This window comes from Ranitomeya imitator, chromosome 1, assembly GCF_032444005.1.
Source record: "Ranitomeya imitator isolate aRanImi1 chromosome 1, aRanImi1.pri, whole genome shotgun sequence".
Lineage (NCBI taxonomy): Eukaryota > Metazoa > Chordata > Amphibia > Anura > Dendrobatidae > Ranitomeya > Ranitomeya imitator.
Window position 1 is genome coordinate 712,400,388 of NC_091282.1, and position 288,358 is coordinate 712,688,745.

The 288,358-nt window shown below is 44.7% G+C and overlaps 2 protein-coding genes across 7 annotated transcripts; both read right to left on the reverse strand.

The window, feature by feature from the left end:
* Positions 1-832: 832 nt before the first annotated feature.
* On the reverse strand, positions 833-38,236 carry LOC138643346 (serine/arginine-rich splicing factor 5-like). 2 transcript variants are annotated; one of them, XM_069732274.1, is made up of 8 exons: positions 38,149-38,236; positions 27,662-27,792; positions 13,187-13,257; positions 9,526-9,642; positions 7,051-7,120; positions 3,680-3,753; positions 2,418-2,528; positions 833-1,870 (listed from the first exon to the last, which is right to left on the reverse strand). In XM_069732274.1, exons 2-8 carry the CDS (start codon positions 27,785-27,787, stop codon positions 1,675-1,677), a joined length of 765 nt encoding a protein of 254 aa, XP_069588375.1. In that variant the 5' UTR covers positions 27,788-27,792; positions 38,149-38,236; the 3' UTR covers positions 833-1,674. The 2 variants fall into 2 exon arrangements, with proteins under 2 accessions (XP_069588375.1, XP_069588370.1); XM_069732269.1 differs by having other exon boundaries at positions 7,051-7,123.
* Positions 38,237-71,673: 33,437 nt separating this feature from the next.
* Positions 71,674-217,997, reverse strand: ACTN1 (actinin alpha 1). 5 transcript variants are annotated; one of them, XM_069732286.1, is made up of 22 exons: positions 217,718-217,991; positions 157,633-157,747; positions 155,910-156,029; positions 152,191-152,277; positions 150,811-150,898; positions 150,585-150,663; positions 148,335-148,416; positions 142,930-143,015; positions 127,741-127,833; positions 126,533-126,763; positions 125,801-125,948; positions 123,928-124,078; positions 121,811-121,919; positions 101,766-101,906; positions 98,210-98,392; positions 96,009-96,143; positions 95,730-95,909; positions 83,506-83,652; positions 76,512-76,592; positions 76,104-76,169; positions 73,773-73,931; positions 71,674-72,571 (listed from the first exon to the last, which is right to left on the reverse strand). In XM_069732286.1, the coding sequence occupies exons 1-22, from the start codon at positions 217,820-217,822 to the stop codon at positions 72,413-72,415; spliced, it is 2,745 nt and encodes a 914-aa protein (XP_069588387.1). In that variant the 5' UTR covers positions 217,823-217,991; the 3' UTR covers positions 71,674-72,412. The 5 variants fall into 5 exon arrangements, with proteins under 5 accessions (XP_069588387.1, XP_069588380.1, XP_069588397.1 ...); XM_069732279.1 differs by lacking the exon at positions 76,104-76,169 and having other exon boundaries at positions 217,718-217,997; XM_069732296.1 differs by lacking the exons at positions 76,512-76,592; positions 142,930-143,015 and adding an exon at positions 139,312-139,397.
* Between the last annotated feature and the right edge of the window lie 70,361 nt (positions 217,998-288,358).

Sequence of the window (288,358 nt, forward strand, 5' to 3'; positions counted from 1 at the left end):
GCTATAAATAAAAATAATACCATTCCTTTGTTTCCAAATGGCCACCAGCTTATGTTGCTCCAGCTCGATTTCCGGCGTTGGGCCTGTAATCAGTGCTGTGTATAAAGGCGATTGGTTCACTACTAATTTCAATAGCTAAATCACGTATGTGTCACAGCCAATGAACAAAGGAGGAGGCTGGCTTTGCCATTAATAATCCATCACCAGATGTTTGCTACCCTTTGAGAGTAGCATGGTGTAGGGAAGCAGACACTCCAATTCCAGCAATGTGTCACTTACTGGGCTGCTTGTTATTTTGATAATATCCCTGTTTTCTCTGCTACAGATCTATCAGTTCCCTGAATGCTGAGCTCTGCATAACCCCACCCACACCACTGATTGGCAGCTTTTTGCCTATGCACAGTGCACACAGAAAACTGTCAGTGGTGGGGGCAGGGTTTTACAGAGCTCAGGAATATGGAGGACTACATGACAGCAGGTTTAGTGGTCCTCTAGGTATGTTATGCTGATAAAATCAAATTTATCAAAACTACACTAAGCAGACCAGTAATTGACATTACTGGAGTCAGGATCTGTGTCATTGTGCTGCTTCAGATTAGGTCACAAAATCCCTTTGGAATCGACTGACTAGTCATTTTATTCCCAGCCTCGCTCTTATTCTGGCCAATACTGGGAGACAAATGAACGTTTTTAAGTTTAATATATTTACAGTAGCGACACTAGAACAGAATGTTAATGTGTACAATGTATCCCAACCGTGTGTTGCTCATTTCTCAATACATTTAAATAATTAAAATCGGCAAAATAAATATTGTACAAAATTTTAAGAAAATTTTGTTTTCAAAGTTTATTTAATCAACCAAAAGCAGAAATCGGAATACAGAACAGATCAAAATTGGACAAACTTGCTTTGAACTACTTTCCCTAGTTTCTAAGCACAAGAGCAAACAAGATCGCTTAACAAATCATCAAATGAAATAAAAATGTAAAAGTTACAAAAGTCTAATGAGAAAAACAAAAAACAAAAAAAGGTCCTTGAAATTTAGAAAGATCTAAACAAAGCTGGAAATTCTACATTTTGTATTAATAGAGGTTTTAGCCTTCACACGCACAACTACTAATGAAGCCAATAAAATGAGACGAATCAAAACCTAGGCTTTGGCTGTAAATAAATGACCTCAATCTGTAACAATGACACCTAATTGATGTAACATGCGCTATTACACCGCTTATGAGTTCGTTTCCATATATTTTCACAGAAACTTACATTTTCCTGGCAAGAACAATGTAAGTTATAAAGAATAGGATAATAATAGGGCAGTATGTGATGTCAATGACCATATTGACTCCATAAATCTACGTACATAGCTTAATTTAATTTATAAACAAGTCAGAAAATATATCATCAGGCATGCTTCACTCATCTACACAGTGAAACATGGTGAACAGAGCGAGTTGTATTACTCCTGCCAATCCCCTGGTCAAGGCAGAAAAGCCAGATCGAATATTTACAAAAAAAAAAACAAAACAAAAAAGCATTAGGACACCTTTTTATGCCGGATTACTTTACAGGCGCTTTGGTTACATAAAACAGTGAAAACCTTTCATCCCCAGCATCTTCCTCTTGGGGCACATAACCTTCATTCAGCATTTCGACATCTACCAGGCGTCAGATTAACCGCGGCTCTCAGCTGAACTGGATCGGGACTGGCGTTTGGGGGAGCTCTGGGAGGGTTCACCGCTGGATTTCTGGCTGTATTTCTTTTCCGGCGTACGGCTAGGAGAACGAGATCGGCTTGCTGACCTAGAAGATCCACGGGACTTGGACTTGCTGCGTGATCTGGAATAGCTGCGGGATTTGGATCTACTTCTGGAGGAGAAAACAGAAATTCAGTACAAAATGCAAGCGCTGGTTACAGCATGTCTGAACCCGGACGAAACCTGCAAAACTTTATGCCAGGGAGAAATCCGATGCCTTATACTTTAGGGTTTCAATGTGATCTGAATAAACAGGGTGTCAATCAGCAAAGCGCCTGTCCTTCTGGGGTGCACTTATATTAATTGTTGGGCATCTCACAGATGTAGTGCACAGTGCCTGGTGCCCTATACAGGCCTCCTGTGCATTTATATACTAAGCACCCACCCCCTCCATGAATGGTTGGCGTGCGAGTGGTAGTTCTATTAGGATTGTGCACCTATGCTGCGTCCGCCTTTATCATGGGGGTCTGCTACATACATCCGGTATTGCATTAGTATTGTGACCTGGCGTTGATAAATGTCCTTTTCGGTGAGTGATCTTCAATAGGTGCAAGCTTGGCACAAAGTAAACAAAAGGGTGCCAAGTCTGAGTGAAAGCAGAAAGACGAGAGAAAAAGACTGAAAGAATAGAAATTCCTTACATGGCATTTTCCACATACCTGTGTTTTTTGCGATCTTCAATCAGTTTTATTTTGCGACCGCTCAGTTCCATGCCATCCAACTTGTCTAAAGCGCTCTTCATATCACTGTAGGATGCAAACTCCACAACCCTTATAAATAAAAAAAAAAAAAGGCTTAAAACTCAATTTAAAGGGAAGGTACCGCATTTGTAGATCATTAATAAATCAATGTAATGTAACATAACATGCTGTTATAACCAAGTTTTGATTGCATTTGAAACATACTGTGTGTTATAGGAGTTTAAAGAAGGCACTGGAGGCGGACATCTTGCTTTCACAGTAGCAGCACAACACTTTCAGTATCATCATACGGCACCCCATGGTCATAGGAGATAACAGAGTGACACCAACCCTATCTATTGTAATAGAACCATCACTGATATGAACTGGGCACGCCTCTGTGGGCTGCACAATTCACAGTAGTGGGAGTGTTCTGTTGCCATATTCATGGAGCCCGCGGATCTGCTAACATTAGCCGTACTGCTTCTAGCAGAACAGATCTTAGATTGACGGCTGATGGGAGTAAAATGAAGGAGAACAACATGGACAGAATAGCAGAGACATCAAGGAGGAACAGTGTATGATCAGCATTATCCCAGCAGGAGCTGTCAGCTGCTGGGCAGGAGCTGTGACTCATCCCTCAGTAAAGATAAGAAGCTGCTGGCCTGCAGTGAACTTGTGGAGGGGGGTGAGAGAATCATGTAATCTGGGTGAGAGAGACTGATGGTAGAGAGACAGTAACTGCTGGTGATAGCAGATCACAGGGCAGTCACCCACAAAATGGAAGCCCTGTGATGCTACTCTTCATTCTGCCCCAGGAGTACAAGAACACCCAAAAGGGGAGGGAAATGGTGATGTCAGCAGTTACTGCCCCAGTTTTGCTGCTAACAGTAAAGCTGGTAAGTCTCGCTATAGCTGCTTGAGGTCTAAAACAGAAAATGCTCCCCCTAGTGGTAAATATATATATTTGTAAGAAAATATATATTTTTCATATAGAAATGTTTGCAAACAGTGCAATCATGGCATTAATACATTTTAATTACTATTTTAAGCTTAATTTCACAAAAAAAACAAACTACAAGAAAACTGGTCCCACCTTCCCTTTCAGCAAATCTCTCATCCCCTCCAACTACCTCCCTTGTACACAACATGCACTTTCGGTAACAGAATGACAACTCTGAAAGCCAAGTGTTTGGACCATCGGCAACATTTCCCTTATGAAAGCGTCAATCAGGTCGTACCCTTCGTTTCTGTTACTCCTGTGGGCATCCACATATGTCACCTCTCCAGCTTTTCTCATGAAGTCTTTCAGATCCTGAAACAAGAAAGGTTGGTTAGCGTTTATCTAATCTGCCCCTTGACAAAGACGAACTGTACGCAACATATAAAATACTGATCCTGCGCTGAGAAGACCTGAGCTAAAACGTTTATGATAAATCAGTGTTAGTGTCATGTATGGAAGCTGAGCTACAAAATATGCAGATGCATTAAGTGGTGTGTAACATTAAGCATTCTTACACAAAGTCTACTAATGTTGTTACAGTAGGATCGGGAGCATATGTGGTTATAGGGCGATATTACTCTATATGTAACCACTTCACTGCTACATATGCTTAACTAGTCTGACTATTACTTGGTGTTATATTATTTCAAACCCAAGTTACTTACCACAGAATATAACCAGTGGTCGGAGGTACCTTAAGCAAAGAGTCGCTTGTCCATAACCTAGATGACCTTGTGAGCAACTCACTTACATGAGAAGGGTGGAAGGCGGCAGGGGAGCACCAGAGTCTCAGTAAGTGAGTGACGTTAAACCTGAAACCACTGGATGCAATCACTGGAAGTGGCTAGAGAACCTGATGCTGACCTTAGCTAGCCACTCTTGCTCAAATCTGGGCAAACCAAGATCTAGATCGGCAAAGCGGGAGGGTGATAGGAACCAAAAGGAAACTTCAGAACAGGCCCAGCCCTAGAATTTCAGCCATTAGCAAACCAAAAACTCTTGGGCACTCCTCCACACAAGAGAAACGAGGCTTAACCCAAAGAAAGGCTGTTAAAAGAGGTTCAAAATGCACGTGGTTAGAAATATGTCTGTAAAAAAAATATTTACTACAACACAGGATGGAGCAATATCAGTTTAGTACTAATAATAAAAAGTAGATGTGCAACTTAACAGAAAAAAAACAAACTAAACAAAGAAAAACAAAAAAACAACCACACACTTAAGGTGTCAATATGCATGGCTCTAATACAGTGCCATCTACAGACCACATTTTCTGAACAGTGATTTAGTTACATTTCTCAAACATTGGCACATTTTACACTATAGAATAGATAGAGCAACAGAGAAAGCATGTGTGTCCCATAAAACTCCAGAACTTCTTATCTGAACTTTTCCAAACCTCAGCAGCCTGACAGACACTGTCATGATAAGACATCTACGATGTGTCCGCGGTATGTTCACAACCCAATATAAGTAATTGTAAAGGATTTTTACAAATGTGCACAATCCTGCAAATGAAACCAACAGCTGCACATAATATGGGAACTGTCTGCTGCAGGCCCAGGAGCCGAGCACGCAGCCTCATTATCCAGGAGGCACATTGGCCACTAGCTCACTGCTCTTGTAATCGGAGCCAGCCATCCTGATGACACAATCATATTTCTCTTTCAGTTACCGTATATAGGTTTGACCTGACTAGTAGGACACATTGGACATGGGCGTGGAAATAAATGCAACAGTCATGTCACCAACACTTTGATAGTTCTAGCGTGGAAGTAAAGCACCCGACAAAATCTCTTCTGCATCTTGCTTGCTGTGAAAGGGGTGGTCCAAAAATAAAATGCATTTTAATCCTACATGCCTATCGATTTAATGTCGATCTCCATCTCTTTTCTAATATAATTAAAAAGTCCCCACCGTTCCCGCACTACTCTAATTGCTTTATTTTATTTATTTTTTATTATTTCCTTACTATATTTTGTTTGAGAATCCACAGTGCATGCTGGCATAGTCAAAAGAGTTGTCATCAGGGGGCAGCGGTTACCTCTGCAGCCTCGGCCCCCACCCTGAAATATTCATCAGTGATGCCGGTTCCAGGGCTAGGTAGGCTAGTCCCTGCTGTGAGAATGTGGCCATTGTCAACTCCAATGGATGCTCAGTAGGTTGTCATCACTGCAATATGCACAGTGACAGTGCGCTCCCTCGTCGGCTTGGATCAGGAATGACGAGCCGGCAAGAGAGTGCACTGTCAGCATGTGTTTTAAGACGAATACCTGGCGTGCAGGAATAGCAGAGACCAACCTTGGCCATGCAAGCAGCATCACGTTTGACTATTCCAGGATGCAGTGTGGATTCTTAAAGGAAGTGTCAAACAATAAGTAGTAAAAAATTAAGTAGTTAGAGCAGCGAGAGCGAGAAGAACTTTTTATTTAAAGTATATTAGAGAAGAGAATAGTACATTAAATACATAAAGAATTAGGATTAAAATACATTTTAGTTTATGACCACCATAATACGCAATCTATCCCTAGTTTCTCAAAGAACCTTCTAATTCCAGTTGTCCACATTAGCTCCTTTCAGAGATAACGTCTGTATTGCTCCAAGAAATGGCTATAAAACGTAGATAAAAACAAACAAGTCACGGTGATCTGTCCATACGCACACAATGTATGAGCAATACAAGGAGCAGATGAGGCAGCAATGGATGGACACACATGGAGACAACAATCCCATTACACTGTACACAACCGTATCCATTCTTTAGCAAACTCCTCAGCCACATTGCTCCACTACATCTAGTACTGTCCAGCAGTCTCTGCCTTGATCAGATATCCTGTTAACACTGAGCTCCTGGGTCAATAATAACCTGAGTGATGCGTCAAACCTCAAACTGAGTGACCGTAAGGGGAAAGTCAAATGACCATATTGCAGCCATATTTTCTAGTCCGTATTATGGTTGTAATTCCAGGTTCAACTAGGGCGCTCGTGACCAGAACTATCTGGCTCACATATGCCTGTGGTTTGGTTAGGTGGGCTCACAAGACCCATGGTTGAGCTGAATTGCAGCCGTGATACAGCCGTGTCAATTAGGGAGCATGTCCATCTCACTATTCCGTGCCCATTTTACAAACTGTCAGCAGATGATGTATTCACATACAGTGCACATATTTCCAAATGAGCCCAATAGGGCACCTAGCTTTGTGGTGTAGGGGCAACTTTAAGATGCCATGTTACAGTATGTGTGTCACGTTCTCTACCTAATCATTACATAAGCCAAGACACAGCCACAAATGGATCACCAGTAGCAGACAAAGCATTAACCACAGCACACACTAATAAACGGTCACAGGGATCCTTTATCACACCGTCCTTCTGATTAACCCCCGTCCGTACAGTTGGGTGCTGGAGAACATACAGTGCAAATAACTTCCATATAAGAAAAAGCCCCACTCAGCGGCAGCACTTACAGAAACCTTAGTTATGAACTGTGTGTGGATGATCAGGTACAGAGTGACAGCATCCTTGGTATTGCTGTGACCATTTACACTAATATTTAACCTTATGGCAATCTATACATGAATTCATAGTAGAAGATATAAAAATGCCCACCTGCCAGCTGACCCGCGAGGAGAGGTTTTCCACAATAATTCTATGCTCGGTGCGCACTGGGGGTCCATACCTACTGCCAAATACAAATGGTAAGTGAAAAACAACATTACAGATCGGACAATTCTCTTTCTGCAGCAGAAAATAGCAGTATTGGGATGTAAGAAAACATTCCCAAACTTACAAAAGTGAACAGGAAGAAGAAAATATTTTACTAAAAAGTCAGAACATTTTACAGTGGTGTATTACTATGTCCAGACACCTCTATACAGTGACTGAGGGTGATACAGATATTCCCGTCATACACAGCCCACCTAAGTCGAGAATTAGAGGCGTGAATTAAATACTACACAGAGACCCCAAAACATCAAGACTAGCGGCATGCTCCAAGCGTAATCTCTGGGGAATCGTGGCCCAAATCTTTGCCCACAAGCCGCTCAGCTCTTGTTGCTCCATCACATCCAGACCACAGGACTAGAGCCCGAAGGGTCCGAAACCTATAAGCACTAAATAGGGGTCTGCTTCTGAATGATCATTAGGTGAAGATTGGTGGGACCCGCAGACTATATTATGTGATCATGCCCATGGCAATGTAAGGGAACTGAAGGATACAACATGTGAGATCAAATGGGCCAATTCTCTTTTCCAATGGGAGACAAGCCATAATGAGTGACATATTCCCTTTTCCCCATTGAAAAGACAAGAGTGCTTGGTTGTATATTGAAATATTTGGAATTGAGAGTCCTCAGTGGTTGATACCTTTTAATGGCTAACTGAAAAGATGGTAACAAATTGCAAGCTTTCCAGACTACACAGGTCTCTTCATCAGGCACAGACTAATAGAAATTCTTGCAATTTGTTACCACCTTTTCAGTTAGTCATTAAAAGGTATCAACCACTGAGGACTCTCAATTCTAAACATTTTTCTATCTACTGGCTAACACGGTACCAAGATATATATCTTTCCTGGTTGCATATTAAAGTCACGCACCATAAAATAGACCGAAAATGCCAATATCAGTCGACAGTAATGTGTATGGGGCCTCCTGCCCCTTTCCAAACAAATGACTCTTGGGGAAAGAAGGATTAGGCCTGTTGAATTTCAGCAGCCTATACTTTTGTATTATCTGGGCAGCTGAAGTAACCAGGGTTTGTCTGAGGTGACATGATTCACCATGTGATCTTCTTAAGGTACCGTTACACTAAACGACTTACCAACGATCACGACCAGCGATACGACCTGGCCGTGATCGTTGGTATGTCGTTGTGTGGTCGCTGGGCTGCTGTCACACAGACAGCTCTCTCCAGCGACCAACGATCAGGGGAAAGACTTCGGCATCATTGAAACTGTCTTCAACGATGCCAAAGTCCCCGGGTAACCAGGGTAAACATCGGGTTACTAAGTGCAGGGCCGCGCTTAGTAACCCGATATTTACCCTGGTTACCATTGTAAAAGTTACAAAAAAAAACCACTACATACTCACATTCCGATGTCTGTCACGTCCCCCGCCGTCAGCTTCCCGCACTGACTGTCAGCGCCGCCGGCCGTAAAGCAGAGCACAGCGGTGACATTACCGCTGTGCTCTGCCTTACGGCCGGCACTGACACAGTCAGTGCAGGGAAGCTGACGGCGGGGGACGTGACAGACATCGGAATGTAAATATGTAGTGTTTTTTTTTTTTTTTTTAACTTTTACAATGGTAACCAGGGTAAATATCGGGTTACTAAGCGCGGCCCTGCGCTTAGTAACCCGATGTTTACCCTGGTTACAAGTGAACACATCGCTGGATCGGCGTCACACACGCCGATCCAGTGATGACAGCGGGTGATCAGCGACCAAAAAAGGTCCTGATCATTCCCCACGACCAACGATCTCACAGCAGGGGCCTGATCGTTGGTCGCTGTCACACATAAGGAGATCGTTAGTGAGATCGTTGCTACGTCACAAAAAACCGTGACGTTGCAACGATATCGTTAACGATATTGTTATGTGTGAAGGTACCTTAACTTACAGGTGTCACATCAGAAGAGATTTATCGGATATATTTAAAGGGAACCTGTATCCAGGAATAACAACCTGCAGATAAGGGGTTAATCTGCAGGTTAACAACGTTCTGATGCAGCCGATTGCAGAAGGGAGAAAATGATCTTTATCCCCCCCAGCCAGAACCCCCCCGCCAGCACTTGGCATTCAGTCACTGCTGAGTATACAGAGTGGTTGCTGTATCCATGCCCCCGACCCTGACTGACAGCCGGCCACAGTGTAGAGCCAGTGCTAGTCAGGGCCGGGGGCACGGATACAGCGGCCGCTCTGTATACTCAGCCGTGACTGAACGCCGAATGCTGCCGGGGGAGGGGGATAAACATCATTTTCATAATGTTGCTACCCTGCAGATTAACCCCATATCTGCATGGTAACAGTGTTAGTGTTGGTGACAAGTTCCCTTTAAAGACTATACTGCCCAAGAATATCATTACCTTGGTCCGCCACTGTTTGACTGTCGATAGCCAAAGCGCATAGGATAACGTCCTCCTCCACCACCCATCATGCCGCCTCCTCTTCCTCTTCGATTTCTGGCATGTTCTATTGTGACTCTGAATGATTGGACAAAAAACACATTAGTAAGATCAGTGTTCCCCAAGCACCCATCTGTTTGTACTATCTGCACCCTTTCTTTTAGGTTTTAACTTTAATAGATTCACTCGGCTACAACATACTACGCGGGCTGGGCAATATACTACGTGGACATGCATATTCTAGAATATCCGATGCGTTAGAATTGGGCCACCATCTAGTTCATTCATATTTAGTGACCCTTCTGGGCTTTTGGGATGTAGTGCACCCTACCGGGAAAAATATCAGTGTATGGCACTTTTTAGGAAATGACAATTAGAATTCTGTTTTAATGCAAGCTGCCTCTGTATTTATCTACCTGTACCCTGAATTAAAAAAAAACAAAACAAAAACAGATCCTGCTGTTCTGAGCCGAGCCTGCGGCATCATCGGGATCAGTTCTGCTATATGATCAGTAGAACAGCAGGAGGTTTCAAAAACAGACATATTGGAACAAGGGTGCCATGTGGTGAGAAGGGTCTATACTGGTGCTCTTCCTGCCATGGGAAAGTCTACGAGTGACTCAGATTATTGCTCTCTATATAGTGACCCCAGCATAGACCTCGTATAGCTCTGAGTCACTCGTAGACTTTCTCCTTCTACGTCAGAGCTATACGAGGTCCATGCTGGGGTCACTATATAGAGAGCAATAATCTGAGTCACTCGTAGACTTTCTCCTTCTACGTCAGATTATTGCTTTCTATATAGTGACCCCAGCATGGACTTTGCATAGCTCCAAGCAAAATCCCATAGAAGATGCTATCTTCAGGGATGACTACAAATATCAGGTTCTAGCCCAATATGTAAAGTACCGTATATACTCGAGTATAAGCAGAGATTTTCAGCCCAAATTTTGGGGCTGAAAGTGTCCCTCTCGGCTTATACTCGAGTCATGGTCGGCAGCAAGGTCGGCGGGTGAGGGGGAGAGAGGACTGTCGCATACTCACCTGCTCCTGGCGCTGTCCCTGCACGTCCCATGGTCTCCGGTCACCCGCAGCTCTTCCTCTGTTCAGCGGTCACGTGGTACCGCTCATTAAAGTAATGAATATGGACTCCACTCATATAGGGGTGGAGCCGCATATTCATTCCTGTAATGAGCGGTACCAGTGACCGCTGACAGAGGAAGAAGCTGCAGTGCCCGGAGACCATCTGTTCGGGAGAAGGAGCCAGGGACCGTGCCGGAGCAGGTGAGTATTTCATATTTACCTGTCCGCGTACCACCCGCCGCTCCGTCTTCTTGCTGTGACTGTTCAGGTCAGAGGGCGCGATGACATATTAGTGTGCGCGCTGCCCTCTGCCTGAACAGTCAGTGCAGAGTGACGGGACGCTGAGGAGTAGCGGGCAGCGATGAGAGGTGAGCATGTCATTTTTTTTTTTTTTATTGCTGCAGCAGCAGCATTATATGTGGCACAGCTTTATATGGAGCATTATATGTGGCACAGCTTTATATAGAGCATCTATGGGGAAATAATGAACGGTATGGAGCATTATATAGGGCATCTATGGGGCCATAATGAACTGCATGGAGCATCTATGGGGCCATAATGAACAGCATGGAGCATTATATGGGGCATTATGCGGCCATAAAGAACTGCATGGAACATTATATGGGACATGTATGGGGCCATAAAGAACTGCATGGAACATTATATGGGGCATGTATGGGGCCATAAAGAACTGCATGGAACATTATATGGGGCATGTATGGGGCCAAAAAGAACTGCATGGAGCATTATATGGGGCATATTTGTATATGGAGCATCTTATGGGGCCATAATGAACTGTATGGAGCATTATATGGGGCTCCTGATTCAATATGGATATTCAAAAACACAAGCTACTGATGTCTCAATTCATTTTACTCTTATTGGTATCTATTTTTATATTTGGCATTTACCGGTAGCTGCTGCATTTTCCACCCTAGGCTTATACTCGAGTCAATAAGTTTTCCTAGTTTTTTGTTGCAAAATTAAGGGAGTCGGCATATACTCGGGTCGGCTTATATTCGAGTATATACGGTAACAAGCTAACCAAACAATTCCTTTAAAGGGGTTGTCCACTACTGGATCATGCGTTATCAACAGCCCCAGAGTGCTCTGACGGAATTGTAAAAGCTGCAGTTGATCTGACTGTTGGTGACTGGCTGCAGTTGGCACATGACTGTTTATATCAAAAGGCCAGCGGAGGACAAAGGATGTAAGGCAAAGGTTTTTTTTTAAACAAATATAACTTTATGCAATATTCTGGTGCCGTCCACAAGGAGTGTATCCAGCAGTGGTCAACCCCTTTAAACTAAAAGTCCTTGGTAGTAGGAATAATTGTCTTTTACATTTTTCAATGTGAATAAAACACATACGAGTCGTATCTTTAAAGGTGTAGTCCTGTGAAAAAACACCAATAGGCAATAACTAGATGAGTGACTACTGGGACCCATGCTGATCACAAGAGGAGAGCCCTTCTATCCCTGTTTGCATGGAGCAGTAATGCATATAATTACCCGCCACTCCATTCATTCTCTATGGGACTAGTGAGCACAACCCTAAGCAATATTGACAGACCTCACAGGGAACGAATGGAGCGGTGGTCACGCACGTTCATTGCCGCTACAATTTAAAAGGTACTAAAAGTGACAAATTCTGGGTCTGTGTGGGTTGTAGTTGTCAGACCCCCATCGGTCTATTCGCTATCTTGTGGATAAACCATAAGCGAGTGTCACCAGACAATCCCTTTAAGTTTAAAGGAATAATCTTTAAAGGGAACCCATCACCCCTCCCCCCCTAGGTGCTTGTAACTAAAAGCGCCACCTTGTGCCGCAGTAATGCTGCATTCTGACAAGGTGGCTTTTAGTTCTTGTTCCTGGCACTGCTGCAATAATCGCTTTTGAAGTTTGTCCCTCATACCTGTGAAATCGCCATGGGGCAGATCTTTCCCCCCTAATCCAGACGCCTCACAGCCGTCACTCATGGCCTCTACGCGCCGGGCGCTGCCTCCTCTCCTTCATTTGCGTCGCCGGCGCTGTTTTTTTTTTGGGCATGCGCAGTTGCGCTGCCCTTCGAACTTACAGCTAAAGGCGCCGGGGACGACAATGAAGGAGAGGAGGCAGCGCCCGGCGCACAGAGGCCATGAGTGACGGCTGTGGTGCGTCTGGATTAGGGGGGAAAGACCTGCCCCATGGCGATTTCACAGGTTTGAAGGACAAACTTCAAAAGCGATTATTGCAGCAGTGCCAGGGACCAGAACTTAAAGAGCCACCTTGTCAGAATGCAGCATTACTGCGGCACAAGGTGGCGCTTTTAGTTACAAATGCCTGAGGGGGGTGACAGGTTCCCTTTAATAAATATTACTTCCATAGCGACAACATATTGCAAAGCACTTTCCATTTCAGAGGGGACTTGTACAGACAATAGACATGAGAGTAGCACAGAATTGAACAGATACTCGGAGTGAGGGCCCTGCTGCTCGTGAGCTACAAGCTACAATGTCTAAGTAAACTAACCAGGTTTTACATGACAACACAGCTCTTACCTTTCATTACAGAGTTCCTTTCCATTCAGTTCATACACAGCATCATCTGCATCTCTGTGGTCTTCAAATTCCTATTGTAAAGAGAAAAAACAGTGTGGATTACTATTATGCACGGCTTCATTGCAAAGACTTCACATATAAGCAAAGAAACCAAAACCATTCAGCCTCCTGTTCCCGAGACCCCCCACAGATGGAATAAAATACTTGACATGCATGTATACTCCTTAATTTACAACGCAGGTGTGGCAAGTATTCTGAGTGATCAGTTTGGGATCTCAGGACCCCCACCCCTAGCAGTATGCAGATCATTTCAGGCTCTGTCAAATATTAGAAAACAGTGTTAAATATTCTTTAACCCCTTAACGTCCAATGACCGATATATCCGACATTGGATGCCTCCCCTTTTGGTGCGGGCTCCGGCGATGAGCCCACACCTTTTACCTCAGCAGCCGCGGGTGGAATCACGAGCTTCCCGTGGCTATTAACCCATTAAATGCCGGTCAAACTGAGAGCGGCATTTAACATGCACGCGCAGGAAGCACTTCTACCCTGCCCATGGGCACCCGTGTCACATGACTGTGGGTCGCTGATTGGTTGGCATGACCACCCGGGGTCTGCAGGAGACCCCTGTGGTTATCATAGCTGGATAGCTATGAGTGCCGCCCAGCGGTCGGTGCTCATAGCAAGTGAGCATTTCTGCTGCAGCCCTGCTCTATGCTCTATGTAGTACAAGAGGTCGGATGATCGTAGCTTGTAGTATCACATGGAAACTATTGAGCAAGTAAAAAAAAAAAGTTTTTAAAAAATATAAAAAAACTAAAGTGTTCAAATCACCCCTTATTCGCCCCATTCAAAATAAAACAAAAAACAGTATTGCCCCATTCAGAATAGTCCAATCCATCAATATATAAAAATTAATCTAATCGGTAAAAGGCGTAGCGAGAAAAAATAACGGGCAATCAAAACATCATATACATACCAAAATGGTATCAATAAAAATGTCAGATTGGCATGCAAAAAATAAGCCCTCACTCAGCCCCAGATCCGTAAAAATGGAGACACTACGGGTCTCGGAAAATGGCAATTTTTTTTTTTTTTTTTTTTTTACAAGCTTTGGAATTTTTTATATTTTTTTTTGCACCACTTGCATATAAAATAACCTAGACATGTTTGGTGTCTGTGAACTCGTAATGACCTGGAGAAGACCTGGTAAGTTTTAAACTCTAGTGAACAAGAGATTAAAAGAAAAAAAGAAAATCCAAAAAACAATTGCACTATTTTTTTTTTGCAATTTCACCGCATTTTGATTTTTTTCCCGTTTTCCAGTACACGATATGGTAAAATCAATGGTGTTGTACAAAAGTACAACTGATCCTGCAAAAGAAAAAAAAAAGCCCTCACATGGCCATACTAGCGGAAAAATAAAAGTTATGGCCGAGGGAAGAAGGTGAGCAAAAAATGAAAATACCCCTGGCCCTTAAAGGGTTTAATTACTTGGTAATGACGCACATACACCTAGAAAAACTGGTTTAAGCCCAAGTTATCAATTCATTTAAAAAAAAAATAAAATTATATATTTTACAGTACAGACCAAAAGTTTGGACACACCTTCTCATTTAAAGATTTTTCTGTATTTTCATGACTATGAAAATTGTAAATTCACACTGAGGGCATGAAAACTATGAATTAGGGGGCGTGGCCAGCAGCTCAAGGAGCAGGACGTGCTTCCATTAAGCTCCTCTGCTGGCTATTTATATCTAACTTAATCCGCACTTATCAACAACCCATCCACTGGACTTGAGATATTTAATCAGCTCCTTTCTGGTCCAGGAGACTTTTACACCCTTTTGAGCCCTCAAACTGATCTTATATCGGGCTTAGACCCCGAGGCCTACATGTGAGCCTGAGGCTGGCTGGACGGGCCGAGTGGACCATCAAGTGCGGTGAAATAGCCGACTCGCTGCAGCGGGGGTTTCTCCACCTCCCCCTGCATCTACAGCTGGAGTGCCCGAACGCTTAAATAACTAAAATTCCCAGCCTGCTGAGTACACCACGGCTCTGCTGTAATCTGGCAGAGAAGATCAGCCGACGAAGCGACGCTGAGGCTGAACGGCTGTTACTTCCAGCCTACACTGGAAAGAGCTGCTGCACGGAAGCACTGCTGCTGAGGGCTGCTCCCATCCCCCTTGCTCCGGCTCAGCGATCATAATTGCCTACCTCCTGCTGCTCCGGCCTGTGATCAGATACCTGCGGGGTCTGTAGCTGCGCCCTGACTCGGCTCTCACCCCTGACCCCTGGACGCTGGGACGTGAGAGAGGAGAACGAAGTGTGGCCGGCGGTCGGTGGTCCCTCTGTCCCGGCGGTGATTGAAGACGTCTGCGCTCCTGGGAGGCGCGGGAACTTTTCGTGCCAGCGCCATATTGGCTGATATGGTGAAGAAGCCCTGCATTTGATGAAGGTAGGGGGATAACGGCCTGCTCTAAACTATCTCCCTCTCCTCAGGGGCCCATCTCCTGCTCCCCCCTGCTGCCCCATACCCAGAGACATCAGTTACACACTACAGAACAGTGTGCTCTGCATTAGCTGTAAACCTGCTGCATGCCCAGGGCTTCTCAGTACGCCGGAGAAGGCAATAGAGGGTGATATTAACCCCCCTTTGGTGAGCAGTGCTGGGAAGGATTGTGAAGCTGCCGTTATCTGCGCTGAGGGTACCTCCTGTTCCTCCTTCCCCATCCATTGTGGGGCAGATTACTTTGAACTATTATATCCCCAAATCGTCTGAGAGTCAACTTGCTTTTATCTTTAAAGTATAATATCCATCACAACTTTCTTGCACCCTACCTATATCAACAGGCAGAAAACTAACAGGATAAAGGAGTGCTATACTGATATCTTCTGGCGATTTACATGAGCTACTGCTCCAACCAAATTTTTTGCTTCATTTTTATTAACAAACTCCTTTTCAGCTCTGCTACATCTTACTTATATCAACAGAGAGCTAGTAACAAAAAGACACTCCACCGCTGCCATCTTCTGGTGACTTACAGGAACTGCTGGTTGTTATTTCAATTTAAGTTTTTCATTTTTCTTTTACAATTCTATTTAGCTTTTTCTCATCTGTGCACTCTATCCCCGGCCGAAGCCGGTCAACCATAAAGCGCAAAATTATGCTCAAACAATAGAGAACCGTTTCTCAACAATGAACTAACACTTTTCACTCGAATGTCCAAGTGGTGACCATTGCATATCACGCCATCAGAAGCTTTACTATGGGTAAAACAAACAAAGAGCGTGATAAACTTTCAGATAAACCGCTCGCTGACACTCAAACTCGTAAAGCGCATGGAAATTTAGATAAATATCTTAAAAAGGGGACAGATATGCCGCAGACTCCCTCAAAAAAATCATATAAGAGAGCTATCTCTTCAGATGTCTTGGAAGACTCAGATTCCAGTGGGGAGGGCTCTGACTGCGAATCCACTTTGGAGGACTCAGCCCCAATCTCTAGAGCCTTCATGAAAAAACTACTTGCACAAACCATGCAGCCACTTTTGGAAGAAATTTCTGGGTTGCGTGCAGATCTACAGCATATGGGCCAGAGAGTGGAAACCCTAGAATCCGCCAACATGGAAGCGACTGATGCCATCTTGTCCCTACGTGACCAACTCCTACAACAACAGCACCAACTTAACACTGCCCTCCTAGCTGCAGAGGACCAGGAAAACCGCAGCAGAAGAAAAAACATCAGGCTGAGAGGCGTTCCTGAATCCTTTGCTCGGGAATCACTGGATAAGGTCACCAGGGAAATTTTCTCTGACCTCCTAGGGAAAGAAAGAGCGGAATCCATTGTCATTGAGAGAGTTCATCGCGCCCTCAAACCCAGGCCTAAACAGGGAGAACCGCCAAGAGACATCATCTGCGGCCTATTGAGCTTCGTGGATACCACAGCGGTCCTAACTGGCGCTAGGGAAAAAGACAATCTCTTATATGAGGATGCTCATTTACAACTCTTCCAGGATCTCGCCCCTTCCACTCTGGCTAAACGGAGAATTCTCAAACCACTCCTATCCGAACTGAGGTCACGCGGCCTGATGTATAGGTGGCTCTACCCCTTCGGTCTGGCCATCACGGTGGGCAACCGCCAGATCACAATACGATCCCCGTCAGACCTTGATGAAGCCTGGTCGACTCTTGACATTTCGCCGATAGACATCCCCTCCTGGATGCCAGTTGACACAGGATGGAATTTCCCTAAACTGACAAAACTACAAGAATGGTCAGTTAAAAAGAAACACGTTTCTCCTAAACCGAAGAAAACTGCCCCTAAAGTTCTCCCAACATGAAGCAGACCGGTTATGCTGGTTTGATTTTCTCTTCTCCTTGATAGGGGCGAAATTTATGACCTGACTCCTGAGTCTTTTTTCTTTTTTATCTTTCATCAAACCAAGTTCTCCTTATGATTCTTTTTCTCCTGTTGCCAATGTTTTTTCTCATCTGTTCACATTGTCTGGAGTCGATAGAATTTTTTGTAATTTCTCTGGACTTGGAGAAAAACTCCATATTGTTAATTGTATTATGTTTCTGTCCCTTAATACTATTGTTTGTTCGGTACTTTGATAATAGCTACACTGCTATGTTCAAATATTTTTTCTCTTTTCTCTTGCCTTTTAAGACAAGTTGTAGAGGTCGCCACTTGGACCTTCTCTCGCTTATGTCTGGGTTCTTGTACCCCCCCCCTGCGATAAGCGAGCTGTATTTTGTATATAGTTTGTTAACTACCATGTTTTATTTTTTTCTCAGGCTCTATGGTGTGACGGGGGATTCTGGGGAAGGAGTGGATGGCAACTAATCGAACTGACGCGGGTACGGTCACGGTAGCGTCCTTTAATGTGAAAGGTTTAAATTCCCCTGCAAAACGCAGTCAGATACTAACACTGTTAAAAAAACAATCTACACAAATAGCCTTCTTGCAAGAAACTCACTTTAAAATGGGAAGAACCCCTAATATGTCTTTCTCCCCTTTCCCAACTTGGTACAACAGCTGTTCCTCCTCCGCCTCTAGGGGAGTAAGTATAGCGCTTAAAAAAGGTCTCCCATTCACACTAGAGGATAGTCTGACTGATTCGGAAGGCAGATTTGTTTTTATAAAAGGGCTATTAGCAAACACAAAAATAACCTTAGCAAATTTATACGCCCCAAATATAAACCAGACACAATGGATTCTCAAAACATTGGACACTCTACAGCTTTTTAAGGAAGGTTTATTGATTGTGGGAGGGGACCTAAACCTGACTCTACAACCTAACCTAGACACCTCTAGTGGTTCCTCTTCCATTCCTCAAAAATCGAGACAAAAACTCCTAAATAAGCTAAACTCTCTACAACTAATAGACCCCTGGCGAAGCTTCTACCCCACATCGAAAGATTACACATTTTTCTCGTCACCACACAACTCTTATCATCGCATTGATTACTTTCTAGTACAATCTCGAGCCTTACATCTAGTAAAATCTTCTAAAATTGGCACAATCACTTTATCAGATCACGCCCCTGTCTTCATTGAGATTCTCATCACCACGTTACCTAGGCCCGCTATGACCTGGAGACTTAATGAATCGTTGATTGATAGCCCGAGACATACAGACAAACTTAGAGCCATCATCTCTCATTTCTTCAGTGAAAACATAAATACGGGTCATCTCACTCCCATTATATGGGAAACACATAAAGCCGTTCTCAGGGGTGAACTCATCTCACTTAGCTCGTACATTAAAAAACAAAGAGAAAAAGAAATCCAATCTCTCCTCCACCAAATAACCACTGCAGAGCGTACACATAAAAGTACTAAATCACCTGAGTCTCACCAGGATCTTGTTTTTCTTCGTAACAAGCTCAAAGACTTATTAAATGTAAAGTCAGCAAAATTGTTTATGCATTGCAGACACCGCTTTTATTTGCATGGCAATAAAAGTGGGAAACTCACCACACAATTGCTAAAGAAGCAAAAAGAGAAAAAATTCATTAAAAAAATTGTTGCGTCGACGGGCAGGAGAGTGGTGGACTCAAAAGAGATTGCTGAGACCTTCCGGCAGTACTATGAGTCCCTCTATAATCTGCCCCTTTCTGATGATATGAAAAATTGTCCGACAGCCATGACTAAAATCCAAACTTTTTTGGCCTCTCTCCCCCTTCCAAAAATCTCCCCTGAAGAAGGTAACGCACTCACGGCCAAAATTACACTTAAAGAATTAGAAGACATCCTAAAAACCATCCCGAATGGGAAGGCACCTGGCCCCGACGGTTTCCCGGTGGGCTATTACAAAAAGTTCTCTGATATTCTTCTTCCCCACCTAGTTGATCTGTTTAATTCCTTTCTAGAAGGGAAGCTCCCACCTCGCCAGGCACTTGAGGCCTACATTGCTATTATACCTAAGGAGGGGAAAGACGACAGCCTGTGTAGCAATTACCGCCCTATCTCATTGCTCAACACTGACCTGAAACTGTGGGCTAAGGTGTTGGCTTCGAGGTTGAATGGTGTCTTGTGCAGAATTATTCGGCCTGACCAGGTGGGTTTCGTGAAGGGTCGCGAAGGCAAACATAATTCTACTAAAATCCTCCATGCTATTTCATATGCAAAGAAGACTAAGACTCCATTGACTATTCTGTCAACTGATGCTGAAAAAGCATTTGACAGAATTAGCTGGAGATACATGGTCTGTACGCTTCAAAAGTTTGCCTTCCCACAAGCCTTTATAGATGCTGTAATGTCCCTCTACGTAGATCCGTCTGCTAGGGTCGGTGTGAACGGTATTTTTTCCGAACCATTTAATATAACTAACGGTACCAGACAGGGCTGTCCTCTCTCTCCCTCCCTCTTTATCATGGTCATGGAAACCCTGATGGAAAAGATTAGACAGGATAGTGAGATCATAGGCCTTAAGATGGGTAAACTTGAGGTCAAAGTAGCTGCTTTTGCCGACGACCTCTTAATCTTAACCTCCAATCCCAAAACATCTTTCCCGAAGTTAATGTCCCTGTTTGCCGATTTTGGTGAGATATCCAACTTTAAAATAAATGCAAATAAATCTGAAGCATTAAATATCTCAGCAAAAAACTCAGATATACTGGATTTAAAAGAAAACACCCCCTTTAACTGGCCATCAGAGAAACTAAAATATCTTGGAGTTTATCTAACGGCTGATCCTTCCTCCCTATATAGATGTAATTATACTCCCCTCCTGACAAGGCTTCAAACGGATCTAAAAAACTACAACATACCTTATTTATCTTGGATGGGCAGAATAAATGTCATTAAATCTTATATTTTCCCTAAAATATTTTATACCATGAACATGGTTCCCATATCCCTTCCCAACTCATTCTTCCATTCAGCCAACCAACTGTTCTCCCAGTTTATATGGAAATACAAAAGAGCCAGACTCCCTTTTAAAATTCTTTCTCTTCCTAGAGGTAGCGGCGGTCTTGGCCTTCCAGATATCAAAACATATTACAAAGCCATACATATTGCTAGATGGTTTAACCTGGTAAAACCCAATCCAGAAAATCTCAATACATATCTAGAACTTGCTATACTAGGGGATGAAGCTGATCTCTATCTTTGGTCGTCTTTTAATTGCACACGCATAAAATCTAATGAGATCCTATCTAACACCCTATCCATAAAACGTTCCCTTATACCAAACCAGCTTCCGTATTGCCATTTTCTAGACAATATTCCAATTAAGATCATCCCATGGTTGGTGGACCCTACCTATCAAGACATTTATGGACTCTGGACATCCCTACCAGACGCCCCAATTTCTCAGTTCCTTTCAAACCGAATACCTTGCATTGATAATTGGCCGATCAGTGCCATAAAACAACCTACTAATTTTCTCCAGAAATATCATATACACCGTATAATGACCGCGTTTAGAACTAAGATAAACCAATCTACGGATTGGCTCTGGCTTGACTTGCTAGTGAGGTTGAAAACTCCAATCACTAAACTGGTTTCTAAACTATACGTGAACCTCCTTAAAAGTTCAACTCAATTTAAACCCTTATATCTTTCTTCCTGGGAGATGGAGTTGGGTCTGACGCTTTCCCCTCATGAAACTCAGCGGGTACTAGCCAATTCCCATGGGTTCTCTAGATGCATCCTATTGCAGGAAAATGCATTTAAGATCCTTTCCAGGTGGTATCATACCCCAGAAAGACTGTTTCATTTGGGATTGGTGGATTCCCCGCAGTGTTGGAGATGTTCTCGATGTGTGGGGTCCTTAGCGCATATTTTCTGGCTCTGTCCGGAATTGAAACAATTTTGGGCAGATGTAAATATATCTTTACAAGATATGGGCCTGATGGATCGGGATCTAACTCCCCAGGAGGTGTTGCTCTCTCTTCCTTCTTCCTCTTTTAACCCAAAGAAACACGACTTACTACCCATTTTATTAGCGGCCGCAAAACACTTAATCTCAATACACTGGAGAAAAACATCTCCCCCAACGCTGGAAGAATGGATCCTCAAAGTCCAAGACTTATATCGTTTGGAGGAATTATCTAGCTGGGAGGCACGCTCTCACGAGAAATTCAAGGATTCTTGGCTTCCGTGGGAGGTGTTTTTGTCCCCTACTCTTGGACTTGGGGCGGAGGATCCCCCTTGAGGAATTCATCTACTAGTCCCCTACCAAGAGTTCTGTTTGGCCCTTCCTACTTATCTTTTCTTTAGCAAGACGCGATGACCGTCCTGACTCTATTTTTTGCATGTTCCAGCCATTTTCTTTGCCGTCCACTCCTCCTTCACCTCATCTGAATTCAATTATATCCACGGTAAATTAGTCCTTCCGTCTCACCCTCTAGCCTTACAAATTTTTTATCATAACTCGTACTGTTTCTAGGGCTAGTTCTTTGCAGTCCTGAAATTTTGTTCTAAGTTCTGTAAGCTCAACTGTCTTCACTTTCTAGGGAATGTATACGTTTAATCCATCTGCCTTGAATATCCTTAGACATATTATAATATGACAAATACCCGTATTTCTTGACATGAGAGCAAATGTTAACTGTTTTATTACTGTTAATTGAAAACTTAAATAAAGAATTTCAAAAAAAAAGAAAACTATGAATTAACACATGTGGAATTACAGGTCCTTCTCAAAAAATTAGCATATAGTGTTACATTTCATTATTTACCATAATGTAATGATTACAATTAAACTTTCATATATTATAGATTCATTATCCCCCAACTGAAATTTGTCAGGTCTTTTATTGTTTAAATACTGATGATTTTGGCATACAACTCCTGATAACCCAAAAAACCTGTCTCAATAAATTAGCATATTTCACTCATCCAATCAAATAAAAGTGTTTTTTAATAACAAACAAAAAAACCAACAAATAATAATGTTCAGTTATGCACTCAATACTTGGTCGGGAATCCTTTGGCAGAAATGACTGCTTCAATGCGGCGTGGCATGGAGGCAATCAGCCTGTGACACTGCTGAGATGTTATGGAGGCCCAGGATGCTTCAATAGCGGCCTTAAGCTCATCCAGAGTGTTGGGTCTTGCGTCTCTCAACTTTCTCTTCACAATATCCCACAGATTCTCTATGGGGTTCAGGTCAGGAGAGTTGGCAGGCCAATTGAGCACAGTAATACCATGGTCAGTAAACCATTTACCAGTGGTTTTGGCACTGTGAGCAGGTGCCAGGTCGTGCTGAAAAATGAAATCTTCATCTCCATAAAGCATTTCAGCCGATGGAAGCATGAAGTGCTCCAAAATCTCCTGATAGCTAGCTGCATTGACCCTGCCCTTGATGAAACACAGTGGACCAACACCAGCAGCTGACATGGCACCCCACACCATCACTGACTGTGGGTACTTGACACTGGACTTCAGGCATTTTGGCATTTCCTTCTCCCCAGTCTTCCTCCAGACTCTGGCACCTTGATTTCCGAATGACATACAAAATTTGCTTTCATCAGTAAAAAGTACTTGGGACCACTTAGCAACAGTCCAGTGCTGCTTCTCTGTAGCCCAGGTCAGGCGCCTCTGCCGCTGTTTATGGTTCAAAAGTGGCTTTACCTGGGGAATGCGGCACCTGTAGCCCATTTCCTGCACACGCCTGTGCACGGTGGCTCTGGATGTTTCCACACCAGACTCAGTCCACTGCTTCCTCAGGTTCCCCAAGGTCTGGAATCGGTCCTTCTCCACAATCTTCCTCAGGGTCCGGTCTCCTCTTCTCGTTGTACAGCGTTTTCTGCCACATTGTTTCCTTCCAACAGACTTACGATTGAGGTGCCTTGATACAGCACTCTGGGAACAGCCTATTTGTTGAGAAATTTCTTTCTGGGTCTTACCCTCTTGCTTGAGGGTGTCAATGATGGCCTTCTTGACATCTGTCAGGTCGCTAGTCTTACCCATGATGGGGGTTTTGAGTAATGAACCAGGCAGGGAGTTTATAAAAGCCTCAGGTATCTTTTGCATGTGTTTAGAGTTAATTAGTTGATTCAGAAGATTAGGGTAATAGGTCGTTTAGAGAACCTTTTCTTGATATGCTAATTTATTGAGACAGGTTTTTTGGGTTATCAGGAGTTGTATGCCAAAATCATCAGTATTAAAACAATAAAAGACCTGACAAATTTCAGTTGGTGGATAATGAATCTATAATATATGAAAGTTTAAAGGGAACCTGTCACCTGAATTTGGCGGGACCAGTTTTGGGTCATATGGGCGGAGTTTTCAGGTGTTTGATTCACCCTTTCCTTACCCGCTGGCTGCATGCTGGCCGCAATATTGGATTGAAGTTCATTCTCTGTCCTCCGTAGTACACGCCTGTGCAAGGTAATCTTGCTTTGCGCAGGCGTGTACTACGGAGGACAGAGAATGAACTTCAATCCAATATTCCGGCCAGCATGCAGCCAGCGGGTAAGGAAAGGGTGAATCAAACACCTGAAAACTCCGCCCATATGACCCAAAACTGGTCCCGCCAAATTCAGGTGACAGGTTCCCTTTAATTGTAATCATTATGGTAAATAATGAAATTTAATACTATATGCTAATTTTTTGAGAAGGACCTGTATATACTTAACAAAAAAGTGTGAAACAACTGAAATTATGTCTTATATTCTAGGTTCTTCAAAGTAGCCACCTTTTGCTTTGATGAGTGCTTTGCACACTCTTGGCATTCTCTTGATGAGCTTCAAGAGGTAGTCACCAGGAATGGTTTTCAATTCACAGGTGTGCCCTGTCAGGTTTAATAAGTGGGATTTCTTGCCTTATAAATGGGGTTGGGACCATCAGTGTTGTGCAGAAGTCTGGTGGATACACAGCTGATAGTCCTACTGAATAGACTGTTAGAATTTGTATTATCGCAAGAAAAAAGCAGATAAGTAAAGAAAAATGAGTGCCTATCGTTACTTTAAGAGATGATGGTCAGTCAGTCCGAAAAATTGGAAAACTTTGAAAGTGTCCCCAAGTGCAATGGCAAAAACCATCCAGCGCTAAAAAAACTGGCTCACAAGAGGATCGCCCCAAGGAAAGGAAGACCAAGAGTCACCTCTGCTTCTGAGGATAAGTTTATCCGAGTCACCAGCCTCAGAAATCGCAGGTTAACAGCAGGTTAACAGCAGATCAGATTAGAGACCAGGTCAATGCCACACAGTTCTAGCAGCAGACACATCTCTACAACAACTGTTAAGAGGAGACTTTGTGCAGCAGGCCTTCATGGTAAAATAGCTGCTAGGAAACCACTGCTAAGGACAGGCAAAAAGCAGAAGAGACTTGTTTGGGCTAAAGAACACAAGGAATGGACATTAGACCAGTGGAAATCTGTGCTTTGGTCTGATGAGTCCAAATTTGAGATCTTTGGTTCCAACCACCATGTCTTTGTGCGATGCAGAAAAGGTGAACGAATGGACTCTACATGCCTGGTTCCCACCGTGAAGCATGGAGGAGGAGGTGTGATGGTGTGGGGGTGCTTTGCTGGTGACATTGTTGGGGATTTATTCAAAATTGAAGGAATACTGAACCAGCATGGCTAGCACAGCATCTTGCAGCGGCATGCTATTCCATCCAGTTTGCATTTAGTTGGACCATCATTTATTTTTGACCAGGACAATGACCCCAAACACACCTCCAGACTGTGTAAGGGCTATTTGACCAAGGAGAGTGATGAGGTGCTACGCCAGATGACTTGGCCTCCACAGTCACCAGACCTGAACCCAATCGAGATGGTTTGGGGTGAGCTGGACCGCAGTGTGAAGGCAAAAGGGCCATCAAGTGCTAAGCATCTCTGGGAACTCCTTCAAGATTGTTGGAAGACCATTCCTGGTGACTACCTCTTGAAGCTCATCAAGAGAATGCCAAGAGTGTGCAAAGCAGTCAAAGCAAAAGGTGGCTACTTTGAAGAACCTAGAATATAAGACACAATTTCAGTTGTTTCACACTTTTTTGTTAAGTATATAATTCCACATGTGTTAATTCATAGTTTTGATGCCTTCAGTGTGAATTTACAATTTTCATAGTCATGAAAATACAGAAAAATCTTTAAATGAGGAGGTGTGCCCAAACTTTCGGTCTGTACTGTTATTATATATATAAAAAAAAATTTTTAATAAGTGAGAGGGTCTAAAAATCCCTGCAGACCACTATGGGAGGGACAGATAGCCCAAAATATGTGAGGTGCACAGGACGTAGGGGCGCTTTACTCCTGCGTCAGTGCACACTCACAGAGTCTGAGCATGCTCATATAAGAGCATGACATGACATTTCAAGTGATCGATGGGGTCTCAGGACTCTGACCCACAGTGATCTACTGGAAATTTAAGAACCTGTCGCAATATTAAAAAGCAAAAACTTTATGTCTGGGGGTGGTGGGGGGTTCTGACCTCTGGGACCACTAATGATTTGGATTCACCCATTCAGGTAAAATGTAACTTGATATTTGTTCTAATTTTTATTTTGTTTTTTAAATAACATGCACATCAAAACATTGTACATCAGGTAGATTATTTGGTGGCCTGTTTAGGGTTCCTTAGGATCCATGGCTACCCAATAAGAGGAACTTTCCCGATTTGGGAACACCTTTTCCCTGTGAGATGGCTTTTACAGGGTTTTGTTTTTAATCAAAAACAGTGTTTACCACGTACCTCATGTTAATTGCCGTATATGTACCATTATTTTTTACAGCAGAGTATGTGTTTGCTATTGGCCAGTGTGAATAAGCTCCTACACAATGCATTCATACCAACTTATATTCCAGCTCACGTTTTTCAGTTTTGTTTTCCAATAACAGAGGAAATCTCAGTGGTTTTTGGGTATGTTCACATTGATGTTGATTTTGAAATGAAAATAAGAAAGAAAAACTCCATATCTTTTGGTAGGTCTGCTTAAAAAAAATTCACATTTAAAATAAAAACAAAACAAAACCCAGACCAAATTTGAGTTTTTTAATTATAGATTTTCCCTCTGCAGATTCTACTTCTGACAAATAATGTGAATAAAACATAATTGATCTTGCTGCATACAGCAGCTTCACTGCACAACTCTGTAGCTTCCATCCAAGAAAAGATAAATCTTCACAGATGTTAACAAGATGCTTATTATTTTCTAAGATTATTTAGAGGTCCTGGGAAGAGGAGCCAATATGACAAGTAGTATGGTGTGTTATTAGCAATGTGATGTAGCGCTGAAACATCACATCCAGTGGATGTAAACATGGAGAAGGCAAGTCACTAAGGCTACGTTCAGATTAGCGTTGCGCGCCGCTGCGTCGGCGACACAACGCACGACGCACGCAAAAACGCTGCGTTTTGCGACGCGTGCGTCGTTTTTTGACGAAAATCGGACGCAAGAAAAATGCAACTTGCATTTTCTTGCGTCCGACGCTAGCGTCAAAAACGACGCACGTGTCGGAAAACGCAACAAGAAAAACGCATGCGTCCCCCATGTTAAACATAGGGGCGCATGACGCGTGCGTCGCCCGAAGCAGCGTCGGGAAACGCTAATCTGAACGTAGCCTAATCGGAGCTCTGGAAGAGGTCTCACACTTTGCCAAGGACTCACATCTCTACACCCAGTTTCACATGAACTGGCATCTCCATAAAACCTGGTCCACAATGGATACCAGGAACATGAGTGGTAGAACAGCGAGGCTGTTGTTCTGCCAACAAGTCTATTTTTCCATCTCCCCAGAGTCTATCATGGGGGACAATTATCCAACTGTCACTTGCAGGAGAACCAAGTTAACACTTACGTGGATAATCTAACACAGTGTTCCCCAACTCCGGTCCTCAAGAGCCACCAACAGGTCATGTTTTCAGGATTTCCTTAGTATTGCCCAGGTGATAATTGCATCACCTGCACAGGCAACAATTCAATCACCTGTGAAATACTAAGGAAATCCTGAAAACATGACCTGTTGGTGGCTCTTGAGGACCGGAGCTGGGGAACACTGATCTAACAACACTTACCACAAAGCCAAATCCACTTTTTAAGTTTATTTCTCTGATACGTCCATATCCCTTGAAAAACTTCTCCACGTCTCTTTCACGAGCATGAGGACTAAGCCTCCCTATAAACACTCTGCAACCACTCATCTTATCTGGAGAAGAGAAAAAACAAAGTTACATTTGGAATGTTCTAGTTCTAGAAAGACACAAATGGTTACATGCAGCACATTACATAGGACCAATGTGAGGACTACTAGTGAAACAGACATGATCATCCTAAAATATCAGTGGACATCCACTTGGAGACGTACACGATATAACATGCAAGTATGGCCATTATAGTCTCCAACGTACACAACCCCGGAATATCATATACCCTGAGAGCTTCCAGGTTTCCAGCTCCAAGCACAAGAGTGCATGTCTTCTCCTGTCAGTGTGAAGACCAGGAATAACGGGGGAACTCCTAGTCTCTCCACAAAGGAGGAGACAGAATTCCCAGGAGCTTGGCTCCCGAGCAGTGCAGATGTCATATACCCCTGAGATGGGAGATTACAATTATACAGTATGTAGTTTTTCACTTTTAGCCTCTTGTAATTATTTCTTAGTAGAAAGATGTGAAGATAGATGTTTGGGTAAGCCGTCAACTACACCTACCAGCATATAATGGCAGCCTGCCCCTGATGGATTTTATTCTCGCTTATATAGTGCCATCATACTCCATGGCTCTTTACAGACATCATCGCTGTCCCCATTGGGGCTCACAATCTACATTCCCTATTAGTGTGTCTCTGGAGGGAAACCGGAGAACCTGGAGGAAACCCACACAAACACAGGGAGAACATACAAACTCCATGCAGATGTCCTTGGTGAGATGCGAACCCTTGGAAGGGGAATAATGCAAAGTGCATTACAGAACGTAACTTGAAAGAGTTGTCCTCTCTCAGAAAACTTTTCCTGGTATGTATAGCTCGCTGTAAAGGAAAAAACACCATAATGTTCTCCAAACAACCAGGGGCCAGCAATCAGTCTCTGCAGCTGGTCTTCGGGTGACTGCAGACAATCACTGAGCTCAGACAATCAATGTAGATGGCACGAGCTGCTGATGTTAAGTCTGCACTGTGGCCAAACAGAGATGAGACGGCTGTGGAGACAGTGCTGGACCCGAAAAGAAAAGAACAGTGCATATCAGGAAAAGTTTTTCTGAAGAGTGACAACTAGTGATGAGCGAGTATACTCGTTGCTTGGGTGGTCTCCGAGTATTTGTTAGTGCTCAGACATTTAGTTTTTGTTGACACAGCTGCATGATTTACAGCTGCTGGACAGCCTGAATACATGTGGGGATTCTCTAGCAACCAGGCAACCCCCACATGTGCTCAGGCTGGCTAGTAGCTGTTCCACTGCACTGACGCCTTACTCTTAGGCAGTTCTATTTTACAGTCCTCTAAAATCACCCAGATCATCAAAATCAGATGGTAGGGGTGATCCAGGCTCTTAGTTTCAGAAACACTGTACATTTGGGTCATTACAATGGTGGAAATAATAAAAGAGTATAGTTAACTTGGAAAAGCTATTCTATATGATAATGAGCACACATCAAATATAGTACATGGCATAATGCCTGGGCAAGGCATCGCCGATCAGAACGCCCTGTACCCTCCATACTCTCTCCTCTTGAGCGCTCAACCAAAGTGCTGTGATAGAAGATGGTAAACATTAACATTGACACACTGCTGCTGTGCAGAAGCTGACTGTCTCCTCACACCGCCATCTGCTGGCCAAAGAGAAAACTGCAGTAAAACTCCTTATCTTGCTAGTGCTGCGTGTGGTACACTTCCCTACAAAGAGGAGCTCCAATAACCCCTTTATGGATAACCTCTGTAAGCTCCTGCCAACTAATGGTACATCTGTAAGAAGCATGAGAACATACACAGTGTGCCTCTGCGCAAGCGGAAAAATACACTGGAGTGCACAGAGGCAAAACAGACCCCATACCACAAGGCCTCCAGCTAAGGAGGCTCCACATGGCCAACAACAAATGTGTCCGTTCATATACTGAAGCAGAGGGATGTATAATAAAGGTAGATCCCATGCTACTGAAATTTTTTCAAGAAATTTTTGCTGCTAAAAATTGCTCCCATTCCCCTGAATAGGGTTGTGTTTGATGAATGGGAGAGTTGAAGTTTTAAAAAAGGATCAACAAAAACAGTAAAAAATAAATAAATTACTGTAATAATAATCAGCTATTATGTCCACGTTATGTGCATGGGCAGCTTTAAAGGGGTATTCCAGTTATAACCAATCATTAGCCACTAAACAACTAGTAGATGGATGATAACTAGTCCTAGAACAAGGCAGGTGCTGGCTGCCGGGGCTGCGTTATATATGGACACTGTGCGCCAAGACGTACGGCACTATGGCCATGCGGACTGTACTTATGTGGCTGCGTTCATTCATTTCCCTACAAAATCACTATATCTGGCAGGGAAACGGCCGTTTACTCACAAGATTAATCGATTGTGCAAGTAAAAGTAAAGTTCACACGACCAAATATATATAAAAAAAATAAAAAAATGAAGATTTACATCCACAAAAAAAAAAAAAAAGAACGAAGGCGATAGATGGCAATAGAGTCTCTTTAATAAATTAGGCTCATCTTAGAACCGCTGTGCACCTCCGGCAGAAGTGGTACTCCAGTAGGGGACTGGGGCACATGTCTGGAAGTTTTCACCCCTGAAGTGGCATACATTTTAATGAATTTGACATGGCGGCTTCACCCCAGCTCCGCTCACTTTGGAGAAACTGGCCAGGATTGGTGTAAAAATGGCAAAAGTCACTACATTGTTGAGCAACTTCGAGTCGTGCAAAAAGTTTGCAACATTTCTTAGCGCTTTACACCAGAATTCTTCTACAAACACCTTGATGGATCGGACTTGTATAGGCGAGTCTCAACCCCAATTTAGAAGGGAATAATGTACAGTATGCTGAAATTTTTCTCATACGAACATTTGGTCCGCGTGAGGTCAGCTTTATCCACAGATCACACTCAGACCAAAAATATACTGGTGGGAACGTACCCAAACAATGGAAAGATCACAGCAACTCACTGCTATGGCTTTCATCTGCCTAAGGGAAGAGATATACAGCTGTATAACTGACGAGGATCACAGCGCAATGCTCGGACTGGCTGGCAGCTCTCCTGACCTGAGGGTGACAGCTGCATAGAAATCAGGAGAGCTGCCAGCCAGTCCGAGCATTGCGCTGTGATCCTCGTCACAGTTATACAGCCAAAACTCTTCCCTAAAGTTGGCACACATCCATCAATTAGTTTGTCCACATCAATTACAAGTCATACTTTTTCCTTTTTTTACTCTTTCTGAACGCAGTCTTTTAGCCATTGGTATAATATTCTGCAATAACTGGAATGCTCCTTTAAATGGGCTTATTAAAGGAGTAAAATTGCAAAGTGCTGGTAAAAACGAGCAGCTTTGTAATTCACTCCTTATGAAAAATTTTGGAGTATTCTGCAATCAAAGAACGAACTAACATGCGATTATCAAAATCAAAGTAAAAATGCTGCACACAGTGATTGGTTGCAGCAAACCCAAGGAGAGGTAGCAGTGGGGGATCAAAGGAATATCTTTTTTTTTTTCTTATAGGGCTTACATGATCCTGCATTTGCCATAATTCCTGGCCAGAACATGTGATCCTGGGTAAAGGTTGCGCAATGTGTTAATTTTTGGACTACTGACCCGGAGGCGATGACTGGTTGCTTGTCCCCCGAAGCATTATTTACTATGTGTTCTCATCCAACACAGTAAGAAAATGGCTGCACTACAGATACACTCCATGTACAGGGAATGCTGCAGAAAGCGCTGACAATGGCACTGAAATGGTGCAGCTGTCTGGCCAAAAAAGTTTCCCACTTTATCAGTACATTAAATGGTAAAAGGCCCGTTAAAATGCACAAAAATAAATATATATATATATATATATATATATATATATATATATATATATATATATATATATATATATATATATATAATTTTGAAAGATGGAAAAAAAGAAAAAAAAAAAAAAAAAATATGAGCACATAAATAAAAATAAAATCACTTGTGTGCCCTTGGCCGCCATGTCTGACAATGAAACAGTGATGCGGGCTAACACTGGTAACCATTTTGGCAGCCATGTGAAGCCCTGGATGCATTCGGTATTGCTTTTGCTCAATGCACAGGACAGCAGAGTTTACAATGTTTGACATCCCGGCGGCCACTAAATGTACGAAGATGCGGTGTCTGGCGCCACCTCACTGTTCACACCTGGCAGCTAAGAGGCCATTAGCGTGCCGGGATGTAGGACCCCCAATCTTATAACCCAAGAGTGCGTCATTAATAGTGTTGAGCATTCTGATACTGCAAGTATCGGGTATCGGACGATATTTGCTGTATCGGAATTCCGATACCGAGTTCCGATATTTTTGTGATATTGGAAATCGGTATCGGAGTGTGCGGTGCGTATGGTTCCAAGGGTCTGGAGGAGAGGAAACTCTCCTTCAGGCCCTGGGATCCATATTAATGTAAAAAAATAAAGAATAAAAATAAAAAATATGGCTATACTCACCCCTCCGAAGAACCCTGGCTGTCACCGCTGCGAGCGTCTGCCTCCGTTCCTGAGAATGTAGCGAGTGAAGGACCTTCGATGACGTCGCGGTCACGTGACCAGCCAGGGTTCTTCGGAGGGGTGAGTATAGCCATATTTTTATTCTTTATTTTTTACATTAATATGGATCCCAGGGCCTGAAGGAGTTTCCTCTCCTTCAGACCCTGGGAACCATCAAGGATACATTCCGATATTTGTGTCACATTGACTTGTATTGGTATCGGGATCGGGGAGATCCGATATTTTGCCGGTATCGGCCGATACCGATACTTTCAAATATCGGAAGGTATCGCTCAACACTAGTCATTAATATTGTAGTTGCAGCAAAGACCTTTTGGGTAAGTTCACATAGGGCATTTTTGTTGCTTTTTTTTCTGCAGCAAAACCTGATCTTCTTGGCAGGAAAGAAGCTGCGTCAAAAACACAGGTTTAGGTGCGTATTTGTTGATGCGTTTTTTCTCTCTCTTTGTTCATGCTTATGTCCTTGGATTTTCAGCAGCAAAACCGCAGCAAATAATGATCCGACATAGTCCATTTAATACCGAGTGTCCCACGACAATCTCATGTGTAGAACAGTCACATTGGGAGATGATTACCTCCTGTCAGTGTATCGCTGCGCCGCCGTGAGAGTTCACCGGAGTTAATCAGCTGATCAGCTCTGCTGCTCTCACTTACGGGACTGCTGCGTGGGAAAGTTCTCACGCAGCGGTGCCGTAAGTGACAGCACCAGAACTGATGAACTCCAGTGAACTCTCACGGCGGTGCAGTGATACACTGCAAGAGTGATTACCTCCTGTTAGTGTATTGCCGGAGACAGAGTAGAGCAGTCACATCACCCGATGTGACTGTTCTACACGTGAGATTGCCATGGGACACTCGGTATTAAATGGACTACGTCGGACAGGGAGTATTAGATGCTGGGTTATTATTTTATTTTTGTTGCAGGAAACGGAGTCAGGGATTAGGCGTTCAGCAAGTATGGCAAATTAAGATTCAATAAAGGAGTCTGTGTGATTATTTCAAATAAAGGAGTTTAATCAGGCTGTGTCTATCTATCATGTAACTATGGGGTTAGTAATGGATAGGTGTCTTACAGATGCTTCTCCATTACTAACCTGTGGGCTTGATGTCAGCTGACAATACACCACAAATATGAACCCCACTTACCACCGCTACAGGGCAAGTGGGAACAGCGAGGCTAAGTGCCAGAATTGGCGCATCTATAAGATGCGCCATTTCTGGGGAGGATGAGAGCTGATGTTTTTAGCCTGGGGGGTGCCAATATCCATGGCCCCTTCCCAGTCTTAATATCAGCCTTAAGCTGTCTGCGTAGCCTTTGCTGGTTCGATTTTACAGGGTGACCCCATGTAAATTTTTTTCTGGGGTTCCCCTGTAAAATAGCCAGTAAAGGTTAAGTAAACAGTTGTGAGCTGATATTAAAGGGACTCTGTCACAAGATTGCCTTGTGCAGGCATGTACTATGGAGGACAGAGAATGAACTTCAATCCAATATTGCAGCCAGCGAGTAAGGAAAGGGTGAATCAAACACCCGAAAACCCCGCCTCTATGGCTGAAAAGTGTTCCCTCCAAATTCAGGTGACAGAGTCCCTTTAATAGCCTGGGAATCTTTATGGCTATTGGCTCCTTCCCAGAACAACAACATCTGCCCTCAGCCGCTGGCTTTCCCTCTGCTGGTTATGAAAATTATGTGGAAGCCGACGCAATTTTTTTTTTAATTTTTTCTTTTGAAAAATAAACATATTGCATTTCACGCAGATTTCTGACAGTTGCTTTTTTTGTTACAGCATATGTCAGTTAATTATGTTATTGCTCCTACATAGGCTGGTGTGTGGGTCTTTAATATTAATGAGGGTATCTGGCTGAAGAGTTTGAACAAGGAAATTACATCACATTTTTTTAAATAATATATCTTTATTTAGCTCTATGGATCTACAAAAACGCATGAAAATCTGCATTAAAAAACATGCGGAATTTACACTGTATTTTCTGCCAAGAAATGCAGAATCTGTGAAGAAATTTCCCCAAGCAAATCTGCAACGTGCGCACAAAGCCTTAGGATCTTTGTTCTCAGCAGCACATCATCCCATAAACAGGATTTTAGCAGTCGAGAGCAATGCAAGTTACAAGCGCCGGTCATTGTGTCCATCTGAAGTGCGGTCAGCCAGTGTAGACGTGATATTAAACTACAGCCGACTGGCAGATATGCCGGCGATTTATGGCTGTTGAACAGCACTGATCGGTAATGTAAACCTGGGCTAACAGAAGGGAAGCGTCTCTGCCCTCTACTGATCGGTCCGGGCGGGGTGGTGGGGATGGGGGTTTAGCAGTTTCTAAACTTTGCGTTATTTTATAGAACAGATCACACACAGATTATGACCCAGCAGAACGCTGCAGTCAATCATTGCCTTTTGCAATGATGTTCCCTCCAGCCTAATCTGACACGAGAACTAAAAAGGCGCAGATTCTGACCTGCATTTTCTGCCAAGAAATGGAGAATCTGCACAGAAAATTCCACATTCCACAGTCAAATCTGCAACGTGTGCACATAGCCTAATAGTACAACACGTCTGCAATCTGTCTGCCAATAACACCAAATATCCAGGGTCAGCTGACAGACACCAAAATATCCAAGGCTCACATATTTTTTGCAGGACAAACGTTCAGTGAGGATCATTAGCGTAAAATTGTGGGCAGCTTAAAGAGAGGAAAGAATTAAAAATGTGGTGTTAAAAAAAAAAAAAAAAAAAAAAAAAGCGCCACCATTTAACATGCATTTGGTATCAGACCTCCGGGACCACCAGAGGCCCTGAAAATATAGGATCCAGTGTGATTAAACTATACAAGGGGTCTCAAACACGCGGCCCCTGAGGCTGCTTCATGCAGCCCACAGGCACTGAAGACCCCTTGACTATCGCAGCCAGATATATTTCAGCTGAATGTGCTTCCTTGGACCAGCTGTCTGCAGAGCTGTAACAATGCCAGCCAGAGGCCAGCGGCTGCCATCTGCGTGCCAGTGCATGGCAGTAATGTCATAAGCCGACATCGGCGGCCCCTGGACCAGGCTGCGATTGTCAAGGGATCTACAGTGCCTGTGGGACGCAGGTGCGGAAAGGACGCTGAAGGGTGAAAAGAAGGCATTTTTCCTTTTATGTGTTAATGTTAGACGGTAGTCCAAGAAGGGGGCCAGGTTCTCCAAGAAGGGGGCCGGGATAAGGGCACCGTACTCCAAGAAGGGGGCCGGGATAAGGGCACCGTACTCCAAGAAGGGGGCCGGGATAAGGGCACCGTACTCCAAGAAGGGGGCCGGGATAAGGGCACCGTACTCCAAGAAGGGGGCCGGGATAAGGGCACCGTACTCCAAGAAGGGGGCCGGGATAAGGGCACCGTACTCCAAGAAGGGGGCCGGGATAAGGGCACCGTACTCCAAGAAGGGGGCCGGGATAAGGGCACCGTACTCCAAGAAGGGGGCCGGGATAAGGGCACCGTACTCCAAGAAGGGGGCCGGGATAAGGGCACCGTACTCCAAGAAGGGGGCCGGGATAAGGGCACCGTACTCCAAGAAGGGGGCCGGGATAAGGGCACCGTACTCCAAGAAGGGGGCCGGGATAAGGGCACCGTACTCCGAGAAGGGGGCCGGGATAAGGGCACCGTACTCCGAGAAGGGGGCCGGGATAAGGGCACCGTACTCCAAGAAGGGGGCCGGGATAAGGGCACCGTACTCCGAGAAGGGGGCCGGGATAAGGGCCCGTACTCCGAGAAGGGGGCCGGGATAAGGGCACCGTACTCCAAGAAGGGGGCCGGGATAAGGGCACCGTACTCCAAGAAGGGGGCCGGGATAAAGGCATCATACGCCAAGAAGGGGGCCGGGATAAGGGCACCGTACTCCAAGAAGGGGGGGGGGGGGGGGAAATGTATATAAAATAAAGCATGAAAAAATATTTTGCCACTAAAAATGCTGTTTTTATATAAACTAAACAAAAATGTTTGATATCACCACATCCATAACTGCCTGAGCTATAAAACTATACCATATGATAAATTCCATTAAAAAAAAAAAAAAAACATTAAAAAATGTTAGAAAAAAAAAAAAAGATCAAAGGTGTATAGAAAAAAAAATCTGGCTTCACTAAAAACGTCACTGTGTCCTGCAATGAATGCGCCCTCCCAGTTCAAATGTTTTCTATGTGGGCCCCATATACCCAGCAGAGTTTGAGACCCCTCCCCCCAAATTTACAGGATCTCTGGGGGGACTGGAGGAGGCCAGTGTTGATCCCCCACCCTAATAACCAGACAGTTCAGAGGAGAGAATACAGGCCACTGAATGTAAAATTGAGATGAGTGCGTCCCCTACAGGAAGGGCTTGGTATTAGTACACACTGTTTGGAGACATATTACTTGATTGTTAGGCTATGTGCACACGTTGCGGATTTTGCTGCGGATCCGCAGCAGTTTCCCATGAGTTTACAGTACAATGTAAACCTATGGGAAACAAAAAACGCTGTGCACATGCTGCGGAAAAAAACGTGCGGAAACGCAGCGTTTTATTATCCGCAGCATGTCACTTCTTTGTGCAGAATCCGCAGCGTTTTTACATCTGCTCCAATAGAAAACTGCAGATGTAAAACCGCAGCAGAATCCGCACTAGAAAACGCGATAAATCGGCAGGAAAAACCGCAGCGGTTTTGCCCTGCGGATTTATTAAATCTGCAGTGGACCATTCTACGTGTGCACATAGCCTTACAAGAAAACATGAGGGGAAGGCTGGCGGATTCTATAGATGGAGGAGCCCGGCCTTTCTTCTGTGCACACGTTGCGGATTCTCTGCAGATCCGCAGCGTTTTTTGAGGTGCAGAAACGCTGCAGATCCGCAACTGATTTACAGTACAATGTAAATCAATGAGAAAAAAAAAATGTGCACACTTTGCGGAAAATCCGCTGCAGTTTAAAAGAAGTAGCATGTCACTTTTTTGTGAATCTGCAGCGTTTTTGTACCCATTCCATTATAGAAAACCGCAGGGATAAAAAAAAAACGCAGCAAATCTGCAAGAAAACCGCAGCAAAAAACGCTGCGTTTTCTGCCAGGAGAGGCAGAATCCGCACCAGAAATTCCTAAGGCTATGTGCACACGTAGTCTGGGTTCTCTGCGGATTTTTCCGCAGCGGATTCCAGCAGATTTGATAAATCTGCAGCGGAAAACCGCTGCGGATTTACCGCGGTTTCCACTGCGGTTTTCCATAAGGGCAGTTGTAAATCAGCTGCGGAAAACGCACAAAAGAAGTGACATGCTGCGGATTGTAAACCGCTGCGTTTCCGTGCGTTTTTTTCCGCAGCATGGGCACAGCGTTATTTTCCCCCCCATACGTTTACAATGAACTGTAAACGCAGGGGAAACTGCTGCAGATCCGCAGCAAAATCCGCATCGTGTGCACATACCCTTAGGCCTCGGGGCTGTTATTACAGCGGCCTCCCCGGCATCTGCCGCCATCATGTGGGCTTGTGATTATGGAGGGAACACAAGAGGCAATGGAGGCCCCGTCCTGGGCCACATGACATACAGATCACATGTCCCCAGACAATACTAAGGAGCAGGCCCATCATCCGCCTGCGGACACACTACAAATCCCAGCGTGCTCTGGCGGGCTGCAGGCACACACCGTGCACAGCCTCCATTTTCCCCGCTCCGCCGCTCCCTGCAGCCCGGAGACATACGTATCACATAGGCCTCATATCCAGCCCCGGGGGAGGTGTAATAACGGCCCTCACCCCACTCCCACTGCTCCCCGAGTGACCCTGCGCCCTCTCCTGCACCCACACCGCCGCACACTCACCAACGCCACCGCCGCTTCCCGAGAATGAAATGGCGACCGAGAACCTCCGGATATGACTCTAACAAGATGGCGGCGCGGGGAGAGGCGTGTTGTCATGGAGACGGCAGGGCTCAGGCCGGCGCTCTGTGTGATGAGTATCATGGCGGCGCCTCAGTTGTGCTCACTGTGGTAGCTTGCACCAGGTTTCCTGGCCACTTGTAGGAAATACTGCTAAAGGCGAAATATCCCCTCCTCATGTCCGCTCCTCTGCTCCCCAAAAATGAAAGAAAAAAACCCACTTATAAGATTCTGTGCCATTGCAGCAAGATTACCCACCTCCGGCGATGTCTACAAAGCCCCCAAATAAAACACCTTATCCCGCATAAGGAATACACAGAAAGAATGACCATAATTCACTGTACATTATATTCCCTGTACATGTAGGGGGCAATGAACTTGGCGTATACATAGATATTAGGGGAATGGTCACATATCCCATGTAATCAGGTGTATATTATATTCCCTGTACATGTAGGGGGCAATGAACATGGCGTATACATAGATAATAGGGGAATGGTCACATATCCCATGTAATCAGGTGTATATTATATTCCCTGTACATGTAGGGGGCAATGAACATGGCGTATACATAGATAATAGGGGAATGGTCACATATCCCATGTAATCAGCTGTATATTATATTCCCTGTACATGTAGGGGGCAATGAACTTGGCGTATACATAGATAATAGGGGAATGGTCACATATCCCATGTAATCAGGTGTATATTATATTCCCTGTACATGTAGGGGGCAATGAACATGGCGTATACATAGATAATAGGGGAATGGTCACATATCCCATGTAATCAGGTGTATATTATATTCCCTGTACATGTAGGGGGCAATGAACTTGGCGTATACATAGATAATAGGGGAATGGTCACATATCCCATGTAATCAGGTGTATATTATATTCCCTGTACATGTAGGGGGCAATGAACATGGCGTATACATAGATAATAGGGGAATGGTCACATATCCCATGTAATCAGGTGTATATTATATTCCCTGTACATGTAGGGGGCAATGAACTTGGCGTATACATAGATAATAGGGGAATGGTCACATATCCCATGTAATCAGGTGTATATTATATTCCCTGTACATGTAGGGGGCAATGAACATGGCGTATACATAGATAATAGGGGAATGGTCACATATCCCATGTAATCAGGTGTATATTATATTCCCTGTACATGTAGGGGGCAATGAACTTGGCGTATACATAGATAATAGGGGAATGGTCACATATCCCATGTAATCAGGTGTATATTATATTCCCTGTACATGTAGGGGGCAATGAACATGGCGTATACATAGATAATAGGGGAATGGTCACATATCCCATGTAATCAGGTGTATATTATATTCCCTGTACATGTAGGGGGCAATGAACATGGCGTATACATAGATAATAGGGGAATGGTCACATATCCCATGTAATCAGGTGTATATTATATTCCCTGTACATGTAGGGGGCAATGAACTTGGCGTATACATAGATAATAGGGGAATGGTCACATATCCCATGTAATCAGGTGTATATTATATTCCCTGTACATGTAGGGGGCAATGAACATGGCGTATACATAGATAATAGGGGAATGGTCACATATCCCATGTAATCAGGTGTATATTATATTCCCTGTACATGTAGGGGGCAATGAACTTGGCGTATACATAGATAATAGGGGAATGGTCACATATCCCATGTAATCAGGTGTATATTATATTCCCTGTACATGTAGGGGGCAATGAACTTGGCGTATACATAGATAATAGGGGAATGGAAACATATCCCATGTAATCAGGTGTATATTATATTCCCTGTACATGTAGGGGGCAATGAACATGGCGTATACATAGATAATAGGGGAATGGTCACATATCCCATGTAATCAGGTGTATATTATATTCCCTGTACATGTAGGGGGCAATGAACTTGGCGTATACATAGATAATAGGGGAATGGTCACATATCCCATGTAATCAGGTGTATATTATATTCCCTGTACATGTAGGGGACAATGAACATGGCGTATACATAGATAATAGGGGAATGGTCACATATCCCATGTAATCAGGTGTATATTATATTCCCTGTACATGTAGGGGGCAATGAACTTGGCGTATACATAGATAATAGGGGAATGGTCACATATCCCATGTAATCAGGTGTATATTATATTCCCTGTACATGTAGGGGGCAATGAACATGGCGTATACATAGATAATAGGGGAATGGTCACATATCCCATGTAATCAGGTGTATATTATATTCCCTGTACATGTAGGGGGCAATGAACATGGCGTATACATAGATAATAGGGGAATGGTCACATATCCCATGTAATCAGCTGTATATTATATTCCCTGTACTCAGGCAGATTATAATGAAGGCAATCTGGGCTATCGCCTGGGGCCCGAAGCTTTGGGGGGCCCCATCGTCAGGTTGCCATCATTGTAATGTTTTGTGTGCCGCTATCGTCACATATCCCAGCAGGGAAACTTCCTGGCGCTACAGATGATATAGAATGTCGTCACAGTTCCAGGGAAGCCGCCGATGCGTCACCAGCTGGTGCCGACATGAACGCGCTGGCCATACCAGAAGTGGAGCCTCGGGGGTCGCAGCAGAGGGCCAGGGGAACGAGGCAAGTATGTCTTTATGGGGGTTTTAAAATTAATATATGTATGGGTTGTGAGGGCTCACACTGTATACAGGAGGCTATATAGGGGCTCACACTGTATACAGGAGGCTATATAGGGGCTCGCACTGTATACAGGAGGCTATATAGGAGCTCGCACTGTATACAGGAGGTTATATAGGAGCTCGCACTGTATACAGGAGGCTATATAGGGGCTCACACTGTATACAGGAGGCTATATAGGGCTCACACTGTATACAGGAGGCTATATAGGGGCTCACACTGTATACAGGAGGCTATATAGTAGCTCGCACTGTACAGGAGGCTATATAGGAGCTCGCACTGTATACAGGAGGCTATATAGGAGCTCGCACTGTATACAGGAGGCTATATAGGAGCTCACACTGTATACAGGAGGCTATATAGGAGCTCGCACTGTACAGGAGGCTATATATGAGCTCGCACTGTATACAGGAGGCTATATAGGAGCTCGCACTGTATACAGGAGGCTATATAGGAGCTCGCACTGTATACAGGAGGCTATATAGGAGCTCGCACTGTATACAGGAGGCTATATAGGAGCTCGCACTGTATACAGGAGGCTATATAGGAGCTCACACTGTATACAGGAGGCTATATAGGAGCTCACACTGTATGCAGGAGGCTATATAGGAGCTCACACTGTATACAGGAGGCTATATAGGAGCTCACACTGTATACAGGAGGCTATATAGGAGCTCGCACTGTATACAGGAGGCTATATAGGAGCTCACACTGTATACAGGAGGCTATATATGTGCTCGCACTGTATACAGGAGGCTATATAGGGACTCACTGTATACAGGAGGCTATATAGGAGCTCACACTGTATACAGGAGGCTATATAGGAGCTCACACTGTATACAGGAGGCTATATAGGAGCTCACACTGTATACAGGAGGCTATATAGGAGCTCACACTGTATACAGGAGGCTATATAGGAGCTCACACTGTATACAGGAGGCTATATAGGAGCTCACACTGTATACAGGAGGCTATATAGGAGCTCACACTGTATACAGGAGGCTATATAGGAGCTCGCACTGTATACAGGAGGCTATATAGGAGCTCGCACTGTATACAGGAGGCTATATATGTGCTCGCACTGTATACAGGAGGCTATATAGGAGCTCACACTGTATACAGGAGGCTATATAGGAGCTCACACTGTATACAGGAGGCTATATAGGAGCTCGCACTGTATACAGGAGGCTATATATGTGTTCACACTGTATACAGGAGGCTATATAGCGGCTCACACTGTATACAGGAGGCTATATAGGAGCTCGCACTGTACAGGAGGCTATATAGGAGCTCGCACTGTATACAGGAGGCTATATAGGAGCTCGTACTGTATACAGGAGGCTATAAAGGAGCTCACACTGTATACAGGAGGCTATATATGTGCTCACACTGTATACAGGAGGCTATATAGGGGCTCACACTGTATACAGGAGGCTATATAGGGGCTCACACTGTATACAGGAGGCTATATAGGGGCTCACACTGTATACAGGAGGCTATATAGGAGCTCGCACTGTATACAGGAGGCTATATAGGAGCTCGCACTGTACAGGAGGCTATATAGGAGCTCGCACTGTATACAGGAGGCTATACAGGAGCTCGCACTGTATACAGGAGGCTATATAGGGGCTCACACTGTATACAGGAGGCTATATAGGGGCTCACACTGTATACAGGAGGCTATATAAGAGCTGGCACTGTACAGGAGGCTATATAGGAGCTCGCACTGTATACAGGAGGCTATATAGGAGCTCGCACTGTATACAGGAGGCTACATATGTGTTCACACTGTATACAGGAGGCTATATAGGGGCTCGCACTGTATACAGGAGGCTATATAGGGGCTCGCACTGTATACAGGAGGCTATATAGGAGCTCGCACTGTATACAGGAGGCTATATAGGAGCTCACACTGTATGCAGGAGGCTATATAGGAGCTCGCACTGTACAGGAGGCTATATATGAGCTCGCACTGTATACAGGAGGCTATATAGGAGCTCGCACTGTATACAGGAGGCTATATAGGAGCTCGCACTGTATACAGGAGGCTATATAGGAGCTCGCACTGTATACAGGAGGCTATATTCGAGCTCACACTGTATACAGGAGGCTATATAGGAGCTCACACTGTATGCAGGAGGCTATATAGGAGCTCACACTGTATACAGGAGGCTATATAGGAGCTCACACTGTATACAGGAGGCTATATAGGAGCTCGCACTGTATACAGGAGGCTATATAGGAGCTCACACTGTATACAGGAGGCTATATATGTGCTCGCACTGTATACAGGAGGCTATATAGGGACTCACTGTATACAGGAGGCTATATAGGAGCTCACACTGTATACAGGAGGCTATATAGGAGCTCACACTGTATACAGGAGGCTATATAGGAGCTCACACTGTATACAGGAGGCTATATAGGAGCTCACACTGTATACAGGAGGCTATATAGGAGCTCGCACTGTATACAGGAGGCTATATAGGAGCTCGCACTGTATACAGGAGGCTATATAGGAGCTCGCACTGTATACAGGAGGCTATATATGTGCTCGCACTGTATACAGGAGGCTATATAGGAGCTCACACTGTATACAGGAGGCTATATAGGAGCTCGCACTGTATACAGGAGGCTATATATGTGTTCACACTGTATACAGGAGGCTATATAGCGGCTCACACTGTATACAGGAGGCTATATAGGAGCTCGCACTGTACAGGAGGCTATATAGGAGCTCGCACTGTATACAGGAGGCTATATAGGAGCTCGTACTGTATACAGGAGGCTATAAAGGAGCTCACACTGTATACAGGAGGCTATATATGTGATCACACTGTATACAGGAGGCTATATAGGGGCTCACACTGTATACAGGAGGCTATATAGGGGATCACACTGTATACAGGAGGCTATATAGGGGCTCACACTGTATACAGGAGGCTATATAGGAGCTCGCACTGTATACAGGAGGCTATATAGGAGCTCGCACTGTACAGGAGGCTATATAGGAGCTCGCACTGTATACAGGAGGCTATATAGGAGCTCACACTGTATGCAGGAGGCTATATAGGAGCTCGCACTGTACAGGAGGCTATATAGGAGCTCGCACTGTATACAGGAGGCTATACAGGAGCTCGCACTGTATACAGGAGGCTATATAGGGGCTCACACTGTATACAGGAGGCTATATAGGGGTTCACACTGTATACAGGAGGCTATATAAGAGCTGGCACTGTACAGGAGGCTATATAGGAGCTCGCACTGTATACAGGAGGCTATATAGGAGCTCGCACTGTATACAGGAGGCTACATATGTGTTCACACTGTATACAGGAGGCTATATAGGGGCTCGCACTGTATACAGGAGGCTATATAGGGGCTCACACTGTATACAGGAGGCTATATAGGAGCTCGCACTGTATACAGGAGGCTATATAGGAGCTCGCACTGTATACAGGAGGCTATATATGTGCTCACACTGTATACAGGAGGCTATATAGGGGCTCACACTGTATACAGGAGGCTATATAGGAGCTCGCACTGTACAGGAGGCTATATAGGAGCTCGCACTGTATACAGGAGGTTATATAGGAGCTCGCACTGTATACAGGAGGCTATATAGGAGCTCACACTGTATACAGGAGGCTATATATGTGCTCACACTGTATACAGGAGGCTATATAGGGGCTCACACTGTATACAGGAGGCTATATAGGGGCTCACACTGTATACAGGAGGCTATATAGGGGCTCACACTGTATACAGGAGGCTATATAGGGGCTCACACTGTATACAGGAGGCTATATAGGGGCTCACACTGTATACAGGAGGCTATATAGTAGCTCGCACTGTACAGGAGGCTATATAGGAGCTCGCACTGTATACAGGAGGCTATATAGGAGCTCGCACTGTATACAGGAGGCTATATAGGAGCTCACACTGTATACAGGAGGCTATATAGGAGCTCGCACTTTACAGGAGGCTATATATGAGCTCGCACTGTATACAGGAGGCTATATAGGAGCTCGCACTGTATACAGGAGGCTATATAGGAGCTCGCACTGTATACAGGAGGCTATATAGGAGCTCGCACTGTATACAGGAGGCTATATAGGAGCTCACACTGTATACAGGAGGCTATATAGGAGCTCACACTGTATGCAGGAGGCTATATAGGAGCTCACACTGTATACAGGAGGCTATATAGGAGCTCACACTGTATACAGGAGGCTATATAGGAGCTCGCACTGTATACAGGAGGCTATATAGGAGCTCACACTGTATACAGGAGGCTATATATGCTCGCACTGTATACAGGAGGCTATATAGGGACTCACTGTATACAGGAGGCTATATAGGAGCTCACACTGTATACAGGAGGCTATATAGGAGCTCACACTGTATACAGGAGGCTATATAGGAGCTCACACTGTATACAGGAGGCTATATAGGAGCTCACACTGTATACAGGAGGCTATATAGGAGCTCGCACTGTATACAGGAGGCTATATAGGAGCTCGCACTGTATACAGGAGGCTATATATGTGCTCGCACTGTATACAGGAGGCTATATAGGAGCTCACACTGTATACAGGAGGCTATATAGGAGCTCACACTGTATACAGGAGGCTATATAGGAGCTCACACTGTATGCAGGAGGCTATATAGGAGCTCGCACTGTACAGGAGGCTATATAGGAGCTCGCACTGTGTACAGGAGGCTATATAGGAGCTCACACTGTATACAGGAGGCTATATATGTGCTCACACTGTATACAGGAGGCTATATAGGGGCTCACTGTATACAGGAGGCTATATAGGGGCTCACACTGTATACAGGAGGCTATATAGGGGCTCACTGTATACAGGAGGCTATATAGGGGCTCACACTGTATACAGGAGTCTATATAGGAGCTTGCACTGTACAGGAGGCTATGTAGGAGCTCACACTGTATACAGGAGGCTATATAGGAGCTCGCACTGTATACAGGAGGCTATATAGGAGCTCACACTGTATACAGGAGGCTATATATGTGCTCACACTGTATACAGGAGGCTATATAGGGGCTCACTGTATACAGGAGGCTATATAGGGGCTCACACTATACAGGAGGCTATATAGGAGCTCGCACTGTATACAGGAGGCTATATAGGAGCTCGCACTGTATACAGGAGGCTATATAGGAGCTCACACTGTATACAGGAGGCTATATATGTGCTCACACTGTATACAGGAGGCTATATAGGGGCTCACACTATACAGGAGGCTATATATGTGTGTTCACACTGTATACAGGAGGCTATATAGGGGCTTGCACTGTATACAGGAGGCTATATAGGGGCTCACACTGTATACAGGAGGCTATATAGGGGCTCACACTGTATACAGGAGGCTATATAGGGGCACACACTGTATAGAGGAGGCTATTTGGGTGCTTACACTGTATCAGTGTCAGACTGGGGTGACAAGGGCCCACCAGTAACATTGACTTTGGGGGGCCATTTTTCACCTGCTTGCAAATATTATACTACCTTCATTCACAAATTTACCTATATCTCTATATAATAATAAACTGAGTAGTGTGGTTAATGAATGATGAGATGCTGCTTTTTTTCTGTACAGAGTGAATTATGACAAGTACTGCCCATACAGTGGGGTTGGGGGCCCAGATCTACATAGGGGCCCACCGGGGGATTCCCCTGTTACCCTCTGGGCCAGTCCGAGCCTACACTGTATATAGTAGTCTATACGACGGCTCACATTGTATATAGGAGGCTATACTGGGGCTTACACTATATAAGAGGCTATACGGGGGCTCATACTATATACAGGAGGCTATACAGAGGCTCACACTGTACACAGTAGGCTATATATGTGCTCACACTTTATACAGGAGGCTATATAGGGGGCTCACAATGTATACAGGAGGCTATATATGTGCTCACACTGTATACAGGAGGCTATATAGGGGCTCACTGTATACAGGAGGCTATATAGGGGCTCACACTGTATACAGGAGGCTATATAGGGGCTCACTGTATACAGGAGGCTATATAGGGGCTCACACTGTATACAGGAGCTTGCACTGTACAGGAGGCTATGTAGGAGCTCACACTGTATACAGGAGGCTATATAGGAGCTCGCACTGTATACAGGAGGCTATATAGGAGCTCACACTGTATACAGGAGGCTATATATGTGCTCACACTGTATACAGGAGGCTATATAGGGGCTCACTGTATACAGGAGGCTATATAGGGGCTCACTATACAGGAGGCTACATAGGAGCTCGCACTGTATACAGGAGGCTATATAGGAGCTCGCACTGTATACAGGAGGCTATATAGGAGCTCACACTGTATACAGGAGGCTATATATGTGCTCACACTGTATACAGGAGGCTATATAGGGGCTCACACTATACAGGAGGCTATATATGTGTGTTCACACTGTATACAGGAGGCTATATAGGGGCTTGCACTGTATACAGGAGGCTATATAGGGGCTCACACTGTATACAGGAGGCTATATAGGGGCTCACACTGTATACAGGAGGCTATATAGGGGCACACACTGTATAGAGGAGGCTATTTGGGTGCTTACACTGTATCAGTGTCAGACTGGGGTGACAAGGGCCCACCAGTAACATTGACTTTGGGGGGCCATTTTTCACCTGCTTGCAAATATTATACTACCTTCATTCACAAATTTACCTATATCTCTATATAATAATAAACTGAGTAGTGTGGTTAATGAATGATGAGATGCTGCTTTTTTTCTGTACAGAGTGAATTATGACAAGTACTGCCCATACAGTGGGGTTGGGGGCCCAGATCTACATAGGGGCCCACCGGGGGATTCCCCTGTTACCCTCTGGGCCAGTCCGAGCCTACACTGTATATAGTAGTCTATACGACGGCTCACATTGTATATAGGAGGCTATACTGGGGCTTACACTATATAAGAGGCTATACGGGGGCTCATACTATATACAGGAGGCTATACAGAGGCTCACACTGTACACAGTAGGCTATATATGTGCTCACACTTTATACAGGAGGCTATATAGGGGGCTCACAATGTATACAGGAGGCTATATAGAGACTCACTATATACAGGAGGCTATATGGGGATCACACTGTACACAGGAGGCAATATAGGGGCTCACTACACAGGAGGCTATATAGGGGTTCACATTGTATACAGGAGGTTATATAGGGGCTCACACTGTATACAGAAAACTATAGAGGCTCAAACTGTACACAGGAGACTAAATAGAGGCTCACCCTGTATACAGGAGGCTCATACTGTATACAAGATGCAATATAGGGGCTCACACTACACAGGAGGCTATATAGGGGCTCACACTGTACACAGGAGTCTATATAGGGGCTCACACTGCACACAGGAGGCTATATAGGGGCTCACCCTGCACACAGGAGGCTGTACGGGGCTAACACTGTACACAGAAGGCTATATAGGGGCTAACACTGTACACAGAAGGCTATATAGGGGCTAACACTATACAGGAGACTATAGAGGCTCACACTGTAGACAGGAGGATATATAGGGGCTCACATTGTACACAGGAGGCTATATATGTGCTCACACTGTATACAGGAGGCTATATAGGGGCTCACACTGTATACAGGAGGCTATATAGGGGCTCACACTGTATACAGGAGGCTATATATGTGCTCACACTATACAGGAGGCTATATAGGGGCTCACACTGTATACAGGAGGCTATATAGGGGCTCGCACTGTATACAGGAGGCTATATAGGGGCACACACTGAATATAGGAGGCTATATATGCGCTCACTGTATACAGGAGGCTATATAGGTGCTAACACTAGAGGATACTATAGAGGCTCACACTGTATACAGGAGGCTATATAGGGGCTCACTGTATATAGGAGGCTATATATGTGCTCACTATACAGGAGGCTATATAGGGGCTCACGCTGTATATAGGCTATATATATGCTCACTGTATACAGGAGGCTATATAGGGGCTCACACTGTACACAGGAGGCTATATAGAGGCTCAAACATTATGCAGAAGGCTATACAGGGGCTCACTGTATACAGGAGGCTATATAGGGGCTCACACTGTATACAGGAGGCTATATGGAGGTTCACACTGTACACAGAAGGCTATATAGAGGTTCACACTGTACACAGAAGGCTATATAGGGGCTCACTTTACAGGAGGTTATATAGGGGCTCACACTGTACACAGGAGGCTTTATAGGGGCTCACACTGTACACAGGCTATATATGGGCTCACTGTACACAAGAGGCCATACAGAGGCTCACACTGTATACAGGAGGCTATATAGGGGCTCACACTGTACACAGGAGGCTATATAGGGGCTCACACTGTACACAGGAGGCTATATAGGAGCTCACACTATACAGGAGGCTATATAGAGGCTCACACTGTACACAGGAGGCTATATACAGTCATGGCCAAAAGTATTGACACCCCTGCAATTCTGTCAGATAATACTCAGTTTCTTCCTAAAAATGATTGCAAACACAAATTATTTGGCATTATTATCTTCATTTAATTTGTCTTAAATGAAAAATCACAAAAGAGAATGAAGCAAAAAGCAAAACATTGATCATTTCACACAAAACTCCAAAAATAGGCCAGACAAAAGTATTGGCACCCTCGGCCTAATACTGGGTTGCACAACCTTTAGCCAAAATAACTGCGACCAACCGCTTCCGGTAACCATCAATGAGTTTCTTACAAAGCTCTGCTGGAATTTTAGACCATTCTTCTTTGGCAAACTGCTCCAGGTCCCTGATATTTGAAGGGTGCCTTCTCCAAACTGCCCTTTTTAGATCTCTCCACAGGTGTTCTATGGGATTCAGGTCTGGACTCATTGTTGGCCACCTTAGAAGTCTCCAGTGCTTTCTCTCAAACCATTTTCTAGTGCTTTTTGAAGTGTGTTTTGGGTCATTGTCCTGCTGGAAGACCCATGACCTCTGAGGGAGACCCAGCTTTCTCACACTGGGCCCTACATTATGCTGCAAAATTTGTTGGTAGTCTTCGGACGTCATAATACCATGCACACGGTCAAGCAGTCCAGTGCCAGAGGCAGAAAAGCAACCCCAAAACATCAGGGAACCTCCGCCATGTTTGACTGTAGGGACCGTGTTCTTTTCTTTGAATGCCTCTTTTTTTCTCCTGTAAACTCTATGTTGATGCCTTTGCCCAAAAAGCTCTACTTTTGTCTCATCTGACCAGAGAACATTCTTCCAAAACGTTTTAGGTTTTTTCCGGTAAGTTTTGGCAAACTCCAGCCTTGCTTTTTTTTATGTCTCGGGCAGGGCCGCCATCAGGGCATTACAGCCGTGACTGGCGTATGGGGCCCGGTGAGCAGAGGGGGCCCGCATCGGGCCCCCTCTTACCTGCTCACCGGGCCCCTACCGGCAGCCACAGGCTGAACCGGGCCCTTAGCGGCGGCCGGCGCTACAGCTGTTTAACACTATTGACGTGCGGGTCAATAGTTAACAGCCGCAGCGTGCAGGTCGCCGGCGTCTGACGTCATTGTCAGTCGCCGGCGAGTGCACGCTGCAGCTGCGTGGAGAGAGCAGGAGCGGCTGAGCGCGGCAGGTAAGCAGAACTTTTTTTCTTTTTTATTATTGAGAGCGGCGATCCGGGGGGGGGGGGGGGGGCAGGGCAGTAAAGCTGGACACAAGGGGGGCAGAAAGCTGGACACGGGGGGGGGGGGCAGAAAGCTGGACACAGGGGGGGGTCAGAAAGCTGGACACGGGGGGGGGCAGAAAGCTGGACACGGGGGGGGGCAGAAAGCTGGACACGGGGGGGGCAGAAAGCTGGACACGGGGGGGGGCAGAAAGCTGGACACGGGGGGGGGCAGAAAGCTGGACACGGGGGGGGGCAGAAAGCTGGACACGGGGGGGGGCAGAAAGCTGGACACGGGGGGGGGCAGAAAGCTGGACACGGGGGGGGGCAGAAAGCTGGACACGGGGGGGGGCAGAAAGCTGGACACGGGGGGGGGCAGAAAGCTGGACACGGGGGGGGGCAGAAAGCTGGACACGGGGGGGGGCAGAAAGCTGGACACAGGGGGGGGCAGAAAGCTGGACACAGGGGGGGCAGAAAGCTGGACACAGGGGGGGGGGCAGAAAGCTGGACACAGGGGGGGGGGCAGAAAGCTGGACACAGGGGGGGCAGAAAGCTGGACACAGGGGGGGGGCAGAAAGCTGGACACGGGGGGGGGGGGGCAGAAAGCTGGACACAGGGGGGGGCAGAAAGCTGGACACAGGGGGGGCAGAAAGCTGGACACAGGGGGGGCAGAAAGCTGGACACAGGGGGGGCAGAAAGCTGGACACAGGGGGGGGGCAGAAAGCTGGACACAGGGGGGGCAGAAAGCTGGACACAGGGGGGGGGGCAGAAAGCTGGACACAGGGAGGGCAGACAGCAGGACACAGGGGGGGCAGGAAGCTGGACACAAGGAGGCCAGAAAGCTGGACACGGGGGGGGGGGGGGGGGGGGGGGGCAGAAAGCTGGACACAAGGAGGCCAGAAAGCTGGACACAGGGGGGGGGGCAGAAAGCTGGACACAGGGGGGGCAGAAAGCTGGACACAAGGAGGCCAGAAAGCTGGACACAGGGGGGGGCAGAAAGCTGGACACAGGGGGGCAGAAAGCTGGACACAAGGAGGCCAGAGAGCTGGACACAGGGGGGGGGGCAGAAAGCTGGACACGGGGGGGCAGAGTGCTGGACACAGATGGGGCAGAGTGCTGGACACAGATGAGGCAGGATTGGAAACAGATGGGGCAGAGTGCTGGACACAGATGGGGCAGGATTGGACACAGATGGGGCAGAGTGCTGGACACAGATGGGGCAGAGTGCTGGACACAGATGGGGCAGAGTGCTGGACAGAGATGGGGCAGAGTGCTGGACACAGATGAGGCAGGATTGGAAACAGCCGGGGCAGAGTGCTGGACACAGATGGGGCAGGATTGGACACAGACGGGGCAGAGTGCTGGACACAGATGGGGCAGAGTGCTGGACACAGATGGGGCAGAGTGCTGGACACAGATGGGGCAGAGTGCTGGACACAGATGGGGCAGAGTGCTGGACACAGATGGGGCAGAGTGCTGGACACAGATGGGGCAGGATTGGACACAGATGGGGCAGAGTGCTGGACACAGATGGGGCAGAGTGCTGGACACAGACGGGGCAGGATTGGACACAGATGGGGCAGAGTGCTGGACACAGATGGGGCAGAGTGCTGGACACAGATGGGGCAGAGTGCTGGACACAGATGGGGCAGGATTGGACACAGATGGGGCAGAGTGCTGGACACAGATGGGGCAGAGTGCTGGACACAGATGGGGCAGAGTGCTGGACACAGATGGGGCAGAGTGCTGGACACAGATGAGGCAGGATTGGAAACAGCCGGGGCAGAGTGCTGGACACAGATGGGGCAGGATTGGACACAGACGGGGCAGAGTGCTGGACACAGATGGGGCAGAGTGCTGGACACAGATGGGGCAGAGTGCTGGACACAGATGGGGCAGAGTGCTGGACACAGATGGGGCAGAGTGCTGGACACAGATGGGGCAGAGTGCTGGACACAGATGGGGCAGGATTGGACACAGATGGGGCAGAGTGCTGGACACAGATGGGGCAGGATTGGACACAGATGGGCCAGAGTGCTGGACACAGATGGGGTAGAGTGCTGGACACAGATGGGGCAGGATTGGACACAGATGGGGCAGAGTGCTGGACACAGATGGGGCAGAGTGCTGGACAGAGATGGGGCAGAGTGCTGGACAGAGATGGGGCAGAGTGCTGGACAGAGATGGGGCAGAGTGCTGGACAGAGATGGGGCAGAGTGCTGGACACAGATGAGGCAGGATTGGAAACAGACGGGGCAGAGTGCTGGACACAGATGGGGCAGGATTGGACACAGACGGGGCAGAGTGCTGGACAGAGATGGGGCAGAGTGCTGGACAGAGTGCTGGACACAGATGGGGCAGAGTGCTGGACACAGATGGGGCAGGATTGGAAACAGATGGGGCAGAATGGAGACATATGGGGCAAGATTGGAGACAGATGGGGCAGGATGGATACGATGGAGACAGATGGGGCAGGTTGGGGAGATCATATGGGGCAGAATGGATACTCATGAGGGCAGGATGGGAGAACATATGGCTGGAGCCTGGAATGAGACACACGGGGGCTAGGATGGCGAATATTACCATAGGGGCTAATTAAGGGATATTATTATTGCAGTGATGTATTTATTTTATTTTTTGAGTATACTGTTTTACATGGGGGGGGCGGTTCTGTTACTGTGTAGAGTGATACTATGTCGCCTTCTTCATGTGGTGTAATGTAGAAGTTGGGAAAATTAAGTAATGTGTTCTACAAGCGGAACTCGAGATAACTGTGTTATTTCCTGCAGAGACGAGTCCTGGCTGGATGAAGTGATGGCGGTCTGTGCTGGATGAAAGATGAAGGACTTCACCTAGAGACGTCACTGGTGAGTCAGTGTTACCTATACACTGACACTATACACTGTATACTATATACAGAGGTCCTGTGTACAATGTCACCAGTGATCACTGTATTACCTATACATTATATACAGAGCTCCTGTGTGTAATGTCACCGGTGATCACTGTATTACCTGTACACAGACACTGCTTACTAATTACAGATCTCCTGTGTATAATGGCACTGATGGTGATAGTATTGTGGGTTTTTTTTTTTATTACTGATCAGTATTGTAGTATTCAGTCATTGGTGGTAATATGCGGTCTGGTCATGGTGTAGCGGTATTTGTTCCTTGTATTTTATATTATTCGATCAATGTGGTGGTAATATGTCATCTGGTCATAGTGCTGTGGTATTTGTTCCTTGTATGTAGTATTATAGGTCATTTTAAAAATTGAAAAATAAATAAAAATATACCTAAATTGTATTGCATATTTTAACAAATATTTAATAGGTTACAGTAGAGTAGGGCCCGGCCAAAAGTGTCTACCGTGTTATGGTGGCGACTTAAAAAATCTTTTGGCCAAAACAAAAGCTGCAGCTATATGTGTGATCTGGTGATGGGAACTGTTAATGTGTGATTGGTGAGAAGTGGAGATTTTCCAAGAGAGAGCAGTGGGACTGTGGGCAGTTCGTGGGGTGGAGCCTGGAGGCGGGGCTGGGGTGGAGCCTGGGCAGAGTTTCAAGGAGGCCCCGAAAATTTTGCCAGTATGGGGCCCCAAAATTTCTAGTGGCAGCCCTGGTCTCGGGGTAAGAAGTGGGGTCTTCCTGGGTCTCCTACCATACAGTCCCTTTTTATTCAGACGCCGACGGATAGTACGGGTTGACACTGTTGTACCCTCGGACTGCAGGGCAGCTTGAACTTGTTTGGATGTTAGTCGAGGTTCTTTATCCAACATCCGCACAATCTTGCGTTGAAATCTCTTGTCAATTTTTCTTTTCCGTCCACATCTAGGGAGGTTAGCCACAGTACCATGGGCTTTAAACTTCTTGATGACACTGCGCACGGTAGACACAGGAACATTCATGTCTTTGGAGATGGACTTGTAGCCTTGAGATTGCTCATGCTTCCTCACAATTTGGTTTCTCAAGTCCCCAGACAGTTCTTTGGTCTTCTTTCTTTTCTCCATGCTCAATGTGATACACACATGGACACAGGACAGAGGTTGAGTCAACTTTAATCCATGTCAACTGGCTGCAAGTGTGATTTAGTTATTGCCAACACCTGTTAGGTGCCACAGGTAAGTTACAGGTGCTGTTAATTACACAAATTAGAGAAGCATCACATGATTTTTCGAACGGTGCCAATACTTTTGTCCACTCCCTTTTTTTATATTTGGTGTGGAATTATATCCAATTTGGCTTTAGGACAATTCTTTTTGTGTTTTTTCATTTAAGACAAATTAAATGAAGATAATAATACCAAAGAATTTGTGATTGCAATCATTTTCAGGAAGAAAATGAGTATTATCTGACAGAATTGCAGGGGTGTCAATACTTTTGGCCATGACTGTATGTGCTCACACTGTATACAGGAGACTATATAGGGACTCACACTGTATACAGGAGGCTATATAGGGGCTCACACTATACACAGGAGGCTCTATAGGGGTTCACACTGTACACAGCAGGCTATATGGGGGCTCACAGTATACAGGAGGTTAACACTGTAAACAGGCTATATAGGGGCTCACACTGTATACCGGAGGCTATATAGGGGCTCACATTGTATACAGGAGGCTATACAGAGGCTCACACTGTATACAGGCTATATATGTGCTCACACTGTATACAGGATGCTATATAGGGGCTCACACTGTACACAGGCTATATAGGGGCTAACACTGTATATAGGAGGCTATATAGAGGCTCACACTGTATATAGGAGGATATATATGCTCACACTTTATACAGGAGGCTATATAGGGCCTCACACTGTAAACAGGAGGCTATATAGGGGCTCACACTGTACACAGGAGGCTATACAGGGGCTCACACTCTATATAGACTATATATGCTCACACTTTATACAGGAGGCTATATAGGGCCTCACACTGTAAACAGGAGGCTATATAGGGGCTCACACTGTACACAGGAGGCTATACAGGGGCTCACACTCTATATAGACTATATATGCTCACACTTTATACAGGAGGCTATATAGGGCCTCACACTATACAGGAGGCTATATAGGGGCTCACACTGTGTACAGGAGGCTATATAAAGGCTCACACTGTACACAGGTTATATAGGGGCTAAAAATGTACACAGGAGGCTATATAGGGGCTCACACTGTATACAGGAGACTATATATGTGCTCACACTGTACACAGGAAGCTATATTGGGGCTCACCCTGTACACAAGAGGCTATATAGGGGCTCACACTGTACATATGAGGCTATATAGGGGCTCACAGTGTATATAGGAGGCTATATAGGGGCTCATACTGTATACATATAGGAGGCTATGTGGGAGCTCATACAGTATATAGGGGGCTATGTGCGGGCTCATACTGTATACATGAGGCTATATAGAGGCTCACACTGTATACAGTGCCTACAAGTAGTATTCAACCCCCTGCAGATTTAGCAGATTTACACATTTGGAATTAACTTGGCATTGTGACATTTGGACTGTAGATCAGCCTGGAAGTCTGAAATGCACTGCAGCAAAAAAGAATGTTATTTCTATGTTTATTTTTTTTTTAAATTGTGAAAAGTCTTTTCAGAGGGTCATTTATTATTCAACCCCTCAACCCACCAGAATTCTGTTTGGTTCCCCTAAAGTATTAAGAAGTAGTTCAGGCACAAAGAACAATGAGCTTCACATGTTTGGATTAATTATCTCTTTTTTAAGCCTTTTTTGACTATTTAAGACCCTCCCCAAACTTGTGAACAGCACTCATACATGGTCAACATGGGAAAGACAAAGGAGCATTCCAAGGCCATCAGAGACAAGATCGTGGAGGGTCACAAGGCTGGCAAGGGGTACAAAACCCTTTCCAAGGAGTTGGGCCTACCTGTCTCCATTGTTGGGAGCATCATCCGGAAGTGGAAGGCTTATGGAACTATTGTTAGCCTTCCACGGCCTGGACAGCCTTTGAAAGTTTCCTCCCGTGCCGAGGCCAGGCTTGTCCAATGAGTCAAGGCTAACCCAAGGACAACAAGGAAGGAGCTCCGGGAAGATCTCATGGCAGTGGGGACATTGGTTTCAGTCAATACCATAAGTAACGTACTCCACCGCAATGGTCTCTGTTCCAGACGAGCCCGTAAGGTACCTTTACTTTCAAAGCATCATGTCAAGGCTCGTCTACAGTTTGCTCATGATCACTTGGAGGACTCTGAGACTGACTGGTTCAAGGTTCTCTGGTCTGATGAGACCAAGATCGAGATCTTTGGTGCCAACCACACACGTGACGTTTGGAGACTGGATGGCACTGCATACGACCCCAAGAATACCATCCCTACAGTCAAGCATGGTGGTGGCAGCATCATGCTGTGGGGCTGTTTCTCAGCCAAGGGGCCTGGCCATCTGGTCCGCATCCATGGGAAGATGGATAGCACGGCCTACCTGGAGATTTTGGCCAAGAACCTCCGCTCCTCCATCAAGGATCTTAAGATGGGTCGTCATTTCATCTTCCAACAAGACAACGACCCAAAGCACACAGCCAAGAAAACCAAGGCCTGGTTCAAGAGGCAAAAAATCAAGGTGTTGCAGTGGCCTAGTCAGTCTCTCCTGACCTTAACCCAATTGAAAACTTGTGGAAGGAGCTCAAGATTAAAGTCCACATGAGACACCCAAAGAACCTAGATAACTTGGAGAAGATCTGCATGGAGGAGTGGGCCAAGATAACTCCAGAGACCTGTGCCGGCCTGATCAGGTCTTATAAAAGACGATTATTAGCTGTAACTGCAAACAAAGGTTATTCCACAAAATATTAAACCTAGGGGTTGAATAATAATTGACCCACACTTTTATGTTTAAAAATTTATAAAAATTTAACTGAGCAACAAAACTTTTTGGTTTGTAAGATTTATGCATCTGTTAATAAATCCTGCTCTTGTTTGAAGGCTCTAACTTATTTGCATCTTATTAAATCTGCTAAATCTGCAGGGGGTTGAATATTACTTGTAGGCACTGTATATGAGGCTATATATGTGCTCACACTTTATACAGGAAGCTATATAGGGGCTTACACTGTATACAGGAGGCTATACAGAGGCTCACACTTTATACAGGAGGCTATATAGATCCTTACACTGTACACAGCAGGCTATATGGGGGCTCACAGTATACAGAAGGCTCACACTGTACACAGATTATATAGGGGATCACAGTGTATACCAGAGGTTATATAAGGGCTCACAGTGTATACCGGAGGCTATATAGGGGCTCACACAGTATACAGGAGGCTTTATAGGGGCTCACACTGTATACAGGAGGCTTTATAGGGGCTCACACTGTACACAGGAGGCTATATATGTGCTCACACAGTATACAGGAAGCTTTATAGGGGCTCACACTGTATACAGGAGGCTATATAGGGGATAACACTATATAAGAGGCTATATATGTGCTCACACTGTATACAGGAGGCGATATAGGGGCTCACACTATACAGGAGGCTATATAGGGGCTCACACTGTATACAGGAGGCTATATAGGGGCTCACACTATACAGCAGACTATATAGAGGCTCACTGTACACAGGTTATATAGGGGCTAACAATGTGCACAGGAAGCTATATAGGGGCTCACACTGTACACAGGAGGCTTTATAGGGGCTCACACTGTACACAGGAGGCTATATAGGGGTTAACAATGTACACAGGAGGCTATATAGGGGCTCACACTTTATGCAGAAGGCTATACAGGGGTTCACTGTATACAGGAGGCTATATAGGGGCTCACACTGTACACAGGCTATATAGGTGCTCACTATACAGGAGGTTATATAGGGGCTCACACTGTACACAGGAGGCTTTATAGAGGCTCACACTATACACAGGAGGCTAGATGGGGGCTCACTGTACACAGGCTATATAGGGGCTCACTGTACACAGGAGGCCATACAGAGGCTCACACTGTATACAGGAGGCTATATATGTGCTTACATTGTGCACAGGAGGCTATATAGCGGCTCACACTGTACACAGGAGGCTATATAGGGGCTCACACTGTACATGGTAGACTATATAGGGTCTCATACTGTATACAAGGCTATATAGGAGCTCACACTGTATACAGGAGGCTATATAGAGGTTCACACTGTACACAGGAGGCTTTTTAGGGGTTCACACTGTACACAGCAGGCTATATGGGGGCTCACAGTATACAGAAGGCTCACACTGTACACAGACTATATAGGGGCTCACAGTGTATACCGGAGGTTATATAGGGGCTCACAGTGTATACCGAAGGCTATATAGGGGCTCACACTGTATGCAGGAGGCTTTATAGGGGGTAGGGCTAGGGGTAGGGTTAGGTTATTTTCAGCCATTTTAACCCTAAAAAACTTCCTAGAAAACACACAGACTCTGCATAGAAAACTGCATAAAAAAAGCATCAAAAAACGCATTAAAAAAAGCACCAAAAAAAGGACCTGCGTTTTCTGCAAAGAGCTGCGGTTTCAGTCCTGAAAAAAAAAAAAAGGAGGGAAATCATGAACGTGTGAACATAGCCTCCTTTATACAATAAGGGTATGTGAGGGCTTTTACTGTATATAGGAGGCTATGTGCGGGCTCCTACTATATATGGGAGTTCATATTGTATATAGGAGGCTATGTGCAGGCACATTCTATACAGTGGATACGGAAAGTAATTTGGTAAATTCAAAAAAGTTCATTTTTTTCTTATAAATGTACACTCTGCATCCCATCTTGACTGAGAAAAACAGAAATGTAGAAATTTTTGCAAATTTATAAAAAAAAGAAAAGAAAAAAAGAACTGAAATATGACCATGTGATAAGTATTCAGACTTTGGAAGAAGCAGCAATGCGAAATGTGCATTAGGGGGTTTCGCACACGTGGTCCTTCAGTCTGATCTGGTGGTATGTCGTCCTAAGGGCTATATGTATATTTGTTATAGAGATTGCCATGCACCAATGTGATACTGTCACTTTGCACTTTACATTTCTGAATTTTCTTTTTATGCAGTGTTTGTGGTTACCTATATATATATATATATATATATATATATATATAAAATCGTCTAAGGGGCACTTCCGTCTGTCTGTCACGGAAATCCCACGTCGCTGATTGGTTGCGGCCGTCCGGCCGCGACCAATCAGCGACGGGCACTGTCCAGCCGCAAATTCGCCCCTTCCTACTCTGTCAGTGCCCCCTCCATACTCCCCTCCAGTCGTCATCTCGCGAGACCGCAATGCATTCTTGAGACCGGAGCGTCGTGAGGAGCATTGCTAAACGTCTCGCCTGGATCCGGGGGCCGCCAGAAGGTGAGTATATAACTATTTTTTAATTCTTTTTTTTTTTTTTTTAACAGGGACATGGTGCCCACATTGCTATATACTACGTGGGCTGTGTTATACACTGCGTCTCTGTGCTATATACTACATGGGCTGTGCAAAATATTACGTGGCTGGGCAATATACTACGTGGCTGTGTTATATACTGCGTGAGCTGTGCTATATACTACGTGGGCTGTGCTATATACTACGTGGGCTGTGCTATATACTGCGTGGGCTGTGCTATATACTACGTGGGCTGTGCTATATACTACGTGGGCTGTGCTATATGCTACGTGAGCTGTGTTATATGCTACTGGGCTGTGGAATATTTCTCTGCTGTATCTGTGCATCACGAATCGTGGTATATGTTAAAGAGGGTGGCCCACTGAAACTCTTTCGACCGGGGCCCTCAAAAACCTGGAACCGGCCCTGGCTTCACTGATTGTTCGCGGCCAGCCGGGCGTGAACAATCAGCGACAGGCGCAGTCCGGCCACGAATTGGCGCGGAATTTGAACCACGCTTCGCTAATTGGTCGCGCCCGGCCGGCCGAATCCTGTGTATAAATTGCATTATTCTGAAAACTTCATAAATAAACTGCATACATATTCTAGAATACCCGATGTGTTAATCGGGCCACCATCTAGTTAGGATATAAATATATATACATTTATTAGGTTATTAAGTAGTGCTTGGCACACTGTAAAATATATAGGAAGAACTATAAGGAGGATTGCAGCAGGATATATTTTTTTAAATCAACATAAGGATGTAATTCTTTCCATCACACTAGAGGGCAGTAAAATAATAATAAATATATATATATATATATATATATATATACATATATATATACATATATATATATATACATACATAACCATCCTACGTACTTCTTTATTTTTGATTGTGGAGATTTGTGACTGCATTTTTTCCTCCTTGTTTAAAAATATTTAAATCCACATGGGTATATAATAAATATAGCTCCATATTTCCATATAAATGAGGATGGCTTTTTTTTTTTTTTAGAACAATTATATATGTTAAAACAATTGTTTATTATTGACACCACTTCTTACTTGAATGTACCATGTATTGTCTATTCATGTGCTACCTTATAATTTATATGTTTTACTTAATGTGATTAATAAAGATTTGTTGATTTTATTATAAGTTCTCCAGTCTTTTTGGTAGGATAATATGGTTGCTGTATAGGAGACTTAGTATTTTGTGCCCTGAATATCGGATATTGATTCGTAATTCAATAGATGTAGCCAAAGAAGTATAGTAAAGCTACCTACTAATATACCACAACCATGTGAAGGTGTTATTGTAAAAGGGGATACCCAGATCAGTAACAAATTAGTAGAAAGTTAATCTTCTCATATACAGCAATAAATCACTTCTTATAGCCATCAACAAATTTCTTACAACTCTAACCTGGAATTTTGGACCACTCTTCTATTGCAAACTGCTCCAGGTTTTGTCATAGTTGAAGGCGCCTTCTCTCAAGAGCTATTTTTTTAATCTCTCCACAGGTGTTCGATAGCATTTAGAGCCAGACTCATTGCTGCCGCTTCAGAACTCTCCAGCATTTTGTTTCCATCAATTTCTAGGGACTTCTTGAAGTATGTTTAAGGTCATTGTCCTGCTGGAAGACCCATGACCTACAACGCAAACCCTGTTTTCTGACACTGTGCACTACATTGTGACCCAAAACCCTTGGGTAATTTTCAGATTTCATGGTGCCTGCACAGTCAAGGCACCAAGTGTCAGAGGAAGCAAAACAACCCCAAAACATCTTTGAATCACCACCATATTTGACTGTAGGTACTGTGCTCTTTTCTTAGTTGGCCTTATTCCACTTTCAGAAATGATGGAATGATGTGCTTTACCAAAAAGCTCCATCTTGGTTTCATCTGTCCAAGAGACGCTTTCCCAGAAGGATTTTGTCTTACATACATTTTGGCAAACTGCAGTCTAGCTTTTCAATATATCTATATCAGCAGTGAGGTCCTCCCAGGTGTACTGCCATAGCGTTTTATTTCATTCAAATGACAACGGATAGTTTGAGCTGACCCTGATGTACCCTGCGGGACAGCTTGCATTTCTTTTAAACTTTATTGGAGCGGCTTATCCACCATCCGGACTATCCTGGGTTGCAACCTTTTATCAATTTTTCTCTGCTGTTCACAACCAGCGATATTAACTACACTGCCATGGATTGTAAACTTGTTGATTATGTTGCGCACCGTGGAAAAAGGACCATCAAGATCTCTTTAGATGGACTTGCAACCTTGAGATTGTTATTATCTTTCATTCTTTTTTATCTCAGACAGTTCTCTTTTTCTGTTCTCCATGCTTAGTGTGGCGCACACATACGCACAATTTGAAGATTGAGCCAAGTTGTCTCCTTTTTATTTGGTTTCAGGAACAATCTTCAAATTGCCAAGACATGTTACTTGCCACAGGTGAATTTGAACGAGCATTACATGCTTGAAACAAAGTTATTTAACCACAATTTGGGAAAGGTGCCAACAATTTTGACAGGATCACTTTTGGGAGTTGTATGTGAAATGACATACAATTTGCCTTTTTCTTATGGTTTTTTTTGTGCTGTTCCAAACACACAAAGGAAATAAACATGTGTATAACAAAACATGTGTAATTGCAATAATTTTCTAGGAGAAATATATAATTTTCTGGAACAATTGCAAAGGTGGAAACACTTTTTGCTAGGACTGTAAAGAGTGCATACAAAAATGAGGTCGTTACTATGCAGCTCATTTAGGAGACATGACTCCTGACTTGTGGAGCCCATCAGGGATCTGTATACCATGACACCAATAAAGTGCCTAGTGCATATCATGCATTGAACAACAAAAAATGGAAGAACCCCAAATCCCAATGCAGAATATCAAATTTATACAACTTACCGTCAGACCATGTCACCATGTGCCCCCTTGATGCACGTTTTGCATCGTGCTTCATAATAAGGGGTTGAGTAAATGGGGGTAAGGGTGTCATACACCCCTCTCTTCCCATCTGGCTCCAGTATCTGCACAAGCACATTTGCAGCACGCTTAATGGAATCCTTAAGTCCTGGAAGTTCCTGGTGCGGAGTCCAGTGACACACCGCCACCCCCCCAAGATGCGTCATTAGGGGCACGCTACAGTCACGTCTGACAGTAGATTATAGCCCCCATGCACAATAGACTTACATTGGCCAAACTTGCCAATAGCCATGGGTTCTCAACAGTCCAATGTGTATGGGGGCACCGGACACATGATGTTGTGGGACGTCCTGTATGTCAGATTTCAAACTGCCGATCCATTTTTTTTTGTCTACCTAATATATGCCGCCACCAAAGACGTCCGCCAGTGTCTCTCATAGTAGGGCACAGGAGTACTTGATAGTGAGCATTTCTGTATATGTGAAAGACCACCAAGATAGCTGCTGGTTGAACCATTGTTTGGTTGGCAGCCATCTAAAGTAGATTGGGACTTAAGGCCCACATAAAAATTATACTAAAGGCCCCTTCACATTAAGCGACGCTGCAGCGATACCGACAACGATCCGGATCGCTGCAGCGTCGCTGTTTGGTCGCTGGAGAGCTGTCACACAGACCGCTCTCCAGCGACCAACGATGCCCGTAACCAGGGTAAACATCGGGTAACTAAGCGCAGGGCCGCGCTTAGTAACCCGATGTTTACCCTGGTTACCATCCTAAAAGTAAAAAAAACAAACAGTACATACTTACCTAACGCTGTCTGTCCCAGGCGCTCAGCTTCTCTGCACTCCTCCTGTACTGGCTGTGAGCACAGCGGCCGGAAAGCAGAGCGGTGACGTCACCGCTCTGCTTTCCGGCTGACCGACGCTCACAGCCAGTACAGGAGTGCAGAGCACAGCGCCGGGGGACAGACAGCGGTAGGTAAGTATGTAGTGTTTGTTTTTTTACTTTTAGGATGGTAACCAGGGTAAACATCGGGTTACTAAGCGCGGCCCTGCGCTTAGTTACCCGATGTTTACCCTGCTTACCAGTGAAGACATCGCTGGATCGGTGTCACACACGCCGATCCAGCGATGTCCGCGGGAGATCCAGCGACGAAATAAAGTTCTGGACTTTCTTCAGCGACCAACGATCTCCCAGCAGGGGCCTGATCGTTGGTCGCTGTCACACAGAACGATTTCATTAACGATATCGTTACTACGTCACAAAATGCAACGATATCGTTAACAATATCGTTATGTGTGAAGGTACCTTAAGGGTAAGTTCACATAGGGCATTTTTGCTGCTTTTTTTCTGCAGCAAAACCTGATCATCTTGGCAGGAAAGAAGCTGCGTCAAAAACGCAGGTTTAGGTGCGTTTTTTCCTCTTTGTCCATGCTAATGTCCTTGAATTTTCAGCAGCAAAAATGCAGCCCATAACACCTGCGTTTTAGCTGCATTTTTTTCAACACCCATTCAAGTCAATGGGTGAAAAAAGACAGCAAAAATGCTGAAAGAATTGACATGCTCTATGTCCAAAAAAACGCAGCAAAACAAAATACTGATCACATAAAAAAAACAATGTGTGTGCATGAGATTTCTGAAATCTCATAGGCTTTGCTGGTATTGTAAAAAGCAGCTGAAAATTAGCATAAAAAAAGCAGCAAACACGCCCTGTGTGAACTTACCCTAAAGTTATCTGAAACAGTCAGGCTTGGCTGGCAATATAATGTATGGAGGCCTCCTGACTTGTCCCCCAATCATGTCGAGGGACAGATGGATACGACCTGTTGAATTCCACCTTTTGATCCGACTGTTTTGCCTGGAGATTAGCGGGCAGCGTCTCTCTCATAGAGAACACAGGAGCACTTAGTTGTTTATACAGGCCAATTGGACATCAGTTTCTGGTAACGTACGGCCTCATGAAGCTTCAGGGATGTAATTTACACTGTGTTCCAAATTATTATGCAAATTGGATTTAAGTGTCAAAGATTTAATTTTTTTTTTTTTTTCAAATAAACTCATGGATGGTATTGTATCTCAGGACTCAATGGATCACTAAAATCAATCTTAAACACATGTGATAATTAGTTTTCCAGGTGATTCTAATTAAAGGAAAACTACTTAAAATTATGTTCCACGTTATTAAGCAGGCCACAGGTTTCAAGTAATATGGGAACTAAAAATGATCTCTCTGCTGCTGAAAAGCATTAAATAGTGCAATGCCTTGGACAAGGTATGAAAACATTAGATATTCCACGAAAACTTAAGAGTGGTCATCATACTGTGAAGAGATGTGTGACTGAAACAGAACACAGACAGAGTTCATGCAGATAAAGGCATAACGAGGAAGGTTTCTGCCAGACAAATTCATGGGATTAAGAGAGCAGCTGCCAAAATACTATTACAAAGCAGCAAACAGTTATTTGAAGCTGCTGGTGCCTCTGGAGTCCCTCGAACCTCAAGGTGTAGGATCCTTCAAAGGCTTGCTGCGGTGCATAAACCGAATATTCAGCCACCCTTAAACAGTGTTTAGAAGCAGAAATGTTTAAAGTGGGCCCAGACATATAGTACATGAACACTAATTTCCAAATAGTCTTGTTTACTGATGAGTGTCAAGCAACCCTGGATGGTCCAGATGGATGGAGTAGTGGATGGTTGGTGGATTGCCACCATGTCCCAACAAGGCTGCGACGTCAGCAAGGTGGAGGAGTCACATTTTGGGCCAGAATCAATGATAAACAGCTGGTAGGAAGCTTTAAGGTTCCTGAAGGTGTGAAAATGACCTCTGCAAAGTATTTAGAGTTTCTGACTGACAACTTTCTTCCATGATCTAAAAAGTAGAAACGTGCCTTCAGGAGCAAAATCAATCATCCTCATGCATGACAATGCCCCATCTCATGCTGCAAAGAATACCTCTGAGTCATTGGCTGCTATGGGCATAAAGGAGATAAATTCATGGCGTGGCCACCATCTTTCCCTGACCTCTACTGAAAAAAAAAAATCTTTGGAGTATCATCAAGCAAAAGATCTATGAGGGTGGGAGGCAGTTCACTTCAAAACAGCAGCTCTGGGAGGTTATTCTGACTTCATGCAAAGAAATACAAGCAGAAACTCTCCAAAAACTCACACGTTCAATGGATGCAAGAATTGTGAAGGTGATATCAAAGAAGGGTTCCTATTGTCAACATGTCTTGGCCTGTTAGGAGGTTTTGGAGTTAAATAGTTTTTTTGTTCAGTGAATGTGACCTCCTAATGCTGCAAATTCCACAAATGAGCATTTTCAGTTCTTTAAAACACATCAAATGTTTAGAAATTCTACTGTGCCTAATAATTTGGAACAGAGCATTTTGAGTTTTTATTTATTTTGGAGATTATACTGTTATCATTGGGAGGTTTCTTCAATAAAATTCGATGTATAATCTAACGGGTGATGACTTTTATTAGACTGACTGTCCTTTGCACCGACTATTTAGGAAAATCCGAGAAAAATATAATTTGCATAATAATTTGGAACACAGTGTATAGGAAAAGAGGAACAACACTATTACATTTTATTTATTTAATCCGAAAAGAAGCCAGTGTTTATAAAAAATATACAAAAGATGTTACAAAAGGGGACAAAACCATATGGTATATACAATCACATAAAATAAAAAGGGATTACAAAAGAGAAGTACTTGACCTGATGTCAAGGAAATGGAACAGACCTTAGTGGAGGGGAGCGCTCTGGTTAAAATATTGAATAATCCTACAGCGAATTGTATCTCCCAGAACTGAAGAATGATTATAAGTCACTAAGTGAATTTGGTAGATAATCGTCACTCCCACCTACCTCCACTTGATGACCCCAGAGGGAAGTTAAATGGTCCCAAAAAATTATCCGCAACCTTCAAGATATCTGCCCACCCAGAGGTCCCAGGCAGGAGATATTAATTCCCAACATGATTTTAGCTTTTCATAGATATGAAACAATGCATATACAGCTCTGGCAAAAATTAAGAGACCACTGCACTGTTTATAAAAATCAGCTTCTCTACATGTCCGACAGCCATTCCATTCCAGTGTCAGTTGAATTCCAACCAGAGTACACCTCATTCTTCTTAACTAGCTATTGAACCCGTACTATGCCCGGGTGGCGAGCATTTATATTGGTATAAGGTCTCCATCCTGGTATGTGTTGCTTCCATCCTGCGCCCTAATCTTAATCTTGTCATGTGCTGCTACCATCTTGCACCCCCATCCTGTCATGTGCTGCTCCCATCCAGAGCCCCCATCCTGTCATGTGCTGCTCCCATTCTGCCATGTGCTGCTCCCATCCTGCGCCTCCGTTCTGTCATGTGCTGCTCCCATCCTGCGCCCCCGTTCTGTCATGTGCTGCTCCCATCCTGCGCCACCGTTCTGTAATTTGCTGTTCCCATCCATATGCCCCATACCCTGCTCCATAAAGGTTGATGGCCCCCATAAGATGCCCCATAGTATATGCCTCATATGCTGCTCCACTATGGTTGATGGCCCCCATAAGATGCTCCATAGTATATGCCTCATATGCTGCTGCATTATGGTTGATGGCCCCCATAAGGTGCTCCATAGTATATGCCCCGTATGCTGCACCATTATGGGTGTTGGCCCCCATAAGATGCTCCATAGTTATTGCCTCATATGCTGCTCCATTATGGTTGATGGCCCCCATAAGATGCTCCATAGTATATGCCCCGTATACTGCTCCATAAATGTTGATGGCCCCCATAAGATGCTCCAGAGTATATGCCTCATATGCTGCTCCATTATGGTTGATGGCCCCCATAAGATGCTCCATAGTATAAGCCCCGTATGCTGCTCCATTATGGTTGATGGATGGCCCCATAAGATGCTCCATAGTATTATATGCCCCGTATGCTGCTGCGATATATAAAAAAAAAATAACATACTCACCTATCGTCGCTGGGCGCCGAGTGCTGGGGGGCCTGAGCAGGCGGGGACACCGGCGCGCTGTTGGGGTCAGGTGCCGGAGCCGCCGCTAGCTCAGGCCCCCGACACTTGCTATATTCACCTGTCCCGTTCCAGCGCTGCGCGCCGCTCCATCTTCCAGGTCCTCTGGCTTGCGGACTGCTGCTCCCGGAATCGGCGCATGCGCAGTCCGCGCTTTCTGGCGCCATTTTCTTAAAGACACACTGCAGTATCCAAGAAAATGGCGCCGGAAAGCGCAGGCGCCGATTCCGGGAGCAGAGGGACATTCATGGCCCGGAATCAGGGGGCCTAAGTAAGAAATAGCTGTGGCATGAAGTGCCACAGCATCATGAGGGTGGGATCGTGTGCACACGCCCCCTGTTTCCAGCTCCTAAATACCCCCCTGCTCCAGGAATCGACGCCTACACAGTCCACGCTTTCCGGCGCCATTTTCTTGAAGACACACTGCAGTATCCAAGAAAATGGCGCCGGAAAGCGCGGACTGCACAGGTGCCGATTCCGAGAGCAGGAGGACCAAGAAAATGGCTGCGGAAAGCGCGGACTGCGCAGGCGCCGATTCCGGGAGCAGGGGGACATTCATGGGCCGGAATCAGGTGGCGTAAGTAAGAAATTGCTGTGGCATGAACTGCCACAGCATCATTAGGGCGGGATCATGTCCACCGTGTCCCCACGTGCGGGTTACGGTTCATAAATGTCCCCCTGCTCCCGGCAGTCGGCGCTTTCCGGCGCCATTTTTTTTTCTGACACTGGCTATAACGTAACGCTAGGAGCGTCGCGCCTGCGCAGTCTATAAAGGCTTCGGACAGAGTGACGCTCCCAGCGTTATATTATAGATGTGGAAAGTATAAAAAACCCTGCTGTGATGTTCACAATCCTCTTGCAATAGGACAAGCTGGATGGCAAAACAAGTGCTAGCAATATCCCAAAAGTAATAGGAATTAAAAAATAACTTTTAACCATGCCAAAGGAGTTGAAACGAAAAGTCTTGAGTGAGGAAAACGGCGGCTCAATTCTGGCTTTACTAGCAGAGGGATACAGTGAGCGTCATGTTGCCTCCATCCTTAACATTTCTAAGATGGCAGTCCATTACAAGGTCAAGCAGTAGACATTGGGAACAACAAAGCTACAGACCGGCAGAGGGCGAAAACGACTCTCCACTGACCGGGATGACCGTCATCTTTTTCGAATGTCACTCAGCAACTGCAGGCAAATGGCAGCTGGGGTTAAGTGCACGGCAAGAACAGTTCGTAACAGGCTCCTGGAGGCAGGATTCAAGTCATGTAAAGCTAGAAAAAAGCCTTTCATCAATGAGAAGCAAAAGAGAGCCAGGCTGAAGTTTGCCAAAGACCATAAGGATTGGACCTTAGAGAACTGGAGTAAGGTAATCTTCTCTGATGAGTAATTTTCAGCTTTGCCCAAAACCTGGTCTAATGGTTAGTTGGAGACCTGGAGAGGCGTACAAGCCACAGTGTCTTTGTGAAATTTGGTGGAGGATCGGTGTTGATCTGAAGATGCTTCAGCAAGGCTGGAATTGGGCAGGTTAATCTTTGTGAAGGACGTATGAATCAAGCCGCATACAAGGTTATCCTGGACAAACACTTGATTTCTTTCTGCTCAGGCAATGTTCCCCAACTCTGAGGACTGGTTTTACCAGCAGGACAATGCGCCATGACACACAGCTAGGTTAATCAAGGTGTGGATGAAGGACCACCACCTCAAATCCCTGTCATGGCCAGCCCAATCTCCAGACCTGAACCCTATTGAAAACTGCTGGAATGTAATAAAGAGGAAGATGGATAGTCACAAGCCATCAAACAAAGAAGAACTGCTTACATTTTTGTACCAGGAGTGGCATCAGGTCACCCAAAAGCAGCGTGAAAGACTGGTGAAAAGCGTGCCAAGACGCATGAAAGTTGTGAATAAAAATAGGGATTTTTGTGTACTCCCCGTAAAATCCTTTTCTCCGAGCCATTCATTGGGGGCAGCATACATCCACGGTCTGTGTCCCCCAATGAGGCGAAGGAGAAATCATGGTTATTCCACAAAATATTGATTTCTGAACTCTTCCTTTGTTAAAACATTAGTATTGCTGTTTCTAAATGATTATGAACTTGCTTTTTTTTTGCATTATTTGAGGTCTGCAAGCAATGCAGTTATTTTTGTTATTTTGAGCATTTCTCATTTTCAGAAAATAAATACAAAATTTATTGCTTGGAAATTCGGAGACATGTTGTCAGAAATTTATAGAATAAAAGAACAATTTACATTTTACTTAAAAATATACCTATAAAGAGAAAAATCAGACAAACTGAAAATTTTGCAGCGGTCTCTTAATTTTTGCCAGAGCTGTATATTGTTATCCATCGAGCCAATACTATTTTGGGGCTGATACGCAGACCACAGTGATGTAAACGGGTTATGTTCGCCACGACACGAAAAATAGACCTCCCATAAATCTGGGACCTATGCCTGTCAAAAAAAAATATTCATAGCTAGAATTTTGGCTCCATAGAGTCTCCATGTAGCTCTTTTGAACATAGTAAGAGTTATCTTTGATGAAGACGTCTTGTCTGTTCTCAGTCAGATAACCCAGTTCAATTACCTGTTCTCAGCAGGTAATCATAATTCAACAGGGGGTCATGTGGAGTGTTTAACGTGCTAACTATTATTGAAGCCATGCTTCAATGTTCAACATGAAGGTGACACGTCCCCTCACAAGAGATGGTTTTGATATTGCTCTCATTTTACCATTAAATTTTTGACACAGATGTAATTTTTTTTTTTTTTTTTAAACCATGGAGAACAATCACTAGCAATCTCTGCCGGCACTGAGCAGTCATTGACCACTCCTGCTGACGTCAACAGACAGAGCAGCTGCTTCTCTTCCACTCTGCACTGTTGACACGGTGTGACTGCCAATGCTATGCTGATTGAAAGCCAGCATCCCGCTGCATAAATGAAGAGAGCTGGCTGTCAACCAGCATGACGTCAGCAGTCACGCATTGCAAACAAAGCGGCTCGGAAGAAGAGCTGCTCTGTTGATGTGGAGCAGCTGACTCGCCAGCAGGAGCAGGCGGTGACTGTTCCAAGCAGGAGCAGAGTAGAAAAGGCAGATAATTAGCAACTATCATCCTGTTTTTGTTTGTATTTTTACTATGGGCCTAAAAATTAAGATAGTCCTAAAAACCATTTTAACGCTTTTCTTTCATTTACAGCTCATTGCCTTGGAGACCGACCACCGTTGCTAGAAAAGTAGAACATGCACAGTGCTTACATGCTCTGGTCTACCGACCTTGTAAGCACGGTTTTGAAGCTGGCCATTATTGCAAAGGTTATCTCCTATTCCTGACAACATTTATCGCACTGCTTAATAGCTAGACAGCAAGCTGTAAACAAAAGAAAAACGTTAATATTTTAAGAATGGCTGAACATCTGAAAATTTTAATAAAGTAGTAAATTGTAAAAGTGCTTGTTTTCACAAGCCCCATCTAACAGCACTCATCTATGACGATGGGAATAACCCTGTAAGTAAAGGAATTGGCAGCCTGTATAACAATATTAGCTCAGCAAGTAAAGAACATATTAACATACAACAACGAATCATTTGGTTATGGATCCTCACCTGACCATGACATCTGTGCACAGAAGCCAAAGTCGATGCACGATGATCTCAATGCAGACGCTGGATAAAGCTCAGATGCAAATTCAACATTTAAAAAAAAAAAAAAAAAAAATGACACTCGAGTAATAGCATAAATTGTATTATTAAATGTAATTTATTTGAAAGTAGCCAATAACACAAATGATTAAAATTTAAACAAGAATTTCTTTAATAAGGTTTGTGACAAGCAGATATTGAGGACAAACAATCATTGAAGCTTCATGTCTCTAAACAAACCATGTTTAGCAACATTAAAAATAAGATGACGAGCTGGTGACGGGACGCGGCATTCCTTATATAACATTAAATATTGAAAAAAAGACTAAATGTTCTTACTTAGAAAAATACGGACCCTCCCCATGAGGTCGCATTTCCACCATGACATCGTTCACTTTAACTCAGTTTGTCAAAAAAATTGCATTTGGTGGAAAAAAAATATATATATATATATAGATCTGGCTATACCACGGCTACTAAACAGTCATTGCCCTCCTCCCCCCTTATGTGGTAGCAAAAAAAGACGGTTGAAGGAGCCGAAACCTTCAGCTTTTCTCGTCAGACGCACTACAAAGAAAGGTTAATTGCTCTTTTATGTTGGCAGAAAAATACATTTCACCTTTTTAACTCTCATAATAAAATATGCATTTAAAGGTCTGTAGTAAAAACTTTTATTTGTAAACCATTGCTTTAAGGTCAAAGATGGTTACCCCTTCCGGCGGCAGCAGCAGAGCGATAAGGGCTCCGCACACTAGAGGGGTGGAAAGAGTGACTTTTCATCTGGTGAGCTATGGAGACACAGAAAAGGCGTGAAAGCTGAAACCACGTTGCGTACAGGAGTGGCGGACAGTCAGCGCTGCGGTGACGTCGAGGCGAGTAGTACAGAGTTAAAGATCGCTTTCACCGTACAGCGCTGTAGAGAATGACATATAGTCCAGAGCTCCTGGGGCGGCGTCATGTCCCATGTAAGGTGCCATCCTGGCAATGCAATACTCTGCTTGGTCTGGAGGAAGCTCCCGGCGCAGCTCGTCAGCAGTGATGTAGTTCTAGAATAAAATACACAATAAAAAAGGCAGATTATAGGTTTCCGATTCCTGGGCATCGCACATCACCATCTACTTTCACATTTGACCAATTCACGGATTACATACTTATTAAGGTTGAAGGAAGACGTTAAGTCCATCTAGTTCAACCCATAGCCTAACCTAACATGCCCTAACATGTTGATCCAGAGGAAGGCAAAAAAAACCCATGTGGCAAAGAGTAAGCTCCAGATTAAGAACAGGGAACTCTAAAGGGCTGGACAACTACTTGTGGAGGAACTGAGCATTATGATGATATGTTGGACTGCAAGGGCACATATACTGTTCTTGCACGGGGTCCACTTCTGTCTGTGTCCATCCCTGGGAGTACAGAATGTTATTATTTTATAAGGTTGATCATAGTAGGCGAGAAGGGGATCCAGCGCTAACTCCATGCTGTGTCTCCCTTCAGTCTCCAGATCAGTGGATACTCCAAAAGGTCAGAACGCCACCAAAAGGAATACACCTAGCGATATGCCAACAAAAGCAAAACATCAGTGATGGAATAAATGTCGTGCTTTGCATCAGGGATTTCACTGCGCTTTCCAGGACACAATACGGTCCTGACAAATACAATACTTTTCTGCTGCATGGCAGATGATCAGCACCCTAAGGTGACTTGGCAGAGTGATCTCTTCATTTAAGACCTCATTCAGTTATCCGGTATTCACGTAGAAGTTCCATCCGTGTTTATCATTAATACAATACACCTATTATAGTCTAAGAAGATGTTCACACACCCATGTATTTTTGCAGACCGCCTGTCGGCGGAAAAACAATCACTAAGAAGCATCATGGATCAAAATTTCCCATACAAATCTATGGGTCCATAAAAACCACAGCACACGGATGCCGTCATGGTGTCGTCCGTGATTGACAAGGTAATAGATGGGAAAAGCTTTGCAATTTTCTTATTTTTGCCATACAATAATAAAATGAAAAAAATCACCACACTGAGCAAAACCTGGTGAAAATCTGATCCAAAACTGATGACAGGATCTGTTTTTCTCATGTATGTGTAAAAAAAAAAAACAGATGTGTGAATGAAGGCGTTTCATCAATAATTACAAAAAAAAAAATGTAAATGTTGCACAGTTTTCAATATCCCATCATTACTTTGATCCCTCTCTGTCAGCCTCACTCGCTATCAATGGGAGATACAAACCTTATCACCAGCAAGGACCTTAAAAGAAGCCATAACTTGGTCAGCTGTGTCTGTATCTGTGGTTTCCCGAGACATGAAGTCAATGAAGGCTTGAAATGTCACCACCCCAAGCCTGTTGGGATCTACAATTCCCATAATGCGGGTAAATTCGGCTTCACCCTAGAAAGGAATGGAATAGAAATTATTAGAGGCTGCAGTGTTTGCCGACATCACGGATTCTTCTGTGCCCCAAACGTCACTAAGGCTACGTTCACATTAGCGTTTCCCGACGCAGCGTCGGGAAACGCAGCGTCGACGCATGCGTCATGCAATGCATGCGTTTTTTTTGCCGCAAGCGTCGGGCAAACGTCACAAAACGCAGCGTTTTTATTTGCGTTGTGCGTTGCGTCGCCGACGCACAACGCAAATGTGAACGTAGCCTTACAGCTACCTATACATTCTAGATAAATGTGCACAGAACGATGGATCAATAATACATCCATTACTTGTATTAGGTCATTGAAGTCTTTTTTTTATCTAATGTACAAGGACAGCATCAGGCTACACAATTTTACTGGCAGATTTCTGACCTTGAACATAGGGAATCATGACCCCAGTTCTAGTGATCAGTCCTACAGCTAGGTGGCGTTAAATGTATTTCACCCCTTTAAATCATATTATTTTGGGTGTAATATGGGTCACTTTTTGGGTTTATTATTCTGCTCAGTGAAAGGCCAGGATTCTTCCATTAATTATAACCCATGAAGTGAGAAAACACAATCCACAACACAGAATGTGGTCAGTATTCGGAAGAACCAGCATAAAAGGTTTTTCTAATGTCTGATGTCATGGAAAAATACTTGCATTGCCCATGTAATAGAAAAGGCCAGAATATTTTATTACAAGTTTGCCCCGTCCCACCATTTTGTTATTCCTCTGGAAAATGTAGATCAATGAGGCAAAACGCAAATTAGCTTTCCGCCAGGGAGAAGTACGCGGCCTCTCAATGGCCACGTATTGTAGGCAGTAACCCTACAAGTGATTCTCTGATCCTTATAACATGATCAAGGATAAATCAACCAAACCAGAAGAAATAACGCTGCCTCTGTTGGGTGTTTTCAGGGGTTGCGCCCCTCATCAGTGCAGAGCATGGCTTGCTGGGCGAGAGGCCTTTACAGGGGTTTCCTTCTTTTGTTTTGCACAGACAGCCAGGAAAAACTACCCGAGACAGCGTCATCGCATGCTGGGGAGGGGGGGGGGCTCATACGTTGTCAATGGGGGGCAGCCCTTTATAACATGACACTGTCCAGTCCGTCCCGACACTGTCTGGCCAGGGACACAATATATCGACAAGGAGAATGTTATCGATCGGCTGAGAATTTGTTCACACAATGCCAGGAGGAATAACAGAGGATCTGACCAAATCCTGCTGGGAAATTCATTGCAGGGTAGACAATGATTGGGGCGATATTCCCTTCAATGTAATGAGAGTGAAACCCCCCACCAAGACATTACAAGATCAATATACAATTTATGGAACATATTTTTTTTTTCTAAGTTTACTACATTGAAAACGAATTTAATTACAACAATTCTGGACAAAGCAATAAAAAAATAACCTTTTCTCCTGGTGCCATTACCCTCGCTATTTATTTGGATGAGTGTTACCGAAGTCGTGAAGTGTATGGAGTGGAACACCACGCACTCTATATTGGCAGCTCCCAGGTACTGCCAAAGAGTTCCTATTAAAGGGGTTGTCTGTCTGGTCTTCCGCTAAAAGTCCGTCATCACTATGTGACTGCAGTCTTCTGAATCCTTCCTAGTGCACGCGCCGCTCGTCATCTGCAGGATTGCCGCAGAAAGCGGGCAGTGATATGACTGCAAGTATGCGATCGGAATACTCCAGGCTACATTCCAACTAGATGTGCTCAGTGTAGCACAATTCACTCATATAGAGCAAGTCTAGTTGGTATGTGACCATATACAATATCGAAGAATCCCAACCGTGTGCGTTGTGCGTACTGTAAGGATTCAGACAGAGTGACTAAAGATTTTTAGCAGAAGACCAGATAACCGCTTTAAGTAATAGTAGCTGATCTGCATTACCGGTCAATGGCCACTATACAGTATGGTGGAAGGGTGATGCTCCATGCCATACACTGTTTTCATCCGGCTGCTGCCAGAGAGCACAACACCTGATCGGTGGGGTGTCTCTGATAGAGCATAGACCACAAATATCTTAATACTGGAAAACCCCTTTAAAACCTATAAAAAAAGGTATCATGGCGGGTAGTCTTTTTCGGCACAGTTTTATAATAGTCAACTATGGGCTTCAAGAGTGTTTTACTTTACCATGTTGTACCCCATGGAGATAAGACAGGCTCGGAAATCATCACTTTCCAGCATACCAGTCTTCTTCTGCAGGGCATCCAGTGTGAAAAAGGACAGGATACAGGAAAGTAATACAGATGAAAAAAAGGACAGTGAGAAAGGCAAGAAAGAAGAAAAAAGTGCACAGCAAGAAAAAGACACAATATCAATGGAGTTATATGCGGGAAGTACAGATGGTAGGAGTTTTGAAAGTGAATAAAAGAGGAATTAGTGGAAATGTGAGAGAAGATTAAACACACAAACATCAAGAAAAAAACACATTATTTCTTCTCACTAAGCAGTAAACCAAAACTAGTCCTCAGCGCCTGGGAAGGGAAATACAAGCCAATGTTACACAATGTAAGGGCAACACGCGAGGCGCTTCAATACCTGAGGATCGTTTCCAATATCGTAACCCAAGCTGATGAGACAGGCCTTAAACTCCTCTGGGCCAAGCGTGCCGGAGTGATCCTTGTGACAGTAAGTGAACGTTCAGGTGTCCAGGACATGCCATGCCAGTGGGGGGCAGTAGGGTGAAAGCAGAGGGATCAGGAGAGGTACGGAAGGGTGGGTTGTGAATTCAGGGTCATGCAGAATAAGCAGAGGAAGACATGCACAGGGCAGAGGAGAGAAAAAACAACACCGTTAATATTAAGATTTGTGATAAGGATGCTTAACAGTGACTATTTTAGGGTTCATGCACAATGAGTAAACCTCCCACCCACAGGGCAAAAGAGTGATTCCCGGAGGCAATGCGTCATATTTTACAGCAACATTTAGTACATTTAGGGAAAAAAAAAACAACACAAACGTAAATAAGCTATACTTGAGATCTTTCCCTTGACCTGGGTGCTCTTCTCCCCGTCTTCTCAACCTCCTTACATCAATTGTACTTTTCAAGCATATTTTCCCCAAGCACAAATTTGCCATAATTTAAAAATACCAAGCCAACGTTGTTTTTTTTATTACCCCATCCGATAGACATCAGTAATTATATACAATGTTGGGATTAAAATACTTACTGCTCAGTCTCCTGCCGTTTCCAGCGCTGCTCTAGTCCTCTCCCGCATCATGTGACGACATCGCTTTCTTGTCGGCTCACACAGCAGACGGTTAATTCCTTTCTTTGTGTAAGTCTATGAAAGTCTCATTCTCAGTCGCATAGACATACAGTGAGAGAGTGACTTCTGGTCAGACACCAAGGCTGCTGTCAGTCGGCTGGTCACAACTGCAGGAGTGGACTGGAGCAGCGCTGGAAACGGCAGAAGGCGACAACCAGCAAGTGTTTTAATGCACGCAGTGAACCTGCATTTCTGGTACCTAACGGATGGGAAAAATAAAATGATGGAGTGGTACTTTAATGTGCTAATGTTGTATGCACATCAGCAAACTCTTGGTTCCTGGGGACGGCTGATCAATCAGTGCATTCATTCAATCTCTAAAAGTTTACATCTGATTCTTCACCCTCTATTCACACACATGACGATTACAGGCCAGCCTGTACTGAGAAACATGTAATGTATGCCGCGGCTTCTACATGAAAGGAGTTTCATCAAGATACAATTATCCTTAGAAGCCATCTCCTACACTCATGCTGGGCGCCTTAGATTTCTTCTCAGCTTCATCAAGGAGAAGAATGACGCTTTTACGTTAACTGCAGGTTAATAAAACCCCCAGCAATGAGTATATATTATACCAGATAGATTCACTTCTAGAAAATCATTGGCAGTAACGAATAACGTGATCAAGTGAAACATTGCTGCTACATGTTCTTGCAGCAAAACGTTAATATATAAAGGCTAATTAAATAAAACCCACTGTAGATTACGAATAAGAAGGTGCTATTTATGAGGAGTGACGTGCTTCCGAAGTTGGAGCTTGACATGCTGAGACATCTACTATATAATTGTCTAAGGGTCACTTCCGACTTTGTTTGTCTGTCCTTCTGTCTGTCACGGATATTCATTGGTCGCGGCCTCTGTCTGTTATGGAATCCAAGTCGCTGATTGGTCTCGCCAGCTGCCTGTCATGGCTGCCCCGACCAATCAGCGACGGCCACAGTCCGATTAGTCCCTCCCTACTCCCCTGCACTCAGCACCCGCTCCATACTCCCCGCAGTCACCGCTCACACAGGGTTAATGCCAGCGGTAATGGACCACGATATGCCGCGAGTAACTCACTCTGTTACCGCCGTTATTAAACCTATGTGACCAAGTTTTTACTATTGATGCTGCCTATGCAGCGTCAATAGTAAAAACATCTAATGTTAAAAATAATTAAAAAAAATAAAAAATCATCATATACTCACCCTCCGGCGCCTTTCCCGCTCCTCCGGTGCTAAAGATGGTATGCGACAAGGACCTTCCATGACGTCACGGTCATGTGACCGCGACGTCATCACAGGTCCTGCGCGCCTGCCCAAGAAGGACCTGCCATGACATCATGGTCATGTGACCGCGCCGTCATCACACCCTGGGACTGGAAGCTGGCGAACAGGCGAAAGAACTACAAGGGGCCCTTGGATCCGAAGGTGAGTATGTTTATTTTTATTTTTTAACCTGTGACATACGTGGCTGGGCAATATACTACGTAGCTGGGCAATATACTACGTGGCTCTGTGCTGTATACTACGTTGCTGTGCAATATACTACGTGGCTGGGCAATATACTACGTCACTGGGCAATATACTACGTGACTGGGCAATATACTACGTGGCTGGGCAATATGCTCTGTGCTGTATACTACGTCGCTGGGCAATATACTACGTGGGCTGGGCAATATACTACGTGGCTGGGCAATATACTACGTGGCTGGGCAATATACTACGTGGCTGGGCAATATACTATGTGGCTCTGTGCTGTACGTCACTGGGCAATATACTACGTAAGCGGGCAATATATTACGTGGCTGGGCAATATGCGCTGTGCTGTATACTACGTCGCTGGGCAATATACTACGTGGCTGGGCAATATACTACGTGGCTGGGCAATATACTACGTGGCTGGGCAATATACTATGTGGCTCTGTGCTGTACGTCACTGGGCAATATACTACGTAAGCGGGCAATATATTACGTGGCTGGGCAATATGCGCTGTGCTGTATACTACGTCGCTGGGCAATATACTACGTGGGCTGTGCAATATACTACGTGACTGGGCAATATACTATGTGGGCTGTGCAATATACTACGTGACTGGGCAATATAGTACGTGACTGGGCAATATACTACGTGACTGGACAATATACTACGTGGCTCTGTGCTGTATACTATGTCGCTGGGCAATATACTACATGGCTGGGCAATATACTACGTGGACATGCATATTCTAGAATACCCGATGCGTTAGAATCGGGCCACCATCTAGTATATCATAAACCGTTGCAATTGAATATAGCTTGTGTGTGCCGTACCTGCTGGTGATTTCAGGTGAAGTGAGGAAGAAGAAGGGGAATTTCCAGCACGTCCATCCAGTTTAAATAAAATTTATTTTTTATTTGAACATTTTAAAAACCGATTTTAAAAATGAGACAGAGACTCTCTGGCTGACGCGTTTCTGGCGCACCACGGCGCCCTTAGTCATTATACTTTTCAAGAAAGGCATCCAGTCCCTTCTTAAATTTTAGTAATAAATCACTTATTTTAACATCATACGGCAGTACCGGCATGCCTACAGCCAGCTATGTGTGCACTGTCCCTATGAAGGAGCAAGAAGAAGTATCACACTCTCCACGCTGCAGTCATCGCTAATGTCATCCTTTACTGCAGGAGTCAGCACACAAATCACTCTCTCCTCGCTGCAGTCATTGCTCGTGCCATCCTTCAATGCATGAGTCAGCACACAAATCACTCTCTTCTCGCTGCAGTCATTGCTCATGCCATCCTTCAATGCATGAGTCAGCACACATCACTCTCTCCTTGCTGCGGTCATCGCTTGTGCCATCCTTCAGTGCAGGAGTGAGCGCACAAATCGCTCTCTCCTCGCTGCGGTCATCACTCGTGCCATCTTTCAGTGCAGGAGAGCACACAAATCGCTCTCTCCTCGCTGCGGTCATCGCTCGTGCCATCCTTCAGTGCAGGAGTGAGCACACAAATCGCTCTCTCCTCGCTGCGGTCATCGCTCATGCCATCTTTCAGTGCAGGAGTGAGCACACAAATCACTCTCTCCTCGCTGCAGTCATCGCTCGTGCCATCCTTCAGTGAAAGAGTGAGCACACAAATCACAAAAATCATTCTCTCCTTGCTGCGGTCATCACTCGTGTTATCCTTCAGTGCACGAGTGAGCACACAAATCACTCTCTCCTGGCTATGGGTCATCGCTTGCGCCATCCTTAAATGAAGAGCGATTTTTCATTTTTTTCCTCTCCTTCTTCCAAGAGTCATATTTTTTCTATTTTTCCAGCGATACAGCCGTATGAGGGTTTGTTTTTTGCAGGACGAGTTGTAAATTTGCATTACACCATTCATTCTGCCATATAGTGTAAAGTAAAACGGGAAAAAAATTCCAAGTCAAGTAAAATTGCAAAAAGAAGTGCAATTACACAACTCTTTTTTGGGTTTTTTATTTTCCATGTTCAATATATGGCAAAACAAACTGAAAAATATGATTCACCCGGTCCATACGAGTATGCAGATACCAAACATATATTATTGTTTTATTTTTAATGGGGCAAAAGGAGGTGATTTGAATTTGTTTGTTTGTTTTTAATTTTTATTTTTTACTCTATTTATTAGACCCCTTAGGAGTCTTGAAGCTGCTATTGGTTGATCACTTGTTCTACACATAGCAGGGCTGCAGCACTTGTATGTATAGCATAAATCACAAGCGGCGTTCACAGAAGGATCGTAATGGCAGGCACGGGGGTCATCAGCAGACCCCCAGCTGTCGTGACACGAGATCGCATGATGTACACACCGATGGGCAGGATCAATGACACGCTCCCTGTCTGCACGTGTTAAATGCCACATTCCGTGATTGACAGCAGCATTTTTTAACTGGCTGTTAGAGACATTTGATTAAATCTGCCATGAAGTGCATAGAAAGATGCGGGCTCAGCGTGTGAGCCTGCATCAAAGGCAAGGTCGATGATGTACATCATCGGTCATGAAGGGGTTAAAACGTAAAGAACTATTTTTATTATTGCACCATTACCTACAAGGCTATGTGGTTAGTTTGAAGTGTAAATTTGGGGTGTTATAGACTCCCTTTAAGGAACAGAGCCACAACAGTTTATAGGTTGCTTCAAGTATAGCAAGTCAGGTGGACTGAAGTGAGTGCGGCCAAAGCTGCAGTAACAACCACAACCAACGCACAGGTGTTGGGCCATTTTTGTAAGATGGCAGCCATGTTTTTCTAATCTTGGACTATCCCTATGAGCGGCTTTCATAAATCAGTATAACAGTTCGGAGAGTTCGGAGAGTTCAGAGAGAGAGAGAGAGAGAGAGAGAGAGAGAGAGAGAGAGAGAGAGAGAGAGTTGAGAGAGAGAGAGAGAGAGAGAGAGAGAGAGAGAGAGAGAGAGAAGAGAGAGAGAGAGAGAGAGAGAGAGAGAGAGAGAGAGAGAGAGAGAGAGGAGAGGAGAGGAGAGGAGAGGAGAGAGAGAGAGAGAGAGAGAGAGAGAGAGAGAGAGAGAGGAGAGGAGAGAGAGAGAGAGAGAGAGAGAGAGAGAGAGAGGAGAGGAGAGGAGAGAGAGAGAGAGAGAGAGAGAGAGAGAGTGTATATATAGTATGTATAGTATTTTTGACCTCGCTGTGCTCTTTTTGTGTCTTCAAGTTTCTTGGTGGTGTGAACAGGTTTCTACAGACTTGTTCACTGTGCAAGTAGCCCATGTGTTTTTGGTTCTATAATTGTTCTCTTGTTTCTATAAGACTGGGGAGTCCACCACTCCTCTGTGGGCCATTTGCATAGAAGCTGTTCCACCCTGCATGTCCACATGGATATTTTCTCTCTGAACCCTTCTTATACAGGTACTATACAGATGATCAGGTTTTTAATACATCAGATTGGGATTATATACATTAGATAGGACAGCTCTATTATGGGTATACCTTGGCGATTGGTGTAGCAGCTTAATATACATTTTTTTGCAAAAAAGTATTCATTTTTTGACTAGCACTTGCTCATTTACTGTGACTTCTTTACAACAGAGTATTTTTGACCTCGCTGTGCTTTTTTTGTGTATATATATATATTAGATGGTGGCCCGATTCTAACGCATCAGGTATTCTAGAATATGCATGTCCAAGTAGTATATTGCACAGTCCACGTAGTATATTGCCCAGCCACGTAGTATATTGCCCAGCCACGTACTATATTGTCCAGTCACGTAGTATATTGCCCAGCCACGTAGTATATTACCCAGCCACGTAGTATATTACCCAGCCACGTAGTATATTGCCCAGCCACGTAGTATATTGCCCAGCAACGTAGTATATTGCCCAGCGACGTAGTATATTGCCCAGCGACGTAGTATATTGCCCAGCCACGTAGTGTATTGCCCAGCCACGTATGTCACAGGTTAAAAAATAAACATATACTCACCTTCCGAGGGCCCACTGTAGTTCGGTCACATGACCGTGACGTCATGGCAGGTCTTTCTCGCGCAGGCCCTGTGATGACGTCGCGGTCACATGACCGTGACGTCACGGCAGGTCCTTCTCGCGCAGGGCCTGTGATGACGTCGCGGTCACATGACTGTGACGTCATGGCAGGTTCTTCTCTCATACCATCGTTGGCACCGGAATCTGCCACTTGCCTGGAGCGGTCACCGGAGCACCGCGAAAGGGGAGTATATAATGATTTTTTTAAATTATTTTTAGCATTAGATGTTTTTACTATTGACGCTGCATAGGCAGCATCAATAGTAAAAACGTGGTCACACAGGGTTAACAGCGGCAGTAACGGAGTGAGTTACCCGCGGCATAACGCGGTCCGTTACCGCTGGCATTAACCCTGTGTGAGCAGTGACTCTGGGGAGTATGGAGCGGGCGCCGGGCGCTGACTATAGGGGAGGGACTAATTGGACTGTGGCCGTCGCGGATTGGTCGCGGCAGCCATGACAGGCAGCTGGTGAGATCAATCAGGGACTTGGATTCCATGACAGACAGAGGCCGCGACCAATAAATATCCGTGACAGAAAGAAGGACAGATAGAAAGACGGAAGTGACCCTTAGACAATTATATTAGTAGATATATATATATATATGCACTATAACGTTATGTACGCCCATTCTCGGGTGTTTTTCGCACCAATGTTCATTTCTGCCATTTGAAGCATAACTATGGAAGTACATTGCGCAACTGCAATCATTCCGTTATAAGCCCCCTCCTCCCTTATCAGACTACGGATTATGGAAGCATTGAGCTCGCTAAGCAATGTGTTCTTACCCGGTCAAAGTGGTTGAAAGAGTTCCTGAATTCATTCATCTGCTCCTGGCTGATGCCTTTGGCGTCTCGCGTGAGAATCTGGTTTTCTACCTCATTTATGGTTCTGGCAATGGTGGTGAGGAGTTGTTCCCATCCCACACGGATGTGCTACGGTAACAAATAAGCATAATGTTATGGTAAAGTCTCCTGAAGTAGGAGTTAGGGGCACAATGATTGATGCTTGAAAAGAGCCCTTAAATATTAAAACAGATGTATCATGAAAATTCAAATATATACAGTACAGACCAAAAGTTTGGACGCACCCTCTCGTTTAACTCCTCTCTGACCTTAGACGTACTATCCTGTCGAGGTGCCCTGGGCCTATCTGACCCTCGACGGGATAGTACGTCATAGCGATCGGCCGCGCTCTCGGGGGGAGCGCGGCCGATCGCGACCAGGTGTCAGCTGCCTATCGCAGCTGATATCCGGCACAATGTGTCAGGAGCGGTCACGGACCGCCCCCCGGCACATTAACCCCCGGCACACCGCGATCAAACATGATCGCGGTGTGCCGGCGGTATAGGGAAGCGTCGCGCAGGGAGGGGGCTCCCTGCGGGCTTCCCTGAGACCCCCGCAGCAACGCGATCTAATCGCGTTGCTGCGAGGGTCTCCTCACCTGCAGTGCTCTAAGTCAGATCGGTGATCTGACAGAGTGCTGTGCAAACTGTTAGATCACCGATCTGTGATGTCTTCCCCCTGGGACAAAGTAAAAAAGTAAAATAAAAAAAAATTTCAAAATGTATAAAAAAATTCCTAAATAATGAAAAAAAATATATATATTATTCCCATAAATACATTTCTTTATCTAAATAAAAAAAAAAAAATAAAAGTATACATATTTAGTATCGCCGCGTCCGTAACGACCCAACCTATAAAACGGTCGCACTAGTTAACCCCTTCAGTAAACACCGTAAGAAAAAAAAAAACGAGGCAAAAAACGCTTTATTATCATACCGCCGAACAAAAAGTGGAATAACACGCGATCAAAAAGACAGATATAAATAACCATGGTACCGCTGAAAACGTCATCTTGTCCTGCAAAAAAACGAGCCACCATACAGCATGATCAGCAAAAAAATAAAAAAGTTATAGTCCTCAGAATTAAGCGATGTCAAAATAATTATTTTTTCTATAAAATAGTTTTTATCATATAAAAGCGCTAAAACATAAAAAAATAATATAAATGAGGTATCGCTGTAATCGTACTGACCCGAAGAATAAAACTTCTTTATCAATTTTACCAAACGCGGAATGGTATAAACGCCTCCCCCAAAAGAAATTCATGAATAGCTGGTTTTCGGTCATTCTGCCTAACAAAAATCGGAATAAAAAGCGATCAAAAAATGTCACATGCCCGAAAATGTTACCAATAAAAACGTCAACTCGTCCCGCAAAAAAACAAGACCTCACATGACTCTGTGGACTCAAATATGGAAAAATTATAGCTCACAAAATGTGGTAACGCAAAAAATATTTTTTGCAATAAAAAGAGTCTTTCAGTGTGTGACGGCTGCCAATCATAAAAATCCGCTAAAAAACAACTATAAATAGTAAATCAAACCCCCCTTCATCACCCCCTTAGTTAGGGAAATATTAAATTTTTTTATTTATTTCCATTTTCCCATTAGGGTTAGGGCAAGGGTTAGGGCTAGGGCAAGGGCTAGGGTTAGGGCTACAGTTAGGGTTGGGGCTAAAGTTAGGGCTAGGGTTAGGGCTAGGGTTGGGGCTAGGCTTAAGGCTACAGTTAGGGTTGGGGCTAAAGTTAGGGTTAGGGTTGGGGCTAAAGTTAGGGTTTGGATTACATTTACGGTTGGGAATAGGGTTGGGATTAGGGTTAGGGGTGTGTCAGGGTTAGGGGTGTAGTTAGAGTTACCGTTGGGATTAGGGTTAGGGGTGTGTTTGCATTAGGGTTTCTGTTATAATTGGGGGGTTTCCACTGTTTAGGCACATCAGGGGCTCTCCAAATGCGACATGGCGTCCGATCTCAATTCCAGCCAATTCTGCGTTGAAAAAGTAAAACAGTGCTCCTTCCCTTCCGAGCTCTTCCGTGTGCCCAAACAGGGGTTTACCCCAACATATCGGGTATCAGCGTACTCAGGACAAATTGGACAACAAATTTTGGGGTCCAATTTCTCCTGTTACCCTTGGGAAAATACAAAACTGGGGGCTAAAAAATTATTTTTGTGGGGAAAAAAAAGATTTTTTATTTTCGCGGCTCTGTGTTATAAACTGTAGTGAAACACTTGGGGGTTCAAAGCTCTCACAAGACATCTAGATGAGTTCCTTAGGGGGTCTACTTTCCAAAATGGTGTCACTTGTGGGGGGTTTCTACTGCTTAGGTACATTAGGGGTTCTGCAAACACAATGTGACGCCTGCAGACCAATCCATCTAAGTCTGCATTCCAAATGATGCTCCTTCCCTTCCGAGCCCTTCCATGCGCCCAAACGGTGGTTCCCCCCCACATATCGGTTATCAGCGTACTCAGGAAAAATTGGACAACAACATTTAAGGTCCAATTTCTCCTGTTACCCTCGGGAAAATACAAAACTGGGGGCTAAAAAATCATTTTTGTGGGAAAAAAATTGTTTTATTTTTATGGCTCTGCATTATAAACTTCTGTGAAGCCCTTGGTGGGTCAAAGTGCTCACCACACATCCAGATAAGTTCCTTAGGGGGTCTACTTTCCAAAATGGTGTCACTTGTGGGGGGTTTCAATGTTTAGGCACATCAGTGGCTCTCCAAATGCAACATGGCGTCCCATCTCAATTCCTGTCAATTTTGCATCGATAAGCCAAAATTTTTTGTGAAAAAAAGTTAAATGTTCATTTTTATTTAAACATTCCAAAAATTCCTGTGAAGCACCAGAAGGGTTAATAAACTTCTTGAATATGGTTTTGAGCACCTTGAGGGGTGCAGTTTTTAGAATGGTGTCACACTTGGGTATTTTCTATCATATAGACCCCTCAAAATGACTTCAAATGAGATGTGGTCCCTAAAAAAAAAATGGTGTTGTACAAATGAGAAATTGCTGGTCAATTTCTAACCCTTATAACTCCCTAACAAAAAAAATGTTGGTTCCAAAATTGTGCTGATATAAAGTAGACAGTTGGGAAATGTTACTTATTAAGTATTTTGTGTGACATATCTCTGTGATTTAATTGCATAAAAATTCAAAGTTGGAAAATTGCGAAATTTTCAAAATTTTCGCCAAATTTCCGTTTTTTTCACAAATAAACGCAGGTATTATCAAAGAAATGTTACCACTATCATGAAGTACAATATGTTATGAGAAAACAATGTCAGAATCACCAGGATCCGTTGAAGCGTTCCAGAGTTATAACCTCATAAAGGGACAGTAGTCAGAATTGTAAAAATTGGCCTGGTCATTGACGTGCAAACCACCTTTGGGGGTAAAGGGGTTAAAGATTTTTCTGTATTTTCATTGACTATGAAAATTGTACATTCACACTGAAGGCATCAAAACTATGAATTAACATGTGGAATTATATACTTAACAAAAAAGTGTGAAACAAATGAAATTATGTCTTATATTCTATTCTTCAAAGTAGCCACCTTTTGCTTCGATGACTGCTTTGCACACTCTTGATGAGCTTCAAGAGGTAGTCACCGGGAATGGTTTTCACTTCACAAGTGTGCCCTGTCAGGTTTAATAAGTGGGATTTCTTGGTGTTGGGACCATCAGTTGTGTTGAGCAGAAGTCTGGTGGATACACAGCTGATAGTCCTACTGAATAGACTGTTAGATTTTGTATTATGGTAAGAAAAAAAAGGAGATTTTTGTGTACTCACCGTAAAATCTTTTTCTCCGAGCCAATCATTGGGGGACACAGGACCATGGGTGTTATGCTACTTGCCACTAGGAGAACACTAAGTAAACACAAATAATGAACTCCTCCTCTGCAGTATACACCCCTTGACTGGCCAGTAACGACCCAGTTCGGTAGTAAAGCAGGAGGAGTAGAAGAAAAACCAGACAAGTAAACTACGTCAAAAACTGAGGAACAGACCACAATAACAACCAGCCGATAGGCTAACAGGGTGGGTGCTGTGTCCCCCAATGATTGGCTCGGAGAAAAAGATTTTACAGTGAGTACACAAAAATCTCCTTTTCTCCTACGCCTCATTGGGGGACACAGGACCATGGCACGTCCTAAAGCAGTCCCTGGGTGGGGAGCAATTGCACTGCTAAACCCCATGTACCACTGGCTTACTGAGGTACCGCTGTCTGCAGAATGCGCCTGCCAAGGGCAGCGTCTGCCAAAGCCTGGGTATGAACGTGATAGTGCTTCGTGAAAGTATGCAGACTGGACCAAGTCGCAGCTTTACAAAGCTGTTGTGCTGAAGCCTGATGCCGAACGGCCCAAGAAACACCGGCCGACCGAGTCGAATGCGCCTTAATCCCTGCTGGGACAGAGGCGTTCCTGACGCGGTAGGATTCCTGAATAGTGGAGCGAATCCACTTGGCTAGAGTGGCCTTTGAGGCGGGTAGACCTTTCCTATGTCCCTCCGGAAACACGAACAGGACATCCGACTTACGGAAGGGAGCCGTGCGAGATATGTACTGCCGAAGAGCTCTAACCACATCGAGAGTATGGAGAGCTTTCTCGATACGATGGGTTGGCGCTGGACAGAATGACGGCAAGACAATGTCCTCATTTAGATGAATGGCGGAGACGACTGTGGGTAGGAAAGAGGGAGAGGTTCTCAAGACTACCTTGTCTGGGTGAAAAATCAGAAAATAGGGTCGGCTCGAGAGGGCCGCCAACTCAGAAACTCTCCTGATTGACGTAATCGCCACGAGAAAGACCACCTCCCATGAAAGGAAGGTGAGAGAGATGTCCTGCAATGGTTCGAAAGGGGCCTCCTGAAGAACTCCGAGAACCAAGTTAAGATCCCATGAAGCCAAAGGCATTCTATAGGGAGGAACCACCCGGGAGACTCCTTGGATGAACGTCTTAACCGGCAGTCTGGAAGCGAACTTTCGTTGAAATAGAACAGACAATGCAGACACTTGTCCCTTGAGCGAGCTTAGGGCAAGGCCTGATTGGAGAAACTCCAGAATGGACAAAACGGAAAACACCAGAGGAGAACGTCCACGGGCATTGCACCATGAAAAGAAGATGCGCCCGCCATGTGCGATGATAAATGCGCATGGATGCGGGTTTCCTAGCGCAAATCATGGTCGAAGAAACCCCTGGAGAGAATCTGGCTTAGGCTAAAATCCAGGATTTAATGGCCACGCCGTCAAAGACAGGGCCCCGGAGTGCTGGTGGCAAATCGGACCCTGTGAGAGGAGATCCCTGCAATCTGGAAGCCGCCAGGGAACATCAGCGACCATTTGGACGAGTTCAGCGTACCATGCTCGGCACAGCCAGTCCGGCGCGACGAGGATTACCAGTCTCCCCTCTGCCCTGATCTTCTTGATGACTCTCGGGAGCAGAGGAGGAGGCGGCGGAAATATGTATGGCAGCTGGAAGAACCGATGCCACGACAGGACCAGAGCATCTGCCCTGATGAGGCAAGGATCGCGGGATCGAGCAATGAACTGGGGAACCTGGTTGTTGAGCCTCGAGGCCATGAGATCCACATCCGGCGTCGCCCAGCTAAAACAAATCTGCTGGAAGACTTTCAGATGGAGGGACCACTCGCCCGAGGCAAGACCTTGGCAACTGAGGAAGTCCGCTTCCCAATTCTCCACACCTGGTATGTGGATCGCCGAGATGAGCGAGTGATTGGTCTCAGTCCAGCGCAGGATGTGGGAGACTTTGAGCTGCCCTGCTGCGGGTTCCCCCTTGCCGGTTGATATACGCCACAGCTGTGGCGTTGTCGGATTGGATTCTGATGGGAAGGCCTGCGAGAACATGGTGAAAGTTGCATAAGGCAAGTGTGATCGCTCGAATCTCCAAGATATTGATTAGAAGACGCGACTCTCATGGACCAACAACCTTGTGCCGTGTGGTGATTGAAAACTGCACCCCAGCCGAAAAGGCTGGCATCGGTGGTCACCACTAACCAGCGCACTGGGAGAAAGGACTTCCCTTGGTTCAGGGAAGACTGAAGCGTCCACCACCTGAGGGTCTGCCTGACCTGTGGGGGAAGCGAAAACGTCGGTCGAGGGAAAACGGACTGCTGTCCCAGGCTAAAAGCAGCGCCTGTTGCAGGGGACGGAAATGGAACTGTGCAAACGGAACGGCTTCCATCGCCGCAACCATTTTCCCGAGGATGTGCATCGCAAAGCGAATGGAGTGAGGGACTCGGTGGGAGAGCCTGCGCGCTCCCTGTTGTAAGGACAAGACCTTCTCTGGAGGGAGAATGACTAACCCGCGGGAAGAGTCCAAAATCATGCCCAGGAAGCAGATTTGCTGAGTTGGCACTGGAGATGATTTCTCAAAGTTGATTTTCCAACCCAGGCGAGAAAGAGAATCCACGGTGATACTTAGACTCCTCGCAGGCAGAATGGGATGGACTCTTGATTAAAAGGTCGTCCAGATACGGAAGGACTACCACTCCCCGAGCGTGAAGAATGGCCATGACAGCCGCCATGACCTTTGTGAAGACTCTGGGGGCAGTGGCGAGTCCGAAGGGCAAGGCCACAAACTGGAAGTGTTCTTCTTGGTCTGCGAAGCGCAGGAGCTGCTGATGGGAGGGAAAAATTGGAATATTTAGATAAGCATCCTTGATATCTATGGATGCCAGGAACTCTCCTTTTTCCAGGGACGCGACAACGGAACGGAGCGAGTCCATCCTGAAGTGTCGGACCCGTACGAGCTTGTTTAGCAGTTTGAGGTCCAGTATGGGCCATAGGGTCCCGTCCTTCTTTGAGACCACAAATAGGTTGGAGTAAAACCCCTTGAACCTTTGGTCTCAAGGGACCGGAACGAGGACATCGTTTCTTTGAAGCGCCTGTATGCCTAAAGAAAATGTGACGCCCTTGCTTTGGGGATAGAAGAATGGAAAAAGCGTAGAGGGGGGATGGAAGAAAACTCGATTTTGTATCTGGAAGACACAAGCTCTCTGACCCACTCGTCGTAAACGACCGAGAGCCAATTTTGACGGAACGAAAGAAGGCGTCCGCCTACTTTTTCGGTGTCCGCCGGACACGACAATGAGTCATTGTGTAGAAGGTTTAAGGCTATGTGCACACGTAGGAAATGTGGTGCAGAATTTTCTGCGCTAAATCTGCATCTGCAGAGTTGATGCAGTTTCTGTGCAGTTTCTATGCAGTACAATGTAAATCAATGTGAAAAAAAAGCTGTGCACATGGTGCAGAAAAAAAGAAGCGACGTGCACTTCTTTGAAATCTGCAGCGTTTCTGCACCATGTGCACAGCTTTTTTCTTTTCACATTGATTTACATTGTACTGTAAATCACAGTGCAGTTCTGCAGCAGAAAAATCTGCTGCAGTTCTGCACCAATTCTGCACTAAATCTGCATCGTGTGCACATACCCTAAGGGATGCGGATGCCTTAGGGCCAGAAGGTCTCGGTCTGGGTTTCCAGGAACGATTTGGTCTGTATGAGACCTGGGGATTTCTGCTTTCCCGCCGTCCCGAGCCAGTGGAGGAGGACCACCAACTGGAGTTGTTACGAAAGGACTGGAATCGAAACTGCTGCTGATTCCGAAAAGGCCAGGCAGGTTTTTCCTGAGGAAGGAATTTACTCTTCCCTCCGGTAGCGTCAGAAATTATTTGGTCTAGTTTTTTCCCCGAATAAACGACCAGCTTGGTAAGGTAAAGAAGTCAGCGACTTTTTAGAAGCAGAATTTGCTGGCCAATCACGGAGCCATAAGGCCCTCCTGATGGAGCTTGCGTTTGCAGCCGCTTGCGCAGCGCAATTAGCCGCATCTATGGAAGCGTTAACTACGAAATCTCCGGCCTGAGCTATCTGGTTATCTAGTCTTGCCGCCTCTGGGGGAAGATTACTGCCGTGGACGGTAGAGGTTAACACACGTCTGCCCAGGCAACCATTGAATTAGCCACCCAGGTAGCGGCAAAGGATGGAAGGAGAGCTGCTCCTGAGGCCTCAAAGACTGAGCGAGCTAGGTAGTCAATTTGACGGTGAGAAGGATTTTTGACTGATTAACCGTCGAACAAAGATAAGACTGTTTTGGATGCGAGTCGCGATAAGGCAGGATCCACATAAGGAGAGAGAAGCAACGCCTTCATTAGATCCTTGGAAAAAGGATATTTAGCTTCCGTGGCCTTTTGAGCCGTAAATCGCTTCTCCGGGTGTTCCCTGAGCTTTTGGACAATGTCCTGAAACTCAGGGTGATTAGCAAATGTCTTTTGAACGCGTTTAGTCTTTTTAAAAGACACGACGTATTCCTGAGTGGATATCGATTCCTCGTCCACCATTAGTGTTTTGTTGACTGCCTCAATAAGGGAGTCAAAGATTCCTCTGACTCGTATTCTGAGTCATGTACGCTGCGACCCTTGGGGGAGCGAGAAGATGAGCTCACAGATACTGAAGATCGAGCATGGACGGGAGATGAGGGAAGGGTTCTTTTCCTGGCACCCCGAGATTCCCGTAGTACGGTACGCCCCCTGTGGTCGGACGGCCCCGCACCAGATTCCGTCGCAGCCGACGGAGGTGAGTTCTGGCTTAAGGAGGACCCTCGGAAAGAGTCCAATGCCTTGACCAAGGAATCCATAGAGCGTGACAAGGACGTGGCCCACTCAGGAGGGTTAAGCTCGACGGGTTCGGTGGAGACATTGGAAGTGGAGGCAGGAGGCTGGGTCACAGTTCTGGCACAGAGGGGTATTGTGGGCACTTGGCAACGCAGAATTGCAAGTGGCACATGAGGTGCTTTTTATTGCCCCTTTTAGCCTCCTTAGACTGAGACATAGTGTATGAAAAAATCAAACAATAATCCCACGATTGGAAAAATGGTTATATAGTAACTAGTTATACTGTCATATGACATCCATACCAATCATTAGTACGCACCGGTTCCACGCAATATTGGATAGAATCATGTAGAGACTGAAGCGTATTTTGAACAACGTATAACAATCTTTATTAGAATAAAAACAGACAAACACATATCTAAAAGTAGTTTCCCCTGACGAAGGCAAGGCGCCGAAACGCGCGTAGGGGTTGTGGCACCATCTCCTGAGCTCTGGTAACACTCTGTTATTGAGTTACATAACGGTTGCTGTAGGTACAGACATGTGTTTTCCTGCTGCCTACTATATTATTTTCTTGTGCATGATAACTTTGATACGCCATTATGGCTATATACTGTGACTTTTAGCTGTGTATATTTTGTGGGTTGTTGTGACCCCCCTTGCAGAAGTCCCGTCTCATACAGCAATATAACACACTACTATGGTTTACGAAGTCTTGCCATATTAGCTGCTCAGTGGTGGTGCCACTTATGTTTTTTGGCTCATCAACCTGCGGGTACTACTTTTAGATATGCGTTTGTCTGTTTTTATTCTAATAAAGATTGTTATACGTTGTTCAAAATACGCTTCAGTCTCTATATGATTCTGAGACATAGTGTATGTCTATTCTCCAGTAAACTGCTAATAGCAGGGCTGAGGGTGCAGAGAAGGGGTTAAGCTTTTCCCTATAGAGTGGAGCAGCTTACCCACGGTCCTGTGCTGGTGTCCCCAGGGAGGAAGAGAGGGAAGTAGCGTTTTTGGCTGTATTTCCCAGCAGCAGTGGAGTCCCAAGATGGCGCCCGAGATTTGCAGGGCTCTTCTCGTTCAGAGTGAGAAGCGCCTGAGTAATGGGCGGGGCTCCGGCGATGGGCGGGATTTTTGAATTGCGGCCTAGTCCGGCTGAAGCCAGGGACTAAATTAGTGAAGCCGGCCAGCGGAGCGCGCCGGCGGCCGCGCCTAACGATTGCCGCTGGCATCTAGCCAGCGGTAACTCTCCCCAGGGACCCGGACCGCATCTTCCCACGCCGGCAGCGTGAGGAAGAGTAGTACTCACCAAGGAGGAGCCACCTCCAGCTCAATCGATCATCCCTATGCCGGGGGATGGAGAGCGTCCTGATGTGTGCTTGCTTTCTCAGGGGACTTACAGCTGTGCCTACCGCAGGGGACTTACGGCTACTGTGGGGACTACATGACGCCAAGGTGAGGGCTTGAGTGCGGTGGAGCCCGGGAGATGCACATAAGAGGTATACTCTATGTGCTCGCCATCTTACAGGGGGAGATCGGGACCGTATAGGAACCGTCGCCCTAGCGTAGATTAGGCGTGCCCCAAACGTCACAGGAGAGGTACGGGGAGGTATACTCACCGTGCTCACCTGTTGATGGTTCGGGGGAGAGCGGACCCTGAAAAGGAATCCGTCGCCCCCTTCACTCCGTTAGTTAAAAAATAAAAATTTACAGAAAAATAAAAATAAAATAAAAACTTTGGGGTCGGAAAAAGACTCAAGTGCCTCCTACAGACGCTAAGCACGAACTGGGTTGTTACTGGCCAGTCAAGGGGTTTGCAGAGGAGGAGTTAATTCTTTGTGTTTACTTAGTGTCCTCCTAGTGGCAAGCAGCATAACACCCATGGTCCTGTGTCCCCCAATGAGGCGTAGGAGAAAGCAGCTAAGTAAAGAAAAGCGAGTGGCCATCATTACTTTAAGAAATGAAGGTCAGTCAGTCCGAAAAATTGGGGAAACTTTGAAAATGTCCTCAAGTGCAGTTGCAAAAACCATCAAGCGCTACAAAGAAACTGGCTCACATGAGGACTGCCCCAGGAAAGGAAAACCAAGAGTCACCTCTGCTTCTGAGGATAAGTTTATCCGAGTCACCAGCCTCAGAATTAACAGCAGCTCAGATTAGAGACCAGGTCAATGCCACACAGAGTTCTATCATCAGACACATCTCTACAACAACTATTAAGAGGAGACTTTGTGCAGCAGGCCTTCATGGTAAAATAGCTGCTAGGAAACCACTGCTAAGGACAGGCAAAAAGCAGAAGAGACTTGTTTGGGCTAAAGAACACAAGGAATGGACATTAGACTAGTGGAAATCTGTGCTTTGGTCTGAGGAGTCCAAATTTGAGATCTTTGGTTCCAACCACCGTGTCTTTGTGCGACGCAGAAAAGGTGAATGGATGGACTCTACATGCCTGGTTCCCACCGTGAAGCATGGAGGAGGAGGTGTGATGGTGTGGGGGTGCTTTGCTGGTGACACTGTTGGGGATTTATTCAAAATTGAAGGCATACTGAACCAGCATGACTACCACAACATCTTGCAGAGGCATGCTATTCCATCCGGTTTACGTTTAGTTGGACCATCATTTATTTTTCAACAGGACAATGACCCCAAACACACCTCCAGGCTGTGTAAGGGATATTTGACCAAGAAGGAGAGTGATGGGGTGCTACGCCAAACCTGAACCCAATCGAGATGGTTTGGGGTGAGCTGGACCGCAGAGTGAAGGCAAAAGAGCCAACAAGTGCTAAGCATCTCTGGGAACTCCTTCAAGATTGTTGGAAAACCATTTCCGGTGACTACCTCTTGAAGCTCATCAAGAGAATGCCAAGAGTGTGCAAAGCAGTCATCAAAGCAAAAGGTGGCTACTTTGAAGAACCTAGAATATAGACATATTTTCAGTTGTTTCACACTTTTTTGTTAAGTATATAATTCCACATGTGTTAATTCATAGTTTTGATGCCTTCAGTGTGAATGTACAATTTTCATAGTCATGAAAATACAGAAAAATCTTAAATTGACAAGGTGTGTCCAAACTTTTGGTCTGTACTTTATGTACATAAAAAGATTTCCTGATGAGGCTGTATTACTTACTATGAAAATCCAAGTCAGAAAGGATGCATCATTTTTAGTGAAAATGTTATTTTCTAATATTAACACGCTTATTTTACATTTAAGGATTATACCGCAATACTGACATGGATTTTCAAATTAAGTAAAACAGTTGCATCAGGTCTAAAATTACTTAGGGGGATATTCCCCCATAAACAAGTCCAGATCGAGGGGATAGCTGATAACTTGCTGATCCTGAGACTGGGGCTTTAGAGCTATGCAGGCCCTGCCTTAATGGTGAATTTGCTGCGTTTATTGTCTATGGAACTTATGTAAATGTAACATCTTAATTACACAATTTGAACATACACTCTACATATACGTTTGCAGCTATTCATTGTTACAGTATTGCAGTTGGTCTGATTTTGAGTAGCAGTAAGACTAGACTTACCTCCATGGTGTAGTTGGTGTGCTTGTTATCGAATATAAGCGCCTCTTGGATCTGCTGGTGATCACCTTCTAACTGGTCAATCTTTGGTTTGTAGTTCACAATACTCTTTTCATACTGTCGCAAATGATTGATCTGATCTTCTAGTGTGCCATGCATTTCTATAGAAATACGCCCAATCTCCTATTGATGAACAAGCACATGAAATACAATTTATAAGTGTCTTATTTGAGAAATTCTACGCATCAAAAGAACAACCATCCATATTTTGGGACTCTTTACCTGCATCTTTGTTTGTATCCATGGACCAATAACATTGGCCTGTGCTGCAAACTGTTTCCGCAGTCGCTCGTTCTGCTGCTGCCGTGCATGCTCCTCCATTAATGCTTGATCTCGGCGAGGAACCAGCTGCCTTACCTGCACAAGAAAAATATAATCATAAGAGTAATTGGTAGATCTTAGGAGATTAAACTATTGCTTCTGAACTTCAAACCTGTGCCTCTGTAAATTTACAGTGAAGGGTTAAAGTTCCCTGCAAGAGCAGGTATGGTGCTGCTTAGAAGACAGAAGCAGCTTCTTAGGCTACGTTCACATTAGCGTTGCGCCGCCGTGCGTCGGCGACGCAACGCGCGACGCACGCTAAAACGCGCGCAAAAACGCGCGCGTTTTGCGACGCGTGCGTCGTTTTCCGACGAAAATCGGACGCACAGAAAATGCTACATGTAGCGTTTCCTTGCGTCCGACGCTAGCGTCGGAAACGACGCACGTGGCGAAAAACGCCACCAAAACGACGCACGCGTCCCCTATGTTAAACATAGGGGCGCGTCGCCGGCGCAACAGCGACGCACATTGGCGGAACGCCAATGTGAACGTAGCCTTACTGCTTCTGTCTTCCATATTGCCAGCTAAATAGCACGCATTGAAAGTTACGTTGTGTGCAGAAGTATCGGCAGTATCGATGCCTCTGTAGAACCTGGTGATTACACACATGATTGCTTGAAGTTTTCACTGATAACTGGAGCTCCAATGGATACCCCAGTTACAGTAAAATAAAAACAATTTAGCAAGAAAATGGGGGGGGGGGGGGGGGGGGAAAAGCAACAAAAAACGTTCCTCATCATCTTTGATGCCCTATTGGGGAGCAAATCACGTAAAAAAAATTCAATAAAATTCCACAAAAACAATTTAAATTCTATAAATTAAAAATCAACACCACAAATTGATTTATGCAGACATTTTCTGCAGAATATGGCTAAGATCTGTGAAAATCTCATCCATTTTGCTGCAACGCTATTCCGGAGATAACCAGAATCCCTCAATGTCTGTCCACTATTTCATCCTTCTTCTCCGCTAGATTTCTAAAATTTAACATGGACAAAACAGAATTCATTGTCTTTCCCCCATCTCACGCGACCCCACCCCCCCAATGAACCTATCCATTACAGTAAACGGCTGCCCACTCTCCCCAGTCCCACAAGCTCGCTGCCTCGGGGTAATCCTTGACGCTGATCTCTCCTTCAAACCACATATCCAAGCCCTTTCCACTTCCTGCCGCCTTCAACTCAAAAATATTTCACAAATCCGTTCATTCCTAAACCAAGAATCTGCAAAAACCCAGTGCATGCCCTCATCATCTCCCGTCTTGACTACTGCAACCTCCTGCTCTGTGGCCTCCCCTCGAACACTCTCGCACCCCTCCAATCTATTCTAAACTCTGCTGCCCGACTAATCCACCTGTCCCCCCGCTATTCCCCGGCCTCTCCCCTCTATCAATCCCTGCACTGGCTCCCCATTGCCCAGAGACTCCAGTAGAAAACCCTAACCATGACATACAAAGCCATCCACAACCTGTCTCCTCCATATATCTGTGACCTCGTCTCCCGGTACTTTCCTGCACGCAACCTCCGATCCTCACAAGATCTCCTTCTCTACTCCCCTCTTCCCACAATCGTATACAAGATTTCTCCCGCGCATCCCCCCTTCTCTGGAATCCTCTACCACAACACATCAGACTCTCGCCTACCATCGAAACCTTCAAAAAGAACCTGAAGACCTACCTCTTCCGACAAGCCTGCAACCTGCAGTAACAACCAAACGACCAAGCTGCTGCATGACCAGCTCTATCCTCACCTACTGTATTCTCACCCATTACTTGTAGATTGTGAGCCCTCGCGGGCAGGGTCCTCTCTCCTCCTGTACCAGTTGTGACTTGTATTGTTCAAGATTATTGTACTTGTTTTTATGTATACCCCTCCTCACATGTAAAGCGCCATGGAATAAATGGCGCTATAATAATAAATAATAATAATAATAATAATCTTTCAATCAAAAATCAAGGAGGAAAAATGAAGAGCTGGATTCGCATGTAAATTTGCAGAGAAAAGCAAAGTGGTGACAGTTTTATACAATGATTCTTCTCTTACAAAATGTTTCAGAAATTGCAACATTTTCAACTAGAAAATGAATGAAGTGAAATAACTCACATGGTCCCACTTGTTATTAATTTCTTGCGGTGAGATAGTGGAGTAGGGGTTGGTTCCAGACATGTTGACATGGTAGGTCTGAGCAATCTTCGAGACCTCGTTATGTATCCCAAGTATTGCTTGTCGCTCCTTATCGGCTTCAGGAAGTGTCGCCTTGAACTGTTCATGCGCCGTGCTCAGTCCCTGGACAGAAGGGTATATTCAGCATAAGCAGTCACTTGACCGGATGGATGTGATTTCGCACACTATTGGTCAAGGGCATTGAGTGAATTGGAGAGAAGCTGGATAAGTCTAGTCTGCATGTGACAATCACATACATACGGTGACGTCACCGCCCGCTCGCACCGACAATACCAGGGAATTGTGACACACGCTGCCATGATTTGGCTAACCTATGAGGTTACAGCACGCAAGGAACAGCTTCATTTTATTTTACATACTAAAGCATGGTAGATTATTTTTTCAATGGAATCCACAAGAGTTCCTAAAAACAAGAACTTTCACAATTCACTGCTTGTTAAAATCTTCAGCCTTTCTTAAAATATCAACACTTTCCTTTTGTTTATAGCTTGTGCTTACAAGATTGACAGCTACAGTGGTCTGTTTCCTTGGTAACCAAGGTAAATAAAGTATTAATATCTCAAGAAAAGCTTCAAATTTTAATAAGCAGTAAATTCCAAAAGGGATTGCTTTTACAATAACTATCCAACAATATCCATCAATGAAGATGGGAACAGCCCTTTTAAGACACTAATAGCAGAATAACTAGAGGTGACATACAGGGGGAGATCCCAGCTAGGTAGGTCCTATCGTGCACACGAGAAGAATACATCCTGTTAGGCGTTCCAATACTACAGAAATCACAAATAATAATAGATCACACAGCTTAGTGTTTGGATGCAGGACACCCCCCCTGCCTATGTATTTCAGATGGATGAATGCACATGGCAACTGAGCAATAAAGAATGAAATAGGTGACATTATTTATACAAGGGAAAACTGCCAACATCTGATGAAAGAAAAATGGTTACATTTATTTTCAGTAGCCAAATGCAATGTCATTTATTTTATCAGCTGAGCCAGAAAAATGTAAATATCTGAAATCGAACTGGGACAGCAGGGTGGCTCAGTGGTGAGCACTACACTATATATAGGGCAGCACGGTGGTTCAATAGTTAGCACTGTATTATATATATAGGGCAGCACGGTGGCTCAGTGGTTAGCACTGTACTATATATAGTGCAGCCCAGTGGCTCAGTGATTAGGACTGCACTATAGGGCAGCCCATTGGCTCAGTGGTTAGCACTGTACTATAAATAGGGCAGCACGGTGTCTCAGTGGTTAGCACTGTACTATATATATAGTACAGCATCGTGGCTCAGTGGTTAGCACTGTACTATATATATAGTACAGCATCGTGGCTCAGTGGTTAGCACTGTACTATATATATAGTACAGCATCGTGGCTCAGTGGTTAGCACTGTACTATATATATAGTACAGCATCGTGGCTCAGTGGTTAGCACTGTACTATATATATAGTACAGCATCGTGGCTCGTGGTTAGCACTGTACTATATATATATATATATAGTACATCATCGTGGCTCAGTGGTTAGGACTGAACTAGATACAGGGCAACCAAGTGGCTCAGTGATTAGCACTGTGCTATATATAGGGCAGTCCGTTGGCTCAGTGGTTAGCACTGTATTATATATAAGGCAGCACGGTGGCTCAGTGGTTAGGACTGTACTATATACAGGGCAGCCCGGTGGCTGAGTGGTTAGCACCGTACTATATACGGGGCAGCCAGGCGGCTCAGTGGTTAGCACTGTTCTATATATAGGGCAGCACAGGTGTGTCTCAGTGGTTAGCACTGTACTATATATATATATATATATATATATATATATATATATATATATATATATATATATATATATATATATATATATATATATATATATATATATATATATACATAAAGAAATGGAAATATCTCTTGAAATGCCAGCTTACCAAGAAAAAGCATCTGTAGAAGATTCCCTTGCTATCAGCTTTTCTCTGCCACAACCCTACAGGGTTTGTAAGGGATTACAAATACATGGCTCATCTATTACAACAGCAGTGCCATGCCAGTGCACAGGTCGTGTGCAGTATTGCATCTCAGTCCGATTCCCTTCAAAAGAGCGGAGCTTTAACATGCACAAGTGTAATGAGATTATTTAAACAAAGCAGCCATGTTTTCTAATGACACCTTTAATTTGAAGATGGGTTGTTTAAACTTAACAGCAACCTTTAGGGTACCGTCACACACTGCCATTTCGATCGCTACGACGGTACGATTCGTGACGTTCCAGCGATATCGTTACGATATCGCTGTGTCTGACACGCAGCAGCGATCAGGGATCCTGCTGAGAATCGTACGTCGTAGCAGATCGTTTAGAACTTTCTTTCATCGCTGGATCTCCCGCTGTCATCGCTAGATCGGTGTGTGTGACACCGATCTAGCGATGCGATCCAGCGATGCGTTCGCTTGTAACCAGGGTAAACATCGGGTAACTAAGCGCAGGACCGCGCTTAGTTACCCGATATTTACCCTGGTTACAAGCGTTAAACTAAAAAAAAACAAACAGCACATACTTACATTCTGGTGTCCGTCAGGTCCCTTGCAGTCTGCTTCCAGCACTGTGACTGCCGGCCGTAAAGTGAAAGCAGAGCACAGCGGCTGTGCTTTCACTTTCACTTTACGGCCGGCAGTCAGTGAGTACGGGAAGCAGACGGCAAGGGACCTGACGGACACCAGAATGTAAGTATGTGCTGTTTGTTTTTTTTTAGTTTAACGCTTGTAACCAGGGTAAACATCGGGTAACTAAGCGCGGTCCTGCGCTTAGTTACCCGATGTTTACCCTGGTTACCCAGGGACCTCGGCATCGTTGGTCGCTGGAGAGCTGTCTGTGTGACAGCTCCCCAGCGACCACACTACGATTTACCTACGATCACGGCCAGGTCATATCGCTGGTCGTGATCGTAGGTAAATCGTATAGTGTGACGGTACCCTTAGGCTATGTGCACACGCTGCGGATTACTCTACAGATTTTTCTGGACTGATTTTGGTAAATCCGCAGGAAATCCGCACTGCGGATTTACCGTGGTTTTTTTTTTTTGCGGATTTAAGGTGTTTTTTTTGTGGTTTTTGTGCGGATTCCACCTGCGGTTTTTCACCTGCGGATTCCTTTTATGGAGCAGGTGTAAACCACTGCGGAATCCACACAAAGAATTGACATGCTGCGGAATAAACAACGCTATGTTTCAGCATGTGTTTTTCCGCAGCATGTGCACTGCGGATTTTGTTTTCCATAGGTTTACATAGTACTGTACAAAGCATGGAAAACTGGTGCGAATCTGCAGCGGCCAATCCGCTGTGGATCTGCCGCAAAATCCGCAACGTGTGCACATACCCTTATTGTTTAGACCCCAAAACATGCTGACATTTGTCAGTAGCCAAACTCATATTTGATCATTGTCCTTTCTTGATGCAACATAACAATTGGAATACCTGGATCTCCTCAATGGTATGAACAATGAAGGTGTCCTGCAGATCTTCCATCGCTCCTTCCATCCAGTTGTTAAATGGTGCAGCTCTTTTCGCATACTCCAGGTAAAGCTGATCAATGGTTTCCAACAACTTCTCCGTTCTCTGTGTTCAAAACAGACATTATTAGGTCATGATCTTACATATATATCTATATATGGAATGAGAGAACGAAAGAAAGCGCGGAAGAGCAAGAGAAGGAAAGGAAGAGAAAGAGCAAAAGAAAAAGTGAGAGAGAGTAAGGAAGTGACAAAGAAAGCAAGAGAGAGCAAGGGAAAGAGAAAAAGCGAGAGAGCAAGAGAAAGAGAGAGAAGGAAAGGAAGAGAAAGGGAGAAAGAGCAAGAGAAAAAATGCGAGAGAGAGAAATAGCGAGAGAAAGAAAGTAAAAGCAAGAGAAAAAGCAAGAGAAAGACACAGGTTCCAATTTAAGGCCAAATGGCCATTCACAGATCTGTACAGGAGCAATGAGTCTGACATTCATTGTGCGCCTGTGAAGAACCAGATTTGCGCCAAGCAATGTAATGCTTCCATAAGAGCAGCACTCCACACTACAGGATGCGTTGGAGGTGCACAGAGGTACAGTGGGTACGGAAAGTATTCAGACCCCTTTAAATTTTTCACTCTGTTTCATTGCAGCCATTTGGTAAATTCAAAAAAGGTCATTTTTTTCTCATTAATGTACACTCTACACCCCATCTTGACTGAAAAAAACAGAAATGTAGAATTTTTTGCAAATGTATTAAAAAAGAAAAACTGAAATATCACATGGTTAGTCATAAGTTTTCAGACCCTTTGCTCAGACACTCATATTTAAGTCACATACTGTCCATTTCCTTGTGATCCTCCTTGAGATGGTTCTACTCCATCATTGTAGTCCCACTGTGTTTATTTAAACTGATGGGACTTGATTTGGAAAGGAACACACCTGTCTTTATAAGACCTCACAGTGCATGTCAGACCAAACGAGGTCAAAGGAACTGGCCAAGTAGCCCAGAGACAGAATTGTAGCATGGCACAGATCTGGCCAAGATTACAACAGAATTTCTGCAGTACTCAAGGTTTTTAAGAGCACAGTGGCCTCCATAATCCTTAAATGGAAGAAGTTTGGGACCACCAGAAGTCTTCCTAGACCTGGCCGTCCAGCCAAACTGAGCAATCGTGGGAGAAGAGCCTTGGTGAGAGAAGTAAAGAAGAACCCCAAGATCACTGTGGCTGCGCTCCAGAGATGCAGTAGGGAGATGGAAGAAAGTTCCACAAAGTCAACTATCACTGCAGCCCTCCACCAGGTGGCCAAACGGAAGCCTCTCCTCAGTGCAAGACATATGAAAGCTCGCATAGAGTTTGCAAAAAAACACACGAAGGACTCCCAGAATATGAGAAATAAGATTCTCTGGTCTGATGAGACGGAGATAGACCTTTTTGGTGATTATGCTAAGCAGTATGTGTGGAGAAGACCAGGCACTGCTCATCACCTGCCCAATACAATCCCAATAGTGAAACATGGTGGTGGCAGCATCATGCTATGGGGGTGTTTTTCAGCTGCAGGGACAGGACAACTGGTTGCCATTGAAAGAAACATGAATGCGGCCAAGTACAGAGATATCCTGGATCAAAACCTCTTCCAGAGTGCTCTGGACCTCAGACTTGGCCGAAGACAATGACCCTAAGCACGCAGCTAACATAGGAGTGGCTTCAGAACAACTCTGTGACCGTTCCTGACTGGCCCAGCCATAGCCCTGACCTAAACCCAATTGAGTATCTCTGGAGAGACCTGAAAATGGCTGTCCACCAAAGTTCACCATCCAACCTGATGGAACTGGAGGGGATCTGCAAGGAAGAATGGCAGAGGAACCCCAAATCCAGGTGTGAAAAACTTGTTGCATCATTCCCAAGAAGTCTCATGGCTATACTAGCTCAAAAGGGGGCTTCTACTCAATACTGAGCAAAGGGTCTGAATACTTTCTGATCACTTGAAAAGATTTCACACAAAAAATCCTCAAAAACAAAAATCCACATCCATTTGAACAAGCTACTGTGCAGATTTTCTGTTGGTTGTGCACAAAATAATTAATGACATTAAGTAGTTGCTACATATTCGCACTGATTGTGCACACAGACGCCGGCAGATTATCTCCACGTACTGGGGCTAATTGTCATACAGACCTACGGCGCTGCAAACAGCACCTCAGCCGCTGATATCCAAGGGCTAGGCTTTGAGTTTCTGCAAAAATCCATCCAGTGGTACATATATGCGGGGTCTGTCCTTGGGGGTTAATTTACCATTACAGGCCCATAAAATACTACTTGTGATCCATCTGATATTTATGTAAAATCTGTTTCTCTGAGCCTTCATTGGGGGACACAGAAAATCATGGGTGTATGCTGCTGCCACTATGCACAAAAAAGTTAGCTCTTCCTTCACAGTGTACACCCACCGACCGGCACTAGGATAATCAGTTAGTGAAAAAGCAGTAGGAGAAGCAACATATAAAAGAGAAAGAAAACACAAACTCAAAGTGAAACAATATAATACAGTAAACAGACCTGTTCAACTTGGGAGGGTGTGTGTCCCCAATGAAGGCTCCGAGAAACAGATTTTACGGTAAGCAACCAAAAATCCTGTTTTCTCTATCGCTTGATTGGGGGACACAGGAAACCACGGGACGTCCCAAAGCAGTCCCCAAGGGGAGAGAACAACAGAAAAACTACAAACAGGTCGGAGAACTCACCACCGCTGCCTGCAAGATCTTTCTACCTAAGCTGGCATCCGCCAAAGTGTAGGCAGGGACACTGAGAAAGTTTTGCGAACATGTGGAGGACCGATTACCGCTCTACAGAGCTGCAGGGCAGAGGTACTATGTGTACCGCCAGGAGGCGCCCATTGCCCTGGTAGAGTGTGCCTTAAACCCTGAAGAAGATGCTCTGCACTGACCCGGTAAACCTACAATTGCTGTACAGATCCAACAAGCAATCGCTGACCCGGACGCCGGAAGGCTTCTACACACGAGCCCATGGTCCGAAAAAGGGGGTGGTGCGGCATTAGATGGATAGACGCACATTGCCCCTAACCAGGAAATAAAATCTGATGAGAGGGCGCTACGGAGGATGAGTCTGAGCCGCACGAAAGGAAGGGAATCAAGAATGACGGACAGAGCCATGATGAGAATGTTGGCATGGTACGGGAAAAGCACTGAACCTGTGATCCTCAGAACGTGTAAAATCGCTTCCACAGTCCCTGCGAGACTCTGGGAGTGGTCGATAGCCCTAAGATGGCAAAATGAAAAAGAACCCGCACCTTGCAAAACGCAGGAATCTCTGATGCCCTGAAGAAAAAAATGGACATGGAAAAAGGTCTCCATGGAACAAAAATCTCCTGTGGTTCCCAAGAAGCAATTACTGAATGAAGAGACTCCCTCCTGAAAAGACAAAGACAGTCCTCCGTTCGGTAAACCTAGATCCACGACGAGTCATGCGGAGGAAAAACCACCAGGACTGTTCCTGGGGGTTCTACTCCTCGCATCATGGGAATGCCTGGAGGAGGATTTAAAGGAAACCTTTTTCCTAACCTGGCGAGCCTGTGACTTCTCTTGGTGGGAGAACTCTTCCGTTGAAGGGGAACGTCGAAAGTGCCGAAACTCACGTGACAAAGGAGAACGGCGAGGCTAGGCCTGAGGAAGGTGAGAGCTCATCCCTCCGGTGGCCTCCTTAATAATTAGGTCCAACTTGGAGCCAAACAGACGGGAACCCTGTAAAGGTAAGGGACTTCTTTGAGGATAAGTCCGCCTGCCATGCCTTAAGCCAAATGGTCCTTTGGATGGCCACGATAATAATTTTATTTCTATAGCGCCAACATATTCCGCAGCGCTTTACAAATTATAGAGGGGATTTGTACAGACAATAGACATTACATAACAAAATCACAGTTCAAAATAGATACCAAGAGGAGTGAGGGCCTTGCTCGCAAGCTTACAAACTATGAGGAAAAAGGGAGACACGAGAGGTGGATGGTAACAATTGCTTTCGTTGTTCGGACCAGCCATAGTGTAAGGATCGGGTGTTCATGTAAAGCTGCATGAACCAGTTATCAGCCTAAGAATGTAGCAGTACAGACAACAAGGGCTATTAACTGCATGAATTTTATGAGAACATGATGTGAGGAACCTGATTATGTTTTTTTTTTTTTTGAATGAGCCACACAGAGATAGTTAGGTTAATGCATTGAGGTGGTAGACAAGTCTGAACAAATGCATTTTTAGGCCACACTTAAAACTGTGGGGATTGGGGATTAATCGTATTAACCTGGGTAGTGCATTCCAAAGAATTGGCGAAGCACGTGAAAAGTCTTGGAGACGGGAGTGGGAAGTTCTGATTATTGATGATGCTAACCTCAGGTCATTAACAGAACGGAGAGCACGGGTATGGTGGTAGACTGTGACCAGGGAGTAGATGTAGGGTGGTGCTGAGCCATGGAGTGCTTTGTGGATGAGGGTAATAGTTTTGTACTGGATTCTGCAGTGGATGGGTAACCTGTGTAATGACTGGCACAAGGTAGAGGCATCGGTGTAACGGTTGGTAAGGAATATAATCCTGGCAGCAGAATTCAGGACAGATTGGAGCGGGGAGAGTTTGGTAAGAGGGAGGCCGATTAATAGAGAGCTACAATAGTCAAGACGAGAATTGCTGGACGCCCGAGCAGCGACGTCCAGTGAGGCGGATACCATGTACTTCCCTGCAAGAGTAATTTGGTCGACGAGGTCAGCCAATTCCTCCAGTCGGGCTCCAGAAAGAATGCCCTGACGGAGCAGCTTAGCCCATGCGGCTACAGAATTTGCCACCCAGGTGGAGGCAAAGGCAGGGCACAGTGAGAAGTGATCCAGTTCTCAGTGAGCTCAGGAGAGAAGGGATATAGAATACAGACGCACTTCCCATTTTGGAAGCGGCTGGTTGGGTTGTCCAGTTCCTTGGAAAGTAGCTCCTCAAATTCTGTATGAGGGGAAAAGACCTAACTGACGGAGCCAGGAAGAGGAGGTGTGTCATCAACGGGCAGGAGGAGAGCCCACCCGAAGACACTGAAGGGGGCGGGGCCAAACACTGGGACTAGGCCGCACTAAAGCCGGGGCCTAAATTAGTGGTAGAAGCCCCAGGAGCAGGGGAGGGTGGCACGAAGCCCTGGCTGTAGCCCTTGCAAGGACAAGGGAGCGATGATCCAGAACTGAGAACAGTGTCAAACATCACACCGTCAGGTAACCGCCAGAATAAAGGTGAAAAACAGGCCCCATAAAGAGTAGAAACCCTGAATAAAAATTATTGGAAAGAGAGGGAGGGGGAGGTAACACTCATTCATTCTCTCCTTTTTTATTTTCATCCATCTTCCTCTATATCTTCTTAACTTCATCTTTCTTTATTCTCTTCTTTCTTTATTACTGGACTCTTCTGCTCTGACACCTATGGACCGGAATATGGCGGAGAGAGAGAGAGAGAAAGGGAGATATACCTCTCCATACTGAAGACATCTGAGAATCTGAGTCTGAGGGACGTCCATGCCTCCTTAAACTGACAGGCTCTGGTGGGCAAGTGAGTAGGAGACGAGGGCAAGGACCGCATCCGGATCACCTAAACACTATGAGGATACGGGGTGGCAGTACATGCGGTACTCAGTCTCTACGTGGGAGTACAGTAGTGACCGTTCACACTGTATCCCTCCAGAGGTAAAGGAGAAGATCCATCTGAAAGAAAACGACGCACACTGAGGTAGATCTGGGTCTAATGAAAGACCTGTGTCCACTTCCTACTGACACTAAGCTAAACTGATTGTCCTAGTGCTGGTGGGTGTGATGTACACTGCAGAGGAGGAACTAAAGGTACCTTCACACTAAACGATATCACTAGCGATCCGTGACGTTGCAGCGTCCTGGCTAGCGATAATGTGGCACCCCTAGGGGTATTTGCCACAAAAATAGTTACTGACAGTAAATACAAATACTAAAATAGCAAGACTGCACTACCACCTCCGGCCAGAAGGGGGAGCTCCAGAGACTCCCCTTGATCCATTCTGGTCTGAGAGAAGAAATGGCAGTTGGGCCAAGGAGCTGAAAGTGAGAGGTCATACAGTTGAATATCTAACAGCCCTGTGACTGTTACCAGGCCTAAATCACCGGCCTGAGGAGAAGAGGGATAGAGAAAGGACATTGTGAGAACCGGGTAGCATTAATCACTACCCAGAACAGGCGCAAAGACGGATACCGGATCCGTGGCTGTATTCATTATATATAATACAGCAACCGGAAAAACGTGAGGTGATATCAGCTTCACTAGGGCCGGACGCAGCAACAGACACAGAGTTCAGTGGTACTCCCAGAGGGGGTAAACCGATAAAAGGACTCGGGTTGCCCTGTCGAACCAGGACCCGGAGGGGACAGATTGGGCCGGCAGCCAGTTCACATACAGCAGCAGGGCCACACAGAAATTGCGCACAATAAGAGGCGAAGACCCCGGCAGGGTCAAAGTAACTCAGAGTTCCCATACAGACTCCGGTGACAGGACTGGTTGTAAATCCTTTTATGTTAAAGTAAACTGGTTAAACGTTTCAGTGCCTCAGTCTTTCATTTGGACAATAGCCATCTATCCAGGATCGGGATCGTCACCGCTGGGAGAACCTGCTGCTGATCAAGTAAGTGCCTGTTCCCTCACGATACCCTTACACTGTGCATTGCCTGAGGCCACAGCACCGGGTCAAGCCACCCGTGACATCCCCCTCAAGAGACAGACTCCATTGGTCCGGTGCTGGGTATCCCGGTCTCCTGGGCGTCACAATTGGCGTCACGAACAGGATCCAGCCAGCCCGTATACCGGGTATTGTGTGCCGTGATTGGAGCCCAAAACTGTGAAAACTTGGATGAAAAATCTTGAAAACTGACTTTATTAAAGAAAATTCCATTTCCCATTAAAAACTATTGAAAGTGACTTTTCCCCATTGGTTATAATGGAGTAAAGATGGCCGCCATCACCTCATAACCGTTAGGCACGAGACTGTTAATTGAGTTACGCCATTACCTGAGCCCCAATCTGACTGAAAAACTTCAGAATCCGCCATTACAGAGCGCGCGGCGGGCGGGAGCAGCAGGGGGCGTGTCATTGTGGGCGGCACCAAGCTGAGCGCTCTGACGTCAGAGCAAGGGGAAAACCAATCCTGCTGCACAGCGGAACGAATCTACACTATCCCGACGGAAGCGGAGGACCGGAAGGGTCCGGATTAACTAAGGGGGCACAGTATGTCGCAGCACGGAGACGCCGCAGCACCCGGCGACGCTAATGCAGCTGAAAGACAGAGTGTCGATAGAGAGTCCGGTAGTGCAGCGGTGCAAGGAGTGGCGCCCATCATGCCGGTGCTGATGCCATATACCCCGGGTGGCCCTTGGCTTCCAATGTATGAAGGTGAGCCTAATACCCTTGACGATTTCAGAGAAAAGATGCTGGCCCATTTTAACATGTTCCCCGTGGGTGAAGTTCAGCGTGTTAGTCTCCTGATGATGCAGTTAAGTGGCCATGCTAAGCGAGAAGTCACAGCATGGGCAGCTGATCTAAAAGGCACTGTTGAACACATATTTGCTGGATTAAAAGCTACATTTGAAACCACTGCCAGCAGCAAAGCTAAAGTACGATTCTTTAATTGCAAACAAAAAGTTAATGAGGGCGTGAGAGACTTTGCCTTAAACCTGCAGGAAGCCCTTAAATCACTTACACTGGCTGAACCCATTTTTAACACCGGAGCGGATAAACTGCTAAGAGATCAATTTATTGAGGGACTCTACACCCCTTCTCACCGGGGGCATGTGAGCATGCTTGTTTTTAAGAACCCTGAATTGACATTTGCCCAATTAAAGGAGAGCGCTATACGTCTCCAGCTGGCAGAGGCACCTCGGGATCAGGAGCCTGCGCAACCCATGGCAGAGGCTCCTCAACAACAGGGAGTGCCAGTGACATCAGCTATGTCCGGGGCCATTGCTAAGCCCCTGGGGCCCAGTACTAATGAGGCTCTTCAACAAAAGCTTGACTCTTTAACTGATATTGTTGCTTCAATGGCCAAAACCATGCAGGAGATGAGAGGACCCAAGATGGAGTTGGCAAACCATAGAGAAGATGCTCCATGGATGAGACCCCGGAGATACCCGACATGGAGAGGACGACCCCGCGACCGCTACCAACCGGATGGACAGCCCATTTGCCGCCGTTGCCAGCAGTCAGGCCACTTTGCACGAGATTGTGATTTAAACGGGAATCCCCTGGGAATGCGGGCCGCTTCGCAGGAATGAACTTTCAAGGCCCAACACCCTGGCACGACAGGTACATCGGAGGACGACCCATTATCCCTATCGTGCTGGACGGAATTCCCCTCAACGCTTTGCTGGACACAGGTTCCCAGATTTCATCTATACCGTATATCCTTTATAAGAGGTACTGGGCTGATGCAGATATTGATAAAGGGCCCTCTGATGTTGAACTAGATATATGGGCCAGTAATGGTAAGTTGGTACCGAAACTAGGATTCAGAGAGATGACCATAAAGATTGGTAAAGTAGAATTGAAGAAACAGGGTATAATTGTTGTTGATGTTGACCGGCGGAACTGTGAACCAACTGTATTGATAGGAATGAATGTGTTAGAGAACTGCTTTTCCGAAGTTATTTCTGTCTTACAGCAAATTGCTGAAACTGCCCAATCCTGCCAACAGAGAGTTCTCCGGAGGGAAATAAAAGCATTGATGTTAAGGCAACAGGTAGAAGTTGCAGGTGGAGAAATCGGCAGCGTGAGGGTAAGTGATCCAACGTCTATTGTAATCCCACCAAAAACAGAAATGATGGTATGGTGTAGAGCAGCCATTGGTACTAAGGGACGAGATTATCAAGCCTTAATAGAACCAGTGTACACCGACAGCAGGCCCACTATACTCACAGCACGAGGGGTAGTCGAGGTACACCGGGGACGAGTGCCGGTACGACTTTTGAACTGTGGAGAGGAAGAGGTCACTTTGCCAAGGTATGCTACAGTGGCAAAGCTATATACTGTTGACAACAATGCCATCACAACCATTGAGCCCTTAGAACCAACCTGTCAGGTGGAAGTCAACGGCTCAGATGGAGAATTGGAGGATTGGTGCCAACAGCTACACGTGGGCATAAATTCAACACCTACCCATCAAAAACAAGGGGTGTATAGGCTAGTGACGGAATATGAACAAGTCTTCAGTAAACACCCATTGGACTTCGGACGGATAGAAGGGGTAGAACACACAATCCCCACCGGTGACCATCCCCCAATAAAAGAAAGATATAGACCCATACCGCCCGCTCACTATCAATGTGCAAAAGATATGCTGAGGGATATGAAACAGGCCGGGGTAATAAGAGACAGCTGTAGCCCCTGGGCGGCTCCTCTAGTGATTGTCAAAAAAAAAAGACGGAACCATGAGAATGTGCGTAGACTACCGGAAGATTAATAACATCACCCATAAAGACGCCTACCCCTTGCCTAGGATAGAAGAGTCCTTGACTGCTTTGAAATCTGCTAATTATTTTTCCACCTTAGACTTAACAAGCGGGTATTGGCAAGTCCCTGTGGCTGAGAGAGATAAGGAAAAGACGGCATTCACCACACCAATGGGTCTAAGTGAATTTAATCGCATGCCGTTCGGACTCTGCAATGCATCCGGTACCTTCCAGCGGCTGATGGAATGCTGCCTCGGACACAAGAACTTTGAGACCGTCCTCCTGTACCTAGATGATGTGATCGTCTACTCAAAGACTTACGAACAACACTTAAAAGACTTGGCAGAAGTGTTCGAAGCCTTATCCAGGTATGGCATGAAAATCAAGCCATCCAAATGTCACCTTCTCAAGCCAAAGGTACAGTACCTGGGACACATCGTGAGTTCGGAGGGAGTAGCACCGGATCCCGAGAAAATAACCGCCATAAGGGATTGGCCGAGACCTACCAGCGCAAAAGAAATGAGGCAATTCCTGGGATTGGTGGGTTACTATCGCAGATTTATAAAAGGATTTACCAAGTTGGCAGCACCCTTGCAAGACGCCTTGGTAGGGCAGACGAAGAAACCTTCAAACCGAAACCCTCCTTTTCAGTGGAACGACGAAAGGGAAGACTCCTTTGAACAACTAAAGAAGGCACTAACCGGAGAAGAGGTTCTGGCATACCCAGATTACCATCAACCTTTCATCCTCTACACCGATGCCAGTAATGTGGGACTAGGAGCGGTGCTGTCACAAAAGCAAGAAGGTCGGGAGAAAGTCATCGCCTTTGCAAGTAGAAAGCTCCGGCCTACTGAAAGAAATCCAGAAAATTATAGCTCCTTCAAATTGGAACTACTGGCAGTAGTTTGGGCTGTGACTGAACGTTTCAAACACTATCTGGCCGCTGCAGAATTTATTGTCTATACTGACAACAATCCGTTGACCCACCTGGACACAGCCAAATTAGGTGCGTTAGAACAGCGATGGATAGCCCGGTTATCTAATTACAACTTCAAGATCAAGTATCGAGCAGGTCGCAAGAATGGAAATGCTAATGCCCTATCCCGGATGCCACACTTGAGAGATGTAGAAGAAGAAACGGGGGAGCTTGAAGAAATTGAACTACCAGCCTTCCATCATCCCAAGGCAAAACATCATCAGTCAAGTACCTATCAGAAACAACAAGAGGTGAATTTCAATCCGTTAGCACACCATAGATGTGCTGACACCCAAGACAGCAATCCGGCTGTGAAGTTGGTGAAGGAACTGTTAACTGACCAAAGTGCATATCCCGATGAGGTTGCCCCAGAAGAGACGCATCAACTCTGGAAAGAGAGAGGCAAAATGTTCCTGTATCAAGAGAAGCTCTGTAGAAGGTACACCAATCCGAAAACACATGAATTGGTTTGGCAGATTATCGTGCCTAAACAAGATGTCAAGATGGTCCTCGAAGCTTACCATAATGGTGCTGGTCACTTCGGTTGGAAAAAGTTAGAAGTACTTCTAAGAGAAAGATTTTATTGGGTCGGGATGAGAAAATCAATCGAACAGTGGTGCAGAAATTGTGGCCCGTGCAACCTCAGAAGAAACGATCAAAAGAACCAAAGAGCACCACTGCAGCCCATAATCACCAAACAACCACTTGAACTTGTAGCCATAGACCACGTGAAGTTAATACCAAGCCGGTCCGGCTATGTCTATGCCTTGACCATCGTGGACCATTATTCACGCTTCTTGGTAGTAGTACCCGTAAAAGATCTGACAGCAAAAACAGCAGCCAAAGCGTTCCAAACGTACTTTTGTAGACCCCATGGATATCCGGAACAGGTTCTCACCGACCAAGGTACAGCCTTTGAATCAGAGATCTTCAGAGAATTCTGTAATATGTATGGTTGCAAAAAGATCCGGACGACGGCCTATCATCCACAAACAAACGGCTTATGCGAGAAGATGAACCATATTGTAATAGACCTACTAAAGACTTTACCTGAGACAGAAAGGAATCAATGGCCAGAGAAATTGCCTGACTTGGTGGATCTGTATAATCATGTCCCGGTGAGCTCCACCAATTGCACCCCAGCTTACCTTATGCGTGCAAGACCCGGCCAATTACCAATCGATCTAGAAATGGGAATTCTGAAACCAGACGCAGAAGTTCAAGACTCCAATCGGGATATCATACGGCAAAAGCAGTATCGCCAAGTGCAAGAGAGTGTGGAAAGAAGCCTTCAGCAAACTAGAGAAAGATAAGAGCGAACTTTCAACCAGAATGCTCTAGCGACCCCATTAAGACCGGGTGACCAAGTGCTCAAGAGAAATCGTCGAACCAATAAACTAGACAATCAGTGGGAAGCCGTACCCTACACAGTTTTACCAACAAGAATGGATGTACCTAAAATGTGTCTCATTAACAAAAATGGGGGCTTAACATCTGTACTAGTGTCAAGAGACAATCTTAAATTATGTCCGGAAGCATTGAAAGAGCCAGAAGTTGTCCAGCCAGAACCAGAAGTTATTCAACCCATGCAGGTCCAACCAGTAAAGGAAAAAGAAGAGGAAATGTATCACACCTGTATAGGAGACTTTCCCAAAACCCTACTAACATACCATGGTGCAGTAGTGGTTCCCATGGTGGCCTTTTACCCAACACCGAACCCAATACCAGAAGTCCCAAGACAGGAAGAGGCTGACCCCGTACTACAGGAGGTTCCAGGCCAGGAAGAACAGATTCCTGATCAGAGTAATCCCATTCACGGTGGACTTGCCAACTCCATAGTCATGGAATTATCTTTAGCAGAGCGGGCAGATACTACATCTGCAGTAGACAGTAGTACACCACATGAAGAGATACCGCTATTACGTAGATCACAGCGTAGTACCCAGGGTCAATTACCGGCCAGGTATGCGGATTACCAACTATAAAACTATAGTCATTGTTATCATTCTGCAACGTTTAAGCCCAGTACCTACAGAGACTTGTCTGTATGAACTTCTTGCATATTCTTGAACTTTTTATCAGCCCGGAGGCACTAAATCAAAGCTCCGGAAAGACTGCTTTTTGAACTTTGCTTTTTGCTCTTAGTGAACTTTCTTTAGACTTTATATTGATAACTCCGTTGGAAAAATGGAACTAAATTCCTGGACACAAAGTGCAGTGCCTTTCCTAGTACCTTCAAGGATAGAACTTGTATTAACCCCTTCAAGACCCAGCCTATTTTGACCTTAAAGACCTTGCCGTTTTTTGCAATTCTGACCAGTGTCCCTTTATGAGGTAATAACTCAGGAACGCTTCAACGGATCCTAGCGGTTCTGAGATTGTTTTTTCGTGACATATTGGGCTTCATGTTAGTGGTAAATTTAGGTCAATAAATTCTGCATTTATTTGTGATAAACACGGAAATTTGGCGAAAATTTTGAAAATTTCGCAATTTTCACATTTTGAAGTTTTATTCTGTTAAACCAGAGAGATATGTGACACAAAATAGTTAATAAATAACATTTCCCACATGTTTACTTTACATCAGCACAATTTTGGAAACAAAATTTTTTTTTGTTAGGAAGTTATAAGGGTTAAAATTCGACCAGCGATTTGTCATTTTTACAACGAAATTTACAAAACCATTTTTTTTAGGGACCACCTCACATTTGAAGTCAGTTTGAGGGGTCTATATGGCTGAAAATACCCAAAAGTGACACCATTCTAAAAACTGCACCCCTCAAGGTACTCAAAACCACATTCAAGAAGTTTATTAACCCTTCAGGTGCTTCACAGCAGCAGAAGCAACATGGAAGGAAAAAATGAACATTTAACTTTTTAGTCACAAAAATTATCTTTTAGCAACAATTTTTTTATTTTCCCAATGGTAAAAGGAGAAACTGAACCACGAAAGTTGTTGTCCAATTTGTCCTGAGTACGCTGATACCTCATATGTGGGGGTAAACCACTGTTTTGGCGCACGGCAGGGCTTGGAAGGGAAGGAGCGCCATTTGACTTTTTGAATCAAAAATTGGCTCCACTCTTTAGCGGACACCATGTCACGTTTGGAGAGCCCCCGTGTGCCTAAAAATTGGAGCTCCCCCACAAGTGACCCCATTTTGGAAACTAGACGCCCCAAGGAACTTATCTAGATGCATAGTGAGCACTTTGAACCCCCAGGTGCTTCACAAATTGATCCGTAAAAATGAAAAAGTACTTTTTTTTCACAAAAAAATTCTTTTAGCCTCAATTTTTTCATTTTCACATGGGCAACAGGATAAAATGGATCCTAAAATGTGTTGGGCAATTTCTCCTGAGTACACCAATACCTCACATGTGGAGGTAAACCACTGTTTGGGCACATGGTAAGGCTCGGAAGGGAAGGAGCGCCATTTGACTTTTTGAATGAAAAATTATTTCCATCGTTAGCGGACACCATGTCGCGTTTGGATAGCTCCTGTGTGCCTAAACATTGGCGCTCCCCCACAAGTGACCCCATTTTGGAAACTAGACCCCCCAAGGAACTAATTTAGATGCCTAGTGAGCACTTTAAATCCTCAGGTGCTTCACAAATTGATCTGTAAAAATGAAAAAGTAATTTTTTTTCACAAAAAAATTCTTTTCGCCTCAATTTTTTCATTTTCACATGGGCAGTAGGATAAAATGGATCATAAAATTTGTTGGGCAATTTCTCCCGAGTACGCCGATACCTCATATGTGGGGGTAAACCACTGTTTGGGCACTCGGCAGAGCTCGGAAGAGAAGGCGCGCCATTTGACTTTTTGAATGGAAAATTAGCTCCAATTGTTAGCGGACACCATGTCGTGTTTGGAGAGCCCCTGTGTGCCTAAACATTGGAGCTCCCGCACAAGTGACCCCATTTTGGAAACTAGACCCCCCAAGGAACTTATCTAGATGCATATTGAGCACTTTAAACCCCCAGGTGCTTCACAGAAGTTTATAACGCAGAGCCATGAAAATAAAAAATAATTTTTCTTTCCTCAAAAATGATTTTTTAGCCTGGAATTTCCTATTTTGCCAAGGATAATAGGAGAAATTGGACCCCAAATATTGTTGTCCAGTTTGTCCTGAGTACGCTGATACCCCATATGTGGGGGTAAACCACTGTTTGGGCGCACGGCAGGGCTCGGAAGGGATGGCACGCCATTTGACTTTTTAAATGGAAAATTAGCTCCAATCATTAGCGGACACCATGTCACGTTTGGAGAGCCCCTGTGTGCCTAAACATTGGAGATCCCCCAGAAATGACACCATTTTAGAAACTAGACCCCCAAAGGAACTAATCTAGATGTGTGGTGAGGACTTTGAACCCCCAAGTGCTTCACAGAAGTTTATAACGCAGAGCCATGAAAATAAAAAAAAAATTATTTTCTCAAAAATGATCTTTTAGCCTGCAATTTTTTATTTTCCCAAGGGTAACAGGAGAAATTTGACCCCAAAAGTTGTTGTCCAGTTTCTCCTGAGTACGCTGATACCCCATATGTGGGGGTAAATCACTGTTTGGGCACATGCCGGGGCTCGGAAGTGAAGTAGTGACGTTTTGAAATGCAGACTTTGATGGAATGCTCTGTGGGCGTCACGTTGCGTTTGCAGAGCCCCTGATGTGGCTTAACAGTAGAAACCCCCCACAAGTGACCCCATTTTGGAAACTAGACCCTGAAAGGAACTTATCTAGATGTGTGGTGAGCACTTTGAACCCCCAAGTGCTTCATAGAAGTTTATAATGCAGAGCCGTGAAAATAATAAATACGTTTTCTTTCCTCAAAAATAATTATTTAGCCCAGAATTTTTTATTTTCCCAAGGGTTACAGGAGAAATTGGACCCCAAAAGTTGTTGTCCAGTTTCTCCTGAGTACGCTGATACCCCATATGTGGGGGTAAACCACTGTTTGGGCACACGTCGGGGCTCAGAAGGGAAGTAGTGACTTTTGAAATGCAGACTTTGATGGAATGGTCTGCGGGTGTCACGTTGCGTTTGCAGAGCCCCTGGTGTGCCTAAACAGTAGAAACCCCCCACAAGTGACCCCATTTTAGAAACTAGACCCCCCAAGGAACTTATCTAGATATGTGGTGAGCACTTTGAACCCCCAAGTGCTTCACAGACGTTTACAACGCAGAGCCGTGAAAATAAAAAATCATTTTTCTTTCCTCAAAAATTATGTTTTAGCAAGCATTTTTTTAGATTCACAAGGGTAACAGGAGAAATTGGACCCCAGTAATTGTTGCGCAGTTTGTCCTGAGTATGCTGGTACCCCATATGTGGGGGTAAACCACTGTTTGGGCACACGTCAGGGCTCGGAAGTGAGGGAGCACCATTTGACTTTTTGAATACGAGATTGGCTGGAATCAATGGTGGCGCCATGTTGCGTTTGGAGACCCCTGATGTGCCTAAACAGTGGTAACCCCTCAATTCTAACTCCAACACTAACCCCAACACACCCCTAACCCTAATCCCAACTGTAGCCATAATCCTAATCACAACCCTAACCCCAACACACCCCTAACCACAACACTAACCCCAACACACCCCTAACCCTAACCACAACCCTAATTCCAACCCTAACCCTAAGGCTATGTGCCCACGTTGCGGATTCGTGTGAGATATTTCCGCACCATTTTTGAAAAATCCGCGGGTAAAAGGCACTGTGTTTTACCTGCGGATTTTCCGCGGATTTCCAGTGTTTTTTGTGCGGATTTCACCTGCGGATTCCTATTGAGGAACAGGTGTAAAACGCTGCGGAATCCGCACAAAGAATTGACATGCTGCGGAAAATACAACGCAGCGTTCCCGCGCGGTATTTTCCGCACCATGGGCACAGCGGATTTGGTTTTTCATATGTTTACATGGTACTGTAAACCTGATGGAACACTGCTGCGAATCCGCAACCAAATCCGCACCGTGTGCACATAGCCTAATTCTAAAGGTATGTGCACACGCTGCGGATCCGCAGCAGTTTCCCATGAGTGTACAGTTCAATGTAAACCTATGGGAAACAAAAATCGCTGTACACATGCTGCGGAAAAACTGCACGGAAACGCAGCGGTTTACATTCCGCAGCATGTCACTTCTTTGTGCGGATTCCGCAGCGGTTTTACAACTGCTCCAATAGAAAATCGCAATTGTAAAACCGCAGTGAAATGCGCAGAAAAAAACGCGGTAAATCCGCCATAAATCCGCAGCGGTTTAGCACTGCGGATTTATCAAATCCGCAGCGGAAAAATCCGCAGAGGACCAGAATACGTGTGCACATTCCTAACCCTAACCCTAGCCCTAACCCTAGCCCTAACCCTACCCCTAACCCTAACCCTACCCCTAACCCTACCCCTAACCCTACCCCTAACCCTAACCCTAACCCTAGCCCTACCCCTAACCCTACCCCTAACCCTAACCCTATTCTAACATTAGTGGAAAAAAAAAAATTTCTTTATTTTTTTATTGTCCCTACCTATGGGGGTGACAAAGGGGGGGGGGTCATTTATTATTTTTTTTATTTTGATCACTGAGATATATTATATCTCAGTGATCAAAATGCACTTTGGAACGAATCTGCCGGCCGGCAGATTCGGCGGGCGCACTGCGCATGCGCCCGCCATTTTGGAAGATGGCGGCGCCCGGGAGAAGACGGACGGGACCACGGCTGGATCGGTAAGTATGATAGGGTGGGGGGGGACCACGGGGGGGGGGATCGGAGCACGGGGGGGGGAATCGGAGCGCGGGAGGGGTGGAACGGAGCGCGGGGGGCGTGGAACGGAGCACGGGGGGGCTGGAATGGAGCACGGGGGGGTGGAACGGAGCACGGGGGGGTGGATCGGAATGCAGGGGGGGTGATTGGAGCACGGGGGGGTGATTGGAGCACGGGGGGAGCGGACACGAGCACGGGGGGGAGCGGAGCACTGGACGGAGGGGAGCCGGAGCAGTGTACCGGCCAGATCAGGGGGGTGGGGGGGCGATCGGAGGGGTGGGGTGGGGGCACACTAGTATTTCCAGCCATGGCCGATGATATTTCAGCATCGGCCATGGCTGGATTGTAATATTTCACCCGTTATAATGGGTGAAATATTACAAATCGCTCTGATTGGCAGTTTCACTTTCAACAGCCAATCAGAGCGATCGTAGCCACGAGGGGGTGAAGCCACCCCCCCCCCGGGCTAAACTACCACTCCCCCTGTCCCTGCAGATCGGGTGAAATGGGAGTTAACCCTTTCACCCGATCTGCAGGGACGCGATCTTTCCATGACGCCGCATAGGCGTCATGGGTCGGATTGGCACCGACTTTCATGACGCCTACGTGGCGTCAAAGGTCGGGAAGGGGTTAATAGACGCTATTTGAAGTGACTTTTTACAGAACTCTATTTTTGTTTCCTTGAGTGGTTTTTGTAACTTTTCATTTTTAAGACTCTGTACATATTAATTGTTATTTCAAAATGTTATCGTCCCACAGTCCCGGAGTACTGTTCTTAACTAAGGGGGAATGTGGCACCCCTAGGGGTATTTGCCACAAAAATAGTTACTGACAGTAAATACAAATACTAAAATAGCAAGACTGCACTACCACCTCCGGCCAGAAGGGGGAGCTCCAGAGACTCCCCTTGATCCATTCTGGTCTGAGAGAAGAAATGGCAGTTGGGCCAAGGAGCTGAAAGTGAGAGGTCATACAGATGAATATCTAATAGCCCTCTGACTGTTACCAGGCCTAAATCACCGGCCTGAGGAGAAGAGGGATAGAGAAAAAGGACATTGTGAGAACCGGGTAGCATTAATCACTACCCAGAACAGGCGCAAAGACGGATACCGGATCCGTGGCTGTATTCATTATATATAATACAGCAACCGGAAAAACGTGAGGTGATATCAGCTTCACTAGGGCCGGACGCAGCAACAGACACAGAGTTCAGCGGTACTCCCAGAGGGGGTAAACCGATAAAAGGACTCGGGTTGCCCGTCGAACCAGGACCCGGAGGGGACAGATTGGGCCGGCAGCCAGTTCACATACAGCAGCAGGGCCACACAGAAATTGCGCACAATAAGAGGCGAAGACCCCGGCAGGGTCAAAGTAACTCAGAGTTCCCATACAGACTCCGGTGACAGGACTGGTTGTAAATCCTTTTATGTTAAAGTAAACTGGTTAAACGTTTCAGTGCCTCAGTCTTTCATTTGGACAATAGCCATCTATCCAGGATCGGGATCGTCACCGCTGGGAGAACCTGCTGCTGATCAAGTAAGTGCCTGTTCCCTCACGATACCCTTTACACTGTGCATTGCCTGAGGCCACAGCACCGGGTCAAGCCACCCGTGACATCCCCCTCAAGAGACAGACTCCATTGGTCCGGTGCTGGGTATCCCGGTCTCCTGGGCGTCACAATATCGTTCAGTTTGACACACAGCAGCGATCAGAATCCTGCTGTGATGTCGTTGGTCGGGGCTAGAGGGCCAGAACTTTATTTGGTCGCTGGCTCTCCCGCTGACATCGCTGAATCAGCGTGTGTGACACCGATTCAGCGATGTCTTCGCTGGTAACCAGGGTAAATATCGGGTTACTAAGCGCAGGGCCGCGCTTAGTAACCCGATGTTTACCCTGGTTACCATCCTAAAAGTAAAAAAAACAAACGCTTCATACTTACCTTCCGCTGTCTGTCCCCGGCGCTGTGCTTTCCTGCACTCACTGTGAGCACAGCGGCCGGAAAGCAGAGCGGTGACGTCACCGCTCTGCTTTCTGGCCGCTGTGCTCACAGCCAGTACAGAGAAGCAGAGCGCCGAGGACAGACATCGGAAGGTAAGTATGAAGCGTTTGTTTTTTTTTACTTTTAGGATGGTAACCAGGGTAAACATCGGGACACTAAGTGCGGCCCTGCGCTTAGTAACCCGATGTTTACCCTGGTTACCGGCATCGTTGGTCGCTGGAGAGCGGTCTGTGTGACAGCTCTCCAGCGACCAAACAGCGACGCTGCAGCGATCCGGATCGTTGTCTGGATCGCTGCAGCGTCGTTTAGTGTGAAGGGGCCTTAACTCTTTTTGTGCATAGTGGCAAAGCATACACCCATGGTTTCCTGTGTCCCCCAATGAGGCGATAGAGAAAGTTTACATACCCCAGCAGAATTTTTGCTTTCTTGGCCTTTTTCAGAGAATATGATTGATAACACCAAAACTTTTTCTCCACTCATGGTTAGTGGTTGGGTGAAGCCATTTATTGTCAAACCACTGTGTTTTCTCTTTTTAAACTGGAGTACGTAAACTTTTGAGCACAACTGTACTATTATCATTTTCAGTTGCCTGCTGCAGGAGCAAAGGTTAGAGGACCCCACAGATCTGCCCAAAATATATAAAAAAATGGATCAAAAAAGAGAATTGCAGCAACACAATAATAAAATGAGAGTTCAGAACAACCAGTGTGAAAGTGACATTACATCAGGGACACTGAGTTCTACAAATAAAACTGGTTCATATTATGCTCAATTGAGTTTTGGGGAAAAATGTGCAGATTTCTTACCTCCAAAGCCTCTCTCCGTTTCTGGGTGAGTGCACCAAGGTTATCCCACTGGTCACAGATTTTTTGGCACCTAGCATTTACACTTACAGAGTCGTAGTAATCCAGTTCACTACATGAAAGTCAAGGAAGCAGAGATCAGCGAGCACCAAAACAATCAATAATGTGTCAAACACTACATTAAACCTCACAAGGCCCTCACGAGCCGACAAGCCGGGCAGATTACTTGAATTGTTTATTGATTTTTCCATTCATACATTTGTCATCGGCTACAAACTATTCAGTAAGCGCTGAATGATGGGAAACATAAACTACCCTATAAATCCGGCACCCGGTCAGCACCTCAATTATTAGCAATTGTCCTCCATTATGAATACCATCCGGCACTAGAGTAGGATGAGATGACAGTCGGGGCAGGGCCGAGATGCGGGTGTGATGTGCCAGCTATCAAGTGGGTTATAGGAAAAAGGAGTGCAACCTGATTACCGATTGTTAAGGGTCACACGGTTCTTCACAGCCCCGCCACGATTAACAATACGTAATCAATGCATACGGTTTTGCCTATAATAAATTTGTCAGAATGCAGCCACACGCCAACCACTAGTGGTAAAAATATAGTGTGTGAGACAGATACCATCATATGAAAGAACTACCATATTTTTTTAAAGAAGAGACCCTCACCCATTAAAAAAGTGTTCCCAATCAGGAACTGCAAGATATGGTAATTGTATAGTGTGAATGTGTGTGTGTGTGTGTGTGTGTGTGTGTGTGCCTGTAGCAGAACTGTGTGTCTATATGTGCATGTAGCAGAGCTGTATGTGTTTATATATGCATGCAGTCTACATATGTAGCAGAGCTGGGTATGTCTATATGGGCATATGTAGCAAAGTTGTGTGTGTCTCTCTGGGCATATGTAGTAGTGCTATGTGTTTATATGTGAATATGTGGCAGATCTGTGTGTCTATATGTGTAAGTAGCAGAGCTGTGTCTCTATATCTACATGTAGCAGAGCTGTGTGTGTCTATATGTGAATGTGTGGCAGACCTGGGTGTCTGTATGGGCATATGTGGCATACCTGTGTGTCTACATGTGCATGTAGCAGAGCTGTGTGTGTCTATATGTGAATGTGTGGCAGACCTGGGTGCCTATATGGGCATATGTGGCATACCTGTATGTGTCTACATGTGCATGTAGCAGAGCTGTGTGTGTCTATATGTGCATATGTAGTAGATTCTACTCTATCCTATTCTAAAGTAGCACATTACACATAGTGATAATGACCCATCCACTTTACTTTGTCAGGGAAGTTTTAATAGAAAAAAATGTTTTTCCTATTTTCTGCTTTCTAAACCTGGGGTGCGTCTTATGGTAAGGAGCATCCTATAGTCCGAAAAATGCATGAGATTACAGTCCAAATACATGGGTGCCCACTTCTATGGAAACATATAGACGTGAGAAATATATGGTTAGTTCCATCGATAATATGTTACTGTGAGGCTCCAATAGCCACTAACCCTCACTATACCCATAGGGTATATTCACAAGGGCAAGATGTAAATAGATAATCGGATGCGTATTTGCAGCAAAATCTGAATCATAAATCTGTTTCTGCCATGGAAAAAAAACTCTGAACAGACAAACGACCTCATACACAGATTAATGTCGTCTGAACCCGCAGATATGGACTGTTTGGGTTTACAGTCTAAAGTGTACTGGGGCCTCCTGACTCTCCCCCAACAAAGTTTAGCACCTAGCATGTCCAATTTCAGACTGCTGATCCGTTCGTTTTCTAGGGATAAGTCACCGCTGGAGATGTGTGTGCTCTGAGAACACTGGAGCGATTGGCAGAGTGTATTCTCCCATGTACGGGAGAGTCGGGAGAGACCGCTGAACAACTGACTGAACAGCGGCACTCCAGAGTGTATGGGGGGCATCACTAGAGTCATCACCCAAGCTCCAGTCTGTGCCGTCACGAGGAGCAGTGTCATCTTTCTGGGTTTCCAAGCAATTAGTCACAAATTGTACATGGGTGACACTGGATGAGAGATGCGTTTACCCTGCTTATGCTTCCTAGTGTGCAGAGAAGAGCTGAAAAACAACAGAGGATGCAGCAGACATACTTGAGTTCCTGGGCAATGGCTGCTATCTGCTCCACCCGATCCTGATGAGCAGCTAGATCACTTTCGAAGGCCTCGTGTTTCTTCAGCAAAGCCTTGATTTCTGACAGACTTGCCGTTTCATAGTCTCTCTTCTGCAGCATGGCTTCCTTTCCTATTGAGGAAGCAGAGGGCAATGCTAGCACCAAGACATGGAATCACAGCATAACTGTCACAGGGGCTTGAGCTACATTTCTGCTCCCAAAACATGGGTCACTTGTTACGAAACTACTACTCCCAGCATGCCCTAACAGGGCGGTGGCTGTCATGGCGTGCAGGGATTTGTCATTTCAGAACAGCTGAAGTAACGCAAGTTGCCGATTACTGACCCCTGTCCTAAAAAACAATCCCATCCCTATTTTAAAACTTTCGCCGTCTTCCGAGGAACCCCGTCCAATCTCTGTGGAACTGCAGAGCTCCATCTTATACTAGATGAGGAGCACTAAGGGCCAATTATTAATTTCTGATGATTTTTTTTTAATGCCCCCCTTTTTTTTGTCTTGTGGCACTCATTGTTGTTTTTGCGTCAAACAATTCGAAATTCCGCACATAGTTCATGCATTTTGCCCACAACAGAAAAAGTGCGCTTCATTTTTGCCTTTAGCGAAAACGTTGCAAAATCTGAGCAAAAAATCCAGACATATATAAAATCGCTTTATGAGGGTGAGCAGGGTTGCCAACTCAGAAAAAGGACAATATTTTTTACGGACACATTGGAAAACCAAAATAAATCATTATGATTATAAGTGATCCGTGTCTACCGCGCTTAATTCTGATGACACAACATCAGCTACATTCATTGTAATCTAGAAAATGATGAGAAGTACAGTCAAAATAATCTGTATACATATCTTCAGCTTAAAAAATAAATAAATAAATCACAGACTCATTACGTTTTTTAAGGACTTGGGCAAAAACAGTGACCAATTTTTAGGGACTGCCCTGGAATAACGGCAACCCATTTGCACAAAAATGTAAGGACTTTTTAAAAAATATGCAATTGATGAATCAGTTGAAAACATCTGAAAATGCGTGTAGGCACAAATACAGGGACATCCTCTGTTACTTGTTACCTTCCTATACCAGAAGGCACATTTGAGGACTCCCAGCATGTGCTGAATTTTCTACATCTCTACAGTATTGACGCCTCCCGTAGAAGCAGAGTGAAACGCGCGTCGGGGCAGAGGGACGTCCGGGTATCCTCACCTATCCACCCATTGGTATGTACTAGCCGGTATTATTTTATTAGGGACACATGTATATATACCTATTTGTATTAGTGTAGGATTGTTTGAGACATGTTTGGGGAATTGTTTGTGTATGCATGTTAAAGTGCACTGCTTTTTTGAGGCCAAAAAAATGTATTTATAACAATGCCCTGTTTTAAGTATGCTTATTCATGGTATGCTTGTCTCATGAATTTATCATCAACTACGTATGTGGCTATAGTACATCTGTGGTTCAGTTTGTGGGCTTTCCCAGGACATATAGTCCCTCTATTGGTTCCATCTAGCACCCGTCTGTATCATGTTTTAATGTTTTGTATCAATAAAACTATATAGCATCATTTCATAAAAGTATCTAGGTTTGAGACTCTTTTTTCACTTAGAGTATCTCGTGGTGTGAATCATCATTTATGCAGGTACTTTGCCCTTTTTTTGTATATTGGTTAAAATATTTGGGGCTATTCTGTGATTGGATCTCTACAGTATTGTTGCTTCACTCTCTTCCAGACACGGAACAGTCCACTAATCCAGAATGTGGAGAACACTGTACAAGCCTGAGAACAACCAGTGACAAATCCTCTCTGGGGATGGCATGAGCGCGATCATATTACCATCCGTCCACAATTCATGAATAGAAGCTTTCTGACGAAACTTTTCAGCCAAGTGGTCTAGTCTTTCCAACCTCCGGATCTCATTCAGCATCCACTCCTCGTAGCCCTTCTCCGCTTGCTCCAAGCCACCCCATGCATTGTTTATATCCTGGGAAGGAATTGAGAAAAACGATCAATCCTGTAGCTACGGAGAAAAAAAAAAAAAAGTTACAAAACTGAGCAGAGCTGCAATCACACCATGAGATAAAAAGAAGCACGGTGACCATCGGGACGCATCCATTGGATTTCAGGAAGAAATGTCTGGATAGGATACAAATAACTTCATTTTTACGTTGTTCCAAAATGTTATTTGGAGGGGTTGGACCTTATTTCTTTGCAGATGGTCGTTATTATTTGGGGCATGTGTTCTCATTTCTGAGATTTAATATGAGCCAGATTTTCCACCTTCCAAATTACGTTAAATATATATATATATATATATATATATATATATATATATATATACACATACACACACACACACACACATTTATCTTATAGGATAATCCATTGTTTTAATGTACAAGGATGTGTGTAAAGTGTGTGGCACATGGAACTGCATACGTTCTTTAGATTATTTCCAAGTCTACCAACCTCCTTTTTTTTAAGTAACTCGTTATTCACCATTGTGCTCGGAGGACATCATACATCTCTGTGTAACGTAGATAGGCTTTTGACCGGTATCGCACTCACCGAGACCATCTTCCCCTCGGACGGCATGAACGCTGGCCTGTTGCTGAGTCTTAGCTTAGTCTGAAGAGTGTTGAAGTTGATCTCTAGCTGACACTTTTCTTGGACCTTAGGAGGTTTGTGAAGACGTCTATAATCTCTGAAGTCCTCCAGCTTCTGTTGCATGGCCTGCATTGTATTTTCAGGTGCGCGGTTTTCCAGCCAAGGAATAGTCCTTCGGATCCATTCTAACAGCTGCCAGTAGAAGAAGACGACGATCAGGCATCGTACATGGTCTACGTGGAGATGTCACATGAAATGTTCCCTAAATTTATTATCACAGATAATGATCTTGTTGCCACAAATGGCTTCTGCTGTATTAATATTTTTCCCCTTTTATTTAGGACACTGTACCACCCATGTTTTGTACTGTATTACACAATTATATTTCTGCTTTTAAGTTTCTCACACACAAAAAAAATAATGTATAGTATCAATTCAAAAGAGCAAAGACTTACCGGTAGGCAGTCATATATTAGGCTGTGCAACCGGGCTTCATATCAGCCACAGAGCCATCAGCGAAGACAGGCTGATGTTGTTCTCGGCAGCACAGTTCCTGTTTACACAGGACAATGTGCCGCCGAGAACGATGATCTTTTTCAAGATCATGTCACCTGACGAACGAGGGACACTCGTTCATGATAATCGTGCAGTGTAAAGGGAGATTAACTTGCCCAATATGGGGCAAGTTCAGGCGGAGCATCTGAGATGTGCATCCTTCGGATACAATGAAATATGCCATTTGTTCCCTGGTTGATGACCTCAGAGATTATCTCTATGGAGGTGACCATACACATGAGACAAAGTTCAGGCAAGCCTCGACCCTACACGTTTTCGTTGTGCTAAGATGACCTCTCCAAGTAATGTCAAGGAAAGAAGGATCGAGCACATTGGGTTTCCACATGTCTAAGCTTTTTCGGCAAAGTTTGGCCGAGCCTTAGTCCCCTACATGAATATTATGAGCGGTTGGCAAAATGGATAATTGTCCGGCAAGTTTTCCTTACTTTTTATGTGGTTGGTCACCATATAGTTACAATTTTGGGGGCTCTCCGATCCTAGCAATTTCAGATGTCAGCGCTCCAGGTCTTCATTTTACAAGGTTTAAGTAGCACTGGATCAAATGTGAACAATAAACAGCACATAAGATTTGAGCACTTTGCCCCAGCACTTACATCGCTTGCTAGTCTTTCATAGTCTTCCATCAGCTGTTCATTCTCCTGATTGACAGCTAGCACTTTACAGATACGATTGGCTGCCGTCTCCGCCTGCACAGAAAGAAGAAAAAATAGTCACCATGGCCGAACAATAACAAACCATTCTTCATAGAACACAAACAATGTAGAAGCCACACAATAAATTAGTTATAGTTGAAATATGCGAGAAAGGTTATCTACCCAATACTAACTAGCAAGAAATCCAATGCCATGCCATTCAGAGGGTTCCCCTCCACTCTGTACCCACTGGCACACCAGTACACCTACAGCCTGCGGGTCACTACAAGCTCCCATTATAAATCAGGCAAGGACAGAGGGTTAACAAAATGCAAAAACAAAGTAAGGTTATGCTGGAAAGCTTATGGGTAATGGAGATTTACATGCAACAAAGTCTTGGCATCTAAAAATGATCCCAAATTGCTTGTACTATTATTGGGACTAAAGGCACCCGTACACAGGCAAAACACCCAGATCTCATTGGAGAGCAGAAGGCAGGGTTCAGGCATGTTGGATATTTAGCTGCCCGATCCTTACTTCTGGTCCTGGCTTATTTTCCCCAAACACTACTGACACAAACATGTATGATCGGTTAAAGAGAATCTATCAACCTGATTCCAGTGATGTGTCACTTAGTGGGCTACTTGCTGTCATTCTGATAAATCCCTGTTTTCTCTGCTGCAGATCTGGCAGTTCTCTTGAAGGCCGAGCTCTGTATAACCCCATCTACATCACTGATTGGCAGCTTTCTGCCTATGCACAGTGTACTCAGAAAGCTGCCAGTGGTAGGGATGAGGTTAGAATACATGACAGCAGGTTTACTAGTCCTCTAATGATAATCTCCTGCTGATAAAACTGTGATTTTATCAAATCTACGGTAAGCTGCACAGTAAGCGAGATAACTGGAATCAGGGTCTCTGCCTCTGTCTTATGCTGCTTTCAGATTAGGTGGCAAAAATCTGATGACAGGTTCCCTTTAACACAAGTATACGTGTATATGGAAGAGTCGGGAACTAACTACAGCTAAAGTAAAAACTAAGGTCAACTTTGGCTTAAACAACCCAAAATATTGCTACGTCCCATGGAAAGCCTATCGACTGCAACAGCATCATATAATGTTTAGCTTTACAGAGAGAATCACAAGCATGTGCCAAATGATATCAGCACATGAGAGAGAGAGAGAGAGAGAGAGATGGAAAGAGAGATGGAAAGAGATGGAAAGAGAGAGAGATGGAAAGAGAGATGGAAAGAGAGATAGAGAGAGATGGAAAGAGAGAGATGGAAAGAGAGAGAGAGATGGAAAGAGAGAGAGAGATGGAAAGATGGAAAGAGAGAGAGAGAGATGGAAAGAGAGAGAGAGATGGAAAGAGAGAGATGGAAAGAGAGAGAGAGAGATGGAAAGATGGAAAGAGAGAGAGATGGAAAGAGAGAGAGAGATGGAAAGAGAGAGAGAGATGGAAAGAGAGAGATGGAAAGAGAGAGAGAGAGAGATGGAAAGAGAGAGATGGAAAGAGAGAGAGAGATGGAAAGAGAGAGAGAGATGGAAAGAGAGAGAGAGATGGAAAGAGAGAGAGAGATGGAAAGAGAGAGAGATGGAAAGAGAGAGAGATGGAAAGAGAGAGATGGAAAGAGAGAGAGATGGAAAGAGAGAGAGAGATGGAAAGAGAGAGAGATGGAAAGAGATGGAAAGAGAGAGAGATGGAAAGAGAGAGAGAGATGGAAAGAGAGAGATGGAAAGAGAGAGAGAGATGGAAAGAGAGAGAGAGATGGAAAGAGAGAGAGATGGAAAGAGAGAGATGGAAAGAGAGAGAGAGATGGAAAGAGAGAGAGAGAGAGATGGAAAGAGAGAGATGGAAAGATGGAAAGAGAGAGAGATGGAAAGAGAGAGAGATGGAAAGATGGAAAGAGAGAGAGATGGAAAGAGAGAGAGATGGAAAGAGAGAGAGATGGAAAGAGAGAGAGAGATGGAAAGAGAGAGAGAGATGGAAAGAGAGAGAGAGAGAGATGGAAAGAGAGAGAGAGAGAGATGGAAAGAGAGAGAGAGATGGAAAGAGAGAGAGAGATGGAAAGAGAGAGAGAGATGGAAAGAGAGAGAGAGAGAGATGGAAAGAGAGATGGAAAGAGAGAGAGAGATGGAAAGAGAGAGAGAGAGATGGAAAGAGAGAGAGAGAGAGATGGAAAGAGAGAGAGAGAGATGGAAAGAGAGAGATGGAAAGAGAGATGGAAAGAGAGAGAGATGGAAAGAGAGATGGAAAGAGAGAGAGATGGAAAGAGAGAGAGATGGAAAGAGAGAGAGATGGAAAGAGAGAGAGAGATGGAAAGATGGAAAGAGAGAGAGAGATGGAAAGAGAGAGATGGAAAGAGATGGAAAGAGAGAGAGATGGAAAGAGAGAGAGAGATGGAAAGAGAGAGCGAGAGAGAGATGGAAAGAGAGAGAGAGATGGAAAGAGAGAGAGAGATGGAAAGAGAGAGAGAGAGAGAGAGATGGAAAGAGCGAGAGATGGAAAGAGAGAGATGGAAAGAGAGAGAGATGGAAAGAGAGAGAGAGAGAGATGGAAAGAGAGAGAGAGATGGAAAGAGAGAGAGATGGAAAGAGAGAGATGGAAAGAGAGAGAGAGATGGAAAGAGAGAGAGAGAGAGAGAGAGATGGAAAGAGAGAGATGGAAAGAGAGAGATGGAAAGAGAGAGAGATGGAAAGAGAGAGAGAGATGGAAAGAGAGAGAGAGATGGAAAGAGAGAGAGATGGAAAGAGAGAGAGATGGAAAGAGAGATGGAAAAAGAGAGAGATGGAAAGAGAGAGATGGAAAAAGAGAGAAAGATGGAAAAAAAAAAGAGATGGGGAGAGAGAGAGAGAGAGAGAAATGGGAGAGAGAGAGAAATGGAAAAAAGAGAGAAATGGAAAGAGATAGAAAGATAGAGATCGGGACTGGCCATATCATGCTAAAAGTGTTTTATAGCAAAGTTCTCATGTTATTAATGTTATCAATATTCACTGTATAATTATTCTCACAGGACACTGCAAACCACACACATTAGTGATGATTATCATGAGACATTTTATTAGTGAAGAAATACAAGAAATTAGTGTCCACAAATCTCAGAGTGCACCTATACCTTCAAGACTTAGAAGAGACAGGGTTGATCAAGAGCCTGTAAGCAGCATGAGAAAATGCATGTATGAAGATGAATGTAGAGAGAAATCTATGGATACAGTAAGAAAAGCCGGCTGATCAGGCACCATCTATCTCCAGATCCTCACTGGACATTTGGGGCGTTCTATACCTTTAATAACCAGCAGCTACAGCACGTGGGACGGTGTAATACATCCTGGTCACACAGCACTGATCATGGCTGCAGGGCGCGTTCTTGTATAGATCTCATCTATATACAGGTCCTTCTCAAAAAATTAGCATATAGTGTTACATTTCATTATTTACCATAATGTAATGATTACAATTAAACTTTCATATATTATAGATTCATTATCCACCAACTGAAATTTGTCAGGTCTTTATTGTTTTAATACTGATGATTTTGGCATACAACTCCTGATAACCCAAAAAACCTGTCTCAATAAATTAGCATATTTCACCCATCCAATCAAATAAAAGTGTTTTTTAATAACAAACAAAAAAACCAACAAATAATAATGTTCAGTTATGCACTCAATACTTGGTCGGGAATCCTTTGGCAGAAATGACTGCTTCAATGCGGCGTGGCATGGAGGCAATCAGCCTGTGACACTGCTGAGATGTTATGGAGGCCCAGGATGCTTCAATAGCGGCCTTAAGCTCATCCAGAGTGTTGGGTCTTGCGTCTCTCAACTTTCTCTTCACAATATCCCACAGATTCTCTATGGGGTTCAGGTCAGGAGAGTTGGCAGGCCAATTGAGCACAGTAATACCATGGTCAGTAAACCATTTACCAGTGGTTTTGGCACTGTGAGCAGGTGCCAGGTCGTGCTGAAAAATGAAATCTTCATCTCCATAAAGCATTTCAGCCGATGGAAGCATGAAGTGCTCCAAAATCTCCTGATAGCTAGCTGCATTGACCCTGCCCTTGATGAAACACAGTGGACCAACACCAGCAGCTGACATGGCACCCCACACCATCACTGACTGTGGGTACTTGACACTGGACTTCAGGCATTTTGGCATTTCCTTCTCCCCAGTCTTTCTCCAGACTCTGGCACCTTGATTTCCGAATGACATGCAAAATTTGCTTTCATCAGAAAAAAGTACTTGGGACCACTTAGCAACAGTCCAGTGCTGCTTCTCTGTAGCCCAGGTCAGGCGCCTCTGCCGCTGTTTATGGTTCAAAAGTGGCTTTACCTGGGGAATGCGGCACCTGTAGCCCATTTCCTGCACACGCCTGTGCACGGTGGCTCTGGATGTTTCCACACCAGACTCAGTCCACTGCTTCCTCAGGTTCCCCAAGGTCTGGAATCGGTCCTTCTCCACAATCTTCCTCAGGGTCCGGTCTCCTCTTCTCGTTGTACAGCGTTTTCTGCCACATTGTTTCCTTCCAACAGACTTACCATTGAGGTGCCTTGATACAGCACTCTGGGAACAGCCTATTTGTTGAGAAATTTCTTTCTGGGTCTTACCCTCTTGCTTGAGGGTGTCAATGATGGCCTTCTTGACATCTGTCAGGTCGCTAGTCTTACCCATGATGGGGGTTTTGAGTAATGAACCAGGCAGGGAGTTTATAAAAGCCTCAGGTATCTTTTGCATGTGTTTAGAGTTAATTAGTTGATTCAGAAGATTAGGGTAATAGGTCGTTTAGAGAACCTTTTCTTTTTTTTTTTAATCAAATGTTTTTATTAAACAGTGAGAAAAATATATGCAGATTACATTACTGCAAACAGTACACATCTATGTTTTGCATTTTCAATAAACTTTCAGCCCCAAACCAACCTCCCTCCCCCCCTCCCCTGGAGACCTAACAAGAACCACTCCGATCTACCCGAATGTCCATTATTAACCAGGAACAAGAAGGCGTCATATCAATACTGCTCCCACGGGGATATATGTTCCAAAAGCACGAGCAAGGTCTCCAGATCACGTCGACTCGATCCAGGGATTCCATAACCTGTTGAAAAGGTCCATCTTGTTTCTTTTAGAATAGATGCTCCTCTCCAATGCAACAATATGGTCTACTTGCATCATGAAATCTCTTCTCGTTGGTGGCTCAACCCTAATCCAGAACTTAGCGATCAACTTTCGTGCAATAAACAGCAATCTAGCAATAACTGTTTTATACAAGTTATCAGTTACAATTTCCTCCACGTAACCTAATATGCATACCAGAGGGTCCCGTGGTACCGAACAATTGTATGTTAGTCCCACTTTGTTTATCACTACAATCCAAAACGAGGCCAGCCTAGGGCACTGCCACATCATATGGAAGATACCCGCCTCGGATTGCGAGCACCTAGGGCACTCAGAATTAGGTCTTAAACCTGCCCTGAACAGCATATCCGGAGTTCTATAGGCCCTATGAATAACAAACAATTGTGACAACCTCCCAGGCTCACTCATCGAGATCTTGGGCACGTATTCCAATATTGAGTCCCACCGATCGCCGTCAATCGCCCCCAAATCGGCCTCCCACTTCGCCCTGGCTCTGATAGGATGTTTCTCTAAAAAGGAAAATAGCAGGAACTCATATATTCCCGAGATCACCCCCCTTGTGCTTTCCCCCATAAGGATAAAGTCTAGCATCAGGTCCACCTGAATCTCTATAGGCCCCCTCCTACATTGTGCCCGATATGCATGAGAGATGCGATTATACTGATACAGTTCAGAGCTTGGCAGCAGAAATTCCTCCTGTAATGTCTTGAAATCCTTAATTCTACCTTGGTGCAAAACCTGGCTCATCCGAGAGATTCCCGCTCCCTTCCAAACCTGAAATCCCTCCATCTGTCTAAACTCCTGTAGGAGACAATTATTCCACAAGGGCGAGAACCTAGTAAGTGCCCTCACTCCCCTAATTCCCTTAACTTTGTCCCAAACCTTTTGGATAAGCCTAATAGTGCAGAATTTAGTACCCTTCTCTCGAAAATGCCCACCCTCCAGGCCCTCACTAGAGAACCTTTTCTTGATATGCTAATTTATTGAGACAGGTTTTTTGGGTTATCAGGAGTTGTATGCCAAAATCATCAGTATTAAAACAATAAAAGACCTGACAAATTTCAGTTGGTGGATAATGAATCTATAATATATGAAAGTAATCATTACATTATGGTAAATAATGAAATTTAACACTATATGCTAATTTTTTGAGAAGGACCTGTATGAGGGGACGCGTACCCCACATGAATTTGTAAAGCAAAGCAGTGGGCGAAGGATAGAGCATCAAGTTACAAGTAGAAATGCATATGTATGGCAAATATCAAAGCCACAAGCAAATATTCGGACATCTTCACACATTCAATGTCTGAGAGCATATATCAATAGCTATACTTCTATGGAGTCTTCAAATGATGGTTTCCTCTTAAAAAAAGACCTTGTATTTATATAGAACCTTCATAATTTTACAAAATCGTATTACTGGACAGGACTGAGAATAGCTACAAATAAAGGCATAGAGAGAAATGAGTTTGCTCGAGAATGAAGCCAGGGCTTACTGGCCGCAGGGATCGCGTGACACTTATGTCATGCAATCCCTGGGAGAGCCAGTACCGACACCACGGGAACAGCGCTGGCACCAGAGCCGAGTATAGGTGTCATTATTTTACTGCGGGAAGGAACATAGGAATTTAGAAGAGGTTGTCTGGGTAGTAGACAACCCCTTAAAAAACCCTAAATCTTAAAAAAAAACTGATTGCACCTTTACATCCAATCTTATAGTATAATTAAACACATTTTTCATTACTCGCCCCCTTACTGAAGTTCTAAAAAAAAAAAAAAAAACAAGAAAAAACCACACAAGCTGATGAGTCATTACCCTCCCCAGGTCCAGTGCCGAGTCTATGCCTCTGCTACCGCTGTCTGTAATCATCTGCAGCACTGAGGACACACTGGCTGCAGCCAATCAGTGAGCTAAGTGGTTCTGCCTGAGCGGACAGCACTGGCTGCAGTGTTATCAATGTAACGTCAGCACTGCAGACAAATACTGGGAGCAGCAGTGGAGACTCAGTGCTAGACCCAGTGAGGGTGAGAAAAGCACAGTTTGTTTGTTTTTTTTAAATAAACTGCAGCCAAGGGTTGTCCAAAACTGAAACCCCCTTTAAGCATGACCAAGCAGTCACAACAGGTGGAATTACGGGATTATACATTGCTTGATGTATTTGACGGTTTTTGGATCCTATGACACTTGGAATCCCCATCATTATACAGTAAAAAGAAGAGTATATATTGCAAATATTCCTCTTAATGGACAGTAGATCCACTGCCAAGCAGGAGCCCACTACAGCCATCATTTATCAGCAGAGGAAGCCTGAGCGCAATGCAGCTGCTGCGCACTTCTTAGCTGCTGGGGACTATAGTAATGTTTGCAGCACTTGCGCCCATCAGTCAGACACCTCCAGTCTCTTATTAGACAAATATATAGTATTACTCAGATAGACCATCAATGTAAAACCCCCAGACAACCACTTTAATGTGGGTCTAAAAATCAATATGGTCGGCAGCACATCCCCCAGTGTAAACAGGACACATACTATCTTGTTTTTCGAAGCGCTTTTTTTTTTTTTTTTACATGGCTTTATAACCCCAGCGTGAACAAATAATTGGGGCCCTGTGACACGGGTATTGATGGACGATATAGCAGGCCGATGAACAGTGCTCACTTACATGGGGGCATTCAGTGATTGCTCGCTCCAATACACCTTCACCATTGTTGGCAGCACATTCCGGTTTACACAAGTGGATGTGCTGCTGACAATGGATAATTTTTAGACGCACGCTGAAGTTTGTTTGAAACATGTCTGTATGGTGAACAAGCAGAGACCCTAGAAATGTTCTCTTCTGACGTCGGCCCGTGTAAAAGGGATGTACAGATAGGGGGATTGCACAGGTGGATGGAAGCAGCAGGAAATATGAAATGATCTGCAGCAGGGTGAAAAGAGAAGAGTCAGTATGAAGAGGCGATCCGTGCCCCCAGACTCTGCAGCCAACATTACATACTGGGTCCAGTTCAATGTGAAAAGTTTAGGGAAAGGGCCTCGGTAAAATTACTGACATAGTTGGAAGTTTTAGATGTGAAAATGCCTTCCGTGTGACCCAAGACAGGTTTGAAGAAAAAGAAAATGTACGGTAATTAGGATTTTTTAGGTTGATGGCATAAGGGATCATGGCCCCGCTCAAAAACATCACGAGGACCCGTCATTATTGTCTTGGCCAAGGGGGCGCTGCTCATGGGGGCATGTCTTTAGGCTGCTCCACATTATTAACCAGTAGGCACCGCCCAGTTGACAAAAAACAAAACAAAAAAAAACTTTGCACTAAATTAAAACGCGCACATTTCTGGAACTGTATGGCAGACTTATAAAAATATGAATAAATCAGGGAGCAGCAGGAGTAAAATCAGAGCAAAAACTCTTTAAGGTAGCACTCTCCAGAGTTTTTATCTATCCTCTTAATATATTGCAGTCTACATAAGCCATGATTAAAAACTGACTGCATCCTTCCAAGGCTACTTTCACACTGGCGTTTTTTTGAATACGTCGCAATGCGTCGTTTAGGGGAAAAAACGTTTTTGCCCCATAGAGTAACATTACCGACGCATTGCGACATATTGACGCAAGTCGCAACCGTCGTGCGACGGTTGCGCCGTGTTGTGGCGGACCTCCGGGAGCAAAAAACGTTAAATGTAACGTTTTTTGCTGCCGAAGGACTGCTTTTTCCAACCGCACATGCGCGGCCGGAACTCCGCCCCCACCTCCCCGCACCTCACAATGGGGCAGCGGATGCGCCGGAGAAATGCATCCGCTGCACTCGTTGTGCGGCGCATCAAACGCTAGCGTCGGAATCTCGGCCCGACGCAATGCGACGGGCCGAATCCGATGCTAGTGTGAAAGTAGCCTAAAGGTACCTTCAACACTGAGCGACTTTAGAACGATAACGATAGCGATCCGTGACGTTGCAGCGTCCAGGATAGCGATATCGTTGCGTTTGACACGCAGCAGCGATCAGGATCCTGCTGTGACATCGCTGGTCGGAGCTAGAAGGCCAGAACTTTATTTCGTCGCCGGATCACCCGCTGACATCGCTGAATCGGCGTGTGTGACGCCGATCCAGCGATGTCTTCACTGGTAACCAGGGTAAACATCGGGTTACTAAGCGCAGGGCCGTGCTTAGTAACCCGATATTTACCCTGGTTACCTAAAAAAACCAAACACTACATACTTACATTCCAGTGTCTGTCGCGTCCCTCGCCTTCAGCTTCCCGCACTGACTGTGAGTGCCGGCCGTAAAGCACAGCGGTGACGTCACCGCTGTGCTCTGCTTTACGGCCGGCCGGCGCTCACAGTCAGTGCGGGAAGCACTGCGAGGGACGCGACAGACACCGGAATGTAAGTATGTAGTGTTTGTTTTTTAGGTAACCAGGGTAAATATCGGGTTACTAAGCGCGGCCCTGCGCTTAGTAACCCGATGTTTACCCTGGTTACCCGGGGACCTCGGCATCGTTGGTCGCTGGAGAGCTGTCTGTGTGACAGCTCTCCAGCGACCACACAGCGACGCTGCAGCGATCGGGATTGTTGTCTAGATCGCTGCAGCGTCGCTTAAGGTACCTTCACACTGACCAACTTAACAACGATATCGCTAGCGATCCGTGACGTTGCAGCGTCCTGGATAGCGATATCGTTGTGTTTGACACACAGCAGCGATCTGGATCCTGCTGTGACATCGTTGGTCGGAGCAGAAAGGCCAAAACTTTATTTCGTCGCTGGATCTCCCGCAGACAACGCTGAATCGGCGTGTGTGACGCCGATTCAGCGCTGTCTTCACTGGTAAGGCTACGTTCACATTTGCGTGGTGCGCCGCTGCGTCGGCGACGCAACGCACAACGCAAATAAAAACGCACCAAAACGCATGCAAAAACGCTGCGTTTTGCGACGCATGCGTCGTTTTTTGCCGAAATTTGGACGCAAGAAAAATGCAACTTGTTGCGTTTTCTGCGCCCGACGCTTACGGCAAAAAAAACACATGCGTCGCACAACGCATGTCCATGCGTCCCCCATGTTAAATATAGGGGCGCATGACGCATGCGTCGCCGCAGCGTTTCCTGACGCTGCGTCGGGAAACGCTAATGTGAACGTAGCCTAACCAGGGTAAACATCGGGTTACTAAGTGCAGGGCCGCGCTTAGTAACCCGATGTTTACCCTGGTTACCAGTGTAAATGTAAAAAAAAAAAAAAAACACTACATACTTACATTCCGGTGTCTGTCGCGTCCCCCGGCGTTCTGCTTCCCTGCACTCTGAGCGCCGGCCGTAAAGCACAGTGGTGACGTCACCGCTCTGCTTTACGGCTGGCGCTCACACAGAACAGGAAAGCAGAACGCCGAGGGACGCGACAGACACCGGAATGTAAGTATGTAGTGTTTTTTTTTTTTACATTTACACTGGTAACCAGGGTAAACATCGGGCTACTAAGCGCGGCCCTGCGCTTAGTAACCCGATGTTTACCCTGGTTACCCGGGGACCTCGGCATCGTTGGTCGCTGGAGAGCTGTCTGTGTGACAGCTCTCCAGCGACCACACAGTGACGCTGCAGCGATCGGCATCGTTGTCTAGATCGCTGCGGCGTCGCTAAATGTGACGGTACCCTAAGCTCTATGTACTAACAGGAGGTCAATTTTTTCTACATGAGTCATCAGCACAACAGTCCCTGGCAGGGGGAAGGGTACGAGCAGAAGGGTCAGCAGTTGAAGAGGGGAATGAATAATGCAGGGACAAGAGACTTCCTGTTACTACATAGAGCACAGAGAAGAAAAAGGAATTAGCTGGGTAGAAAGGCAAAATGAGCAATTGTAAGTACACAGAGCCATAGAATATGATGACTGCGATATATTAAGAGAATATACGTTTATGGGATATTTTTTTAACATGAGCTGTATTTCCATATATCTGGATACTCCTTGATGAGCAACGTTGAACACGAGCCATCATGTAGCTCCAGTCTGACTTGCAATGTCAAATTCTAATGAAATTGAAGCTCTACACATATGGACCGTGAATAAATAATCCTTTCATGCCAAGCTCCAAAAAACGTACAGAGTTATTTAAAAATACGTAAATAAAATCAGGAACACTGGGACTAGTAGCTACTTGAAGGTCTTCACACGGCACTTCTGATTTAGATGAATGGTGACAGCGGGTGCTTATTCAACGAGACGAAACATGAACGCACAAGTGGGTGGCGGATATTAACACTTAAAATGGCACGTGAACAATGAAGTGGGGCATATATGCGCCAGGTATGTGGAAATGTGTAAAGCACTTTTTGCATTCGCTCAGCGACTCAAGACATAAGGTCCTTTTATTGAGGATGCGAATTTGTGCAGTTTTATGACATATTATAGCTCACCTTCTGGGCACCTGAGAAGGCGTGGTAATAACATGACACATAGGTCATTAAAGCCTTCATATCCGGCCTTAGCGTCCCTATAATATCTGTACAGGAAAGGAAAAGAAGAGGTTGGAAAGGAAACAAGAGAAGCAAAAGAGCAAAGTGCAAGAACAGTCACATGGAATGGGGAGAGCAGGGTTAATAATGGGAAAAGCATCCACAGCAGGAACGACCCTAGAGAACGGAGGTCATACGGTACAGGGTGGGGTGAAAACGACCACCCTTCTACCGCCACCACGTCCCCCATACCCGCTGGGCTCGACCAGGGGTCCACGTGGTCTGCCAGACACTCCTGCCATTGGGAGAAAGCAAGGACACTCCCATACACGGAGATCCATCATTATGGTCTAGATTTGCGTCTTTTCTTGCTTGCATCCAATTCATTATTCTATTCGCGCCTTTTTTTTAAGGCAATTTTATATATGTCCGCCTGTTTGTCTGTTTTTCCGCTTTGTGGGTAGAGTTTATGCTTTCGCCAGACTCATCAATTGCAACTTCTGAAAGAGTCGTAAAAATTTGGCGCAATTTCACTCCAGCGTCTCCTCCTCCCCCACACACACACGTACGCTAAATTTTTGGCACAATTATAAAGAGTTTTGGTGGCAAAGTGCCGACCAAAAGTCCCAAACAGCGGGTCAAGAAAGGAAAAAAAAAATAGATAATAGATTTTTTGTTTTCTCACTTTGAACCAAACTCATGAATGGACAGCGCCATTCTGATGTATTTGGCTCTAAAAAAAAACGTCAACTAATATCACAAGAGAAAAAAGGAAAGGGACAAAAGAAAAAAAAACTTGCAAATGATGAATCGGGGACTTCATGTCAGTAATTTGGCACCCATTCATGTAATGAGCATGGCCACTGTGTGCCGGATAGCCTGCTAAGCACTATGTCCAGAGAGAAGGGACACAACTAATCTGGTGGGGCCCCGGCTGACCCGCTTCAGTTGATTGACAGGTTAATCCTTAAGCACATGTATTGGAGAGACCTGTCAATCAACCGGAGCTGGGTGGGGAGAAGATGGCCGGGGGGCTGTGCCGGACTAGTCAAACGTTTTCCTCTGCTTCATTTCTCACTAGCTGTGAATTACTCATTTAATACTTCTTCCTCGGATTCCTGCCCCAAGAGAAGTACAAATTACTATACGCTGCACAGAAATCTATCTGCATCACCACCTGGTGATGGTCGTCATACACTGTATATGTAATCAGGGAACTGGAAATTAAAATTATATAGTAAGTTTTCTATTTTAAAGAAAATCTGTCAGCAGGATTTTACCATTTAACCTGAAAGCAGCATAGTAGAAGACAAATGAGACTGATTCCGAGGATGTGTCACTTATTAGGCGGTGTACTGTCGTTTCAATGCAATCAGTGTTTTATCAGCAGGAGATTATCACTGCCAGACTAGGTGTCACATGCAGAAAAGTCAGGCTAATCTGTGCAATCCTGCCCCCCATCACGGATTGGCTCACAATGCACACATAAAGCTGCCAATCAGTGGTGTGGGCGGAGTTATACACAGATCTACATTCTAAGCACTGCTATATCTACAACGAGAAGACAAGGATTTTAGCAAACCTCCAGCAAGCAGCTCAGTAAGTGATACGTCGCTGGAATCAGGGTCTCTTGCGCTATATTATGATGTTCTCGGATTACATAGCAAAACCTGCTGACAGATTTCTAATAATGAAAGTCAGTTGCCGTATGCAGGAAAGAAATCATAGCATTTGAAGCAGAATTGAGCAGATTGATGACGCTGCCCTCGATGCACACTGCAAACAATCAAAGAGACCCTTTCATATTCCAACAGCATTAAAAGAAATGAAAGCCGAGCTATGATGGGTTACTATGGATGACAAAGATGGTTGTTCTTTTAGTCATTTGATTACAGAATAGCAGAATCCAGGGCTCCATAGAAGCAGCAGGGACCATATGGATGGACTGACAAGTATTGTATGTGCGTGCAGAACCCATCAGCTCCCCTACACCCACTAACTTCACATAAGCCGAGTCCTGCAGTAAAAGAAAGTCCTTTATGCTTCATAGTTTTAAAGGTTGAAAAAATACAAAGAGTTCAACCCATAGCCTAACATATTGATCCAGAAGAAGGCAAAATGAGTTTGATACCAACGGCCCCATATTTAGGGAAAAAGGCTCCCTGGCTCAACGCCCCATCACAGGATCTAGTGCCCATTCAGCCCTCCTTACACAATTTTGTAAATTAGCTGTTACAATAATAATAGTGTTTTTAATTGTTATTTTTTTCAAAGAGAGAAGCATGTCTATGTCACATAAAGGACTTTATTTTAGTACAGAACAAAGTTTAATTTAAAAGGAATCTGTCAGCGGGTTTTTGCAACTATGGTGTAGGAAGAGAGACCCTGATTGCAGGGCTGCTGGCGTTTTCTTTTTTAAATTCTGGTTTTCTCTGCTGGAGATCTAGCAGTGCTCTAAATGCTGAGCTCTGTATAACCCCGCCCACACCACTGATTGGCAGCTTTCTGCCTGTCGGTGGTGGGGGCAGGGTTACACACAGCTTAGAAATATGGAGGGCTACCTGGCAGCAGGGTTACTAGTCCTGTAGTGATAAAATCAGTTTTAGCAGCAGGAGATTATCAAAACTACAGCAAGCAGCCCAGTAAGTGACAAATCGCTGGAATCAGGGTCTCTGTCTCTACAGTATACAGCTCTAAGATGAGGTGGCAAAAACCTTTCAACGTTATGGTGACTGTTTATTAGGTGTAGAGGAGGTGACAGATTCCCTTTAAATATCTGCTGCTAAATGAAACATCATCTATTGCTCAATGTGCTGAGAGTCTGTGATGCTAAAAAATAAACAACGCAGTTTGTGGCTTCTGGTGCTATCCTATGCAATAGTTGGCTGAAGGGCTGCACAGACGCTATTGTACTATTTTCTATCCTTAATATATTCTGTAAATGGAACTTTAATCAAAAGCTGCTATCACAATAGAGGGTGTCGATAGCTCATTTATGGTAGAAGCAGAATGGAGAAAAAGCAGGTCAACAGCCCCAATAATCAAGATAATAAGGAAAAAAAAAAGGTGGAAAAAGGATTTATAAATATGAAAATAAATAAAAATAGCAAAATATAGCAGATCTATGGTTTATCAGCAATGGTAGAGTTTATATTATATGCTTATATATCTTTATGTTTTGAATTCTCAAAAATTCGGTCTGACTTATTGTTGATCTTACATAGGATGGCGCCCCCTAATGGACCGTTTGATTTCCTCAGTCTGCTCCCCTCTCAAACGTTGCACGATAGCAGTGACTAACACACATGTAAAAACAACGCTCATATAATATTACCATATAGTGACTGTAACCAATTAACAGAACAATTCCCAATATTAGGAGCTTATTAGTGGCTATAGAGACATGATACAAACTAGGGTGTACTGGAGGAAAGAATATTTGTGCTTAGTGACTATCCTGAACATCCCAAAGAAAGAGGAAGGATATCCCAGTGCTAAAAACAGAGAAAGGGAGAAAGAGTTGCACATTAGCGACAGGAACAATGTGCTGATTGGAGAGATACTGGAACCCTGGGATACCTTCTGGGCTCCTGAAAAGGCGTGATAGAAGCTAGAAACGTAGGTCATGATGGCCTTCTCATCAGGGCGAGCCGTCCCAACAATGTCTGTCAAGAAAAGGTTTAAAGCATGTTGATTCAGTATATGAGATGGAAACACGGTCAAATGTAAAAACAATGACAAAACACGATGTAGCAGATGTAAACAGCGATTGTGAATGGAACATTGAACCTCGCGATCCACATTATTTGATAAATCGAGCAAATTAGATCTGATACAGCAGTTGGCCAATCGTGTAATGGATAATGCTAAAGAGCCTGTCAGCATGATTTCCTAATAGATCGTAAATCCATGGCTGTAATGCTGATTAAATTGATACCTTTGGTGAGGAAATCGGCTTTGTGGTTCTTCTTTAATCACCATTTAAAGTTTTATATATTATTATTTCGGTGCACAGGGGCCGGTCTGTGCACTGAGTCCTCTCTTCCCTGTCTGAGTCCCTGACTCTCTCTCTGCCCCCAGTCTTTAAATGACCGTCCTCCTCTGTATGAAATCTCAGCAGTGATCCGTCATTCACAGATAGGAGGCAGCGAAGGAGTAGGGGAATCACAGACAGGGAGAAGAACACCCGGTGCACAGTCCGGCCCCTGTGCACCAAAATCTAAGTAGCAGATAAATGGTGATTAAAGATGAACCACAAAGCCGATTTCTTCACAAAAGGTATCAATGTACTCAGTATTACAGCCATGTCTTTCCTGTATATTACAAAATCATACTTACAAGTTCTTTTTAAAAACAAACTACTGCAAACTTGTTGGGGTGCACAGAAGTCTAACTTACAACATGAAATGTCGGCCTTTCTGTTGCCTCTTGTGTGAAGTCCTTTCTGTTCTATTTCCTTCGTCCCGCGCAGATCATCAGCACAAGTTTTATCCACGTTACAAAATGAAACAGGAGGTCGGGCGCACGACAGTCGCTCCATTTGTTCTCTATGGGGCGGATGAAAAAAGCTGAGCGGAAGCCCAATAGGGAATGAATGGAGCAGCGGGCGAGCAGGAGTTTGGCAGCTCCATTCTAGCAAGGACAAAAGTTCCTCATCCAGGAGACAATCCCCACCCATTCCTATCCCGCCGATAGGTGACAATTTGTTTTCACCGGACAACCAACTTCACTGATGACAGCACTGCAGGTGAACTGAATGTTGCCACCCCATGATCAGTCAGTTTTTTTTGGGGGGAAAACCATCTAAGTGGGATGACCACTGTGCACAACCCCCTTTTAAAAGAAAAGGTTTCACACAAGAGGGTATTCTCCGGGACTTTCAGGTATTTTTGGATCTTTTAGGTGGAAAAACTGATGTTCTTATTAAAACAGACATATACGTTGACCACCTAATCGCTTCACAAACTGAGGAGATGAGATCCACATAATGCCCTCCTGATAAGAAGCATGCACTGTGTGCTCAGGGACTGGGTGTGAATGTAGTGTGGTACATGTTCACACTGACATGATGCAGTCGCTACACATGATCTGACTGAACTGCTTAGAAACAAAAGCATTAGGAAGTCCTGAAGCAGAAAAGTCATTGTAATCATGGAGTGTCTTCACCTTGAGCATCCTGATCCCATTAACCACAAATATGCCCCGAGTAGAGAAGTGATTGCACCAGATTTTATGTGAACTTCAACTACAAGCTTTAATTAGGCACCAACACGTTTCAGGATACCCCCTAACACCCTCACTCCCGCAGTAGACCGATGCCACATTGGTAGCACCCGCTCCCCCCACCCCCCGATGCAGAAGCGAGTGGTGGTAGATAACCACTTTAAACTCAGGTCATAATATTATTAATTTTAGCAATTAATATTAGTATATAAATTAACATTTTAGTAATTAATATTCATTTTTTATTAAATACAAAATTATTTAGATAAGGACTTATGATCTTTAAAATAATTCATGCCTAAGCTATCTGAAATATAATGACAAGTTAGTCATATGTGTATCCAGGACTGCTGCATTTAGACTAGCCAACATGCCGCGTTAAAGGGAATCGGTCACCCCCCGGGACATATATGACCTATTAATTATGGGCATACAGGTCATAGAAATGTTACACTAGTCCTACCTGTATGCCTCATATTAATGGACTTGTTGTGAAGAAATGCTATAAGGTGTTATCTCAGCATGCTCGGATAATATGTTCAAGTCCCCAAGGCTGCATGTCTCGTTGCCGGTTTGTTAGGCAATCCATGCTTGTGTTCAGGCTGTCCAACAACTGCGAGACTTGCAGGTGCGGGAAATCGAGCATATTACCCGAGCACGCCGAAGACAATTTTTTAGCTCCTGAGCATGATCGGATAACACCTTTTCTGAGAACGTTCGCTCATCACTAATAGAAACCGATCAACAGCAGTATAATAAGATTATTCATGCATGACAACCACAATTACTTGTGTACAGAAATACCGTAATTGTTCTCAGCAGCACAACTCTTCTTTACACAGAACAATGTGCTGCCGAGAAAGAGGATTTTTAAACTTAAAAATCCTTTTTACACGACAATCGAGAATTTTGCTCGTCTGTTGGTTGATTAGCAGCCGGTTTAGACTATGATTATCCGGAAGCGAGTTCAAAGGAACTGTTATTCCCAATAATTGGCTAGTATAAATGCACCCCAAATTTAGGACAAACATTTCTGCCCTATGCTGTTTAAACAATGTCATAAGGATAAAGAAAAAGAGCAAGACAGGATTCAATATCATTATGCCATTCAGGTTAAACACAAGTTCAATAAAATAAGCTATTGAAGCGATTTTTCAGAAATTTCCATTAATGGGTTACTCAACCCCCCTGCTGAGTACTATGCTCTGGCAGTCCCATAGACAATGAATGGAGTGGAGGCCACTCCTGTGCACCACTGCTCCATTCACCGCCAAGCCCTGTTCTTGGGGGTTCCAAAGCCCCAATCTTGGGATCGTTGGGGATTCCAGCACATTCCCCCGGCAATCAGGATATAACTAGATTTTTTGTAAATAACCCTTTAACGAGCTATTGTCAGGATACAACATGGATGTATTATTGGAGGAAGTGAGGTTAAGTAATAAAACAGCTTGTCCGTTCACCAATAGTCATCTGGGCACTTCTTGTGTGCTCAATAGTTATGGTGCCCTGGTGATACCATGCCAATATTTTCTAGATTAGGGTCCAACTCTGCTTCTGCAGTCAGAACAATAGTAACTCAGTGGGCATGCCAATTACGAGGGCAACGTGCATAGCCAACAGTGTAGCCAGGCTATCGGTGAGCAGTCTGTGCCATTTACAAACTATTCCCCCTTATAGTAAATCAGAGGATATGAGCTGGAGCATGGTTAGGATGGTTTTCCGAGAACTATACCAGCATCCCGGGGGTTTAATCACGTTAGCTACAGGTTCCCTTTAAATCCCGACTACAACATAGAGAAGAAAATGGCCGATTCTTGTGTGTCACTAGGACAGAAGGATTTTTTGTTCCAGGTCTTCAACAGGAAAGATTTTTTTTGGGGGGAAGGTGGGGGTTTAAAAAAAAGAAGTGCTTGCCAGTATGTTACTAATACAATGGGAGCCACGTATGATGACTGCCTAAGCAATATCAGACCTGTCAGCTGCATATCCGCTCTTATATAAGGTCCAGTGTGTTACAGCAGTGGGCCCAAAAACCTGGCAGCCAAAACTGAAAAAATGAATGTGTCACTAAATTGCCAAACACACGTGATGTGCCATAAACAATGGACCAGCTAGCAACGCCAAGTACAAACCATTTTATAGACTTCTACGTTCCATGAAAATGAACGCTATCACCGTCTTCCCTGGTTACCAGTGCTTCTCCTTTTCTGGGTGGTTTTCCGACTTGCCGGCTCACACTGAAATCTATGACCAGCACAGCACTGTGTCAGATCAGCGATCTGACAGGCAGTGAAGGAGGTTTTGCCTGCGCTTGCTCTCAGCAGGCACTGACAAGCCACCTCCCTGCAGGACCGGGAAGGAACCTGCGGCCATCTTGGATCCAGGGGCCTGCCTAGAGGAGACCCTCAGAACAACGCGATCACTTCGCGTTGATCTGAGGGTCTCAGGGAAGCATGCAGAGAGCCCCCTCCCTGTGAGATGCTTCTATATGCCACCGGAACGCTGCGATCTTGTTTGATCGCAGTTTTCCGGGGGTTAAAGTGGCGGGAGCAGTCCTTGACCGCTCCTGACACTGAGCTCCGGGTGTCGGCTGTGAAAATCAGCTGACACCCGGGTGCGCTCCACTCGTGAGCGCGGCTGATCGCGTATAACGTACTATCCCGTCCCTGGGAATTAAGGCCCAGGTCCCATGGACGGGATAGTACGTCAAAGGGGTTAATGAATCAGGAGCATCTGACTCCAAAACGTGCTCTCATTAACACCGGCGAGAAGAGGGGAGTAGAGTTGAGCTAATTTTTCTAAATTTGGTTCCGATTATGAGTGAAGTCAATGGAAATAGAAATGAACGAATATGTTCGAAGCCAAAACACCACACAAATTTGGCACAAATAGGTTACTAATATGGCAAATTCAGATTCGGCAACCGATTCTGACCATATTCGCTGAACTCTAGTGACGAGTTCTCCTTCAAAGGAAGTCTTCAAACAGACACTGGACATCCATCTGTCTGAGATGGTTTAGTGACTCCTGCATTGAGCAGGGGGTTGGACACGATGACCCTGGAGGTCCCTCCCAACTCTAACATTCTATGAAGATCACAGGCCTTAATGAATGTGGGCCTGAGTGTGAGCCGAGAAGCCGCTAATACAATGTGCCTACTTCTGACTTACATTGGAGACGGACCTCTGACTAGAAGGCAGTGTGAGCCGGCAAGAAGCAATAGGAGCCACATGACCCAGAAGGGGAGTGGTAAAGCGCTGAAAAATGGTGAAGATGGTGATTGGGGAGTATATTAATGCACCAACACTCAATTTCCTTTGTTTCACTTCCTCAACCCGGTGGAATCAGAATATGCTCGGACAGCATTATAAACCACTAAATAGAACCCCATTTGGAGCCAGTAGCGTCTTTAACTTATGGGTTGATCCAAAAACCACCTAATAGTCTTAGGGATGACATGTCCTTTTGTGTTCAATGAGAACAAAGGTTTTATGATGTAATTACACCATAGTTATGTACGTGTTCTACGTTATGTACGTGTTCTACATTGTGGACAGAAACAGTATCACTCCTGGTGGTGGGACCAAAACCCCAGATGATCAGCGCTTACACTTAAATTCATATGAAATTGTGAATGCACTCAATGATGACTTATTGAGCAGACAGGATGTTCAAAGAGAGAAAAAAAGAAGATAATTTACTGGTTAGGCCTGTATAAAATAATGATTAACTATATGGCAGCAGAATAGAGAGGAAATTACCTTCAGCGTCCAACATCTTAGGAATGTCCAGGAACCTCTCGGCGACATCAAATGCAGTGTTCAGGTTTGTGTATGGATCATCCTAGAACAAGAGAAATCATTTTCGGCAAAAGATTTTCCATAAAATATTCTCCACAGTCCTACCGCGCTCATTTACAAGAATATCACACAATACTGAAAATGTTTCAAGATTTACAAAGCAAAAATCCATTCAAACAGATGATGGGTTTAGCACTTTTGTACCGGTGTATAGAAAAAGGGGCATGGGCTTTAATTTAAAAAAATTAATCAATAAAATGTTGATGTCAAATTTATTAATGCAAGATATTTAGAATTGAGAGTCCTCAGTGGTTGATACCTTTTAATGGCCAACTGAAAAGATGGTAACAAATTGCAAGCTTTCCAGACTACACAGGTCTCTTCATCAGGCAAGACTAATACAAACTATTACAATTTGTTACCATCTTTTCAGTTGGCCATTAAAAGGTATCAACCACTGAGGACTCTCAATTCCAAATATTTTTCTATCTACTGGCTAACACGGTACCAAGATATATATCTTTTCTGTATCCTAATGCAAGATATCATCTATTGCAACATAATAAAAGTGGACAGTATGCCACATTTCTGGAAAACTGTATTATACTGTGCGCACTAATTTTTTTTTTTTTCCGCAATTTTGCTTTATTATAGCAATCATGTAAACTAATGTATTTTACAAAAATAGTGAAAACCTACCGCAATGGATTATTTTAACCCATCTACAAAAGCAGGGTTGCACTTCACGTACAATCCATCACTAAGTTCAATATATATGCAAATTTCCAAAAACCTGAACTCTGACAAAGATTCATTTTTTTTGTGGTAAAAGCTGGAAGGACAAAAAGAACAATAGTGTCTTATCTGGATGTAAGATACACGGTCGTGCTCATCCGATCATGTTGTGTGCTCACAACCATTGAAAACACTCAGGCTACTGTAGACCCGCAAGGAAGAAAACATGGAAAGCTGGAAACTAATGGGTTAAAACCGGCACTGCCGTCAAAGGACGATGAGAAGACAGAAATCCAAAGTATGCGGTTACTAGCCAATGCATTTCGAAGTTTCAAATGTCTTCATCAGGACAAACCATGGTGATCACAGTGGCTTGTCTTGAAGGAGTTTGAAACCTCGAAACGCGTTGACTAGTAAACCGCATACTTTGGATTTCCGTCTTCTCATCGTCCTATGACAGCAATGCGGATTTAACCCATTCGTTTCCAGCGATACATTTTTTGGAGTAGACATGTTGGATAAAGAGATGAATGATAACCCTATGGCGTGTTTAAATCAGTGGCTCTCTGGAGAGGTTGGTCACAGGCAGCGCTATTCTTGATACAAGAGCAACAGACACTACAATTGTAACCCTGATAAGTCAATGAAGTCCATCAACCACTGTTGGTATCCAATGTTCAACAAAACGAGAGCTGACTTTCTGGATGTCTTTATAAATGGGACCCACAAAGCAGATGAAGAGTCCAAAGGCCACTACACGCCTTAGAAACAAGAGTCGGTTAAGCCAACCGATTTCAGGGGGATAAGTCAACAATCCAATGTGTATTGGGGGGGGGGGGATCTCAAGGATCTTCTTGCACAGATTATGCCAGCTCCTTTTGAGATTAGCCACAGCCAGAAAGTTCTGACAGCAGCTTACTTCCCTCTCCCCATTGAAAATTCATGCATGTTTTTCCAAACTAATCATACATATATATGGGAGGGTAGTTGAACAGCAGCTTTCGGCTAGCTAAGAATTCAGCCTCCCAAATTGAATGGCCACCTTCCTTTATCTCTCATCTATTTAAAGGTGGGGGGGGGGGGGTCATCTCAAGTTTGGAAGTTATACACTATCCATGGAAAAGGAGACAATTTCCTGAAAGTTTGGACCCCCTCCAATCCCAAGAACTGAGGCTCTTCTCACAGATGTAGATCATGCCATTCGCTCTCATGAGCGTGCCGATGGCGAGTCAAGAGCTGCGCTCTATTTCCAAGAGAGACATGAAGAATGAATTGGGAGGAGGTGCGCGTGACTGAACATCGCTCCGTTCACAGAAGAGCCCCAGATCTTGAGATCGGTGCAAATCCCAGCAGTGATGGGGAGGTTATCCCCTTTTCTATGGATAGGAAATGACTTCCAAATTTTAAAATACCCCTTTAGTCTGAAATAAACTTTGTAGTCCTTGTATATCAGCATTATATGATAAATCTAGCTACCTTCCGTAACTTGCCATAATCGATAAGCTCTGGACGATGCCTATGAATAAGAGCGCAAAAGCCAAGTCCATCTTTCCAGCTGTAAGAAAAGAAAATGAAGGCTTCTTAGAATTCTGACATGTTAATACATTGCACAGAGAACACTAGGAAAGGATTTATTAGAGAGATTATTTTTTCAGAAATAGTCTTATAAACATACAAGGTATGGTGTACACAGGTTCCTCACCTGATGTGGAAGTTCTGTATATTCACATTCTTATAGGGAGCAGTCTTCCTTTGACACCAGAGTAACAGGCCTTCTTTGGCAGACGTTTCTATGAAAGCAAATCATGCAAATAGATAAGAGGATAGCTTCAAAAATAGCATTATTATCATGAACAGAATTGGGAAAATCGCAAGGGCGACCACGACGGCCAGGAGCTAGATGAAGACCCCCGTGCCTGTCATTACTATACTCCTTTGAAAGCCAACATGTGGCCGGCATTCACAGGAGATCGTGATTTCTGCTATACACAGCACAACATTCAGACAATCACAGCTTCAAGTCCACTAAGGGGACTATTAAATACACAAAAAAGTGGAGAACAAAAAAGATTTTTAAAAAGATGAAAAAAAAAAATCACCCCCCCTTTTGCTTCTTCTGTGCTCAGAAGAGTACGATCTATGAAAATAGAAAATAAATTAATCAAATCGATAAAAAGCGTATCGCGAAACGGCGGAATTAATTTTTTTTTGCCTGCCGGAACACTGCAATACGAGGCAATCAAAACATTGTATCTGCCCCAAAATGGTATCAGTAAAAACCAGCCCAGGGCGCAAAACATAAGCCCTCATACAGCCCCCAGATGCCAAAAATTTTAAAATATTAAAGTTACGAATCTTTATAAAAAAAAAAAAAATAAAAAAAAAAAAGCATTTTTTTTTTTTTTTTTTTTGATTTGCAAACAAAAAAAAAAGCTTTATCTGTGTTTGATGCTTGGGCAAATCTACTGACCCGGGGAATCGTGATGGCAGGTCAGTTTTACCGTATAGTGAACATGGCGAGTATGAAAAAAAAAAGTTTTGTGGAATTTAACCACTTTTTTTTTTGCAATTTCAACACACTTGGAATTTTTTTCCCGCTTGCCAGTGCATCACATGATAAAATTAATAGTGTTATTCAAGAGTACAACTTGTACCCGCTAAAAAACAAGCCCTCATATGACTATGTGGACACAAAAAAAAAAAATGTAGGGCTCCTGGAAGAAGGGGAGATGGGAAAAAAAGAAGGTAAATAGTCCAGTCACGAGGTGTTAAAATAATCTCTGGAGGCAGAGTCTCAGTTAGATCTATGTCCGGCCCATAGATCTTAACAGCCAATTTACATATAAGAACAATGTGGATTTCTGTGGAATAAGACATCGGATCGCAGATATCAACGTGTCATTTTATTCTGCTTCCTAAGACCTACCTGGCCAACCATCACGTCTCTTTTATGGTAGTGGCGGTGTTCTCCTACTGCAGAGGGGACGGCCAAATAAATCCTCAAACTCTGCGACCCCCACAGTTACGCTCCTGCCATGCGGGAAACACAGACATAACATGTATTGGGGAAGAGATAAATTACCTTCAACGGAAATGTCTTGTATAGCAAAACGGAGGATAATGGTCCAAATCATTCCTAGGGTCATTTTAGCATTACCATCCACAATTTCTGAAAATAAATAAAAAGTTAATTAAGCATGGAGAACTAAAGATGAAATCTGATACTGAAATAGAAGAAAGGGTCACTAGCCTCTAACGTGATAATACACGGCCCAAGATTTTCATACAACACTTTTTTTAATCAGTAATGAAAAACTGAAGGTTGGAATTTGATTGATCGATGTGGACATAAAGTCTATTGTAAAGGATTTGCACTGTATGAAGTCCCCCGTATGCAGAGGGTGATTTTAGCATGTTCTGTGCTTAAGTGCTTGTTTACAGGATATTTGGGGCTCACAATAGTCAGCCAGCAGGTATTGCCCGTCTATAGCCATGCTATATTCCTATAGACCCAACATGGAGGAAGGGTCATAAACGCCAAACCTACCCCGACAATTCTATCACGTAATTCATTAGTATAGATAAGACATTGGTAACATTTCTTCAGGGAGTCTGAGATTTCTGGTAAAATCTCTTTCTCTTAGGCCTCTCTCACACGTACCGGAGACACTTACATTCGTAGACCCATTCAAGTGACAAGTACCGATGCCTGAGAAGCAGCGGTACAGTTTCCTGGCGCTGAGTGCTGAAGACGGTTCTCATCATTCTCCCCTGCTCTTCTGGTGACCAGTGTGAGCGGGGGAGAATGAGGAGACTTATGTTCAACTGATAACAGCGACAGCAGGCCCTACACCTGTAACCGCTAATAACAGTGAGAGCAGGCTCCGGCTGAAGGGAGTATTCATCACCAGTCGTCTGCTCTATAAATATATATATATACATATATATAAATAAATATATAAATTAAACAAAAAGTGTGTGGGTTCCTCTGTATTTTCTATAACCAGCCAGGCAAAACTGACAACTGGGGGCTGCAACCCTCAGCTGTCAGCTTCAGCAAGGCTGGGTATCATGAATAGAGGGGTCCCCACGCTGTTTTTTGTTTTTAATTATTTAAATACATAATTTAAAAATAACGGCTTGGGTTCCCAACAATTTTTGACAGCCTTGCTAAAGCTGACAGCTGGTATTCTCAGGCTGGTAAGAGGTCATGGATATTGACCCCTTCAGCCTAAAAATAGCAGCCCACAGGCCCCAGAAAAGGCACATCTATTAGATGAACCAATTCTGGCGCTTTGCCCGGCTCTTCCCACTTGCCCTGTAGTGGTGGCAAATGAGGTTCATATTTGTGGGGTTGATGTTACCATTGTATTGTCTGGTGACATCAAGCACACGGCTCAGTAATAGAGAGGTGTCTATGAGACGCCTATCCATTACTAATCCTATAGTTACATGGTAAATAAGTAAATAAGGACACAGCCAGAATGAAGTCATTAAATAAAAATGGAAAAGTCTATTTCATTTAATTTCTTATAAAGGACTTTATTCTGGCTGGGTCCTTATTTACCATGTAACTATAGGATTAGTAATGGATAGGTGTCTCATAGATGGCTCTCCATTACTAAGCCATGGGCTTGATGTCACCAGACAATACAAAGGCGACATCAACTCCACTTGCCACCACTACAGGGCAAGTGGGAAGAGCCGGGCAAAGCTAACGAGCTGGCACATCTAATAGATGTTCCTTTTCTGGGTGACTGAGGGCTGCTGTTTTTAGGTGGGAGAGTCAATATTCATGGCCCCTTACCAGCCTGAGAATACCAGCCCCCAGATGTCTGATAGTCAAAAATGGGGGGACCCCACATTGTCTTTTTAAATTATTTTTTAAATAATAATAATTTTTTTTAAAAAAGCACGAAGACCCCTCTATTCTTGATAACCAATCTTGCTGAAGCTGACGGCTGAGGGTTGCTGTATCCAGATGTCAGTTTATACTAACTGGTTATAGAAAATACAGGGGAGCCCACGCATTTTTATATTTATTTATTACGCAGGCATCGGCCGAAGAATACATCAGCCGCAGATTGCTCTCTCTGGTATTACTTGAATATATCTCATCATTCTCGCCTGCTTGCGCTGATCAATGGCAGAGCAGGGGATAACGACGTGAGCGACTTCAACCCGCTCATGATACCACTGATTCACTGGTGCTGATGCATGTGATACTGATGCGGCACACGGTTGCCACACGTGTGCCACCAGCATTACACACACGGACACGGATATCTCCGGTACCGGTTTTTCTAGTAACGGAAATATCAGGACGTGTGAAACAGGCCTTATTCTGAACACAGCACCCTTCCTTGTTTGGGTGGGACTTTGTTCTGTACTAACTGAAGAGCTGGGTGTTTTCAGCCCAGGTGTAGCCCGGTGAGGAAGAGTCCGTTTTATTTCTAAGATGCATTCTTAGTGTTAGCCTCTAGAAGGCAGCACATTAACTCATGGTTCCTGTGTCCCTAATGAAGGGATTGAAAAGCCCAATGTGTAAATGACTGAGAATTAGTGATGAGAGAGTATACTCGTTGCTCGGGTTTTCCAGAGCACGCTCGGGTGGTCTCCGAGTATTTATGACTGCTCGGAGATTTAGTTTTCCTTGCCGCATCTGGATCATTTGTGGCTACTAGACAGCCTGAGTACATGTGAAGATTCCCTAGCAACCAGGAAACCCCCACATATATTCAGGCTGGCTAGCAGATGTAAATCATCCAGCTGCGGCAAGGAAAACTAAATCTCCGAGCAGTCAAATACTCGGGAGACGACCCGAGCGTGTTCAGGGAAAACCCGAGCAGCGAGTATATTCGCTCATCACTACTGGGAATCCAGCAACACACAATTATCACCTGTAATCAGAGTGATGCGATAAATTCACAGGTTCTATGTTCTAGGCATTATTGTACTTGCTGACAAATATATATATAAAAAAAAGAATTCTGAACAGCATTATAGAACCTGAACCCATTATAATCTGTGAAAATCCAGGACAGAACACACACATATATATATCCTAAGTCCAAGTCACGCCGCTGTTTTCTCTCCATCTGAGAAAAACGGTCTGATCATGATAATCAGATTCTGATCAATGTGGGATACAATTTTCTTGGCGATGGAGAAAAAAAACATTCACCATTAATAGTCGCTGCCGCTAGTCCTCCCCCAAGCCCATACACTGGCTGTAGTAGAAGGCTCCCATGAATGGACCATGAATGGGGTGGAGGTCAAACATGCGCTCCTCGCTCCATTCAAGACAGCGCTTGGCTGAGCTCGATAGGGGATAACTTTTTATTCTGGGAATAACCTTTTCAATACATTCAACCAGGAAAAGAAACAGTTATATAGCGCTTCAACACATACAGCCCTGATAATGAATATACTTTGCACTTCCCCAGGACACTATAAATGTTATCATGTTACGGGCAAGAACAAATCAAGTTGGCGATACCATGAGGAATGTCTTATCAGATACGGCTGCTATAGTTTCTGGAAACATGCACACAATAAAATATTTCAGGAGGGCGAGGAAAGGACTGGTCCCCCACACTCCATATTCTGCTCGGCTTATCAAGATGCCTCCTACAAATCGGGAGTTGGTGCAGAGATCCAACACCTGGGCACGGCATGGAATACTCAATTTGGTTTGGCAAATTAATTGCAGCTTATAGCCCATTGTTTTCTGAAAGGGGACAAGCCTGTAAGCCAATATTAAATAGGAGAAAAATATTAGAAGAAAAAGAAATATCCCACCTTCTGCACCTATGGACACCAGTTTTACCCCTTTACTGGCAATAAAGTCCAGAGCTTTGTTGACATTGGAGATCTTATGTACTCGCATTTTGCCTCGTTCAGGTTTGGGTAAACGTTCCCCTGTGGAGACATTAAAAAAAAATATATTATTTAGTAAGCGGAGTGTACAGCCCCCATACACCACAGCTAGCTGCGCATGTAGGCCTCTTCTGTCTTGGACAATGTCCTAGTGTAAGTCTCACAGACTAAACTAAATGAAATTCTGAAGCCTCTGTCACTCCAGCTCTATTCCCTGTCCAGCACCACCTCCTCCTTGATTTAGAATAGTAAAGGTACCTTCACACAACGATTTCGTTAACGATATCGTTGCAACGTCACGCCCCTGCTGGGATATCGTTGGTCGCTGGGAATGATCAGGACCTTTTTTGGTCGCTGATCACCCGCTGTCATCGCTAGATTGGCGTGTGTGACGCCGATCCAGCGATGTGTTCACTGGTAACCAGGGTAAATATCGGGTTACTAAGCACAGGGCCGCGCTTAGTAACCCGATATTTACCCTGGTTACCATTGTAAAAGTTAAAAAAAAAAAAAAAAAAAACATCACCGCTGTGCTCTGCTTTCCGGCCGGCGCTGACACAGTCAGTGCGGGAAGCTGACGCCAGGGGACGTGACAGACATCGGAATGTGAGCATGTACTGTTTTTTGCTTTTTTTAACTTTTACAATGGTAACCAGGGTAAATATCGGGTTACTAAGCGCGGCCCTGCACTTATTAACCCGATGTTTACCCTGGTTACCCGGGGACTTCGACATCGTTGGTCGCTGGAGAGCTGTCTGTGTGACAGCTCCCCAGCGACCACACAACGACTTACCAACGATCACGACCAGGTCGTATCGCTGGTCGTGATCGTTGGTAAGTCGTTTAGTGTAACGGTACCTTCACACTTGCGTTTTTCAGCTCCCGTCACAATCTGTTGTTTTTTAAGAATGCAGGATCCTGCAGAAAAATTTGCAATAGACTTGAATTAGCGACGGATTGTGACGGATGGCCATCCGTCGTGTCCGTCGTGCACTGGATGCGTCGTGTTTTGGCGGACCGTCGGCACAAAAAAACGTTCAAGGGAACGTTTGTTCGTACGTCGGGTCCGCCATTTCCTACTGCGCCCCCTCCTTCTCGGGACTTTACAATGGGCAGCAAATGCGTTGAAAAACTGCATCCGCTGCCCACGTTGTGCCAAATTTTCACAACGTGTGTCAGTACGTCGCGCCGACGTTTAGCGACGGACCCGTACCGACGCAAGTGTGAAAGTAGCCTAAGACCCTGAAGCTTGACTGACAGCCTCTATGCTGGGTGACTTCAGCAAAAGGAGCGATCAGTCAAGTAGGAGGAGATGCTGGGCGGGGAATAGAGCTGGAGTGACAGAGGCTTCAGATCTACCACATCCATTTGCTTATCAATTCAAATGCGGATTTCGCAGTAACGGAGGAACAGACTGATCATGTAAAGGTATTGCTGGATTTGTCTTTGAAAGAGCTACATGCGCCTAGAAATAGTTTAGGGGGAAGGGGGTGAAGTCCTGCTTTTTTTTACGTACTCAGTGGCCAACTACCAATAATAAATGATTATATCCACCAAAGAACAGCATCTGTAGGGTCCTGACAACATGCTCGTAATTTATACCATACTGTACAAAGTATTACACCGTGATGTCAAACTTTCTCACCTGAAATAACTTCAAGTAATAACATGAGTTTAAGGCCATCTCGGAAGTCCTCATCTATATTCTCAATCTGTGTTCCAGCCTTGCGGAGATGTGAATTACACCATGCTGTGAAAGTCTGTGGATGAGAAAAACTTGTCAAGTGTTGAAAAAGATTTGAAACAATTTAAAAAAAAAAAAAAAGACAAAAGTTGCTTCACTATTACTGGATATCTTATCTTAAGATCATGGTTCATCATGGGCTTTACATCTGGTCATCAGCTTTATACTTAATCTACATACCGGTAGTAATTTTAGGGGTACTGTAAAACACATTTAATTTACAGCATACTTTACGATAATCATTATATGTGCAATAAGGACCTCGGCACAAATCGCAAAGCCTAGTGAACTTCTATAGCAGACAATGAACATTTCCGGTTTATGATCCATGTGGCTGCTGTAAAGCATGTATCTATCGCTATTTATTACAGAACCTGGGGCAAGATCAATGCACCAGTAATCACGTCCAAAAATGTAAAAGCAAAAAATGATTTTATGACAAATAAAAAGAGGGTTTCACTAGTTGGTTTCAATTATTTAAAAATAATGTGATACATTCCCTTTAAGTCACATCTAGTTTCTATGCATTCCTGCGGGACATAATTCATGAGGCATCACAGGCCAAAGTGCAGCATGTGTCCAGGATTTTCATCATGTCATCTAGTCTCTAAATAGTATTGAACAGATAACTACCGACCAACACAAGGGATAATAGAAAAATCTGCTTACCCTGCTCCCATCAATAGAACAATGCCACCAACAGCATCAATTACTATGGCTCATCCCATGCACTGAAATATTTATTACTTTTCAATTCTTTCTCAAAAAACCATTCATCATCATTACACTGCTGATAGTCAATGTTTTATAGCACCGCGCTGCCAGCTATTGATCAGATCATTAATTACGGTAATCTTATTGTATTCATACGTTGGATTCCTTTTCACCATTGGACAAGGTTTGTGCCTCTTGCCATTTTCTACTGCATGGTGTTAATTCTGTTTTTGTTGTAGAGTAGGTCTTGTTTTAAAGGATTATATCTTCGAAAATCCTCCAAAATACAACTTTCTTTAACTCCCAAATCAGATAAAAGAAAAAAACGAAATAAAGAAATTACACACACACAAAAAAAGTAAATTCTTATTTCTTCTTCTCTCCGTCAGCGTCTATCCCTTCTTCTGTACATGGCAGGAAAGCTGGGACAGTGGGATTTGAACAAGGCTTGGTTCACGTTCATACTGTGCTCTACTAAGCACTAGATCCCCAAAGAAACAGATGGAGCCATTCACTAAAGTAAGGCAGATAGAATCACTTGTCTCTCCAACTGGTTTCCAACTTTGTCTTTTTCTAGGCAGATATAAAAGTGGTCTACCATATTTTTGTGTCCAACTAAGAAGAGACGGACATTGCCCAAATAGAGGCCAGATCAAGTACTAAAGGGATCCCGTCTGCCCCTACAGTGAATGGCTTTGTCAAGAGTTCTGCTGGGATCCTTGTTCATTTTTGAAACCCCCATCACAACTTACAGCACAGTACAAACATGAAGTCACTGAAATAAACAATTAAGTCAGTGGAGAAGGTCTTCAAAACAAGGAACATTTCACGGTCGATGAAGACATGGCTCGTACATAATCTGATCTCTTCTGTAGTAACATACGGATACGCAACTTGGACCAGAAACAAGGAAACAAGACAAAAGAAGAATCTTCGCCTTCAAAATGTGGTGCTGGAGAAGGATGTCATCAATATCATGGATGGCACGAAGAACAAACAAATCAATGTTGAAACAAAATCAAGCCATGCATGTCACTCAAAGCAAGGACCACCAAGCTATGACTTGCCTACTTTGGACACATCATACGAAGAGAGAAATCATTGGAGAAGGACATCATGGGTGGAAGAATTGAGTGAACAACAAGGCGAATAGGAAGACCAGCAACCCGATGGCTTGATCATATCAAGATAACGGTGGAGAAGACCCTAGTTGACCAATGTGGGCTTGAACAAGATTGATCTTCCTACAGTTCGTTCATCAAGTCGCCATGGCTCAAGAACCTGGCATAACACATGCCTTCAAAATCAGACTATTATGTTGAGGTTATAACCATGGAAATGCATAGATCTGTACAGGAGCTTCACACACAGAAAGTTAGCACATTTTTAAAGCCTTGCAAGATTACCGTACTTCACACACAAAAAGTTAGCACATTTTTAAAGCCTTGCAAGATTACCGTACTTTAATTTTTCTTACCTACCCTTCGATGTGAGTACTACCTCACATATTGCATGCAACTGAAAAAAAAAAAACACTGACCTTGGCGGACAAGGCAATATAATAAACAATTCTTTTAGCTATAAGTCAAATACAGGTTCATTTATGGCACGAGTACAAAGCAAAGAACAATCACTTCTCTTTGCTTGTGTCAAGAATGATTACGAAGAGATAAACAAGTCACAGTCAGAACAGTCATTTTTGAAGAGTCACAGTCGGTGGTTACCAACAGTCGCTGACGCTCACCGCACTTCCTGACTATGTGAAACACAAACCGGTTTATGAAACAAGAAGACTGTGCTTCCTGTACCAGGCGAGTGTGGTTACCTGAAATATTCCAAGATGCCATAAAACTTCTGTGCGAGGCCACTGCCGAAAACAGCAGCAGGTCCAGGAGCGCCTCAGAAGAACACACTAGTGATTTGTACTTATTATGGGATATGACAACTGGGGGCAACTTTAAATGTTATACATTGCCTAACAATAATTATCTCATCTTATAAACTCCCATAAATGACGTATCAAGACCCTTCACCCAACATGAATAGTGTTCCATGGCTATGATCACATAATAGTCGTCAGATTATGTGTCCTCAGGGGGCGTAACGAACGTGGTCGCAGAGGGCCCAAGATGGGGGACATATAGCAGGAATTGGCCCAGGATAAGGGATATTATACAAGTTAGGCACCAAGGATGTGGGGCAGTATACAAGAAAGGGGATTGGAAAGGGACAATATTCGTGGAAGGGGATCAGGATGGGGAAAATTCTTACTGCAAGGTGCCCAGGATGTTGGACATTATTACTGGAAGTGGCACAGAATGTGGGTGGTTATTATAGGAAGAGGCCTAGGATCGAGAACATTAGTACAGAATGGGGGACATTATTACATCATGGAAGGTGGTCAACAGGTATACCTTTATAGGATTTAGAATACTACAAAGGCTAATACATCTGACCAACATGTAGGGCGCGGCCCAGGTCCAAGTTTTGCACGAGGGCCCATCGGACTCAAGTTACATCACTTGTCCTGCTGACGAAAGCTATAATGTACATTCCTCAGCTGTACTATATCTTGCAGGATTTTTCAACTCATAACATGGCCATGCAACCAATAATTTTAATGGGGTGTAAGTAATTGACAAAAAAAAAAAATAAATTTTATTTTGTTTTTTAAATACTGGGGATTTTGAGCTAATCGGTAGGAGAAAGTGAGCAGGGGTTGGCTATGTGTGGTACAGGGGCGTACATAAAAATCATGGGGCCACGTAGCAAAAGTTCTAACTGGGCTCCACCCCCCAAAATAAATAATTATATAAATAATTATCGGGGGTCACAAAAGATCATATCTCACAACTTTCCAGCCATTACATAGTAATATTCCTCCTTCTGAAGTCCTAGATTCCTCTTTCATTATCCCCATAAGGTATGATGCCAACAAAAGTGCCTCACACACAGTATGATACCCCCATGGTGAATTCCTCCACATTAAGGTACCGTCACACTAAGCGACGCTGCAGCGATACCGACAACAATCCGGATCGCTGCAGCGTCGCTGTTTGGTCGCTGGAGAGCTGTCACACAGACAGCTCTCCAGCGACCAACGATGCCGGTAACCAGGGTAAACATCGGGTTACTAAGCGCAGGGCCGCACTTAGTAACCCGATGTTTACCCTGGTTACCAGCGTAAAAGTAAAAAAAACAAACACTACATACTTACCTTCCGCTGTCTGCCCCCGGCGCTGTGCTTCTCTGCCCTGTGTAAGCGCAGCGGCCGGAAAGCAGAGCGGTGACGTCACCGCTCTGCTTTCCGGCCGCTGTGCTCATAGTGAGTGCAGGAAAGCACAGCGCCAGGGACAGACAGCGGAAGGCAAGTATGAAGCGTTTTTTTTTTTTTTACTTTTACGCTGGTAACCAGGGTAAACATCGGGTTACTAAGCGCAGCCCTGCGCTTAGTAACCCGATGTTTACCCTGGTTACCAGTGAAGACATCGCTGAATCAGTGTCACACACGCCGATTCAGCGATGTCTGCAGGGAGTCCAGTGACCAAATAAAGTGCTGGACTTTCTGCAGCGACCAACGACATCACAGCAGGATTCTGATCGCTGCTGTGTGTCAAACTGAACGATATCGCTAGCCAGGACGCTGCAACGTCACGGATCGCTAGCGATATCGTTTAGTGTGACGGTACCTTTAGCCTCACAGTATAATGATCCTACTGTACTTCAACTCCCTAGGCAAAGTATAGTGACCCCAACACAGTAGGATTCCCCCATCTGTGACACAACAAAGGCCTCCATGCAGTATAATGGCCCCCAAACTTCCCATATTGACAAATAGCCCACATTAGCCCTCCAAATAGTGTAATGGCCTCCACATAGTATGATGGACCCCACATACAGTGAAGGAAATAATTATTTGATCCCTTGCTGATTTTGTAAGTTTGCCCACTGACAAAGACATGAACAGTCTATAATTTTAAGGGTAGGTTAATTTTAACAATGAGAGATAGAATATCATAAACAAAGTCCAGAAAATCCCATTGTATAAATTTTATAAATTTATTTGCATTTTGCAGTGAGAAATAAGCATTTCATCCCTCTGGCAAATAAGACTTAATACTTGGTGGCAAAACCCTTGTTGGAAAGCACAGCAGTCAGATGATTTTTGTAGTTGATGATGAGGTTAGTGCACAAGTCAGGAAGAATTTTGGTATACTCCTCTTTGCAGATCATCTCTAAATCATTAAGGTTTTGAGGTTGTCGTTTCGCAACTCGGGAGCTTCAACTCTCTCCATTAGTTTTCTATGGGATTAAGGTCTGGAGACTGGCTTGGCCACTCCATGACCTTAATGTGCTTCTTTTTGAGTCACCCCTTTGTTGCCTTGGCTGTAGGTTTTGGGTCATTGTCTTGCTGGAAGACCCAGCCATGACCCATTTTTAATGACCTGGCAGAAGGAAGGAGGTTGTCACTCAGGATTTTACGGTACATGGCTCCATCCATTCTCCCACTGATGTGATGAAGTAGTCCTGTGCCCTTATCAGAGAAAAAACCCCAAAACATAATGTTTCCACCTCCATGCTTGACAGTGGGGACGGTGTTCTTTGGGTCATAGACAGCATTTCTATTCCTCAAAACACAGCGAGTTGAGTTAAAGCCAAAGAGCTCAATTTTTGTCTCATCTGACCCCAGCATTTTCTCATAGTCACTCACAGAATCATCCAGGTGTTCACTGGCAAACTTCAGACAAGCCTGCACATGGGACTTCTTGAGCAGGGGGACCCTGGGGGCACTGCAGGATTTTAACCCCTTAGTGACGGAGCCAAATTTTTTAAATCTGACCAGTATCAACACTTCAACATATCCCAGTGATTGAGATTTTTTTTTTCGTGACTCATTATACTTTAGGATAATGGTAAATTTAGAGCAAAAAAAGGGGAGAAGCCAGCGCAGCCTAAGGTTAAGACGCAATACATAAAGTGCAAATGCACATATTAATTTCTAGCTGTATTTTCAAAATGAGACATTTAGCAAACAATTGATCAATTCTTTGAGCCACCCCGCCTCTTCACGGCAATCTCATATTGGGGCAGTCCTACACTACGTTTTTTATATTCGCTGTGCCATAAAGGCCTCCTAAATGAACTAAATGCAAGACCACATTAAAAACATGCTGTACCTGGAGCATATACTGAGTCACCCCCATGGCGCCAGAGTAGGCAAGCGAGGATAAAGGTTGACACACAGCAGCCCTGCCCTGCCTCAGGCTTTGTTTAATTATGCACCTGTGCCTCAGCCCGTTTCACTCTTCATCTGTGGCTCTGGATGGGCAGTGTGGAGGTTGGATCCGAAATGTCTGTCTGGACCTGGTCAACCTTTATCCTCGCTTGCCTACTCTGGCGCCATGGGGGTTTCTCAGTATATGCTCCAGGTACAGCATGTTTTTAATGTGGTCTTGCATTTAGTTAATTTAGGAGGCCTTTATGGCACAGCGAATATAAAAAACGTAGTGTAGGACTGCCCCAATATGAGATTGCCGTGAAGAGGCGGGGTGGCTCAAAGAATTGATCAATTGTTTGCTAAATGTCTCATTTTGAAAATACAGTTAGAAATTAATATGTGCATTTGCACTTTATGTGTTGCGTCTTAACCTTAGGCTGCGCTGGCTTCTCCCCTTTTTTTGCAATGGTAAATTTAGGTCGATATATTTAGTAGTTATAAAAAAAATATCAGAAATTTGAGAAAAATGTTAAAAAAATAGCAATTTTCAAACTTTGAATGATTTTCCCTTTAATCCAGATAGTCATACCACAGCAAAGCATTAATAAATAACATTTCCCATATGTCGGCTTTACATCAGCATCATTTGTAAAATGTTTTTCTATTTTGTTAGCATTTTAGGAGGTTTAAAAATGTAGCAGTAATTTTTCATTTTTTCAAGGAAATTTACAAAATTTATAATTTTCGGGACTTATCGATGTTTGAAGTGACTTTAGTGGTCTCATATATTGGGAAACCCCCAAAGTGATACCATTTTTAAAACAGCACCCTCTGACATATTGAAAACTGCTGTCATGTAGTTTATTAACCCTTCAGCTGATTTTCAGGAATTAATGCAAAGTGGCATGACAGAAATGAAAATGTGCATTTTTAATCACCTAAATGTCTCTAACTTCTGAATAGATTTCTACAGCTGTCAGATTCTAAGGCTATTTGGTCGTGAATTGCCATGGCAAACATCAGGACCACAAAATCATGATCTGACGGCACCAATTGGGATAAAGAGGAAGCCCCCACACTGTTAACCATTTACAATGATGTAGTCACTATTGACAGCATCTAAGGCTACTTTCACACTATCGTTTTTTGCAATACGTCGCAATTCGTCGTTTAGGGGAAAAAACGCATCCTGCAAAGCTGTTTGCAGGATGCGTTTTTGCCCCATAGATTAACATTAGCGACGCATTGACACACGTTGCATGTAACGTTTTTTGCTGTCGACGGACCGCTTTTTCCGTCCGCGCATGCGCGGCCGGAATTCCGCCCCCACCTCCCCGCACCTTACAATGGGGCAGCGGATGCGCAGGAAAAATACATCCACTGCCTCCGTTGTGCCTCCGTTTCACTGCTAGCGTCGGAACCTCGGCCCGACGCTAGTGTGAAAGTAGCCTAAGGCAGTGTTCCCCAAGTCCGGTCCTCAAGAGCCACCAACAGGTCATGTTTTCAGGATTTCCTTAGTATTGCACAGGTGATAATTGCATCACCTGGACAGGCAAGCATTCAATGACCTGTGCATTACTAAGGAAATCCTGAAAACATGACCTGTTGGTGGCTCTTGAGGACCGGACTTGGGGAACACTGATCTAAGGGGTTAAACAGATTTGGACTGTGCAAACACTGATGTGGCTGATGCAGCAAGTTGTCAGCTATAGTGTACAGCCAACAGCTGCTGGATTGTCACCTGTGTGGGGATGCTATCTATACTATATAATTGTCTAAGGTTCACTTCCGTCTGTCTGTCTGTCTTTCTTTCACGGATATTCATTGGTCGCGGCCTCTGTCTGTCATGGAAATCCAAGTGGCTGATTGGTCGCGGCAAAACAGCCACGACCAATCAGCGACGGGCACAGTCCGGAAGAAAATGGCCGCTCCTTCCTCCCCGCAGTCAGTGCCCGGCGCCCGCATACTCCCCTCCAGTCACTGCTCACACAGGGTTAATGCCAGCGTTAATGGACCGCGGTGTAACGCACTCCATTAACGCAGCTATTAACCCTGTGTGACCAACGTTTTACTATTGATGATGCGTATGCGGCATCAATAGTAAAAAGATCTAATGTTACAAATAATAATAATAAAATAAAAGGTTATTCTCACCCTCCGCCATCGCGTCCTCTCCTCGGCAGTGCAAGGGGCAGGCTCCGGTGCCAAGGATGGCATGCGAGAAGGACCATAGTTTTTTGTGATATTAGGGTGAGACTGGATGGCTGTTCAGATTTGCCTTGCCGTTAATGCTTTGGAGTCAGTGGATATATGTAATATGACGCGCACACCTTAGCCCCGCCTTCACTGGTTTGATTGGACGATGCCTGAATAAGACCTTTGAGACTCATCGCCTAAGACACACCCCCAGGAAGAAGCATCACGCGAAACGTGCGTCGTGGCAGGCAGATACAGCACGCCACTTTGGCTGAGCACATGGGAGAAGACACGGAGCAGGTAATGTGTGGGGCAGGGGGCACACAACGCAATATGTCTGAATTGTATCGGAGTACAAATTAGAGACGATATTACATGGCAGTGGTTGCAGGTAAACCCTGATTAGTACTGAGAGTAGTGTGCTATATACTTGACAAGTCAATGTACCCGCAACTGGCTTATGTGACTGGGATATATGCAGTGTTTAAACTATCATGGATCATATTTTGATAATTTAGGATCCAGTCACACCGGTTTCTTGTATTATGGACACATGTAGTGGTTGAATTGAGGGAATTATATGCATGACTTGATATTGCTTAAAACAGCCACACTCCTAGGTTTCTGCTCCTAAAATAAGTGTCTTGCTCTAGCTGACAGCTTTTTTGGTTGTATAGAGGCACCTCATTGTTTATGTATATGTATGTTTGTATTTTAATTAACCCCTTCATGACCCAGCCTATTTTAACCTTAACGACCTGGCCGTTTTTTTGCAATTCTGACCAGTGTCCCTTTATGAGGTAAAAACTCAGGAACGCTTCAACGGATCCTAGCGGTTCTGAGATTGTTTTTTCGTGACAAATTGGGCTTCATGTTAGTGGTAAATTTAGGTCAATAAATTCTGCGTTTATTTGAGATAAAAACGGAAATTTGGCGAAAATTTTGAAAATTTCGCAATTTTCACATTTTGAATTTTTATTCTGTTAAACCAGAGAGTTATGTGACACAAAATAGTTAATAAATAACATTTCCCACATGTCTACTTTACATCAACACAATTTTGGAAACAAAATTTTTTTTTGCTAGGAAGTTATAAGGGTTAAAATTTGACCAGCGATTTCTCATTTTTACAACGAAATATACAAAACCATTTTTTTTTAGGGACCACCTCACATTTGAAGTCAGTTTGAGGGGTCTATATGGCTGAAAATATCCAAAAGTGACACCATTCTAAAAACTGCACCCCTCAAGGTGCACAAAACCACATTCAAGAAGTTTATTAACCCTTCAGGTGCTTCACAGAAGCAGAAGCAACATGGAAGGAAAAAATGAACATTTAACTTTTTAGTCACAAAAATGATCTTTTAGCAACAATTTTTTATTTTCCCAATGGTAAAAGGAGAAACTGAACCACAAAAGTTGTCCAATTTGTCCTGAGTACACCGATACCTCATATGTGGGGGTAAACCACTGTTTGGGCGCACGGCAGGACTTGGGAGGGAAGGAGCGCCACTTGACTTTTTGAATGAAAAATTGGCTCCACTCTTTAGCGGACACCATGTCGCGTTTGGAGAGCCCCCGTGTGCCTAAAAATTGGAGCTCCCCCACAAGTGACCCCATTTTGGAAACTAGACCCCCCAAGGAACTTATCTAGATGCATAGTGAGCACTTTAAACCCTCAGGTGCTTCACAAATTGATCCGTAAAAATGAAAAAGTACTTTTTTTTCACAAAAAATCATTTTCGCCTCAATTTTTTCATTTTCACATGGGCAATAGGATAAAATGGATCCTAAAACTTGTTGGGCAATTTCTCCCGAGTACGCCGATACCTCATATGTGTGGGTAAACCACTGTTTGGGCACACGGCAGGGCTTGGAAGGAAAGGCGCGCCATTTGACTTTTTGAATGGAAAATTAGCTCCAATTGTTAGCGGACACCATGTCGCGTTTGGAGAGCCTCTGTGTGCCTAAACATTGGAGCTCCCCCACAAGTGACCCCATTTTGGAAACTAGACCCCCCAAGGAACTTATCTAGATGCATATTGAGCACTTTAAACCCCCAGGTGCTTCACAGAAGTTTATAACGCAGAGCCATGAAAATAAAAAAATTTTCTTTCCTCAAAAATTATTTTTTAGCCTGGAATTTCCTATTTTGCCAAGGGTAACAGGAGAAATTGGACCCCAAATGTTGTTGTCCAGTTTGTCCTGAGTACGGTGATACCCCATATGTGGGGGTAAACCACTGTTTGGGCGCACGGCAGGGCTCGGAAGGGAAGGCACGCCATTTGGCTTTTTAAATGGAAAATTAGCTCCAATCATTAGCGGACACCATGTCACGTTATGGAGAGCCCCTGTGTGCCTAAACATTGCAGATCCCCCACAAATGACCCCATTTTGGAAACTAGACCCCCAAAGGAACTAATCTAGATGTGTGGTGAGCACTTTGAACCCCAAAGTGCTTCACAGAAGTTTATAACGCAGAGCCTTGAAACTAATAAATACGTTTTTTCCTCAAAAATAATTTTTTAGCCCAGAATTTTTTTATTTTCCCAAGGGTAACAGGAGAAATTTGACCCCAAGAGTTGTTTTCCAGTTTCTCCTGAGTACGCCGATACCCCATGTGTGTTGGTAAACCACTGTTTGGGCACACATCGAGGCTCAGAAGGGAAGTAGTGACTTTTGAAATGCAGACTTTGATGGAATGGTCTGCGGGCGTCACGTTGCGTTTGCAGAGCCCCTGATGTGCCTAAACAGTAGAAACCCCCCACAAGTGACCCCATTTTGGAAACTAGACCCCCCAAAAGAACTTATCTAGATATGTGGTGAGCACTTTGAACCCCCAAGTGCTTCACAGACGTTTACAACGCAGAGCCGTGAAAATAAAAAATCATTTTTCTTTCCTCAAAAATGATGTTTTAGCAAGCAATTTTTTATTTTCACAAGGGTAACAGGAGAAATTGGACCCCAGTAATTGTTGCGCAGTTTGTCCGGAGTATGCTGGTACCCCATATGTGGGGGTAAACCACTGTTTGGGTGCACGTCGGGGCTCGGAAGTGAGGGAGCACCATTTGACTTTTTGAATACAAGATTGGCTGGAATCAATGGTGGCGCCATGTTGCATTTGGAGACCCCTGATGTGCCTAAACAGTGGAAACCCCTCAATTCTACCTCCAACACTAACCCCAACACACCCCTAACCCTTATCCCAACTGTAGCCATAACCCTAATCACAACCCTAACCCCAACACACCCCTAACCACAACCCTAACCACAACCCTAATTCCAACCCTAACCCTAAGGCTATGTGCCCACGTTGCGGATTCGTGTGAGATTTTTCAGCACCATTTTTGAAAAATCCGTGGGTAAAAGGCACTGCGTTTTACCTGCGGATTTACCGCGGATTTCCAGTGTTTTTTGTGCGGATTTCACCTGCGGATTCCTATTGAGGAACAGGTGTAAAACGCTGCGGAATCCGCACAAAGAATTGACATGCTGCGGAAAATACAACTCAGCGTTTCCACGCGGTATTTTCCGCACCATGCACACAGCGGATTTGGTTTCCCATAGGTTTACGTGGTACTGTAAACCTGATGGAACACTGCTGCGAATCCGCAGCGGCCAATCCGCTGCGGATCCGCAGCCAAATCCGCACCGTGTGCACATAGCCTAATTCTAAAGGTATGTGCACACACTGCGGAAAACGCTGTGGATCCGCAGCAGTTTCCCATGAGTTTACAGTTCAATGTAAACCTATGGGAAACAAATCGCTGTACACATGCTGCAGAAAAACTGCACGGAAACGCAGGGGTTTAAATTCCGCAGCATGTCACTTCTTTCTGCGGATTCCGCAGCGGTTTTACAACTGCTCCAATAGTAAACTGCAGTTGTAAAACCGCAGCGAAATGCGCAGAAAAACCGCGGTAAATCCGCAGCGGTTTAGCACTGCGGATTTATAAAATCCGCTGCGGAAAAATCTGCAGAGGACCAGAATACGTGTGCACATACCGAAACCCTAACCCTTAGTGGAAGAAAAAAAAAATTTCTTTATTTTATTATTGTCCCTACCTATGGGGGTGACAAAGGGGGGGTGGGGGTCATTTAGTATTTTTTTTATTTTGATCACTGTGAAAGGTTTTATCACAGTGATCAAAATGGCACTTGAAACGAATCTGCCGGATGGCAGATTCGGCGGGCGCACTGCGCATGCGCCCGCCATTTTGGAAGATGGCGGCGCCCATGGAGAAGACGGACGGACCCCGGGAGGCTCGTTAAGTATGATGGGGTGGGGAGGAGCACGGGGGGGTGGATCGGAGCGCGGGGGGTGGATCGGAGCACGGGGGGTGGATCGGAGCACGGGGGTGGGATTGGAGCACGGGGGGAGCGGACAAGATCATGGGGGGAGCGGACAGGAGGATGGAGGGGAGCAGAGCAGTGTAAAGATCGGTGGCTTGGGGGGGGGGTGCAGACCAGTGTTTCCAGCCATGGCCGATGATATTGCAGCATCGGCCATGGCTGGATTGTAATATTTCACCAGTTTTAATAGGTGAAATCAGGGTGGATTTGATTTAAATCTAACTGATTTAAATCACGATTTAAATCACTAGTCAGTAAGGCTTGATTTAAATCAGTGATTTAAATCAAAGTTTCTACCTAACTGAATTTGACTCCGCAGAGTCATCTTCATCACCGCACTTCTCATGATGTTGCCTCATTCGCGCCACCGGGCCTTGCATCTCTTTGTTGCATCGTTTGCATTTTGCACGCATGCCTGCCTTACCGATAGGCAAAGGAGCTTCATTAAAATATTCCCAAACTGGGTCTCTTTTACGGCCTGCTGCCATTATAAGGAAAGAATGTAATAAACCTCAGATCGTACACACAAACAGATCCAGACTTGTCTGTCTGTGGCTATTCTGCAGTATTGTGCTCAAAGTTTCACTTTCATTTTCTTGTCTGCTTGCCCTTCCTCCTCCTCACACTTAGATTCACATTCTTCTTGTGTTGTGCAGATCTATTCCACTCCAAACAATCAGAAACATATTGTCTAACTTCTTGGACTTGGCACTGAAGGGGTGGATTCTGCATTCATAGGTTTGTAGAACAATAGGATTAAGGTCTTTTTCTCAACTCGGTTCATGTTGTAACATTTTTGCCGTGAAGAGGCTGGGACCTCTGCGGAGTCAAATTCAGTTTTGAGAACTGCATAAGTAAAGCGAACGTCTGTGATAATATAGGAGAGAAACTGCCCACTAATCCTACAGAAACCTCTAGAAGAGCATGGCATTGTGAATGTTACACATATACAGCCTTTATTCTACTGAGTTAAACAACTCAGCTTTATCTCATGATGGAAGAACCTTTGGATGGTAAAATATTTTCCTCAAAAAGCAGTTTATTGAAAAAAATCCGATTTAAATAAAAAAAATCAGATTTTTTTGATTTTTTTTTAAAAAAACATTGATTTTTATCCACCCTGGGTGAAATATTACAAATCGCTCTGATTGGCTGTTGAAAGTGAAACTGCCAATCAGAGCGATCGTAGCTACGGGGGGGTGAAGCCACCTTCCCTGGGCTGTACTACCACTCCCACTGTCCCTGCAGATCGGGTGAAATTGGAGTTAACCCTTTCACCCGATCTGCAGGGACGCGATCTTTCCATGACGCCACATAGGCGTCATGGGTCGGATTGGCACCGAGTTTCATGACGCCTACGTGGCATCATGGGTCGGGAAGGGGTTAATTTGTAAATAAAAAGATTGTGTTTTAAATATATTTCTGCTGCACTTCTTGGATCACAGTTAATTTTCTGTGCTCCTAGTATGTTTTAACGTGTGCACATAGCCTTAATGGTTGGTAGGGGATCAAATACTTATTTCTCACTGCAAAATGCAAATACATTTATATAATTTATACAATGTGATTTTCTGAATATTACGGTAGATTTGATATTCTCTCTCTCAATGTTAAAATTAACCTACCCTTAAAATTATAGACTGTTCGTGTCTGTCAGTGGGCAAACTTACAAAATCAGCAAGCGATTAAATAGTTATTTCCTTCACTGTAAACCTTCATACTGTATAATTGCTTGCATGCAGTCAGTATGAGGCCCCCCACATAGCCCTTCAAATATAATGTGCCCCACATAACCTTCCATTTAGTATAATGTGCTGCCCAAGGTCCTCAATAGATTATAATGCTCTCCCCATGGTCCTCCATAGAATATAATGCACACTCCCCATGGTCCGCCAAACCGTATAATGCACCCCCCATGGTCCTTCATATAATATAATGTACCCCCATGGTCCTCCACAGAATATACTGAACCTCCATGGTCCTCATTAGAATTTAATGAACCCCCCCATGGTCCTCTATAACATATAATGCACCTCCTATGGTCCTCCTTAGAATATAATGCACACCACATGGTCCTCTATACAATACACGGCACCCCCCATGGTCCTTTATAGAATAGAAAGCACGCATTATTCTCTACACACGTGTAGGTATACCTGGCATGGTTATTCTTATATTAGATTAATGAACCTATATATCTCTGACTACTGCCTAATATTTGGAATCTGATTTTCTGTTTTATAAGTACTTTAAGGCCATATATTGATAATTCAAACCAAGGCCTTTTTTGTATATATACCAACCTTTTTTTTTCTTTTTTGTACGGTCACCTTTTTGTATTATAGGAGTTTAATAGGGCATTCAAGGATACTGACGTAGAGCGGAGGCGCTATATCGTGACTATTAGGATGTCAACCTCCGCTGTCAGGTAGGGTGACTGAGAGGGTAATATTGTGTATATACATTTGTGTCTTTAGGAGTAACCCTATATTGGCCCTAACTGATAGTACCTTTATTCTTAGAAAGATTTTTATAAGTGTTGTACATTTAAATATAAGAATAAAAGTTATTTTTTAAGGGTCTTTTTTCGCTTTGGTTTCTCTTCTTACGTAAAAAACAAACAAAAAAACAAAACTGTTCTTGTCCCTGCAGGTGAAAGATTTGTCTTCCTGTGCTGTGTGCTAAAGCTAAGCGGTTGGAGTGGAGTTGTTGTAGTGTTCTGTGGTTTGCTTTAGTACGTGTGTGTGTTTATCTCCTGGTCCATGTTCCCATTTAGTTTATTCCTCCCTGTCCCCATCCTCCTCCCTATTGTTGGTTAGTGCTTTTGTATGAAAGAGGTTTTCTGATATCCCATTTTGTCTTTGTTTCTTGTTTACCTTACATTTCTATCCCATGCCTCATGGTGTGAGGGAGGGGATTTATCAGGGTTTAACAGGAGCATAGAAAGGTTGGAGACTCATGCCTCTCTACCTTCAAGAGTACCCCAAGGACAGGGATAGTTAGAGTCCCAGTTCCAGGGTCAGTTTGAGCCACTCCATTACTTACCGAAGACTGTCACAGCGTGACATCGACCCTATGTTTTGTATTGAAGCATCTAACAAGCGTGTGCGAAGGTAATTGTGAAGGGAGAGGAGCAGGGTCAGTTGTGACAACACCTATTGTGGTAGCTGGATCCTGTGCTATCACATGTGTCACTGTATTCCTGTATTTTCAGGACTTATCTTTCATTTTCAAAATCCTCTAATGAAGGGTAAAAATCTGTATAAATTGAAAACAGAATTTTGCATTACGGAGATAGGAGAGCTGATATTGATGAGATTCCATGTATAAGAGAGGGGTGAAAAGCTCTGCCTTTAGACGGTCCTACCCCATCCCCTCTACATAGAATATTATTAGAACCAACTGTCATCTCAGTAATGCAACATTCTGTATCCACAGAAAACAGATTTTACCCATCAATTGACAATTTTGAAAATGAAAGATCAGTCTGGGAGGAGAAAGAAGCAGATTTCTCTGATATGATATATTACAAAGTTTCTTATTTTCATGTGAACTATTGAGTTCTGAAATAAAAATTAAAATGACAATTTTTCTTTAAAGCTGATGGTCAGATCTCAGGCAGCTCTCAGCACTCGAGGATCACAGGATAAAATACATTCTATATTTCAGTGTAAACGCCCAATTCTGTCCTGCTATAGGGAGCGAGGTTATCGCCTGTAGCTGAACTTGGTGTCTAGGTCTCCTGCGATAAGTTTACCCGATGCTGAATTCATTATAACACAAATAATATAAAATTAATCCATTACTACCCATCTATGAGAGTATGGGATGTAAGAAAGGCACAAAACACATTAACTCTAATGCAGACTGCTGCTGTTGAAGAATCTCGGGAAAACCAGATTTCTCTTTCCTTCTGCCCACGTACAGCTTTGCTGAAGCATTCTGAAGATACAGGATTGTGTCACGGAAGACGTCTACAAATATAGAACCGCTACCTAACTAGTGTGCCGGTGTTGTCAAGAGTGATGGCCTCCCGTGATTTCATCTCTTGGTCACAGTGCAAAAGACTCATGAATACAGACTAGATTTTGGAATCCTTGGATAAAGGGTTTACGTTCCCGGAACACAGGAGAATAATGAAGTGAAAAGACAAATTTGGAATACATGGGATTATCCAGGCAGGGTGAGCAGAAAGGCGAAATTATGTACATCTCCTGGGAATTAATAGCGTATACATGCTGGAGATATAATTCTGTCCCCTTGGAGGAGCAATGATTATGTCTCCAGCAGTTCCCCAGTCATGAATGGTCCCCATCACATCTACCTAGTACAACCACCAAGTCTTCTTGCATGGGTGACTACTACTAATCTAGAGGTGGCCATACTCTTAGATCATCGTCCGCTCAACCTGATGATGTTTTGCTGGTCATTCGACTATTTAAGGTGCATGGGGGTTCCAGACTCTTCACCGAAGACATCATGCACTCTAGTAAATGAAGACAACTGATGACGTCCTCTGGCACATACAGTATGAGGCCTCTCATCTACCATATGAAGGGCAAACAGAAGCATAAAGCCGCCAACTGAACATTGACATCCAGTTGCTCAGCAACATGAACGAACACCATGTATGAATAGTGACTCAATGGCAGTTTGCTTACAGGACTAAGTGCATCCATAAAAGCCAATGTAAAGATCCGCCATACGTGATCTCAATGCAAAGAATGGAAGCAGGTGTGCTCCTGAGGTCCCATAATCCAAAATGAATATTTACCAGAATAAACAGGATCCAAAACGTTCTACATAAGGGTATGTGTCCACGTTCAGGATTGCATCAGGATTTGATCTGGATTTGACGCAGGTAAAAATCTGCACCAAATCTGCACCTGAGGTCACTGGCAGGTCACCTGCGTTTTTCATGCGTCTGACGCGTTTTTTTCATGCGGATTTGTGTGTTTTTGTAAGGTTAATAAAGATATACCAAAAAAAATGGTGATGTCCAACCTCTTCATTTACATACTCCATTGAAGAATAATGTTTACACACACAGATAGATGATAGATAACAGATAGATCGGTAGATAGATAACAGATGATAGATAGATGATAGATATGGGATAGATAGAAAATAGATAGATAGATACGATAGATATATTTATCGATAGATAGATCTATCGATAGATATATCTATGGATAGCTAGATAGATATATCGATAGATAGATACGATAGATAATACCAAGCCCAATGTTTAGTATATCTATGTATCTATAGATTATCCATCTATCTATATAATCATCTAAGGGGTACTTCCGTCTGTCTGTAACGGAAACCTCGAGTCGCTGATTGGTCGCGGCCGGCAGTCCAGTGCAAATTGGCCCCTCCCTACTCCCCATCCCGGACCAACTTTTTTACTATTGATGCTGGCTATGCAGCATCAATAGTAAAAAGATATAATGGTAAAAGTAATAAAACAAATAAAAAATTATGCTATTCTAACCTTCCGTCGCCTCCGCAGCTTTCCCGCTCCTCCCGATGCTCTCGGCAGCTTCCGTTCCCAGAGATACATTGCGAAATTACACAGATGACTTAGCGGTCTTTGCCAGAGACCGCTAAGTCATCTGGGTAATTTCGCAATGCATCTCTGGGAACGGAAGCTGCTGGCCGCATGGCAAGGAGCAGGACAGCTTCGGTGGACAACGGAAGGTGAGTATATAACTATTTTTTATTTTAATTCTTTTTGTGGGCTGTGTTATTTACTACGTGGCTGCGATATACGACGTGGCTGCGCCATCTACTGCTTTGGCTGTGCTATATACTACGTGGGCTGTGCTATATACTACGTGGGCTGTGCTATATACCGCGTGGGCTATGCTATATACTACATCGCTGTGCTATAGACTAGGTGGCTGTGCTATATACTACGTGGCTGTGCCATCTACTGCGTGGGCTGTGCTATATACTACGTGGCTGTGCTATATACTACGTGGCTGTGCTATATACTACGTGGCTGTGCTATATACTACGTGGCTGTGCTATATACTACGTGGCTGTGCTATATACTACGTGGCTGTGCTATATACTACGTGGCTGTGCTATATACTACGTGGCTGTGCTATATACTACGTGGCTGTGCTATATACTACGTGGCTGTGCTATATACTACGTGGCTGTGCTATATACTACGTGGGCTGTGTAATATACATCGCTGTGCTATATACTATGTGGCTGCGCTGTCTACTGTGTTGGCACGGCAGTGCTATATACTACGTGGCTGTGTTAAATACTACGTGGGCTGTGCTATATACTACGTGGCTGTGCTATATACTACGTGGCTGTGCTATATACTACGTGGCTGTGCTATATACTACGTGGCTGTGCTATATACTACGTGGCTGTGCTATATACTACGTGGCTGTGCTATATACTACGTGGGCGTGCTATATACTACGTGGGCTGTGCTATATACTACGTGGCTGTGCCATATACTACGTGGCTGTGCTATATACTACGTGGCTGTGCCATATACTACGTGGCTGTGCCATATACTACGTGGCTGTGCCATATACTACGTGGCTGTGCCATATACTACGTGGCTGTGCTATATACTACGTGGCTGTGCTATATACTACGTGGCTGTGCTATATACTACGTGGCTGTGCTATATACTACGTGGCTGTGCTATATACTACGTGGGCGTGCTATATACTACGTGGGCTGTGCTATATACTACGTGGCTGTGCCATATACTACGTGGCTGTGCTATATACTACGTGGCTGTGCCATATACTACGTGGCTGTGCCATATACTACGTGGCTGTGCCATATACTACGTGGCTGTGCCATCTACTGCGTGGCTGTGCCATCTACTGCGTGGGCTGTGTAATATACATCGCTGTGCTATATACTATGTGGCTTTTACAGATGTTTACACTAATTAAAAGACTTTAAAAAAAAAAAAATTGTAAAATTTGGCGTAAATGTATTTTATCCATCCCCAGAGTGATGTTATGTATGCCATTTATATTGGTGCAGTTTTTGCACAATTTGGTCAAACGTGCAACTTTTTGTGCTACAAAGTTGACAAATGGGTCAAAAGATAAAAAGAAAAAAAAAAAAAAAGCATTTTAGATTTTGCACATATTTCCAGGACCATGTGTACCAAGGTGAATACTGGTGTAAAACACTTTAACCCCTTCCCGACCTGTGACACAGCGTATGCGTCATGAAAGTCGGTGCCAATCCGACCTGTGACGCATATGCTGTGTCACAGAAAGATCGAGTCCCTGCAGATCGGGTGAAAGGGTTAACTCCCATTTCACCCGATCTGCAGGGACAGGGGGAGTGGTAGTTTAGCCCAGGGGGGGTGGCTTCACCCCCCTGTGGCTACGATCGCTCTGATTGGCTGTTGAAAGTGAAACTGCCAATCAGAGCGATTTGTAATATTTCACCTAAAAAACTGGTGAAATTACAATCCAGCCATGGCCATGGCTGGAAACACTTATGTGACCCCCCCACCCCACCGATCGCCCCCCCAGCCCCCCGATCTGTGGTCCGCTCCCCTCCGTCCTGTGCTCCGCTCCCCTATCCTCCTGTCCGCTCCCCCCGTGCTCCAATCACACCCCCCGTGCTCCAATCAAACCCCCCCGCACTCCGATCCACCCCCCGCACTGCGATCCCCCCCGTGCTCCGATCCACCCCCCCGCACAGCGATCCCCCACCCCGTGCTCCAATCCACCCCCCGTGTTCCGATCCACCCCCCCGTGCTCCGATCCACCTCCCCGTGCTCCGAGGCCCCCCCCCCCGTGCCCTGATCTCCCCCCTTATACTTACCGAGCCTCCCGGGGTCCGTCCGTCTTCTTTCCTGGGCGCCGCCATCTTCCAAAATGGCGGGTGCATGTGCAGTGCGCCCGCCGAATCTGCCGGCCGGCAGATTCGTTCCAAAGTGAGTTTTGATCACTGAGATATAACCTATCTCAGTGATCAAAATAAAAAAAATAGTAAATGACACCCCCCCCCCTTTGTCACGCCCATAGGTAGGGACAATAAAAAAAAATAAAGAATTTTTTTTTTGTTCCACGAATGTTGGGGTAAGAACTAGGGTTAGGGGTAGGGTTAGGGGTAGGGTTAGGGGTAGGGTTAGGGGTAGGGTTAGGGGTAGGGTTAGGGGTAGGGTTAGGGGTAGGGTTAGGGTTCGGGATGTGCACACGTATTCTGGTCCTCTGCGGATTTTTCCGCAGAGGATTTGATAAATCCGCAGGGCTAAACCGCTGTGGATTTATCGCGGATTTACCGCGGTTTTTCTGCGGATTTCACTGCGGTTTTACAACTGCGATTTTCTATTGGAGCAGTTGTAAAACCGCTGTGGAATCCGCAGAAAGAAGTGACATGCTGCGGAATGTAAACCGCTGCGTTTCCGTGCAGTTTTTCTGCAGCATGTGTACAGCGATTTTTGTTTCCCATAGGTTTACATTGAACTGTAAACTCATGGGAAACTGCTGCGGATCCGCAGCGTTTTCCGCAGCGTGTGCACATACCTTTAGAATTAGGCTATGTGCACACGGTGCGGATTTGGCTGTGGATCCCCAGCAGTGTTCCATCAGGTTTACAGTACCATGTAAACATATGGAAAACCAAATCCGCTGTGCCCATGGTGCGGAAAATACCACGCGGAAACGCTGCGTTGTATTTTCCGCAGCATGTCAATTCTTTGTGTGGATTCCGCAGCGTTTTACACCTGTTCCTCAATAGGAATCGTCAGGTGAAATCCACACAAAAAACTCTGGCAATCCGCGGTAAATCCGCAGGTAAAACGCAGTGCCTTTTACCCACAGATTTTTCAAAAATGGTGCTGAAAAATCTCATACGAATCCGCAACGTTGGCACATAGCCTCAGGGTTAGGGTTGGGTTGGAATTAGGGTTGTGGTTAGGGTTAGGGGTGTGTTGGGGTTAGGGTTGTGGTTAGGGGTGTGTTGGGGTTAGGGTTGTAGTTAGGGGTGTGTTGGGGTTAGGGTTGTGATTAGGGTTACGGCTACAGTTGGGATAAGGGTTAGGGGTGTGTTGGAGTTAGAATTGAGGGGTTTCCACTGTTTAGGCACATCAGGAAGTCTCCAAACGCAACATGGCGCCACCATTGATTCCAGCCAATCTTGTATTCAAAAAGTCAAATGGTGCTCCCTCACTTCCGAGCCCCGACGTGCACCCAAACAGTGGTTTACCCCCACATATGGGGTACCAGCATACTCAGGACAAACTGCGCAACAATTATTGGGGTCCAATTTCTCCTGTTACCCTTGAGAAAATAAAAAATTGCTTGCTAAAACATCATTTTTGAGGAAAGAAAAATGATTTTTTATTTTCACGGCTCTGCGTTGTAAACGTCTGTGAAGCACTTGGGGGTTCAAAGTGCTCACCACATATCTAGATAAGTTCCTTGGGGGGTCTAGTTTCCAAAATGGGGTCACTTGTGGGGGGTTTCTACTGTTTAGGAACACCAGGGGCTCTGCAAACACAATGTGACGCCCGCAGACCATTCCATCAAAGTCTGCATTTCAAAAGTCACTACTTCCCTTCTGAGCCCCGACGTGTGCCCAAACAGAGGTTTACCCCCACACATGGGGTATCAGCTTACTCAGGAGAAACTGGACAACAACTTTTGTGGTCCAATATCTCCTGTAACCCTTGGGAAAATAAAAAATTCTGGGCTAAAAAATTATTTTTGAGGAAAGAAAACATATTTATTATTTTCACGGCTCTGCGTTATATACTTCTGTGAAGCACTTGGGGGTTCAAAGTGCTCACCTCACATCTAGATAAGTTCCTTTCGGGGTCTAGTTTCCAAAATGGGGTCACTTGTGGGGGCTTTCTACTGTTTAGCCACATCAGGGGCTCTGCAAACGCAACTTGACGCCCGCAGAGCATTCCATCAAAGTCTGCATTTCAAAACGTCACTACTTCACTTCCGAGCCCCAGCATGTGCCTAAACAGTGGTTTACCCCCACATATGGGGTATCAGCGTACTCAGGAGAAACTGGACAACAACTATTGGGGTCAAATTTCTCCTGTTACCCTTGGGAAAATAAAAAATTGCGGGCTAAAAATCATTTTTGAGAAAATAATTTTTTTTTTTATTTTCATGGCTCTGCGTTATAAACTTCTGTGAAGCACTTGAGGGTTCAAAGTGCTCACCACACATCTAGATTAGTTCCTTTGGGGGTCTAGTTTCCAAAATGGTGTCACTTGTGGGGGATCTCCATTGTTTAGGCACACAGGGGCTCTCCAAACGCGACATGGTGTCCGCTAATGATTGGAGCTAATTTTCCACTTAAAAAGCCAAATGGCGTGCCTTCCCTTCTGAGCCCTGCCGTGCGCCCAAACAGTGGTTTACCCCCACATATGGGGTATCTGCATACTCAGGACAAACTGGACAACAACATTTGTGGTCCAAATTCTCCTATTACCATTGGCAAAATAGGAAATTCCAGGCTAAAAAATCATTTTTGAGAAAAGAAAAATTATTTTTTATTTTCATGGCTCTGCATTATAAACTTCTGTGAAGCACCTGGGGGTTTAAAGTGCTCAGTATGCATCTAGATAAGTTCCTTGGGGGGGTCTAGTTTCCAAAATAGGGTCACTGGGGGAGCTCCAATGCATAGGCACACAGGGGCTCTCCAAACGCGACATGGTGTCCGCTAACAATTGGAGCTAATTTTCCATTCAAAAAGTCAAAAGGCGCGCCTTCCCTTCCGAGCCCTGCCGTGTGCCCAAACAGTGGTTTACCCCCACATATGAGGTATCGGCGTACTCGGGAGAAATTGCTTAACAAATTTTAGGATCCATTTTATCCTATTGCCCATGTGAAAATGAAAAAATTGAGGCGAAAATAAATTTTTTGTGAAAAAACAGTACTTTTTCATTTTTACGGATCAATTTGTGAAGCACCTGGGGGTTTAAAGGGCTCACTAGGCATCCAGATAAGTTCCTTGGGGGGTCCCGTTTCCAAAATGGGGTCACTTGTGGGGGAGCTCCAATGTTTAGGCACACGGGGGCTCTCCAAACGCGACATGGTGTCCGCTAACGATGGAGATAATTTTTCATTCAAAAAGTCAAATGGCTCTCCTTCCCTTCCGAGCCTTACCATGTGCCCAAACAGTGGTTTACCCCCACATGTGAGGTATCGGTGTACTCAGGAGAAATTGCCCAACAAATTTTAGGATCCATTTTATCCTGTTGTCCATGTGAAAATAAAAAAATTGAGGCTAAAAGAATTTTTTTGTGAAAAAAAAGTACTTTTTCATTTTTACGGATCAATTTGTGAAGCACCTGGGGGTTTAAAGGGCTCACTATGCATCTAGATAAGTTCCTTGGGGCGTCTAGTTTCCAAAATGGGGTCACTTGTGGGGGAGCTCCAATTTTTAGGCACACGGGTGCTCTCCAAACGTGACATGGTGTCCGCTAAAGAGTGCAGCCAATTTTTCATTCAAAAAGTCAAATGGCGCTCCTTCCCTTCCAAGCCCTGCCGTGTGCCCAAACAGTGGTTTACCCCCACATATGAGGTATCAGCGTACTCAGGACAAACTGGACAACAACTTTCGTTGTTCAGTTTCTCCTTTTACCCTTGGGAAAATAAAAAAATTGTTGCTGAAAAATCATTTTTGTGACTAAAAAGTTAAATGTTCATTTTTTCCTTCCATGTTGCTTCTGCTGCTGTGAAGCACCTGAAGGGTTAATAAACTTCTTGAATGTGGTTTTGTGTACCGTGAGGGGTGCAGTTTTTAGAATGGTGTCACTTTTGGGTATTTTCAGCCATATAGACCCCTCAAACTGACTTCAAATGTGAGGTGGTCCCTAAAAAAAATGGTTTTGTAAATTTCGTTGTAAAAATGAGAAATCGCTGGTCAAATTTTAACCCTTATAACTTCCTAGCAAAAAAAAAATTTTGTTTCCAAAATTGTGCTGATGTAAAGTAGACGTGTGGGAAATGTTATTTATTAACTATTTTGTGTCACATAACTCTCTGGTTTAACAGAATAAAAATTAAAAATGTGAAAATTGCGAAATTTTCAAAATTTTCGCCAAATTTCTGTTTTTATCACAAATAAACACAGAATTTATTGACCTAAATTTACCACTAACACGAAGCCCAATATGTCACGAAAAAACAATCTCAGAACCGCTAGGATCCATTGAAGCGTTCCTGAGTTATTACCTCATAAAGGGACACTGGTCAGAATTGCAAAAAACGGCAAGGTCTTTAAGGTCAAAATAGGCTGGGTCATGAAGGGGTTAAAAAGTTACAAAATTTTTGCACAATGCAGAGTTGCACAAAAATGTTGAGACTTTTGGCCACCAAAATAGGCAGGAGCTGCGGAGGAGTCGGGAGTTATACGGGGTATGGCTACGGACACCCGCCGTTAAATTCAGCAAAAAGCATGTGCCTCCTAAGTAATTTGACACTTCATACTCCAGTTTTCATTAAGGCCACGTTCAGTATTTCACATCAGTATACAATCAGAGGAAAAGTGTAATAGAAACCCGTCACCACTTCACCACATTGGGTACGCAGGCCATACCGCTGTATGCAGGTGCCGACCCATGCGTCGCTTTGAACCCAATGAGTTGCAATTTCGTGCAGATCCCGCACCGTCAAAATGACGCATGCGGCGGCATCCGCATACAGTGGCATGGCCTGTGTACCCAATGTTAAAGATAGGGTGCGCACGCCGCATGCAGCCGTAGGCAGAGCTGAATGAAGAGGGGTGGCAGTGGGCGGGGCTTCACGGAGGAAGTCTGCAGCCCAGCTAAACGCTAGTGTGAAACTAGCCTTACAAATATGGATGTAAAATACAGACCAAATACTGATAGTGTGAACGTGGCATAAGACTGTCCTGTGCACAACACTAGTCTTCATGAATCAACCCCTGAATCTATTTGGACTTCAAATTTCAACACCTGAAGGGCTAAGGCTACTTTCACAAAACTAGTGTAAAGACAAATACTAACATAATCAGTGGATCAGGGGGACTGAATCTGAATTTTCTGGCCTGGTGGCACAGCGCCCTTGCAGCATGGCCATATTGGGTCCAAGAGCAAGTGAGTAAAAAGCTTTCTCTAGACTTCAGTATTTGGGAACCACAAATTCATATATATATATATATATATATATATATATATATATATATATATATATATATATATATATATATATATATATATATATATATATACACACAAAACACAAGAACAATCACCACCATCTGGAAAGGCTTCTGCTAATGTCTATCACTCACAATTAGAATATTCTCCACGTCGTCGTTCTCGTTGCAAGCAGCAATAAACCAAAAATGACCAGAAAGCCGTCCGACTCAATACCTGTTATATGCGTTACAAATAAGTAATAAACTATAGCAGCAAGTAAAGTCAAACTCTCATTATAATTTTCCCTTAAAAGCTTCTTTGCTGCCAAGGGACTACTTATAATAAAGAAGGAAAAAAAAAAAAAAAAGGTAGAACGAGGAGCAAAAAGAGTCAATATTATTAATTGCAGCTGTTTTGGGAAGTTACGACATTATAAATGCGTGTAAATGGCGCGGATTACAGTATGTTTATGTAATACAGAAACTATAAAACAATGCTAGGCAATTATCCTGTATTAGATATATACACACACACACACACACACACACAGGGTGGGCCATGTATATGGATACACCTAAATAAAATGGGAATGGTTGGTGATATCAACTGCCTGTTTGTAGCACATTAGTATATGGGAGGGGGAAACTTTTCAAGATGAGTGGTGACTAGTGATGAGCGAGTGTACTCGTTGATTGGGTTTTCCTGAACACGCTCAGGTGGTCTCTGAGTATTTATGACTGCTCGGAGATTAACTTTTCATCGTCTCAGCAGCATGATTTACAGCTATTAGCCAGCTTGATTACATGTGGGGATTCCCTAGCAACCAGGTAACCCCCACATATCCACAATCTCCGAACAATAACACAAATACACAGAGGTCACCCGAATGTGCTCGAGAAAACCCGAGCAATGAGTACACTCGCTCATCACTAGTGGTGACCATGGCGGCCATTTTGAAATTGGCCATTTTGGATCCAACTTTATGTTTTCCAATGGGAAGAGGGTCATGTGACACATCAAACTTAATGAGAATTTCACAAGGAAAACAATGGTGTGCTTGGTTTTAACGTAACTTTATTCTTTCATGAGTTATTTACAAGTTTCTCTTTGTGTACAGCCATTGACATGTCGCACACTTGAGGAGCGGATCGAAATTGTGTTGATGTCTAGTGAACGCAGTAACCGGGTCATTGCAGCAGATTTCAATGCAAGACATCCTATGCAAGAAAACTGCCACCATTCCCATGTTATTTAGAAGCATACATATAACTGGCCCACCCAAAAAAGTTTGCCTCATCACTGAAAATAATGTTCTGTTTAAACTGAGGGTCCTGTTCCAATTTTTGATAAATAAATATATATACATATATATACACATATATATACATATATATATATATATATATATATATATATATGTATACATATATATATATATATTATATATATTTTTTTTTTCTTGGTAGACCCAAGTCAAAAACCTAAGTACATCAGAAAGGGCCTCTTCTGCAATAAAAATGCCCCGTGTACACATTCATGGGCCTCCTGGTGACACGGGGCCCAGGGTCAGACGGAGTGCTGGTGCATCCTGGGTAAAGCAACTCTCCAAATCAGTCGTATAATTAACACTTAAGTAACATCCATGAGATACGTTCAGACAATAATACAATTCTTGCACCAATTAGGAATATTGCAGAAGAACAAGATTAGCGCCTGCTGAAATGTTACTCCATGCAGCCCAGTGGAAAATCGCTCATGTACACCTAGTTACCTTGGTCCGTATGTCGTCTGTGTGCAACCTGCTGTGCTACATGGACGGCAGAATGACTGAAATGACATTTATCTGAATGGGGCAGGATGTTTGCACTGCAAATTTTTATTTATTTTTTGTCGCTTATATGTGAATGTAAAAAAGCACAGACTACAAAGAGCAAGTCACAGCCTCCGGCGAAAACCACAGCGGCTCCTGTATAACCCAACAAGTCATCTCTTGGACTTCAGATTTCATTTTCCTTTTGGACACAGCCCAAGGAGTGAGGTCAGTCCTTACACTTTGTCTTGGCTGTTTTACACTTGTGGGTTATAACGTAAAAGGTCACAAATAGCTGAAACCCCATGAGGTCTTCCGAGACGCAATAAAAATCTATTGGGAGTCTAGTCCTGGAATTGTTATCCAAGCTGGAGCAGTTCTCTGTATCCTCACGAGTCCTTACTACACCAAGTAAAAAGGTTTCCAGATTAACAACCTAGCGGGTAATCAGCTTGGATGTAATGCTGTGTGTCACACCAGGGAGTCGGGTCACATTGGCACAATGTCTTGTAGCAAAGTGTTCTCCTGTATACAGGCATGGATTGGAGTTTTCCCAATAAAAAACAAAGGAAAAAAATGCAGTTCTGATCCCCAATAGATACAAGCCGATGAGGCGGAAGCGCACCAGGAGTTACCATCCTAATGCGAGAAAGTATCAGCAATGGAGTTCAAGGAAAACATCATGGAGAGGTTTTATGCCCATCATAATTGGCAGCCATCTTGCAAATGGCCTGACTATCTCATGACTAGCTCTGGTGAACATCACAAATTTGACTGACAACCCCCCAAAAAAGTATTGATAGAAGGCTATAGATACATGCCCCCGAAACGCATGTTCAGCCACATTCATGTTCCTATATCGGTACAAATCCACTAAGTGACTTGTAAATACATTTATTGCCTAAGAAAGCCTCCATCCCTCCCAACGCCTGGATACGCAATGTGTAAAATGCATTTTCCAGCTGGAACTACAGGGTTTTTGCATCTTTAGACAGCACTCAGTATTTATAGCCGACTCTTGTACACTAAACATATCCGGTTCTGGTAATGTAAAATGCAGCTCTATCATAAAGTCTTGCAATCCCGGTCTGCAGCGAGTTAAATACATTACAACCGCGACACTACAGCACAAAGACAAGCTCGAAAACGTAGAATTGTGAAATGGTCAACTAGAAAACTGCAGTATAATATATCATGGTATGCGAAATATAGTGTATCACAAACAATATAAAGGCATTGTTACTATAGAAACAGATCTAACCTGACTAATGCGCAATTACATGCAGAGATAAGCCCCTGTATCTGCATTCACGGATGGTTGTACGGGAATCCTCAGAAGGCGGCTTTGCAAATTAAGTCGCAGCGACAAGCTCTGCTCAAATTCTAAAACTTACAATAAAGAGCGATAGTGTTAACCATTTTACTTTGGCATTCATTCAGAACAGAGGATATGATGCCAGAGATTTGATCTGGGTCTTCATTATGATAGAAGCGGATCTGCAGAACCCAGGAATGGCCACTACAAAGTGGTGATGAAGTGGTGGTGCGCCGCACATGGCTTACATTCGGCCGCTGCTAGGGCGGCTATCAGAACCGCACCGACCAGATATCGTTAAATTCTCCTAGCAACAGGTCATCAATAGCAGCAACTGAAAACCTTTTTAAGGCAAAAATAACACAAAATGAATGGATTTGTACTTTAGAATCAGTGGTTCCAGTGCCAAGCCCACAACTGTATGTTATCTACTCTCTTAGGGGTTTTATCACGAGACCTATGTCAGAACATGCCCAAATTAATTTATGAAAATTATTCTTGAGCTTTGGTCACAACTACCAGCCCATTGATCTACCGGCGATGCCACTTTAGCAAAATAATGGAGGTTATAACGGATCAGTTTTACAAGAGATTCACACTGGTTCTGATAGACACCATTTAATTTAGTAAGGGTTCATTGGGGTTCTGCTACTCTTACTACTAACAAAACACACCTAGAGAAGTGCAAACATGTCTTTTAGGCTAAGTTCACATTAGCGTTGTGCCGCTGTTGCGTCGGCGACGCGCCCCTATGTTTAACATAGGGAACGCGTGCGTCTTTTTGTTTGCGTTTTTCGCCGTGTGCGTCGTTTCCGACGCTGGCGTCGGACGCACGAAAACGCTACAAGTTGCATTTTCTGTGCGTCCGATTTTGGTTTGCGCGCGTTTTTCGATGCGTCGCGCGTTGCGTCGCCGACGCAGGGCGGCGCAACGCTAGTGTGAACATACCCTAAAGAGAACCTGTCACTGCAAATTTTGTAATGAAAAGTAAAAATATGACTGCAATGCTGAGTACATTGATACCTTTGGTGAAGAAATCCACTTTGTGGTTCCTCTTTAATCAGCATTTGAACTTTTCTGCTAATTAGATTCCGGTGCACAGGGGCCGGACTGTGCATTGGGTCTTCTCCTACCTGTCTATGATTCCCCAACACCTCCGTTGGCCCCAGTCTTTGAATAACAGGTGACTACGGAGATTTTTTAACAGAGGAGACCGGTCATTCACAGACTGGATGCAGCAGATGGACCGAGGAATCACAGACAGGGAGAAGAACACCCAGTGCACAGTCCGGCCCCTGTGCACCAAAATCTAATTAGCAGAAAACTTCAAGTGGTGATTAAAGAGGAACCACAAAGCTGATTTCTTTACCAAATGTATTTAATGTAATCAGCATTACAGGGTCATTACAGCCATGGATTTACTTTATATTACAAAATTATGCTGACAGGTTCGCTTTAATACATTTTGCATACAGTATGAATCTAGATCTATAGATGGTTTCCCCAAAGTCCGTGTCGCCAGGTCAGGTCTAGTACCTGTTGCAAGGAAGAAATTATGATTTACATTATTTTCATTTATCATGAATACGGGGTATTAGTATGTGCCAAAAGTGCACAATACGTACAGTGATCCATCTACTGTACTCCCTGCATGCAATTACGGACCCCACAATTATGAAGTACGGTATTTCTAGGGCATTATAAAACGTGAAACTTTAGCAGAATGTTAGGTTCAACCCATCGAAGTGTAAGACAATCCAGAGTTCCCAATCCAGTCCATGTTTTACACATCAGCTGTCTCATGTAAAGTCTATTTTATTTGCAATTAAACCTAAACACATGAGGGAATAAAGTTAACAGAGAATGAATAAAACGGCCGGGACCAACCCCCCTGTTTATCTTATGCTCAATCTCATCTTCCAATAGTGTAAACTTACATTTGGATATGTTTAAATTCAGCGATCAACAGCTATAAACAATGCTTCCCTGCTGGGCCCGGACTATAAGGAGCATCTATTCTGCCATAAATGGACAGAAAAGCTACGTTCAATTTATTGTTTGCTCAGAATCTTTATTCATCAATTGGCAGGTTAGAGGTTTTATATTGCCAGGATCAGAATACTCAAGATATACAAAGTGGAGCAGCAATTCGATCCAAAGTAGTATAGATCTAACCACATATACGATACCAATATTGTATATGTTGGGTAAAATTAACGACAAAACAGCAGCACAAGTGAAACATGTTAGTAAACCCTTCTGGGGTTGCCTTCTAAGGCAAGGTATAGGGCTTTGGCATAAGGTCAAGTTCAGAGATATATATATATATATATATATACAGTTAGGGCCAGAAATATTTGGACAGTGACACAAGTTTTGTTATTTTAGCTGTTTACAAAAACATGTTCAGAAATACAATTATATATATAATATGGGCTGAAAGTACACACTCCCAGCTGCAATATGATAGTTTCCACATCCAAATCGGAGAAAGGGTTTAGGAATCATAGCTCTGTAATGCATAGCGTCCTCTTTTTCAAGGGACCAAAAGTAATTGGACAATGGACTCTAAGGGCTGCAATTAACTCTGAAGGCGTCTCCCTCGTTAACCTGTAATCAATGAAGTAGTTAAAAGGTCAGGGGTGGATTCCAGGTGTGTGGTTTTGCATTTGGAAGCTGTTGCTGTGAGCAGACAACATGCGGTCAAAGGAACTCTCAATTGAGGTGAAGCAGAACATCCTGAGGCTGAAAAAAAAGAAAAAACCCATCAGAGAGATAGCAGACATGCTTGGAGTAGCAAAATCAACAGTTGGGTACATTCTGAGAAAAAAGGAATTGACTGGTGAGCTTGGGAACTCAAAAAGGCCTGGGCGTCCACGGATGACAACAGTGGTGGATGATCGCCGCATACTTAATTTGGTGAAGAAGAACCCGTTCACAACATCAACTGAAGTCCAGAACACTCTCAGTGAAGTAGGTGTATCTGTCTCTAAGTCAACAGTAAAGAGAAGACTCCATGACAGTAAATACAAAGGGTTCACATCTAGATGCAAACCATTCATCAATACCAAAAATAGACAGGCCAGAGTTAAATTTGCAGAAAAACACCTCAAGAAGCCAGCTCAGTTCTGGAAAAGTATTCTATGGACAGATGAGACAAAGATCAACCTGTACCAGAATGATGGGAAGAAAAAAGTTTGGAGAAGAAAGGGAACGGCACATGATCCAAGGCACACCACATCCTCTGTAAAACATGGTGGAGGCAACGTGATGGCATGGGCATGCATGGCTTTCAATGGCACTGGGTCACTTGTGTTTATTGATGACATAAGAGCAGACAAGAGTAGCCGGATGAATTCTGAAGTGTACCGGGATATACTTTCAGCCCAGATTCAGCCAAATGCTGCAAAGTTGATTGGACGGCGCTTCATAGTACAGATGGACAATGACCCCAAGCATACATCCAAAGCTACCCAGGAGTTCATGAGTGCCAAAAAGTGGAACATTCTGCAATGGCCAAGTCAATCTCCAGATCTAAACCCAATTGAGCATGCATTTCACTTGCTCAAATCCAGACTTAAGACGGAAAGACCCACAAACAAGCAAGACCTGAATGCTGCGGCTGTAAAGGCCTGGCAAAGCATTAAGAAGGAGGAAACCCAGCGTTTGGTGATGTCCATGGGTTCCAGACTTAAGGCAGTGATTGCCTCCAAAGGATTTGCAACAAAATATTGAAAATAAAAATATTTTGCTTGGGTTATGTTTATTTGTCCAATTACTTTTGACCTCCTAAAATGTGGAGTGTTTGTAAAGAAATGTGTACAATTCCTACATTTTCTATCAGATATTTTTGTTCAACCCTTCAAATTAAACGTTACAATCTGCACTTGAATTCTGTTGTAGAGGTTTCATTTCAAATCCAATGTGGTGGCATGCAGAGCCCAACTCGCGAAAATTGTGTCACTGTCCAAATATTTCTGGCCCTAACTGTATGTATATATATATGTGTGTATATATATATATATATATATATATATATATATATATATATATATATATATATATATATATATATATATATATACTGTATATACTCGAGTATAAGCCGAGATTTTCAGCCCATTATTTGGGGCTGAAAGTCCCCCTCTCGGCTTATACTCGAGTCATACCCGGTGGTCGGCAGGGGAGGGGGAACGAGGGCTGTCTAGTTATACTTACCTACTTCCGACGCGGTTCCTGCAGTCCCTGCTTCTTCCAGTGCTGCATCTTCTTCCTGTATTGAGCGGTCACATGGTACCGCTCATTACAGTCATGAATATGTGGCTCCACCTCCCATAGAGGTGGAGCCGCATATTCATGACTGAAAATGAGCGGTAACTGTGACCGCTCAATACAGGAAGAAGATGCAGTGTCGGGAGAAGCAGGGACTGCCAGGAGCAGGTAAGTATACGGGGAGCGCCGTGCTGCGCGATATTTACCTGCTCCTCGCTCCGGTGCGGCTCTGTGTCCAGCGTCCACTGGCTGTGACGCTCAGGTCAGAGGGTACGGTGATGTAGTCAGTGCGCGCCCTCTGCTGAGCGTCAGTGCTGGAGACGGAGCCGCACGAAGAGCAGGTAAATATTGAAAGCACCGGCGTCCTGAGCAAGAGAGGTGATTATGTGATTTTTTTTTTTATTGCAGCAGCAGCATTATATGTTGGACAGCTTTATATGGAGCATCTATGGGGCAATAATCAACGGTGCAGAGCATTATATATGGCACAGCTTTCTATGGAGCATCTATGGAGCCATAATGAAAGGTGCAGAGCATTATATATGGGGCATAGCTTTATGTGGAGCATCTATGGGGCCATAATGAACGGTGCAGAGCATTCCATATGGCACAGCTTTATATGGAGCATCTATGGGGCAATAATCAACGGTGCAGAGCATTATATATGGCACAGCTTTCTATGGAGCATCTATGGAGCCATAATGAAAGGTGCAGAGCATTATATATGGGGCATAGCTTTATGTGGAGCATCTATGGGGCCATAATGAACGGTGCAGAGCATTCCATATGGCACAGCTTTATGTGGAGCATCTATGGGGCAATAATCAACAGTGCAGAGCATTATATATGGCACAGCTTTCTATGGAGCATCTCTGGGGCCATAATGAACAGTGCAGAGCATTATATATGGGGCACAGCTTTATGTGGAGCATCTATGGGGCCATAATGAACGGTGCAGAGCATTCCATATGGCACAGCTTTATGTGGAGCATCTATGGGGCAATAATCAACGGTGCAGAGCATTATATATGGCACAGCTTTCTACGGAGCTTCTATGGGGCCATAATGAACAGTGCAGAGCATTATATATGGGGCACAGCTTTATGTGGAGCATCTATGGGGCCATAATGAATGGTGCAGAGCATTCCATATGGCACAGTTTTATGTGGAGCATCTATGGGGCAATAATGAACGGTGCAGAGCATTCTATATGACACAGCTTCATTATGGCCCCATAGATGCTCCATATAAATGGTGCAGAGCATTCTATATGGCACAGTTTTATATGGAGCATCTATGGGGCCATAATGAACGGTATGGAGCATCTATTTTTATTTTTGAAATTCACCGGAAGCTGCTGCATTTCCTACCCTAGGCTTATACTCGAGTCAATAAGTTTTCCCAGTTTTTTGTGGCAAAATTAGGGGGTCGGCTTATACTCGGGTCGGCTTATACTCGAGTATATACGGTATATATATATATATATATATATATATATATATATATATATATATATATATAGATATATATATAGATATAGATAGATATAGATAGATCTAGATAGATCTAGATAGATCTAGATAGATATAGATATAGATAGATAGATCCAAACTTGACCTTGTGCATAAGCCCTAAACCTGGCCTTAGATGAACCAAAAGGGTTATGTATTGGATCAGTCTCATCTCCTTGCCCAAGATTTAATGCACTATTCTGGTCCAAAAAAACAGATCAGTTTGACATGTGGAAAAATCGCTAGTGTGAACTCGCCTATAAAGGATCAGTTGCACATACAGACAGCAGACCAATACATCTGCCTAAGCCTGGTTTAGGGCAGAGTTATGTGTGGAGCCATAAAACTCTGTGCACTGACATGGACACCATATATACAGTGCTATACTCCCAAGGAAGAAAACTACCATTTTCTCAGATAGAGGTAGATTTGCATGGAATCCAACAGAAAGATAAGGGTGACGCTGATTCACAAATCTGATGCCGAGTCACTACTTATGGACAAGCAGTGAGACAGGGTAGTCAAGAGGTCTAAGGTCATAAACAGAGGGGAGAGACAAAGGAGTAGTCAGGTCACAGTCTGAGGTCAGAATTCCAAAAAGGTAACTTATCAAGACAAGGGGGATAGGCAAATGGTAAGAGGCAAGGTCCAAGGTCAAGAAGCAAAAGACCGAAAAAAAGATCACTGGAAAACAAGGCACAGAAATATCACTGAGCTAAAGCTATGACTGGCAGTAATCAGTTACTGACAGCCAGCTAAGTAGCCAGGTAATCAACCCAGAACGGGAGACACCTAGAACCCTTACCCTGTTTGGTGGTTGGACTGTAACTCACAATACAACAGCTCAGCACGACCCTCACCCTATGAAGCGACTGAGATGTCACTCACAAAACTGACAGCTCGGCATGACCCTGACCCTATAGAGCGACAGATGTCACTCACAATACTGACAGCTCAACATGACCCTGATCCTACAGACCGGCTGAGCTGTAACTCATTGCGTCCAGGACACTGAGTGCTGACAAAAAGTTTTCCCAGCAAGAAATTGAGTCAGAATTAAGGATAACATTTTAGAAAACAGTCATATAAATCCCTCTTTAATGCTCCACAACTTGCTCTATATGGACCGGGAAGCGCTGGCGCCATATACAAACCGTTCAGCAGAAATCTGAGAATGGAGTATAACAAAACCACCAAGACCGGGGGTGCAAAACCTGCACCCCGGTGGCCATTATGTGTTGCCCTCCCCCCCCCCCAACCATGTGAATTGAAAAAGCTTGACAGGTTAACTACAGTTGTGCTCAAAAGTTTACATACCCCGGCAGAATTTTTGCTTTCTTGGCCTTTTTTCAGAGAATATGACTGATGACTAGTGTTGAGCATTCCGATACCGCAAGTATCGGGTATCGGCCGATACTTGCGGTATCGGAATTCCGATACCGAGATCCGATACTTTTGTGGTATCGGGTATCGGATCCATAGGGATGTGTAAAATAAAGAATTAAAATAAAAAATATTGATATATTCACCTCTCCGGCGGCCCCTGGACATCACGCTGGTAACCAGCAGGCTTCTTTGTTTAAAATGAGCGCCTTTAGGACCTGTGAATGACGTCGCGGATTCTGATTGGTCGCGTGCCGCTCATGTGACCGCCACGCGACCAATCACAAGCCGCGACGTCATTCTCATTCACTAAACTCCTCATTCCAGGAATTTAGGACCTGCGAATGACGTCGCGGCTTCTGATTGGTCACGTGGCGGTCACATGAGCGGCACGCGACCAATAAGAATCCGCGACGTCATTCGCAGGTCCTAAAGGCGCTCATTTTAAACAAAGAAGCCTGCCGGTTACCAGCGTGATGTCCAGGGGCCGCCGGAGAGGTGAGCATATCAATATTTTTTATTTTAATTCTTTATTTTACACATTAATATGGATCCCAGGGCCTGAAGGAGAGTTTCCTCTCCTTCAGACCCTGGGAACCATGAGGATACCTTCCGATACTTGGTGTCCCATTGACTTGTATTGGTATCGGATATCGGTATCGGCGATATCCGATACTTTTCGGGTATCGGCCGATACTATCCGATACCGATACTTTCAAGTATCGGACGGTATCGCTCAACACTAGTGATGACACAAACTTTTCTCCACTCATGTTTAGTGGTTGGTGAAGCCATTTATTGTCAAACTACTGTGTTTTCTCTTTTTAAATCATAATGACAACCCAAAACACCCAAATGATCCTGATCAAAACTTGACATACCCCATTTCTTAATACCGTGTATTGCCCCCTCTAACATCAATGACAGCTGAAGTCTTTTGTGGTAGTTGTGGATGAGGTTCTTTATTTTCTCAGATGGTAAAGCTGCCCACTCTTCTTGGCAAAAATACTCCAGTTCCTGTAAATTCCTGGGCTCTCTAGCATGAACTGCACACTTTACACAGGTATGTAAACTTTTGAGTACAACTGTATATGTGTTTAGCCACACAGAATAGTAGTGGCCAGCAGCGGAGGAGCAGGGACTAGCAAGTGCTAATGGTGCCCTATATAGACATTTCTGGATGCCTCATGCATCATAATGGTGTCCCGTCACCTGACAGCCACTCCAAAAAGTAGTATGTGAATTATACAGGTGGTCTTCAGCGCCTGTGACTCCACTGTATTATGTGAGAGCTCTGAATCATTAGTCAGTAAGTGCAAAGTCCATGATCTATTGTAGACAGTCACGTGCAGACATCAACACTTTCTCTTTAGGGACTATTCACTTTTTTATTTTCGAAGAATTTAGATGTAGATTTGACTCCAAATGTTCAATATGGTGTAAAAAAAAATGGTGTGCAATATAGGAGATTTTCCCATTAAAATTAGTTGGGAACTTATTCCAAGAGTATTTGACTCGTTTTTTTCTGTGGATTTAGGAGTTTCTACATCCCGATGTAACAGGCCAGATTAACTGCCCCGCCCAGAATATACCCAGGGTTAAAGTGGCCTAGGCCAGTTTATACCCTTCTGGGCCAGAATATACTCCGGGTATTGTAGATCAGATTTTTCAGTCTTTTGAAAACCATTGAGTGATATACTCAATAACGGGGCCCCAGGCAGCAAACGGGGTCCCAAGCAGAACACGGAGGGCAGACAGCAAACGGGGCCCCAGGCAGCACGCACGGGGGTCCCAAGCAGCGCACAGGGGCCCTGCTTGCTGTCTCTTCCCTCCGTGTGCTGCTTGGGGCCCCGTGTGCTGTCTGGGGCCCCTGTGCGCTGCCTGGGGCTCTGTTATTGAGTAGATCACTCAATGGTTCTGAAAAGCCTGAAAAATCTGATCTACAGCAGCTGGGGTATATTCTGACCCTAAAGGTACCTTCACACTGAGCAACTTTAGAACGATAACGATAGCGATCCGTGACGTTGCAGCGTCCTGGATAGCGATATCGTTGTGTTTGACACGCAGCAGCGATCAGGATCCCGCTGTGAGATCGCTGGTCGGAGCTAGAAAGCCAGAACTTTATTATGTCGCTGGATCACCCGCTGACATCGCTGAATCGGCGTGTGTGACGCCGATCCAGCGATGTGTTCACTTGTAACCAGGGTAAACATCGGGTTACTAAGCGCAGGGCCGCGCTTAGTAACCCGATATTTACCCTGGTTACCATTGCAAATGTTAAAAAAAAAAAAAAAAAACACTACATACTTACATTCCGGTGTCTGTCGCGTCCCCCGGCGTCAGCTTCCCTGCACTGTGTCAGCGCCGGCCGGCCGTAAAGCAGAGCACAGCGGTGACGTCATCGCTCTGCTTTACGGCCGGCGCTTACACAGTGCAGGGAAGCTGACGCCGTGGGACGCGACAGACACCGGAATGTAAGTATGTAGTGTTTTTTTTTTTTTTTACATTTACAATGGTAACCAGGGTAAACATCGGGTTACTAAACGCGGCCCTGCGCTTAGTAACCCGATGTTTACCCTGGTTACCCGGGGACTTTGGCATCGTTGGTCGCTGAGAGCTGTCTGTGTGACAGCTCTCCAGTGACCACACAACGACTAAACAGTGACGCTGCAGCGATCGGCATCGTTATATCGCTGCAGCGTCGCTTAATGTGACGGTACCTTAAGGGGTATAATCTGGACTAGGCCATTTTAACCCCAGGTATATTCTGGGCGAGGGGTTAATCTGGCCTGTTACACCGGTCAGAAACCTGTGACTCTACTATTAGACTGCAGATTAGTGGAGGCAAACATCCTTTAAGTAGAATTTGTATTCAACCGGCATTTATTGTTTATTCTGTCGGTATGTCATAAATGTCACAGAACATAATACACCTTCCATTTTTTTTGTGCCCTCCCCCCGATTGGTTCAGTACCACAATGTGGCCTTTGGACTAAAAAAAAAAAAAGTTGTGCACAACTGATCAAGACCCATAGGTATGCAATATTTTCCTACAAATTAAGTTTAACTCCAGACAAAAACTTTAGAATGATGTAATTAAAGGGATTATTTAACGGGGTTGTAACAGGAATGCAACTGCACATATCTGTAGGGAAGCTGTTATCTTGAAGATCACCGGTGGTCTAACCCACGGAACCTCACCAATCATGAGACCAAGGGTTCCTATCCCAAAATCGTTAGTACAATTGTTTATCCACATACATTTCGCAATTGTCGGCAGTTGCTCGCTTGCTGATTGCTGGGGGGAGATGAATGGGTTTTCGCTATATTGTAACATGTTGTCCAGCATTAATGCTGATCTCGTGTAGCGGGAGATGGGGAACAAAAAGCTCAAATCAACATGACAGATTTCCATATTTCGAGATCGCAAACAATATGAATAATTTGTGATGTGGTTGTTGGATCCAGAATTTCCCTTTAGTCATGTCCCCGCAGGGATCGCGTTATAATCTAGCAGTTAGGATGTTTCTTAGAGTCCCAGTCCTATGTTAGGTATTCAGTCTTTCACCAGTGGGATCATCAACCACAAGTCTCAGCATGAAAGGAGCTGGAATGAATGGTAAAAAAGTAAGAAGGCAAGACTGCCACATTTGGAGATTGTCAGAAGCAAAGTAAGAATGAATGAAATGAATAATTTAATATTGTGACTAACAGTACATCATGGCCGGCCTCTGGATTCCAGAGAGTGATCTAATGCAGGATTCCTTTGGCTCTGTAATTCAAAGAAAACTCCTCCTAAACTCCGTCCCCTTAAGCTTAATAGGAATTAAAAAAAAAAAAGATGAACATTTCCATTTTTGGACATGAGGGAGCGCTTGCCGAATAGTCTCAGGCCACAAGCTCAGACAAGGACATAAACCGATGCTGCGATCAGCTGAGAGGAAATGATGGGAGGTAAAGTCTCCTCCGTCACAGGCAGCAGGGTTAAAGGAACACGCACCCCTTACACATTGCACACATGTAAGGATTGCAAATGTCTGGAGAACACAGTAAGAACTTACCCAACCTAAGAGATCACATACAGTACGGCAAGAACTGTATGATTAATAGCTGCTACTGTAAAAAAGTAAAAAAGAGGGTTAGAAAAAAAGCAGGTTGGGTCTTCTACTGGGATTATAGAAGGTTCCTCAGCTACAAAGGTTCCTCGTTCATATGGTCAGGCTTTTGAGCTTCAACCTCTTCCGGCTTCAAAAGATACAAAATGGTTAAAAGAAGTGACCTGTCCATTCTTCGGCCTCCCTCATTTATAGAAGAAATTTTACAGAACTCCCACAGGTGAAGAATTGACCAAAAAGACACCTAAAAGAGGTCAAAAGATGATGGTGTGGACAGAAACGTCTCCCTCTTGTAAACATTGGCGGGTCCGTGGATGTCTAAGGTTATCCAACGGATAACGCATCGCAAAAAATGAAAATGGTGCCCAGCAATAGAAAAACGATATTGCTGTGCAGAAGTTCAGTCCTAGGTCACCTCTAAACAACTTCAGGGTTTGGAAACCTTGAAGAGGTCAAGAGAGGTAACGTCCATTCTTGTTTGAGCGTATCATAGGCCTCTCATCTCTCCAATCAGTACCCGGTCTCTACTGACAAGGGTTGGACATTAAATTCTAGGGTTCGATTCATTATTGCATATGCGCCTTTTTAGGTCTAGTTTTTTGGTGTTTTTCCTTTGCACCCAATTTTTCTTTTCATTTGTGCCATTTTAAAAAAAAAAAATCTCTCTTGTATGTGTTTGCCTGTTTAGCCTTATTCGTGCGTAGTTCCTTACTTTGGGTGACGTTTAGGTCTTCCACCTGATACAATATTTGAGACTTTTCAAAAAGTGGAAAAATTTGTTGCAAATGTGCTCCAGGTCCCCTCCGTTCGAGTGATTTATGTACGCAAGAGAAAAAAAAACACACAAACAATTCTTGTCATGTTTTGCAAAACGTGAGACTTTTTGAGCTAAAGTGTTAAAAAAAAAAAAAAGTTAACAGGCAAAAATAAAGACTTTTTTGACTCTGACTTGCAAAATTCTTGAACCACAGGCGCAATTTTGAAAAGTTGGGTGTCGGCAATGAATGTCAAAAGTAAGAAAAAAAAGTAATGAATCGGGGACAAAGTTTAAGAACTAAAAGAGACTCCCCCCCTCCCCCCCACTTCTAAAGGTACCGTCACACATAACGATATCGTTAACGATATTGTTGCTTTTTGTGACGTAGCAACGATATCGTTATGTGTGACAGCGACCAACGATCAGGCCCCTGCTGGGAGATCGTTGGTCGCTGGGGAAAGTCCAGCACTTTATTTCGTCGCCGGATCTCCTGCTGACATCGCTGGATCGGCGTGTGTGACACCGATCCAGCGATGTCTTCACTGGTAACCAGGGTAAACATCGGGTTACTAAGTGCAGGGCCGCGCTTAGTAACCCGATGTTTACCTTGGTTACCGTTGTAAATGTAAAAAAACAAACACTACATACTTACATTCCCGGTGTCTGGTCAGGTCCCCCGGCGTCAGCTTCCCGCACTGACTGGTGAGCGTCGGCCAGCCGTAAAGCACAGCACAGCTGTGACGTCACCGCTGTACTTTACGGCCGGCGCTCAGTCAGTGCAGGGGACTTCGGGGATCGTTGGTCGCTGGAGAGCTGTCTGTGTGACCTCTATGGTTACTGATCACCGGTGGCTGTGAGCGCCACCCTGTGGTCGGCGCTCACAGCACACCTCCATTTCTGCTACATAGCAGCGATCAGCAGATCGCTGCTATGTAGCAGAGGCGATCGTGCTGTGCCTGCTTCTAGCCTCCCATGGAGGCTATTGAAGCATGGCAAAAGTAAAAAAAAAAAAGTTAAAAAATGTTAAAAAAAATAAAAAAATATAAAAGTTTAAATCACCCCCCTTTCGCCCCAATCAAAATAAATCAATTAAAAAAAAAAAAAAAATCTACACATATTTGGTATCGCCGCGCTCAGAATCGCCCGATCTATCAATTAAAAAAAAAAGCATTAACCTGATTGCTAAACGGCGTAGCGAGAAAAAAATTTGAAATGCCAGAATTACGTTTTTTAGGTCGCCGCGACATTGCATTAAAATGCAATAACGGGCGATCAAAAGAACGTATCTGCACCAAAATGCTATAATTAAAAACGTCATCTCGGCACGCAAAAAATAAGCCCTCAACCGATCCAGATCATGAAAAATGGAGACGCTACGAGTATCGGAAAATGGCACAATTTTTTTTTTTTTTTAGCAAAGTTTGGAATTTTTTTTCACCACTTAGGTAAAAAATAACCTAGTCATGTTAGGTGTCTATGAACTTGTACTGACCTGGAGAATCATAATGGCAGGTCAAACCTAGCAAAAAAGCCAAACAAAAAACAAGTGTGGGATTGCACTTTTTTTGCTATTTCACCGCACTTGGAATTTTTTTCCCGTTTTCTAGTACACGACATGCTAAAACCAATGATGTCGTTCAAAAGTACAACTCGTCCCGCAAAAAATAAGCCCTCACATGGCCAAATTGACAGAAAAATAAAAAAGTTATGGCTCTGGGAAGTAGGGGAGCGAAAAACGAACACGAAAAAACGAAAAATCCCAAGGTCATGAAGGGGTTAATATCCATGAAGCAAGCGGAGTAAAGATCCACCTTATATTTTTTTCTTGTTTAGGATAAGTTCACACTAGGTATTTTTTTTCAGCTGATTTTTTTCTGCTGCAAAACCTGATCTCTTGGCAGGAAAGAAGCTGCTGAAAATAAGCAGGTTTTTCTTGCTTTCTTTGCTGCGGTTTTGGCATGCTAGACTTGTCTCTTGTGCATGCTGATAAATTCTATAGAATCAGGTTTTGGCACAAAAAAAACCTGATACCTGCATTTTTTTGGTGCGGTTTTTCAGCATTTTTTTTTTTCATCACCCATTCATTTCACTGGATGAAAAACGCTGAAAAAAATGCTGAAAAGAAAGTGACATGCTCCATATCCAAAAAACCACAAATACTGATGACAAAAATACTAAGGTGTGTGCATGAGATTTGATTGTTCTACTCCTGATTTTTGGCTCACAAATACTGATGTAAAATACGGACCAAATACTGAATGTGGCCTAAGGCCGATTTCACACCAGCGTATGCAAAATTTTCAGTTTTTCGTCCAGAAAAAAAATACGTTTTGCATTCATATTATGTTGTGCCCACATACTGCACTGCACATGGATATTTAATACGCTTGTCTGAATGAAACCTTATGCCGGTTTTACACAACCTACTTTTTTTAATATACGGGCAAAACATTTTTTTTTCTATGCCATTTTTCATCTGTCCAGGTTTTTTTTTTTTTTCCCCTGTCAAGTCCACAAAAAAAGTGACCAGTTACATTAATTTTAAAAGGTCTGTGATTTACGGTATCCATAAAAATAACCAATTGCGCACATACTAAAAAATAATGATATCTTAGGCTGGATCTCCAATTAATGAAGATCCGCCAGTTTTGTCTGTCACAAGAGTCTTCTAGAACATATATTAAATGCTTCTTGGAAAGTGCTGACAACAATATTGGATTGTGAATCTGAATTATTAGAATTTTCAGACTTTTCTTCCACAACCTGCTAATGCTGCAGTCAGGTTATGGGGTTTGGATCGGACCCAATGTGCAGATTTCCTTGGCCATTTATTAGAATTCGTCAGCAACCGAGCTGAAGGGAAACCCCAGAAAGGGAATTTTGATTAATTAAGTATGCAAATTAGCTCCCCTTTAAGGTACCGTCACACTAAGCGACGCTGCAGCGATACCGACAACGATGTCGATCGCTGACATGTCCCGGCTTTGATGCGGGCTCACCGCGGAGCCCTGCATCAAAGCGGGGCTTCTGACCTCGGACGTACTATCCCGTCCGAGGTCAGAAAGGGGTTAAATTTCCCTAAAACTATTTTATTTACTACTTCTGTTTTCGCAATTGGGTTTCATTAAAAATTTCGCACCGTTTGCCGTCGTGTCGCACTGTCTGTTGCTGGCTGCAGAAGGAGTTAACTGAGAATCTGTCAGTAAGTCTTCTGACCGTCCAATTGGATAGTTTTATTAACTTATCTTTATTTGTTGTTGATTTATGAGCTCAGACCACAGCAAAGTAGAATGTGCAAGTAAACAAAGAGCCGGCAAAAGAAAGAAAAAAAAAAAAAAAAGGGATGCAACATTTTTTAATGAAACTAAATATTGCAAAAATAATTTTTAGTCCCAAATACTGTATATGCATGAAAGATATATATAATTTTTTTTAATACCTCTTTAATAGTAGACTTTGGCATGCAATTAACAAGGACTTGTCGCCTCTCTATCCCGCTCACACAGGCTGTGGTTGTAAGGAATTTAAGGGGGATTAAAGGCTCCGGGGTCTGCTCATGTGGTCACGAGCAAAGACTGCAGCAGATCTTTCCAGGAGTGTCGCCAAACAATAAACGCTCTATAGAAATGTCCAACTCCAAGCAAGGCCAGTGTTCCCTCGGGGGGCCACTCACTAATTTTCCACCCCCTCCCCGAGTGTAGATTTAATATCCAGCAGACTGTGCTTCCGGTTCCCCCATAATAGAGCTAGGCTTTATATGAAGAGGGGGCCACACGTATGAGCAGCGGCCCACTATATTCCTTTGGTTCCTGCCAGATATGTATCTATTTTCAATCCAGGGATTGTAAATGGATACATGTGATTGGCGTATACAATTCACTATACGGCCCGAGGGATCAATCAGGAGAACTAGCCAGGAGATATATTTAGTCTGTATATACATCATTACTAGGCATCTGAAAAGCTCCATAGTCTCCAAGTACTTCCTGTAGTATAACGTCAACCAAACGTCCTAATCATTGTAGAAAGAACACAATTAAATTGTGCGCCATTATCTACCACGCATCGTCAATTCCAGATCCCGGCTTGCCATCAGTGAAGGGAAACCTTCCCATATACCCAACACTTCTCACAGCTGACATATAAATGGTTTCCTTTCATCAATAGTAAGCAAAGACCTTCCAAATATTTAAGGAAATTTCCACTGCCGGTCATGCTGACCCCAAGGAATGGCGGCAGCGCTACTGTTGTGATGTCGCCGCTGCAGACGGGAAATAATCACTATAAGGCCGGGGTCACACTTGCGAGTTCAATGGCAGAAACTCGCAAGAGTCTCTCGCATCAAGTCCCGGCCTAACAGTGACAGGAGTCAGAAGCAGCATGGAAGACATTTCACAAAAGTACTGAGCTGGATTCCTGTGAATCCAGCACTGGAATAAGGTAAAATGGATGCATGACGATGCAGCTTGATTCGCCCGATTTCTCACTTTGCTGACTACTCCTCACTTATTAAATGGAGCGGTCATCTGATCCTTAGTGAGTGGCAAGTCTGTTGTGCTTTCCCCAAGATGGACTCGAGTTGTTGGTTTTTTTTCCTAATGGTGAGTTCAGGAGTCAGGACGGGAAAAAGGTGCTCATAAGTGAAGAAATCAGTAGATTTCTATGCTAAGATATATTACAAAGTTTCTTATAGTCACAATGTACTAATACTTTATGCAAAGCTTATTGAAATGACAGTGACCATTTCAGTGCGGAGTGCAAGGACGGAACACAGTAACACTACTGCCCTGTATGTGCCATTGGGAAAGTAAAGGGAAAGATTACCGTGGCTGTACTGGGAATTACGTGCTGGCAGAGGTGGGGGGTGCTGTTTTCAGTATAAAGCAGAGATATTTCATTGGTCTATTAATTAAAAATACATATTGAAGGTGTCTACACACCAGCACTATGTAAGGGATCATGCATGGAGGCAAAGCCACTGGAATACAGGTCCACAGTATGAAGTGTATACTGGACACACATTATACTGGACACATGCACTTCCACAGGATGCATTATTGAGTGAGAACAGCTCACAGTAAGGAATGCTATGGGGCACGCTTTAAGACCTCCATACACTATATATATATATATATATATATATATATATATATATATATATATATATATATATATATATATATATATATATATATATACATATATATACATATATATATACACACATATATACATACACACATATATACATACACATATATACATACACACACACACATATATATATATATATATATACATATATATATATATATATACACACATATACATATATACATATATATATATATATATATATATATATATATATATATATATATATATATATATATATATATATATATATATATATATATATATATATATAGTTGGGCGCTCGCTCCGGACAAACAGGTTTGGCTGATAGTCTTATGTGCATTGGAGCCCTTGAAAACGGATTGTGTTAAAGGGAACCAATCATGTCCCTAAATGCTATTAACCTGCAGATATCAGGTCAAACTGCATGTTAATAGCACTGAAAGCCCAGCAAGCAGGATGAAATTAACTTTATTCCTCCCGGCACCTCTGGCTTTCAGTTACCGCTCAGTATGCAGCCTGCAACTTCCAGTCATAGAAGTGCAGCTTCAGTCACCACTCAACAAATACAAATATATATTATATATAAATACAAATATATGAGAGTAAAAAAGTATGTAAAAAGGGGAAACAGGAAACAGTGTGTTCTCATCATCAATACACACAACAGTGCTGGGACTTCCAGATATTGGGGGAGCAGAGAGCAAATGTTGAGCCTTAAGCGGCTGAGTTTCCATACTACGGTGCTATATACATTCATGCAATTCCATTATGTAGAGTTTATATAGCAGATCATAACAGATAATCCGCTACTAGGACAGACAAGTCTGCAGTCCTGGGATTGAGCATAGGTCAACATACAGTAAAGACCAAAAGTTTGGACACACCTTCTCATTTAAAGATTTTTCTGTATTTTCATGACTATGAAAATTGTATATTCACACTGAAGGCATCAAAACTATGAATTAACACATGTGGAATTATATACTTAATAGCTGTGTATCCACCAGACTTCTGCTCAACACAACTGATGGTCCCATTTATAAGGCAAGAAATCCCACTTATTAAACCTGACAGGGCACACCTGTGAAGTGAAAACCATTTCCGGTGACTACCTCTTGAAGCTCATCAAGAGAATGCCAAGAGTGTGCAAAGCAGTCATCAAAGCAAAAGGTGGCTACTTTGAAGAACCTAGAATCTAAGACATAATTTCAGTTGTTTCACACTTTTTTGTTAAGTATATAATTCCACATGTGTTAATTCATAGTTTTGTTGCCTTCAGTGTGAATGTACAATTTTCATAGTCATGAAAATACAGAAAAATCTTTAAATGAGAAAGTGTGCCCAAACTTTTGCTCTGTACTGTACCATGCACGCCTGCGACTATCTGTACATGAGCCAACTTGTAAGTCAGTGAGCGCAGAACTTTCTAACGATATTGATTAGACGAGTGCTCCTTATTTTATCTACATATGTTTCCCAGTAATATGTGGCAGATGGAAAGAAGGAGAGGGCAGGATATCTTGGATGTGAAACGGAAATACTGCAGAGATGAAAAAGCAGCGGATGACTATTAGGTCATGGGAGGCTGGTGGGAATTTACAGGAGGGGGGGATATTTCACAACATGGTATATGGTACCATAAGGGCTGCAGGCGTGTGATAAAAAGATCAAGACACTAAACATGGCACTTCAACATTTAGGAGAAACTTACCGTATATCAAAATAATATTATTTTAAAATTTCAAGACACTTCCAATATTCTTATAAGCAAATCTGCACTGTGATGTACGGTACCAATAAGGCTTCTTTCACACTTCCGTCGTTTGGCCAACGTCGCAATGCGTTGTTTTGGAGAAAAAAAATGCATCCTGCAAAGTTGCCCGCAGGATGCGGTTTTTCTCCATAGACTTGCATTAGCGACGCATTGCGACATATGGCCACACGTCGAATCCGTCGTGCAACGGATGCGTCGTGTTTTGGCGGACCGTCGTGACGAAAAAAGGTTCAATGTAGCATTTTTTCGTCCATCAGAACCGCCATTTCCGACCGCGCGTGCACGGCCGAAACTCCGCCCCCTCATCCACGGAACTCATAATGGGCAGAGGATGAGTCAGAAAACTGCATCCGCTGCCCACGTTGTGCACTATTTTGCACAACGTCCGTCGGTACGTCGGGCCGACGGTTTGCAACAGCCCCGTACGGACAGAAGTGTGAAAGTAGCTTAACACAGTACATCAGTATGTGTCTAGTATGTAGCGAATGGTTGGAATGCCAATGCAACACTTTAAAAGTTACCGTATATGATGTCTTGCAGCAGACGAGCCGTCATTTTGCAAATACCGTACTTCGGCGTTTTGAGGTCATTTTTGCACGAACACACATACAAATAAATCATTCTGACGGCCATCAAATATCGTGCACATGTCTTAATTACTAGAATAGCTCACATGCACATTATAAGATGGCATCAAAATATCCTCCCTGGTGTCACACCTGAGCTCAGGTCGGATGATACAGAGCAGGGCTGACAACTTGATTTTATTTTCTTTTTTTCTAGACAGCATCTAAGAAAAATAAAATCAAAAGGACGGACAATATTTTTTAGTGGAACATTGAAAAATCAGCTTCATTTATATGAAAGAATATGTTACCAGGGAGATCTACATCCGGCCCATAGATCTTAACAGTTCATTTACATATTAAGAAAAATGTGGCTTTCTCTGGAATAAGACATCAGATCACATATTATGGTAACATTTCATTCAAATTTCTATGACCTACATGCCCAAAAAGATGGTTTAGGAGGGTTGAACCCACTGACAGATTCCCTTGAAAGGGCTCCCCGCTAGCCCAGCGCTGGAGCGGGCTCCCCGCTAGCCCAGCGCTGGAGAGGGCTCCCCGCTAGTCCAGCGCTGGAGAGGGCTCCCCGCTAGCCGAGCGCTGGAGAGGGTTCCCCGATACTCTACTTAGCTTTATGATTCCCTTTAAAAAAAAAATCCAAAGCACAGCTGGTCTGTACACCGCTACGTTCCGTCACAGCAGTGGTGGGAGACGGTGCAGCAATTGCAAAGGGCGAGTACTTGCTCTTCTGGTTATCCTAGGTAATTTAGAGCATTTGGGATCTACTTTCTTTATAGTGGAAAACCAAATGAATGGCCTATTTAATCAGTATGGGGGGGATCCTGCCTCTCACTGGACAACAGGTCTTGAGCAAAACAGGGACTGAAATCCAACCCGTTCGAGCCTCGGTTCTTAGGGAAGATCAGCCACTGTCTATTGCCATCTCATACAACTGAGGAATTGTTTGACTAAGGTAATAGTCAGCCATATAAATAGGCCAAATATCTCAACGTAATGCTTGGACTGCCATGACCCGAGTGTGCAGATTAATAGAAATACATGCCATCACGCTCGGGTTGGGATAGCCGACGGCCAGTCTGACCATTGCGTTGCAATCCTCGTCTGAGTTATAAGGCCGTCCGATTCTTCTCCAACAGGTATGAACACAAGGACACCAAATCATCTGATGGGAGCACCATTTATGCTATTCTTCTGTTTCAAAAAGCAAAATGCATACAGATAGATACCTCCAAAACTGATTGTACCATAATACCCTGCTGTGTAGTTGTGGGGATGGGTAGAATGTAAAAATATCAAATTTAGATATTGACAATTTAGAAGGAAACTCACTAATGCAAAAATAGAGCGTGAAAATCATCTTGATGGCATCTGAACACATGTATGTCAATGTTGTTATTGGGCAGGAATTTTATATAGAAAAATCCTGAGCGTGCTAAAATTTTATTGATCTCTTGTGGAAACAAAGGATCAGACATGCTGACCTGCCTAGTCCCCCCTCCCCCATATTTTCCAATGGGGAACTCTTGGGAGGGCCACATACGCAGTAAGTTATCCCCCCAATGTATCGGCTTCGGCCAACTTTACTATAATGGAACATCACCAAAATCAGCACAATTATCAAAGACACAATGTCTGCCGTACCTTAGCTCACTGCATAATAACAATACTGAGCCACATGCTCTAATAGCATATATACCAACAAACAGAACGAGCACTGGCTTACCACAGTGGAACCGTAATTTACAGCACATTTTATATTGGCATGTGCTTGTCGGCATTAGTAAATGTGGGTCATTATGTTCTGCGTTAGCCTTATAATAATAACAATAATCTTTATTTTTATATAGCGCTAACATATTCCGCAGCACTTTACAGTTTGCACACATTGTCATTCCTGTCCCCGATGGGGCTCACAATCTAGATTCCCTATCAGTATGTCTTTGGAGTGTGGGAGGAAACCGGAGTACCCGGAGGAAACCCACGCAAACACGGGGAGAACATACAAACTCCTTGCAGGTGTTGTCCTTGGTGGAGTTTGAACCCAGGACTCCGGCGCTGCAAGGCTGTAGTGCTATCCACTGAGCCACCAGCCTTGACTGATGGCCACTAGTGATGAGCGAATGTGCTGGGATAAGGTGTTATGTGAGCATGCTCGGGTGCTAACCGAGTGTCTTTAGCGTATCCCCGTAGCTGTTAGATAATCCCTGCATGTGTTGCGGCGGTTTAACAGCGGTGAGACATGCAGCCGCAGGGACTCGAATATATTATTAGAGCACGCCAAAGACACTCGGTTAGAACCAGAGCATGCTCGGATAACACCTTATCCCAGCACATTCACTCATCACTAATGGCTGACAAATATCGGATTTACCCCTGAGGAAGTAAGTCACAATTGGTGGCAATATGCACTGGCTGAGATTAGACCCCCCCCTTTCCCTTTTTGGCATTCCTCCTTGCTTTCTGTATAATAATTTATGTTATTAAACTATTTACTTATGAGTAATACACATGCACTGATTTTTTTTTTGCATGCCTGCACTTTTAACAGTATGAAATATACTGCATTTTCCTTATTAGGGAATCAGCTATTCTCTGTCATCTATTTGACTCAGACACACATCAGGGTGCTTTGGTGGGTCTTGTATTCATTTTTTTTTTTTTTTTTTTTTTAAACAGTTACCAGTGTGAGACATGTAACGACTGACGGTCTGCTCTCCTCATCTACATGTCTCACAATACTAACGTCCCTTTTCATTTGGAGGCAGATTCTCAGGGAGATATGTCCGGCCCATAGATCTCAACAGCTCATTTACACACATATCAAGGAAAAACCGTTTCTCGAGAATAACACATTGGATCACAGATATCAAGCTATCATTTTATCCATCTTTCTATGACCTGCATGCCCATATAGACAGCTTAGGAGGGTAGATCCTACTGACAGATTCCCTTTAATGGTGGGGCCATACTTTTATTTTCTTTCTTCCTGGAAAACCAATCACCGCAGTCTTCTACGCAGTTGTTTTTTTTTTAAACCAAAGCCAGAATTTTATCCAGCAGGAAAATATTTAGAAGTTGTATATCTTTCCTGTATCCAGCAGGAAGACATAAAAGTCCATTATATTTTGCATTTCTTTTGTATCTACTATGAACTTTGACTCAAAAAAAAAACTACAAGTGAATTTGAGAAGCAAACAGAAGGCCTATGGCTTTCTATCAGGATCCATAAATCAATTTTCCTGCAAACAGATCCTTTTCTTGTGAGACATACAAATAGTAGGGCCAAGAGGTGACTGATGGTCAACACCACTAACCTGATCTACAAAAGCAAACACGGAAACTACTCAGAACAAAAAGTGCTACAAAGAAAAAAGTCTCACAGTGGTCATTCATCTGATACATTGGTATAACAATGACCAGTGGCTCACCAGAGCATGCTGGGAGTTGTAGTCATCTGTAACAGATCACGGCAATACAGGTTGCACCAAAGGTTACAAAAACTGAACTACACCCACTACCTTCCTTCTATAGATCCCTACTGCACACCTATACTGTATAACGCAGGAAATCTATGGTTCAATGACTTCTGCCCTCCTTCCACATACTTACTGATAAAATGCTTCTAGAAAATACCTAGAAGTAATACCGCCATCATAGTTGCCTAATTAGGGCTTGTTCACACACTGCGTTTTTGCCGTGTTTATTTTTCCGCTGGGAAAAAAAACAACTTCGTTTTACAGTACAAGGAAATTGAATAAGATTTCTGGAATCTCATACACACGCTGATTATTTTTTCCTTGCAGATTTGAAGCTGAAAAATGCTGAACATGTGCACATACCCCGAGGCTGTGGCCAAACTTCATTCAGGTAACAAAAACAGTTGAGCAGATGGTGCAAGACCATTCATTTTACGCTATAACCCCCCACTAAGGGAGGTGTCACAAGTGTAACGGGTGTGCCACGCCAAGTATACAGTATGTGATGTATGGAGGTCTCCCGCCACTCCAAGTATACAGTATGTGATGTATGGAGGTCTCCCCCCACTCCAAGTATACAGTATGTTATGTATGGAGGTCTCCCGCCACTCCAAGTATACAGTATGTGATGTATGGAGGTCTCCCGCCACTCCAAGTATACAGTATGTGATGTATGGAGGTCTCCCCCCACTCCAAGTATACAGTATGTGATGTATGGAGGTCTCCCCCCACTCCAAGTATACAGTATGTTATGTATGGAGGTCTCCCCCCACTCCAAGTATACAGTATGTTATGTATGGAGGTCTCCCGCCACTCCAAGTATACAGTATGTGATGTATGGAGGTCTCCCGCCACTCCAAGTATACAGTATGTGATGTATGGAGGTCTCCCGCCACTCCAAGTATACAGTATGTGATGTATGGAGGTCTCCCGCCACTCCAAGTATACAGTATGTGATGTATGGAGGTCTCCCGCCACTCCAAGTATACAGTATGTTATGTATGGAGGTCTCCCGCCACTCCAAGTATACAGTATGTTCTGTATGGAGGTCTCCCGCCACTCCAAGTATACAGTATGTTCTGTATGGAGGTCTCCCGCCACTCCAAGTATACAGTATGTTCTGTATGGAGGTCTCCCGCCACTCCAAGTATACAGTATGTTATGTATGGAGGTCTCCCCCCACTCCAAGTATACAGTATGTTCTGTATGGAGGTCTCCCGTCACTCCAAGTATACAGTATGTGATGTATGGAGGTCTCCCGCCACTCCAAGTATACAGTATGTGATGTATGGACGTCTCCCGCCACTCCAAGTATACAGTATGTGATGTGTGGAGGTCTCCCGTCACTCCAAGTATACAGTATGTGATGTGTGGAGGTCTCCCGCCACTCCAAGTATACAGTATGTGATGTATGGCGGTCTCCCGCCACTCCAAGTATACAGTATGTGATGTGTGGAGGTCTCCCGTCACTCCAAGTATACAGTATGTGATGTATGGAGGTCTCCCGACTCTTCCCCGACATGTCGGGCGAGAGAAGGCTCCAAACTGTTGAACTTCAATGGATGATTCCTTTCTCTAGAGATAAGCCGATGCAAGAAGGAGCGGTCAGTATAGTTATGGGGGTCCTTAGAAGGAGGCCATCAACTGAAAATGGCAGATTATTTACATCAAATTTTGCATTACATGAATTTTTTTTTTATTTCAAAATCTGAATGAAAAAAATAAAAAATCTTGCAATGGTCACACTGGACACAGGTCTACTAATTTCCTGTTCTTTCAGGAAATCCACATGTATTTACCAGGATGGACAGAGTCTCACCCTATTTTTGTATTAAAGCATGTCATTAAGGTCATTGTGAAGGAAGGGGAGCAGGTCAGCTGTGACATCGCCGATTGTGATTGGTGGATCCTGTGTTATCAGCTGTATATAGAGGTGTTGTTACCTGTCAGTGTCAGCCTGCCTCTGATAAGGAAACAGTCATTTTCTGATTGCTTCCCTATAAATTGCTGCCAGAAACCTCTCATGGGGGCTTATCTCCCTAATGAATAAAAAGGATTGGGCTTCCCCAGTCATTCATTCACCAGATGGCAGCTGGTTTGGCGGTATAATTATTTGCACTAATATCTATGGGCACCTTTAGGCTATGTGCCCATGTTGCGGATTTCTGTGCAGATTTTTCTGCTCAGTTTTTGAAAAATTACCCCGCGGATGTACCGAGGATTTACAGCGTTTTTTGTGCGTATTTCGCCTGCGGTTTTACACCTGAGGATTCCTATTGAGGAATCCGCACAAAGAATTGACATGCTGCGGAATATAAACCGCAGCTTTTCCACAGCATGGGCACTGCGGATTTTGTTTTCCATAGGTTTACATGGTACTGTAAACCTGATGGAAAACTGCTGCGAATCCACAGCGGCCAATCCACTGCGGATCCGCAGGAAAATCCGCAACGTGTGCACATGGCCTTAGGTTTTGCAACCGAAAAAAAAAACGTAAACCTTTGGACTCCCAGAACATCTGTCCGAAGTCTGGGCAGTCATAAGACTGTTAAGGGGTGTATGTGACCTGATACTGCAGTGATCAATATTCACTCGTCAGCACATCCATAAAGGCTGTAGTAACCAATTTGATCTTAGCCTTGATTTTTTTATCTTGAGCAAATCTGAAAAATAAATTAAATTCTCTAACTGGTGGCTTTCATCGGCGGCTCCATATTTATTTCCATGTTTTGCATATACAGATCCGGGGATCCAGATCTTTGGGATTCTTACATAGACGAGGGGGGCATCCTGGCTGTAACTAGCTAGACAGATGTATTTCTCCAGGATCCTCACCTTGTACAACAATTCAGTATATGTTGCTGCAATTCATAATATAGAGAGTAATAACATTTCTGCCCACCATCAGTAACTAACCAGCGTGCCATATATTTACTTCATCCGAGAGAAGGACATGTACTTAATAATAGATAAAGTCCCCCAGTCTCAGTGTCAGCCATGCCCGCAGACCAGCTGCTCGGCAGCACAGGCCTCGGCTGGTTATCTGTGCTGTACAGGTAAATAAAGCCATCTCCATGGGCCACATGCCACCTATAAGACCCCAGAGCCCATCTTATCTACTGCAGGACCTCCTCTCAGGTAAGCTCATTATATCTGCCCTATAATTCAACGAGACCACTGATTGGTTAAATCAAACTGAAACAATACGATTCAGATCTGGGTTGTATATTTTGGCTGTTTTGTTCTATCACAGGAATAAAATGATAAAAATGATGGCACTGCCTGATCAATCACAACGGACCCCATAGACTTGTACTGATAATTTTGATCTATGACTCAGAACAAACACGGATTTGGCGCCATAATTATTTTGCGAAACGCAAAAGAAAAAAAAAAATAGACAAGTGATCAGCCCCATAGACTATAAGTGCTCTATCCATAAAAAGACAAGAAAAGAACATGCCTGGCTCATGGACATGTGAATGAGCCCATGTGTGGGCACGGTGGTGGAGTTTCCATCTGGTGGAGGAACGGAGCCCTCTGTTTGATATGGGATCAGTCCCATCTTTCTGGTGCATTAGTTTTTGCGCATGAGCAGATGCAGGTGCCTCATCAAAATGTTTTATGTAAAGTTGGCATCTCACCCCAGGCCAGTGCCTATGGGTTAAATGGTGTAAAAAAAAAAAAAAGGAAGCCTTATGGCAACTGCATTTTTGCATCAGTTTGACCCACCAGACTCAAAAAGCTGAGCCTGACGCATTGTATAGATGTGAACACAGCCCAACACTGCAGTACATCCAGCTATGTCCAGACCATTACATTATCAACACAGGGCATCGCCAACTGTGAAGCATGCCAACGGACCACTGTGCCTCGTCTATGCTACTCGGCTAAGGATGGCTACTGTACAGGGTGAATAAAGCCTACAACTCTGCATCCACTGTACACAAAGCAGCATACACTCTCCTCCATGTATGTGCACTGATCACAACCGTAACCAGAGGTGGTACAATTTTTCGGGGTCACACAATTCAGATAACCCCATGAAGTTTCCTTGCACCCTCCTACTTATAGCACCCTATTCTGACTTTGCAGCACATGAGCCCCAATGGCACCATACATGGATCCTTCTCCACCATGTGACATCTGTAGCAGAGGGGTAAGTGTGCCAGAGGAATCAGTGGTGACATCAGCAGTGGGATCCTGTGATCTACCTGTGCACTGTACCTGCTGTATCAGAGGCGGATTACTGCACCTGTGCACTGTACCTGCTGTATCGGGGTGGATCACTGTAGTGTTACCTGTGCACTGTACCTGCTGTATCGGGGGCGGATTACTGTAGGGTTACCTGTGTACTGTACCTGCTGCATCGGGGTGGATCACTGTAGTGTTACCTGTGCACTGTACCTGCTGTATCGGGGGCGGATTACTGTAGGGTTACCTGTGTACTGTACCTGCTGTATCAGGGGCGGATTACTGTAGGGTTACCTGTGCACTGTACCTGCTGTATCAGGGGCGGATTACTGTAGGGTTACCTGTGCACTGTACCTGCTGTATCAGGGGCGGATTACTGTAGGGTTACCTGTGCACTGTACCTGCTGTATCAGGGGCGGATTACTGTAGGGTTACCTGTGTACTGTACCTGCTGTATCAGGGGCAGATTACTGTAGGGTTACCTGTGCACTGTACCTGCTGTATCAGGGGCAGATTACTGTAGGGTTACCTGTGTACTGTACCTGCTGTATCAGGGGCAGATTACTGTAGGGTTACCTGTGTACTGTACCTGCTGTATCAGGGGCAGATTACTGTAGGGTTACCTGTGCACTGTACCTGCTGTATCAGGGGCGGATTACTGTAGGGTTACCTGTGCACTGTACCTGCTGTATCAGGGGCGGATTACTGTAGGGTTACCTGTGCACTGTACCTGCTGTATCAGGGGCGGATTACTGTAGGGTTACCTGTGTACTGTACCTGCTGTATCACGGGCGGATTACTGTAGGGTTACCTGTGTACTGTACCTGCTGTATCAGAGGTGGATTACGGTAGGGTTACCTGTGCACTGTACCTGCTGTATCGGGGTGGATTACTGTAGGGTTACCTGTGCACTGTACCTGCTGTATCGGGGGCGGATTACTGTAGGGTTACCTGTGTACTGTACTTGCTGTATCAGGGGCGGATTACTGTAGGGTTACCTGTGCACTGTACCTGCTGTATCAGGGGCGGATTACTGTAGGGTTACCTGTGCACTGTACCTGCTGTATCAGGGGCGGATTACTGTAGGGTTACCTGTGTACTGTACCTGCTGTATCAGGGGCGGATTACTGTAGGGTTACCTGTGCACTGTACCTGCTGTATCAGGGGCGGATTACTGTAGGGTTACCTGTGTACTGTACCTGCTGTATCACGGGCGGATTACTGTAGGGTTACCTGTGTACTGTACCTGCTGTATCAGAGGTGGATTACGGTAGGGTTACCTGTGCACTGTACCTGCTGTATAAGGGGCGGTTTACTGTAGTGTTACCTGTGCACTGTACCTGCTGTATCAGAGGCGGACTACTGTAGGGTTACCTGTGCACTGTACCTGCTGTATCGGGGGCGGATTACTGCACCTGTGCACTGTACCTGCTGTATCGGGGTGGATCACTGTAGTGTTACCTGTGCACTGTACCTGCTGTATCAGGGGCGGATTACTGTAGGGTTACCTGTGTACTGTACCTGCTGTATCAGGGGCGGATTACTGTAGGGTTACCTGTGCACTGTACCTGCTGTATCAGGGGCGGATTACTGTAGGGTTACCTGTGTACTGTACCTGCTGTATCAGGGGCGGATTACTGTAGGGTTACCTGTGTACTGTACCTGCTGTATCAGAGGCGGATTACTGTAGGGTTACCTGTGCACTGTACCTGTTGTATCAGGGGCAGATTACTGTAGGGTTACCTGTGTACTGTACCTGCTGTATCAGGGGCGGATTACTGTAGGGTTACCTGTGCACTGTACCTGCTGTATCAGAGGCGGATTACTGCACCTGTGCACTGTACCTGCTGTATCGGGGTGGATCACTGTAGTGTTACCTGTGCACTGTACCTGCTGTATCAGGGGCGGATTACTGTAGGGTTACCTGTGTACTGTACCTGCTGTATCAGGGTGGATCACTGTAGGGTTACCTGTGCACTGTACCTGCTGTATCGGGGTGGATCACTGTAGTGTTACCTGTGCACTGTACCTGCTGTATCAGGGGCGGATTACTGTAGGGTTACCTGTGCACTGTACCTGCTGTATCAGGGGCGGATTACTGTAGGGTTACCTGTGCACTGTACCTGCTGTATAAGGGGCGGACTACTGTAGGGTTACCTGTGCACTGTACCTGCTGTATCAGAGGTGGATTACTGTAGGGTTACCTGTGCACTGTACCTGCTGTATAAGGGGCGGTTTACTGTAGGGTTACCTGTGCACTGTACCTTCTGTATAAGGGGCGGATTACTGTAGGGTTACCTGTGCACTGTACCTGCTGTATCAGGGGCGGATTACTGTAGGGTTACCTGTGCACTGTACCTGCTGTATAAGGGGCGGTTTACTGTAGGGTTACCTGTGCACTGTACCTGCTGTATACGGTGCAGTTTACTGTAGGGTTACCTGTGCACTGTACCTGCTGTATCGGGGGCGGATTACTGTAGGGTTACCTGTGCACTGTACCTGCTGTATCGGGGGCGGATTACTGTAGGGTTACCTGTGCACTGTACCTGCTGTATCGGGGGCGGATTACTGTAGGGTTACCTGTGCACTGTACCTGCTGTATCGGGGGCGGATTACTGTAGGGTTACCTGTGCACTGTACCTGCTGTATCGGGGGCGGATTACTGTAGGGTTACCTGTGCACTGTACCTGCTGTATCAGGGGCGGATTACTGTAGGGTTACCTGTGCACTGTACCTGCTGTATCAGGGGCAGATTACTGTAGGGTTACCTGTGCACTGTACCTGCTGTATAAGGGGCGGATTACTGTAGGGTTACCTGTGCACTGTACCTGCTGTATCAGGGGCGGATTACTGTAGGGTTACCTGTGCCCTGTACCTGCTGTATCAGGGGCAGATTACTGTAGGGTTACCTGTGCACTGTACCTGCTGTATAAGGGGCGGTTTACTGTAGGGTTACCTGTGCCCTGTACCTGCTGTATCAGGGGCAGATTACTGTAGGGTTACCTGTGCACTGTACCTGCTGTATAAGGGGCGGTTTACTGTAGGGTTACCTGTGCCCTGTACCTGCTGTATCAGGGGCAGATTACTGTAGGGTTACCTGTGCACTGTACCTGCTGTATCAGGGGTGGATCACTGTAGTGTTACCTGTGCCCTGTACCTGCTGTATCAGGGGCAGATTACTGTAGGGTTACCTGTGCACTATACCTGCTGTATAAGGGGCGGTTTACTGTAGGGTTACCTGTGCCCTGTACCTGCTGTATCAGGGGCGGATTACTGTAGGGTTACCTGTGCACTGTACCTGCTGTATAAGGGGCGGTTTACTGTAGGGTTACCTGTGCCCTGTACCTGCTGTATCAGGGGCAGATTACTGTAGGGTTACCTGTGCACTGTACCTGCTGTATCAGGGGCGGATTACTGTAGGGTTACCTGTGCACTGTACCTGCTGTATCAGGGGCGGATTACTGTAGGGTTACCTGTGCACTGTACCTGCTGTATCAGGGGCGGATTACTGTAGGGTTACCTGTGCACTGTGCCTGCTGTATCAGGAGTGGATTACTGTAGGGTTACCTGTGCCCTGTACCTGCTGTATCAGGAGTGGATTACTGTAGGGTTACCTGTGCCCTGTACCTGCTGTATCAGGGGCGGATTACTGTAGGGTTACCTGTGCACTGTGCCTGCTGTATAAGGGGCGGTTTACTGCACTGTTACAGCGGGTACAGTGCACAGGTAACAGTGTCGGATTAGGGCCACCTGCCCTCTGCACTCAGTCTGGGGAACCTGTAACCCTTTCCTAGCTCATGGCCATATACACCATGGCAATGAAGTAGATGAGGATGCAGCAGTTTCCATGGCTGATCACTGTTTGGCACAGCTGGCACTGCAGCAAGACATTTGTGAAAACTTGGAGCAGACTTGGAAGGATTTGGGCTCCTGGGATGGGCTGATGGCAGGGGCCAATGGAGCAGACAGAGGTAAGTGTGCAGCACACAGGCTGCGGAGGATCAGAGGCCAACGGGCGGCATGGTGGCAGGACTCACCTTCCTCTGCTGCTTCTCCCAGGCTGGATCTAAAAGGAGGTCGCGATCCCAGTCCTCCTCCGGCTGCATGTAGTCATTATTCTGCTGAGAGTCATAATGATCCATCCCGGGTGACTGTGGCTACTGCTCTGCGATGCTTGGACTTGTAGTGCTCCTGGGGACCCCCTGTACAGACCAGCAGCGGATCCGAGCGTGCAGCCAGCGCTACAATGTAACCAAGTGCGAGCTGTGCCCGGGAGAGGGGAGGGGGCGCAGCCGGGGACAGCCCTCCTCCTCCTGCAGTGTGATTGGTCAGTCCCCTGCCCGGGGCTGGGAGCTGCTAGTACTGCTACTGGCGGCCGGGGCCATCAATCAGCCTGCAGAGTGCCACTGCCGGCACTGCAGGGATGGGGCAGAGTGCAGGGCTGTGTGCAGGAGAGGAGAAATGGGGCAGAGTGCAGGGCTGTGCGCAAGAGAGGAGAAATGGGGCAGAGTGCAGGGCTGTGCGCAGGAGAGGAGAGGCTGCAGGGGATGGGGCAGAGCGCAGGGCTGTGTGCAGGAGAGGAGAGATGGGACAGAGTGCAGGGGATGGGGCAGAGTGCAGGGTTGTGTGCAGGAGAGGAGAGATGGGGCAAAGCGCAGGGCTGTGTGCAGGAGAGGAGAGATGGGGCGGAGTGCAGGGCTGGGCGCAGGAGAGGAGAGGCTGCAGGGGATGGGGCAGAGCGCAGGGCTGTGTGCAGGAGAGGAGCGGCTGCAGGGGATGGGGCAGAGCGCAGGGCTGTGTGCAGGAGAGGAGAGATGGGACAGAGTGCAGGGGATGGGGCAGAGTGCAGGGTTGTGTGCAGGAGAGGAGAGATGGGGCAAAGCGCAGGGCTGTGTGCAGGAGAGGAGAAATGGGGCAGAGTGCAGGGCTGTGCGCAAGAGAGGAGAAATGGGGCAGAGTGCAGGGCTGTGCGCAGGAGAGGAGAGGCTGCAGGGGATGGGGCAGAGCGCAGGGCTGTGTGCAGGAGAGGAGAGATGGGACAGAGTGCAGGGGATGGGGCAGAGTGCAGGGTTGTGTGCAGGAGAGGAGAGATGGGGCAAAGCGCAGGGCTGTGTGCAGGAGAGGAGAGATGGGGCGGAGTGCAGGGCTGGGCGCAGGAGAGGAGAGGCTGCAGGGGATGGGGCAGAGCGCAGGGCTGTGTGCAGGAGAGGAGCGGCTGCAGGGGATGGGGCAGAGTGCAGGGCTGTGTGCAGGAGAGGAGAGATGGGGCAGAGTGTAGGGCTGGGCGCAGGAGAGGAGCGGCTGCAGGGGATGGGGCAGAGCGCAGGGCTGTGTGCAGGAGAGGAGCGGCTGCAGGGGATGGGGCAGAGCGCAGGGCTGTGCACAGGAGAGGAGAGGCTGCAGGAGATGGGGCAGAGCGCAGGGCTGTGCACAGGAGAGGAGAGGCTGCAGGGGATGGGGCAGAGCGCAGGGCTGTGTGCAGGAGAGGAGAGATGGGGCAGAGTGCAGGGCTGGGCGCAGGAGAGGAGCAGCTGCAGGGGATGGGGCAGAGCGCACGGCTGTGTGCAGGAGAGGAGCGGCTGCAGGGGATGGGGCAGAGCGCAGGGCTGTGCACAGGAGAGGAGAGGCTGCAGGAGATGGGGCAGAGCGCAGGGCTGTGCACAGGAGAGGAGAGGCTGCAGGGGATGGGGCAGAGCGCAGGGCTGTGTGCAGGAGAGGAGAGATGGGACAGAGTGCAGGGGATGGGGCAGAGTGCAGGGTTGTGTGCAGGAGAGGAGAGATGGGGCAAAGCGCAGGGCTGTGTGCAGGAGAGGAGAGATGGGGCGGAGTGCAGGGCTGGGCGCAGGAGAGGAGAGGCTGCAGGGGATGGGGCAGAGTGCAGGGCTGTGTGCAGGAGAGGAGAGATGGGGCAGAGTGTAGGGCTGGGCGCAGGAGAGGAGCGGCTGCAGGGGATGGGGCAGAGCGCAGGGCTGTGTGCAGGAGAGGAGCGGCTGCAGGGGATGGGGCAGAGCGCAGGGCTGTGCACAGGAGAGGAGAGGCTGCAGGGGATGGGGCAGAGCGCAGGGCTGTGCACAGGAGAGGAGAGGCTGCAGGGGATGGGGCAGAGCGCAGGGCTGTGTGCAGGAGAGGAGAGATGGGGCAGAGTGCAGGGCTGGGCGCAGGAGAGGAGCAGCTGCAGGGGATGGGGCAGAGCGCAGGGCTGTGTGCAGGAGAGGAGCGGCTGCAGGGGATGGGGCAGAGCGCAGGGCTGTGTGCAGGAGAGGAGCGGCTGCAGGAGATGGGGCAGAGTGCAGGGCTGTGTGAGCCAGAGAGGAGCTGACGCAGTGCTGCACAGAGGGTGTCCATCCATCCATATGCCCTCACTTATTGGTGTCAAAACCAAAGACTCTTAGGCCAGCCTCACACTAGCGAGTTTTACGGACGTATGAGCGCATAAAATACGTCCGTAAAACACGGATTACACACGGCCCAATTATTCTCTATGCCCCTGCTCCTATCTGCCGTATTTTACTGATCCGTATTATACGGTCTTCTACGGCCGTAGAAAATCGCAGGATGCTGCGTTTGTCACCGTATTGCGCAAAAAAAAATCGCCAATGAAAGTCTATGGGGGCCCGAAAAATACGGATTACACACGGACCAGCAGTGTGACTTGCGAGAAATACGCAGCGGTGTTAGAGAGAAAAGCCAGCAATTCAGTGCGGTGTACAGTAAAATCACACTGACAGCTTACAATAGAATAGATAGAATAAATGTGTACACATAGAATAGGTATATATATATGTCAGTGAGACAAATATTAATATTTCATACAGCGCTAGATAGCTTAAAAGCAGGTAATTCAATTGCCGGCTTTTGCTATCTCCTTCCAAAACCCGACATGATATGAGACCTGGTTTACATACAGTAAACCATGTCATATTCCCATTTTTTTGGCATATTCCACACTACTAATGTTAGTAGTGTGTATGTGCAAAATTTGGGCGCTCTAGCTATTAAATTAAAGGGTTAAATGGCGGAAAAAATTGGCGTGGGCTCCCGCACAATTTTCTCCACCAGAGTGGTAAAGCCAGTGACTGAGGGCAGATATTAATAGCCTGGAGAGGGTCCACGGTTATTGCCCCCCCCCCCCCTCCGGCTAAAAACATCTGCCCCCAGCCACCCCAGAAAAAGCACATCTGGAAGATGCGCCTATTCTGGCACTTGGCCACTCTCTTCCCATTCCCGTGTAGCGGTGGGATATGGGGTAATGAAGGGTTAATGTCACCTTGCTATTGTAAGGTGACATTAAGCCAGATTAATAATGGAGAGGCGTCAATTATGACACCTATCCATTATTAATCTAATAGCATGAAATGGTTAATAAAAACACACACACATTATTAAAAAGTCTTTTAATGAAATAAAAACACAGGTTGTTTGAATATTTTATTATTCTGGTAATCCACCTCAAGACCCTCGCTCTGTGACAAAGAAAAAATAATAAACCAACAATATACATACCTTCCGAGGATCTGTCACTTCCCACGATGTAAATCCTTCTGAAGGGGTTAAGTTTTTTTACAGCCAGGAGTTCTGCTATAATGCAATGGAATGGAAATGAATGGAAACTAGGTCAATGACCTGTAGTTACCTTCATTCGCGGTGATGGAGGATGCCATGCGCAAAATACGCTGACCCACCCTGCCTACGGAGGAGATACGGACCACTATTTTGGGGACTTTTCTGCGTATTACGGCCGTAAATTACGGACCGCATTTTTATACACCGAGTGTGACGCCGGCCTTAGATTGTGTCCCCCAATAATAAGGAGCGTCGTGCATGTGCAGCTGGGGGACCTCTATTCTGGAGATCTACAGCTCTGAGAATACGCTGCTGCCTCCAGTCTGTTGTTTGTCTGCAGCGCTGATGTCACATCAACTGTGCTGCAGCCAATGAGAGAACTGTGTGGCTCTGCCAGTGGAGATAGTATGAGCCAGTGAGCTCTTCGATTAGCTGCAGCACAGTTGCAGTAACCTCACCACTGTATATGAATAGAGACTGTGAAGAGCAGTAACGTTACAGATGTCACTGCTCAGTCACTGGATCATTCTTTTGGTTTCTATTTTGCATGTGAAATTATTTTGGTTCAATAGAAATTGTTTTGTTAGGCTAGGTTCACATTGCGTTATGTGAACCCGTTAAACGGACTACGTTACACCGCGGCATAACGCGGTGTAACGTAGTCCGTTAACGCCGCTATTGCTTGTAATGGCGAACGCATCGCTGGCGCACGCCCACATTGGGCGTGCGCTAGCGATGTGCCGTCATTTGAGTGACGGACCTCGAACGCTGCTTGCAGCGTTCGCGGTCCGTTCCTCGTTAGCGCAAATTGGGCATCTGCGCTAGTGGGATCGGCAAACGCGATCCCTTTTGGGACATTGCGTTAGCGCAGTCCGTAGCACTATGCGCTAAACGGACTGCCCTAACGCAATGTGAACCTAGCCTAAAGTGAAGCATTTTTTTCTGATATGTAGATTACTGTTTTCTTACTGTCGCCAGTGTATTTCCTATACCTTATAAAAATGATGCTACTCCATGGAAACTATACGTGCTACAGAAAAACTATATACATTTTTTAAATCAGGACAAAAAGATGATTTAGAAAAGTACAACATCACCTGGGATGATTAAAAAAAATATTTTTTGTAGACCTGTGTTATCTAATATTCATGGACAGTTTTAGATGCAGAATATAACGGTGGATACTACAATTAGCAGCACACAGCAACGTGGCATGTACTGAGAAATAAAATCACGTCCGTGAGTGTTACAACATGTGATGACCTGGGCTTGCTGCTCTCTAGTGCTCTCACAGCTATAAACAGCAGCGAGTAACACTAATGTTATGACTGACAAGAGACTAACAGTCATCCTAGAATACTCGTACATATAAAATAGCTGCATGGTAAAGAGATATGCCCTGTGGCAGGTTCATTTGTCCGTGACTGACAACTTAATGCTTCCTGGCATTATGCCAAAATCCAGTTTCATCAGTGTAAACTGTTAGAAAAGAGCGAATAATGCACTGTACTTTATGGTTTGTTATGGCAGGATATAAGAAAATGAAAGAAAAGGTTCTTGGGAATGATAGTTTGCCCATATTATTCTTGCTGCTATCTGGTCACTATTTACTTTTTTTCTGGTCGAGATATCCTGAGATGAATGAAGAATACTGCATAGCTTTGGAAAGTAATGCATTTTGCATTTCTCTGAAGTGGAACCGGTAGTCATGTGACAGCAAGAATAAGGTTTGCATACATGAGGTCATGTGTCGACTAGAGGTACAAGGACGGGCAGTTCTAGTCTGAACGTGGCTGATAGAATGCAAGTTGCAGACTTGCAGTCACACGACACAACAGAACCCCACAGTGCATGCCTGCGATATGAAGATTCACAGGTCTGCAGCCATAGAGAGTGACTATTGACTTGTAGCCTGGGGCCAGACAGCCCTTTTAAAGGGACATAACTACATTACAGCTCAATAGGACACACCAGCTTATTCCACCTGCAAATAATGTCTCCCATGGACCAGCCAAACGACCAAGCCAGCAATCCAAAAATAGTAGACACGAAGTGCAGCACACATACCGGCGTAACCTTCTCTGACTTTATTGTATGGTCTTACACACGACATCCAGATAGAATTCCCAACATGTTTCGAGCTATTCGTGTCTTACATGTATTTACATTACAGCTTTGCACACAGTACAGTATGCCAATAGCTTCATATGGAAATTGTATTGCACTTACCCCTCCCCCCCCCACAAAAATAATAAATACGTTAATAAATTTTTAGATTATGTTTTCCAGGTGTCTACACCATAATTCTCAATAGCAATCTTCTCCGATTATAGCCTTTTTACATTCTTTTTATGCATCTCCTTTTTTATACAGATATGATGAAACTTTTTTCCTAATTTTTTTTACGCAGAAATGCCGAGATTCTGCACATAAATTACAACTCGGTTTTTACATCCCTTTTTTCAAGCTCCTCATTGTGAAAATAAAAAAACAACAAAAAATGCACAATTCATCAGTGTCTTTTAAAGAAAACACATCACAAGGTTAAGTGAGCAGTTTTTGCTCTTATTTTATTCCTGCTGTTCCTGTGATCATACAGGTTTTTTTAGCCTCCTTTGTGAGCCTATACAATTCAGCAGCTCAGAAATAAACTAGTTTGACTTTATGACATTCGGGTGACAATTGGAGATGTATTCTATATACTTGTGCAGAACAGTTACAGTGTGAAGATTCTAGCACTGACTATTATCCACATGATGCAATATTGCTTTTTATGCTGTCTGGTTTATTACCTCCCACTTCAGATTCCATTTTGTGTTATCTTGTCTATGGCTACAGGTGGTGTACAAGCATAACTTGAGCATTAGCTATTCCAAGTATTATGTAGGAAATGTCATGACCATGTCACAATACTAGCCAGTATATGCATTCAGTTCATATACATGCAGCGATTACAATTAGAGGTGATCATACCTACAGTAATTGTTTCGCACCAATTATCACAAAAATTATTCTAAATTTTGTTTCCAGATACACTGTGAATTGAGAATGTAGTATAAAAGGAGCTGAATTCTCTGCGTGAAGTTTCGTTCCGATGAGCATATTATACGGACAGCACAGTGCCTGATGTTAGTGGATAGGGCTGCTCAGATGAGTTTTTCCATACAGGCACCATGTAATTGTTCTCTTGTATTTCGGATAAGATTTGCCATTTCACTGGCGATAAAAATACGACTCGTACATAGTTTGTTCTCTTCTGTAGTAACATACGGATGCATAACCTGGACGATAAAGAAACAAGACAGAAGAAGAATCGAAACGTGCCGGAGAAGGATGTTATCAATACCATGGATGGCAAGAAGAACAAACAAATCAGTTTTGGAACAAAACAAGCTAGTCATGTCACTGGAAGGAAGGGTCACCAAGCTACGACTTGATTACTTTGGACACATCATACCAGGAGACCAATCACTGGAGAAGGACATCGAGGTCGAAAGAAGGAACAAAGCGAAGAGGATGACCAGCAACCCGATGACTTGATGCTATCAACACAGAGGTGGAGAAGACCCTTATGGACCTGTCTAGGCTTGAACAAGATCAATCTTTCTACGGAGCCTTCATACTTCAAGTTGCCATCACTCTCCCCCTCCCCCCCCCAAAAAAAAAAAACGGATCCCATATAGCGCAACAATGTTTCATCCAATATTTATGGACACATTGTAATTCTTAACATAGGAAACTGTATTTAGTCCTGGACATTTTATTAATGCTGATGTATTAAATTGGATGCCATATGGATGTAAAATACACACGGAAGGATGATAATATGAAGGAAAATTGGACAGTTTTTCATAAGCTCCTCTGAACCCGGCTTTAAGTTCAGCTCAAGTTCATGAAGTTAATAATAATTGCATGTCCTATAATTTAATAAATTGAGGCACAAAGTTGAAACAATGGCTGGCAATGGTTTTACTGTTAGAAACGGTTGTTACTATGAGAGCGATGATTCATTAACGTGTACAGACAACATTGTTCACTGTAATAGCAACTCCGCTCTTGCTCCTACACTATATTCTAAAAGTTCCAATAAAGAGTAGTGAAAAGAGAAAGGCAAAGGTGCATCACATTTATCGATAACTTATTTATCTTCCTTGTTAGGAAAGAACGCTGTAAGATTGGTTCAGTATAAGGATGAACAATGGCCACTGGGTCAGCATGGTTAGAAAAGAAGCAGATCACAGGGACAGACGCACTGCAGAACTAAGGTCCGTGCATCACTGCACTAGGTGATGATTTTCTGGGCAGTATACTTATACGCCCATAATACCGAAACAGGGTATGCAGTGCTATACAGCCTCTCTTAGGTTTGGTCCATACTCTGTCTGTGTCCACTGAAGGCGCCATACACTGTGCTCAGTCCAGATGGATGATGAAACATCCGTGCTCTATTTTGTCCAACAAGTATAGTATACCACATGGCATTCGTTTATTTTCAGTGACACTGTGTATAGAAAAGTACAGTCTGCTATGCTTTACTATCCTATACAATTAAGGCTAGGCGCACACTGTGGCCATGCACCCACAGTGCAGCGTACGCTGGGAGTGTTTCCCGACATACAGTTGCGTGAAAAAGTGTTTGCCCCCTTCCTGATTTCCTATTCCTTTGCATGTTTGTCATACTGAAATGTTTCAGATCACCACACATATTTAAATATTAAACAAAGATAAACGCAAGTAAACACATAATGCAGTTTTTAAATGAAGGTCTTTATTATTAAGGGAAAAATAAATCCAAACCTACAGGGCCCTGAAAAAGTGATTGCCCTCCATCCCCCTTAAAACTTAAATTAACTGTGGTTTATCACATATTTCGGAAGCTGAATTCAAATTCCTTAGCCATACCCAGGTCTGATTACTGCCACACCTGTTCTCAATCAAGAAATCACTTAAATAGGAGCTGCCTGACAAAGTTAAGTAGACCAAAAGTCCTCAAAAGCTAGACATCGTGCTGAGACTCTGGAACAAATGAGAAGCAAAGTAATTGAGATCTATCAGTCTGGAAAAGGTTATAAATCCATTTCTAAAGCTTTGGGACTCCAGCAAACCACAATAAGGGTATGTGCACATGTTGCGGATTCTCTGCGGATCCGCAGTGTTTTTTGAGGTGCAGAAACGCTGCAGATCTGCAATTGATTTACAGTACAATGCAAATCAATGAGAAAAAAATGCTGTGCACACTTTGCGGAAAATTCCACTGCGGAAACGCTGCGGTTTAAAAGAAGTAGCATGTCATTTCTTTTCTGTGAATCTGCAGCGTTTTTGTACCCATTCTATTATAGAAAATCGCAGGGGTAAAAAATGCAGCAAATCCGCCAGAAAACCGTAGCAATAACGCACAAAAAAACGCTGCGGAACCGCACAAAAAATGCAGCAAGTTCACAGGTGCGTTTTCTGCCAGGAGAGGCAGAATCCGCACCAGAAATTCCTAAGGCAAATCCGCAACGTGTGCACATAGCCTTAGAGCCATTATCCACAAATGGCAAAAAATACATGGAACAATGGTGAACCTTCCTAGGAGTGGCTGGCTGACCAAAATTACCCCAGGAACACAGCGACGACTCATTCAAGTGGTCACAAAAGACCCCACAACAACATCCAAAGAACTGCAGGCCTCACTTGCCTCAGTTAAGGTCAAGTGTGATGTAAGGTGATGTAAGGATATCGCGCCTGCGTGTAGCGGAGGCCCCAGATCCTGCCCTGCAGTGTTATAATGTATTCACACTGCGGGGCTGGGAATCTGGCACCTGCGCAGTGAAACGGGTCACCGTGAACCTTAATAGAAGTGCTGAAGTCTCGCGAGACTTCACAAATCTCGCAAGATGTCGGCACTATCTTCAACGGAGCACGGTGACCCGCTTCACTGCGCAGACGCCAGATTCCCAGCTCTGCAGTGTGTATACATCATAACACACTGCGGGCGGGATCTGGGGCCTCCGCTACATGCAGGCGCAGGCACCTAATGTAAGCTCACGGGCAGCGCGCACAGCGCATGCCCGAGAACTGATTGCAGAGCGCAGGCGCCGCTGACATCACGAGAAAGAGAGGAGGCGGCGCCCAGAGGCCAGAGGGCGATGATGGACGGCTGCGAGGTGGTTGAGCCAGGGGGAGAAAACATACCTCCCTGACTCACTAGAGGTATGGAGGGAAATTTATAAAACTCATTATTTCAGCGTTCCTAGGGATAATAAACATAAGAGCCACCTTCACAGTATGCAGTCTTAGTGCTGCTGAATGTGGCTATTTTCCTTTAATAGGCCCTGGGGGGACAGGTTCCCTTTAAATGTGCACGCCACCGTCACTGTGTACCTGGCTCCTCCTAGGCCTCTTTCACACGTCCAGATAATTCCGGTACCGGAGAAATCGGTACCGGAGTTATCCGTGTGCTCACGTGGCACATCAGTGTGGCACACGTGAGGCAGCTGTGTGCCGACTGAGGACCACATGGACTGTGCAGGAGACAGCGCTACAGTTAAGCGCTGTCCCCTCCCGCCTCCCATCCCCTGTGCGCCCGCCCGCTTGCCGAGAAATACTCACCCAGCTCCTGCGATGTATGCTCCCAGCGCCGGCAGCAGGTCCTGTGTGAGCGGTCACATGGTACCGCTCATTACAGTGATGAGTACTCACCCATCGCAGGAGCTGGGTGAGTATTTCTCGGCAAGCGGGCGGGCGCACAGGGGATGGGAGGCGGGAGGGGACCCACAAACTTTATTTTTAACACACACAAAAAAAAAAACCTTGATTTTTCATTCCTTCTCTCCAGCGAACACTGCTGGGGAGAAGGAATGAATGCCGGCTTCAGCACCACACGCAGGGGGGACAGCGCTTACTGTAGCGCTGTCTCTCCTGCGGGTGGTATGTGCACACGGAGGAGAGTGCACACTGTTCTCCGTGTGCGGGACGTATTGCGGCACGTGCTGCCGGAGAAAAGCGGACATGTCTCCGTGTTTTGCACACGGACACACGGTCCGTGAAAACATGGAGACATGTGCATAGACCCATTCATTTGAATGGGTCTACGTGTGTCAGTGCCTCCGGTACGTGAGAAAACTGTCAGTACACGTACCGGAGACACTGACGTGTCAAAGAGGCCTAACTCCTTTTTAGTCCTGCACTGTTCCTGGCTGATTTGCATGAGGAAGCCGCACCTCCTGGCTGACATAGCTTTCCAGCCAGAGAGAGCAGTGTATGCTGGGCCCGGCCAGAAGTAGTTGCACATGTGAGGGCGGCTACAGGCTGTTGGAGGCGGAGCGTGAGGAGCTGAGGCTGTTTTGAGACACAAAACGATAAGCTGGACCCGGCGGTGATTTATTTAATTAATTTTTTTTTTTTGGGGGGGGGGGTCATTCAGACTTTTGCTATGGGGCCCCATGATTTCTATGTACGCCCCTGTCAACGGGTGAAAAACATTGAATAAAAAAAACGATGAAAAAAGTGACATGCTCCATTGTGCAAAAAAACATTCAAAACACAAAATGCTGATGACAAAAAAAGAAAAAAAAAACTGTGTGCATGAGATTTCCGAAATCTCATAGACATAGCTGGTACTGTAAAACGCAGCTGAAAATTATCATTATTAAACGCATTGTGCCATCTGGGGAGTAAATAAATAAAGCTGTTCATTTGTACACCCACTGTCTGCAACATTTTGCATTGAGTTATAGCCCCTCCAATATTTGGGTCATTTAACAACACCTTGAAGTCACATTGGTGTCAAAAAATCAGTTAATAATACTTGTAACACGACAAGTTCCTAAATACATCCGATGCGTTGTCACTGTAAGAAAAGCTTATTTCTATCAGTGATGACACTACAGTTATGTCAGAAGTAAAATATACAGAATTCTGGGATACCGAATTGTTTGGAATATGAGTGACAGGAAGGAAGCCTGAGCTCACATATAATAACGCTCACCAGTAAAAGTTGTCTTGAGCCAGCGTTACGGAAAGGGAAGTTAGGAATACATTTGGCTACAAAAAGAGCAGAGAGAATTTGCAAAAGGAAAAGTGTATTTTTCTTTTTAACTGCTTTTGGTGCAGATACTATTTATTTAAAAATATAATATAATGAAGCATTCTGACTAAGGTTTACAAGTGTTGCCTGAGGTTTTGAAATGTACTGATCCCATGAGAAGTATATAATGAGAGGTTTCTCCAAGCTTAATAGGTGGTACAATAAAACTGAAGAAAAAGGTGCCAGCAATGCTTATTAATGCCTCCAGTTTGTAATCTGATGAATGGGGGGTGTTTCTAAAATGCAGGCACTGTTTAAAGCTGGTTACTTTAGGAAGGTCACTGTAACCAGAAAAGTACTCTAAAAGCTTTTAATAGTGTGAATAAACTTGTAATTAAACACTATTTTATTTTAATTATCTATACAGATATATCAAAGCCTAACAGAGACAAGTTGGTGGAAAAAAAAATTTAGAAGGACTTTTAGGATAAAGTTTTATTTTTCCAGTGTCAGAAACCAAGAGTTTTGTCTTCCTGTGTTCAGCGCTCACGTGGTACCGATCATTAAAGTAATGAATATGGACTCATATTCATTACTTTAATGAGCGGTACGTGACCGCTGAACATAGGAAGATGCCCCCGGCTCCCGGAGATCATCTGACAGTGACACTCTGCCAGGGACCGCGCCGGGAGCAGGTGAGTATGAAGGGGGAGGTGAGCATTGCACGATATTCACCTCTCCCCGTTCCACCGCTGCGCGCCGCTCTGTCCTCTGACTGTGATTGTTCAGGTTAGAGGGCGCGATGACGTATTAGTGTGCGTGCCGCCCTCCGCCTGAACAGTCACTGCGGAGGATGGAAGACAGAGCGGCGCCCAGCGGTGGAAAGGGGAGAGGTGAATATCGCAAGTGCCTGGGGCCTGAGCAAAGATAGGTGAGTATGTGATTTTTTTATTTAATCGCAGCAAGAGCAAATGGGGCATAATGTGTGGAGCATCTTATGGGGCCACAATGTATGGAGCATCATGTGTGGAGCATCTTATGGGGCATAATCTATGGAGCATCTTATTGGGCATAATGTGTGGAGCATCTTATTGGGAATAATGTATGGAGCATCTTATGGGGCATAATCTGTGGAGCATCTTATGGGGCATAATCTGTGGAGCATTTTATGGGGCATAATCTGTGGAGCATCTTATTGGGCATAATGTGTGGAGCATCTTATGGGGCATAATGTGTGGAGCATCTTATGGGGCATAATGTGTGGAGCATCATGTGTGGAGCATCTTATGGGGCATAATCTATTGAGCATCTTATGGGGCATAATCTATGGAGCATCTTATTGGGCATAATGTGTGGAGCATCTTATGTGGAATAATGTATGGAGCATCTTATGGGGCATAATCTGTGTAGCATCTTATTGGGCATAATGTGTGGAGCTTCTTATGGGGCATAATGTATGGAGCATCTTATGGGGCATAATCTGTGTAGCATCTTATTGGGCATAATGTGTGGAGCATTTTATGGGGAATAATGTATGGAGCATCTTATGGGGCATAATCTGTGTAGCATCTTATTGGGCATAATGTGTGGAGCATCTTATGGGGAATAATGTATGGAGCATCTTATGGGGCATAATCTGTGCAGCATCTTATTGGGCATAATGTGTGGAGCTTCTTATGGGGCATAATGTATGGAGCATCTTATGGGGCATAATCTGTGTAGCATCTTATTGGGCATAATGTGTGGAGCATCTTATGGGGAATAATGTATGGAGCATCTTATGGGGCATAATCTGTGCAGCATCTTATTGGGCATAATGTGTGGAGCATCTTATGGGGAATAATGTATGGAGCATCTTATGGGGCATAATCTGTGTAGCATCTTATTGGGCATAATGTGTGGAGCATCTTATGGGGCATAATGTATGGAGCATCTTATGGGGCATAATGTATGGAGCATTTATGGGGCATAATCTATGGAACATCTTATGGGGCATAATCTATGGAGCATTTAATGGGGCATAATTTATGGAGCATCTCATGAGGCATAATCTATGGAGCATCTCATGGGGAAATCAACCTTTATGCAGCATTGTATAGTGCAAATGTTTCTATGGAGCATCTTATGGGGCCATTATTAACCTTTGTGCAGCATGATATGGGGCATATTTTAATATGGAGCAACTTATGGGGCCCATCACGAACTATATGGAGCATTATATGGGGCTCCTGATTCAATATGGATATTCAAAAACATTTAACCTACTGATGTCTCAATTAATTTTACTTTTATTGGTATCTATTTTTATTTTTGAAATTTACCAGTAGCTGCTGCATTTCCCACCCTAGACTTATACTCGAGTCATTACGTTTTCCCAGTTTTTTGTGGCAAAATTAGGGGGGGTCGGCTTATATTTGGGTCGGCTTATACTTGAGTAAATACGGTAGTTTTCTAGGTGATTCTAATTAAAGGAAAACTACTTAAAAATGATGTTCCACATTATTAAGCAGGCCACAGGTCTCAAGCAATATGGGAAATAAAAAGGTTCTCTCTGCTGCTGCTGAAAAGCGTTAAATAGTGCAATGCCATGGACAAGGTATGAAAACATTAGATATTTCGCGAAAACTTAAAGGGCCACTGTCACCCCCCTCCAGCCGTTATAAACTAAAAGAGCCACCTTGTGCAGCATTAATGCTGCATTCTATCAAGGTGGCTCTTTTAGTTTTTGTTTCTGTTATTCCCACAATAAATGTATTTATAATTCTGCTGAAATACCTATCTTTGTCCATGGAGGCGGGACTGAAGCCTCCTCTTAGAAGCGCCCAACTGCCGTCAGTCATCTCTTGTGTAGATTTTCGCCGCCCCCTCAGCGCTGTTATTGTGTGAATTCCGGCGCCTGCGCTCTGCTCTTCTGCCTTGCGCAGGCGCATAGAGCATTTGCCGTCCTAGCGCTGGTGCCGGGTTCCGTTCTGCGCCTGTGCGGGCCGTGCGGCCACCCTGTTACTGAATCCCCGCCCCGCACTGTGTTATGCAGTATGCACAGTGCGGGGCTGGGATTCCTGGGCATGCGCACTGCGCTTCTCAGACGCTCCCCCCTTGTTTAACCCCTTGTCCGCTTTTTCCCGTCAATTGAAGGATATTATTCTTGCAGCTAAAGAGGATGGTATAATTACTAATGAGTTGGCAATGGCTTTGGTGGTACCAGAACCGACCATCTCTACATTCTATCTACTTCCCAAGATTCATAAGGACATGCGGACGCCCCCTGGACGTCCTATCATTTCTGGGAAGGGTAATTATCTAGAGAGGATCAATCAGTGGATTGATTCCAAACTGCAGCCTCTGGTTGAGAGTTTACCTTCCTTTTTGAAGGATACAGGGGATTTTTTGAGACGGATTGATAGCATACATTTAGAGGAAGATGAGACGTTGGTCACTGCCGACATTGAATCACTGTATACTAGTATTAGACATCAAGACGGGTTGCGTGCTGTTAGGTTTTTTCTGGGTATGTCCCATCTTCCTAGTGGAATCGTTGATTTGATTTTACAATCTTCCTGCAGCTCCAGGGGACGGCTATGGGTGCGCCGTTCGCTCCGGCGTACGCCAATCTGTTCCTGGGGCTGTGGGAGAGGGACCTCTCCCTGCTGGATCATCAGTCGTCAATGGGCCGCGTCCTCCTTTGGGCGCAGTACATTGACGACATTTTGATGATCTGGCAGGGGTCTGATGATTGTTTGCAGGATTTTATGGCGACACTGAATACCAACGATCTCAATATTTTCCTGACCTGTAAATTTAATAGGGATACCATTGAGTTTCTAGATGTTATGATTAGGAGGGATGATTATGGTGAACTGCAGACTGACATCTTTCGTAAGCCCACGTCTACGAACGCATTGTTGCATGCCTCCTCCGCCCATCCGGCGCATGTGATACGTGCCATTCCAACGGGACAGTTTCTCCGTTTGCGAAGATTATGTTCTACAGAGAGTACTTTTTTGACTCAGGCAGAGGAGTTAAAGGGGAGACTATTAGCGCGTGGCTACAGTAAACGCAGCATTAAGAGGGCCTTCAATAGAGCAAGACATTCATCGCGACATTCCCTTCTATATGATACCAGTAACAAGCAGGATAGGGATATCGTCCGTTTTGTAACGAACTATCATTCCCAATTTCCACGTATGCGTAAGATCTTGGAAAAATCATGGCATGTACTTAAAGCAGACCCATTGGTAGCCAGGTTTATTCCTGAGAACGTGGGTATCGCGGTGAGACGCGCAAAAAACTTGAGGGACATCTTAGTACAGAGCCACTATACTAGCACACCAGTGACGACCTTCCTGGATACTATACCATCTAGGGGGGGATGTAGTCCATGTGGCCACTGTGTGGCTTGCCCCAATATTGAACGCACCCAAGTCTTCTCGAATTCAGATGGATCACGGGTATTTACTATCAGAAAGAGCATATCATGTATTAGTAAGAACATAATATATTATGCAATGTGCCCATGTAATAAAATCTATATTGGGATGACCACAAGGTGCTTAAAAATACGCGTTAGAGAGCATGTACGTGGTATTATTGCAGCGGCTGATGCCGTTGATGTCTCCCTCTTGAAAACACTGCCTTGCCATTTTAGAAAATTTCACAATTGTGACGCTAGGCTCCTCAAAGTGAGGGGTATTGATCAATTGGAGGTGGGCATATGTGGAGGGGGCACGTTTAAACGTCTTGCCCAGCTCGAATCCAGGTGGATCTGGACATTGAATACCGTCCACCCAATAGGATTAAACGAAAATATTAGTTATGCCCCATTTTTATAGTTGCTGGTTGCATGCTGATCGTTTGAGCAATTGGGTTCAGAGTCGCGATTGCATTATATCATTGTTTTTATTTGCTTTTAATTATGTTCTTGTTTGTCCAGTTTCGTGTTTAGGTTTTTTCCCCGTGATGACCAGATAAGGATGTTCTGCCACGGATATCAGTGACTCTTCATTTTCCATGGATGAATATATCATGGACATTGGCAGACTCTTATGGACATTATTGGCTGAATATTTCAAGTCCTGCATATTGTTAATAAAATATATATATATATATATATAGTGATAGTGACTTTGTTATTATTATTTTTTGTATTAGGGGGGTGTATTTTTCTGCAATATGGGTATTATTTTTTGGCTAGTGTGTTATATGCTAGAACAAGTATTAAGCATATATTTGTTATGTGTACCCAATTATTGTATAAATACTTGTTGTGGTATTATATTTGCATTGTGCACTATATTAAGGGATGTAGATTTTTGCAATTTTTGTAATTTATAGTATGGTTGTCATTATTAGGTTATACTCTAAGTGCGGAGTTATTATTGGCCATTTATGCTCAGATTAGGGCTATCAGATTATTGTGGCCGCATGTATTATCGTTTTTGTTTCAGCTCATTTCCCTCCCTCCCCATGGTTGCTACGTAACACTGGTATTATTGTGCACTAGTGTGTTTTATTCTTTATGTCCGTAGTTCCTTTCCCCTATATGGTATTTAACATAGTAACATAGTTAGTAAGGCCGAAAAAAGACATTTGTCCATCCAGTTCAGCCTATATTCCATTATAATAAATACCCAGATCTACGTCCTTCTACAGAACCTAATAATTGTATGATACAATATTGTTCTGCTCCAGGAAGACATCCAGGCCTCTCTTGAACCCCTCGACTGAGTTCGCCATCACCACCTCCTCAGGCAAGCAATTCCAGATTCTCACTGCCCTAACAGTAAAGAATCCTCTTCTATGTTGGTGGAAAAACCTTCTCTCCTCCAGACGCAAAGAATGCCCCCTTGTGCCCGTCACCTTCCTTGGTATAAACAGATCCTCAGCGAGATATTTGTATTGTCCCCTTATATACTTATACATGGTTATTAGATCGCCCCTCAGTCGTCTTTTTTCTAGACTAAATAATCCTAATTTCGCTAATCTATCTGGGTATTGTAGTTCTATTATTTGCCAGTAGTATCGCTATTTATTATCCGGTGTTACCGCTGTGGCTCCGGCGGCGCTGTAGCGCTCTGGTCCTGGTCGGTTGGCGGTTGATCACGTGGGGCCCCCGTGATCGCTGTCCTCTGTTCCGGGTTACTGTGGCGCTCGGCGTTGCTGGTTGCTATGGCGGCGGCCACTTCCGGTTCAATGCAGCGCTTCATTTCCGGGGTCGTTCCTATATATGCACGGCTGTATGGTTACTCCAATGCCCCCTGACGAAGGTTGTTTGTGCCGAAACGCGCGTTGGGGCGTGGGACAGGCTCGTGGAAGGTCCCTGCACTGCGGTGGGTAATATCTTTCTCATGGTTATTTACTTATTGAGTTACTGGGCTTACTATGTATTTGATACTATTATTGGGCTAGTGGTGGCGATGTCGGCTCGGTCTGTGGCAGCATAATTATTTTTGGGCCTTCATTTGTTTGGCCACTATATCATTTTGGTTAGTATTTAATAATACTTTTGCTGTTTGATCTGGGGCCGATGTTCGCTCTATTTGCTCTGAACTATGTATCACTTCTCTCTGCCGCTTGCATTGGGGAATTATTTATGGGGCATTTAGACCCCTATACCACACTTTAATATTCTGCTGGGACCTTCCCCCAGCGTCTCTTGCTATTGTGATTGTGACTCTTAGCTCTTTTTGTTCATGTATATTGCCTTCATACACTTTTTTGGTCTTTGATGTTTTAAATAATAAAATATTATGTTTTATACGCTAATGCCACCGTATGTCATCTGTTCTTTGTTATGGTTTTAACCACTTTGCAGTTTTCAAAGCCTGAAGCTGTAAAAAAAAGTAATATATATATATATATATATATATATATATATATATATATATACACACACACACACACATATATATATATATATATACACTATATAATTGTCTAAGGGTCACTTCCGTCTGTCTGTCTGTCTTTCCGTCACGGATATTCATTGGTCGCGGCCTCTGTCTGTCATGGAATCCAAGTCGCTGATTGGTCGTGGCAAAATGCCCACGACCATTGCCACGACCAATCAGCGACGGCCACAGTCCGGCGGCAATATGGCCGCTCTTTCCTCCCCGCAGTGAGTGCCCGCTCCATACTCCCCTCCAGTCATCCAGTCAGCCCTCACACAGGGTTAATACCAGCGTTACCAGAGCACGGTGTAAAGCACTCCGGTTACGCAGCTATTAACCCTGTGTGAACAACTTTTTACTATTGATGCTGCATAAAACGATCTGTTAAAAATAATGATAATAAAAAAAAAAATTATTCTCACCCTCCGACGTGCGTGCTGTCCTCGGCAGTGCAAGCGGCAGGTTCCGGTTCCAAAGATGCTATGCGAGAAGGACCTTCCATGACGTCATCACAGGTCCTGCACTCATACCAACCCTGGGACCGGAAGCTGCCACGTGCACCACACACATTTGTTAGGACTACAAGGGGCCTTCGGAGGGTGAGTATATATTTATTTTTTATTTTTTAACCTGTTACATATGTGGCTGGGCAATATACTATGTAGCTGGGCAATATACTACGTGACTGGCCAATATACTACGTGACTGGGCAATATACTACGTGGCTGGGCAATATACTACGTGGCTGGGCAATATACTACGTGGCTGGGCAATATACTACGTCACTGGGCAATATACTACGTGGTTGGGCAATATACTATGTCACTGGGCAATTTACTACGTGGCTGGGCAATATACTACGTGGCTGGGCAATATACTACGTGGCTGTGCAATATACTACATCACTGGGCAATTTACTATGTGGCTGGGCAATATACTACGTGGCTGGGCAATATACAAGGTGGCTGGGCAATATACTATGTCGCTGGGCAATATACTACGTCGCTGGGCAATATACTACGTAACTGGGCAATATACTATGTGGCTGGGCAATATACTACGTCGATGGGCAATATACTACGTGACTGGGCAATATAAAATGTAACTGGGCAATATACTACGTGACTGGGCAATATACTACGTGGCTGGGCAATATACTACGTGGCTGGGCAATATACTACGTGGCTGGGCAATATACTACGTGGCTGGGCAATATACTACGTCACTGGGCAATTTACTACGTGGCTGGGCAATATACTACGTGGCTGGGCAATATACTACGTGGACATGCATATTCTAGAATACCCGATGCGTTAGAATCGGGCCACCATCTTCCCGGAAGCTGGGGGCGCAGTTATAAGTAAAAGCACATGCAGCGTCGGGTAGTTTCCCGCCGGCGGTGACAGAGGCAAGGTGCGTGCACAGCGGGCTCAGGGGGGTGCGCAGCCGGGCCACAACAACACCCGGCCGATACGCTGCCAGAACGCTGCCGAAGCACACCGCAGTAATAAGGATAGAGCCGGGAGCCCTGTTCAGCTAAGCCACGAACGCCAACCTAAGAGCCAGGGCAAAGTTCAGGACTGTTCGCTGCTGCACTTGTCATCAGACCGTGGTCTGCAGGATCTCGTTGGAGAAACATTGCGCCAGCTATTGTCGGCGCTTCAGTCTTGGCGGGAACAGGCAGTACAGAGAGAGAAGTGCAGCGCGCCCAGTAGCTGGAAGAGAGCGAGGTGCCGTGTGCTTTGTGACCGTGAGTACAGCGCACGTGCCGCAAAGAGAACCGGGTACTGAACAGACGTTTTCAGCCCACCTTACCAGCATATACATTTCCGCCTACGGGAGACCCTGATCGTGCTGCAGCCTTGTTTGCTCCGGCCGCATATTTTCATGGACTAGGGGCTCAGTGGAAGGTATCAGAGACCGACTGCTGCTGTCAGAAGATGGACCACCATTACCAGCTGGACCGTCTTGTACAAGCACCCCGGCAGCCACTGTTGGCGCTATTGACTCCCCCACAACATTCACAAGAACTCCCGTTATCTGATTCATTGTTCCTTAACTTTGCATATCCTTTACAATTGGACTTTAAGGGTATATGCACACGTATCTGTGAGGGCTGCGGATTTTCCCGCAGCGGATTTGATAAATCTGCAGTGCAAAACTGCTGCGGTTTTTCCTGCGGATTTATCACGGTTTCTATTGCGGATTCCGCTGCGGGTTTACACCTGTAGTTTTCTATTGCAGCAGGTGTAAACCCGCAGCGGAATCCGCACAAATTGACATGCTGCGGAATGTAAACCGCTGTGTTTCTGCGTTGTTGCATGTGCACTGCGGAATTTGTTTCCTATAGGTTTACATTATACTGTAAACGCATGGGAAACCGCTGCGGACCTGCAGCTGCGGATCCAAAGCGTGTGCACATACCCTTATTCTCCCCATTTAACCCTGCACCTCCCTGCGAGGAGTTAATCCCCCTGTTAAATTAAAACTGTTATATTTGTTAACCCTTGCTCTGCCTGTCACTGCATCCTACAACCTGCTTACACATATTTTCATTTTTTTAGCAACTTTAAAGTGCTTTTCAGGCGGGTTTCAGAGCGGATCAACCTGAAAAAACAATGTTTCCACATATTCTAAAGTGCAGGAATATGCCTGAAAAACTACCACAAAAAAAATGAAACGAGTACACGGTAATACAGCACGATAAAAATGTTATTGCTGTGGACATGTTCATTCTTTTGTTATTTATTTTAATGTCTTAAGAGTTCTGGAATCGTGGCGCACTTAAAAGAAATAACATGTTCATTCTTCGGGCGGCTTCTGCTAATTTGGATGCTGCCCACTCTTTATAATTGAGAATATAAGAAAAACACCCTGTGGCAGATCCACCTCAAAAAACGACGGCAAAACTTGTAGCAAAACCGCTTCAGGAAAAATACTGCTGGCTTTTTTTCTGAAGCGGGTTCACCTAGAGAATTTGTGGCGGCTCAGTGTGCAAACAGTATATCTTTTTTTTTTTTAGTCTTTGCTTTTGAGTTATGAGATTGTAATGAAATTTGACCAACTGTTTAGATAAGTGATCGAAACTTTATTAATATTGTAAGAGCTTGCAGTATTTTGCCAACTATAGTAGTGAAGGCTGTGAGGACACGGTGGCAGACAAAGGAAAGCTGCATTCCAAGCCTATGAAATGCACACATAATCCTAGTCATCATATTTTTCTGCTGCTGTTACTTGGTGAATATTTGGTTTAGTGGTTCCAAATTTAGCTATTACATTTCTTCTCTGTATAGCTACACATTTCAGAGCAGCATTCTCCTACATCACACTAAACCTAAAGTACAGACATACAAAAGTACAATTTACAAAGAAACTCTGATATCAACGACATATTTGTATTTAATGGATTCTCAAGAATTGTAAGGTAAAGTCATTATTGTGGGGGTATTTTTCTGGACTCCTGATCAGTTATCAACTGCACTTTTGGGGGCTTCCAAATACTTTAGATTAATGCTAACTGAACAAGATGGTTTTGAAGGGACTGGCCCACCATCCTACGTGCATGGGGGCCTTTTGATGTTTCTCTGACGGATGATTTTAAAAGAAAGAAGAAACTGGCATGTTGAATTTAAATGCCCAATCTATTTTTTTTGCAGCGGTTGTATGAGCAGCTGCCAGATTTGGCTTGCTTCCCTTTCCACAATACACGTTTGCTTTACCACATTCTCCCAGCTTTTAAGTGTATAGATCATAACTTGCTTGCCCACAACCATACTCAAATGGCATTCTTGGCATAAGTTGTGGTCCCTGCACTGTCCCAAGGACTGGGGCCCTAACTATCCTTGCTCCCAAAGGTACCTCTGATGGTGAGGAGGTTTGGGCCACGTGCCGTACTGTTGTCCTGTTATACCCTAAGTTGTCCCCTTCCCCAGGAGGCCTGGGACAGAAATGCTAATGTATAAAACACATAAGACAATCAGGGATAACAAAAAAGCAACTAACATACAAAACACTCACCAAAGGTAGAGAGGTATATTGGGAAGGGGGGATGATGTACAAACCAAATGGGAATAGGACAATGAGGAAAGCATACACCCAAAAACAGCATGCAACAATCTCCAGCAGCAAAAACTTCTGAGGAAGAGAAGGTCTGGCCAGATTATATAGAGAGATGAAATGACCAGGTCAGGAGCAGCTGTGAGATGGAGCTGCATATTTCTATCTAGCATAAAAAGGGTTAACTTCTTCAGAACCAAATGAAACAAAATCCATTTAATTTGGGATATGAAACACACAGATTAAATGGAAGACCTGTGATTCACAATACGTAATGATTTTCTAACCCCAGATCTCCCAGCGTTCCAACTAACATCAATCGGAAAGTTATCACCTATCAAACTACTAAAGGTAGCAATAAGCCTTTGATCAAAAAAAGTCTTATCCAAACAAAAAAAACACCAGTGAAAAGTACAGCTCATTCCACACAAAAAAACCTCATGAAGCTATATCTATGGAAAAATAAAAAAATGAGGGTATGTGAGATAGGGAGACAAACACAAATGATTTTCTGTTTGGATTTTCCTAAAGGAATATCAACTGTATTGTACAGTACCAGCATTGTATGTGAGCTTTTAAGAAATTTTATGAACCTGCTGTGAAAAAATATCCACAGTGTAAATTGACTTCTTTGCAGCTGTCAGTTATACCCTCTGCAATGCAGACTTAATTACATCTATTGTGCAACAATATCATCAGAGTTTTTTCCCTGCCGGTGGTTCATGTGCACAGACCCAGATCCTTAGTGTTTTCTCCACGCGGAAATGCTATAAATCCGCAATGGATTATTAAAGTAATGTTAATCAATGGCACTCCTGAAGTGTTGTGCACATTCTGCGGAAATTTCCATCCTTATTTGCAGCGTTTTATTTTCCGCAGGATGTAAATTCTTTTTGTGATTCTCCAGCGTTTCTGCACCCATTGACTTCCATTGAGTGAGTCAAAACCGCAGAAAAAGCAGAGGTGTAAAAAGATATGCGGATTTGCTGCGGAGCTGCGTGCCAAAAACACTACAGAAAGGAAATAATGTCAGAAAGAGGAAGAGTGTGTGGGCTGAGAATGTGTGTGTGGGTGGAGACTATGTATGAGCGGAGAATATGTGCGGGTCTGTCTGCATCTGTCTGCGGGTGTAGCAGGTGTCTGCGTGTGTGTGTACCCATACCCATCGTCTGATGGGACTACTGCTCCCATCCAGCTATGTCTGCTGTCACATATAGCCAATGATGGGAGAGTAGTCTCATCATCCGGCACCTGTATTCAATTGTAAAAAAAAAAATCAAAACAGTTACATAATTACATACACAATACATATTCACTAGTGATGAGCGAGTGTACTCGTTGCTTGGGTTTTCCCGAGCACGCTCGGATAGTCTTTGTTAGTGCTCGGAGATTTAGTTTTTGTCGACACACAGCTGCATGATTTACGGCTGTTAGCCAGCCTGAGAACATGTGGGGGTTGCCTGGTTGCTTGGGAATCCCCACATGTATTCAAGCTGTCTAGCAGCCATAAATCATGGAGCTGCCGCTGACAAAAACTAAATCTCCGAGCACTAACAAATACTCGGAGAACACCCAAGCGTGCTCGGGAAAACCCAAGCAACGAGCATTCTCGCTCATCACTAATACTCACCAAACACCTAATCCCCGACGCCCGCATCTCCTGCAACAAAAATAAAATAATAAACCCACACATACTCCCTGTCTGCCATAGCTCATTACCAAGTGTCCCACGAAGATCTCACATGTAGAACAGCCACATCGGGATAACATCAGAGACAATTTTGGTCGACAACCCCCAGAGCCCTTCCTCCCAGCCCTCCGCCTCCAAAACCAACTTCTCCACCATTACAGAAGATCGACTCTTCACTCTACTCTAAAGATCGCATCTCACTACCTGTGCACTTGACCCGATCCCTTCCCACTTCATCCCAAACCTCACCACAGTCTTCATCCCAACCCTAACCCATCTCTTCAACCTATTACTAATAACTGGTGTTTTCCTCTCAAGCTTTAAACATGCCTCAATCACACGTATCCTCAAAAAGCCCTCTCTTGACCCATCCTCTGTATCTACGAACCTTTCCATTACAGTAAACGGCTGCCCGTTCTCCCCAGTCCCACAAGCTTGCTGCCTCGGTGTAATCCTTGACAGTGATCTCTCCTTCAAACCACATATCCAAGCCCTTTCCACTTCCTGCCGCCTTCAACTCAAAAATATTTCACGGATCCGTACATTCCTAAACCAAGAATCTGCAAAAACCCTAGTCCATACCCTCATCATCTGCCACCTTGACTACTGCAACCTCCTGCTCTGTGGCCTCCCCTCAAACACTCTCACACCCCTCCAATCTATTCTAAACTCTGCTGCCCGACTAATCCACCTGTCCCCCCGCTATTCCCTGGCCTCCCCCCTCTGTCAATCTCTTCACTGGCTCCCCATTGCCCAGATACTCCAGTACAAAGCTCTAACCATGACATACAAAGCCATTCGCAACCTGTCTCCTCCATACATCTGTGACCTCGTCTCCCGGTACTTACCTGCACGCAACCGCCGATCCTCACAAGATCTCCTTCTCTACTCCCCTCTTCCCACAATCGCATACAAGATTTCACTCGCGCATCACCCCTACTCTGGAACTCTCTACCACAACATATCAGACTCTTGCCTACCATCGAAACCTTCAAAAAGAACCTGAAGACCCACCTCTTCTGACAAGCCTACAATCTGCAGTAACCACCGATCGACCAAACCGCTGCACGACCAGCTCTACCCTCGCCTACTGTATTCTCACCCATCCCTTGTAGATTGTGAGCCCACGCGGGCAGGGTCCTCTCTCGTATTGTACCAGTTGTGACTTGTATTGTTTAAGATTATTGTACTTGTTTTTATTATGCATACCCCTCCTCACATGTAAAGCGCCATGGAATAAATGGCGCTATAATAATAATCGGGAGATGTGACCACTCTACCCGGCCTCCGGCGATACATTGACAGGTGATAATTGCTCCTGTAGGGTATCACTGCTCCACCGTGAGAGTTCACAGGAGTTCATCAGCTGATCATCTCTGGTGCTCTCACTTACGGCACCACTGCGTGGGAAAGTTCTCACACAGCGGTGCCATAAGTGACAGCACCTGAGCTGATGAACTCCAATGAACTCTCAGTGATACATTGCAGGAGCGATTACCTCCTGTTAGTGTGTCGCCGGAGGCCGGGTAGAGCAGTCACATCTCCCGATGTGACTGTTCTACACGTGAGATTGTCATGGGACACTTGGTATTAAATGGACTACGTCGGACAGGCTAGTATTATATATTGGTTTATTATTTTATTTTTGCTGCAGGAGATGAGGGCATCGGGGATTAGGCATTCAGTAAGTATGGTTAATTAAGGTTCAATAAAGGAGTCTGTGTGATTATTTCAAATAAAGGACTTTATTCAGGCTGTGTCTTTATTTATCATGTAACTATGGGGTTAGTAATGGATAGGTGTCTTATAGATGCCTCTCCATTACTAACTTTTGTGCTTGATGTCACCTGACAATACAAAGGTGACATCAACACCACAAATATGAACCCCACTTGCTACCACTACAGCGCAAGCGAGAAGAGCGATGCTAAGTGCCAGAATTGGCGGATTTGTAAGATGTGCCATTTCTGGGACAGCTGAGAGCTGAAGTTTTTAGCCTGGGGGGGTGCCAATATCCATGGCCCCTTCCCAGGCTATTAATATCAGCCCGCAGCTGTGTGAGTAGCTTTTGCTGGTTCGATTTTATACGGGGACCCTATGTCAATTTTTTTCTAGGGTTCCCCTGTAAAATAGCCAGCAAATGCTAAGCAAACAGCTGTGAGCTGATATTAACAGTCTGGGAACCTTTATGGCTATTGGCTCCTTCCCAGAATATTAACCTCTTAATCCCCTGAGCTTTTTTCAGTTTTGCATTTGCATTTTTCGCTCCCCTTCTTCCCAGAGCCATAACATTTGTATTTTTCCATAAATATGGCCATATGAGAGACTGTTTTTTTGCAGGTCGAGGTGTACTTTTGAATGACACCATTGGTTTTACCATGTCGTGTACTAGAAAACGGGAAAAAAAATCCAAGCTCTGTGAAATTGCAAAAGTGCAATCCCACACTTGTTTTTTTGTTTGGCTTTTTTACTAGGTTCACCAAATGCTAAAACTGACCTGCCATTATAATTCTCCAGGTCATTACGAGTTAATAGACACCAAACATGTCTAGGTTCTTTGTTAGCTAAGTAGTAAAAAAAATGGTGCCATTTTCTGATACCCGTAGCATCTCCATTTTTCACGACCTCGGGTTGGGTGAGGGCTTATTTTTTGTGTGCCGAGCTGACATTTTTAATAATACCATTTTGGTGCAGATACGATCGTTTGATCGCTCGTGATTGCATTTTAATGCAATGTTGCGGCAACCAAACTAATGTAATTCTGGCGTTTTGACTTTTTTTCGCGCTACACCGTTTAGCGATCAGGTTAATCCTTTTTTTTATTGATAGATTGGGCGATTCTGAATGCGGCGATACCAAATATGTGTATGGTTGATTTTATTTTTATTGTTTCATTTTGAATGGGGTGAAAGGGGGTGATTTGAACTTTTATATTTTTTTTTATAATTTAAAAAACATTTTTCTTTTAATTTTGGAATGCTTCAACAGTCTCCATAGGAGACTAGAAGCTGCCACAACCCGATCGGCCTGCTACACAGAGGCGATGTTCAGGTCGCCTCTATATAGCAGATTTACTCACTTCCTATGAGCGCCATCCACTGCGTGGCGCTCAAAGCAAACCGCCACTGACAACCATAGAGGTTTCCAGGAGACCTCAGGTTGTCATGCCAACAAACCGGTGACCCGCGATCACGGGGTCACTGGTGTGTGTATTTCCGGCACGGATCGCTGGAAGCATGATTTAAATGCTGCTGTCAGAGGTGGACAGCGGCATTTTACTGGTTAATAGCCACGGGTGGATCGCGATTCCACCCGCAGCTATTGTGGGCACATGTCAGCTGTTCAAAACAGCTGACAGGTCCCTGGAAAGATGTTGGCTCCTGAGCCCACATCAAAGCCCACGCAAATTTTTAAACATTTTTTTAAAAATAAACAGATATTGCATTTCACGCAGATTTCTGACAGTTGCTTTATTTTGTTACAGCATATGTAAGTTAATTATGTTAATGCTCCTACATAGGCTGGTGTGTGTGTGTCTTTATTTAATAATTTAATATTAATGATAGTATCTGGCTGAAGAGGTTGAACAAGGAAATTACATCATAACTTTTTTTTATAATGTATTTTTATTTAGCGCTATGAATCTACAAAAAAGCCTGAAAAATCCGCATAGAAAACGCATGGAATTTACACTGCATTTTCTGCCAAGAGATGCAGAATCTGCGCAGAAATGTCCCCAAGCAAATCTGCAACGTGCGCACATACCCTTACAATGCAACGTCACAAAAAAACACACATTTTTTTGTTTATATTGCAAAAATTAAGAAAATATGAAAAACTATATACATTTATTATTGCATTTAATCATATTGATTACAAAGTAAATTAAATACGTTTTCAATTTATTTTCCCCAAATTCTTGTCATTAAAAATATAACTGTCACTTTTAGGTGCCTACCAGACCCATTGTTAGCTCCACTCCGCATGCCAGACCATCCATCTTAGATGAATTGGAGAGGACACTTCCCTCTATTAATACATCCATGATGGGAGGTATCCTGGGGTCCAGACAGCAGGCTCTTTGGAGCATAATCTGTTAGTTGCAAACCACTAACCTAAATGCATTATTGAACTAAAATAGAAAAAAAATACAGGGCACTGCATATGTCAGAACTCTTACACCATAATTTTCATAAAATAGAGTCAGGTAATCCGCAGCTGCGGGTCCGCAGCAGTTTCCCATGAGTTTACATTACAATGTAAACCTATGGGAAACAAAAAACGCAGTACACATGCTGCGGAAAAAACGCGCGGAAACGCAGCGGTTTACATTCCGCAGCATGTCACTTCTTTCTGCAGATTCCGCAGCGGTTTTACAGCTGCTCCTATAGAAAACCACAGTTGTAAAACCGCAGTGAAATCCGCAGAAAAAAAACGCGGTAAATCCGCGATTAATCTGCAGCAAAAACGCAGCGTATTTTCCCTGCAGATTTATCAAATCCGCTGTGGAAAAATCTGCAGTGGACCATTATACGTGTGCACATAGCCTCTGAATTGTGATGATAATGAATGACCTTATAGCTACCTACAGTTAGTCATAACAGAGAGTGTAGGAAAAAGGGGAAAAATGTGTGAGAACACCAAAAATTGATGAAACTTTACAATGTAAAGTATATGTTCCAACCCCATGGATAGAGATGAACACCTTGGTCACCTCAGAAAGACCTTTTCGAATCAGGGCTACTATCCAAGAACACTTCAAAACCAGATTACAAGAGCCACTAGAATATCAAGGAATCACCTTGTAGCAATATGTCATATGTTCATGTGGCCTCTAGGGGTCTCACTACTTTTATGTGTGTTCTATATTCTTTGTTTGGAACTTGTTGGATGTTGTTGTACTCGGAATTCATGTAATGGAGGTTGAGACAAGATGTGAATAAAGAGCCTGGAGATACTCACAGAGTGTGATTTATGACAGGATTCATCAAACAGAACATGGTGGCAGCCGGGCACAGAACCTGCAAATTCTTAGAGCTTATATGAGGCTGGAACTGCACAGATCACTGCAACTGTAAGTACAGATTCCCTGACAGTACAGAAAAATGGAGACTGGTCTGAAGCCCCCTCAGAGACTGGATGTCACTTCATGTAATCTGTCCCAGACTTGGAGACATTGGAAGGAAGAGTTTACACTGTATGTGGATCTGACTGTGGGCCCACTGATGACAAACGGAAAGTAAAGCTGTTTTATTACCTAATTGGGGAAAATGGCAGAGAATTAGCCCACACCTTGCTCCCAGACACAGACAACCTCCTCCTAGCAGACATTGTGCAGGCATTTGATAAACACTGTGACCCAAAGAAGAATGAGACAGTGGAAAGATATAAGTTTTTCACAAGACATCAGGAGGATGGTGAAAATGTGGACAGATATCTGACAGAGCTGAGGAGACTTGCAGAAACATGTGGCTTTGGAGAGATCAGGGACAGTCTAATCAAGGACAGAATGGTGTGTGGCATAAAGGACAGTCATCTCAAAGAAAGATTACTGAGAGAGGAAGGCATGACTTTAGAGAAATGTATGCAAATCTGCAGGGCTGCTGAGCTCACAAAGCACAGCCTGAAGATGATGGCAGGCACCAGTGAGAATGATGATGACAAGGTACATGCAGTATCTATGAAAGGAAAGACAGGACCAGACTACCCTATAAACACTGTCCACTGCAAGTATTGTGGGAAAAGACATGAGAGAGACAAAACCAAGTGTCCAGCATATGGGGAAACCTGCAGGTCATGTGGCAAGAAGAATCATTCCTCTGCTGTCTGCAGGCAAGGAAGAGGCAAACAGTACAGACCGCTCCACACTGTGACACCAGACACTGACAGTGCAGAGGACATTACATGGCTACAAATGCAGTCTACAACAGAGAAAGTCAATGTAGTCGGGCAGTCAGTAGTGAAGGATGCCAAGCAGCTTTATGCAACATTCTTGTTGGATGAGAAGCCCATTAGATTTCAGCTGGATTGTGGAGCAAGCTGCAATGTAATTTCATTTGATCTGCTAAACAAACAGGTTTCTATTGAGCCAACTGACAAGGTACTGGTGATGTACAACAAAAGTGTTCTGAAACCAATGGGGACATGTAAGCTAAAAATACGAAACCCATGTAACAGAAAGTTATAGAGTTGAATTTACCATGTTACGGGGTGGTAACCATGTATCATTACTGGGAGTAAAAGCAGTTCAGGCAATGGACTTAATAAAAGTACAGTCTCAGAACATTATGTCTGTTGAAGTTGCCCAGGATATACAAAATCCAAAACTAAATGCAGAGCACAACTTGGACATGCAGAAAATAAAAGCAGAGTATGCTGATGTATTTGAAGGTGATGGATGCTTTGAAGGTAAATATAGGCTAGAAATTGACAACACAGTGCAGCCCACCAGATTACCTACAAGAAGAGTGCCTGTAGCTTTAATGCAACCGCTGAAAGTAGAACTGCAAGATCTACAGAGAAGAGGCATGATAGCACCAGTCCATAAGAGCACAGATTGGATCAGCAGTTTGGTCATAGTGCAGAAACCATCGGGAAAGTTAAGAATATGTATTGATCCTAAGCCACTCAACAAGGCGCTGAAACGAAATCATTACCCAATGCCAACATTAGATGATGTTCTACCAGATTTATCAAAGGCTAAAATATTTTCTGTATGTGATGTAAAAAATGGATTCTGGCATGTGGCCCTGACTGAAGATTCAAGTTTATTGACAACATTTTCTTCACCATTTGGACGCTTTAAATGGCTGAAAATGCCCATGGGACTAAAACCTGCTCCAGAGATATTCCAGCAGAAATTGATGCAGGCTTTGGAAGGACTTACTGGAGTGAAGACAATAGCGGATGATATCCTAGTAGTGGGAGAAGGTGAAAATATGGAATCTGCAATCAAGGATCACGATCAGAAGATGATACAATTTTTGGACAGATGCAGAGAAAAAAACATAAAGCTGAATTTGGACAAATTCAAATTGAAAATGACAGAAGTGGCCTGAAAAGGTGAGAGCAATACAAGATTTGCCTACCCCTACTGATGTTTCTGGAGTACAACGATTTTTGGGCATGGTGAATTATCTCTCAAAATTTTGCAGACATCTGTCAGACATGTGTGAGCCAGTGAGACAGCTAACCCACAAAGATGTGCGCTGGGAATGGACAGAAAGCCAGGAGACTGCTTTCCGAGCAGTAAAGAATGCCATTGCAGATACAGCAACCCTAAAGTATTTCGATCCAGATCGAGAACTGGTGGTACAATGTGATGCTTCGGAAAAAGGCCTTGGAGCCACATTAATGCAGAACAAACAGCCAATTACATTTGCAAGCAGAGCCCTTACAACAACAGAGCAGGGATATGCTCAGATTGAGAAGGAACTACTGGCTGTGGTATTTGGGATGGAGAAGTTTCACCAGTACACCTATGGTCGACGGGTAACAGTGCAGTCGGATCACAAACCATTGGAGAGCATTACAAAGAAACCATTACTAAATGCCCCAAAGAGACTACAGCGCATGCTGTTGCGACTTCAGAAATATGATGTTGACATCGGGTACTGTCCAGGAAGAGACTTACTGATTGCAGATACGCTAAGCAGAGCTTACCTTCCTATCACAAATGATGAGGAGGAAGACATTGAAACCATCAATATGTGTAACTACCTTGCAGTGTCAAAAGAAAAGGTCAAGCAAATCCAGACTTTTACAGAGAAGGATAAAAGTCTCCAGAGTTTAAAAACTGTCATCTTGCAGGGCTGGCCAAAATACAAGCAGCATACTCCTAGGGAAGTCTCACCATTCTTCCACATAAGAGATGAATTGTCAGTGCAGCAAGGAATCATCTTTAAAGGAGACAGGGCTGTTATACCTGAAGTTCTCAGAAGAGGCATATTGAAGACATTGCACTCTTCTCACTTAGGCATGGAAGGATGCCTACGTCGTGCACGAGAATCAGTTTATTGGCCAGGAATGAATGACCACATAAAAAATTACATAGCACAATGTGAAATATGTGCATCCTGCAATGATAAGCAACCAAAGGAGACATTGCAACCTCATGAAATTCCACATAGGCCATGGTCAAAAATAGGAACAGACTTGTTCACATGGAATGACAAAGAATACCTGATTACAGTGGACTATTTCTCTAACTTCTGGGAGGTTGATTTGGTGCAGGACACAAGGGCGAGAACAGTGATTAAAAAACTCAAGGCCCATTTTGCCAGGTATGGCATTCCAGATATCGTTTTCTCTGACAATGCGACACAGTTTACGTCGGAAGAATTCAAAACTTTCAGTAAGAAATGGGAATTTGAACACCAGACGTCTTCTCCAAGATATCCTCAGAGTAATGGGAAAGCAGAGTCAGCAGTAAAAACGGCCAAAAGACTCATGCAGAAAGCAAACCAGGCGGGTGCTGATGTATATGTGTCTATACTGGATCATAGAAACACACCCACCCAAGGCCTAGACAGCAGTCCGGCACAGAGGCTCATGAGTAGGCGTACAAAGACACTAGTACCAACTGCGTGTAATCTGTTAGAGCCAAAGCTGCTGGGAAACATCGAAGCTAAATTACAGAAGAATCAAGCTAAGCAAGCTTTCTATTACAATAAATCTGCAAAGGATCTGCCTGAGCTCCAGAGAAATGACAACATTCGGCTGCAGTCAAGCACCACATTTGACAAACACTGGCAAAAGGCAAAGGTTGTCCAGAAACTGGGACCTCGGTCTTACGAAATTCTAACAGACGACGGAAGAAGACTAAGGAGGAATCGAAGATATTTGAGGAAAACGCAAGAACGAGATGATTCATGGCCTTTTGAACAGTATCCAGACACCCAAGACAACGAGGCAGCAAGTACAAGTCAGGCACCAACAGTGACAGCTGACCATCAGGGTGAGGACTCTGGCCAGAGACAGACAATATCAGAAGAACTACCAGATGTACCAGATGTAGAAAGTGACAAATCTTATATTACCAGAACTGGCAGAATAAGCAAAAAGCCGGCGCACCTCAAGGATTATATCTAACTGGACGTACTAGGTTAATTTCTAACTTTGTCATAGTATACATTAGTTTACTATCTTTTATTGTTCCTCTAGTTAAAAGACAAAGGATGTAGCAATATGTTATATGTTCATGTGGCCTCTAGGGGTCTCACTACTTTTATGTGTGTTCTATATTCTTTGTTTGGAACTTGTTGGATGTTGTTGTACTTGGAATTCATGTAATGGAGGTTGAGACAAGATGTGAATAAAGAGCCTGGAGATACTCACAGAGTGTGATTTATGACAGGATTCATCAAACAGAACACACCTTCTACATTACAAAGCTAAAGAAGAAAACAACCAGGTGCCTCTAGTAGTTACCTACAATCCAAATCTGGAGGTGCTAAGGGGAGCTGCACGGAAATTGCAACCTTTACTGCAAAAAGATGCCCGCTTACAATCCATTTTTCCAGACCCCTCACTACTGTGTTTTAGGCAGCCCCCAAATGTAAGAAGCATCATTGTCAGAAGCTCCCTGTCCTCTCCAACAGCTGCAGGAACCTTTCCTTGCAACCAGAAAAAATGTAAAACCTGTCCATTTATAATGACCACGGACAAGATAAAGATCCCCAATTCACATCAGGACTACAAGATCCCAGGTACTTTCAGCTGTGTCACTTCTAATGTGGTGTACCTAATTATTTGTACTAAATGTCCAACTGGGGGTCTGTATGTAGGGGAGACAGGGCAGAAACTGAGAACAAGAATGAACTCTCATCACCATACAATAAGAGAAAAAAGAATGGATATACCTGTGGCAATTAGTAATGAGCGAGTATACTCGTTGCTCGGGTTTTTCCAAGCACACTCGGGTGATCTCCGAGTATTTGTAAGTGCTCGGAGATTTAGTTTTTGTTGCCTCAGCTGCATGATTTACTGCTGATAGACACCTGGAAGACATGTGGGGATTTCTTAGCAACCAGGCAACCCCCACATGTACTCAGGCTGGCTAACAGCCGTAAATCATGCAGCTGCGCAAACAAAAACTAAATCTCCGAGCAGTTACAAATACTCAGAGACCCCCCCGAACGTGCTCTGGAAAACCTGAGCAACGAGTACACTCTCTCATCACTAGTGGAAATACATTTTTGTCTCCCTGATCATAGCATTATGGACACGAAATTACTTGTATTAAAAGGCAATTTCAAATCTCAGAGAGACAGGAGAGTCTGTGAATATAAGCTAATGATGACCTTTGACACTCTCAGTGCAGGAATGAATGTGTCGCATGGATTTATGTCTTTTTACATCAACTTAGGAATTTGCTCCTCAGACCATGTGAGGTCACCATAACATAGAACCAGACCCCAATCAGAGGACAATAAAACATTCAAACTCCTTATCTATGAACTTTCCAATATTTATGGACATAACTGTTTATCACTCTGCTTCACGTCACCTGTCTTATCTATAGCATTTTTCTGTGCTGTGTTGTGCATAAATATGTGTTTTTTCAGAATTTGGCCGGGATCACACAAGCGAGAAATACAGCCGAGTCTCGCATGTTAAAGGGAACCTGTCACCCCGTTTTTTCAGTAGGAGATAAAAATACCGTTAAATAGGGCCTGAGCTGTGCTTTACAATAGGGTATTTTTTGTCCCCTGATTCCCTACCTATGCTGCCGAAATACCTTACAAAAATGGCCTTTTTCGCCTGTCAATCAGGCTAGTCAGGTCAGATGGGCGTGGTCACAGCGCTGTTTCTCCCTCACATCTTGCTTATGTTCCCGTTGGTGGCGTAGTGCTTCTCGCATGCGCAAGTGCCGAATGCACTGCACAGCTGTAGAAAAAGAGCGCGCTCGCCGCTATTCAGCGGTTTCTCGGTGGGCGTGGCCATCTTCCTGAGGCCGTGCGTGCGCAGATGGAGTCTCCTGCTTCCCGGGGCTTCAGGAAAATGGCCGCGGGATGCCGCGCGTGCGCAGATGGACATCGCGGTGGCCATTTTCCTGAAGCAGAGTTCGAATCTCGGCTTCAGGAAAATGGCCGCCGCGATGTCCATCTGCGCACGCGCGGCATCCCGCGGCCATTTTCCTGAAGCCCCGTGCAGCAGAGCACTCCATCTGCGCACGCGCGGCCCCAGGAAGATGGCCGCCCCCACCGATGACAGGGGGTAATAGCGCAGATCGCGCGCTGCTTCTTCACGTGCACGCAGTGGATTCGTCACTGCGACATGCGCACACCACTACGCCACCAACAGAAAGCTGGGGAAGAAAAGAGCGATGTCACCACGCCCACCTGACCTGACCAGCCTGATTGACAGGCGAAAACGGCGACTTTGGTAATGTATTTCTCAGCATAGGTGGGGAATCAGGGTACACTACATACACTATAGTAACGCACAGCGCAGGCCCTATTTAACAGTATTTATATCTCAATCTGAAAAAACGGGGTGACAGGTTCCCTTTAACATGCGAAACTCGGCCGTATTTCTCGCATGTGTGATCTCGGCCTTTGTATTAGTCTATGCCTGATGAAGAGATCTGAGTATTCTGGAAAGCTTGCAATTTGTTACCATCTTTTCAGTTAGCCATTAAAAGGTATCAACCACTGAGGACTCTCAATTCTAAATATTTTTGAAAGAATATGGTAATTCTCAGTAAAATAGACAATTTAATCTCCTCTGGATTACGCCTCTTTTTTAACCTTCAAGTGCATTGTGACGCTGTATGTTTTAGGCCGGTTTCACACATAGCATTTTCTTAACAAAAGCACTGAATTTTTTTGGGCATTTTTACTTTTTATTTTTGCACAAAAAAAAAAAATAGCTGCAGCCAAAAGTCAGTAATAAAATATATAGAATGTACCACGCAGGGTGCTATTTTCAAGTTGTGTATTTTTTTTAGGAGTTTTCTTATAAGTTTTTTTTATGAAATATAAAAAACACATGTTAGAAATGTGAAATAAGGCTCCCCCCACAAAAAAAAACTAAACCTATGACCAGCAAGTCGTTTTAGGGTATGTGCACACGATGCGGATTTTGCTGCGGATCCGCAGCGTTTCCGCAGCTGCGGATCCGCAGCAGTTTCCCATGAGTTTACAGTTCAATGTAAACCTATGGGAAACCAAAAACGCTGTGCACATGCTGCGGAAAAAAACGTGCGGAAACGCAGCGGTTTACATTCCGCCGCATGTCACTTCTTTCTGCTAGGGGCGGCATGGTGGTGCAGTGGTTAGCACTGCAGCCTTGTAGCGCTGGAGTCCTGGGTTCAAGCCCCACCAAGGACAACATCTGCAAAGAGTTTGTATGTTCTCCCCGTGTTTGCGTGGGTTTCCTCCGGGCACTCCGGTTTCCTCCCACAATCCAAAGACATACTGATAGGGAATTTAGATTATGAGCCCCAAAGGGGACAGTGATGATAATGTGTGCAAACTGTAAAGCGCTGCGGAACATGTTAAAAATAAAGATTATTATTCTGCGGATTCCGCAGTGGTTTTACAGCTGCCCCTATTGAAAACCGCAGTTGGAAAACTGCAGAAAAACCGCAGTTAATCCACGATAAATCTGCAGCAAAAACGCGTTTTTGCCCTGCAGATTTATCAAATCTGCTGCGGAAAAATCTGCAGTGGCCAAGAATACTTGTGCACACAGCCTAACAATTGTGTTGGATAGCGATAGTTTTTCCAAGTGGTTATTTTTTTTAAGCAGTCCCTCTCCAAAAAAAATCCCTAAAAAAAAACCTATGTGCACATACCACTAGGCTGTCTGCACACAGAGCTTTTTCACCTGGCTTCTTGGCACACATTCTGCGCAAAAATCCACGTCAGAAAAGATAACAATATGCGTCCAATTTTTGGGGCATATTCATTAAAATAAATTACAGTAAAATGCCTGTTTTAATCAAGTTCTTATTGATATGGTTTATGTTGTTTTTGGCAAGATTTTTTGCAACAGCAACAGGCCAAAAAAAACCAAACCCTATTATAGCTAAAATCAAATCGTGAACATAAAAAAATCAGAACAATGCATAAAAAACTGCGCTAAAAACTTTGTGCTTTAAAAGCATTTTTTAGGTGTCAATTTTTCAGCCAGAAAAATACACGTAAAAAACCCTCTGTGTGAACAGACCCAAAAGGCATATCCACTCCAAAATCCTCCTCAAAAACACTTTGGAAAACAACCTGTTCATTTCTATAGGAAATGCACTTATACAAGTTTTTAGACTTTTTTTTCTGACAGGGTTTTGAAAAACACCTGGTGGGAAAAAAAAATAAAGTGCATATTACTTCTGTAAAGCAACTCCTGATGGAATTTGCTCCAAAATAAGCACTGTCCAATCAGTAAGGCTACTTTCACACTAGCGTTTTCTGCAATCCGTCACAATGCGTCGTTTTGCAGAAAAAACGCATCCTGCAAAAGTGCTTGCAGGATGCGTTTTTCCCCATAGACTTGCATTGACGACGCATTTGCGACGGATTGCCACACGTCGCATCTGTCGAGCGACGGAAGCGTCGTGCTTCTGCGGACCGTCGGGAGCAAAAAACGCTACATGTAACGTTTTTTGCTCCTGACGGACCGCTTCTTCCGACCGCGCATGCGCAGCCGGAACTCCGCCCCCACCTTCCCCGCACCTTACAATGGGGCAGCGGATGCGCCGGAGAAATGCATTCGCTGCCTCCATTGTGCAATGCGCTAAACGCTAGCGTCGGAATCTCTCCCCGACGCATTGCGACGGGGAGATTCCGACGCTAGTGTGAAAGAAGCCTTAGCTGCAAAGAGGCTTACAAGGGGGTAAAAAACTGCAGCAAAGGAGCGATATTGCAGAGTAGCCGACAGTATGTGTATAGGGGTCCTGCCACCCACACCTGTCAGGGGAGAGTGACCCCTGACAGTTGGCTGTCTATGCCCCTGTTGTCCAGAGCATACACATCACATGGACAGTTTGCGGTGTACAGATCAGCCCCTGTGCACTCTGTGTCATAGTTGCAGCCTCATGTATAACGCCCAGTGTGCCCTCACAGGTAGTGTATGTGTATGAGACTATGAGGTAATGTATGGAGCGGCGCTGCCGCACACGTGACCGCGCTGCTTCCCGGGTTTTTTTTGTTCACAGGCCTTGCAGCGCGCGCAGAGGGCGGGGCGGAGGAGGCTGCGGGTGCTTCCCTGCCATGTAAGGTAACGTGCAGCAGCCCAGCGCAGCATCTCCTTATATGGACATACTCTGTCAGGCCGCCGGCGGATTGGCTGCGGAGCAGTGACATCATGCTGCTGGAAGGCGCTGATCGTGTCAGAGCTCCGCGGCGCTTGGAGAGATTGGAACCGTCCGGGAGCCCCGTCCTGCGATACCGCAGCAGAGCGCCAGTGTGTACTGCGGGGATTACCGCACAGTGCCACAGTGAGCACACACTGATTACTCCTGTCCTGTGCCGGGCAGCGGTACTGTGGATACATTCTCCACTGTCCCTGTGTTCTGGCAGACAGCACGGAGACTGCTGTAGTGTAAGGTCTGCGGTAATAAGAGACGGTTCACACCAGACATAGTAACATAGTAACATAGTTAGTAAGGCCGAAAAAAGACATTTGTCCATCCAGTTCAGCCTGTATTCCATCATAATAAATCCCCAGATCTACGTCCTTCTACAGAACCTAATAATTGTATGATACAATATTGTTCTGCTCCAGGAAGACATCCAGGCCTCTCTTGAACCCCTCGACTGAGTTCGCCATCACCACCTCCTCAGGCAAGCAATTCCAGATTCTGCTCCACTATAGGACGGACCCCATGCTCCATAGACATGGTTTTTGTTATGGTGGCCATTTTTTGTTGTTGCAGTGGCTCCAATGCAAATCTCGCCGAAGGCAACCATCGAGCATAGTGTACTCAAGGTTTGGCTTCTTTCACACTTCCGTCTTTTTGCCGCCGTCGCAATCCGTCGTTATGGGCAAAAAACGGATCCTGCAAATGTGCTTGCAGGATGCGTTTTTTGCCCATTGACTTGCGACGGATGGGCACACGTCGCATCCGTTGTGCGACGAATCTGTCGTGTTTTGGCGGACGCGATGCACAAAAAACGTTCAATGTAACTTTTGTGCGACTTGTCTGCCATTTTTGACCGCGCATGCGCTGCCGAAACTCCACCCCCTCCTCCCCACTCATCACAATGGGCAGCGGATGCATTGTAAAACTGCATCCGCTGCCCACGTTGTGCTAAATTTAGCACAACGTATGTCGGGCCGACGGAAGTGTGAAAGCAGCCTTACAGGGATGGCTGGGGCTAAGGATATAAGTCTGCAGCCACCATGTGACCACATGTATGCAATGTGCATACTCGTGGTCACATTCAAACTAGACGTGTCCGGCCTGGCGCACAACGCTGGCATTGAGCAAGGTCACATAATCCGTCTAAGGGCAGTCTCACACGTCCAGATAATTCCGGTACCGGAAAAATCGGTACCAAAATTATCAGTGTCCGTGTGCCGGTGCGTTTCTGTGGCACATCAGTGCGGCACCCGTGTGCCCACTGGGTACCACACGCACTGTGCCGGAGACAGCGCTAAAGTTTAGCGCTGTCCCCGGCATCTGGTGCTGAAGCCCCATTCATATCTTCCCTGCAGCAGCGTTTGCTGTAGAGAAGATATGAATAATCGTGTAAAATCAAGATCCAGGTCCCCACCCCCCCGCTGTTGTTAAAATACCCAGCTCCCTCGCTGGCTGGCGCTGCTTCCTGTCCGCACCTTCTGTATGTACCGCTCATACAGTAGAAGGTGCGGCCAGGACAGGACGCTGTGAGGGAGCCGGGTGAGTATTTTAATCACAGCGGGGCGAATATGGGGGGGGAACCAGGGGGTGGGAGGGGGTTTTGGGGACCTGGATCTTGATTTCACACACGCACGATTATTCATATCTTCTCTACAGCAAACGCTGCTGCAGGGAAGATATGAATGGCGGCTTCAGCACCATGTGGGGGGGACAGTGCTTAATGTAGCGCTGTCTCCTGCACGGCACACGGACGTTTTACACAGACCCATTGACTTTAATGGGTCCGTGTAATCCGTGCGCTCCCACGAACACGGACATGTCTCCGTGTTTGGCACACGGAGTCACGGTCCGCAAAAAATCAATGACATCTGCACAGATGCATTGATTTTAATGTGTCTATGTGAGTCAGTGTCTCCGGTACGTGAGGAAACTGTCACCTCACGTACCGGAGCCACTGACGTGTGAAACCGGCCTAATCGGATTATGGCAAATGGCATACAGCAGGACTGCAGCCTTATCGATTTAGACAACCCCTTTTATTGTCATAATTAAAATAAAACAAAAAGACATGAAAATCTGTAAAAACAACCTGCAGATATTGGGTCGCTAGCGTTCTGAGACTCTGTGGCCACCGCAGTGAGAGGCGGGGGAACACTAACTTTATTTCTCGCGGCAGGCTCAGCCTTCAGTCATAGGGGCGGTACCAGCGCTGCTGCAGTCACCGCTCTGTGTACAGAGAGCAGCCGCTGTAGTCGCACCCCCGCACTGACTGATAGCAGGAGCAGCATTAGGCCCGGCTGTCAGTCAGTGTCGGGGATACTGCCGCCAAGTTCTATGTACTAGCAGTGAGTGAAGCCGCAGCGGCTAAGCCTGGAATAAGGTGCATTTGCCTCCGGCAATGGGGCTCTCACTGTGGCGGCCACATGGTGTGTTTTTACATGACAGGTTCCCTTTAAGTCTTCATGTTGCTAATGGATGTAACCAGATAAAAATCTCTTAGGTCACAAATGGATAAATCTTGCTGATTCAATGGTCAAGACTGGGATTCTGCAGCTTCAACAGAATTGAAAATTGCAGTGGTAGAAGTGCATGGCGTGAGCCAGATGTATGTAATGTATGTATGTCGTGGTAAAGGTGCACAGTAATGTCAGGCCACACGTTTTATTTTTGAGGCTATGTGCCCATGTTGCGGATTTGGGTGCGGATTTTTCCGCATCTTTTTTTAAAAATCCGCAGATAAAATGCACTGCGCTTTACCTGCGGATTACCCATGGATTAATTGCGTTTTTTGCGGATTTCACCTGCGGTTTTACACCTGCGGATTCCTATTGAGGAGCAGGTGTAAACCGCTGCGGAATCCTCACAAAGAATTGACATGCTGCGGAAAATAATCTGCAGTGTTTCCACACGGTATTTTCCATAGCATGTGCACAGCGGATTTGGGTTTACATGGTTCTGTACAACGCATGGAAACCGCTGCAAATCCGCAGAGGCCAATCCGCAACATGTGCACATACCCTAAGAATGCAAAAAAATGTAAAAGTTGTTACACATGAAGGTAACACAAGCAGCACAGGAATACCACCAGTTAAGTGGACTGGCCTGAGGCTACAAACATGCAGAGTTGTGAATCCTCACACCACGCGCACTGTGAGGATCCTCCGGGATGGAGCACATGACTAAGTATGCAATTTTCATTCAGTGGCATGTAAAAGTTTGGGCACCCCTGGTCAAAATTACTGTTATTGTGAACAATTAAGCAAGTTGGTTGAAGATGAAATGATCTCTTAAAAAAAGGTCTAAATCAGAGGCGTAGCTAGGGTGTCGGTTTAGGGGCAGCAAAACTTCTCAGTGGGCCACTAACCAGGTAACCTTGATTATAACTGGGTGACGCCCCCCCTAATAGTGGAGGAGAGCCTCAGCAGATGACCTCGCGGTTACTGAAGATAATCTCTATGCAAAGACCAACATGGATGTTACCAGGGGCGGATTATCAGAGGGTCAATATGGGCGGTAGCCCAGGGCCCAGTGGTCTGGGGGGGCCCTGGGCTACCGCAGATTAACCCTCTGATAATCATCTGTGAGTCTGACTGCCCGCGTCCGGGCGGCGTTTATGTGCCCCCGGACCCGGTGGGCAGAGAGAGGGGGCCCGCATCGGGCCCCTTCTCATTTGCTCCCCGGGCCCCTTGCAGCGCTGCGGCGGTTTCCTATTGATGTGCGGGCGCGCGCCCACACGTCAATAGTTGACAACAACAGCCGCCAGCCAATTGGAGGCTGGCGGCTGAAGTCGGCCGCGCGCAAACGTCGCCGGCGTCTGACGTCATTGTCAGTCGCCGGCGAGTGTGCGCTGCAGAAGGGAGCTCGCCGCCTGGAGCGCGGACAGGTGAGGAGACTTTTTTTTTTTTGATCAGTTAAACGGTGGACTGTGGACACACTGGGGGGCAATGCTGGAGACACTGGGGCAGGTTGGAGGACACACTGGGGGCAATGCTGGACACACTGGGGCAGGTTGGAGGACACACTGAGGGCAATGCAATTTACCATCTAGAAACATAATTTAATGTGTTTGCTAATTCATTGGTATAATTTATCTGTTGCATTGCACTTAAAACTTACTGTCCACTTACTATCCATGACTGGGATCAGTGTAGATCTTATCTGGTGGAAGGTGTGAAAGTAGATTTTACCAGGCTGAGTGTCTTTGATCATCTTTTCAAAGAAAAAAAAAAAAAACCCCTGGTGTGCTAGCCAGCTGCCAAATTATCCTCAACCAGTTCCCACAATCCATCTCTTCTGGGCTATAAATTTAGAACCTTCCTTAGGGGTGCACGCAAGTGGGGGTGCACGCTAGCGTCCCATAAGCAAAGCGTCACAGAAGATAAGCGTCGTGACACCGCAGTTATTCCATGGCAGTTAGTCAGGGAACCCACACTCTGCTCTCCCTTCTATCCATGTGCATTATTCCTATCATCCTATGCTCCCTTGCAATCCACATTCACCGCCCAATCCCCCCTCAATCACGACTCATATACATCAGCTCCTCTCTCCTTCCCTCTCCCATGTACAGCTCCCATGCACTTCTCACCTTCCTGAAAAACCTCAGTCCATCTTACCCAAACAGACTGCATAAAAAAACTTCATACAATCCCAAAAGCTACTTGCTTTTTATCTTCCTACTCCTGCTGATATCAGGAGACATCTCCCCAAACCCCGGTCCACCATCCACCAACCTCAACCCCTACCCTACCTCACATCGAAACCTTACTAATCTTACTAATATTAATTGCACTCCTTCATCCCCTCCTTCTTTTAATTGTGCCCTTTGGAATCCACGGTCTGTATGTAACAAGCTTCCTTTCCTACACAATTACTTTCTGAAAAACTCTCTGAATCTGCTGGCCCTCACGGAAACCTGGATTCAGGATTCTGACACTGTCTCTCCTGCTGCCATTACCCATGGTGGCTTACAATTCTCCCATTCCCCGAGACCAACAAACAGACCTGGTGGTGGAGTTGGCATACTCCTGTCCCCACAATGCACTTTCCAGGTCATCCCCTCAGTTCCATCACTCTCATTCCCTTCTTTTGAGGTCCACACCATCAGGCTCTTTCGCCCCCTCTCCCTCAGAGTAGCGGTCATATACCGGCCCCCAGGCTCACCCACCCGCTTCCTGGACCATTTCTCTGCCTGGCTGCCGCACTTCATGTCCTCAGAACTACCAACCCTTATCCTGGGAGACTTCAACATCCCCATTAACAGCCCCACTTCCACATCTGCATCCCAGCTTCTGTCACTAACCACTTCTCTCGGCCTCTCACAGCTCTCAACCTCTGAGACACACAAGGACGGTAACACCCTGGACCTGGTTTTTGCCCGGCTCTGCTCAATCTCCTACATAGATAACTCACCGCTTCCCCTCTCTGACCACAACATTCTCTCCTTCACACTCACATATCCTCGCTCACCCCAGCACCCTCCTACACACCATTCAGTCAGAAATCTACAAGCCATTAACCCTCTTACACTTTCAGACTCCCTACGCTTATCATTGTCCCCAATCTCTTCCTTTTCCTGTCCTGATCTGGCGGTACATCACTTCAATGACACTCTTAGAAGCACCCTTGACCAAGTAGCTCCCCTCACCCTCAGGACCTCCAAACACAGAATAAAACAGCCCTGGCTCACATCGCAAACCCGATTTCTCCAGCGATCCTCTAGGTGTGCTGAACGCTTATGGAGGAAAACACGCACACCAGAAGACTTCATACACTTCAAATTTATGTTAAGGACCTATAACTTTGCCCTTCACTTCGCTAAACAGACCTACTTTACCACTCTGATCTCCTCACTATCCAACAACCCCAAGAAACTTTTTGACACCTTTCACTCCCTCCTCAGGCCAAAAGCACAAGCCCCTATCACAGATATTTGTGCTGGTGACCTGGCCTCCCACTTTATAGAGAAAATAGACAATATCCGTCAGGAAATCCGCTCCCAACAACTAAGTTCAGTGACTCCCATCCCTCCCCTCATTGCCCCTGGCTCACTCTCCACATTCGATCCCATCACAGAAGAAGAAGTCTCCAAGCTCCTCTCCTCTTCTCGTCCGACTACATGCACTACCGACCCCATTCCCTCACATCTCCTCCAGTCTCTCTCTCCAGTAGTCACAAGTCACCTAACTACAATCTTTAATCTCTCCCTCTCCTCTGGCATTTTCCCCTCCTCCTTCAAACACTCTATCATTACTCCATTACTAAAGAAACCCACCCTCGACCCATCCTGCACAAACAACTACAGACCGGTCTCCAATCTCCCCTTCATCTCTAAACTCTTGGAGCGCCTGATATACTCCCGCCTTACCCGTTACCTCTCCACTCACTCCCTCCTAGACCCTTCACAGTCCGGTTTCCGCCCCCTACATTCGACAGAAACTGCACTCATCAAAGTGACCAATGACCTTCTGACAGCAAAACGTAATGGTGACCACTCTCTGCTCATTCTTCTCGACCTTTCTGCAGCTTTTGACACTGTTGACCACCCTCTCCTGCTCTCTAGGCTCCAGTCACTAGGCATTAAGGACACTGCTCTCTCCTGGTTCTCCTCCTATCTTTCTGACCGCTCCTTCAGTGTTCTGTTCTCTGGCTCCACTTCATCTCCTCTTCCTCTCACTGTTGGGGTACCTCAGGGCTCAGTCCTTGGCCCCCTTCTGTTCTCTCTCTACACGGCCCCAATTGGACAGACCATCAGCAGATTTGGCTTTCAGTACCATCTTTATGCCGACGACACACAACTATATACGTCATCCCCTGACCTTACCCCCGCTGTACTACAGAATGCCACTGACTGTCTGTCCGCAGTCTCCAACATCATGTCCGCTCTCTATCTGAAACTCAACCTCTCCAAGACTGAACTTCTTCTGCTCCCACCATCTACTAACCTCCCTAAATCTGACATTTCCCTCTCCGTGGGTGGCACCATAATAACACCCCGGCAGCAGGCGCGCTGTCTGGGTGTTATGTTTGACTCCGATCTCTCCTTCACCTCCCATATACAATCTCTTGCCCGCTCGTGCCGCTTACACCTAAAGAACATCTCTAGAATCCGCCCTTTTCTCACCATGGAGACAGCTAAAACCCTCACGGTCGCCCTGATCCACTCCCGCCTGGACTACTGTAACGCTCTACTAATTGGCCTCCCCCTCACTCGACTTTCCCCTCTCCAGTCCATCCTTAATGCAGCAGCCAGGGTCGTCCATCTGGCTAATCGTTACTCGGACGCGTCCGCTCTTCGCCAGTCGTTACACTGGCTGCCCATTCATTACAGGATACAATTCAAAGTACTTGTTCTCACCCACAAAGCTCTCCACAGTGCGGCACCCCCTTACATCTCCTCCCTCATTTCTGTCTATCAGCCTAACAGACCACTGCGCTCTGCAAATGACTTTCGGCTAACCTCTGCACTAATCCGTACCTCCCACTCCCGACTCCAAGACTTCTCCCGTGCTGCGCCAATCCTCTGGAATGCTCTACCCCAAGATATTAGGACCATCCATAATTTGCATAGTTTTAGGCGCTCGCTCAAAACACATTTGTTCAGAGCGGCCTATCACGTTCACTAATCAAAGTTATGTTATGTTTGTGTGTAGCCCATTCACTATCCCCATCTATTCCCCAACCCCTGAAGATGGCTGGACCATGATTGTAAATACATCATTGTAAATACACACCTGTACTTTGTATCTCCCCCACCTCATTGTAGATTGTAAGCTCTCACGAGCAGGGTCGTCTTATTTTGCTTTAATTATTGTATTGTTAACGTTGTTACTTATGACTTTTGTGTTTGAAACTGTTAAACTGTAAAGCGCTGCGGAATATGTTGGCGCTATATAAATAAAGATTATTATTATTATTATTATAATGCTGGAGGACACACTGGGGCAGATTGCTGGAGGACACACTGGGGGCAATTCTGGAGACAGTGGGGCAGATTGCTGGAGGACACACTGGGGGGCAATGCTGGAGACAGTGGGGCAGATTGCTGGGGGGCAATGCTGGAGGACACACTGGGGCAGATTGCTGGAGGACACACTGGGGGCAATGCTAGAGACAGTGGGGCAGATTGCTGGAGGACACACTGGGGGGCAATGCTGGAGACACTGGGGCAGATTGGAGGACACACTGGGGGCAGATTGCTGGAGACAGTGGGGCAATGCTGGAGACAGTGGGGCAATGCTGGGGACAGTGGGGCAATGCTGGAGACAGTGGGGCAATGCTGGGGACAGTGGGGCAATGCTGGAGACAGTGGGGCAATGCTGGAGACAGTGGGGCAATGCTGGAGACTGTGGGCAGATTGCTGGAGGACACACTGGGGGGCAATGCTGGAGACACTGGGGCAGATTGGAGGACACACTGGGGGCAGATTGCTGGAGACAGTGGGGCAATGCTGGGGACAGTGGGGCAATGCTGGAGACAGTGGGGCAATGCTGGAGACAGTGGGGCAATGCTGGAGACAGTGGGGCAATGCTGGAGACTGGGGCAATGCTGGAGACTGTGGGCAGATTGCTGGAGGACACACTGGGGGGCAATGCTGGAGACAGTGGGGCAGATTGCTGGAGGACACACTGGGGGACAATGCTGGAGGACACACTGGGGGGAAATGCTGGAGACACTGGGGCAGATTGGAGGACACACTGGGGGCAGATTGCTGGAGACAGTGGGGCAGATTGCTGGAGACAGTGGGGCAGATTGCTGGACACACTGGGGCAGATTGCTGGACACACTGGGGGCAGGACTGGAGGCATGGACAGAATGTAGACACGGGGCATGATTGGAGACATGGGGCAGGATTGGATCATGGGGCAGGATGGATACGATGGAGACAGATGGGGCAGGATGGGGAGATCATATGGGGCAGGATGGATACTCATGAGTGCAGGATGGGAGAACATATGGCTGGAGCGAGGAATGAGATACATGGGGTGGGGAATAGTATTACCATAGGGGCTAATTAAGGGATATTATTACTGCAGTGATGTATTTATTTTATTTTTTGAGTATACTGTTTTAATTGGGGGGGCGGTCCTGTTACTGTGCAGAGTGACACTATATCGCCTTTTTCTCTTCATGTGGTGTAATGTAGAAGTTGTGAAAAATTAAGTAATGTGTTCTACAAGCGGAGCTCGAGATAACTGTGTTATTTCCTGCAGAAACGAGTCCTGGCTGGAAGAAATGATGGCGTCTGTGCTGGATGAAAGATGAAGGACTTCACCTAGAGACGTCACTGGTGAGTCAGTGTTACCTATACACTGACACTATACACTGTATACTATATACAGAGAACCTGTGTACAATGTCACCAATGATCTCTGTATTACCTCTACACAGACACTGCATACTAAGTACAGATCTCCTGTGAATACTGGCACTTATGGTGATCGTATTGTGTTTGTTTTTTGTTTGTTTTTTTATTACTGATCAGTATTGTAGTATTCAGTCACTATGTGGTGGTAATATGTGGTCTGGAAATGGTGTTGTGGTATTTGTCCCTTGTATGTGCTATTTGGTCACCAAGTGGTAATATGTGGTCTTGACATGGTGTGGTGGTATTTGTTCCTTGTATGTGATATTATTCGATCACTGTGGTTGTAATTTGTGGTCTGGTCACGGTGCGGTTGTATTTGTTCCTTGTATGTGATATTATTGGTCAAGATATACCTAAATTGTATTGCAGATTTTAACAAATATTGAATAGGTTACAGTAGAGTAGGGCCCGGCCATTTTTCTGGAATAATCTGGTTCGGGTATATCATGACCCCCGTCACATGACCCCCGTCACATGACCCCCGCCACATGACCCCCCGTCACATGACCCCCGTCACATGACCGGGGGGGCCCACAGTGTGTGAACAGCCCGGGGCCCTGGCTACCCTTAATCCACCCCTGGATGTTACCGCCGTATGGTCAGTGGTAGATACCAGTCCTACAGACCATATACAGCTCTGGCAAAAATTAGAGACCGCCACATCAAAACCCTGTCATGGGCAGCCCAATCTCCAGACCTGAACTCCATTGAAAACCTCTGGAATGTAATCAAGAGGTTGATGGATAGTCACAAGCCATTAAACAAAGAAAAACTGCTTACATTTTTGGGCCTGAAGCAGTGTGAAAGACTGGTAGAAAGCATGCCAAGACGCATGAAAGCTGTGAATAAAAATCAGGGTTATTCCACAAAATATTGATTTCTCTTCCGGAGTTAAAACATTAATATTGTTTTTTCTGAATGATTGTGAACTTGTTTTCTTTGCATTATTTGAGGTCTGAAAGCAGTGGTTTTTTTTTGTAATTTTGACCATTTCTTTTCAGAAAAAAATTAAATGTATTGCTTGGAAATTCAGAGCCATGTCAGAAGTTTATAGAATAAAAGAACAATTTACATTTTACTCAAAAATATACCTATAAAGAGAAAAATCAAACTGAACATTTTGCAGTGGTCTCTTAATTTTTGCCTTTATACTATAGAGTCTGCCTATGGGGAGTGCCTTATACTATGCAGAGTCTGCCTATGGGGGCTGCCTTATATTATACAGTCTGCCTATGGGGGCTGCCTTATACTATACAGAGTCTGCCTATGGGGAGTGTCTTATACTATATAGTCTGCGTATGGGGGCTGCCTTGTACTATACAGAGTCTACATATGGGGAGTGCCTTATACTATCTAGACAATCTTGCCTTGCGCAGGCGTGTACTACGGAGGACAGAGAATGAACTTCAATCCAATATTGCGGCCAGCATGCAGCCAGCATAAAGCCAGCGGGTAAGGAAAGGGTGAATCAAAAACCTGAAAACTCCGCCCATATGATCCAAAACCAGTCCTGCCAAATTCAGGTGACAGGTTCCCTTTAAATCTTCAGCTTAGCGAGTGTGAGCAAGCTGAGTGTGACCTGAGCGTAAGTGTGAACGGCGGTAAGTGTGACTTGTGATTCAGTGACTTTGGAGTCAGGGAGTTTCCAAGAGAGGAATTACTGAATTGCTGTCTGCATCTTAATACTTTGCATTTGTTTTGTTTTTTTAATTTAAAGTTTCTGTGTGGTGCAATCCCCATTAGGAAATGCGCAACACTATTGTTAATGCCATCCAGTGCACATCTTGCCACATGTATGCAGTCCTTGATCAGCCGGTCGAGGGTGCATACTGCTGTGCGAGATGTGAGCACGTTGTGCATTTGGAAGCCCAGATTCTGGATCTAAATGTGCAGCTGGCAACACTGAGATCCATTGACAACATGGAAAGGAGTCTTCTGCTCACTGAGCAGACGCTCAATGGGATAGATGAGGTGGGGGATGGTAGGATGGAGCTACAGGACGGTGAAGTAGCAAGCTGGGTGACAGTTAGAAGGCCGGGTAGAGGGAAGAGTGCCAGGGAGGCTAGTCCTGATCTGGTACACCCCAATAAGTTTGCTAAGTTGGCAGATGAGGGGGGGTGCCAGTACAGGGGTAGCACTGCTGCAGCCAGGCATGTCCTCTGAAAGCCGGAGGAATGACTGCTACAGTAAGGCCGGGATCACACATGCGAGAAACACGTCCGTGTCTCGCATGTGAAATCCAAGCTCTGGCACCAGCTCTCCAGAGCGGAGCGTGTGGCCGCATAGCAACACATGGAGCTGCACGCTCCGCTCTGGAGTGCCGGCGCCAGAGCTTGGATTTCACATGCGAGACACGGACGTGTTTCTCGCATGTGTGATCCCGGCCTAAGGAGGGAAATAGGAGAGCAGGCCAGGCCAGACAGGTGCTGGTAGTGGGGGACTCAATTATTAGGGGAACAGACAGGGCAATCTGTCACAAAGACGGATCGTCGAACGATGTGCTGCCTAACTGGCGCTCGAGTCCGACACATCGCTGATCGGGTGGACAGATTACTGGGAGGAGCTGGTGAGGACCCAGCGGTCATGGTGCACATTGGCACAAATGACAAAGTTAGAGGTAGGCGGAAGGTCCTTAAAAAGGATTTCAGGGAATTAGGCTGCAAGCTGAAAGCAAGGACCTCAACGTGGTATTTTCCGAAATACTGCCTGTACCACGTGCCACGCCAGAGAGGCAACGGGAGATTAGGGAGGTTAATAAGTGGCTCAAGAATTGGTGTAGGAAGGAGGGGTTTGGGTTCCTGCAGAACTGGGCCGACTTCTCAGTTGGCTTCAGGCTCTACGCTAGGGACGGGCTGCACCTCAATAGGGAGGGTGCAGCTGTGTTGGGGAGAAAATGGCTAGAAGGTTGGAGGAGTGTTTAAACTAGGGATTGGGGGGAGGGTATTTATTTTATAGGAGGGGAAGATAGTGCAGATAGAGACCTGGGCACAAATAAGGAAGTTACGGGTGGCGGTAGCATGGGGGGTGGGGTTAGAACAGTTAATAATTTAAGAAAGAATAGAGGTACAGAGAGGAACATCAAGTGCATGTACACTAATGCCAGAAGCCTCGCCAACAAAATGGACAAATTAGAACTAATGTTGTTGGAGCATAATTATGACATGGTGGGGATATCTGAAACATGGCTGGAATGAGAGCCATGACTGGGCTGTAAACTTGCAGGGCTATAGTCTGTTCAGAAATGACCGAATGGGTAAGCGAGGGGGAGGGGTGTGTCTATATGTAAAATTATCCATAAAACCCATCCTGTGGCCAGTGTCAGGCAGCTGCTACAAAGGCAAATAAAATAACGGGATGCATTAAGAGGCATAGATGCACATGAGGAGAACATAATTTTACCTCTATACAAGTCACTAGTTCGACCACACTTAGAATACTGTGCACAGTTCTGGTCTCCGGTGTATAAGAAAGACATAGCTGAACTAGAGCGGGTGCAGAGAAGAGCGACCAAGGTTATTATAAGACTGGGGGGTCTGAAATACCAAGATGGGTTATTACACTTGGGGCTATTTAGTTTGGAAAAACGAAGACTAAGGGGTGATCTTATTTTAATGTATAAATATATAAGGGGACAGTACAAAGACCTTTCTGATGATCTTTTTAATCATAGACCTGAGACAGGGACAAGGGGGCATCCTCGACGTCTGGAGGAAAGAAGGTTTAAGCATAATAACAGACGCGGGTTCTTTACTGTAAGAGCAGTGAGACTATGGAACTCTCTGCCGTATGATGTTGTAATGAGTGATTCATTAATTAAATTTAACAGTGGACTGGATACCTTTCTGGAAAAGTATAATGTTACAGGGTATATATACTAGATTCCTTGATAGGGGGTTGATCCAGGGAACTAGTCTGATTGCCGTATGTGGAGTTGGGAAGGAATTTTTTTCCCCAAAGTGGAGCTTACTATTTGCCACATGAGTTTTTTTTGCCTTCCTCTCAACATGTTAGGACATGTTAGGTTAGGCTATGGGTTGAACTAGATGGACTTCTTCCCGGCCACATGGGAGCAGTCAGAATCGTGTTTACCTGATCTGACCATATCTTCTGTGGCGTCCTTGCTAGAATCGGGGTCGGTGGGAAGGCATAGGCCAGGTTGAAACTCCAAGGGTGAGAAGAGGTGTCTAATCCTCACGCTCCATCTGCTGGACTTGTCGGAACAGACACGTACATGATGACCTTGTACAAGGGAAGATGCGGCTTTCAACGCCTCCTCTACTGCCTTCAGTTCTCTGAGGTTTGAGGAACTGGATCTGATGTCTGGCGCCCATAACCCCTGGAAGTGGGTTTTCTTTACCTCAGCGCCCCAGCCTCTCTGACTGGCGTCTGAAGTGAGTATCTTCAGTGAAAGCTGATCCCAGCTGACTCCCCGCTGGGGGTTCCAGTAGTTTAGCCACCATGAAAGAGAAGACTTCACATGATCGGGAAGGGGAACTCTCCTGGTCAAAGAATTTTGATGCCTTTTCCAAGACAGAAGAACATGAGTCTGGAGTACTCTTGTATGTGCTTGAGCCAAGGAAACTGCCTGGATGCATGATGTCAGTGATCCCAGGATAACCATTGAGTCCCTCAGGGTAGGAGCCACATGGTGCGTCTCACCATGCTACCAATTCCTCCATATCTTCGGAGGAAAAATAATTTTTATTATCGGACTTGGGGTGGAAGTGGAACCCTCATTCTACCAAATATCCTCTGAACCAGAGGTACGGACTTCGCCCGAGTCTGAATCAGATTCCACAGGTGCCATCTTCCTTTTTTTTCTCAGGAGGGGGTTGTGGTACTGGGGCCTGAGAAAAGACGGACATAGAGGGTTGAACCTCTTGATGAGGGATTTGATGCTATCCAACAGGGAGGACTCTTTAGCATGCAACACATCTTCAGTGCAGGGCTGGCAAAGCTTCTTATATGCTGAGGGAAGCCTGGTAGCACATACACACTTGCGGCTGGGCACTTTCTCTTAAGAGCAGGGTCCATAAGGCCATAACCCAGATAGTAGGAGGGTGGACGCTGGGCTCTGCAGAGGCAGAAAGGGTTTTGTCACCGTCCATAGTCAGTCCGTCAACAGTCACAGATGGACACAGATAATGGGCCTTACCTGGAGGCATCCCCCGACTAGGATTTATATAACCGAGGTCCCAGCGTTTGTGCTCCTTCTCCCCCAGGTCCTCAGGGGGGAACCCCGAAGGGAACGCCCCAATCATGTGAGTAGATCCGGAGTACACCTGAGACATGCCAGGAGTGCATGCGTTCCACCCTGGAACGCACCATGAAGTGATACGGAAGTTCAGATTAACGTTACTTACGGGAAGCGCTGACTCCGGACCCAGCCGGAATGTGGAGAGAACGCCGGGAGCTGTAAAAGGACCCCGGCTGCACATCACCACCCCGCTTTACCCCCCCCCCCCCCCCGAGGAGGCACAGGGGGGGCGGGAGAGGTCCCGAGATGCATAGAGATCATGGAGACGGGAGCAGCCCACGGAGGAGGAGAGCGGTGCCCCCGATCTCAGCTGCCCGGCATTGAGTAGGTAAGCTTAGGGTGCTCCAGGTCGCCGGCCACAGCAGCACCATCAGAGAACCTCTTCATGCTCCATAGGGGACAGGAAAAAACACTGGTGGTTGCAGTAAGGGGAGGGGTATTTAACCTCTTTGTGTTTCCTGTCCCCCATTAGGGCGGGGAGACAAACTTCGATGCTGCTGTCATGGAAGGTGACTAGAGAAAATGTAATTAAAAATTACAAAAAGGAAAATGGGCTGATGCTTGATGTTTAGGCGCCCCACATGGTTAATACCTAAACATTTACCGAAGCAAAATTTCTCCATTGTGCTATATAAAATATAACTTAATAAAATAACTCAATATTGTGAACAATAAACCACCAACAAATGCTCAGGGGACATTTGTAAGAACAACTCGGGAGGTGCCTATCCCTACACTATCCTGACTGCGGAGGTTGGCACCCTAGATTCTGTGTAATGGCGCCCCCGCTCATCGATGGCTCACCCTGCTGGCCCTGGTTGTGACACATGGGAAAGAAAAAGATGGTAAAAGAAATGATAAAAGATATTTGATTTGTAATATGTATAGATTCCAATCATTTGTCTATCATGAACAGATTGCAGATATACAGTGTATGTATGTATATATATATATATATATAAAAAAAATCGGTGGTTTAAGCCCTCTCTGACCTTAGACTTACTATCCCAGCGAGGTGCCCTGGGCCTATCTGACCCTCGACGAGATAGTACGTCATAGCGATCGGCCGCGCTCACGGGGGGAGGAGCGTGGCTGATCGTGGCCGGGTGTCAGCTGCCTATCGCAGCTGACATCCGGCCCTATGTGCCAGGAGCGGTCACGGACCGCTCCCGGGACATTAACCCCCGGGCACACCGCGATCAAACATGATCGCGGTGTGCCGGCGGTACAGGGAAGCATCGCGCAGCGAGGGGGCTCCCTGCGTGCTTCCCTGAGACCCCCGCAGCAACGCGTTGTGATCGCGTTGCTGCGAGGGTCTCCTTACCTTCCTTCCTGCTCCAGGCCCGGATCCAAGATGGCCGCGGCATCCGGGTTCTGCAGGGAGGGAGGTGGCTTACCAAGTGCCTGCTCAGAGCAGGCGCTTGGTAAGCCTGCAGTGCTCCAAGTCAGATCACTGATCTGACAGAGTGCTGTGCAAACTGTCAGATCAGTGATCTGTGATGTCCCCCCCTGGGACAAAGTGAAAAAGTAAAAAAAAAAAAATTCCAAATGTGTAAAAAAAAAAAAAAAATTCCTAAATAATGAAAAAAGAAAAAAGATTATATTATTCCCATAAATACATTTCTTTATCTAAATAAAAAAAACAATAAAAGTACACATATTTAGTATCGCCGCGTCCGTAACGACCCAACCTATAAAACTATATCACTAGTTAACCCCTTCAGTGAACACCATAAAAAAAGGCAAAAAACGCTTTATTCTCATACCGCCAAACAAAAAGTGGAATACACGTGATCAAAAAGACGGATATAAATAACCATGGTACCGCTGAAAACGTCATCTTGTCCCGCAAAAAACGAGCCACCACACAGCATCATCAGCGAAAAAATAAAAAAGTTATAGTCCTCAGAATAAAGCGATGCAAAAATAATTATTTTTTTCTGTAAAATAGTTTTTATAGTATAAAAGCGCCAAAACATAAAAAAATGATATAAATGAGGTATCGCTGTAATCGTACTGACCCGAAGAATAAAACTGCTTTATCCATTTTACCAAACGCGGAACGGTATAAACGCCTCCCCCAAAAGAAATTAATGAATAGCTGATTTTTGGTCATTCTGCCTCATAAAAATCGGAAAAAAAAGCGATCAAAAAATGTCACGTGCCCGAAAATGTAAAATAAACACGTCAACTCGTCCCGCAAAAAACAAGACCTCACATGACTCTGTAGACTCAAATATGGAAAAATTATAGCTCTCAAAATGTGGTAATGCAAAAAATATTTTTTGCAATAAAAAGCGTCTTTCAGTGTGTGACGGCTGCCACTCATAAAAATCCGCTAAAAAACCAGCTATAAAAGTAAATCAAACCCCCCTTCATCACCCCTTAGTTAGGGAAAAATAAAAAAATTAAAAAAATGTACTTATTTCCATTTTCTCAATAGGGCTAGGGTTAGGGCTAAAGTTAGGGTTAGGATTCCATTTACGGTTGGGAATAGGGTTTGGATTAGGGTTAGGGGTGTGTCTGGGTTAGGGGTGTGGTTAGGGTTACCGTTGGGATTAGGTTTAGGGGTGTGTTTGGATTAGGGTTTCAGTTATAATTGGGGGGTTTCCACTGTTTAGGCACATCAGGGGCTCTCCAAACGCGACATGGCGTCCGATCTCAATTCCAGCCAATTCTGCGTTGAAAAAGTAAAACAGTGCTCCTTCCCTTCCGAGCTCTCCCGTGTGCCCAAACAGGGGTTTACCCCAACATATAGGGTATCAGCGTACTCAGGACAAATTGGACAACTTTTGGGGTCCAATTTCTCCTGTTACCCTCGGGAAAATACAAAACTGGGGGCTAAAAAATAATTTTTGTGGGAAAAAATTTGTTTTATTTTTACGGCTCTGCATTATAAACTTCTGTGAAGCCCTTGGTGGGTCAAAGTGCTCACCACACCTCTAGATAAGTTCCTTAGGGGGTCTACTTTCCAAAATGGTGTCACTTGTGGGGGGTTTCAATGTTTAGGCACATCAGTGGCTCTCCAAACGCAACATGGCGTCCCTTCTCAATTCCTGTCAATTTTGCATTGAAAAGTCAAACGGCGCTCCTTCCCTTCCGAGCTCTGTCATGCGCCCAAACAGTGGTTTACCGCCACATATGGGGTATCAGCGTACTCAGGACAAATTGTACAACAACTTTTGGGGTCCAATTTCTTCTCTTACCCTTGGAAAAACAAAAAAATGGGGGCAAAAAGATGATTTTTGTGGAAAAATATGATTTTTTATTTTTACGGTTCTGCATTATAAACTTCTGTGAAGCACTTGGTGGGTCAAAGTGCTCACCACACCTCTAGATAATTTCCTTAGGGGGTATACTTTCCAAAATGGTGTCACTTGTGGGGGCTTCCACTGTTTAGGCACATCAGGGGCTCTCCAAACGCAACATGGCGTCCCATCTCAATTCCTGTCAATTTTGCATTGAAAAGTCAAATTGCCCTCCTTCGCTTCCGAGCTCTGTCATGCGCCCAAACAGTGGTTTACCCCCACATATGGGGTATCGACGTACTCAGGAGAAATTGTACAACAACTTTTGTGGTCCATTTTCTCCTGTTACCCCTGGTAAAATAAAACAAATTGGAGCTGAAGTACATTTTTTGTGAAAAAAAGTTAAAATGTTCATTTTTATTTAAACATTCCAAAAATTCCTGTGAAACACCTGAAGGGTTAATAAACTTCTTGAATGTGGTTTTGAGCACCTTGAGTGGTGCAGTTTTTAGAATGGTGTCACACTTGGGTATTTTCTATCATATGGACCCCTCAAAATGACTTCAAATGAGATGTGGTCCCTAAAAAAAAATGGTGTTGTAAAAATGAAAAATTGCTGGTCAACTTTTAACCCTTATAACTCCCTAACAAAAAAAAATTTTGGTTCCAAAATTGTGCTTATGTAAAGTAGACATGTGGGATATGTTACTCATCAAGTATTTTCTGTGACATATCTCTGTGATTTAATTGCATAAAAATTCAAAGTTGGAAAATTGCGAAATTTTCCAAATTTTTGCCAAATTTCCGTTTTTTTTTCCACAAATAAACGCAGGTACTATCAAAGAAGTTTTACCACTATCATGAAGTACAATATGTCACGAGAAAACATTGTCAGAATCACCAGGATCCGTTGAAGCGTTCCAGAGTTATAACCTCATAAAAGGACAGTGGTCAGAAGTATAAAAATTGGCCTGGTCATTGACGTGCAAACCACCCTTTGGGGGTAAAGGGGTTAATGTTCACTATATTGACTTATTTTATTAAAAATATGAAAAGTTATATTTTATATAGCACATTGGAGTATTTTGGTTTCGGTGAATTTTTCGATTTATGCGAATAGTCCCCTACCTTCTTTTTCTGTGAATGGTTAGTACCTAGTAGCGCCCCCTTTTGCAAGTATCACAGTTTATAAGCACTTTTTGTAGCCAGCCAAGAGTCTTTCAATTCTTGTTTGAGGGATTTTCATCCATTCTTCCTTGGAAAATTCTTCCAGTTGTGTGAGATTCCTTGATCATCTTGCATGCACTGCTATTTTGAGGTCTAGCCATATATTTTCAATGATGTTCAGATCAGGGGGCTGTGAGGGCCATTGTAAAACCTTCAGCTTGTACCTTTTGAGGTAGTCTATTGTGGAGCTTGATGTGTGTTTAGGATCATTATCCATTTGTAGAAGCCATCCTTTTTTCAACTTCAGCTTTTTTACAGATGGTGTTATATTTGCATGAGGAATTTGTTGAAAAGTAATTGAATCCATTATTCCCTCTACCCGTGAAATGTTCCTCATGCCATAGGCTGTAACACAACCCCAAAGCATGACTGATCCACCTCCACGCTTAATAGTTGGTGAGATCTTCTTTTCCTGAAATTCTGTGCCTTTTTCTCCACACATACCTTTGATCATCGTGACCAAAGAGTTCTATTTTAACCTCATCGGTCCACAGGACTTGATTCCAAAATGCATCAGGATTGTTTAGATGTTCTTTTGCTTACTACTGACACTGAATTTTATGGTAAGGACACAGGAGAGGTTTTCTTCTGATGATTCTTCCATATGCAGGTGTCTCTGACCAGTAGTACCACAACGCCAGAGTCTGCTAAATCTTTCTGAAGATCTTTTTCAGTCAAGCTCTAGCAATCCCACGATCATCTCTCACTGTAATTTTGCTTGGCCTTCCAGACATTAACTAGACCTCCAAGGCTCCTGTTAACTGCAATTTCTTAATAAAATATTTCGAATTTAGGAAAGGGCAACTTGAATACGCTTTGCTATCTTCTTATAGCCTTCTCCTGCTCTATGGGCCTTTCGCCATTTTCAGAGAGGTTGGCAGCTGCTTAGAACCACCCATGGCTGCTGTTTTTGGCAAAAAGTTTGAGGAGGCAGGGTTTTTATAAAGCTGGGAAATTTGTATCACCTGGTTTTTCCCAACAGGCTAATTAAGGTCTAAGACCTTGGTCAGTTATCAGAGCGCACAAATCTCCACCGGTGCCCAAACTTTTGTATTGGCCCATTTTCATTTTTGTAATTTTTAAAATGTAAAAAATGAATACATATATTACAAAGGAAATGTGTCATCTTTAACTTTAGGCCTTTTAGAGATTATTTCATCTTCAACATGCTTAACTGTTCACAACAACAGTAATTTTGACCAGGGGTGCCAGAACATGCCCCTGTACATGCAGTCATGTGATGACTAGATATGTGCTTCTTCACTCAATGCAAGTGTGTTGAGTGAGGTCGTACAAGTCTAGTCAAAATGGCTGGAAGTATGCAAATTGCAGTCACATGACCCCTTGTTACCATCAGCAAAGAATCCTTACAGAGCGCAGCGTGCAATGTGATGTGTAGTCTAAGGCCAGACAACCCCTTTAAGTTATCATCCATTGCAACCCCACCATTTTCCATCAGAGTTTGTCAATCGGCAGCTATTTCGTATATGTACTAGCTGAGGAGCCCGGCGTTGCCTGGGCATAGTAAATATCTGTGGTTAGTTATAGCACCTCACGTCTCTTATTTTCCCATCATCCCATCATGCCTCTCATTTTCTCCCTTACACCTCTCATTTTCCCCCTCACTCCTCTCATTCCCCCCTAACACTTGTCATTTCGACCTCACATCAGTCATTTTCCGATCACTCCACTATTTTCCCTCACTCCTCTCATTTTGCACTCACACCCCTCATTTTCACCTCATGTTTGCCATCTCCCTTATATATAGTATACACCTGTATGTCTTCTCTTGTATATAGTATATACCTGTATGCCATCTCCCCTGTAAATAGTATATACCTGCTGTATGTCATCTCCTCCTGTATATTGTATATACCCATGTGTCATCTTCTGTATATATTATATACCTGTATGTCATCTCTTCTGTATATACTATATACCGGTATGTCATCTCCTCCTATATATAGTATATACCTGTATGTCATCTCCTGTATATAGTATATACCTGTATGTCATCTCCCCTGTATATAGTATATACTTGCTGTATGTCCTCTCCTCCTCTATACCTATGTGTCATCTCTTCTTTTATATAGTATTATACCTGTATGTCATCTCCTCCTGTATATAGTATATACGCGTGTCATCTCCTCCTGTATATAGTATGTACCTGTAAGTCATCTCCTCCTGTATATAGTATATACCTGTGTATCATCTGCTCCTGTATAAAGTATATACCTGTGTGTCATCTCCTCCAGTATATACCTTTGTCATCTCCTCCTGTATATACCTGTGTCATCTCCACTGTATATAGTATATACCTGTGTGTCATTGCCCCTGTATATAGTATATACCAGTATGTCATCTCCTCCTGTATATAGTATATACCTGTATGTCATCTCCTCCTGTATATATATATATATATATATATATATATACCTGTGTCATCTCCCCTGTATATAGTATATGTGTGTGTCATCTCCTCCTGTATACAGTATATACATGTGTCATCTCCTCCTGTATATATAGTATATACCTGTCATCTCCTCCTGTATATAGTATATACCTGTAAGTCATCTCCTGTGTATAGTATATACCTGTGTCATCTGCTCCTGTATATAGTATATACCTGTGTGTCATCTGCTCCTGTATATAGTACATACCTGTGTGTCATCTCCTCCTGTATATAGTATATACCTGTGTCATCTCCTCCTGCATATAGTATATACCTGTGTGTCATCTCTCCTGTATATAGTACTAAATTGGCAGCCTGATAAATCCCCAGCCAACAGGAAGCCCTCCCCCCTGGGCAGTATATATTAGCTCACACATACACAATAGACAGGTCATGTGACTGACAGCTGCCGTATTTCCTATATGGTACATTTGTTGCTCTTGTAGTTTGTCTGCTTATTAATCAGATTTTTATTTTTGAAGGATAATACCAGACTTGTGTATGTTTTAGGGTGAGTTTCATGTGGCAAGTTGTGTGTGTTGAGTTGCGTGTGGTAGCGACTTTTGTGAGATGAGTTTTGTGTGGCGACATGCGTGTAGCAACTTTTTGTGTGTCGAGTTGCATGTGACAGGTTAGTGTAGCAAGTTGTGTGCAGCAAGTTTTGCGCATGGCGAGTTTTATGTGTGGTGCGTTTTGAGTATGTGCAAGTTTTGAGTGAGGCAACTTTTGCATGTGTTGCAACTTTTGTGCATGTAGAAATTTTTCCGCATGTGCAAGTTTTGCGTGTGGCGAGTTTTCCATGAGGTCAGTTTTGCACGTGTGGCGAGTTTTGCCTGAGCCTAGTTTTGCATGTGACGAGCTTTGAGCGGCGACTTTTGTGTTTCGACTTTTATGTGGCGAGGTTGGTATATGTGTGGTGAAATGTGTGCTAAGGGTGGTATATGTGTTCAAGCACGTGGTAGTTTGTGGCGCATTTTGTGTGTGTGTTCATATCCCCGTGTGTGGTGAGTATCCCATGTCGGGGCCCCACCTTAGCATCTGTACGGTATATACTCTTTGGTGCCATCGCTCTCACTCTTTAACCCTCCGTCACATACAATATTCGGACTAACGAGTTCACATACAATGTGTCTGTCAGGCGCCTGCTGGAAAAATACCTATAATATCTAATGTTTGCAATTTCAGTGCTCTAAAAGTGATCAGTGACCTTCATAGGGATGTAGTAAAAGAGACTACACATAATCAGTTGCAAAAAAAACCATTTACTTAACATAAAACTAATAACTATGAAATACAAACTTTTCAAAACTCCCGCCAAATAGTCCCCAGTTCGACTCTCTCAAAAAAATGTACAAAGAAAATTTTTGAACACAAACTTAATTTTAAGGTACCTTAAGTACTATTAAAAACATATTCAATCAGACGTAGATGCTGAGGTTTCCCCAGAAAAGTCACACTTGCAGAGCAAATAGCAAGAATTACACACCATTTTTGCATGTGTCAGGCAAATTGCTTTATGACATTTGAGACATTCATAATTTGAAAGCCTTCTGGTTCCGCTTTCCGTTTGGCAGGTGGTGCATCTCCTTCTTTTGTGAGGTGGTGCAGATGGTGACTTTTCACCATCATCTTCTGGGCGGAACCTTTTGAGCTGAACTTGAAGGCGAGAGGGGATACCGATTGTTTTCACGCTTCTCCTACGTAGCTCTCCAAGTACTAGTTCATGGGCCAATTTTTTCAGATACAATCGTCTACGGAGTGGTTCAAGCTTGTTTTCAAGATAAATTACTTGTGAATTTATACCACCCAAATTCAACATAGCAAAAAATATGACCATTGGCCAGCGTTTGATGTTTCTGCTGACGTTGAAAGTGGAGCACATCTGATCTGCTGTATCCACACCCCCTTTGGTGGCATTGTAAAATGTAATTATCTCCGGTTTTTTTTCTGCCCCAGTCCCAGGATCGATGGCAGCATCATCATGAAGTGTTGATAGAAGAAGTACGATTTTTTTGGCATGTGGTACATAGGAAACTAAAGCCTTTCCATTATGGAATGCAAACATACTGCTGTACTGTTGTCTCTCTTTCACACTTACAAACTGTGGCGGCAATTCCCTTTTGTTTTTTCTTACAGTTCCCACATATGACAGCTTCTGAATTTTCAGATAATCAATCAGATCACAACTGTAAACCAATTGTCAGCTGTAATATTGCGACCCGATCCAAATAAGGGTTCAGCCAGTCTTTTTACAACATCAATGGGTTTGTTGCTCACACAGTAAGGACCTTCTAGTTGTTTTCCTGCATAAACTTCCAGGTTGTAAGTGTAGGTCTTACTGGCATCAACAAGGGCATAAATTTTTATTCCATATTTGTTTGGCTTTGATGGAATATATTGACGAAAGGCACATCTACCACGAAAACCAGGGAGCATTTCGTCAATAGTGAGATTCTCTCCAGGGTAATAACTTTGTTTACAGTTTACAACAAATCTTTGAAATATATCACGAATTGGAGCAAGTCGGTCATGTGTTTTGCGTTCGGTTCGGGTAGTTCTGTCATCAAACCGAAGGCAACGAATTAGAATCTTGAATCTGTTTATGGACATAACAAGGCTAAATTTTTCAACTCCATCCCCATCTTTACCCCAAAGTTCCTCCAAACTTTGTCTATTTGCCCTATAAGCTCCTGCAAGGTACAGTAATCCAAAAAAAGCACGCAGTTCTATTTCATCTGTGGGCTTGATGGTTCTGTTGCAGATGTACTTGTCCTTTATAATGTCTATATATTGGTTGGTATATGTGACAATAGAGTCCAGAATGTCATCTGTAAATATACTGTTCCAGCATTCAACTGCAGTTTTTGCATTACGTGCAGTTCCTATTACTGCAGGAAGGTGAGTAATAATGTTTAAAGGTTCCCTACGTTTTTTCTGGAATGGCTTCTTGTTCCATTTAGTATTTTTATCTTTTCCAATATAATATGATCCAACTTCTTCATCCTCACCACTGTCACCATCTTGCTCTGTTTCAGAATCCAGGACACATTCTTCCACCTCATCATGAGAATCAATCTCACTTTCCTCTCCTAAATCCTCATTCAGTGTGAGGTCTCTATCATCTAACAGCATGTTTGTTACTTCCTCAACATCAAGTTGTTTGGATAAATTGTACATTTTCCTCTCCATTTCAGCAGATAATCTGAAGCAAGAGAAGGAATATGTTAGGGAACTACTGTATATGCCTGAGCAGCACACTTTCTTTTATAAAATCTCCCTTATTTCTATGAAATATCCTCACATTTTGTGCTATACATTCATAACACAAGCTAAATAAACTATTGTGATGAATAAAAACATAAAATACCAACCTTACTGAATGTGACGTATTCACATACAATGAGCCTGAGAGATCTGTGCAGCTATATCCTCTCCCCTGAAGCTCTGAAATCCAACTGTGATATCAGGTTTCACAGACCTTCAAGAGACAGGAGACTACCTGGAGGGAGGGGGTTTCCTCACAATGTGGTGAGGAAGGAGAAATGAAAGTAAAAGAGAAGCGCCTGTCAGATCAGTTGTATGTGACGGAGGGTTAAGTCCCCCTTGTTCACATCTGGCAGCTGTCAATTTGCCTCCAACACTCTTCCTTTCACTTTTTCCCCATTATGTAGATAGGGTCAAAATTGTTTGGGGAATTGGAACGCGCGGGGTTAACATTTCGCCTCACAACATAGCCTATGATGCTCTCGGGGTCCAGACGTGTGAGTGTGCAAAATTTTGCGGCTGTAGCTGCGACGGTGCAGATGCCAATCCCGGACATACACACACACATTCAGCTTTATATATTAGATTTGTAATCGTCCATCATGCACAGATTTCTCACAGCTCCTGAGCCACAACAGATAGTTTGCACAACTTTGGGAGTAGCTCCTTGTCAGCCGTCTCCTTACACGTATATTGTTGTTTACCTCAGGACGAGTGGAACATCTGATCAGCAGATGTGAGGAGTAAAAAGAAATATGTAGGATCCCATCTGTACAGTAAAGTACGAGAAGGATTTCAGGAAGAAATTCCACAAGTGTCTAACTTTTCTCTACAGGGGGGTTTTTGAGAAATAAAAATAGCAACCGACAAGAGGCTACAAAGCTAAATCTAGGCAGCGCTACTGACAATGTGAGACAATGAGCTGTCACTCACCCAGATTATATAAACTATCTCGTCACACGTGATGGGAACAGACCTGGTGCGGTCGACAATATACTTCAGGATGGCTACGGTGTAAATTTATACTACTGATCCACAATCTTTTTGTCACGTGACTGTAGTTTCATATCTCGGGGTCACGGCTGTTCGTAACGCTAGGGGCGCCTTAGGTATCCCTGCTTCCCGGATTACTTCTAATTGTGAAGATGTTGGGGCTTCGTACCTTGCTGTATCCTTCAATCAGCCCTTATCTGTCCCCTCCTTCACCCAGGGAAGTGGGGAGTAGTTGTATATAAGAATACACAAACCAAACTAACAAGGGAAGACGTACAGGGATAAACGAAAATACCACTCATACAAATATGCACTCACAAGCAACAGAGTGAAACTCCAGGGAGTAAGAGGAAGGAACAACCAGATAGCAGAGGATGAGGATATGCACACACACAAATCACGAAGCAACAGTCTTCTGAATAACAGTCCAAACGCCTCCTCAAACAAACAACACCTCCAACTCCAGAACCAGGCAGTATGAAACTAACACTGGCATTCCCTGATTGCCAGAGGCCAGTATATATTGCAAAGCCAACACTGAACAGCTGAGATCATCAAAGCAGGAAAGCTTCAGAGACTCTATTCTGAACAGATCTAACCCCTGCACTGCTAGCAGAAACCTGCACAGTTTAATATAATGGTGAAGTGCTTCTAATTAGTGCAGGAGTATGTGGAATCAGACACCGCAGTCTCCCTCCGTGACACTTTTCTTCAACACGTTTTTTAAATTTCAGCTTTCCATCAGAGATATTAACAAATTACTTGACACATTATCATTCTTACTATTGGTTTGAACTAAAAATTAAAACAGTGGTTACACTTAACGTCCAAGTGGGTGATACCAAAGAGTTTTCTCTGGGGGAGTGTACTTTGTCCCCTCTATATGATGTTAACCAATCATCATAAGGCAGCAACGAGAAATAACATGCTCCCACTATAACTGAGAATAGACTACTCCTGTGTGATGTAATGACAGCCTGCTCTGCTCTCACTGAAGAGCGAGTACAAGTTGCTGTGAGTACAACACACATAAGTGTGGTTACAGACACCTTTGAACATTAATTTCATGTGGGGAGGGTGGGGCAGTTTAGCCAGGCACATTCTAAACCCTTCTTTCAGCTCTTCTCCTCTCATAGCACTATCACCTGTGCTGTACTCACCCCTCAGGGACTGCCAAGAGATGAGAGCTCAATGGTGTCAGTTGTCACAGTAACTTGTACTGGCTCTGCAGTGAGAACAGAGCAGGGTCTTATGAATCTTGGGGAGTAGGGGAGCTAGGGCACAGGAAAACTGTCTTGGAAAAAGTAAACAAAGTGTGGAGGAGAGGAGGATTCTATGTTTTTTTTCTTGTTTTGTGAAAAGAAAAAAAAAAAATCAAACAGATCAACAATCACAGGAAAAGTACTGAAAGTCATTTTTGTCACAGAAAAGATCACTATTAAAGCAGCTGCGTTGTTTAACCCCCAATGAGATTCACAGACAGAAAATCAGCCAGCAGATAGTTTTAAGAGCACATTCACCACCATCGAATGCATTCAGCCCGTATAGTAGTTCTATGGAGGAGAGAGGAGTTGCAACACTTACAGTGGTATTTCCATTACAGCATTTCTGCTGTGCAGGGGAACTACAGCAGCAATTCCACAGCCAGGTAACACTGTTGTGCAAGGAGGGTTTATCTTTCGGACAGATTCTCCTTAAAGAGAACCTAACACCTGCATTACCTTTCTAGGACCCATCGACAAATGCTTATTCTTGTGCATACATATAGCATGTCCCAGTACTGCTATTTTTGATAGGGTGAAGGTAATGTATTTCCCAGTAAAATTTAGTAAACGGAGTTCTTGCACATAGACCAGCTGACCCATATAGTTATACTTTCCTACCAAAGAAGCAATAGTCATGGGCTGCCCCAGAATTTGCACATAAAAAAGAAAAAAAAAAAGGGCCTCAACACAGAATAGTGAAAAATGTCATCTAATCTCATCGACATTTTGTGTACCATGTTCCAAATTCCAGGGTATGGTTTCCCCTTTAGCTTCGTTAAGGTTCACTGAATTTACAAAAGTGTTTGCAATTACAATATCCATGTACCTTTCAGATCTTCAGAGTTGAGAGGTGTTCAATCTCCAGCTTTGGAGGAGAAAAAAAAACACAAAAAGCAAACCTTTGCTTTATATTACCTGAGAGGTTAGTTGTTTTTTTTGGCCTTAAAAGGTTTTCATTCTGTATCTCGTGTCTCCCCTTTTCCTCGTAGTTTGTAAGCTTGCGAGCAGCAGGGCCCTCATTCCTCTTGATATCTATTTTGAACTGTGATTATTGTTATGCTGTAATGTATATTGTCTGTACAAATCCCCTCTATAATTTGTAAAGTGCTGCGGAATATGTTGGCGCTATATAAATAAAATAGGGATTTTTGTGTTACTCACCGTAAAATCCTTTTCTCCGAGACGCTCATTGGGGGACACAGGACTGTGGGTGTATGCTTCTGCTGCCAGGAGGCTGACACTAAGTAAACGTGAAAAAAAGTTAGCTCCTCCTCCATCGCATACACCCTGACACTGGCTACCAGAGAATCCAGTTTGTTGCAAAAGCAGGAGAACAAAACACAAAAAATAATATAACAGCATAAATACAGAAAACTTATGTCTAGAAAAGATCCTACTGACTAATGTAATCAGATATAACCAAAGCAGCCATAAGGCTACCAGGGAGGGAGCTGTGTCCCCCAATGAGCGTCTCGGAGAAAAGGATTTTACGGTGAGTAACACAAAAATCCCTATTTCTCCTTCGCCTCATTGGGGGACACAGGACTGTGGGATGTCCTAAAGCAGTCCCTGGGTGGGAAAAATAACTCACCAGTCAAAGACATCCAGATGATGGTTGTCTATAAATGCGCCACTGCCGCTTGAAGAATCCTTCTACCCAGACTTGCATCTGCAGAGGTCTGGGAATGGACATTATAATGTTTGACAAACGTATGCAGACTAGACCAGGTCGCAGCCTTGCAAACCTGTTCTGCTGAGGCCTGGTGCCGAATGGCCCAGGAAGCCCCCACCGCTCTAGTCGAATGAGCCTTGATTCTGGCCGGAACCGTCATGCCCATGGAGCGATAAGCCTCCTGAATGGTCGCCCTTATCCACCTGGCCAGGGTAGATTTTGAAGCTGCGCATCCCTTCCTGCGACCCTGCGGAAGGACAAACAGAGCATCTATCTGGCGAAAAGGAGCCGTTCGGGAAACGTACCTCCTCAGTGCCCTCACCAGATCCAACGTATGGAGAGCTTTTTCTACACGGTGCGTGGGCGCAGGACAAAAAGAGGGCAGAACAATATCCTCATTGATGTGGAATGAGGAAACAACCTTCGGCAAAAAAGACGGTGCTGGTCTGAGCACTACCTTGTCCTGATGAAAACGAAGAAAGGGAGAACGACAGGAGAGGGCTGCCAGCTCTGATACCCGCCTTATGGAGGTTATGGCCACTAAAAATACAACTTTCCAGGAAAGGAGAGTCAAGGAAATATCCTGAAGAGGCTCAAAAGGAGCATCCTGTAAAGCCCTTAAGACCAAATTAAGGTCCCAAGGATCCAAGGGAGTCTTATAAGGAGGGACCTTATGAGCGACACCCTGGAAAAAAGTTTTGACCTGAAGATTAGTAGCAATCCTGCGCTGAAAAAAAGACAGATAAGGCCGAGATCTGCCGATTAAGAGTACTTGGCGCAAGCCCGGAATCCAGGCCTGTTTGAAAAAAGGCTAAAATGTTGGGGACAGAAAACTGCAGAGGGGGCAGCCCGTGCTCTCTACACCAAGAAAGGAAAACTTTCCAAGTGTGATGGTAGATTCTGGCCGAAACAGTCTTACGTGCACTGATCATAGTATCTGCTACCTCTTGGGAGAATCCTGCCCGAGTTAACACCTAAGATTCAACGGCCAGGCCGTCAAACGTAGGACCCCTGAGTTCTGGTGGTAGATCGGCCCTTGCGAAAGAAGATCTGGCCGATCGGGGAGCCGCCATGGAACCCCAGCGAGAAGCTGCACCAGGTCTGCATACCAGGTCCGACGAGGCCAATCTGGAGCGATCAGAATAGCCGGTACTCTCTCTGCCTTGATTTTCTTGATTACTCTCGGGAGCAGAGCCAGAGGCGGGAACAGATAAGGGAAGAGAAATTGGTTCCAAGACAGTACTAGCGCATCTACCGCGATTGCCTGAGGATCTCGGTACCGAGAGACAAATCTGGGCACCTTGGCATTGCCCTTGGACGCCATTAGATCCACGTCTGGCGTCCCCCAACGATGGCATATCTGCAGAAAAACCTCGGGATGGAGAGACCATTCCCCGGAAGCTAGACCCTGACGGCTTAGGAAATCTGCCGCCCAGTTCTCTTCGCCCGGAATGTGGACCGCTGAGATCACAGAGTGATTTCTCTCTGCCCAGAACAGAATCTGTTTTACTTCCTGCATGGCTGCCTTGCTGCGAGTGCCCCCCTGGTGATTTATATAGGCCACCTCTGTGGCGTTGTCCGATTGAATTCAGACAGGGCGACCCGCCAGAAGATGGTGGACATGTCACAAGGCTAGCCGAACTGCTCGGATCTCTAAGAGATTGATGGGGAGGGCTGATTCCTGAAGGGACCAGAGCCCCTGAGCTGTGTGATGGAAGAACACTGCTCCCCAACCCCGGAGACTGGCATCTGTTGTGACCACAAGCCAATTGGTTGGGGGAAAGGGCTTCCCCCTGAGGAGTGATGAGCTGTTTAGCCACCAAGAGAGGGATTGCCTGACCTGGAGAGACAACCGGAATCTGTGGTTGAGGGAGAGAGGATTTCTGTTCCACACTGCCAGGATAGCTTGTTGGAGAGGACGAAGATAAAGCTGCGCAAAAGGAACTGCCTCTATAGTTGCAACCATCTTTCCTAACACCCTCATGCAAGACCGGATCGTATGAGAGTACGGTTGTTGAAGCTTCCACACTTCCTGCCGAAGGGCGAGGACCTTGTCCTGGGGGAGAATTGAAAGGGCTTGAGAGGTGTCGAAGATCATGCCTAAAAAGAGATTCTCCGAGATGGTTGAAGGGATGACTTCCTTAAATTTATTAGCCAACCTAGACGAGAAAGGGTGTCCAGAGTGATGCCGACATTTTCCCTGCAAGATTGAAAAGTCGCCCCTTTGATCAGTAGATCGTCTAGATAAGGCAGGACAACTATGCCCCGGGAGTGCAAAATGGACACTACAGTTGCCATGACTTTTGTGAACACCCTGGGGGCGGAGGCCAGCCCGAAGGGTAAAGCCGTGAACTGGAAGTGCTGATCGTTTAAGGCAAACCGGAGAAATCTTTGATGAGGTGGAAAGATGGGAATATGTAGATAGGCGTCCTGAATGTCTATTGAGGCCAAAAACTCTCCCTTTTCTAGCGAGGCGATGACAGACCTGAGGGATTCCATCCGAAAGTGACGAACGCGGACAAACCTGTTTAAAAGTTTTAGATCTAGAATAGGCCTGACTGTTCGGTCCTTTTTGGGGACTACAAAAAGATTGGAATAAAAGCCCCGAAACCTTTCCTCCCTTGGAACAGGAGAAATTACTCCGCTGAGACGAAGGGTCTCTATGGAGTTGTACAGGTCTTGTCGGAGAGACTCGGACTTGGGAAGACGGGATGGGAAGAACCGGGGAGGAGGAAGACGGACCAGCTCTATCCTGTAACCTGAAGATACGAGCTCCCCCACCCACCAGTCGTGGATTACCTGAAGCCAGACCTGGTGAAACAAAAGTAGACGTCCGCCTACTCTGTTGGAGGAACCCCGAGGAGACCTCCAGTCACTTAGCCGAAAACCTATGAGTCCTAGATCCTCTGGATCTAGTTGACTGGGAACGCATTGTTCCCCCCTGGTTGGCCGAATAGGGGAACCGAACGTCCCGGTCCTGATTGGGTCGACCCTGTGCAGCAGAACTCGATGCTGGAGCCCATCTAGCATTGCGAAAGGGTCTGAAACGAGCTTGAAAATGGCGGCGAAAAGGCTGTCTAATCCTCAGCTGAGGAAGAAACTTACTCTTCCCTCCTGTGGAATCCGAAATCAGCTGATCCAGTTTTTCACCGAACAGGCGACCACCCTGATACGGTAGAGTAGTAAGCGATTTTTTAGAGGTAGCTTCAGCCCGCCATGATCTTAGCCAGAGAGCCCTGCTAATAGCAATAGCATTAGCCGCCGCTGCAGAGGCACAATCTGCAGCATCCAAAGATGCATTAATCAGATAACTGCCAGCCAGAGCTATCTGAGATGACATTTCCGCCAATTCTGCTGACAAATCACTTTCTTGAAGAGCCTTTGTTAAAGGGAACCTGTCACCCCGAAAATCGCGGGTGAGGTA

Coding starts and splice junctions, on each gene's coding strand:
- LOC138643346 (XM_069732269.1), bottom strand. CDS start 27,787: ATGAGTGGTTGCAGAGTGTTTATAGGGAGGCTTAGTCCTCATGCTCGT. Junction 13,258..27,661: donor AAAGTGGATTTGGCTTTGTG/GTAAGTGTTGTT, acceptor TCTTTACAATAG/GAATTTGAAGACCACAGAGA. Junction 3,754..7,050: donor CCTCGCGGGTCAGCTGGCAG/GTGGGCATTTTT, acceptor TTCTTGTTTCAG/GATCTGAAAGACTTCATGAG.
- ACTN1 (XM_069732286.1), bottom strand. CDS start 217,822: ATGGATCATTATGACTCTCAGCAGAATAATGACTACATGCAGCCGGAG. Junction 126,764..127,740: donor ATGAAAGACTAGCAAGCGAT/GTAAGTGCTGGG, acceptor TTCTACTGGCAG/CTGTTAGAATGGATCCGAAG. Junction 76,593..83,505: donor CTTTCAACCACTTTGACCGG/GTAAGAACACAT, acceptor TACTGTCACAAG/GATCACTCCGGCACGCTTGG.